Source organism: Melospiza georgiana, chromosome 2 (genome assembly GCF_028018845.1).
Source record: "Melospiza georgiana isolate bMelGeo1 chromosome 2, bMelGeo1.pri, whole genome shotgun sequence".
In the NCBI taxonomy this organism is placed as follows: Eukaryota; Metazoa; Chordata; class Aves; order Passeriformes; family Passerellidae; genus Melospiza; species Melospiza georgiana.
In genome coordinates, this window is record NC_080431.1 from 100,505,720 (window position 1) to 100,788,604 (window position 282,885).

Consider the following 282,885-nt stretch of genomic DNA (forward strand, 5'->3'; position numbering starts at 1 on the left):
AAAGCCTACCTCAGAAGGAAACACTTGCACCTGCACTGTTCAACTCCCACATGAATGACAATTTAATGTTTCTGGCACAGAGATTTGATTTATGTACACGGATGCCCTAAATGTCACAGTTCAAACCAAGGGTCTAGCCCACACTGAAATATCATTGTTAATATCATTGCTCTTTAGTCTCTTAATTTTTTACTATATCAAGTACTAAATCAGTAGTTAAAATGTAAATATGGTTTCTTTAATTTCAGAAAGCATATTAAATACAAATAGTTCAACATCAGCACTTGAAGTGAGTGGGATTTTTCTCAATGTGGAGAAGACAAAAACATTGTGCTCATTTCTATATGGGCAAGCAACTCAGTAAGACAGGAAAATAATGTATTTTACGTCCCTCTATTTCAAGACACACTTTCAGTATTATAAAAATCAGTATGTGGAAACACATGAGAAATGGTGTAACAGTTAAACTCCCAGCACATCACTCCATAAGCAACTTGTGCATGCTTTTGTTCATCACCAGCTCCCCAAAGCTGCCCCACTGAGGGCCTTCAGGCCAGGTGTGCCCTGGCCAGTGCTGAGGTACTGGTGTGCACTTACTATGGGGGTCAGCTCTTCTTCATTCCTCAACCTCAAACTAAAACAGTCTTTCCAACTAAAATGAATACCCTCAGTTTTGGTGACACAGATGAGAGGCACTAGCAATCCTCACTTTGTTTCATGGGCTTATCTGAAAGTTGTGCTGCTGCAACTAAAAGCAGAATCTGCTAACTACCTAGACATCTGTTTTATAAGACCAATTTAAAAAGAAATATTTACTGTATTATTAAATAATATTTTAATGGAATCTCCCACAGTCCTTCAGCTATAAAGTCTGGCCATCTCAAAATGAACTGGTTAAGGAGCTGACATTTTAATTTGTGCTCTCAATAGTGTCCTGTTGTGTTTTCTAATGTGTAAAGAATATAGTGTTTGCAATTAAGACACAGGACCAAAACAGATGATGCACACTGGTGTTTAGTGACCTACTATTGCTAAAATAATGAAAAATGTGTTTTCACCTGTACTTGCAGATTTCCTGCTTTTCACAGTGTACCCAGACCTGAGAGACTTTTATGCGTCCTACCCTTGGGACCCTCTGCTAACTGAATCTCTTTGTTGAGCAATTGAAAAATGGGATACCCAAAACTCATAAAAAATAAACTAATGGCAGAAAAACCAGCAACTCTATTTCTCTCTGAAAGCCAACAACGGGAAAATACAGTAGACTGGAGACAGTCTACTAAATAATTTATGACATATAGCGATTTTTTTCCCCTATTATGTGGGCATTAACACATAAAAGTCAAACACATGGAAAATCTTATCTGGTCTCAGAGAAAAATCGTCCCCCACCCTTCCATTTCCTCAAGCTCAACACTACTCTGAGCAGCGACTATCTCCTAAAGAGATTGTGTTATTGTTTGCTCTAATTCTGCTAAACCCCAAATTGGGTTTTAAGTACACTTTTGAAACAATCATTATACCAACACAGGCTTTATCTACCACTTTCATTGCTTGCATCTCAGCAGATAATTCCTCAAAAATCTGCATTTGTTCAAGACAGCATTATATAATGTTACTTTATTCCTAGTCACAAAACTTTCAAAAAAAGGGAAAAATCCTCATCTAAGACTGCTTGCTACATTAAAGTACCATATTTTATTTTTATACAAGGATTACTTGTTCCCCCAGATTTCAATTCATTACTATGGACCATGCAAAATGTCACAGACCACAGAAGCTACATTTTCAAATGGAAGTTTTTATTGATTAATCAGGCATTGAATCAAGTATTGTAAAATAAACAGATTTTGTTTGTTAAAAAATGTCCAGAATACTATTCATAGCAAACTTGTTTCCTCATTGTCATACAGAATACGAAATTTTCCAAGAAACAAGCAAAAAAGGAACACCTGACTAATTGCTGCCACTTTGTCTGTGTATATACATATGTGTGTGTATACACAAATTACACACTATATTTGTGCATATGCTGGTGTGTGTATACCCATACATATGTGTACATATATACACAAACATATGTGCACAAAGAGTACTGACTGAGTTAATAGGACATTGGAGAAATGTGGCTTAGCTCCAAATGAAGTATTCTGTGTTAAAATAAAGATGATACAGCAAGGTCTGTAGATGAAAGACCATCCTTTTTCCCGTGGCCAAAACCACAATCTCTCTTCAGACTCATGCTCTATCTTTACAATGAAAATATGTGAAATCATTTGGGACCTCTCCAAATTCAATGGTTGTATTTCCATCCAGCTCAATCCCTGCCAACATTGTATAAGCAAACACTGAGCAGTGTTTTCAGTTTATCCACTACTGAAATCAGCTTCTAGATCTAATATTTCTTGCAAAAGAGAAGACACACAGCCTTGCTACATGTACTTTGGTAATTCACTCTTTCCTTTTAGGCAGAAACTTAGCAATAACCCTAGAACAAAAGTCCTTTCTTCATGCATCCTTTTATCACTGTTTTGCATCAGACATCTTCTGTCAACTAATTTTCAAAATTTTCATACCATCTCAGCTAGCTCCCAACATCCCAGGCCAGGTCATCTGGGCACTGTGTACCAGATTGTACCAGCGGCATTGTACTCAGATGCTTGGGGACTGATTTACTTTTTCATTTTTGAGGGTATACGTTTCTTGATTATTAATGACACTATGATAAACAGTGAGGTTCGCTATATGTACACACTTTGTCTTTTTATGTCTACTTGGGAAAGATCAGTGGCTCCTACCTGTGAACTATGGGATGTTGCCCAGCTGAAAGCCATGGTATCAGCAATGTACTGCCAGATTTTTCTCCATTTAATTCAGCAGTTAGCAGGGCATGTAAAGGGAAATCAAAGAAACATGGAAAGGCATTTATTTTCTATTTAAAAAACCCCAAACAAACAGGCATGTAAATATTCTCCTCATCTTGTTCATAAATTTTTATATAATCCTAAGGCAAACTGTAGTAGAGCTTTGTACCTGGAGAATCAGTATTAAAAAATCTGAAGCTGAGCTTGGGACCATTTTATTTTGGACCCATTACTGAACAAAGTGCATTAAAGCATCTTTTTCAAAAGACACCTAAAGCATGGTTATAAATTACTGAGCAAATCTTTAAAGCTGATATTCAATTTATCTTTTCTCTACACAGGCAGATATTCACCACTTGCACAATAATAACAAAACACTGCAGGAAAACCATTCTTTTAAAGTTGTCATACACCTCAATCATCTCCCAAAATGATCATTTATACATAAGCATTGCAATAATTACAAAAAGCTTTTATCTGTAAAGGGGAAAAGAAAAAATGCACCTGATTCAGCTCTGAGATAAAGTACATAGAACCTCTATTGCCTTCATTGAAGCTCTTCTACCAACACCAGGATGAACATAGGGTCTCCCTATGCAGATTTCTACTGCTGCTGAAAGCTCACTCTTTACTTTTCATTCACAAAGTGAACTGTGCTTTCCCAAACAACCTGGGACAATGATAACTATGAGCAAATTCCAGCTGCAGTGTTTCTCCATCCAGCACATGCAAAACAGATTTCTTTGCTTTGTTGTAGACACTACACAGTGTATGACAGTGAAACATTTGTATTTAATTTAAAACCAATGGTAAAGTGGCGCATGTCTCACTTCCGAGCGGTTGGCTGGGCATGCTATGTTGAACCTTGTAAATCAGCAATAAGCATTCACATGTCTGCCATCAGAACCATGACATCTTCCATTACAATCAATCCTTAAATGATGCCGTGCTCTATCAAAGTAGTCTACAATCAGACCTTGGATTGGCTGCTCTCCTCCAGTGCTGCTGATTCTCAGAGATGGTATCGGGCCTCCACATCCTCAGTGATTCTACAATGTTTCCCAAAGACGAAAGTGAAGCACTGGTAGATGGGAATATTGCCATCAATAAAATAAATCACCAGATGATTTATCCACTCACATTTCTAGGAGATACTCCACATGTTTTTTATGAACAGAGAGAGCATTGCCCTGTGAATAGAAGTAAATTAAACTTTATTCTTTTGCTGTGTTGGCGAGCTTCACTTCCTCGCTTGCTTATTTTTGTTCTTTTGTTCTGCACATTCCCATGTGCAAAGTAGAAATTGAGAGCTCTCACACTCGACAAGGCTGGTAATGAGACCACTAATGTTGGTACAAGTAAAACCTGAAGTATAATGACTTGTCCACTATGCAGTTTTCATCTTTCCAATTTTCTTCTATTATCCACTGTAAAATAAAATTATTCAAAAGGCTGATGAAACTTTAATTAACAGGACCACCAATGTGCAAAAAACCCCCCCTTCCCAAAAAAACAAGAAGTCATTTCCCAGATGTCCATACTAGGCTTTCACTTTTCTCTTTTTTTTTTCATTTTTATAAATAATTTATAAATCTTCCTGTAGGAGATGAAATACAAAACCAACCAAACAAAAGAAACTGAAAAAAAGAGTTCTAAGGTACTATTAAAGCCACTTCTTGTCCTTCAGTACAAAATACACAGGAAGAGATTTTCTCTCCTTGTCAGTTTTGCCCGAATTTGGCAGCATTGTCTGGGATGCCACGTGGATCCTCCAGCTCTGGGTGAGCTCCTGGTGGCCCTGCCTGGCCGCCCTGGAAGATGTGCCCTCCTACCTTTTGGCTTTCAGCACTCACGCGAGCTGCTCAGAGGAGTCTAGGTGGTCAGGGATGGGCAAGCCTGTTATAATGGTCAAACATTTATTCCACACCGTGAACGTGGGGCACACTGGCTGGCCAAATGTAATGTCAAAAGTGTAAAGGTGTAGGGAGTTCAAAGCATCATAAAAGGCAAGGGAACCGTTGTCGTAGTCCAGCAAAATCCCGACGCGCCGGAGGTGAGGCGCGGGCTCGATGGGGATTTCTTTGCTGTTGTGCCGCACCACCCACGTGTTATTGCAGCGGCAGAGCACCCAGGAGGCTGAGTTCTTGCCAATCCACTCGTGCTTCGGTGCTGACTTGTAGGAAATGCCAATAGCATACCTGCAAAACAAAAGAGCATCTCAAGGAAACAAATGCTTCCTGCCATTTTGTCTCTCAGTGAAGTCAAATGTTAGCCCAGAGGACCCGCTGGAATGCCCCCGCCTCTTACCGCCCTGAGTTAAGCTCTAATTAAACAACGTTTCACCACAACATCTGCACAGGCTTAATTAATGCTTTCTCTGTCTCTCTTTTGCGTCTGACAGGTCAGGGAAGCTCATGGTATTATTTCTAGCTTGGCAGCTACGGCAATTTTTTTGAGGGCTTGCCTCTGGTATTGAAAAGGAAGATTGTTGAATACTCAGCAACCCAGGGTTTAAATCACTGGACCTCAAATTTCCATTTCCAACAGATGAATACAGAGGAATTCATTGATTTTAAAATACACTGCTATCTGTCAGCTAATCTGATCTCTCCTTGCTCCTTTAATATGTGGCCCTGAAGAAGGAATGCAAGAATAAACATCAAAGGACACATTAAACATCTCTCTCCCCTCCCCCCACCCCTCCATTTTGCCATTTTCAAATATGTTTTGCCAGATGTTGGTGTGGTTTTCAGATTCAAATGAACATTTTTGAGACTGGGTTTCAAGCCAAGTTAAGCAACTGTAGGTGAAGACATTTGCTCTGCAAACCATAATTTATGGCAAGATGTGCAGGGCAGAAGGATTGTGAAAATATTCTCATTAAAGGATACTGAGGAAAAATACCAGATTTGTCATATATAACAGAAATGTAAAAGTTCCTCACGTTCTAGAGACACTGCAGTATTTGTTGGACTTTCAACCAACAGAAATTAATCTGCCATAAGGTTTTTTCCCTCATTCCTTAGTGTTGGCACAGACAAACAGCATTTTACTTCTTTGAGACAGTGGGAAATACCTGAAGACCCCACTGATTTTTCCACTCCATTAACTTTCATCGTGGTGTCTTTGAATACCAAAGGATAACATCTCTTCCATTGACTAAAGGCCCTCTGAAATACACCCCTGTATGACACAGAGGATCATTCAGAAGTGAAGGAAAGCAGTCTTCTGTTTCCTGCCCCTTGCTTCATTCCCTGGGGCACAGACCTACAGCTCTGCTGCCTCATGTCCCCTTCCCAAAAGCAAATCTGACCTCTGCCCCTGTTAAACTGGATCATCAAGTTGTCCTCAGTCTTATTTATTTTTTTCACAGAGAAGGACAGAAAATCTTGTACATTTAGTAGAGAAGTGATCACATTTACAAAGTTATATCAGTGTAAACAAGATGAAAGTTTTTGATCCCTCCAATTAAAAAAATAAATCTTAATAAATACTGTATGTGGGTTCAAAAAAGCAAGCAACCCCAGCTGTGGAGTAAAAGTCCTGTGAAGGCTGCTAAACACAAAGATGCATAATCTGACAAATTTATTTCTGGAGTCCAAAAGTGCTGGAGATTGGGAAACTCATCTGACAAACTATTCGAAAATAAATGCTTGGCCTGCTCTTTTACTGCTCCTGATGTCTCTGCTGCTACTGGTCTCTGTCAGAGAAACTGTGCCAGCACCTCTGTGGCGGGAACCAGTGCTTCTTTTCCCCGATTTTTTTATACACGTACCACGTGCTGCCGCTTATCACCACCTCCCAGTAGTGCCGCCCGCTGTCGATGAAGACGTTGCCAGCCACGCCGTAGCTGCCCTGGCTCGTGAATCGCTCTGGTGTGTGGCTCTTCTTGGATGATGTCTCATCCCGCTCCACTGTCAAGTTATCATGAGACACTTTCAATTTTCTATGAGCAGATTTGGGGTCCAGTTTAAATGGCTGACCTAGAGATGCAGAGACAAAGGTGACAGAAGAATGGTTTGGCTTTGATTTTTAAAAGGAGAGTGGATTAGCAAGCCTCTAAGAAGCACACAGGATTACATAATCATATTAATTTCCTTCTCTCAAGCATTCTTGAGACAGACTAACCTATCCAGCTCCCTGCAATAGCTAGTTTCTATTGCACTGTCAGTTTACTATCAACTTCATTGTGCACTGACTTCCCTGTGTTGATAATCTCTGAAAAAAGCCCTGCATAATCATCATGTCCATTATCTCTGACCTAGAGGTAACCAGAATACTCTAATTCTTGCATGTAATTGAAACCAATATACATGCTAATAAAGGTCTGAGGGTTGCTTTTTTCACAGCCTATTAGATTTAGAATAACTAGTGTTCTATTAATTCTCTAGGGGCAAAGCTCCATAATAACATCTTCATCATTCCTACAAAAAGTATGTTTTCAAATCCCACAAAATGAGTCTGAAAATTAGAAGAACTAGACTTGTCTCTTTGTTCACTGACAGCTTTATCTGTAACAAGCACAGTCAACAATTCAGGATTGCTTTGGAAGGATGCCCATGTGGTGCTGGATACTGTGCATTAAAAGGAAGGAAGTGAACTGTAACTTGGTCCAAATAATATGGTGCAATAACATTACTCAGGCTGTTGCTCTTGGCAAGTATCTTCGGCTGTAGCACAAGGTTTGTAGACAATAACAGGAAGCTTTTTGGTAAACCAAACCTTGTAGATATATAAAGCCCACCACAATTCTGACAGGCTTGCTCATTGTGTCAGAAAGCAGAACGATCATTTACCTCCACCAAGAGACAACTAGAAAACTACAGCTCCACAAGTGGTCCAGCAAAGCACTTTTCTCTTCTTACTGTCTTTCATATCAAGGGGAAAAACATGTAATCAGAAGATTTGATGGCATGCACAGAAAATTTAAATTAGATATCTCACAAAGCCTGTGTGTGGCACTGGCACACGTACTTAAGATGTAGACTGTTCAGGTTTATCTACTTTTGAAATGTGCATTTAACTACATATTATGAGCAAACATAGAATAAACCCCTTGCAAAGTATTTGGGGGCTATTTCTTACTACCTGACAGCAGTAACATAACCTCCTGCCTGGCTTTCAGACTGCTTAGAGTCTTTGTGTGCTGGAACAGTATCTGAAGGATGTCTCTCTGTACTAAATTGTGTCTGGTCACATCACACAGGTTAACAGCAAGCAGGAGGAAATCAGAAAGGTGTACATGCCTTTCTCTTCACACTCCTTGCACCACTCACTATCACCCCTCTTCAAGCACCCTCCTCTACAATAAGCAGGTTTCAGAAGATGCATAAATTCCAGTGTTTTCTTTCCAGCCCTCAGAACTGCCCATGATGACTACATGACTAAAGGATTAGTTTGTGCAAGAGGAAAAAACAGCTGAAAACTAGTCTTAAAATTGCTATTCTACATCTGTTAATAATTTGAGAAACCATTGTTTTTTTGAAGTGGGATGTCTGACTAGTCTATCACCTTGCTGAACTCCATAAAGAAATGAGGGGGTTGAAGTTAAGAAGCTTTTCAGTGTCCTAAAAAAGGGATAATTCTGGAGGATAAAATTAGACTAGCAATTATCTTATGAACATTACAAAAATAAAATGTTTTACTGCAAACATAAGAAAAGTTTTTGCTTTGTAGAGGAAAAAAAATAGAGGGGATATTAAAACAAAACCACAAAAAAGTATTTTCAAGCATTTCATGTACGATGGCTTCGTTCCTATGCGATATTTCCAGTGATCAAACTACAGATATATCTCTCAAAAAAACCCCGACATATTTTCTGCACTAGAGAAGACTAAGGCAATCTTGAATTATATTAAATAAGTGACTTTCATTTTGGAAACCACTTAAAAAAGTTGAACTTCTCTGTCCTCTTGTATTTTCCAAAGATCAGACCTAAAAAGGAAGGCCAGAAGGGAGAAGACTCCGTGCATCCTGATCTGGCGTTACTCACTGTTTGTCTTGAGCTTGCCAGGCTCACTGCTGCGGCTGCCAGCCTGATTGATGGCCTTGACAATGAAGATGTACTTGGTGCCACTCTGCAACCCGTGCACTGTGTAGTGGTTCTGTTTGATATTGGGAACAATCATCCAGCTGTCGGCTGAGTTGCATAAACCTGCAATTTTGAACAGAGCACATCAGTCACAGCAAACAAAACACACAGAGGGACATTTAGAGCATTCCCAGGCACCCAACGACCAATATGAGCTTTGCTTCTGTACCTTTTAAAGTGTTGTTATATTTACTGAGCCACTACTTAAAGTCACTAATTCATTTTATCAACCCTCAGCCAAGGCACCTTTTAAATTCTTGATATGTGAAGTGAACCATAAAAAGTGGGCATTTAAGAAATGGCTCAGTGGAGACACTAGCAGTCTGAGATTTTTCATATCCCAGCACAAGGCATTCTTTATTGCTTAAGAACTGGAGGATTATGGAGATCCCATCAATCTACTGTTTGGATTAATGAACTCAGTTTAAACCTCAGAAAACGAATGTGAGCAGTAAAGCCAGGAGGGCTGGGGAGGCACCTTTGCTGACAGTCCCCAGGTATGCATTCTTCAGAACCTGAAGCAAATCATGGGAGGCCAAACAGGGTAGAGCATGGGCTTCAGGGAAACCTTTGGCTCTTGCACGTCAGACTTTGCCAGAAAGTAATCTAAGCCAGTAAATTTAATGGATGCAACTTTTTGATTTATGTCCTCATGATGAGATGCCAGCTGGGAAAGTGCTGGAAAATTTTCCATTTATAAACCTTTTTGGTTTATATTTGGTTTACATTTTATGCCTACCACAGAAGTATAACACAAAGGAAATAAGTAAAATAAGGCAGTACCAATATCATAAACAAATCAGGAAAATACCGTATTAAAATGAACTTTTAAATCTTTGTAAGTTTTTCCTTATGAATGCAATAGCAGTCAATCACCCATACATACAGTTCCATCACTGTATATTTGGAACAGCTCCTGGTCTAATGGATTCCCCAGCCTCTTATTGTAGATGTTTACATAAAGAAAAAATTTAACATTTATGAAGAGTATATCTATTCACAACATTTTATATGGTTTTACAGCCAGAAATAGATAGATGCAAGTGGAAGTGTATGGATGTATGCACATATGTAAGGTTGGAAAATGTAACTGAGAAAGGCTGACAGACTTCTTGGCTTCTGTCTTTACTGGGCACAGAACACATTATGGAAGCTGTTGTTATTTACAGACAGCTTTCAGCTTTTAATGCATGTTCTACCAGCAAACCATTCATGAAGACAATATTTTAGAACTCAGTAGTAATTCAGCTCTGTATATCAGACAATATCAAAACTTTATGTAAAATAAAATGTGAAGGCTACTGTTTACAAAACTGGAAAGAAACAGATCTGTGATATGGGTTTGCAGACTCATAGACAATTCATGGGCATACTGTGAGATTCCTTCTTAATGTGATATGTGCTTTTCATAATAAAAGATCATTAGAAACAGAATTTAAATTCCAAATTTCAATCTGAGTATTATGATGTTTGTGTCTCAAAATTCTCTTGCAGTACAAAGCAGTTTTGAGAGGCAGGCAGAACAGAGATTCATCCTGCTGTGCAAATGGGTAACTGTGGGACAGTTTCAGGTTAGATTCATACTATCTTGCCACCTAATGAAGAGCTACAATGCCTAACCTATTTTTCTGTGCTCTGAGGAAAGGCAGAAATCAGTGAGTAGTTTCTTTCACTTCCCCAGTTGTGAACATCCTACCAACTGCAAATGCCTCTCTTGTCCACAGAGGAAGCCAAGGTGATCAGCACACATGAGATCTCAAATTTCAGGTATCTAAAATGATGTGAGACGAGTCACTCATCTGTAGATAATTTATATATATATGATTGCATAGAACAAATATCTACGCAATCATATATATATGCCTTTGTCATGAAGAGAAAGAACCCACTTTATACCCCATGGTAACCCCACCCCTTGTAGTGAACTGCTTAAAGCAACATCCATCCATGTCTTCTGTCACTGAGCCCTACACACCAAATTATTTTTTTAGGCTGTGTGTGAATGGGTTTCCTATGAGGAAGAAAGAAAATAAAGGAAGCAGCTTCCTGACATAAAATATTTCACTGACTACTCAGAGGAAATCTCATCTTTTCCCAGTTTGCCACAGATATTAATCACACACTCCTGTATCTGAACTACCACATTGATTTTGCATTGAGACTAACCTTACTGGTCCTATTGCAAAATAAATTAAAGTATGTTAAAACAAAAATAAGCACTGCTTTTAAAAGGAATTTAATATGATCAAGAAGTCTTTAACTAAAATGCCTCTGATAGGATACCAAATAACATATGACAATAAGTGGGATGGACACAGACAGTGGTCCTAGAAGTGTCTTCTCCAACCACAACCACATTTTGAAAGCAAGTTCTCTGGTATGTATAAGCCATATATAAACTGACCATTATGCAGACACAGAAATGCCTAGAGTTCTGGTAACTCATCTGGAAACTAGTTTTGTATTATTCACTACAACTCTCTAATGGGCTCTCACATTCTCTACAACTCTCACATTTTTAAGACTTCCATTACACTTTTTACAATACCCTCCAGAGGCTGATTTCTCCTTAACCAAGTATAAAACTTTGCTCCAAATAAGTATATAAAGGACAGTAAAGGAACTGTTGCATTGCTATGAGTCTCCTCTTTGTTCATCCCCTCCTCCTGGGTATGTGGATTTATACATACCAAATATCACTGAAGGCCTTACCTACCCTGAACACTCTGCACAATCAATAGAGAGAGCCATTGGAAAGTGAAGATTTGATGGCCAAGGTCCAAATAGAGTATTTCACTTGAATTCTATTTCATACAGGAAAGATTATTTACAAATGTGGCCATGACCTGACTCACGTTCTAGAGGAAAGCTCTATCTCTTTGATGACACAATACATCTTAGGTTTCCTTTCTTTGTCCTTCCACTCTTAGGCATCCCAGACTACTGATGTGCAATAAATGCTGGATGTGCAGTGACTGACTCGGTTATTTTACTTGACAAACCTTGTTGTCTTAAACAGCTCAGATCTTGCCTACGCACCAAAGGGCTCAATGATATGTTCATGTGCTTTCTGACTGTAAGCTCTTTGATAACAGGCTTTAAATTGTACTTTGACTCAAAAATCCTGGGAATGAAGTATTGATGATGCCAAACTACAAGTCCAAACTCCTTCAAAAGGGAGAATAGCTACTTGTGGCAGCCAAGTTAAGCATTTACTTATGAAAGAATAATTTGTCACTGCATCAAAGGAATTTGTCTCCAGTTATGCCCTGTCAGGACAGCCTTTCTTCTCTGAATACAAAAGAATATGATTAAGGAAGTTCAGGGAAATGAACAAGCAGCCTGATCACACTGGCATCCAGGGGAAGTGTTTGCCCTCTCAGCTCCCTGCCGGTGGCAGCAGGTGAAGTGGAAAGTACACATCTCCTCACTGGGGCAACAGCAGGGGCCAAGGTCTCCCATTGTACCCACTCCTAATCCAGGCTGCATTCAGGTTTCTTGTTTCAAAAACCCAGGGCTTTTTACAGGGTTATGCAGATGGTAAAACAATGTATTTTAAAACTGTAGCCTACAAAAATGTAGAGAATTTAAATTACATCCTGGAACGGTGCAGTGAGCACAGTGATGTCCATACAGGATGTGTGAGTTTTCAAAACAAATTTCTCAGAGTCTGGAGGTAATAATTTGTAAAGCTATTTCCCTGGTGTTGGCTGTTGATGCACTTTAAAAAACAGATGGGAAAAATCCCAAGGTGTAAATCCTCCTAAAATTTACACTGATAGATTTTAATAAAATATATTTTCTTGAAAATTGGAAAAGGAGCACAAAAGTCATAGGAAGGTCATTTAATCTCTTGAGTATTTTAATTATTGTAAAATGTTTTATTTAAATAAATTATTACCAATTCAAATTGGTAAAGCAAATAAGGTAGATGAAAGTAACAAATAGCTCTCCACCCCCACTCTTCATTCCCATCTGAAAAAAAAAAACAAAGCAGGATTTCTGAAAAACACATTGATTTTGTTTTAAGAAATACAGTAATTTTATACTTTTAAAGATGCAAAATTTTTCCCGGTTTTATCCCAAATTTGCTTTTGTGCCATTAAAAATTCTCACTAAAATCTCTAGTAGAAATCTGAAGACTGTAAGGAATTTTATTAGATTTTATTTTTATTAAAATAAAACTTCCAGAAAGAGGCAAAGTCTAATTAAAAACATTAAATGATACTAATATTAAAAATTATTTGGTGAATCATAAATTCACTATTTTTCATTGAAGCTTGGGCTCCTAATTGTCTTAGGTCCTTCCAAAAACTTTTGTCCTCTCTCAAAGGAAGAGAAGTCCTATTACAGTGAAAAGGTTCTGACAGTAGTACACTGTGTCCTTCACAGAGTGATTTTTTTAGAAATTAGACTATATAACTAATTATCCCTGATTTCTTTTACAAGGTAAGAGAGAATGATTTGCTGCTCTTCGTCAAGAAGGGAGAGATGTATTTTTCCTAAAGAATATTGCATCAGAGCTAGAGAAAAATTTGAACCATCCTGAAACACACTTTAACAAATCCACAATGTTAAAAAAGGGCATACTCAATGAATACTTCAAAATCTATTGAAATGGGGTAATGAAATTATAATGCATGTTAGTTAGCTCGTGACAAAGTAATTTTAAAAGCTTTTACCGTATTCAGATTGCAGGTGATTAGCTGCCTCTCAGAAATGCAAATGTACAAATGGTATAACTCTGAGGACAACTGCTTTAGTAAAAGCCTACTTAATCTAGAGTTCCGTGTTGCTCTTATGCACAGAGCAGGTCTGCCAAGCATTCAATAGCCGAGAAGTTTGGCCACATTTGGAAATAATCTTTCCTGTATGAAATAGAATTCAAATTAAATACTCTATTTGGACCTTGGCCATCAAATGTTAACTTTCCAATTTTTCAGTTAATAAAAAAGAATATAGTTGATTATGTTGGATAGAAAGTATACTAAAAAAACATAGCATTGCTTGTTTTTGTTACTGAATTCTTAGCAATCTCTGGATGATATATGCCTCTGGTGGGGGAAATGTACTGTGAGTGGAAAGTGCAGTCAGGCTGGCTGTGTGGTTTAAGAAACAGATTCCAAAATAACAGCCTCCATTAGCACGGTAGGTGGGTATGTATGCAAAGTGATTCCTATTGTCTCCAGGGAAAAAGCTTGTGGGTTTAATGCACTACTTGAGCTACTCCCTGGTGACTAATTCATAGCTAAAAACCCACAGAACTGAAGTCAATCTACGAGCCTGTTTACATTATCTGCAATATGCAACTCACAATACCAGTGGGAATTTCCTGGATGTGACAGAGAAATAAAAATACAGTTATGTGCAACAGCATGCGTATGCCATAAATACGAGGAAATTTTTGCTAACCCAAAGTCTAGAACAGGATTCAAAAAAGCCCAAAACACAGACCTATCTCCAGTTCATCAAAACCTGAAGGCTGTAGCGCAACACCTGTTAATGCCACTTACAGTGAGAGCAGCTCTCTGTGTTCAACATCACTACCAAGGTACACTGAGATATTCTAAGAATGGCCTTGGAAAGCCATTTGTAACAGGTGTGATGTTAAATCCTTCTGCAGGATCAAGAATAGAATGTAACAAAGTGAATAAACATCCAAGCAGTGTTCTGAGGATGGGATTGACAGGGCAAGAAGAAACGGTCTCAGGACGTACCAGGGGAGGTTTAGATTGCATATTAGGAAGAATTTCTTAATGGAAAGGCTGGTCAAGCATTGGAACAGACTGTCTGGGGAAGTGGTGGTGTCACCATTCCTGGAGAGATTCACAAGTCATGTGGATGTGACATGGATGGGTCATGTTTTAGTGGTGGACTTGGCAGTGTTAAGTTAATAGATGGACTCAATGATCTTAGAGGTTTTTTCCAACCTAAGTGGTCCTATGATTCTGTGATGTTAGTGTTATTAATCTCCAATACAAGTGTAATTTGGAATGACCTGGGAGAATCTCATATTTTAGAAACCCAGGCAGATTTGTAGCATGTTGGCAGGAAGATCACCATTGGAGGGGTTCAGGTCTATATTAAATAAAGATATTTAAAAAAAGGCTTTACAACATTTAGAAAGGCCTTTCAAATATACTCACACATGCATGTATTTAATGCGGGTTACCATTATAGCTTTCAATTACACCAGGAAATTTGCATAAGAATTAGCTCTGTTAAAAAAAACTCAAAACAAAAATCCAAACAAAACAAAATAAAACCCAAAAATATCACCAAAAAAAAAAAAAAAGGAAGAACCATTCTTTCATTTCTTTTTACTTTCATTTAAGGTCTTCAGAGCATTTTGTAATTAAGTTTCTTACAGTGTTGATTTGTTTACTCTTCAAAGTTTTAATTAACTATTTTTGCAAAATGATAATATGGAAGTTGAGACTGCATACTGAGCACCTCATGCTATGTTTGAAAATTATAATGCATCTCTGAAAGCAGACATTGATATATGTTTTTCAGATCAAAGCTTTCACCTCCACATGGGAAACCTACACTACAGCCTAAAATAGAAATACCTTGTTATTTATTCACTAGTAAGCAAAGAGTAAAATCCCACATCCCAAGGCTGTGGAAATGGCACACCTTTTGCTGCTGCCATGTTCATACATAATGTGCAAGTCAATTACTGAATTGACTTGCACAGCATAAAGCCATAGATAAAAATGGACTAGAAAACAAGCAACACCAGCTTATCATTGTCATCTCTGCTTGGTAGTGATTTGTCAGAGAATGTTTTCCTTCCTTATCTACCTTGTTTCAATTTTTGAAAAATTGCTATTAGACTTTTTTATTATTCCACTTGCTCAGATGTAGAAGCATGTGCTGAAGTTTATTTGGTCTTTCCAACAGAGTTAAATTTTGCAGTGTGTTCTTCAAAATCAGACTCTTAAGGGAAACACTAAATGGAGGTTTTGACAAAACATTAATCAAATTTTCAATAATCCATCTTCTTCTTTCAGTCAGTCCTGAATACTGTAATACATTCACAGTATGCTACTTAAAAAAGGTATTAAGATGCCAGCACATGAATCCTCACATGTCCTTTCAGATGGCTTGGAAAATAAACTCCTGCTCAGTGATGGAGAGGATGAGGTGCACACAGTAACAGAGGAGTCAGTGGGAGAGTTTGGCTGAGAACTCAAACTTGGCATAGACCATGCCATTTTTCCACTGACATAAAGCATGTAAACATGCCCACAGCACTGACTTTCCTCACAGTATCTCAACAAGTTTTCTTCTTACAAAAACGTTTTGCAAGAAGAAAAACATTTCTGCCCTGAGTCACAACTAAGCCTATCTAGCTCAGTGCGTGGCCAGGGAATTTGATGCTGGGGAAAGATGGGGGTGTACAAAGGTTTCAAGGAACACGGAGAGCACACACTGATCATTTCTCACCTCGCTTTTCCAGGCATCAACAGCTTACAGCTCTGGCAATTCCAGAGCAACTTCATTGCACTTCATTGCTCTCAGTGTATTTTTCTTGCATGATCTGTCCAGGCATTTCTTGAACTCAAAAACACACCAACCCCCTGTGTTGATGAGTTCCCTATCTAAATATGTGTTGACTTGAACAAGATCCACATTTTGATTGATTTGACTCATTTCAGAATCCTTGTTTAATAAAACAAGTCTGTGTCAGCTAGTGGTATGCCCATTAAATATACAGAGACCAGGAAGAAGTTGAATGACTTCTCCAAATTCATAGCCAAAACCTCAATGATTGCAGAACACTGAATCCAGAAACGCTGACTTCCTGACCAAAGATTAGACTATATTGTTTTTCTGTGAGAAGTTATTTAACAATAAAGCAATCCAAAATCTAATTAAGTAAATTCAGGCATTAAAGAAAGTCACAGACTCAAAACATAGAGTGTACTCATAAAAAATGCTATAATACAAAATATACAATGTTTGTTAATCTCATTTTAAATAAAACCAAGTTAACTTATAAATTGTTGTTCCACTGATGCTTTCTGATTTAGCCTGTAGTTCAGTGAGACCTTTGCTTTTTAGCCTTGAAGACAATAAAAATCAGAAGGAAGGACTTAATCTGTATTTCAGACAAAGGTCCAGATGTCAAGTTTATATAATGACAATCGGGCTGCAGTTCTAAGTAATGACCAGTTCAACACAGGCTGCCATGTGCACACTGCTCTGACTAGTGCAGAGAATGGAACTGAGATCTTTGAACTTGCTGCATCTGCAAAAAGGAACTTGGGATGCCTTTTAAAATCATTATTGGTTTGGATTGAAAATTTAGGCTTTAAATCTTTCTAGAAAATAATGTTTTCTTTTGTTCTTGACATAGGAGTGTATTTATCTTTAAAGACACTTGGGTTTCATAGAAGCCGTGAGGGAACAACGAGAAAAGAGAAGGTTGATACTCACTGACAACGTTGGCTTGTCCAGTGAAGATGGTGTACTGCAGCTCGTAGGAAACCACACAGAACTCATCATCTGATGTCCAGTGCACAGTGATGGTATCATAGGAGGCTGTACAGAGCTCTTCTCGAATGGTGGGAGGGTTGGGAGCTGTGAGACACAACACAGCAGCACAGTCAGTGAAGTGCTTCCCCTCTCCCCTGAGATTAGGGGATGTAGTTGATGTATGAGATTGTAGAGACATCATCCAACAGACTTTTCAACAACTTTTCACTAATTCCAGTTATAACTTTGATTATCAATTGACTGTTAGGAAGGAATTCTTAATAACAACATAAAAACCTAGGAATTCGAGATTTTGAAAATATTTTGTATTAAAGTAGCCTTAGTTCCAGATGCCATAGACCAAGTGACGTATCTGTGTCACATTAGATGAATACAATGACAAGTTACTTTTTCTAAGATTGTTCTGATCATTTCACCAAATTTATCAAAATTTCATTGAAGCATATCAAGAGGGAGGGTCAACACTCTTCACTGTTGATTTGAAAGCAGTGTTTGCCCAGCCTATCTTACCAGAGATGGCCATAAGTGGCATTGTGGTGGTGCATCCTTCCTGGCCCTGCTCTAGGCTGCACTATGATTCATTAGCAACAAGTATTTTAAAAGTATAATTTTGGGGAAGCTGCCAACACTCATACTTTCATGTCCAATTTTCTCCTCTCTCCATTTTTATTGATCTCCTAGCTATCCTTTCCAACACAGATACATATCCTTTCTGCTGGTTATAAAATTAACATTTTGCAGCATTAAAAAAAGAGTTCTTATCATAACATAATGACTATATGAATATTACAAGCAAATAGTCACCCAGGAGCCCTCTGTCTCTCTGTTTTTATAATCCACAGGCAAAATCTTTGTGTAGCAAGATATACAATCTTTTCTCATCTTAACACATGAATTTGTTCTAAAGACCTACTTAAAGTGAAACTTGAAGCAAATTACTGGGGTCTAATTTTCCTGTTTGCAATCTTTAAAAAGCCAAACACCTAAATAACAAAGAAATGAGTCTGTTCCTGAGGGATGTTCCTGCATGCTTGTCTTCATTCCAAATCACCTTCCCTACAAGCCACATCATGAAAAGAGGAATCACAAATCCTTTTGCTTTAATAGTGATTCTCCCAGCTGTCACAGACTGAAGAAGGAGGGCACTCAAGCTGAAACAACCAAATTATGTTTGAATTAAAGGAAAAGGAAGGCAACTATGAATGTTTGTGGTTTGGTTTTGAGTTTCTTTTTCTATCAGCTCTTTAACCTCTGATAGCCACAAATAATAGCCTGAAAAAAAGTCCCTCTGAAGGAATTCCACCTTTACTTTTGCAAGATCTTATTTTTATGAAACATCTATTTTTTTCCATCAAGAATTTTTATGGATCATGTCTCTGGCTTACTGATGTATGTTCCCAAGGATTAGAGTGCAGACAGCTTCCCAGGCAGCCTCTTTTAACCAAGGGGCTTAAGGAAAAGTTCAAATGTGTTTCAGGATACGACCATGATTTGTGATGCTCTAAATATTGAATCACAGAAGCTTGTGCTTTTTTTTTTTTAACTCGTCAGAAAAACCCTTGGGACAGAAGGGTTTTAATGAAAAGAAATACAAAGAAACTCAAGTAAGAACAGCTATCTGTGAGAAGAATGCAATCAAAATGTGGGGAAAAACAGGTCCACAGTTTTCTGAAGAGATTAATGGCAATATCAGCTATGTTCCAAAAATGTATCCTGTAGAACAATCACTGGAGGTTTTAATTATTTTTTTATTCCTAGCTGGGGCTTCATTTCAATATTTTGCCAGCCCTTTAAAGGCCAAAGAAAAACTGGAACAAGTGTTAATAACAAATATACAAGCAGATAAATTTTTATTTGTCTGATGGTGTTCAACTGAAGTTTTCTTCTGTCATTTCCTGCACCTAACAGCAAAACATTTTACTTGAGAAATGTACTTGTTATTATTTCAACACAGAAAATAAATATTAATTTATGGAAAACAAAAATTACTGAAGGTTTAATTAATTGCAAACTGCATTTCAATAACACCTAAGCATCTTCACCTTTGAAAATGGCATCTTAAGTTTGCTCTTTGTGTGTACACCTGGCCTTATAGCTGCAAATCTACAGGCTTTCATGTAATGAAAATGTCTGAAAGAAATTTTACCTAAGAAAGACATATTTTCCCTGGCTGTTGTGATTAACCCACACTCACCTGAGACTATATTGCATTAATTCTGCTCTTTGGCAACATTCATTTCATCTACTACTCAGAATAAAACAAATACATTTTCTTCTCCTACAGAAGGACAGGCAACTCTACATTCAGATGCTTTGCTATGACAAAATAATGTAGCTGTCTGACTGCCAAATTCATCATTGCACAGCACATCCTCCTTTAGAGAGTGTAAATTTGTAATGCAATTAAAGAGATTGACCTCAGCCAGTTAGCTTCCTTCAGTATTGCATTTGGTGTGTGATTTGGTGGATTATTGAATTCATCAGCTCTGTTACAGGGCTCTGTGCCATGGGAACCTCTCAAAGACTCCAGTGATCTCAAGGCTGCTCCTGCAGGTTCCCCTCCCTGGCTCGGGTGTGCCTCACACTGCTCCAGAGGGGAAGCTCAGCATGCTTCCAGCACAGCAGTGGAAGGCACAATCCACTTCTCCATAGAGGATCAGAGCACATATCTGGGGGTGGAAACTGCTTCACACACTCAGACCTTCATTCACCAGTTTTGTGAACCAACACTCTCTCACAAGACAGAAAAATCATTGCTGAAGGCTGTTTTACTTCATTTTAGCTCAAAACTGAGTACACACACTTAAAAAGTCAGTAACCACATCTAAAATGCCTGAAAGGCACTAATATTAGAAATGGAGTTTCTAAATTTGCTCTCAGGAGTAATTCATCTCACCAGCATAACTACTCCCTTTCAACCCTTTTAGTTTAAGGCACCTTCCTTTCTGTGTCATCTGCATGGCTTTTGCCCTGATGGCTCGCAAGGTCTGCACACCTGAGGGACACTTTAGGGACACTGCCACCTCTCCCTGGTGAATTCCAGCATTAATGCAGCGTCTCCTGGGTGTCTATTGAGATACTATCTAAATCCTCTCAGCACAAGGTCACAGAGACAGACTAAAAAAAACTCAAATTAATTTTGCTCAGTTTCTCTCTCCCTGCTGTCATGCAGCAACTGACTTTGTAAAGATTCCTTATGGATTTTGAAACTGAGTATCAAGACCTAAAAGAAGACCTAAGCAATCTGCTTGAGTTAATTGTTCTAGAAATATCCATATTGCTGGTATGACTGTGAGGGAGTTGCAGAGCTGCTCTGAACCTCTCTTTTGAATATGCATTACTGATTCCATCTTGCATCATGGCACTGGGCTGAATCAGCAAGGAGGAATTGGAAAGGCACAGTTCCATCAGATGTGGATACAAATTTTATGTATTATTAAGTTGTCATGCGTGAGTTACTACCAAGGGCTTGGTCATACATACAAACCATCTCAACTCAGTCTTTGGGCAGACCAGGACTGCTCAAAGCCAACAGAATGAGAAGAGATTAAACAAGCGTTGTCTGGAACTGGTCTTTGATCTTTCAGTGCTGAAAGGGTTAAGCAGTAAGATAGGTTGTCAAGAGTTTCCAGAACAAAGTTGTTTCTGTGTGAAAAAATTGCTGGCATATGCTAGGCAATACATATTTCTTTGTGCAGTCATAGGTGAAGTGATGGATGAAAAAAACTTATCATTGTTTCAGATAGCATTTCTGAAGTAGGGCAAATTGCAAGGTCAAAGAATGGATGCTCCTGCAATTGATTTCAAAGTATTAGGACACAAACCAAGCACTTTTGATTCACAATGGACAAAAAAAGTCCTTATGACAGTAATACTGTGCAGAGAGTTTGCAAGTTGTACGTATTGCCTGGATCTAGCTAGATACATGTCTAGAGAAAGATGGTTTCCAGATGAAGAGCTTGAGCAACTGTTAAGATAAGAATGCTTTCAAAAGACATCAAGGCTATATATAGAGAGAATAGAATAGGCAGATGAAGATTAAAAGTATTCTTTTAATATACTGAGCTTGATATCTCAATCTGATATCTCTGTCTGGTTGGCAACTTTCAAAAAGATGCCAGAGATTTTATTTGGATAGCAGAAGCTTTGGGCAGACATCTATGTAAATGATAAGCACAAACTAGTTAAATTTATTTCTTCACTAAAGCCTAGGAAGAAAGAAAGATAAGGTTGGGGATATGGAGATTGAAGAAGATCTGACAAATATTATACTGGGAAGAACCAAAGGAGAAAAAAATCTCCAGGAGACAGCCAAGGTCAATGGTTTCAAAAGCAACCGACAGCAGAGATAATGAAGCTGGAATTTAGGTTTTGACATTTTGTTCAGAAGCAGTACAGATGACAGTCATAAGGTAGGCTTCTTCACTTAATTCACAGCATAGATCTATGGCTAGGATGTACAAATGGTCTTTGTTTTACTTAACTGTGAAATGTGATAAAAGTAAAGCCTAATTCACTCTGTCACAAAGTGTTCAGTTTATGATCTATGAAAATTCCATGCACCAATCTGAAAGGAGTAATATAAAGCTTTCTCTGGAGTTTCTGGACAACAGTAGAGAATAATCAAATCCATTTTACTCTTGGGATTTTATATATATATATATATATATATACATATATATATATGTATACCTATAGCTCATGTATACTTATTTACATATATTTACATGAATGTATTTTAACTGTCTGTATAGGTTGCATTTTATGCTCAGATCATTTGGACATGTGCTTTGCATTTTGCCACTGCAGCCCATATGCTATTTATTAATGTGAAGAAAAGCCAGTTAGAACTGTTTTTCACTGGGCATCAAGGATAAAAATGGTTTGTTAGGAAAAAAAACCACTAAAATGCTTGATATATATGCAAGTTTCCTTAGACTGCATTGCGAGAAATTTTTTAAGGCTGTGGATGAGTTGGGAAAAAGGCAGAGAAGGACCTATGTAAATGACACAGTCATCATGATGGATCACAGAAAATATCTTTGTAGCAAGACAACCCTTCATTTTGGTACAGATATAACCTTTGTTTTCTGCAGTGCACAGCAATTAAGTTGATAATATTGACATATGATGTACAAAGGGGAGAAGACCTGGGGGATGCAGGAACAGACTGCTAGACAGAATTAACCTCATATAACTTCACAGATCTAAACCACAGCTATCTGCATTTGAATAAATACATCTATCCTCTATTTGGAGACAACTGGGAGAAGCAGACAACTCCAGAATGGAGTCTAGTGCCTCAATATATGTTCCTCAAAATGAGATGGTTATTTCTCTTCTTTGATCATAAAGGAAGATAAGACTGATTATTTTAGAGGTCGATTGCTAGGTTAGGGTGAATGAGTCAGTTTTTTGTTTTAATCCTTCATTTCCTTGTATTTTTATAAATTTAGGATGAAGGCTGAACACGATGGCAAAATTCCTGCAGATTTAGAGAGAGGCAGACAACATAAAATTTCACTGGTACTGTATAAGAAGCTGAAATTGATCTTATCACATTATTGTTGTGTTTTATTTACTTGAATATGTGTTAGACACTGATTGTACTTACCTGTCACACAGTGACAAATTCCTTGCAGATATAATTTCTCTTTTTGATGTGGCAAGAATCCCACAGCTCCAGCAGAGTGCTGCTGCCCTGTGCATGCACCCAGTCTTGTGCTTCCCAGTATTGATCTATTCACTATTTATGGAATCACAGAATCAGAGAATACTTTGGATTGGGAGGAACCTTCAAAGGTCATTTGGCTCAATCTCCAGACAGTGAATAGGGACAGGTTGCTCAGAGTTCTGTCCAACTTGACCTTGAATGTTTCCAGGGATGGGACCTATACAGCCTCTCTGGCAACCTGCTCCAATGTCTCACCACCTTCATCTTAAAGAATTTTTCCATACATGTAGTCTGAACTTACCCTCATTTGGTTTAGATCTGTTACCCCATGTCCTTTCTCAATAGACACTACTAAAATGTTTTAAGTGCTGAACACCACAATGAGGTCTCCTTGGATCCCTCTCATCTGTAGGCTGAACAACCCTAACTTTCTCAGCTTTTCCCCTGAAGAAAAGCCAGAAGCCAGTCCTCTGCTTGGAGTCCTCTGCTTGGAAAAGAGAGTGGTTAGCAATGCAGAGGCTGCATTCCCACATTCTCCTGAACTAACACAAGCATATCCTCTGAAAACTGGGACAAGTGAATGGACCCAGGAAGTGTTTTCCAATGCTTTTCCAACAGTGCTTTGTGCCTTTCATTGCAAATTCTTGCTACTAACAGCAGATGCTTAAAGATGCTGCAAAATAAAAACCTACCACATCTCTTCTGTTTTCAATTGAGCTGGAATGAATTGTTCTAATTCTGGCATTGAAATCAAAACACTCTAAATTACAGTAATTTGTTTCTCTTTGTGAGTCATTGTACACTCTGAGACTACACATTACTCAGGCTTTCAGTAAGGGTCTAATCCTGTGGGCTTCCTCAGGCCAAAGACCTCAGTTAGGCAAGGTGGGGCTCTGCAGGGTGGAGATCCCACGCCACAGCCAGGCTCAGAGCACACCACACACTCTCTAGCTCCAGACACAGCCAGATCCTCCAGTTCTTGATGGGGGAAATTCACAGAGTCACCGACATGAGAAAACATCTTTGCTGCTGAGCCTGTGATGTTGATTGCTTGAGCGGCTGCTGATTGCTCATGGGAACTCTGCCAGGCAGCAATCTGCTGCAGCAAGGAGGCAGCCCCAAGGGACAGGGTAACACCTGGAGCATCCATCTCCTGGGAAACAGGGCTTGGTCCCTGCTCTCCCTCCTCTGGCTGCTCCAGGCGGAGCTCCAGCTGTTCTTTCACTGCACTCTGCTGCAGTGGCTTTTAATAATTTCTTAAACCTACTTCCTCACACTCTGGTGGTGAAGAATGCAAGGAGAGGAGGTGGGAAATGCATTCCAGTTGTTTGAAGCACCCAGTGCTTCCTGGGGTGTTCTGGGGCTGTTGGAGGTAATATATTCAGGATTAAGAGGGAGAGCGTATTTGGTTTATGCAGCAAGGTTTTGCGAGTGGCTGGGCTGCAAGAGTTATCTCTGCCAGAAAAGATCAGGAGCTGCCTCAGTATCAGACACAGACAGTTCTAAGATCCACCTGCCACTGTCCAAGGCTGAGCCCATTGCTAGTGTGATCACTCTGTGATAGCACTTTAAAGAAAGGGGAAGAAAGGCTGTGCAGCAGTGGGGGCAGAGAGGAGTGAGAAAATGTGATAGAAACAGCCCTGCAGGTGCCAAGATTGGTGAAGGAGGAAGGAGAAGAGGTGCCCCAGGTGCTGGAGCAGAAACTCCCCGGCAGCCTGCAGGGAAGGCTGTGGTGATGCAGGCTGTTTCCATGTAGCCCACAGAAGACTGCAGTGCAGGAGATGTCCACCAGCAGCCCTGGAGCACCCACACCGGAGCAGGCTGGTATGCCCTGGAGGAAGCTGCAGCCTGCAGAGAGAGTACCACATGGGATGAAGGTTTCCAACAGGAATTGTGGCCCATGGAGGACTCACTGCAGCAGTCCACTCCTGAAGGACTCATCTGCCAGAATGGACCCACTCTGGGGCAGCTGTTGGACAATGGCACCCTTGGAAGGGCCCATGTTGGAGAAGTTCATGTAGAGCTGCATTCTGTGGGAGAAAGTCCATGCCAGAGTAGGGGAAGGGCACCAGGAAGGAGTGGCAGAGATGATGTGTGATGAACTGACCACAACATCCATTCCTCATCCCCATGCAACACTTGGTGGGGAGCAGGTGGAAGAGTGAAGTTGAGCCCAAGAAGGACGAAGTGGGGGAAAGTTTTTTGTTAGATTTATTTTTATTTCTCAGTGTCCTACTTTTACAATTAATTTGCAATAAATTACATTTATCTTCCCCAAGCTGAGTCTGTTTTGCCTGTAGCAGTAATTCTTGAGTGATCTCCTTGTCCTTATCTCAACCCATGAGCTTTCATCTTATTTTCTCCCCTTACTGAGGAGATGGAGTGAGCACCTGGCAACCAGCCAAAGTTACAACCACAGGGAGAACTGAAGAAAGTCCTATCACTACTATTTTATGAGGAATACATAATAGTAGCACTTCAAGAAAAAAAAAAAAAAGTACCTGTAAGGTAATCAAGGCATTCCAACAATTTCTTCTCCCTGGTAAAATCAAGTGCGAAAGTATCAAAAGTATCATTGAGATTAATTTCAGGAATTAGAACCTGGGAGGATGCAGTTGCCATGGAAACCCTGTAATGAAAAGAAAAATGTCTTTTAGCACTCAAAACACAATGACTTTTTTATCAAGGTGGACTTGATCAATGTGGTTGTTATAGCTTCTCAAAAAACTTGATAAAAGCTTATATACGTATTTTAATTACATGTTTTAATTCAGGAACTTCTCCTGCCACTTTTATTTTTGACAGCAAGATCTCCAATATTTTTATTTTTTTTTACTGAACTTAGGCCTATCATGCAGTATCAGATAAGATTTTAACAAAATACTGGCCAAATAACAAAATCCCTTGAATTCTTCTTTTTAATCACCCATGGAACCAAAGAAGAAAGAGCTCTGTAATTAGCTGTGTTTAAGCAATCCTGACAGATGCTGCATCTCTCCCAACCCTTGTTTTCCCAAGCAGCTTCTTGCTGCAGGCACACCTTGGCACTGCTGTCCCAAGGGCTTGGTGCAGTCCCCACAGCTCCTCAGCTGCTCAGCACAGCACACTGCTGCCAACTTCAAAAGGCACAGGAGGGAGATAAAACAAATAGATGTCAGCATGGTTTATTTTAAAAGCCTTTTCCCTAAAAAGCATGTGTGCATACTTATATTTCCTCCAAAATGGAAAAGTTTCCTCACCTACCTCATTTCAGGAGCTACATTTACATTTTCTCTGTCCAGATGTACTAATATAAAGAGATGAACTTTCACAAGAAAAATTGCATTTTCCAGTCCATCCAGCCTGGTTTCACCAAATGCGTATTTCTGGAGAGCTGGACACTGGATGTGTTTACAGAAAGTTTGACTGGTTTAAGGAGAGAGATGACTAGACCTTATGCTATACAACAAATACTGGGCAAATGTTTCAGTTTGGAGATAAACAGACAACTATGCATGCAATCTATGTCTGTTATCTGTTATGAAATTTATGTCTGTTATATCATTTTTGACATGTCTGATCAAAATATTTGATTGCTTCAATTTAAAATTTTCCCATATTATTCTTTGTCTGTAGACTGGACTGAAATGACTCCAGGACGAATGTTTACTAAGGAGCATTTTTTCATATATATTTTGTGTAGTAGTTTTGGAAAATACAATAAGGAAAGTCAAAACCAGAGCTGTACATCTCATTGTCTTCAGCATAGTTTTCAAAAGCTGAGCTGGGGAGGTTTCCTTGTCAATATTCTTGTTATACAGTTTTCAGCACTGTTTCTGCTGCAGCTGTGAATGTAGAACTCAGTTTAAAGTAGATCCTAGGACAGATATTTTTTAAAAATTTTATTTTATACCAGCAGGTCTTTTTGGACTGTTTTAGGGGAAATGCAAAAGGTGCTCTGTATTTACATGTGTTACATTTCAGTTTTTGGTGAGATCAACAATTCAAAATTTCAGACACCCTGCTGAACCATATTAGGTTCAGAGGATTGAATTCTGTAATTCTGCCTACTGTTGACACTGTAAACACTGACACTGTACTTGATTGGAAAGGGTTTTTCTAGGATAAATGTATTTCATCCACTGCAAATAATGCACAACTTAATCATCAGAGTGAATGTAATGACTCTGCTTGTGCAGTTACCTGTTGTGTTTACAACAGAAAATATTTTACTGCAATTACTTTGAAATGTGTGGATGAAGAAATTCAGTGAGGATGATTTCAGGAGACTTCTTTAGCTGCTGGAGCTGAGAGCCCTAGTGAGACTTTACATGAGCAATCTAAAAGCAAACAAAATGTTGCTCACCACAGGAGAACTAAGAGAGTTACTTGTGAGGAATAATTTATAATTCTATTTAGCCTCTTTTGCCATTTGCAATTTGTCTGCAAGCACTTGGTATCTTTTTTACCCTGGGTTTTATTCACTGCTTGGAATGATTCTCTGATTTTCAGGATGTTCACAGCCATTTCATTACAGACAACAATCTGTGATAGCCAAGAATTTTTTGACTGGGGACATATGTCAGCTTGTCTCATTTCTGCTCTCCCAGTGTCTCTCCTGTGAAAGTATAAAGTATTGTATTTATGATGCAATTGTTCATGCTTACAAGTTCAAAATGGAGCTTCTCTGAATATTATGTGGTAGTCAGTTAGGAAGCCCTGGGTCTCCACAAGTTTCTGTCCTACTGCTGTTTCTGCTGAACACTGAAAAAAGGGCAGACCCCACCTTCAGCTTTTGATACTCATTCTAGTTTTACTACTGGCTTCAATTTGGATGCCACAATGTTGCTTGGTGACAGAATATAAACCACAGTCTGAGAGACAGCATATAACCCACTGCCTTGACTGGCCTTGTCTTTTTCAACTGATTTTCAGTTCTCTGAATCTGTAATGGGGAACCCAGTGTTGCTGGCTTATTTATAAATTGGTAATTTGCTGAAGACTTATGCAGCACACCAGAGTAAGGGAAAGACTTAAAAAAATGTGTAATAGGAGCAGGGAATTTCTTGTTTGGAATTTGGGGAAACTGGCTGGAAAATATGAAGAAATGTGAACCCTGAAATAAAAAAATAACTATTAAAAAAAAGCTATTTAAAAAAATTTAAAACCCCCATACTTTTGATGTCTTTCTTTGTTGTCCATATTCTCCTTCTTTAAACTTAAATGAAAAAAAAATTCCGATTGCTAAACAACTGATATTTCAGCAGAATATTTTTCATCAGAAAATCCTGCTGAAACTCAATGGGTATGTTTCAGCATTCACAGCATTGCACTGAAAATCAGAGCAAATTTTCTGATAGCATGGTCCCTGTCCTTGGGATCATTGATACATCTGGCATGCTGAAGAGGAGGCAGCAGCCTGAAGGAATAGAAATTCCCTGCAGCCAGTAGCCCAACACAACAGCTGATGTAACTTCCAAACCTCCTGGACTGTTGAATCTCCATCTCCTCAAGATGCATGGCGCAGGTTCACAAATTTACAAGTTTCATTTTCTTGTAGCTTTTTATTTTGTGAAGAATATGAATCCATTAAGATCATTACCAGTTTCTTCTAATGAATGCACTGACTGCCTGATTTCTTTCTCAATCTCAGAATTTTTCATGAAGTAGGAATTTCAGCCATAAACCCATTTTTTAAGTGTGTTTAACATCAGACATCTGCTTGGCAATCATTCTAACTCTTTCACTTGTGCATGCTGTTCTTGTTGTAACTCTTAATTTGCACCCTTTTTGACTGCTCCTCTTCTCAAAGGAATGTTTAGATTTAGGACTACAGTAAGGTTCTTCCCAATCTGGTATAGCACAAAGTAGAATTTTGGGGGAATATGTCAACAACCCCCCTGCCTTTGACCACGTCTCTGATGTGACAAGACAATACGGCAACTATGGCAACACATCTGCCTTAGAGAGTGAGGTTTTCCTTTTCACTGAGAGGAACATCTCTCTTACCTTTCAGTGATATTTTTGGCAGTCTGCAGGAAGCGAGCATGGTCGTTCTCCTTCAGTGACTGCTCTGCCTGAGAGATGAGGGACGTTGAGCGCTCAATGCACTGCTTGCAGTTTGCAATCTGCTGAGCCAGTTTTCTCAGCCTCACCACCTTGAGTGGAAACACAGGAAAGTAGTCATGTCTCTGAGGTCACAAGTCATGGTTGGCTTTGCAATTCAGAGGTAAAGCTGGGCAAAGGAGGAGTTAAGATAAATGGCTTTGGTGACAAGCTTTGTGGTGAACTCCATCTAGCCATTTTAATAAGGGACAGGAACAGCCTTTCTGCCTGAATATTTTCCACATGGAAAACAACAGGGGAGAGCCAAAACAAGCACAGCTGGCCTATTTTCCAGCAGAAGGAACGTCATTTCCTGGTAATTTCTGCTTACATGATAACTAAGGTCTATTTAGATAACCATTTCCCAGAAATTATGAGATCTGTGTTAAAAGCTACTTATAGATTAACTGGATTTTTTCTACTGAGTTTCATAAAAAGAAGAAAACTGAAAACAAAAGTTAACAGAAAAAGACTGTTCAATTCTGTTAACAATACATGCCTGACCTCATTATGTGCTTTAAGTAAAAGAGGGTGTTTTCTTGTTGGATATTTTTAACTGGACAAAAGCACAGTAGTGCTGGAGAGCTGATTATTATTACTGCAAACATATGTGCTGGAGATAAACACAGAAGATGTGACTGCAATCATTAGCAAAAAGGTTAGGGAAGGGTACAGTCCTCCATTTAAAGACAATGTTGGCTAACAAAACTTTCAGGAACTACAATAGTTCCTGAAAGGTCTGGGAGTCCTTCCCTTTGTTATCACATCAGGATCACAGTTTGAACAGGAGTAAGAAAAAGGAAGGAAATTAAATAACTCTGGAGTTCAGACAGGCCCATTAAGACCCAGTTACATGCAAAATGAAGGAACTAGCAACCAAATGGGTTGGCAGAAATGTCCAAATTTAAAATCAAGATAACTCTTCCAATCTCAGGAATTAGGGCACAGGCTATGAAGTTGCTGATTTGACTTTCAGAAATATTTGTATCCTAAGCAGTGATGAGGGTATTTTAGTGCAGCTATCTGACAACAGAAACAATAAACATTTAAAAAAAACTTTCCAGAACAAGATGCTGGCCAAATGATTTGTGTTGTGTGATATTTGTATGTCTTTAAAGATAGAGAAGAAAATGCAGGGAACACACACATTTTGGTAATGCTAATGATTTGATCAGCTTCTAGGATGAACTATGCCACAAAGTTTCCTGTAACTGTGCATTTGCAGAGTTCACAATTCAGTCTACACCAGCCTAACCAGGGAAAGGTTCCCAGCAGTGTTAAGAAGTTCATCTCTTTATTTACTAATTAATTAACAAGCAAACAGTGAACTGAAGTAAATTTTAACTTATGAGTTTTCTGCAGTAGAAGGCATGTCATGACTTGAGATGTCTATATATGAACTATATTTTTCACTTGATTGATTCTTTCTTTTATCTTCAAGAAGAGGAAGATGATAAATTGAAAAAGGAAGAGTCTCATCTAGCTCAGTCCCCACCCACTTCTGCAATGGTAGGAATGACATCTGCCCAAGGATTATCTTACCTAGTTGATATTTGCTTCTTCCCTGTTACATGTTCTGTGGGATTTTGTAGGGTTTGGGTGATAGGTGAGATTAAGTGTGGAGCTGCTCAGGGTGTTCAGACTCGTGAGTAACTGAAGCTGCAGCCTTGCAGGCACAGCTAGAGCTCAGTATGTGTTTCCAGCTCTGTAGCCACACCTAGAGTCCTACAGAGAAATTTGCCATGCTCTCCCTTCCAGAAAGACTCTTAGCCATAGGCCCTCTCAAAGGAAGATACATTGGGCAGAACTTCCTGTGGCTTTTCACATGGGTCTCTTGAGACCTTGAAGTCTTTAATATATGTAACATTTGAGTCAAAGCATTCCAGACCTTGACTGGACCTCCACTGATGTAACTTTCAGCTCAACAAAATAGAACAAAGAATGGGGACAGATTCTGATAACAGCTCTATTCAAAAAAATTTGGCATCAATTGTGTTACAAATCTTCCATTTAGAAATTAGAATAATTTTTGCTAGCAACAGAGTTTTTACAAGCAATGTGTATATTGCACAAATCCAGATGAATGGTAGGTTTTCTACTTCATTGGTAGCACACCTGGTCTCTCTGCATAGAGAAAAGGAGTTGAAACAAAAATGAAGGCCATCTATTTTATTTGAAGGGAATTATATTTTGTTAACAGCATGAGGAAATTCAGGTTTTTCACATAGTGTACAGGACCTGTGGTTTCAAACGTGTTTAAGTTAGCCTTTGCCTACAGAGTTTTCATTTCAAGTTAATTGGAATATCTTGACATCCACATGAACCATTTAACCTGCTCTTGACTTCATTCTTTTCCTGAGCTTTTCCCACACAAGAAGAATGAATATCTGACTTAGTTACTTTAGGAGTTAAACAGTAAACACCTTGCACCTAGAAAATTAAAACATTAATTAAACTCTAATGCATTTCTGAGTTAACAGTTAGCTAGAAAAATATGTTGAAACTTGAGTATCAGAGATTTTTCCTGCTCAATGTGTTTGCTACTAATAATCACGGAACTTTGGGAATTAGAAATGTACACCAAATTTAATTTCTTTCACACTTTTGAATATCTTTTTTTGTAAATAAGTTAAGATTTCATATCCTCATGAATGACAATGACTGGAACAAAATATTAGTGTGATAGTATTTGAATAAAAAGATAAAATACCTAGAAAAAAAAAAGAAGATAGTTGTGAGACATGATTCTATATGCTGTGACATTTTTTGAAAGTTAACACTTTGGGGGAAATACTGTCAGGCACATAACAGAGTGAAGGAAACATTAAGGGGACAATTTGTCATTTACCAAGTATGACAAAATTTCTGGTTTTATCCTTAAAATCCATAATCACCTGTAGTAAGAGAAATAGCCAATAAACAGTTGAGGTCTGGAGTACTAGTCTTCAAGGATTTAATTCTTTACATGAAAGTATCAGTCAGTAGCCAAGAACTACATAAGGACTTTTACAGATTTATACCAATAATATCTGCAGTCAAAAAAGCTGCAGTCAAAAGGAAACAGTGTTGACCTACTTGTGATCTAAAGAAGAAAAGTTTTTACCTTTCCTTCTTTGATTTTGGTTCCAATTATTTGCCGTCTTTGCTGGATTATTTCAATGAGTTGGTCACATTCTTCCATCAGCTTGGTTTCTTGGCGGGATGCATTTACCTACAAAGCAAAACCTTATGATAAGCAAAACTTTCTTTTTTTTACATTTTCCTTTTCCACCTTCAAATTTAAAAACCGCATTTTCTAAAATATTTGGTTTGGCATTTTTTTTCTCCTTTCTGTGTATAATCTGTTTTATTTTCAGTCCCCTCTTTTGGATTTTGCGAAGTACTGAATTGAGTTCTGCATGAGTACTGCAATTGTTTGCAGGAGGCAGGACTTGCAAATAAATAATCAGGTGTTTCTAAATCAAGTGAGGCAAGTCTGGTTTGGTGAGTACTGAGTGGTGTCAGCTCTAACACACACCAGTGAGAAGCGGGGTCTCTTTAGGAGGTGTTTCACACATCATGGTCTGCAGCCATACAAAGCACTGCAGTGAACACCAGCGTGTTCAAGGGCACAAATACTGGATCAGAGAGTCCACCTGGTGCAGCATCTCCTCTCACTGCTGCTGCTGCCAGCATCTGTCAGAAAAGAATGCCAGGAGGAAAGAAGTCCCAACACACATGATGACTCCCATGAGTGCTTTCTCATCCTCCAACCATTTGTATCTTGGTCCTCTTGAAGAAGAAGAATTATAAACATAATTTATACGTCATTACTAGTATTCAGCCAAATTAAATAAGATGGATTTATTTAGTTTCTCCTTCAAATCCTGGAAACCTTAGGAATCTGCATCATTCTACAGAAATGAGCATCACAGCTTAACTCACATTGAAGTGAACAACTGGGTCCTTTTAGGAGGATTTAAAAGTATCTCCTTCCAGCTGCATTTAATGATCCAAAGTCCTTTCACTGGAAAGAGCAATGAACCACTGATACCATACATATCCACATATTGGTTCCTTAGAGATTCAAACGATCAAAGATCCATGTGACAATACCAAGACATGTGTTGACTGTCTTAATTATTCCTTCTTTACCTCAGCAACAAATCAGACAAAATAATAATGTGCTCATGTAGTTTTCTAGAGTATAAATATATGAGAAAATGAAATCTTTTTAGTCCAAAACTCTCACAAATATTAGCTTTCTGTAGAAAGTGCTGACTTTTGTTAAAAAAAAAAAAAAAAAAAAAGAGAGAAAAAAAAGAGAAGAAAACTTGGATTAGAAAAGTTTGGGTTCTCAGATGAGTATGTTCTGTTTCTGAAGGAGATTGATTTTTTCAGTGACAAGTCAACATTCTATATACAACCACAAGAACCAGAAGAAAATACTTCCCCATCCAGCAGTTGCATGTTTAGCTTACATATATGTGTAAAGACTCAGAAAAAGAGGTAAAAAGTTCCAATCATGTCTAGAATAAAAAAAAAAAAAAAAAAAAAAAAGAACTTATTTCAGAGTTATATTTCCATTTGCACTTTGCTAAAAGAGGGTAAGAAGGTAAAGCAGCTTTCAGCCCTGGCTAATTGCCTCCACAGCCATGTCACCTTCCCACTGGGATAATGAGTCAGTGGTGAACAGCAACAGGGATTACTTTCAGGTGACAAGTAACTATATTGCACCCCTTGATTGTTCCTTCAGTCTGATGAGCCCATGATTCTGCATCAGTATTCTTTTCTTTCCTTCCAACAGTGTCTAAACATGCATTTACCTGTAAGCACATTACAGAGCTCATTAAGCTTAAGCAAATGCTAAATTTGGACCAGAACCAATTTTACAAATAACCTTCTTATGTGAAATACACAGTATCCTCCAGGCAAAGAGAGGACTTGTTTATAAAGACCTGTTTCATCAAGGTTTTGGATTATCTTTCTGAAATCTTCATAAAGTTAAAGTTTGTTTACACATTTTAGAGGCTTAATTATTAATTAAGGCATCAAGATTATAAGGAAAGAATACATTTGTTTTTGGAAGGGGTCAGATGTGACTGCAAGTGCTGGTGAAGATGTAGAAGGTATTCCTATTATGCTGGCTTGGGTGCCCATGGTTCTCCTTTTATTTGCTGTTTGCTCTGCCTGGCTTCTCACCACAGTCCATGAGGAGAGACAGCATGAAGCAGCCCACCCAAAGCCTCTGACAGTGCCAGTGTCTCTCCACTGATAACCTAGAAAAGTTAGTCAGTGTGCACTGTCCCTCCTATTCCCTTTGTTCCTGCTGTCCCAGTACTTCAGCTGCATCACACATCTTGCTTTGGCATGAAACTCTGCAGAGCTGCTTTCAACAAGCTGTACCATGCACTGGTTTCCCAGTCCTGACTTCAGGCTCACTACTGCATTGAAATTCCACTGAAGATCAGGGAAGCCTACACAGGCTCAGCCCGGGGCAGGGATCACATCCACTGCATGTGGGCACAGCTCCTGTGTCAATAGCAAGGTCAGCCCATGCCACAGCCAAATTCAGCACATTTTAATTACAGGAACACTCCTGGCACCTCATTATGGTAACACTTGATGGGATTTTTGAGTAGCTTCCACTCAAAGTGTTACTTCTAGCACCACTTACATCACCAATTTGCTTTGTCAAGAAGATCTAATTAATTGTTGGGATAACTGTCATGAAACATAAAGTTACAGGAAGGCTAAGTCAACATTGTTTCATTTAATACTCTGGTTGATTTGAATAATAATGTATTAATTGGATCTTAACTTAAAAAGCTCTAGACTAAGAAAAACAAAATGCTTGGAAAAAATCTCTGGATTTCTTAATGCACTGAGTGCAGACTTCTCTTTTTCTTTGAAATCTTAAAAGTATACTCTTTTTAAACACTATTTGAAGACATTTCCAACTTTATAGCTTGGACAAGCTTGTTAAAAATGAAAGTAATATTCTAAAATTATACGATATGTCTGAGCTTTATATGAAAAAAATCCCTCAACATTTAATCTAGGGGCTTTTCTTAAGCTGAAATACTCCTTAATCATATTTTCAGCCCCCAAAGCCTCTGATTCAATAGTAACTTTATAATTGAGCACATGCCTAATTTTAAGTGCACTACATTAGCTGTGGCCCTAAAGGGACTATTTGTGAGATTACCATTAAATAGTATTTACTTGTGTGTTCCTGAGGAGTCATGTGTCAGACCAAAGAGCCACAGGCATGGACCAGGGCTCCACTGTACAGGTGCTACAAAAACAACAGAATGAGGCTTTTCCTTCTGCTTGAGCCCTTTGACAAACAGCGACCTTGACAACAACTTCCAGCTGGGCTGGCTAAGGAATGTGAGTTCTGTCTGGTGAAAATATTTGAGGTTTTACATTCTACATTTTTTCCACATTAAAAAACGAGCCCTCTTTCCAAGGAGTTTGTTAAAAGAGACTGATAGCTGCCTTATAAAGTCTGGTGACTGTGTCACACACTTTGTGAAAGTCTCCAAATCATAGAGAGAGCTGACTTCAGTCTGGGCTCCCACCACCCAAGATGAAGGTTGATTCTGTAATCTGAGGTATCTGTTGTCTGAGACTTTATGCTAGACTTGGTGACACCTTTCTATGGAAAAATTCACTATTAATACAATTAGTTTTGGCATCAACCGGTTCCTTAAACATCCATGTCCAGAAATACTTTGAACCTAAAACTTTCTGGTTTATTGGTATCATTTTTATAAATTTCTTTTCCATGCCAGTTAAAATTGACTAGGAGGCTTTATGATATAGCAAGAACTATGACATCTAAAAAGAAGTAGAAGGACAGATTCTAGTTGTCCTGATTTTGTGGAGAATTTATTCCCATTTCTGCAACACACACAGACCTCAAATAGTTTACTGAAATAACCCAACAACCTTACAAATTCCAGGTTTCTTTCCAGGTTTTCCAGACATATGGATAGGGACTGTGGCCCTTTGCCTCAGGAAGTAGGTGTAGTTAAAAAAAGCAGAGAAATGGGGGTTCCTAAGATGTCTGTCAGGGAGCTGGAAACAAGCAGCCCTCCCAGCCCAAAGGGGAGAGCAGGCCAGCTGTTCCCAGCTCCACAAGCTGAGAACTGATTTGGAAAGTGTTCTGCTCTCTGTGGAGGCTTCCCAGGCTTTCACCTTCAGAGACTTGAGTTAAATTGCAGCTTAGCTCATCAGAAAATGAATGTGGTGGTTTCAAAGTCCCCAGCAGATGTTTGGGAAATCACAAAACTACAGAATGGCTAGAGATTTGAGGTTATAGTGGAGCTTCTATGGTTAATTTGAAGGCAAACAGAATCAGAGGGCTGGATTCATACCCATGAAACCACCTCAACTAATATACTAAAGCAAAGGATATTTTTGGTGTCTCACAAGGATTTTCCTTGCAATAGCAAAACTCTTCCTCTGAGATTCCTCATAAGTGAGGCAATTCTCCCCACAAGTTGAAATCTTCATGTGTCTTTTTGGCAAACAATCTCTAAATGACAAGCAAAATAAGACAAATTAGAGGGGGTCTGCTTTTTAGGGCTACGCTCTCTGTGATAAATTCATCAAAACCAGAGCAATTTTTATTTCCTAGTCATCAGTTGATTATGCAAAATGGAAGAAAGTAGGTTGTAGAAAGAGTCTGATCTTTGAAAATTGAGATATGCATTTGAGTTTCAGCGTCATGATTTAAAAATTATTTCAATTTCTTAAAAAATAAATTCTTTGCAACTGTGGCTGTACAGGTAAAGAAGAGGTATGAATTTTTCTTAATGTGTTTGAGTTGATAGTTATAGAATGACTATATACTATGGCTATGACTATATACTCACAATAATTACTGTATACTCAAAAGAAGACAAAAATATCAGAAAAGTAAATGGAATGATTCCACTCAAAACCTGTTGCATCATTGCCACATACTTCACTTTAGATTTGAGCCTCAATTTCTTCTTGCACCAAACCCAGAAAGTGAGATTAAAAAAAACTAAAATTTTTACATATAATGGCCAATACCTATTTACTCTAGGAAAACTTTCTTCATTGCCATGGAGATGTGGAACACATTTGCTTGGATTAGTGTCCCTAGATGAATTAAAGGATTATACTCTCTTAAAGAGAGAGGCCTGTTTATTTTACTCCATGTTGTAAAGTAAGTAACTTTTTTTCATAGAGCCAGAATACATTGAAGTATTATTTTCACATCATCCATATGTAATTTATTTATTTAATGGAAAAAGATAATCATTAACGAACATTTATGAAAAATTTTCTTCCCTTTCTTTTTATGGGCATGAGAGTCATAGATTCAAACTTCCTTTATTTCATGTTTGATGTTATGGGTTGTTCAATTTAGTCCTCTACAGAGCAGAAGCAGAACTCTTGGAAAATAACTTTTTCAGGTTTTCCCTAGTCTAAACATAAATCTGATTTTATCTGTGATGACAAACCATGCCTTTGGAAATATGTGATATTAATCAGCTTGCCATCTGAGTATAAATTTTTTAGTTTGAAATGGTGCAAAAAAAAAAAAAAAAGGTCATCTTCCATTTCAAGTGTGCCAGAGGCTTTGTTTTTGTTTGCATTCCACATCTATCTCTAACCAGGAGACCTGTGTTTGTGTTTAGAGGCAGTCTCAGATCAGGTTAAACAAAGGTCAGTGCAAAAATATTCCATCTTACTCTGGCTACGTAGGAATTCTGTGAATGAAGGATCGATTAGGCCAGGAGAGCTAAACCACTTGGTGTCCAGCAGATAAGACTATCTGCCCCAATCCTGACTAAAAGTAAACCTTTCTTAGAAGACTGAAGTACACATTTTACTTACTAAAATATTGTTTAGAAATTTTTTGTCCCACTGTACTTTGAAGCACATTGGTGAAAACCTAACCAGCAAGACACCGAGAAGTCCTCTAGTGACATTTACAGTCTCATCCTAAAACAAAAAACCCCCAGAATTTCATGGGGAAAAAAAATATTTATAAAAATCTCATTATTTTCACTCTTTTTTTTACACTTTCTGTTAGACCTTCTTTAAACCTAAATAATGAAAATACTTTTTAATTGAACAATATTTAATTATTTATTTGTTTTAGGTTTTCCTGCTGACATTAAGCCTTTGTTCCATACTGAGCAAAATATTCCTCTTCATGTGTTTTATGTGGGATAGAAAAACAAAAACTATCAAATAATCACTGAAGTTCAAAGGACTGCCCATCCTTTCATGATATTGAAACCAGTGCACTTGTAAATAATAGTTCAATACTTAATACTGTCATCCAGGACCCAGGGTCTTTAGCCCAGTGTTTAACATGCCCACAAGAGGACCAGTGCCTTTGGCCTCCCTGCATCTCTAATTGCTCTTTAGCTGTTTATGTTAGGCAGGAAAAGGAGGAATTTAAGAGTATTTTGTTCCCATAATGATAAATGACTCAGAGATAGAAGGTTCCATAAATTGACAACATTTTGACTGAAAAGTTAGTCTCTGATAGCAGGCACAAAATATTACCTGCTGCATTAATTTGCCAGCTAACAGTGAACTAAGCTCCATTTACTAGTCTAAGGTCAAAGTCTTGCAAGAATATCAGTCTATCAAAAATCTGAACATCTGGATATGAGAGAAAGGGAGAGGTGCAGCAAATCAGGACTAGCCACCTTGGCAAGCAGTGAAAAACTCTGCTATTAGTTTATATACAATCTGTGTGACCTCTTACCATAACTACAACTACAATTTACAGAAGGTATGAAACAGTTGTAGGTGTAATAACATATTCCAGCTCGTGCTTAATCTGTACATAAAATGTATGCATAAATTCTGCAGTTCCATATTTGTATAGGACCAATTCTACATTTAATTAGTAATTTTTGAAAAAAAATTAATAATTCTTTAGGGAAATAGTATTTGACTACTAGGCTACTAGGCATGTAACTTAGGACATCCTTGAATGAATATTCTGTATCACCATATGCTATGCAGTGTTTTGTCAGTTTTTATTTCTGAAGTTTCTCTTTTCTGATGCTACATAAATTTAAGACACTGACTAAAGCTTACCTGAGATTTCCATTGAATGAAATCAAATTTTGTGAGAGTGGAATTAAAAGTAAAATGAAAGTAATTAGAAGTCAAAATAGATTATGCCACATACTTAATCAAAATAATGTTAATAGAGAAAGTCTCTTGTACCTTCTCTCATTAGAAACTGTCTTAGAAAAAATAAATGCTGTAAACTCCATCTTAAGGTTTTATGCATATGATCAGGTTTGTTCTTAGTATCTTACTGAGAGTGAGAACTCCTAATTTCCTTCAAATCATATTTTTCTGTCTATTTCAGAAAATCAAAAAATACCATTTACTTTTAGCACTTAAATATAGCCAATAAATGTAGCTGCTGAACAAACATCTTCACAAAAGTGGAAAATAGAGGGGCAGAAGAATAAACAAATTTCTGTGGAGTTCCTTTCCAAATTATCACACATATTCCACAGTGATGGCAAACACTTACCTAACCCATTGCTCCTTTCCTAGGAAAAAAATCCCCAGCAAAGTAGATTCCTTATTCCAAAGCCTTAGTATTACTCTGAAGGCCATTTACTGCAGTTCAGACACCAGGATTTACATACAGGCTTTCTAACTAAATTTTCCTATTGAGAACCTCTCAGTTTACTTGAGTTTTGACAAAAATAATCCCAAATCTCAAGGAGTGAGTACCATGAAAATTTGTGAAAACAGAGTACTCACTATTTTTTATAGTGACAGACAAAGCCTCTTTATTTTTCAAGGGTCCTTTGAGAATTGTATTGACAGCTGAGTTTTGATTTTACTGTCTCTCAAGGAACAGAAATGCCATGCAAAAATTGATGGAGACATTTTGTTGCAAAATTTGAAGGAGCTATCTTGTCACTGAAGACTTACTAGAAACTCAACATTCCATTATTTTTAAATTTTCCTGTTTGGATAATTTCTTTTTTATCAGCCATGCAATAAAATAGCAACAGTAGGATTTTTAGGTGCTGCCATCTTCTCTTCATTGGTTTTGCACTACTCCTTTACACTGATATGTAAAATGTATGTGATAAGTGTGAGTGCTGAGTATCTGTGCCAGTGAAATAAAGGTTCTTTCCTTGAACTACTTTTTATTCAGGTGATTATATAACATGACTATAAAAAACACCATTTGACACTCACAAACCCAGTTTTTTACTGGGAACTTTACACTGAGATTTTGCCTGCAGCAGATCTTTAGAAGTGAGCTGGAAATGCAGCATTTCTATTACATACAAAGAGAAAAGGATGCAGCACTTAGAGGGTTACACAACCAGAGGAAAACGCCTCCTCTTTATGGAACCCAAAATTATTTTACAGTGTTGTCCAGAATCTGCTTCCTATGACGTTTGGTGAATTCAAAACAAAACAAAACAAGCAGAAAGACTGAGATACAGATGCAAGCAAAACCTATTTCCTTTCTCCTCCCTCCTAGATAATTGCTCCAATTTCTCCTCCAGCTGAGTTCAGATTATGTTTCTGTCTAACAGATGAGAAGCTTTATGGTATTGACGATATAACAGACATTTAATCACGCATTTCCTAAAAGAGATGAGAAAAAAAATTCCAAAAACAAAACTCAAATTGCTTAGAAACAAAATAACTGGCATAAGAGTCTCATGCCCAAATTTGTGCCTTATGTCAATGAATGCCACTGTCTAAAAGTCTTCTGCAGAAACCTCACACAGTCGTAGAGTGGAAATTATGACAAAGAAGCGAACTTTCTGTGTCACAGCACCTTGTCAGTCAGAGAAACACTGACAGCATTATATCCTCCCCTGATTCAGCTAAGAGGGGGCTAAATCCTGAGCAGAGGCCGAGCCAGGAGAGCAGGATGCAGCCCCCATCAGCTGGCATGTGGCAGGTGTGCTGGGGAGGGTGGCAGGGCTGCAGTGCTCACAGGCAGGGCCACACAGTGCTAAGGGACACCCTGGCTAAGGGACACCTGGAGGGGGCTGGGGTGGCCACAGGGGTGCTGACACCCAGGGATTCATCCTGGGCCTGCCAATCCCAATTTTACAACACTGTTTTTGGAAGACTTGTACAAGGCCCCTGCAGAAAATTTAAAGATAAAATTATCCAAGACAATTTTTAATGCTCTTAAAATAGTTTTCTACAGATCCTATCAGAAGTATGAATGCTGTCAATAAGGACTACAAAGAAACGCATATCCAAGTAGCAGTCATTCCTATTCCATTCTCTCTTTTTGTGGAGAAAGGTCTGTTTTATCCCATGATAAAATATATGATCAGTTTATCTTTTTATGAAGCCCACCCTGCTGTGCCAGGGGAGGCAGCCACAGGTGCCTGCCCTGCACAGAGTGAGCAGCAGAGCTGCCCTGGGCCAGGGGGTGCTCTGCAGAAAGCAGCCAGGTCCGAAGTATGAGGTTGAGGATTTGCCATGGGCTCTAAGGAAGGAAAAAAAAGCTTCCCTGATTACCAGCCTTCGGGGTTTTCTGCAAAACCAAGGAATGACAGACAGGATTACAGAGGAAGGGAGAATGGAAAGACAGAAAAATTAGTGTAAAATGAAAAACATGTTAGAGATGTGTCTGAAAGATGAGTAGAACAAGTGTGTCAGCATGCTCCTGAACAAACAGAATGGTTTGGGACAGAAAAGAGTGTTATAGTCTCAAGCAATCACATGTCAGGGTGTGGTTCCCTTTGAGAAAATGGAATTTTAAAAACTGTTGCCATAAGCAAATAAACTAATCCATGTTAAGCATGAAAGTAGACATTCATATACTGAAATTGATTTATTATTAAATGCTTAATATTATATCTTAATTAAAGTAATAAAGAATAAAGGTTTGGCTTGATTTATTCACAAAGATTTTCTTGCTGTTATGATCAGAATCACCCATAGGAATGCAAGAGTGGAAGTGCACTTGAGGCTCCCAAGATCAGGTTCTCCATCAAGATAAATCCTGTCACAAATTGATAACCTCCTCCATCCAATCCAGAAATTGGCAAGATTTATGTCTCCAATGCTGTGATGAGAGGCCAAACCAGTTACCCCTCCCCAGTGGCTGGAAGGCCTCCAGCTTCCAGATTATCAACATCACTGATCAGTCCTTGTGCATTCATGGGGAAAAAAATGGAAATAACTGTTTCAGAAAGGAATAAGCATGAGTTTTAAAACATAGAGAGATTGGGATTTGGCCTTTGCTGTGGATGACAGTACAGCTGGGAAGGATGCCTTGCTGGATCACCAATCTGCCATAAAGCTGGTTCCTGGGAAGCCACTGACTGCTCACTTGAGATGAGAAACAGTGGCATTGTGACAACATTTGGTTTGGCTGGCGAGGATCAATTTATTCAAAATACACAGAGCCTGTTTTTCATTCATTTTTGAACACATCAGTTTTCACTCCATATCAAACCAAAAAAGACATTCCTTTTTAATTTTTCATGTAACATTGAATTTTTTGGCTTATGACATGATAAAGGCTTAAAAAATGTAACTGTTTATAGCTACAAATAAATGTTAGTGAGCATGACTTTTAAAAGTTTATCTATATCAGAATAAAGTCTTGGTAATTTTAATACAAGGAATAATAATAATTTCCTTTCCCTCCTTGTTTTTCGAAGTTCAAACTATATCTGAAACTGGAAGCTTATTTCCTTTTTCTTTTTTTTTTAACCGGTTTTAAAGGCCCCAAAATCTAAATCAAAATGATTTCAAATTAGTTAAGGAAAATCAAAGTAGGTAACAAAAGTCTTTAAATTTACTACCTATATTTTTATATGTTTACAAATGATGTACAATGTATTTTACTTTATTACCTGTAATAAATCTAATAATGAAAAAAGAATGCATTTGCTGTAAAACTAACTTCCTTTTCAGTTTCAACATTTCAGTGGGTTCATATGTCAAAAATAATACATTAATTGGAAGCTTTTCCCAATATTTTGTAATTTTAAATTTGCATTGTTAATGTTTTAGCCAATATATTGTTTCATTTAATTTTCAATTTGGTTCCTGTATTGGGTTGAATTTCTCTCCTCAACAACCAAGAAGAGAAAGAATGTACTGACTTTTCAAAAAACTATCTAAGCCACACTTTCTCCAATGCTGGAGATATGCACATCATATCTGAAATTTTCACAGGGCTCTGAGAAACAGAGATAACTTCAAAGTTTACTTCCCCGTCCCCACTTGCCCAATTTTCAGCACGGCCAAGGTCCAAGGTTTTGACTGAAGCTCATTTCTTAATATTTAGCTAATTTAAATGCTAATTAGACTAATTTGATGAATAAAACATGGTAGGAATTCATTAACAACTATGTTGCAATTGCTTTATGTCTACAGAGAAATTTTCTAAACCAGGGCTCCAGGGACAGTAGCGCATCTGTTACCGACTGAGCAAGTTGGATTCTTGTAACACTGAACTTAGAGCTGGTAAAATGTTGCAGAAAGGCAAAGAAGACTGAGGAGCAATTTTAAGTTTTTCAGCTCTAGCACATCTTGGACAGAGGCCACCAGTGAAGAAGAGGCTTTGTGCTGTCCTGAGCCCATCTGCTTCATGGGGTTTGCTCAGAGCTTTAGATGCAGAGGAACAAACTGTGACTTATCTCTGTCTCTCAATACCCACTAATGCCATTCCAGCTGTTCTGCCTGGTGTCACTGGTGCCTAAATAAAGGAATTAAACCATCCACCTAATGTCTCATACTGTGGGTAGAATTTTATGGTTTTATTGAGCTCTGTGAAGTTGGTGAGGCTCCAGAGAAGTGGAGCAGATACAAACATAGATAAGATGATCTCTTTGGAAGAACAGGGGAGTTGTTTGGCTTTGGTTGGTTGGTTGACTTGTTTCTTGACTTTGTTTCCTTTTTTTGTTTTGGTTTTGTTTGCTTTTTCTTTTTTGGGTGAACTTTTTTTCACCTTTTCTAGGGGAGAAAGTATAGGTTCAGATCCCACCCTGCTAAAGATTTTTTTTTTGATTGTCAGAGTGGAATATGTAAGCAAAGCAACTAAAAGGCCTGTAAGAACCTGTCTTCTTTGGAAGAGAAATATATTTCATGTATGACATTTGAGTACAGATATGTATTTAGGTACTTAATTTTGACTAAAAAAAAAGAAAACAAAAGCAGCATTAAACAGAAACCTAAATGAGGTTGGGAATCTGGGTGTTCCTATTTTTTGCTTTCATTTTCCATCTGTAAATATTTCTCTATCTCACAAAGGACCCAGAAAGACAAGTGTTACAGGTAGTAAGTGATTGTTCAAGGATAGTAGCAGTAGAGGCCATAGCAACACACCATAATTAAAACAGGACAGAAAGGAATGTAAAGGAGGTTATCTGTATTGAGAATACCACTTATCAGTGAAAAAGCTTTAAGTAAGTTTACCATTATTCAAATTAATTTCTTCACTTGTTTGTTTGGTTTTATTTATTTTTGTTGGGGTTTTGTCTGGTTTTTTGTTTAAATGTTTGCTCCTGGATGCTAGAAATGAATGTAATTAGGTTTATAAGAATTTCTGATTGAGGCCATACTCACTTCTACATGCTGACAGGTCTGAATGAGTTTTGCCAGAAGAGTTTCCAGTTCAGTGTTCCTCTTAATAAGGTTGGTGAGGTTACTCTCCAAATTTTGCTGTAAAATTAAAGAAAAAAAAGAATAACATTTCAAAGATTTTAATACTTTGGTGAATATTAGAAAAATCAAATTACACAGATATGAACATGAGATTTTCATATTGATATGTTCCATTACATGTTTGATTACATTAGATGTTTTGTCTGTGCAAGACAAGAGAGCAAGAAAGCTCATGAAAAGAGTGAATTCTGGAAAATAGTTTTTCTAAGGACCTAATAATAATTAGATTAAGCAATTAGTTTCATTCAAGAGGAAAAAAATGAGTAAGGAGAAGACCAGAAAAGGCAAGAACATTTCTCCAAAATAAATATTTATTTTAACTGAGAACATTTTTTACTCCTTATTTCCTGCTTTCAATTTAACATCTGAATTTAAAACTCTGCTGCTAACTGAGGTCTCAGAACTGGTCAGCACTTTTTTCTTAGGATTTTGAAATGCTGGGGAGATTTTGGTCTATTTAATTTTATTCTCTAGCTCAGCAGAGTTTTATTTTTTAATAAATAATTCAAAATACAAACATCCTTTCTATGGATAAGAATGAAATACCTGCTCACAAACTCTGCCTTCACTAACTGTTCTTAAGAGAGAACTTGTGGCACGTTTCTGTGTTTATCAACTGATTATATCTGCCATAAATATCTGCAGCTGTGGTGGAGCGAAGTCCCTTCCAGCTCACAGATCTGAGGCTGCATCCTGGCTCCCTGCACTTGCATGGGAGATTGAGATATAACAACAAATGTTTCAGCCTTCCCTTCTCCTCCCTGCACCCACAGGAGGGGAACCCAAGCACGAGGGACAGGTCTGTGACAGCTCTCACCCACTCCTGGAGTTACTGAACAGGAATACCAGGAGTGAGTCCTCTGCTTTTCTCCTGGCAAGGGCTGCAAGGGTCTCTGCACAACTTTCATTAATTTCAACCCTCCTCATCTTTTATTAATGACCTTCTTTTCTTCACACTACTACTTTCCCTCTGGTGTATCTATTCTATCATTTCAGCCCCTGCAGCTGCCATTAACTTACCTGACTTGTACAATCCTCCCCCAGCTCCACCTCCATGCCTACATTTAGAGAGTGTGTGTGTGTGTTTTCTGGTGTTGTTATTCCCTGCCTATTTCATGCTGTTTAAAACACCTTGTTCTTCACCCTCCCTTTCTGCAGCCATGCAGCTCCCTTCCCATTTTTGCATGTGGCTACAAACAAATGAAGATGGCAGTATTGAATTGCTGAGTGATGCACACTTTGGCATGTACCAGGACTGATGCTGTAAGCACTGGAGAGGCAGTCAGTTCTGTTCCACTACGGAAAACACAACATTTTGGTGGCTTTTATGTATATGACCCTTCCAAGAAGCGTGATGGGTGCTTTAAGTACATAATTTTGGCATTTTCTTCCCAGCAGAGCCATGCATATTGTGTATGACAAGCCCTGGCTGTAAAAGTACCTTCTACACTACATTTATTTCATAGCCCATTAAAACAAAGTAACAAGAGCAGGCACTTTTACCAAACTGTTTGTGCTGGATCTTACATTTCCATAAGCCACATTGTGAGCAATCTTAATTGTAAAGGCATGTTGGCTGTGCTGTCAGATGCCCCTTTGTAGGGCTGAGGCTCACAGGCAAAGTCAAAATATCATATATAGTTACAATATCAGATAACTTTTGCCTTCAATAAACAGTTCCTTAAGTTGATTCAAATGAGCAAATATGCTTGAAATTTTATTTCTAGAACTTCTTATCTTATACATTAATGTTTTATATATTTTAATGTTTTACACTAAAATGTTTCAGTGAAAATTGTGTATTCTTCATTGAGGTGATTTAATTTAAAATGTATTATTGAACATAAAAATTACTAGCAGTTGGTTCCTATATATACTATGAAGAAAAAATGTATTCAAAATGGTTGTGGGACACTGCAATGATTTCAAATAACTGAAAGTAATTTCTTTTCAGCTAAGGCCATTAATACAAGAAGAGTCAGCATTTTCCTCGGAAACAGAAATGTATTGACCCATAGATTATATATACATTATTATATTATAAATATTTCCAAAATATGGATATAGTAATCTCTATTCCTATCTACATGTATATACACATATAGGATGAAGAACAAAATCTTAGAATAAGTTTTCTGTCCAGTGACTACAAATATAAACCCACATATATTATTGTGGCTTCACATAGGTCTCTTGATATCTTCTGCATTTCCTGACTGTGAAAATGGAAGAAAACTATGAAACAAGTGAGTTGCCTCAGAGAAACTGGAGTTATTCCATTCCCATGTTCTATCTCCTTGAGCTGTGTAATTTTAAATATGGCAAACGTGGAATTTTGTTTCCAGGCAATTTGGTATGCAAGAGATTGGGTTTTTTTAAAGTCAAGAACAATTAGAATTTTGTTAAATTTTTGTTGAGGAACATCAGTTTCTATTAATGCTTTACCAGACGACAAGAACCTGGTGGCTGCTGTCTGAAATTAATGTTAATCTTTCCAGTTTCACTAGGGCAGTACGGAATGGCAGCTCTTAAAAGTGCCTGATTCGAAAGTTTTAAAGCTCATAAAAATTTATCCTGCAGTATGTTTACCCAGATTTTCTCTTGGCAGTATCTTCCTCTAGTACTTTCCCCTATTATTTTCTCAGACAGACCATGGAGCCCCTTTAGCTACCACATGATAGTAAAGTTGCAGAGTTTGAGCTCTGCCCTCTTTCTTTACTCCATATAGGGTGACACAGGAAAGGTCTGAACATTTGAATTTCAGAAACAGATGTTTGCTCAGAGACTTCCCAAAGTGTTGCAACCTCATTTCTCATCCACACCAGGAACTTCCCCAGTTGCATAAGACAACCCTGCCAGATTTGGAGGTCCGGCCAACTTGGAAAATTAATTTAGTTGATGTAGACCAGAATTCCTATGAGAGTGAATTTTAACCAGGTTTGTAGTCTAAGAAAGTGTGCTCTCACATCATGATGAGTAAATGTGAAAGTGAGTAGGAGAGTAACCTGACTCCAAGTACCTTCCTTCTTCCCACCTAATCTTCTACTGCTGTTCTGATGGGCACACCAAATTACAATTGTATTTTTGGTAATATATTAGGTAAATCACAATTTCTTAAACATTCACTCCTTCCTTTTCTTTTTTTGTCAGATGCTAATTTTCATTGTTATTTGTCTATTAAAAACTGACCTTAGAAACTCTGGTGTTGGTTTTTTTTAAAGAAGCACAATAGTTGCTCGGCATTTCCTCTGTGGACAGGCTTCATGTATGTTAACTCAGTAGATGCAAACTGCTCTCAAAAAGCAAAATCAAGGCTGAATGCTTCCTGACTTACCAATGTAGATCCAGCCCAAGATCTTGACATTCCATGCATGCTTTGAAACTGTTTTTACAACAGTATAAAGTGAAAAGAATGCTTACTGTCCATTTAGCACGGTCTGACAATTATACAACATAAATATTCCTATAATCTTGGGATAAATCCAAGTAGATGAACCCCCAGACATGTAATTGAAAAGGACAGTTAAGGATGATGTTTCATTTTGACTCTGCATGCCTATAAAACGATATGATCCAGGGACAGGAGTCTAAGTTAGAAGAATTAATGCCAAAAACTAGAGGAAGGGAACTCAGTATTGATGACATTTTTTAAGCCGCTGTCTAGCTCATGAACACGTTGTTGCTGAAGTCATGATCATGTTGCAGCAACGATTGCGTGAGGCTTGTGCCCTGATTGAAGTGGGAGGTCAGACTAGATGATCATAGTGGTCTCTTCTAGTCTTTAAATCTATCAGTCTATGAAAACCAAATGTGAACCCATGCCCTTTGCCAAATTAACAGTCTCACGCAAAGCATTGCTTGTCTGAAATAAGAAGGTAGCACAAACAGATAATCCTAAGCTACTATGAGTTGGAAATGCTGTCAAAATAAATTAATGTAAGCTTCTAAAGAAGAGAAATGCTGAGTCGTGTGCTCCTGCCTTACGTCATGGCGGAAAAAATAAAAGCATTCCCAAAATCATCTTCTCAGAGACATTTTCCATTAAAAAAGTCTATTTAAAAAGCCAAAAAATAAACCAGATAGCTATCAGGTCCAATGAAATTTTCAATTCCTTTTGAAGTAAAGCAACTCCACCATGACCAAAGCCTCAGCAAGCATTGACTGCAGTTTGCATTTCCTTTGATCCTAGCGTAGAACTGACCAGAGTAAAGCACATTTTGAGGCTATCTCCTGGTTTAAAGAAAACAACTTTGCATTGTGGAACTTAAGTTTAGTAATTACACAGGTTTCTTGAGAACCACTGCCCCCCTCTCATCATCTCTTTACAAACAGCCAACATGAAACAGTTTATACATTTCCAGACTGGGTTAGTAAAGTGTGTAGCTTAAAGCCACACAGTTACACTGCTGTAGATGAGCAATAAAACATCACAAAGCACAAGTGTGATCGCAATTCTAACTTAAGCCAGCAGGGAAAGCAGGGCAGTGTTGACATGGCAGATCAATCTTTAGTACTTGCAGGCTGGTTAGAGATCATAAATGTACTCCCTGTCACTAACACAGTCCAAGCAAACACATCTTCACTGAAATGTTTTCCTCCAAATTCAAAGGCATTATGCTGCATGTGCTCCAGTTATATTTTCACCTCGTCATAGTGACATACCCCATGAACTAGTCCTGTTGCCTGCAGGACTTGTGTCTAACCTATTAAAAAAGTTGCCAATCAAATCCAGAGTAACTGCCAGAATATCAAGCGTGGTTTTGAGCTGGGTTTGGTGTATATGTGAGCTTAATTATGTGAGCTCAATGCTTCATTTGGTGTTCTTTATTTAAATGGACATGCCAGGTGCACATGGAAAAACTTAAGCTAATTTTTATTCTATGTACTTGTCCTGAAACAGATGACTACTCTTCTGTAGCATTCATGTGGTCAACTCTGTATTTCTCCAGCCAGGGAATAGTAACACTTTAACAGGAATGATTGACCTCAAGTCTCAAATGTGCAGAGCATGACAACTGCACTCCACATTCTGATGTGTAAAGAAATAACAGCTTTGATGTCGATAGACTCCTGGGAACTAGGATTTTTACCTCAAGTGATTATAGAATATCACAACGAGAGACTCATGAGATACTGCACTGTTAATTAATTGTCCAGGACTATGTTTATTAAAAGTGCAATGAAAATATCTGCATGGGAAGCCATTATGACTCCATTGATGTTAACTAAGTTGAGTATTGAATATTTCCATATTTCATAGGAATGTCACAATTTTTCATTAATGCCTATTTAACATGGGACATTGCGGAAATTGAAGGAAATGCAAGCACTTCGAATTCTTGACCACATAAAATCTTCATTAACTGAGAAAGCAATATTCTAGGGAGAACCTCCAATTACACTCTTGTGTTTCTGCAAAGCCATGCCCTCAAATATTTCAGGGGTTCCTGCCATTTGTAAGTGCAGTTCTGGCCTTTTATTTAACTACACCAATCTGTCCTCTGAATTGCTTTTCAGTCTTCCTCCACTGCTTCTTCTCTTTTGGAGAAAGAGAAATTTCATACCTGGGGCCTCAGAGGAAAAAGAACAGGACAAGCGCTATATACATAGCACCCTATAGCAAAAGTTTTCCACTGATGTGTACTATAAGTTTGGAAAAGAAACCATGCATGCACTTAAAAACTATTTGCCCATAGCAGGGACAATGTTTACCCAGAAAGCAGGTCAATGAAACTTTCACTGCATACTTATTTTCATAGTTATTTTTTTATTGTAACAGAAGGACACATAAAAATGAAGTGAAAATAGCATTTTCTCCTAAAGGCTTTCAAACTTGTTGAAGGAATTTTGTTACAGTTTAGATAGTGACAAAACTGACTATAGGACAAACTGGGATTTTTCTTTTCAATTAAGCTATTAGAAGACATACAAATGTTAACTTGGTTGGGATCTGGGGGTGTGTTTCAGTTCTTTTTTTAATGAGTCATGAGTCATTAATCAAAGAAGGACCAGAATAATAATCAGGAATCAAGGATCAAGAAGGAATAGCTTTAGCATTTTACCACATTAAAAAACTAAAATACAGTTTGGAGTGATATGTGAGTTAATAGAGGTTTGCAAAAGTATCAAAATATGTTGGAGGCCACAATATATTTGACCTTTTTGTCCTGCCTCAATGCAGGAGTCAAACTGGAAGCTGAAGCGTTAAAAGAGCAAACAAATACCAGACACCTGAATTTAATGCATGTCAATAAAGACTTATTGTGTCGAGCTAGAGGGCTTATAAACTCATTCTTTTCCCTATGGGCTAATCCAGTGCAATGAAGGGGGTTAAGGACAACTTGAACTATTGCACAGCTGTCCTGCAGCACCCTAGCTAAATGTACTTCCAGCCTCCCAGGATGTGGAATGTATTTGAGACCAGGAGTTCAACACAAGCTCCTGTCCACAAGATGCATAATGTAATCCTCTTGAAGAAAGATCTGAGAAATATTCATTCCAAAACCTGAAATTCTAAGTTTTCCACCTAACTAATGACAGGCATCTGTACAAAAACAAAACAAAAATATTATCTAAAGAACTAAAATTTATGCAGTGTTATTAAAGTCTGGGTTTCTACAGATGTCTGCCTAAACATTTCTGAAAGTTATATTTATTTAAGAGGTTTTATTGTGGAAAAAATCTGGGTTTAATCAGTCAATACATATTACTGGATTTTGCGGTTGAAAAATTCCATGTTATCTAAGCTGGTACGTGTAGAAACAATTCAGTATTATGCAAAGCTGGCAGGTTAGAAAGGGCAGCTGGATAGGTAAGAAATGGAGCAGGTCAGTGTGGTGATTTGGTCTGCATTAGGTAGCAGTGGTGGAGCTGTCACAAGCCTGATTCAGCTCCTTCTGCTGGCCTGTAATGAAGCTGATATTTGAGGCAGCTGCAGCCTTCTGCATTTGTTTCTCACTATAGCAAACAGCACACTGAAGGATATTTATTGATTGCCCTCCTGAGGATATTAATTGTCCATGCAGAGAAGGAAGCTGTGGGTCCATCTCCTGGCATGGCTGGAAGGTCTGGGCACACCAGGACTCACACTGGCCTTGTGGGCTTGTACCAGTGGGGCTGACACAGAACAGCAGCAGCTCCTACTCAAGGTTTGAGAGGGGCTGTCTGGGCAGCTCCACGGCAGGGAGGAAACAGGCCCATCAGTGAACACAAAATACTCCCCAGCAGCTGTGTCCCCAGCAGCACAGCAGGAGCCGTACAGGCACCATTGCTGAACCCAAGGGAAGCCAGAGAACTTTGCCTCTTTGGGAAAATGCTGATCCCACTGTCCAATGTCATGGTGCATGAGGCAAGTGTCACCAAACCAGCTAAGCAGAAACCCCAATTCTGGCACAGGGTGAAATATACTAATCAAAGCACCACTTACAATTGTGTTTCATGGGGGTTTGTTTCTTGTGTTTATGAGCTCTCTGAAATTTGCCAAGAAGTACACCATGAGCTAGTTACAACCCTCTGGAGCACTCTGCTTTTTCCTCACTGAAGTCATTGAAAGCTCTGCCTTTTCTTGCAGTGAATATACCACATACCACACCTTGCAGACAACATACCATAAAAAAGATGGCATCTGTTCAGTTTGGTGCTCAATCTGTCACATGCTTAATGCCTTGCTGCCCATGGTTAGAGTTTGCTCTAGACAGAAGTGTAAATCTCTCTGTTTTCTTCTCCTCATTTGCTCTATTGCTTATTCAGCAAACTAAAACCATCTACTAGATTGAGTAAATATCCTAAAGGAAGTTTGGTGTAGGGAACTTGAGTTTCCCATAGTTTTCAAGTTTAGATATAAGTTCAACTTTTTTGAGAGCATTCATCTAAAATACTTGTCAACCTGATCATATAATTTATCAGTATTTTTCTATAAAAAGCTTTTGACCAAGAACCAAGTCTCACATTTAGGGGTTACTAAAATAATTATCTTGATGCCTTGGACTGGCTACCTAGAACAGAGACTAGACAGAATTAGAGAATAAAGTAGGTATTTATTAAAGGCCTTCAATAGATACACCTTGGGCAGTGCAAAAGCCTCACAGAGGCTACACCCAAGATGGACAATGATCATGAGTTTTTCAGGATTTTTTTCTTTTTTTTTTTTTTAACAACAGCTTTGCTGTATCTTTGTAAAGAGACAAAATATTAACAAGAATAAAAAGGATCTAACAATATATTTAAAGGGGTTTTTTTGTTATTTAAATGATGGAAAATATCTAGAAAGAATAAAAACAACCAGATCAGTTTCCTTGATAGCACCAGTTTATATTATTCATGCACCAGAGCATTTATAATGTGTAAAATATTGATTCAGCAGTAAATATTGTAAAACTGCCTCCTTTACTATTATTTTAAATGTAGTTCTCTGTAAGGAATACGATGTGCATTGGGTTGTCTGCAGTACATATACATTTAGGAAAAAATATGCTGTCTAAAATGGAAATGCCACATTTAGAAGGGACAATATTGTTTGTTCAGAACGTGCCATTACTTTATTCTCTAACTCTGATTAGCCTCTCTTCTAGGCAGCCAGTCCAAGGCATCAATCTTTGACTCAGATTTCAGATACAGAGATGTTATTATATTTAAATTTTTGACTTTATAATTTGCTGTGTATAAAATTAGATACCAACATTAAATACTCTTAATAGAATTACATACTTAGGGACTTACTAAAAGAATATGATGGTGGTGAGCTAAATAGGGAGCATAAATTGAAAGGTACAGATCATGACTTGGAAGCAGATTTTGTTTCATATTTCTGTCATAGTCAGGTGAAATTTCTGTTCTGACCTGCCTAGTCTTTATTGCCAATACTTCCTCAGAGATCAACTTAAGATTTCAAATTCACTAACCACCACTAGCACCAACAAAAAAACAACCCACCCCAATGCAATGATTAAAAAATTGAACCAGCCAGAAGCAAGCATTCCATGTGGAAGCCACAGCTGACTTGCCTGTTCACTCACCTCAGCTCTGCAGACCATCACAGACGTGTTTCACTTTACTAATGTGAATTTATCAATTTGTATCAACTAATGAGTTGTTCATGCTAGGATGAGCAATTGCATTGAGGATACTTCAAAGTAGCGAGTTTTGGCTCAAGAAGTATGTTTGTAAGTACTCTTGTATTTTTTTACTCTGCTCCTATAATCACTTGCAGCATGCCTGACCATAAAACGTAACTCAAGCCAGTTCTCCTCCATCAATAATTGAGATCCCATGACTATATACTGAACAATTTTTTCAATTTTTTATTTCTGATTACACACAGCTTGAAAAGTAAAACAGAAATAAAATTTCTGTGAGTTAAGAATTAGGGGATTGTGTCAGAATGTTCGTGATATCACCACAGAACTCTGGTTCCACAAGACATTTAAAAAATGCATTAAAAATAAATATTATGCTGTAGTTTGCAAGGCGATAGATCATATCATATAAAATCAAAGGATGTTTTTAGGGAAAAGAGTGCAAGTACAAGCCTAGATATGGGCACCTGTAAGATTTCAAACTCACAAACACAAGTCTGTTTCAATTTCTAAAACATTATTTTGTACTCTTCTGAGTTAGAACTTTGATTTCTTGACATTTCAGATTTTCACCTGAAAGGCAAAACACAAAGGAAAGGCCTGTGTGCTCTCTAAGACGACTGGAGCAATCAATAACAGCTCTGCATCTTCTAACAGGAAAAGACTTTGAACATTTTACTAATGAAATAGGTATATTGGATGAATGAGGATGAGATTCTTCATTTATGGCTTTAATATTAAGCGCACAAATTTGCACTATTAAATTCAGTAAATCTGTCATCAGAAAAGAGAGCATTTAATCCTCAGAAAACAAAAGCAATTTATAAGTGCATATATATACTAGATTTCAATAAATGCTCAATTAAGAACAAAATACTTACTAATAAGAGAGAATAAAACACCTGAATCCACAGTCCATTTTCTGTAAGACCAGCAAGTGACAGGTATAGCCCAACCTTTCTTTAACATATTAAAAAAATCAGCTGAATCATCATAATTTTAAGGGGCCATGTTCCTGGTATCTCTTCTTTCTCCAAAATGCCAAATGCAAAAATGATGGTCCTCTAGAGCTGTGATCAATGAAGCAAATGTCAGATTCTACACCTAGGACAGAGTAACCCAGGCTGTGTGTACAGACTGGGGAATGAGAAGCTGGAGAACAAAGCCATGAAAAGGGACCTGGGGGTCCTGGTCAGTGGCAAATTGACCATGAGCCAGCAATGCCCTGGCAGCCAGGAGGGCCAATCCTGTCCTGGGGCATGGCTGCATTTCTCTTCAGAGAGAAAAGCAAGGCACAACTTCCCAAGGATATTTTCTGGGAATTGCAGCAAGGAACCTCAGAGAAAGAAAAACCTATTCTTATCTCAATTGCTGTGCCTGTGTTTGTGCCCAAGTGGAATGCATAGTGGAAGATTGTTTACCTGAAGGGAATTGGTAATGGGATTCTGGTGTGAGTGTTTTGTTTTCTTGACCAATCTCTGCAAGCTGTGTCCTGACAGTCAGGAGACAGTCACGAGATCTGTCTGAGTTGAGTGATTGTGCAGTTTCAGTTTAGATGTAGTGTAATATAATATAGAATAATATATATAATAAAGTAATTAATTAGCCTTCTGATATCAATGGAGTCCTCCCCATCATTTCTTCCCGCTTGGGGGCACCTTGCAAATCTCATACTCGGGGCATCAGGCACAGCATGGCCAGCTGGGCAAGGGAGGGGATTGTCAGGCTCTGGGGCAGCCTCACCTTGAGTGCTGGGGGCAGTTTTGGGTGTCACAATACCAAAAAGACATCAAGCTTTTGGAGGCAGTCCAAAGGAGGACCATGAGGATGGTGAAGAACCTTGAGGGGAAGCTGTATGAGGAGCAGCTGAGGGCACTTGGTCTGTTCGGCCTGGAGAAGAGGAGGCTGAGGGGAAACCTCATTGTGGTCATGAACATCCTCACGAGGGGAAGCAGAGAGGCAGGTACCAATCTCTTCACTCTCATAACCAGTGACACCCCTCAAGGAAGCAGCATGAAGCTGGGTCAGGAGAGGTTTAGTTTGGATATCAGTGAAAGGTTTTTCACCCAGAGGGTGGCTGGGCCACGGAACAGGCTCCCTAAGGAAGTGGTCACAGCACCAAGTTTGACAGAGATCAACAACTGTTTGAACCCTGCTCTCAGGCACATACCTGGTGGGATTGTTGGGGCATCCTGTGCAGGTCCAGAGGTAGACTCAATGACCATTTTGGGTCCCTTCCAACTCAGAATATTCTATGATTTTACGACCTTTGAATGATTTACAAAGAATCTTAGAATGTTTCATCTTATCCATTCCAGCATACCTAAACTAAGATGCAAAACTGAGCTAGTCTTACATAGCCTGCTGATCATCTTGACATCAGGTGGGATAACAGTAGTAAAATGTAGAAACAGCTTGCCTGAACCCTCCCATATAGCTTTGCTTTTTTTTCTGTAAACATTGTAACAATAATATGACAGGCATTCAGGTAATGAAAAATAAATGACTTCACATTTTGCTGAAAAGACTAGCAATTTAGAGAGAAGTGCAAATCCAATTATTCCTACAGAAAGAGGGAGATCTTAACATTTCATTTGACACATTTACATAATGTGACCAATTTATAATGACTTCCTCCAGACAAATTATTCATTTGATTTATGACAGCCTTTGAAGTTTTGCCTACTATCAAGGCTACCAAACTTTTTCTGCTGAAAACATGACTCAGTGCTGATTATATAAGTTTGATTTTCATGGCACTTTGGGAAGATATTAAAACTGTAAAGCACATGGAAGTCTCAACTTGAGGCCTTCAATTAATTCAGTTTGATTTTGATCTCAGACAAAGTTTTCTTTGGAGAAAAGATAGGAACTTTATTTACCCAGTACTTTATTTCTGTATTTTCTACATCCATTGTTTCTGAGAAATACCTTCTCTCTAGCCATATAAAACATACACAAAAAAGCATACATCTGTATAGAGCATACATCTATGCTTTGTAAAGTGAAAAGAATGAGTAATGTAATGTGCAAGGGGTGTAGAGAGAGAACAGATTATTCTCTGGTGTTTATAAAGCACATGGTCATCAATAGCATTTTGAGGTCACATAATACTGATGGAGTGCTGAGCCTGATTTCATGTACAACAACTTTTTGATTTCCTCATTTTTCAATGACTGAAGTAACATCTCTTCTCCCTGTGTAAGTGAAGGCGCAAGGGGCCTCACAAGAATATCCCTATACTTAAAGGGCACCTACAAACAGGCTGTCTCTTCACAAGCAGCCACAGAGGGAAGATAAGGAGCAAAGGGTATAAATTGCACTGGGAGACATTTCACCTCAATGTAAAAAAGACATGTTTTACAGTGGGAACAATCATTTACTAAAACAGCCTCTCTAGGGACAAGGGAGAGTCCTCATCAATGGAAGTCTTCAAGATGCAATTGGACAGATAGTCTGCACAGCCATCTAGGCACCCTTTTACATGAAAGGCTGATCATCTTGGGAGGTCCCTTCCAAAGTGTGGTGCTCTATAATTGATGATTTATTAACCACTCTTATTAGTTAAGGAGCTGTATCTGTACTGAATCATTCTTTTGAGTATGGCCCTGTGTGCATGGGCATGTGTGTACATATGGATTTGTTTTAGCAAACCCTCCAGAGAAATCAACTTACTGGTTAGCTTGGCCTCTCATTCTAGCTTGTTGAGCTGATTTGCCCAGTCTGAAACTACTTCAATTATGCAACTGTTCCCTGATTTTGAAGACTACAGTGCCATTAACTGAGTTACGTACAGGAGAGGAGAACTGACACCTCTCTAATTCCTACTGGCCTGGTCCACACTTTACTGTATCTCCACATGCTTGGAAAACAAAGCCTGGCAAGACTTGCAAACCCTCAGGACGTCAGGCTTTCCCAGAGTGAGGGCTTTTGACTCCTTAGTTCTGCACATGAGCTGGTTCGCCCCCTGCATAAGCACGCAAGTCTGTGACATGGCCCAGTAATAATTGTGCAAATAGCTGAGGAGAAGCCAGGGGAGTCATGCCTTAAATTGCCTTTGTAACTATGTCAAGAGAGGCTCTACTCTCTAAATTGCTGTTGTACTCTGATAGGAAAAACAAGTTGGTTTTGGTAAGCTTTTCACTTTGTTGTAACTGTTTATGCAGGATATGGGACATACATTTTAGAAATTACATATTCTAGATAAAATTATTGAATATTGAAATGACATTTCCATTAACTTCCATTTTTTTCATTTGTTTCTGCCAGAGGGGTTTCTATTGAATATATAAAATATATATATAAAACTAGCTTTTACCCATGATTCTTGTAATTAATAAGGAACTTATTTTACTTTATAACTCAATATCTGTTTTCTTTGTTTTCATAACAATGTATTGTCCATGAAGTTAACAGTGATGCAAATCTTCCATAGTCTGTTTCCATAGTAACCACCTTACTTCAAGAGAAAGAACCAAATCACGTGACAAGTACATGAGGCCCTAAAATGCTTTAAATTACTCATTTAACTAATTAAAAAAAAAGACTGATAAGACAAAATTTCTTAATAGAGGCATAAGAATGCCTACTTTGTTCTTTCCCTATATGAATTTCAATTACTTTTACAAGAGAAAGACATGATGATCCTTATTTTATAGATAGTCAATTTCCCTAAGATAAATGCCTTTAATCAAATATTCACTAAAGGCTATGCTAGTTTTCCTACTGAGTCAATGGGCTTTGAATGAGAGTCATCAGAAGTCAGTAAAGTCAAGAAGGCCCCTGTCACTATGGACACTAAATGCTGGTAAAATTTTTGTTCAGGCAATTAGTCTGGGTGCTCAAGATAATGATTATTACTTGTATGTTAGAGTGGTGTCAGCTATTTCTCAAACAATCTATACATAGTTACTGAAGACAGCAAAAGCAAAGATTCCTAGGTTTGACATAACAGGTAGTTTGCCCTTGCCACAGTCTTTTGACATGTGATCAAAAGGAAAAATTACTGGATGAATGTTCTGAATTTAGACTTTTAAAACTAGTCCCTTAGAAACATGTTACAAAAAAACCAAAAAAAATACCCCAAAGAAACCTCCAAAAAACCAAACCAAACCCAAAAACCCTCTGCCTTGCTTCTGAATGTAATTTTGAAGCTGCGTGTCTAAAAAAAGATTTCAATAGTTCTTGATGGGTTTGTCCAGACCTTTAAGGTTGTCCATTCTCATTATTAAATATGTGCTTTGGTATGTCTCCACTGTATGACACTAGCTGCTGGGTGCTTTTCAAAGTAAATAGAAGTCTGCTTTGTTTCATCTTGCAGAGTTCCCTAAAGGTAACCTCAGAAATGTCTTAGGTACAAATGAATTTTGTACATGAAAAAATGCTTTTGAGGCTCAGGGTGAAACAACTAGCACGAAAATCAAATGTGAATGAAAGAAAGAAAAGGGAAATGAAAGAAAAGGGAATCACAATAAAAGCAGTCGATTTCACAACTTGGTGAATTTCTTTAAGCAAACTCTGTATTTTGGAAAAACAGCTGTTAACCTTGACAGATGCAAAAAAGGCCCCACAGATCCTGTGGACCAGGAGCTGACCACGTGCTCTCACAGCAAAGGTGGCTGCTGATGCCTTGAAGGTGTTTAAATGATGAAGAGGTTGCACAAAAGAGCTGTGAGTTTCTATCCTTGAAGACAGTCAAAATAGTCACTAGGCAACCTGCCCTCATTGTGAAAGGGGCTGCTGACTAAATAACTTCCAGAGGTCTCTTTCAAACTAAATTATTCTCTAATTCTGTAATTAAGACACTTATTTTTATAAATCATAAATATTACTGAAATTCTGAAAATCTATAGATAAATTAGTTGAGCCAAAAATAATTTTTTCTATAAAGAACTTAATAAAATATATTTTTATAAGCTAAGTTTATAATATATTACTTATAGTACAAGTGACACTGTTTTGTACATTTGATTGCACTATTCAAAGCATGTTCTGAACTATGAGTGAATAATATGGATACCTAGCTTTTCTATTACCCTCGTTTAATCTATTCTTTGTGTTTTTATTTCCTGCACAATATCAAGCTCCAGTGAATAAAATTATTTCTGGGTAGTATACAGTTACAGAAACATCACGCCTTTTCTGCTTCACCTGAAATCTTTGACAAAGAACAAGACTGTAATTTATTAAGGGAAATTTTCAGTTTTCAGTGCACTTGTGAAAGATAAACAAAACAGAACAGGAATTGCAGGGCCTCTTCAGCCTTACCTATTTGATGTACTCTACTATACAGAAAAATCTGATTTATTTTCTGTCATTCAGCATTGGTTGAGGAGTCTAACTAGGGGTGGAAGAAGTGCCACTCTTTTTTCAGGACTTAGTCTGCCAGCACATGCATCAGACAGTGGTGGTTAAGTGCTCCTGGGCTGAGCTAATGGGGATGAAAGTTTCAAAGACCTTTAAATTAAAAACCCATTAATGAAGAGGACAGATTCAGACTTGCTTTTAACTGCTTTTAACATTTACTTGCTTGATATGAAAGCTGTGGGGCAAAAGCAAGATAAGGCCTTAAAATGTGTGTGGATTGCTTTATGTAGAAGTACAAAAGAAATTAACATAATTTAGTCCTATACAGTGTTAGAAAACTGTAAAGACAGAACCACCTACATGAATTACAATGCTTATGTAAAACTTATGCCTGCTTCTCAGTTTTCCTTGAATAGCCTGGCTGCCCTGGTTTTCTCTCCCCCATTTAATTGTGCTTTTTTTTTTTTTTTTTTTCACAGTCAAAAATGGTACTTAGCTGAAGTGAAATCCTTAAATCTTTGAGGGCATACAGTATGGGTCTCCTAATTAGGACATCCGGTAGAAACAATTTAGAAAAGACTGAAGAAAGGGGAAAGAAATACTACATCATGCTTTTACTGAAATAATGTCCCAATTAAATAAAAATACAAGCTAAAAATTACATACTCTTCATTTTTCCCTAGAGGTTCTGCATAAGGCTAAATGCATTTTCAGTTTAGTCCCCCAGATTTAAAAAAATGGTGTGCTATTATGCATCAGAGCTGTAATTAGTCATTTTGATAATAACAATGGAGTTTATAATTTCACACCAGGCTGATCATCACTTGAAACCATTTCTTTCAGCTCAGTACATCCCCTGTTAATTGGAATGTTTTGCTAGTGGTGTGTTCCCATTAGGATACAGTCTTGTCGTTAAGGCCATTAGGTTTGACCTCTTCTCTTGAATCCAGCCCAGCAAACGGCCATCTGGAATCCATGCATATGGATAGCAGGATCCAGATGCACTAACAGGTATTGTCCTGTTCCTCGGTGAGTTATAGGTGAAATAAAAGAATTAGTATGCTAAATGTTGTAGTCTCTCTTGCATGAGGTCAGATTCTGCAATTACTGTGGTCATACCTGGCCCTGGAATGTACAGAATTTATAATGTCTGCCTGCAGCAAGTTTTGTAGTAAAAAGCAGTTTTGCTATATACAATGGGCTAAACCCAGGCATTAGTTGAATGTTGAGAATCAGATAATTTTGAGAGATGTAGCTCAGTTCATAACTTATTCTCAACTATTTAGAACATATTTCAGACTTTTTAAAGCTATTACTCATATCAGCAGGGATTGTAGTTTCATCTCTGATTACACGTATTTGACGTTTCCAATTATTAGCTCCTTATTTCACATACTGAAATGTCAAACTTCAGTTATAAAGTATTAAAGTTTCCAGTTGCAGTATTTCCTTGGCCTGATTTTATTTAATTTTCATTTTTATATAAATGTCACATAAAACCACCAGCTAATTTTACAAAACAAGTCACAGAAAATATGCTGCCATCAGTGATAAAAAGTCGTGCTATGCTCTTTCAGTGCTTTGAAATCTGGACTTTGGCAGGAGAGGTTTTTGTGCCAGGTGTACGCCCTTTTGCCTTTAACTGCCAGTCCTTCCAAATTCAAACAAGATCTGAAAAAAACTGTACACCACCATTTTGCAACTAAAAATTCTGAGGACTGACAACACCAGCTGAGCTCCAGGCTCCCAGCTGACCAGATGGGATGTGTACTATCATAGTACAGGTCAGGGCTACTCAAACTTGCCTGCAGTATCCTTGTAATGACTTCTCCCACTTGATGACCTAAGGCAGGGTTACATTCCAGATCTAAAAGCAGAATTTGTCTCTCCTTGCCCCCAGTTCCCCTCCCTTCAGAACACACTTGTTAATGCAGAGGAGCTCAACTGCAAATTAAAATGGAACGAACACTCTAAGTTAGAAACAGAGAAAGGAGTATGACAAATAGATGGAATTAGGTAGACTAGCAATGGATAAGAAATGCTCCTGGTGAGGCTGGAGGAGGTGCTGGGAAGAAATGGGGATGGATAACTGGAAAAGCAGAGTGAGCAAAGTCACTATGAAAAAGGGTCCTGAGATTGGGAGATGGGTGAGCTGGAAGCCTCTCTGGAAGTACAACCAGAGGAGAGCCTCAAAGGAGAGAGTAAAATAACAACATAGATACTGCAAATGATAACCCCAGGAACAAAAAAGGGGCAGAGAAGGTGGAAAGACAAGGTGATGGGAAGAAGAAACAGCAGAAGAAGGACCAAGGAAAAGTCAGCACAGTGAGATGAGAATATACAAATGGGAATTACTGTGTTGGGTAAACAGCTGGGAAAATAAAGCCTTGCAGGGTAGAACCAGTAGGGCAAGAGACCAGAGAGGGCAGAGTCCAGAGTAGAATAGTGGTCTGTGGGATGGCAGGGCCTTACCGAATATTGCTGAGCATCCATGGAGGTCCGAGCAGTCTGGGAACCAAAGGAAAAGGTTCAGAATAAATACAGATGTAGAAGCAGGAAAATACTAATCTGGGGACATGGATGCTGACCATGTACCAGAAAACTGGAAAAGGATCTGAGCAGGCAAGGAGTCTGAGACTGGGTGTCAGGAAAGAGGAAGACCAAGTGTAAGGAAGGAAGATGGAAGTTAGAAATTAGACTCTGACAGAGGAAAAGACCTCTAGGTGAATAATTTAGCAGGACTTTGTATGGGTTTATTTTACAGGGAAAATGTCTGCACCAGATAACTTTCTAATAAATCTCAAATGGTCCCTATGATATCAGCTATATTTTCCCATTTAGTAAAACATTTCCATCTGCCAGCACATGTGTAATCATATATTACAACAGAATCACATAAATGAGACCAACAGAGACAAATGGTCCCTCACCAGAGAGTCTGGTTTTATTGTTTCTCACAAATCTTTTTTGCGGCCTTGGGAATATTTCTTATGTGCAAAATGTGAGAAGTAAAATCCAGAAATCGTCCAATGGTTGTCTTTGGAATTGCTGCTCTTGTGTAGGCACTTTAAAAGGCAAACATCAAAGGGTCCTTTACTCTTCTGAATTATCAACTTGTGATTTCTATGAGTTTTGCCATTGATTTGATTTAGGTAGGATTTCACCCCTTCATTGGTTGTAAAGGAAACTGAAATAAAGCACTTGCTCTCCCAACTCAGCTTTTAATTAACAAAAGACTACAATGTTAATGTGATTATTTGGGCTTTCATTTGCTAAGGATACCTCAGTGTAAGGATCAAGACTTTGATCTCTTTTGTATTTTTTTCCCTTTTATTTTCTGACATTACCAATCAAAGAAGAAATTAAAGTGGTTTCATTTCCCATATACAATCATGTCAAAAATGTGTTTTTTCATTTTTATGGTTTAACCCCAGCTGCTGTCTGAGTACCAGCAGCCAGGTTGGACAGGAGCTCAAGGATCATGTGGTCCAAACTTTCCTGGCAAAAGCACAGTCTAGACAAGATGGTCCAGCACCCCGGCCTGCAGAATCCTAAAACTGTCCAGCACTGGGGAGTCTAACACCACTTCCCTGAGGAGATTATTCCAATCGCTGATCGTGAAAAATTTTCTTTTCATGTCTAATCAGAATCTCCCCAGTAGTAACTTGTACCCATTACCCCTCATTTTTCCATTGGACTGCTTGTAAAAAGAAGTCTGTCTCCTCTTTGTAGTCACCTTTTAAATACTGAAACATGATGATAAGGTTTGCCTTAAGCCTTCTTTTCACAAGGCTAAACAAACCCACTTAGCTGGAGTGAAATCCTTAACTTTTTTGAAGATCTACAGTATGGGTCTCCTAATTAGCACATCCAATAGAAAATAAGTTTTAAAAAAGACTGGAGAAAGAGTAAAGAAAGTTCTTGTTTTAGACTAAGCACTACTTAGCAACAACAAGTCATCAGCATGTTATCAACATCATTTTCACACTAAATCCAAAATTTAGCACTGTACCAGCCTGACTCTGCCAGCTGGCTTTAGAGATATTTTAGTATTTAACACTTGTCATATGTAAAAGGGGAAATGTTCTCCTCCAATACTTTTATTCAGTGCTAGCCATTTCTCTTACCCTGCTAGATGCTGCTGTTTGTTCAAGGAATAAGGCATTGTCTAGAAGAAAAACTGGTTTTGAAAACAAAATTCATATGCCTGGCTTAACCCACACAGAGAAATCCCAGCAAATCCCAGTTCTCTTGTGAAAAAAATACTTATGTATAGCAAGATTTACCCTTTCTTTAAAAGATTCTGAAAATGGCACAGTGCACGTGGCATAGTGAGCATGCTTTTAAAAGCAACAGGTTTACCATGTTACTTTCTTACTAGTCTTAAGGAAGAAGCATTCCTGACTGGCAACATCCAGAAATGAAAAGAAATCATTATGAGAACTTCATTATTTTGAGCACAGACTGGTACAGAAATGCCCCTACAGTTTTTCATGTAAGTTATTTCTTGACTTTTATTCCCAGGAGTGATGTTTATTCTATGGCCTTTGCCACTTCACATCACTGAGTATTTCACTTTATTCATCTATAAAAGAAAAAGAAATATTGGCTTAACTCTCTTCCATGAGAAAATACAGAATTGGCCTCAGGGCAGTACCCAGAAGCCTTCCACAGCCACCCTTCATGTACTGGGACTTGCTGGTTCTCATGGGGTGGGAGCAGGTCCTACAAATGTCCTGGCCACCTTTACCTGTTAATTCTCCCCATTGAATGGGACTGGTTATATAAAAATAACACAAACAACACTGAATATGAGGAGTCCTGCAGTCTCTAATATGATACTGTCGCTTTCTGGCTGCAATGACAAGGCCAGTTCAAAGAAACCCCAAGAAATATGGGTTTGCCCACCCCACTACTCTAATCGTACTGGCACCACTCTGTGCAGCTACACTGTAAGCCAGGCGTGGCTTGAACCTCTGGAACAAAGTAGGGAATGAGAATTTTCCTTTAAACACATATAAGAGATCTAGTTTGCAACATCTCCACAGACACTTTTAGCAGAAACACTGAGGAATTGATGAGCTGTGGCAGAGCAAGAAGGGCAAGGTGCTGGAGGGTCAGAAGCTGCCAGGCCGTCTCCAGGCCAAGGGCAGCATCTCGTGGATTCACTACAAGGTAATCCTGACTCACTAAATCCCTTTAGCACTTTAAAATACACTCACACAGATCACTACTTTCATTGATATTGTGATACTAAAAGGAGAGAAATCTACTAAAACAAATGGAAAATCAGTACCTTATACTACATGTGATGATCAAACAAAAAAAAAAAAAAAAAAAAAAAAGGGAGGGCAGAGATCAACTGTCCAACTGTTGCCAGTTTTGAGGAAATCTCATGCTGAGGTTATGTGATCTTATCTCTTTGGTCAAACATTATTCAATGTGCAAAACAGCCAATCAACTCCAGATGCAAATAATGTTACTTATTACATCTGATAATTTAGTGATGTTCTATGTACTTATTTTGAACTTGTGATGACTTCTGCTGCGAATCTCTTTCTTCCCTTCTATTTCAAAGTTACATAGGTGGCCAAAAGGTTAACCTTCATTCAAATTACAAAAAAATAGTCTCATTTACTGAAACCACTTATCTGACATGACAACTGGGAATGTATTCATTATGGGATGAATATAGACTTGTGTTCAGGAAACTGAATTATAAATGCAGGTTTCCTTACCTGGCCTGCCATGGCACTACAGAGTGATACTGCCACAGCTCCTGAATTCTCAGCAAGTTCTGGACTCCAGGGTGGGGTTAGTTCCTTGGTGAGAAAGAAATTAATTGATACAGATAGAGTTTATGGCAACTTTGCATCTTTTATTTACGGTAGATGCAATTCTAAAGAGAGGAATTAGATAGCTAAGTCAGTGTGTTGTATGTGACTCAGAGACTGGTTCTGAAATTCCAGAAAAGACTCCCTCAATATAAAAATCTACACTGTTTTTCAGAGTAGAGGAAGGACTCTGTTTAAGCTCATTTCTCCAGACAGAGAAAAACCTCTTAGTTTTATCTGCCTTACTTTTTTCCCCCCTTCTTTTTTAGCAGCAAGCAACTTAATTTCAAAAGTTATTAAAATAACTTCAGAATATGCCATTGTTAAAAGGGTCATTTTTGCTCTCACCCTTTCATCAGCACTACAGCATGCGGGGCATATAGCCAAGTACATCAAAATATTAATCTTACTGAAAGCAAATCCTTCTCCAAGGTGCGTGACTGCAGCAGCCAGCACCAGTGAGGAGGTGGATAACAAGCTATCATGAAGCAAGTAGTGAAACTGAACCATCTTTCCTATTAATGAGGTCTCAAATTACCTGAAATTACTCACAAAACTTCTCTAAATGACAATTTCCTCAGAAGTTTCTAGAGCCTGCACTATTCTCTTTAGGCTTATGACTGTTGAAAGTCTTGGAGCCCCTCTGAAAACTAAGCAACTTTTACTCAGAAATGTTAATGCTCAGTTTTTCCAGATGCCTTGGATTCAAAGGACAGACTTCCAAGGCATGGATTAAACAACCAAAGCCCAAACAAAACAAAAACATAAATTAAAAGCCCATTGGAAAAAGTAATGGTTAAGTTAAATTTCAGGTACTCAAAAGTATTTTATTTGCATTATATTATTTTTCTGGATAAGCAAACTACAGCTGTAGAATGATGAGTATCCTCAGAACACCTGTCTCTTGAAGTACTGGGTCATTCAGAAAAATTCAGAAACTACAGAAATATTTTAAACAGCTGCTCCCTGAGTAAAAATGGTTCCAACTGTGCAGAGTTGTACTGGTGAAAGAGGGAAGAGGAGGGAGTGAAAAAGTAAAAGTTTTTTAGCATTCTTGAGGGAGATAATATAGTGGATTGTGAAAAAACCCTTGTTTCTTACAGGGTTTAATTTAAATTCAACCTTTTCTCTGTCCTTGACCTGACTGCCTATAATACCTCCATGCAGCTATCTTCCACATCTACAATAATTGCAAACTGAATGTCTAACTTTAAATAAACAGAGACAGAGGTCTCATATATGTTTAAGTCCTACAAATTTCATTCAAATTTCTTGCTGAATGGGCAAGTGAGAGCCCTGTTACTGATCCTGTTGAGGAGGAAAACCATGGTGTGAATTGAGCTGACTCAGGGCCTGCTGAAGCATCCATGTACCCTGGACACCTCCCCTGTGCTGCCCAGCTGCTTTTCCATCTGGTAGCCCATGCAAAGGAGGAGGGATTGAGGACATCCACATGTTTTTCAAGAAAGCACAGCAAGGAAGAAAAACTGAACCCATGGAGCATGAGAAGAAACTAGATTTATTAAAAGCAGTAATTGAGGAAAAAGCTGCTCTGTTTGTAGCTTTGCTGGCCCTGCTGCCCATAGAGCTTACTTTGTAATGCACTTGCCACTTTTCCAGAGACTCCAGCCTGGACTGGGGCTGGGTTATGAACACCAGGAAAGGAGCTAACCTCTAGCCACAGGAGAACTAAAAGCAAAGAATAAATTCTTGTCAGAATTCCTGAGCATCAGCTGCTTTCAAGGCAAAAAGCGTGGTATTGAGCCCAGCTGGAAAGTGCTGTAGTGAATACTGGTAGTATCCCAAAAATACTGCAGGGTGCCACTATAAGTAACTGCATAGTACACCAAAATAAATATGATACGGTGTGCTATGCATTATTACAAGGCATATTACATTGCAATATTGCAATATGCTACTGCAGTATCACTAGCTGCAACAAGATAAGTAAAAGCACAGTTTATGACAGATTACAGAAAAGTATTTCAGTGAATGCACCTTTATATTTTTAGTACATTTTTCTATTAGCACAGTTTTACTGTCATATTTGCAATGTTTGTGTGCCCGTCAAATTTGGGAAATGAATCTAAATTTATGACAAAGGTCTAAATTATCAAAAAAATGCATTTAGATCTATGGACCAGCCCATTTCCTCTAAGCACTTTTAAAGAAGGTTCACAAGAACTGTTCTATCCTAGAGAGCTGTACTTTAGCTAATTCCTTTCCAACTATAATGCCAAGAACTCAGCAAATTCTTCAGATCTTGGTAGGGAGACTTTGCCATTAGTGATGATAGTGCCCCATTCTTCCACTGCAAGTGGAAAAGAGTCACCTCTTGGCTCAGAGGACTTAGCCTGGAATTCATCAAGTTCAATAAGCAAGTGCTCACTCTTAAATTCCTTCATAATTATAAGGACTGTTACTCAGCACCAGTAATCCATCTGAACTACACCACTCTACAACATGCAAAGTCCAAAAATAAGCTAAAAAAGCAAATAAATAGTCAATTAATCAATTAATATGCTGATTATTAACACATAAGAAAGGACCAAACACTAAATTTTGAGCCTGCTAATGCCTCTTTCCTTCTTCAGTGTATGAGACATTTATCTGTAAATAAAATGTCGCTAGTGAATAACTGTGAAATTAAAAGAAAGTTATAGTAATTAAAAGCAGAGCTGAGCTCTGAAATATTCCCTCCAGGGACACTTATTCAAATACTGCCTTTTCTAAATGTTAGAGAATTTAGGTTAAAACATAAATAGTGATAATTATCCATAGCTCACAGATGATTAATTGATTACTGATGAGTGATAGTTGGTTAAAATTAAACTAATTTATCAACTTTATTTAAAAATATTATAGAGCAAGCTTCTAAAACCATAATTCATGATTATAGAACTGTCCCAAATGTTTATAAGCCAAAAAAATCATGAAAACAGCATTTAGAATTTTTTTTGCTGAAGCTTTTAATACTTACTATATTGTTATATGGTGGATCCAAAGCTGAAATTAGTCATTAGTTTTGAAATACCTGTGATAAAGCAATTGATTTATCAGAAAATGAAGTGACATACTGCATTCTTTCCTCTGTTTCGCACTACAGAGTGGTGTCCCATATGAGAATTCTGCTCTGCTAGATACTGTATGAATACAAACAAAAATGTAGTCTCACCCCAAAAGTAGCTAAACAATTCAAGCAAAAAGCCTAGCATTAAAATATCAAAAATGGATGCCATCTTTTATCATAATTATTTTTAAATTCCTTGACATACAACATTCTGAAAAGGCAAAAACTTAGATTTCACTGCTTTGGAAGTGCTGTCTTTGAGCCTGAAGTAACCTTGCCCTGAAACACTGAGGATTTTACTAGGTAAGAGGATGAAATATGAAAAATGGATATTTATATGGAAAATGGCAGCACTGAGACAATGACAAGATCAAGGGGAGAAGCAGCAGCAAAGTATCACCGTATAGGCTGTTCAAAGGAATCCTGGGAAGCTGAAACTCAGGGAACATCAAAACAGAAATATCTAAAGTGATGGCAAAGTAACATGGCTGAGTCAATACCTGGGACGGGCAATTTTGACAGTAGTACCTTGGACAATGAGGAACAAATTGAGCCAAGAACCAAATTCATGAGGAGCAAGAGTAGGCGCCTGTATGGGGAATGATCACTGTATAGACAAGCAAGAACTTGAGCATGTGAGCCCCTGCATTAGAAAATGAAAGGCAAAAGATACAAAAAAATCAGTGTGTCTGAAAATATTGTTTTAGATAGACACATATGTGTTCACACACAAACATATAAAAATATATCTACCTGTGTATGTCTATATATATATACAGACACATACACAGACACTTGCCAGTGTCAGGTCAGAAATATCTTGACAAAATGAAAAAACATCTGGGAATGTCCCATTCTCTGGATGCCGCATCCTTTCAGGTGTTCAAAGCCAGGTTGGATGGGATACTGAGCACTGATCTGACTGGGAGGCATCCCTGCCCATGGTGGGATCGGAGGGTTAGGTCCCTTCAAACTCAAGCCCTCTTGTGATTCCATGAATGCAGATTGTTCTGCCCATGTGTCTGCCTGTTTTTCTGAAGATTGCAGTAATTTTAATTTTTGTTCCAAGCTGTGCTTGTTTCTCCCCAGCTCTTCTGCCTTCAGACCTTGCTCCTGACTGGTCTCAACTGCAATAAGCTGAAGCCAAGCATGCTGATAAGAACAGCCTGAATGTATGGGATGCTGAGATGTGACTCTCAGAGAGAGATGTCAAGCCTCCCAAATGTCAGTAAAGGTCATGGTGTCAAAAATTTTAAAAATTAGTTTCTTAGATGCACATTCTTTGAGGGGAAGCTTTAAAGAGTAGTAGGCAGATGGGGGCAAGGAAACAGTTGTCATTGGTGAGGAAGGAAGCCCATGTGGTTTAAAGAACAAAAGAAAGTGTGGGACCACAGGGAGGCAAATGAGTATGAGAGAATACACAGCTGGCTGAATGTATTCCAGCAAAAAATGAATGGAGATTGTAGAGTTTCATAAGAATAATGGTAACTGAATGAAATGAATACACTGGTCAGAAACTTCATAGGATAAGCAAAAAGTAGGCTTTACTTTTTACATTTTCTATTGGCCCCAAGACGATTCTTTTGTACATGTAGCTACGTGTACAAAGAACTATGCTTCCTTTCCTGAATTGCAGTGCAACTTTTTTATCATGTATGAATATAGTAGTGTGAGAGATCCATGTTCCACCTGTGATTTCAATGTTTATAAATAGTTACAGATTGAGCACCTAGTGTACAAAACATATACTTGAACTTTGACATTCCATGTAATTGATTGGAACAAGTTTCCTTCAATGTCAATTACGAATCCACCTGTAACAGGAGCATGCAGTTCCCCAGTACTTCACAAAATGTCCCCATATATATATGTTCACTAACAGAAACAGTTGTGAACTTCCAACCAAGTGTTCTCCCTAATCATTACTGAAGAATACAAAGGTTTATCTGGATCCCCTTTTTCTCTCAAGAAATTTCTGGCTTTTTTGCAGAAATGTTATTTAAAATGGATCATACCTGGAAAAAAAATGTAACGACCATCATACAAAAAAACCTGCAATAGAAAGTTCATACTCAAATTTCTAGTTGTCCCTGCTTCCAGTCCCATACAGGATCCTACCACCTCGATATCTATACATGTCTGTAATAACAGTTCTATAAAGACAGGTAAGGTTCACCTTTACACTCCTTTCTTTGCAGCACAGATTGGAATGCATTAATTAAGAAAAAATAAATCAGCTAAAAAACCACAAGTTGTCTCTATTTGGAAGTTATACTGGAATGGAAATTGAATCTTTGTGACCTAATACTGTGTTTAAGTGACAGGAGATTCAGTTGCTGGGTCTGAAATAATAAAAAAAAAAAAACCCATTGAAGTGAATTGCAGCATTAAAAGTGGACCTGTGCCCAGGCATCAGACTATGTTTCATTTAAAGGTTTTGGGCAGGTTTTTTTGTTTTAAAGATTTTTGGGGTTTTTTTTAGGTTGAAAAATGAAATAATAAAAGATAATTAATTGAATATTAAGAGTAAGAATGGCAGATCATTATCCAATTTTATTTCACTCAGTCTTAGCTTTGTTTTAAATAAAGTAATTTAATAATGAATTCCTAATATAATATAAATAATAACTGTTTCCAATGCTTATCTCATGTTCTTTATGAAAAGAATACAAAATTACTATAATTATCTCCTGATGTTTTTGGCTCTTGATCAAACATAAACCTAATCTGATCTGCCTGTGCCCTATCCTGAGATTTTCTACTGGAGATTTTCTACTGGGTGCTGCATTGCAGCATTCATTTGTAAAGTCTGAGGTTGCTCTTTTTGTTCTAGTAAGGCATAATGCTTTGTCAAACTTCTAAGATATTTCTATCTAACATAATTAAAAATAAAGCATTTGTTCAATTTCTCTGTTTGAAATAAACACTGAACCCTTTGGAATAAAACAGGTGATCAAAATCTGAAACATAGACAGGAATCCAGAAATTATTTTTCATTTACTTGAGGCAGCATTGTTTATTAGCTAGAATATCAGCACAATATTTGTACTTAACAGACAAAAAACCCCTGGGTTCCATCTCAAGATCTGGCAACCACTGTGGATGAGACAAACACAATGCTTTCTGTTCTTGCTCTAAACTAAGGGTAAGGTCACAAAAACTGTGGGAGTAGATTTGGTTTTGAAGTGCTTCAAGGAGAGAGCACAATAGAAGTCATGAAAGTACATTTGTGGTGGTTCTGCAGTGTCACGTTGCTCTCGCTTCACACTGTGGTTTTCTTTCAAGTTCCAACAAAGCTCTTCTCTCATGCTGCCTAAGTTCTGCTAGCACCTTAATTCAAAAGTTTAGATGGATAATCTAGCTTTAAAAGTTCACAAAAAGTCAAGAAAGGCTGTAGCTGTCATAATGTTCAAAGTAATTTTCACTCTCCAAAATTCTCCGAGAGTAATGCTAACCCAGCGAGTGAAAGAGTTGATTTTCAGGTCCAATCCACAAAGCAGTACGAATCCTGTATCATCTCTGTGATCTCTGCTGCAAGTTTTGATGGTGACTTACAGAAATAGTCCCAGCTAGAAGGAACAGGCTACATCTCTGGTTTTCAGGTTGTTTATAAATTTGAGACATGCTACACTCCTACTTTGCAAGGATGACTTACAAGACATGGAAGTGCTACCTGTAATACCGTAAAGGGATCCTGGTCCAGGCAGTTATTAAGACACACAAGCTTTTTTATTTAAACTTAATATACCAAGAAATTTAAACAATGAAAAAATAGACTCCTGTCTTTTTCATTTTTCACATAAATCTGTCCTCCTTAATGCAGCCCTCTACTTAAAAGAGTATGTTCTTTTCTTCCTACCATGCATAAGTAGGTTAGTTATCTGGAGGAATAAATGCCAAAGAGAAAGGCATGCTTTCAGTTTGTTGTTTCTTGTACTGTGGTAAAAAGTGCTGGATGGAGACATTCCTGGAAAATATTATTGTTTAACACTTCTATTTAGTGCTTTGAAATGGTAGCCCTGAACTTTATCTCATAAATCCTCATATGAGTGATCATTACCCCTGCAAGCAGTACAGCTGGACAGAGAAACACATCACTATTTGCCATATATTTCCATTACATGGGGCTGATAAACTATATTGTTTTTAACTATTTGTGCCTCTTCCTTCTAAAAAGCTTTGACATAACATATTTAGTCTTTAAAAGTTCCATTCTAAATGGTACCACAAAACACAGGATAACTTTTATTTGCAAGCAACATGCATTGGAACTGCAGTGATCTCTCTTCCAGGTAAGGGTCCCATCACAGTTAACCCACCTTGTAGAACCTAAACATACTGAAGGGTCAGATTATCCATAAGTGCTGAAAAAACTGCTTCCTATTATCCCTAGCCTCGGGAAACAAACAGATAAATACCATAAATTATCCAATGCACTTATGAAAGAAGTTTATTTTTTGAACACATAACCTTTTTCCAACCTTTTAATCCTGAGAGTTTCTACACTGTACAAGCGCAGTATAAAATTATATGTGAGTTAATGATGAACTTATCAAATAAATACTGCAACTAAACATCTGTCTTTAAGAGTCTCAAAGCAGAGATCTTCTGCATAACAGAATGATGTTCACAGAATCACAAAGTGGTTTGAAGGGACCTTGTTCCATCCTCCCTGCCATGGGCAGGAACATCTTCCACTAGACCATATTGCTCAAAGCCCTGTCCAACCTGGGTTTGAACACTTCCATCCATGATTTCTGTGGGCAACAGCTTCCAGTATCTCACCAACCTCCAATAAAATAACTTTTTTCTAATATCTAAGCTAAACCTGCTCTTAGTTTAAAGCCATTTCCCTTCGCCCTATCACTACACACACTGGTAGAAATCCCTCTCCAGCTTTCCTTAGGCTCCCGTTAGCTATGGGAAGGCTGCTGTAAGGTGCACCCAGAGCTTTCTCTTCTCCAGGCTGAGCAGCCCCAGTTCTCTCAGCCTGTCTGCACAGCTGAGGTGCTCCAGCCCTCTGACCATTTCTGTGATCCCCTCTGGATCCCCTCCAGCTGGTCCTGGCTGGTACCAATGGGGAACACCAGCAGCAGGTGTTTGTCAGTGGGCTGTGCGAGGGTTGTCAGTCTGTCAGTGACACCCGTGACACAAATGCTGGTAAGCAGCGCCTCTCTCTAGAGCACATGGGTGCCTCCCTGTGTACCTGACAGAAGAGTCACCCACTGCTCTCACCAGTTCCCCCTTTCGCAGCTGCACAGGTTGTTACCCAGGGAGCAGATGGAGCTGCCTTGCTCAGTTCCAGCAGCAATCCTGATCGGACAGGTCTTTCTTCTTCCCTCTCCAAAGCAGGGAAGTGGTTCTGTGATGGCACCTCAGCCTTCAGGGGAAGTGTCATCCTCCTGGAGGTCCTTGCCTCTCCAAACTTCCATTCTTCTTCATTACTGCCCCCCTCTCTCTGTGCTGGTAGGGGAGTTCTTGCCTATTTGGCCATGGGCTGTTGGTCCCTGCAGACTGTGCTTGGAACCAGCTTCCTCCTCAGTGGCCCCAACATTGTGCAGCCTTCATTGCATTTCTGCAGCTCCAACCAACCCCAAAAACATAGGGTACAGATGCTGCATCTCCACTAAAAACTGATGATAAAAACTGAATTGTACTTTTAAGAGGTTATAGCCAGAGTAGAAAACCCAGGGTGGTATTAGTTCTTATTCCCTAAACATAACCCACAGCATTTACACTAAGCTTTAATTGGGTGATTTTGGATAATTTTTTTAGGCTAACAAAAGTCATTTGAAAGTTTCTCACTAAATGACATGTCTATATTCCCTGAGTTCTTCAGTGGATTTCAGAGATGTAAACACATTTTACACCCAGAGATACCTTACAGACTGAAATGTGTTCTGAGTTGAGGTAGATGTCTCCTGCTGTACTCTTAGGGCCAAAACAGCACAGAAAGTGTGGTATTGTCAGTGGATAAACTTTAGATTTGACCTACAGAGGCAGGTCTCTATGGGGTAATGTTAAGCAATTCACTATAGGCTCATTGAATCCTGGGGACTCTTGCAAACAAAGCTGTCAAATTGCAAAGGTGCTTTGTGAAATCACCTATTGTACATCAGACACTGAAGAGAGACTCCAGTTTTCATCCTCTGCCAAGTTCTCAGACATTAACAGCTCATGTTTAACTTCAGTAAGGACCCTTTTTTGACAGCAGGACAGACTCAGATTGTCACTGGAAGTAAAAGGTTTACAAAACTTCTATTAGACATTAATGCTAGCCTGGGGGTCTTTAGCTCTTGAATGACACGGAAAAAAATATGGCAAATACACAAAACCACTTTACATAATGACAGTTCTATATCTTGTAAGCAAAAGGGCATTCTGCTAAAGGGCAAGTTCCTGCTCCCATTTAAGTGAACAGCACAATTTCCATGAACAAGACTGGGGCCTTTATACAGATTTTATTTACCTTTTCTTCCATATTCTGTAGTCTGATTTTCATTCTTTCCTCTCTTTCTCTCTTTTATATTTTTTACAAAACAACTGAGAAAAATTAAAGTCCTGAAATGCCTTTAAATTACAGTAAAACAAGATCTTTCACTAATTAATTTATGTGTCTTAAAAATAAACAGCCCTTCACTTCAGACAAATTATAGGCAAGTTATAATGCTCAGAGACATCAACAGCAGGACAATGAAACCTAATGGTTTCCAGATAAAAGGTGAATAAATAACTAAAATGCTCACCAAATATGTGTCTCAGAAGCATCTTATTATTATAACTTATTATTAAGTATCTGTATTAGAACAAGGAATTTCTGAAACATAGCAATTACTGTCTTTTCACTTGAAATTTAAAAGTAAAAAATGCATTAGGATGCTCAACAGAAATATATAAATATATACTGTAAAACTTAAAATACTTGAGTATCTTTATCTTAACTCAGGAGGAAAGAATACTGTCTCAGAAAGAAAAGAAACAGTTTTAAAGAGATACCAATCCTTGCTCTTTAAAGTAGACACTAACTGTATTGTGTCTCTTAGAACTCAGTGACCAGATATAAGTCATTCCAGAAATTCAAATTCCTACTGAAATAGTTTTGGAAAATTGGAAACATTAGCAGGAAGACAGGATGCATTTTCCAACTATTTTTACAATAGCTTGGTAGGCTACTAGTTTATGAATAAAATAAAAAGAATGAAGTGGAGAAATAAAGAATGAAATAAAGGTCATATATAAGCTTTAAATATTCACTAGAATTATTTCCTCAGCAGGGCTAGTTTTTCTAGTGAAGCAACCACGCAGTGTTAAGAAGTAAAATGGACCACTTTACTATGCAAAAAGCTCATTGCTGTTACAAAGTTGGTGGTGGTTTTGTTTCCACCTATGCCTATTGCAATATGGACAGTCCAGGGGACCAGGAGCCGGGGTAATGCAGAAGAGTTGTTGCTAGGCAAAATTTCCTGATATAAAAGCTTTGAACACTGGCTGTATATTCAATAAATCTGAAAAATTGAAGGTCTATAGAATTCTGAGGCTGCAAAGGCCATGTGGGCACTGTGTGACCCTTGCCAGGGACCTTCTGAAGGCTTTTTACACCGTTGAAACTGAATACATAATATAGTTCATGTTCAGGAGGACTAGGATGCCCTGGCAGCATCACAATTCCCATGCACAAGTGAAAAGCAGCATGCACATGCCTGAGTAGTGATTGTTGGAAATCCCAAAATGTTTAGGGTTCCAGATGAAAAACAGCCAAATTCATGCAACACTCAGATTTTCAATTAATGAAACTAAAATAATTTTCAATTATTTTAGTAGAAATTTGAATTTCTAGAATGATTTATTATATCTGGTCACTGAGTTATAAGAGACACGATATAGCTAGTGTCTACATTAAAGCATGTGAGCCATTAGAGTTACCATCTGGAAATTCTGGCCTTAAAAATTTGCACAATCCAGGAGAAGACTCACCTCAGAAAACCTGAGTATATGGGAGCTTTTAAGTACAAACTTGTCAGGGCTAGAATGTGAAAAAGACATCATAATCATGAATACTGATGAACTTCAGCCAGAATCAGAGAACCACAGTAGGTTCCTTGAGCCCTTCTTACCCATGAACTCCATTTGAGCAGAATGGACAAGGCTAATAGAAAATGTTCTTATGATCTGATGCAGAGTTGACACAGAAAAAGTGCATTTTTAGTGTACAAGATAAATTCAGATGAAATGCTGAGTAAAACTAGTACTGTAGCTTGCTCATCAGTAAGAAGTTCCACTTGCACTAGTAAGGCCTTGTATTGCAGGAATGGATAAATGCCATCCACTATCTATTAGAGTATCAGTATCTCATGAAAAGTGTTAATTTACAACAGAAGATCCCTCATTGGAAATGGACTCCTGATTCACATGCTGCAACTACTGAATACAGAATTTTAATTTGCCTATTCTAACTTTATTCTTTATTTCAAAATAAAAAATTTGCTACTGTAAATTTCTACTTAAATAAGAAAAAAACCCCCTAAAATAACATTTTTAGATAGAAGTCCTTGTAGAATTTAAACTCCATTGCTTCACAGAAAGAGAGGTTTATTATGATAGCAGTTTAAATGTGGATAAATCAACCAAAAATTTGAACTAATCAGAAGCACAACTTTTTTCATCCTGCTTATTGTTTGGATATTTTTAATTCCCAAGATTTTACTCTATGGTCTGGTGTTCAGACCTCTAGGCTTCTTGATTTTAGCTTCAATGAAAGTGAAAACACAGAGGAGAGAAGAACCCTTGGCATTTGGCATGTTCTAAAACTATCAAAAATCAGGGGCTGGGAATCAGCCCTTTCCTGAGGCATCACAGTACTTACTGCCATTTCTTGATTGTGCTGAAAACCCTGGCATCCAAAAATCTCCCTCTCCTCTACCATGTTGAGGGACCTGGTATTGTGTTCCACAGGGCTTGGCAGCATCTCTCTGGTCCCTTCTGCTGCTTAACTGGACGCTGCCCTGTGGTGTCCGAATCAGACGCACATCGGGCTCCATGGCACACTTCCAGGGGAGAGGCTCTGAGCAATTCAGACCTTCTTTAGTGTGTGGTTCACAAACAAGAGAAGCCCTTCAGAGCTCTGAGGCTGAAATAATGCTCAGAGGGATGAGTTGCTAATAGTTTCATAATGCCTGTAGTACAAACCAGGCAAAAGCAGCCGTGTACTTCTGTAAAGAAAACCTACCTTACATGAACTTATATAACACTGCTGTGTTGTTGGGGGTGTGCAAAAAAATAACAATGAAATATTTCCTTCTTCTTTCTCCAGTTACTATTAATTTGTAGTGCCAAAATGTAGAATCCAAAGAACAGAGGGATATCTCAAGCAAACACTAAAAACACTGAGAGAACAGCACAAAATTATTTTCTGCAAACTCTGTAGGAAGCTTCTAAACCTGTGATTTAACCTTAGGATTTGCAAAATTACACAAAAATGATTTAAATAGCTCTGTTTAAGGAAGTTGGCCCAATAGTGTTGGGACTAAATTACAGTTGGCCAGTTGATTAAAGACAGAGTTAACCAGAAATTACTGGATTTGGGGACCACAAAAATCCAGCCACAGCAGCTGGGCCGGAATAGGCCAAACTTTGACCATTGCTCTTTAGCAATAAGTGTCCTGATTAATGATCTTTGAATGTCAACAGCTGGGATCAGATGGAACACAAGCAAAAGCAAACTATGGATATGAGGAAACAAGGATGGAATGTTGCAAAGATATTACAGTGATCAAAACTGGACTGACCACAAATCCCAAACCGGGCTGTGAGAACAAAAGAGCATTTTAATGGGTGGAAATTATTTGTAATATATTATTCTCCTCACATAATAAAGAGGAAATATCTCTTTTTCCTTTTACTGTTGTCTTATATATTGGATTGAAACACTTCCTTCTGGTCCTCTCTGCCAAATCTCAGTATCAGAGGAAATATCAGCTCACTATTGTTACTACATAAATTAGTTGAACTTCATCTAAGACCAGTCTGTAGAACTACTATGCCAAAAAGGGAAAAAAAATGGTATTCTCTTAACTCACTACATCTCTGTTTTAAATAAACCTGCACAGAAAAGGAGATTCATTTGGAGACTGTAAAGGGCTATAAAGAGCTAAATAAGGGCAGTACAGAGAAAGCAGCCTCTGCAGGTGTCTAAGCTCCACATGGGCCAGACACAGTCACTGTCATACTGGAGATTACCTGATTCTGCACTACGTAAGGCTGTGACTGTAATTGATTTTCTGGGTCAGCAGCCAATCTGAAATACTGGAGACAAAACGTGGCTGTTTCTGTGGTCTCTGCTCTAGACTGGGAAAAGAACAAACTTGACCCGGGGTTCCATTTCTCTGGGAGAGAGTGAACATCCAGGCTCTATGGATACCCAAGCCAGGAGGGCAAAGATGGGCAATGACGTTAAAGCTGTGCCAGCAGCAGTGTGAGTGTCAAGGCTGTGTGCTGCAGGGACTTTGTGTGCCAAAGCAGCCCAGAGAGAAGGCTGGGAACACCAGAGCCCACCACCTCTGCTGGGCTGGGCCCAAGAGATGGGGCCAGAAACAAGAACAGCTCACTCCAAATCTCCTCCAACTTCCTCCTCAGAGACATTGTCCTTTTGTAGAGGGAGGTGTTGTTTCCAAGGCCCTCATGATGAGATTAAAAGCCAAATTCCATAACCCCTGAGTTGGTGGGCAAAAGAGGGGTAACATGATTAGAGTTTACCTCCAGGCTACTTTTTCCTTACCTCAAATAAATTCTGCCATTCTACTAAAAAGTGGAAACAGCTTTAGGATCAAAACTCCATTTGAGATGAATTTGCAGTCACTAAAATGTTACCCAACTCTGTTGACTAAATTGCAGGATTAAGGCCAGTCTGATCCTTCCATTAAGTTCAAGATCATGCCAGCATTTTCTCAGTGACTTTCCAGAGCTTTACAGCAGCCAAATAATCTGACCAAAGAGGCCAAAGCCGAAGTCATCAACAAGTAATTTGAAAAAAATCACAGTGAAGTTGTTAAGCAACTGCAACATTTCTGGGGGTATGGGACAGGATAGAGGCACTTAATTGTCTCCAGCAATGATGGTATTGCACATGAAATCCAGGATAACTGTAAAGCTTATTGTGTGCTGAGAAAATTTGGCAACAAATTATTTCAGCCTCTCACTAAGATTGCCAGCACTGTGTCATTTGACAAACCTCTAAGAAGACATGAATATTTGTTTTCCTAGATCTGATAGAGCTTTGGGTTTCCAAAGCTACATAAACAAAAGAAACTCATGAAATCCATGACGAATCTACAAATTCCACCCTGCCTACTTCTCTTTAACTTCCCTTTGTGGCAGTTCAAACTCAGGAGACACCAGTCTGTTGCTAGAGTAGATTTATGTTTCTGGGACACTCACCTGATGTGTGGAATATTACCTCTGATGACTATTTTCTATTTCCATACAAAAGGATGTTCATTGGTCAATACTGAGCAAAAGAAGGATACAGAAGGCTCATTTTTTCTTCAAGTCCCACAATACAGTCTTTCTCCAAGTATATACATGTAATAGGAATTCCCCATTTAACTTTGAACTATTTCCTCTTAGTATTTTTAATGTTCTTTCCACATCAAAGTTGGTACGTTATTCTGGGAATTTTACCATTGAACATGTTGATCTTTAATCTCAACACTTTCTATCTTTAGCAAATTACTTATTTTGGTTTTCATCAGAACTCTGTAATTTCTGTTTGTCCCTTTCCCCAAGCCCCTTTTCCAATTAGTTCTGCTGGCAGCTGTTGCTTCTGAAAATTTGCCAGTGACTGCTATGCATTAAGGAATAAAAAAAAGAACAAAAAGAAAAAAAAGAAAAAAAAGAAAAAAAAGAAAAAAAAGAAAAAAAAGAAAAAAAAGAAAAAAAAAGAAAAAAAAGAAAAAAAGAAAACACCACTCCCCCCCCCCCAAAAAAAAAAAAAAAAAAAAAGAAGAAAATAAGAAGGAAAAGAAGAAAAGTAGAAAAAAAAAAAAAAAAAAGGAAGGACTCAGCTTCATCTGATCAGCTGTCCCTGAGCTAAAGTGTTAGGTAACTCCTTTAGGGACATATAATGTTAAACATTGATGGATATCCAATTATGAAGCCATAATAGTGAATATTCATATTGGAAACACAACCCCATGAGATTTTCTTAGCCTATAAAGGAACACAAACACTGTTGTTAAACTAAAGTATGCTCTAAGCTGCAATATTTTATGTAGGCTTGATTAGAATGGAGTAAGGTTTATTAAGCATAAACATTAAAAGTCTCAGATTTGGCCAAAATGCAAATTTCTCTCTCCTGAAATTAGAATTTAGTGTGAGTTCACTTTTAAAACAAATTAGAAACATAACCTGCTTGTTTTATGAGACTGGGTGACCCCAGTTTTAGTTTTAGTTTTGCAATCACAAAAGTGATTGTGGTAGTCGCCTCATCACAGCTCTCAGCACTGTAAAGGCAGTTTGTTTGATCTTGAGCAGCCTTAGCAAGGACAATGGGGTGCTCATCACAGAAGTTTTTACAGTTGTTTGAGTTGTGTGTTGATCTCCCTGTGCCAGCCCGGCTCCTGACAGTTCTGGGAAACTCATCACGCAGGAGAACAACCTTGCTGCCTTCCCCGGCTGGAGGAGGTGGCTGTAGCCACAGCCAAGCACCCACACAGCCTGACAGAGGAGGAGGGACAATGCTCCGGTGTTTTTGTAAGGGAGCAGGCAGGAGGACGAGTCACCTCTGGGTGTGAGGCTGCAGAGCTGCCCCTGCCTGATCAGGGGTTGTGACTCCTCTGACCCTGGTGGTGGCAAAGCTGTGGCTCCTGCAGGCTCCCTGTGGTGGGCCCTCTTTCCCTGTTGACCTTGTCACTGCAGAGAGTGGTGGAGAATTTTTCTGATGTAATATATTCAACTTTTCTCATCCTGTCCTCCCCTTGCCATCCCAACAGGCTTTCCAGCATGGCTTGGATTAGCCTTAAGTTCTTGTGGTTTCTTGTTTCAGATTTTGGTCTGGCCATTTGTCATCCTGGTTCTGTTTCTCCTCTCTCTGTTCTTAGAGTGACAGAACACAGGATCACCTCGTTGGATAAGATTATAAACGCTTTGCTGTCGAATTGCCAGTAATGAGTCTCTGCCAAATTTATACTCTAAAATTCCCCAAGCAGCAATTTAATTACATTATTTTGGATACAGCACCATAGCAGCTGCATTCATTTGATGAGGATTCATTATGGCTTATGGTGAAAACAATGGCAGATTAGCTCTGGTGTGTTTTGGAATTTGCTCTTTATTTAGTTTAGACTAACCCTGTTTTAGTGAGCCTGACTCCCAGGCCCATTTGATCCTGCAGTCTGTGAGAAAGTGGTAAAGCTCTGACAAAAGTTTTTTAAAAGCAGATATATCTACACCTGTTGCAGCTCAGCTGTTGAACTCCTGCTGGTTTGTGGTTAAAAGGGAATTACCAGACAGATCCATTCCACTGTGTTTCAAAGAATATTACAGGACCATTTCCAGTCATGTGCATAAATCAAAATAAATACATAAATAAAAAATCTTCAGTCTTGCCCATATTTTTCATTGATGAATATTTTCTGCAGGAAAGTATTATATCCCTACCAGAAATCTAGTATGGGTTCTCAAGGAAATCGAAACCAAATGACTTCTACAACTACTTCCAAGTTCCAACTTAAGCCAGTTTTATGAAGTATTTGTTTAACATTTTTTAAACTCTCTTGAGGATTTATAGTAAGTTAGGGGGTGACATGATGCCTAGTCATAGGGCAAAATACACAGCTACAGTGTAAAAACCTCCTAAGATCAAATTTGTTCTCCTACCACTATTCTAAATAAAAGCCACAGCTTCCCACTAGAAGCTTTTGCCAGAATGCCAACATTTTGCGAGGGGCAAAACTTCTGCAGGAAATTTTTGTACTGAAAGCAGTCTTTCTATAGATATAGTTATAGTGCCACTTTTGGATCTCCAGTTTATTTTGATTTGTTTATCCATAGTGGCAATTTTAATGGTAAAAATAATTTTTGGCCGCTTAAGAACACAAGGAAAAAGAAAGTTTCTGTTTTCAGCTTTCTTAAAATTCTGTCACATTTGTACATCTTAACCACTCTGTGCTGATAAAGGGAACAACCCTTAACAGAGCTGGACACAGAGAAATTGCCATATCTCCTTTTGTTACACTCTGTGAAGGGCTGTAGGTGGAATTGCTTCTCCTTCCTTAGGATAATGTTTAAAGTTCATTCAATCACTTTCCTTCCTGTCCTAATCTGTCAGATCCTTGTCTTTACTTTGTACCACAACCAGACTAAATCTGACCCATCATTGCATAATTTCAACTTGCTGGATACCTAGGAAATTATTCACTTATTGTGCAGAGATGTGGGGGTTTTTTTGTTCTCGAGAGCTGGCATAGCAAGGGTGGGATTGAGCAGGCAAGGCGTAGGAGGTAGGGATGAACTCCTACAGGGAGGGAAAAATGGTGGATGCACAGGAACTAGCCATCAAATTGTTGTAGCTGCAGGGAAATTATATTTAAGGCAACTAATTTGTGCATCTACTATCAGCATCTAGGGCAGCAGTCTTCCTGGAGTTCACTTGTGCAGTCCCTGGAGACTGCTGGGTGCCTGAAGAGGGAGGAAATGGATGAGCCTCAGTGCTCCCACCTGAGCTGTGCTGGCTCCCCTGCACTGCTGGGGCTGCTCATGGCCAGCAGAGAGTGCAGGGAATCAGTTCACCAAAGGTTGCACAGCTGCTGGAGCTGCTCCAGTGGGATGAGCAGCATGCACAGAAGACAGGGAGAGCAACACCATCAGAAAGAACAATTTTTGTTGCAAGCAGGCTTGTTAAATTTGTTCAGTTATCCCATAATATACCTTCAGTGCCAGGAGTGTAAATAACAAAAATCCTAAATTGTCAATGATAAATAAACAAAACCAATAAATAATAATTTTAAAATCTTATAACATTTGTTGAAGCAATGTGGGATTTTGGTGGTCTGCCTGAGGCCAGAATTTGATATATACTATAAACATAATATAAAGCAAAAATAATAATAGAGCCAAATTTTTAAGACTGAGCAGGACACCTTTTACTCCCACTACCAGAGTGATACTGCTTCACAACACTAGAAAAGAATTACATGACTTCTGAATCCTAAACATGAATGCTGAAATTATATATGTAATGTATTAAAAAACAAAACACCAAAGCTTTAAAATACTTCTCTTGTACCCGGCACACCCAGTTAAAACAGCTTCCCTTCATGGAAGCACTTAGCTTCTTTGGTATTATGACAAGCTTTCCCTATGAATTTTTCTGCAGAAAGAGTGACTCAGAGGGAGCAGCCTGGAGACACACAGCTTCCAAGATTGGATATTTATTTGCCTGACCTTGCAGACCTCCTTAGGAAGGAAATGAGTTCCTCCAAGGAAAACTCGTGACAGCAGACTCAGCCTGCTCTGCAAGCAGTCATTCAGAGAGGGACTCCAGTCTGGAACCTCAGGGTGAACCAGGGCTCCTACCATGACTGCAACACGTCCGAAAAAAACCCCAAACCAAACTACATGAACAAACACGCACTCCCCTCTTTACCTTCTGCTGTTTTCTTCCTTAACGTGACAGTTTCATTGCAAACTATAATCAGAATCGTTCCAAAATAAGCTCTCCCCCATATGAATTTGTAACTTGTGACAATCATTTACCACTAACACAACAATTTACTTGTACTCCTATACTGCACTCAACTCTGCACACAATAGGTGCAAAAATTAGACTAAAATAAATTCCTAATTTATTCAAAATTATTTTAATATTAATCTGAAGCTTTCACTGTTGAAATTAAATATTATGAGATTTTATAGTAGAACTCCAAATTGGTTTTATTTGCTGTTTTGGTTTTTTTCCCCTTAAGTGTAGTAGTGACTTATTTGACAGAAAAATTACATTGCCTTCAAGTGAGAATATGCTAAATTATTTAGGCAGAGCAAGAACCCATTTAAAACTACTCAAAATTCAGAATTAATTTAAATGTTTTTCCTTTCTCCAGAAAAATGTTTTAGTAGCTTATCATTCTCTTTACTCAACCTCTTCTAACAAAAGACATTACCAGAAACTTAACCTGAAGAGGTAGTTTTACTCAGAGTAATTCACTGCATGTTCAGGCAAACATTTTCAACTAGTATAAATATGAATAAATCTGGAAGTAATCAAGGAAATTAATGGGGTAAAAAGGTTCCTCTGATAATATTCTTACCCCAAAAGAACTGCAGTAATTAACTGCATTCTGCCTACATAAGAATTTTAGTGCATCAAAATTTCAAAAGTGTGTGTCTACCAAGTCTGAAAAGAAAGCTAATTCAGCAGAGGCAAAAAAAAAGTGCAAAACCACAAAAAGGCTTCATGCTGCTGCTCTGTTTGGTGGATTTGATGGAAAGGTCAGTTTTTCCTCAAGAGTGATCATAAGCAATGTTCAAAAGAGGGTGAAAACATTTTTGTATGGCTAATATAACGCCCTTTCCCCCACAAGCTCCAGCAGATTTTAGAAGTTACAGGTTGTAATCAAAGGCAGGGCCAAGAACAATGTTTGCCCATATTTAAGGGACATAAGCAAGAAAAGACTCAAGAGCCACATAAATTCACGCAAAGTTTGCACGACCTCAGATGCCACGAGGCATCAGATGGGTCCTTTTGGTAAGTGGGCACCTTATTGACCCTTGGGCTGAAGAAGGGCCTCAGTGCAGGAGCTCTCTCACGTTACAGACTTTTCTATGTAGTTGAAATGAGTTCTATTTTAAACTGAGAGGAGCTGTACCCTTCAGTGCCAGCCTTCCAAAGCAAACGCAGCTCACCCTGCCAAGCTGAAGATCACTCTGTGCAACGGGAGAGCCCCAGCACTGGTGGGGCCATCCTGGAGTGACCCACTGCCCCGGCTGCCATTACCTGCACAGGGGAAGCAGGCATGATCACAGAGTCAGCAGGAGGTCCTGACTGCTGCAAAAACACAGCACCTTTCACTACCAAGCATTCACTTCTATCCTTCTCTTGAGATGGTATCTGTACATATATTCTCCTCCCTTTTACAGTTCACAGACGATAGTCCATTTTGTTATATTGGGAAATGCATTGAAAAATCCTATTTTTTGATTGAGAATTTCAAAGTACTTTTTTTTTCGTTTTAACTACATTCAGATATCATTTGCAGTATTTTAACAGTTACTTGAATTATTCCTTTGAAGGGGTTTCTTGCACGCATGTGTTCCAAGTCTTTGGACAAGAAATAAAATATTTCAAACACCTATTCAGATGAACTTTCATTCATACACAGATCAGAATATTCTCTACTCTTTAGAAACTTATTAGGATAGGTATTGTTCAAATTCAGTTTGAATGAGTTATAATCTCCATATGCTCCTCTCTTAATTTGGAAATGAGTTTTGCACACGCTGTCATTACCTATAGCTTAACGAATCTGCTTAATGCTTCTACCACAAGACACACATGTTGTGAACAGTTGCTCATCTTTAATCTCTTTCAAACTCTGACAGTATCCTAACAAATAACAAAACTCGGGTTTATAGTTGCACATTTCAGAATAGTCAGGACACCTCCAAAAATGCAGATGCTTTTCAGGGGGAAGGCTACTGAAGTGTGGGAACCTATGGAAGTTCCAGCTGCTCTTAGAGCAAAGCTCTGGTGCTTGTTGGAAATCATAAGGTTAGAGGATTTTTAAGAAATGGTTAAAAGAAGTATGTAGGCCTCAGACTGAAGTTCCCGTCCCCCGCAGTGTTTACCAAGGGAATATTAACCTGTATAATACAGGTCCAACACAGCAACACAGCTTCTTTTTTACTTCCTCACAGGAAATTTTTATTTCTCTGGTCATTAAATAAAGATAATGTGTTTTCTATTTTACTTTTGTTAATTTTAACTATCAACCAGATCTACATGTAGGAAATTTCTCTGACATTCAAACACATTACAAGCTTGTGTGGACATTATTATTCATAGACAGCATGACATCTCAATTACCATGACCTGCATGGGGTAAACAGAAGAGTTTGAAAAGTCTTATGTTTTGTTGTATATGTGTGGATAGTTCAAAAGAAATGAGAAAAGCTGGATTATTTTAACTGGGGAAGCACTTCTTTTTTCTTCATTTGCTTCAAATTAGCCATTGCCTTACTCAACTCTGATACTCTGAGTATGTTAAGAAATCTTTCAGTACTATCTGCTATCAGAGATGTTCCAGCTAATTTGTAGTCAAACACGTTAGTGTTTATCTTCTGTGGCAGAAATAGAAGTTTAATATCTATAAACTACTTCAAAATGTGCATGAACTACTGGTAGAATTACAGTAAATTATAAAGAAAATTGCAATAGTGCTTAGTGTTTTAGGCATACCCCTGAACAAGCAGTATTTGAACAATCTCATCCTGATATAAGTCTTGGGCTGCAAGAGCTCTACCCCCCAGCCCCTCACTCAGCCTGAGAGCAGACTGATGTTCCCATCTTCATCTGCCCTGGTATTAGCAATGATTTATCACCCACAACTGGTGAGCCTACAGTAAACAATGGTGAAAGAAATGATTAATGCAGTATGGCACTGAGAAGAAATTGCATGAAAAAGGCCACACATTTTGCTATTTATTGTAATGAGCTGATACATAATTTACATTAAAGATCTCTTCTCATTGTACAATGATTTTATTTTCCTTTTATTATAAATAAACCTTTAAAAATAATTTGCTATCAAACACAAAATGTCATTAAGAAATTAAAGCTGAAACACTTATAAGACAGAAGAAAATCTGTTTCTCAGAGGATATAAGAGATTCTCTCATATTTTTGATTTTTTTTTTTTTTCAAATTTAGGGTGTGTAGATTTCAGTCAATTAAGAGTATTGTTATAGAAGCAACTTATATCAGTTTCAGCATCAGAAGTAATTTATTAGACTGGCACATAAGGAAGGACATACAGAGCCAGAAACTGCAGTGGCACCTCTTCTCTTGGATGAAGAGTACAAGAATCCAGGCTTTTCAACATAGGGACAAGGGGAGGTGGGCTATTGTATTTCAAACCAAAATAATTATATGAAATCAAATAGTAGTGCTTCCACTGAAACTAGCCAATATTAATTTCAAACATTATTTTAATTTTGGCCATTATGTGATGGAAACAGCTCACTTCAGTATTACTGTGACCATAAAAAGTATCTATAAACCTGTCATGTTTGCTGTTGCTTTTTGTTCTAAGGATGGCTGAATGAATATTCCTTGAAGCTGGGATTACCTCTCAAGTATCTGTAAAAAAGACCTCATATTATAGGACTTCCTGTTTCAACTGAGCCTTTGGGGATTACCATAGTAAAAATAAGTAAATAAATTCCTATACTTGATAGATGTGGTTGGCAGAGATGATAGTACAGGGGAACTGTCTAAAAGTCACAAATACCCACAAAGATTTTCTTTTTCTTTTTTTTTGTTAAAAAAACCTCTCAACTGTCATGTAAATCTGAAACTTTCTATAGTATATTATTCTATCAAATTATCCTTGACTTTCAAACTTTCAGAATTTGATCTCTGCAGCCACTCTTCTCTGGGCCACTAAAAGGCAATGAACAAGATGTCTGGGGTAATTCAGACGACCATTCTGAATATCACAACAATTTGAACAGATAAATAACAAAGGAAAAAGTTAGCCATATGCACTCTACCTGCTTTTCTTGTCTGTGCTGTATTTGATTTCCCTTATGATGTAAAATATAATTATAGGATCATACTGCTACTTTATGTTAATATGGTCAACATACTCTCAGAAATCTAAAATTACAAAGTTTCAAAAAATAAGACTGAGACTACATTTAGACAGGAAATTTTCAATTCTCAAGAAATGAAAAGTTTGTGAGCATGGAAAAAACCCCAAACCACGACACTCTCTGGTTTTCAGTCCAACTGATAGAACTTTGTTCGTGTAATAAACATAAAAATATAAATAGCCCAAAAATTCTGGAAGTGTGATAGTAATAATTGAGATGAACAGGTGAAAACATTTCTACATAACCATATGCCTGTCTATGGACTCATTGCTTTTGTCTTTTTCTGACCCTCTCTGATTTTCAGTAGTCAGAATTTCAGGGAGCTCTTACGTGGAAGTCACAGTGCATGTGCAAACACAGCTGCTAGCAGGGGGCACAGAATTTTCTAAATTTTGAACGTGCAGTTCTAGCTACTACAAAGAATCACATCTTGGCAACTGGGAACATCTGCAAATGGATTATTCATCTTTAATGGAGGGGATCTGTAAGGTACAAAAGCAGCCCAAAGGCCCAGTCTTTCAAGCACATCTGTCTGAGGCACTGAAATAACCCTGTAGATGCAGCCCTCCCACCCTTGTAAACTGAGATATTGCATAGGAACAACATGTCAAAAAAGAAGAAATATCTAAAAAAGTAATACTACTACTCCAGCCTGTAGAAATTAAAAAAGAAAAGGCTATCATAAAAATCAATCCTGCTGGCACCATCAAGGCTAATCATCAAGAAAGTCTGTGATATATATTACATGTTTATTAGCTAACCAGGATATTCTAAGCATTCTGCTGGTGAAAACAGTGTACTTTCAACTAAGCATTTGATCTGCAAAAGTGTAAGGATTACTTAAATAAGTGTTTTCAGAAGGTGTAAGAATAGCTCAGTATAGTTACACTGTGATAAAATTAACTTTTTCTTTACACCCGCCTTAGTTTTCACTGGGTTGAGACAACTGCAAAATAGATTTGTGAGAGCAACATTATAAATGAGATGTGAAAGCTGTGAAGGACAGGAATCCCCTTGCCTCAGGTTCCTGGTGTGGGTGTTTTCTCTCAAGGGCAAAAATGTCCTCCCAGCAAAAGACAACACTTCTTGCTGGACAGTCAAGGGACGCCCACAGAGATGGAGTCGGGATGACTGGTTTTGGGGAGAGATAAATATAACTGGGGGAGAAAGGAAGCACAGTCTTATCACTCATATCAGGGTTTGAGTCCAAAATGTGCTTTAGCAAACCAACACAGCTTTCCAGTCCATGACCTTCTGCAGGAGTTTCCCTTGCCATGGACTATTCAAGCTTTCCAAATTAGTGACCATTTCTGTTTGTTATTAACCCCATGTAAGGTCCCCAGTGCTAATGACACATACAGCTATTGTTGTTTTGATAGGAAGCATACCTTTTACTTAAGAAAGAGGGTCAAAGTAAAACATAACAGATATACAGCTGTAAAGCGCAAAATTTGAAGGATTATATTGGGATCATTGCTAAATTTGTGTGTATTGTAAGATCAGAAAAAGTAAAACAAAAAAGATGTCATGAAAATTATTCAACATAAGATTGAGAACTAGTCTGGCTTCCTTGGAAATCAGGGTCATGAGAACAAAGATAATAATGCTGTGCTATTCACAATTTTGTTTAATTCTTTCATTTTCCTGAATGGATTAGACCTTCAACACCATCATTTCCACTAAAATGGGAGGAAATAAGTAGTATGTGGAAGACTTGCCAACTATTAAATTTTTGAAATTAAGTTTTAAAAAATTGGCTTATATTACTTAAGGAAGCTTGGGCAGATAAAACCCCCTAATCTCATAGTACTTAGAACTATTGTAAAATCATAGTTCATTATCCACAGTCATATACATGAAGAACTTCAAAATGTGTCTAAAATAAACACATACACACACTCTCCCCTGATAAAAGACTAACTTTGATATTCTGTATTAATACTTTCTGTTATCCTCCTAAACTCTGAAAACAAATACCAAATGGAGAAAAAAGACAAAGCAGATAACACTGAGCTAAAGAGAGAATTTTCTAAAGTCTGCCTTAGTAATTATATTTCAGTGTAATAAAATAAGTGTGGATGGAAAATTTTTGTAGTAAAAGAGCTTATTCCTACATCAATCCTCTTCCATGCAACAACTTCATATTTTTGGATCTTTGCAAATACGGAAGCGTAGACAGTTAGTTGTAGTTTAGCATCTATTTCTGGGTTAAATAATTAAGTAATATCAAATAATATTCCATAATAATCCCTGTGACTATTCATCATTTTAATTTCATAAAAAATTTGTACACTGAAAAATCTATCAAACACTATCTAATCTAATAATAATAATATAATAATAATATGAAGCTGCATCTAATCTAATAATAATACAAGTCCACGAGCTCTACACTTTGCCAGGTTGCGTATGATGCTCTAACTATATATTAAACTTGCAGCACTGGCACTACCCTCAATCTGTTACAAACAATGTAAAGGAGGTGCCATTTATCTAAATGTTTAATAACACATATCACCATTACACTGACATACTCTCTCTTTCTATATTGATGCTGAATTGATTTTTGTCTTTTTGCTTTTATATATTCTCTTTATCCTTTACACATATTTTTGTAGCTCTGTAGCCAATTATTCTATTCATAGCTAGCACTATACCTACTCTATTAGACAGAAAGACAAAATAAATTCCCCAATGGCTCCAAGTCCTGGGGTCTAAGTTTATATTCTCTGGGAAGCCAAGGTTGAAACTGGCTCTCTGAGACACATTTTTATAAACAAAGTTTAGTTCCTATCTAAGGTGGGGAGGAATTCAGAAAAGGGTAAAATCAGGGAAGAATTACCTCACCATTTCAGTCACTAATTGGGGATTCTTGTCAGTTATGCTAATTTGCTAAACACATAAAAATTGTATGCACTCTATGTTACGTGTGCATCTTTGGTGCTTTCCATCTAGCAAGTTATGCACCTATGGATCTACAGATCCTTAGAAAGGCGACTTCTTTTTATCACCCAACTAGGTCTGGCTTGTGCTTTTAGGACAAACAAAAAGGCATCACTACCAGTTGGACTTTATTAAAATAGATTGCATTAAAAACCAAGGTAGTGATGTTAAGGGTATGCAGAGAAACTGTAAATTTAGATATGAAAATATTCAGCTATTAAAAAGGACACATGCATAGAATTGTAAAAATAGAAAACAAGTAAATCTATTGATGCATAATTTATATATATATATTTGACCTTTGACTTTGATTATACTTTTACTGACCTACACATATATATGAAGCTGTATATTTTTACTTAAACACAGGCATATGTGTGTTTCTTCAAATTCAAGATTCTAGATATTCCTTAAGTTAGACATTACTGAAAATTACCCATATTTCTATGGTAGACAACTCTACATAGACACAAATGCCAACATATTGCAATATATCAATTATTATGAACTGAGATTACAAAATAAAGCCATATAAAAATAGTTGGAAAGTTTCAACACATATTTTTCCAGAATCTTTGCAAAGTTACTTAAACATGAGAAGTTTTTCAATCTATAATGTGCATATAGCAGGGAAGCAGACATATTTGTAGAAGCTGTGGTCTTAAGAAAGTCTCCTACCTTTATACGGTGAAAGGTTTAGAAAATATTAATTCATTCCTCCCTACGTGGAAACAATTCCTATTCATTTAATACTCGTGAGTAGTTGAATTGACACACAGTAGAAAAAGTAATCCTTGCATCCTGAATCAACAGATTTGGAAAAATAGATGTGTATGGATTCTATCACTAAAACTATCTGGAAACCAGACAAACAAGAAGCTCCTTCTCTTTCTGGAATTGCTGAGTGCTATTCAGAGAGCTGCCCTGCTCCATAAACATGCCCAAAACAACTCAGCATTAATAAATTTCAAACCGAAATATGGGGAACCAGAGCTAAGCTACCAGAGCTAAGTTTGATTCCACAAAGATCTTTCTTGACCAAGCATTAGAAAAATTGTGCCAAAACTATTTTTGGCAAGATATATTTTAGAGGCTAAATTCTAAGTAAATATGAAGACATGTAAAAAAATTAGTTCCAATGCTGTTATGCTGGCTTTACACCATTTCAAAATACGTCTTACCATCTATCTTTCCCTTTTGTTTTAACTCTTCATGGCTCTTTGCTAATATTAAATGAGTCATATATTTCCATGCACACCTTAGAAGTTTGCTCCTCCTCAAATATTTTCTATTGTTTAAAATAAATCTTATCTGTGTTTTTTCCTCATGTTCATGAGTTTAAGTACATCTATCCAACAACAGAAATTTTGTTATCTTTTTCTGAAGGAAAAAAAAAGAATATATGTTTAAATTGTAATTTTCTTTTTTTTTTTTTTTTTTTTTTTTTTGCAACAAGAAAAGAAAGTGAAGAATCACTATCAAAATTAACCATAAATATTTTTTGAGGTAATATGATGTGGCAAGCACAGTCATTTATTCTTCCTGTATTTAAAACCTTGATTGTTTTTGCCGATAAAAATTATTTTTATCACAATTTTGATCACCACATCATAAATCTTGTGTATTGCCAGTATATATTTCCTGTTCTGTTTTAGTCATGGTTTATTGCTTTTTCCATTACTAATATGCATCTGTTTATGATCAACTTAAAAAAGAAAAAGAAAAACCAAACCAAAGCGCATCTATAAGCACTAGACCAACAGTGAGCCCGAAGGTGGCATCGTGGCTGTACCACTAAGCAAGAAAGGATTCCTCCTCAAGGAACACAAATGCCCTCAATTCCCCCTGCCCCAGTACAGGTTGAGAAATAGAAGCACCTCTTAGGGATGGAGATATTGGTACCAAAGGAAAGCACTTTCACATTCTGAGATGTCCACTATTGTTGTTACACTCGCTGTTAAACACACTTCAGTGTAGATGCCTCTGCTGGACAAGAGTACAGAACTCCTAATTAAGGAGCTTCATTTTTGCCACAAAAGGAGCTAGATTGTAATGGAATCTTTTGTCCTGTGCTTAATGACGGGTGAGATATTGTTTAAACCACTAGCAACACCACTGCAAGAAAATGTGAGTAATTGGCATAGCTTAACACCCAGAACAGCACCAGTTGCTTTTGTTAGTACCAGTAGTGTGTCGATTTAAAAAGAAAAATCAAAAGAGTCACCTTAAGTGGGTCAGCTTTTCTTTTTGAAAGGTAAGGTTAATCACACATTTTTTTAACTGATCAATACTATTGGCTATCTCATTCTTTGAGATTTTTTTTTTAAGATTGAAAGTAGCCTATATCAAACCCTGCATATACTAAAAAGTCATTGCAGCAAAATAGCAAGCAACCACCCATTTTCTCAAGTGGGAATTTGCTAATCCATTTTAGTGTTTAATTTGCATGGGGTAGGTGCACACTATCTGTAAGTTAATAAAGACCATCTGCAATCTCATGCCTAATATTATATTACAGAAAGACCAGTGATTCAGGAGGTCATATCACCCTTAAGGAAGGAAGAGGAAGAGGCCTGAATGTGAAAATGGAGATGAAATTTTTGACCATCAGCTACCAAACGCAGGTGGAACTGGTATCACTCCGACTTCTGAGGGACAAATGCCAATCTACAGAACTGAAAATCTTATTTTCTAAGATTGATTTGTAAACCAGAACTAATTCCTGTAATGGGAGCGGTAACAAGAAAAGGAAAGACATTACTTTCAGATTACCTACTTGTGAACAGAGAATGGATGATGGATCTGCATGGAAATCACTTGGACTAGTATTCCTGGACCAGAGTGTAAATGTGTCGTACATGCAGCGTAATGGGCACAACTGATGCCATCACTGGTGTTACCAACGTGAAATAGGCTGCTTCATGACTAAGATGATAGGAACAGGATTTCACATGGACTACCAATTGTGTGTGCAAAGGTCTTTTATACAGTTTGGGTACAAAGAAATTCTTAATTTCAAAAAAATCATACAAATAATATAAGTAATGCTAGGAGTTGTCATTCTGAGACAAGAGTTATTTGGCTCAAGTCTACACTAACCATTAAATTAGTACTTTAATTAGTCTTTAAGGTGGCTTGTGTAAAATCTTTAGTAGGCTTAGGACTTCAGTTGCCTTGCTTTTAGGTTGGCTAAGCTGAGTGACATACAATGTGAATGTTATTTATCTTTTCTAGCTTCAGAGCTTGCTTAGTCATCTTTGCACAGAAAAGACACAGATCATGAAAAAATATCCTCATTTTCTTCCTATCAACAGTATTGAGTCAAAGATCACAAGGGAGAAGACAGGCCTTTTAAAGTCTTCTTTCAAGACTTGCATTATCTATGTGCAACAAGACCAGAAATGTTTACTCCTTCTTTTTACATCATCAAAAATATGCTTATCCAGTATGTAATGTTGAAGGTCTTTCATGTTAAGTAGTGTATTCCTAATGGTATAAAGTTGGAAATCAATACATTGTTATGTCACTAAATAGTAGCACCTGGTAAGGATGTAAACTCACTGGATTAATAAAAAACACAGTAAATCCAGGCAGCTATTCACTTTTATGGCCCATGTTAATGTTATCAACGACAAATCTATTAAAATAGAAAATTAGTTCAGAAAAAGAGAAAGCAAAAATAACAACGCTTTGGTAAATAAAAAAGTCTTTAAGAGATGAAAGGAAGTTATCGGGTCCAGGTAAAGAAGCGTCTTTCATTGTGTTCATATGAATATGATGTGCATATTTGCATAGCATAAAGGCGCAAACCCTGCACAGAATGCGTGTGCAGATTTCACCAGTGAGCACCTAAAGTGATCATAGACATGAGTGCAGCCACACACTTTAATCTGTAAGTATTTAAGTTAGTTAAACCTATAATTCAGTGGTTTTTCCGTGTTCTGTTTGGAAACACTGGCAGTTGAACCTTGCTCTCCATGCTTGCGATTTCTGGATTGCAGTCCATGTTTAAAAATTCCACCCACAGCTGCACACAGGCACATGCAGACAGTCTGGAGGGAGCAGGTGGAGGAAAGTGGGGAATGCCTAATTCCTGCCTTGGCTCTGCAACAGCACAGAATCAGCATGAGAGAAATGCACACCCAGGTGGGTGTGAGGTCACCTGCCTTGGCCTCAATGTTGAGCAGGAGCTCTGCCTCTGCTGGCAGCCTGGAGAGCCTCCAGAGCACCCTGAGACCTGGCTGCCGACTGCCACCTCGCTCAGGGTGTCCTGCAGAGGACCAGGCTGCGGGAGCCTCCCAGCTACCTGGCAGGAGATGCTCCAGAGGCTTCCAGAACCGTGGGAATGCTGCAAGGTCAGAAACAATTTTGGCTTTGTTACTAGGATTGCACTGCCTGCGAGCCTGGTGGGAGGCAGCGCGGGAAGAGCAGAGCCGGCGTTCGGCTTCCCTGGCTGGATGGGCAGCTGGCATCCCTGAAGCCAGCACAGATAAATGCATCTCCTGTTAGGGGTGATGTGAAGGGCTTTTCACAATGAAAGCAACCTAATGAAAAATGATCAACAGCAAAGCGTGTGCAAAGAATGCATGACATTTCAGTCTGCGTATGTGAAGTCAGCGCAAAACATTGCCAGCTGCAGGTAGGTAGGAAAATTCACCTCAACAGTACTTTGCACTGCATATTCCTTATGATAGCTTTAGAGAAACCCAAACACAAATGAGGAATTTCATCATAAGTAAAATCTGGCACCTTTTACATGGTGACCAAACGCACATACAGATCTGTATGTGTATCTCATATGATTAGAGATCGCACACCTGTCTTTCCCAGCTGCTGCTGGAATGAGGACTTTAGCATGCAACCAAAAGATATTTTCCTTCCCAATCACACACTGCTTGGCCAACAAAACTGATAGGTAACACTAACCTTTAGCTTGTCATAGCGGTCACTTAAAGCTGCCACCTGATGGTCACGGTGTCGCCCGACCAGTTTACACAAGGCACAGATTAACTGGTCATCAGTCACACAGTACATGTTAACTTTCTCGTCCTCATGCTCCAAGCACATTAATCCTCTGATGTGAGAGTCCGGGATGGGCTCAATGAGACGGTGGCCGGTGAAGGGCTTCTTGTTGGGGTGAGTGGCTTTCAGGCACTCCTCGCAGTAGGACACCTCGCAGGTAACGCAGGTTTTCACCGCCTCCTGGGCAGGGTCCTGGTCGCAGAACTGGCAGAGCACCTTCTCGCAGGACGACATGCTGTTGTTATCAAACGCCCGCTCCCGGCGAGTCTCGCTGGGGGAGTTGGGCCCGCTGACGGAGGCTTTCTGAAACCTGTCGATGATGTTCTGCAGGGTGACGTTGCGCTTGAGCCCGTCTAGACCGCGCTGGCTGAGGGTGATGACATAGCGGCAGGTCGGGCACTGGAAGGCGGTGATAGACTCCACCGGCTCGTTGGTGGCGCAGTGGGAGACCAGGATGCGGTGCGCGCAGTTGAAGCAGAGGCTGTGAGCGCAAGGCAGCAGCAGCGGGTCTTCAAACAGCTCCAGACAGATAGGGCAGGTCAGTTCTGACTCCAGTGTTTCCATCTTCAGGCAAAGCTTTCCTGTGGCGTCAGCGAAATCCAGGGAAGCTGATCAGCTATCTGGAAACACATGTAAAATTCGATTAGGCAAGAGAAAACATGAGGGGTCAGCCATGGGGGGTTGTCAGCTTTCGCCACCGCTCCCTGGTCTATCAACCCACCATGCCGGGTGGGAGAGCAATCCAAAGTTTTGAACCTGCACATACACACATCAAGGTATTTCAACTGTTTTATTCTATCCCCCCCAACTTCTGTTCACAAATGTTCTTATCTTTTTTCTCTTTTCCTTTCTTTGTTATGCAATCATTATTAAAATGCATTATTAAAACCCAAAATTATGAACTTCAAAAGCCTATTACAGCAAAATTAAATTTCTTTTGCAGATGCTGCTTTTGGCTTCATTCATCTATTAGTAAAACTTAAAAAAAAAACAACCCACCTTCAATTTTGTATGGCATTGTTCAAGGATTAGTCCAGACTATTATAACTGATAAATTTAAAATCTCTATTAGCATTGAGTTATTTTATCAGATTGAATTTTTCACTTGCTACTATAGGAATAGCACAGCATTTAGAGTACATGTCTGTGTTTATTTATGTAAATATATATATATGGATTTAAACAAAAGGAATAATGTTTCTAGCACGTGATATCCTACACATATATATCATATATACTCCTATGTATTTCAATAATACATGCAGCTGTATTTATGTACAGCTATATCTTTGTGCATATATACCTGTATATATATGCCAAAAAGTATATCACATACATGTTTGTAGTAAGATTAATATAGCCACAAGGAGCACACAGTGCTGTAACTGAAATGCCTAAATGAAGATGAATTAGGTACATGCCAAACAGTAGCTTAGTCCAAATTAGTGATGATCCCAATCTCTAATACAAGAAAAGCCTCTAGACAGTAGAATAGTAAAATGTAGTGAGATAGGGAAATGTGTGATTTGCTTAGGAGGAGTTTGTGTAAGTATCCACTTTTGTATGAGTACTCTCTACTGCTAAAACATACGAACTAACGGCTTACTTTAGTGACCTTATTAAACCCCTGAAGTGGATTTGGACTAGAATCAACGATTTTTTGAATGGAGGGCTTGGGATTTTCTGAAGAAGGCAGCGGTATACCCCCATCAGAGATCAACTGAAACTTCCTTTTGCTTCTTTTCCTGTGCTCAGCGTTACAGAGAATGGTTTTGAAAGAGTCGCCCTACGCGACTCTCCCTGCCTGAGCTCCCGTCAAGGGCCCGTCACTGCTGCAAGCAGACGGGTCAGTGAAGCAGAAGCAAAAGCTATGCTTCACACTCGCAGAGCTGTACCTCTTCACAGTACAATCTATTTAAGCTTTGTTGCTCATAACTGAGGATGGCTTCAGATGGCACAGCTGCATCGTCTTTACACTGTAAAGTCATTGTTCAGTTGTGTGAACTATTGACTCCTCCCCTGGCCAGGGAAAAAGACAGAAGGACAAGAATCCCCCACAAACAAACCTTGATTCATTAAGGGTGAGAAAAGCCCAGGGCTCATTAGCAGCCTTGGGAACCAAGCAGGCTTGAATCTTCTGTACTTCATGACAATTAGCGTGGGGAGCATGGTGGCAGTGACAGGAATGCTACCTATAACCCCAACATGAACCAAGCAAAAAGGAAAGTTCAGCTAACAGAGGCAAGGTTCAGACTTCACCATTGGTATTTAGTCCTCCTTGCTGTGTGGGAAGAGCAGCAAGGCGTCTGTTCCAGAGGTATGCCTAGAAATGAGGATACTTTGCCTCTTTGCACTAATGCGTCCTTTTATTCTGCCAAGAAATCTGAGCATTTAAAAAATGCACTGACCCTATCACAAAATTTGCTTTCCTGTATCTTCCATGATGCTAATCTTTTTTGAAATAAAGTTCAGTTTGCCAAAGACTAATTCATTTATAGCTATCCATCAGCTGCCATAATTGCATGGTGCATCTGGTCAAAATTAAACGTCTGGAAATTTAATATAAGCAGGAAGACAACTCCCTTCTCAGCCATAGCCATACAGCAGAGAAGAGATTAAAGCCTTTTCTGCAAATGAAGACCAGTTTGTCTTTCCCCCTCTTCACTCTCTGTCTCACAGAAGTCCCAAAAGATCAAAATCTCATTCACATTGTTTGAATCCCTTCCACACCACAACTGTCTACCTCATCATCCTCTTATCCTGCAGGCTGAATACTGGAAAAGGGAGAACGGGATTTGGGTTTGGCAGGAGACAATGTTTAAAAAGACAAACTAATCATTTCTCATCTATTGGCAGCCCTGTGAAAACCTGTCAGCATTAAAGGTTTCTTTCTCAGGACCATGTTCAGAATACAGGGCTTTCTTCTATGCTAATCTCTCTGTACAAATTCCTTCTCCTCTTCCCTGTGCCAAACAGTTTCATTCATTCTGTTTCCTTCTTAAAGCACCTTTTTTTTAAAGCAAAGGCTTTTTTATGGTACTCATATCAAAGAGATGTATAGATAAACAGCTAGAAGCAGCAGAAAAACATTTGCATCACTGCCTCACAGAAAGATGTTTGAATCACCATCGGGGCTCTACACAAATACCACCATCTCAATTGATGACTAACTCTAATCTATCTGACCTGAATGAGCAGCAGCTGAGCCCTAACTAATGCTATTCAGTATGAGAAAGGGTGCCAAAATCTGATCTCAGACTGTAAACATCTTGGAATAAGAACCTATCTTCCAAGGTAAACAAAGCTGAGCACACTGATAGAGACCAAAAAATTACATTTCCCCCTTTTCTTTTGCAGTTGCAAATAAGTCAAAACACAGCACATCTAGGACTGAATAATGAATCCTTTGAGAGCCTCTCACCAAAGACAGGCTGCATTTCTGGACAATCAAATGACTACTCTAATCCATTGAATTTCTGCTTTAACATTTAAGTGGGTGCCTAAAGCACACACAGATCAGTGTGCTGATGATCCAGCTACAAAATCTTTCAAACTCACTGGCCCTTGCCTTAAGGTTTCATACTAAATTTGGGTTTTTCTTTCTTCCTTGAGAATGGCAGAGAATTCATAGCTACAGAAAACTGGAAGAAACACAATATGCATTGTTTATGTATGCATATAAAATGGAATACAACTTAAGGTTGTATTCCATATTCAACCTAGCTCAAAAATTGAAATGCACATAGCCTCCAGACGCAGAAAGGAATGAAGGAATTTCAAGTACACGATTTCCTATTTGCAAAAATACAGAATTATTGTCAGAAAATTATATTACCAAAATGTTACTGAAATGACAAGAGTTATTTTTCTACCCACAGGAGGTAATTTTAAGAGCAGATATCAAAATAAAAGACATTGACAAAAGAAATGTTATTTAAACAACAAAAATATACTTAAGTAACTTTGAATTTGTGACATCCCCCTAGGTGCATAATGATTAGTTATGCAGTATATTGTAAACATGCACTAAATAAAATCTCAACATCAATGTAGTTTATTGCAAGACTCTACTAGCACTAGAGGAATTAGCATCTCTGTACCTCTGCTTACAAGCATGACATATTTTGTAGGTGGCATAAACACCTTCATTTGCCAAGACATAGTCCAGCAGCAACTGGGGTAACTTCTGAGATAACAGATTTAGGAAGGGAAAAAAAAAAGTTACTGCAGAGAAGCAATAGCAATGAGAGAAGAAAGGTGTTGAAAGCGAAGGAAGACGACCCATCCTTTGATCAGCATCGAACTCCGATTTATTGATCAACCATGCACATTTTATAATGGGGTTAATTAAGTTCATACATATTGCAAAACCCGAGCTCATCATTGGTTACAGATTAAACACTAACCCCTCCTTTTGTTTTCAATACCCGTAGTTTGTTATTGAAACCAAGATTTGTGTTCTCACCCTGTTATGAAAGTTCTCATCGCCTCCATGTTTGTCAACTTTTGCTTTCCCAAAACTTATCCAAGGACAAGATATTTACTTGTTATTAAAAACAACCTGAGAACTTCTGCTGTTTACATAAATGTGCCTGAGAACTTTTGTTGTTTACAGAAACAGGCTGTGAGAATTTGCTCCTCACAGCTGCCTTTTACTTTTCCATCAGCTGTATATGATTATGGCATGTCTGAACAAAATTCTATAAGCCATTTCTGAGCAAAATTCTCCAACAGAAAGGAGTGAGAGTATGTGAGAGAAACAGCCCTACAGACAACAAGGACAGTGAGTAAGGAGAGGGAGGAGGCGCTCCAGGTGCAGATTTCCCTGCATCTTGAAAGGAATAAGATGAATGTGTCTTTACAAACAGATGGTGTGAATCTGCTTGTAGATTAGGGCCCAGGGACTTGTAGGTAGGGAAGTAACAGGAGAAATTATGAGTTTCAGAAAATACAACCAATGGACATGGAAAGATGCTCAGCCAAGGTCGTGCTAAATTTCTGAACTTTGAGAAGAAGAACAAAGATTTAATAGAGATATGTTATACACAGGGCATGTGGGGGTTTGTGTGTGCATGTTAAGGGGAACATATAATAAGTGAATTGGGAAGTCTGCATCTTCCAAGTACCTTAGCCAATGGGGAAATGGAAAGAGTGATGGGGCCAGGAAAATTGGGCTGAAAAGGAGGCTGTGTCCTCCAGCAATTTGAGACCCCATGGAGAAATTCCCTATGGCCTCTCCCTTGTTCATGAATAAAGTTACTTCTGTCACGTTTTTGGACATAAACCTCTGGCAATGAGACTTTTTCCACACAAACCCATGGTGAAGACCATGATGAGGCAGGCTGTCCCCCTGCAGTGGTCCATGGTGGAGCTGAGATCCACCTGCAGCCCCTGGCAGGACTTCACACCAGAACAGGTGAGTGCCAAAAGGAGTCTTTGACCCTGTGGGAAGCCCCTGCTGGAGCAGATTCTGGGCAGGACTTGTGACCCTGTGATGGACCTGTGTAGGAACAGCCTGTTCCTGAAGGACTGCACATTGTGGGAGGGACCCACACTGGAGTTTGTGAACAACTGTACTCTATAAGAAAAACTCATGTTGCAAAAGTTGTTGTAGGAACTGCTGTCTCCAATGGGATGGATCCCAGTCCGGAGCAGGTGAAGAGAGTAAAGAGCTCTCCATCTGAGGAGGAAGGAGTGGCAGAAAAAATGTGTGATGTACTGACTGCAACCCCCATTCCCCATCTCCTACTACTGCTAGGGAGAACAAGCAGAAAAATCAGAAGTGAAATTAAGCCTGGGAAGAAGGGGTGGAGGAGAAGGTATTCTATTTCTCCTTGCCTGATTCTGATTTCATGGGTAAAAAGTTAAATTAATTTTCCCAAGTTGATTCCGTTTTGCCTATGACAGTAACTGGTGAGTGATCTCTCTGTGTCCTTACCTTGACCTATCAAGCCTTTTATTGTATTTATTTTCCTTGCTCAGCTGAGGAGAGGAGTGACAGAGCAGCTTTGGTCGGCACTTGGCATCCAGCCAGGGTCAATTCACCACAAGTATAAAACTACCCTTATAAATGAATGTGTCAAAAATTCTGGTATATTGAGATCACTTTTGGTCAGTAAAACACTACAGAATTCTCCCCACACTGAATAAATCCCTAGCTACTACAATAAAGTGGGCAGGCAATGTTGTAGCATGCCACACAGTGTCTCCTGCTCTTCTTCTATTCCAGCTGGTCCTACAGCCTTCAGGATATGTGAGAACAGAATCCACTAGGAGTGGAAAAGCAGTGGGAAACCATGTCCTACAAAACTTCACTTTCTGCTTTTGTAAAGGTGGAGCTCATGGCATGAATAAAGCTGTTTCATTTCAATTGTAGTGAACTCAGTCCTGTTGCAGGAGGAAGAAGCTGTAGGCTATTTTAGAAATTTTAAGCACCTTACTAACAAGTAGCGCTGGGTAAAAGAGTTGGACTGGTGAAATGTTCCAAAATTCCTTGAAAATCCTCTCTGGTAGAATCACAGTGGTGTGGTGAATTATAGGCAAAATATGCCTAAGCAGGGTTGAATAGCATTTTTTGTAGTCATGTTTTCTAACAATTTACTGTGATAAGACTGCTATGGAATGGCTGTTAGAGTAAGGCCATTTCAATCCTGGTCCTCCAAACTCATATACAGGATGGACACAAGACCACTGGCTATTTTAAAGACTGAAGACTAAGATTTTTGTTGAAAATACTTGGCAACTTTTTCAGATAGAAAATGAAATTTATTAAAATGTCACTATACAAATATGAAAAGAAATGTAATACAAAATACAAGTATGTAATGCAATAAAATGAGTTATGCTTGCATGCATACGTCCATACATGTATATATCCTAGGTTTACAGTACAAGGGGAATTGCAGTCAGCAACCACACTATTCCTGAGTAATCCATGGAATGCTTAAGCAGTTTACTACCATAATACAGAGCTGTAGTTTTCAAAGTCACAACATTTTTCTGTTAAGTGCACAATAAAAGTAAAGTTATTATCTTTTGTTCTTGTGATAAACCTGCTACAGGCTAAAAAAAAACCAACCAGCTTTCAATTCTTCTGTTAACAGTAAAAAAAAAAAAAAAAAGAAAAAGAATTTTAACATTTTCTATCATTTTCTAGGATATACACAAAATTGTCTGGGGAACAACTTTTCTTTCCAACAAGTGAATGTGATTGTTCCACAGCCCATTCAATCAACATTTCAAATGCAATCAAACCAATGAACTCCTGCATAGCCTAGGTGGTCCTTAGTCCATGACAGATTTTACCTTCTGCAGCGCAGATATTGAAGCTTGTGGGTACTTCTGATGTTAGCAATGGCCAACAGCACAGCTACTGAGATATTCATGTAAATAGTGGTTTGTGTCAGTAGTGCAAAAAGAACTAATAATCCAACATCAGATTTGTTTTTAGAAATGTTTAATGGAAACTACTGTAGCAGTAAACCAAGCAAGCTGCAAACACCCTGAAGCAAGCAAATACTTGTTTTCCCACTGGCTTTTATCAAAGCAGTGAGAACTGATAAATATTCAAAGGATAGTGTCTGTTCAACAGCTCCTGATATGCAAAAACAAATGATCAGCATGAAAGAAAATTACCAGTTCATCCTATTCATACATTTTCATTGGCAGAAGAATTATCATCTGCCTTGTCTAGAAGTTACATGCAGTGTTTCCATAATGTTGAGATAGTTGTTTGCAACATTTAAATTATATCAATACAGGAAAAGCACACCTGCTATGCTGTTTGCAGTGTTATAAAGCCTTGACAACATCCCTTTCTGGTTGAAACATATGCTAGCAGGAGAATGTATTTTTGAAAAGATGAATCCCCTTAAGTTATTCAGTGAGACAAGAACATCTCACAGAATTAAGGTTTTGGCACAACATCATATGTTCCTGCTCATGCGAGATAAAACAATAAGTAAGGCTCAAAAACTAACAGACTACAAAAAAAATCTTGACCTGTAAATCCCAAAGCAATTAATCAGTTGCTGATTTAGTATGATATACAATAATATATTAGATACAATATTACACATGCACATAAACCTACACTACAATATACTTGGAATGCTTTTTAGTCTTTATTTTTCATGTTCTTGCAACTCTTGTATCTTTACATTCTTTAGATAGAAGATCTAATATTTCTCAAAATTCTTCAGGTGAAGGAAAGCAATTAATTGTTTAATATTTAGCATATGGGAATCAGCACTGACCTCCAATTAAATTTAGGGTTGAGGGTCTGTTCCATAAATCTCCTCAACTGAATTCTAACTCTACATTTGAGAAAATGGCATTTATTCTGGGGTATATCATTGCTGTATAGGAACAAATATCAAGTTCATGTCTTGGTCTCACACTGGCAGCATGGAAAAAAAAATGGAGCAACCTCAAAAACTTACCAAAGGGGACAAATTGCTTTGTACCACACCACTCTTTTCCTCACTCCTTTCAACCTAACAGCTTCCTTGATATAGATGCCACTCCACAACAAAAGGAAGGTAAAATAATTTTACCCACCCAAACCCACCAGTTTTCATAAGGTTTTGGTTGCAGGGTAGAGTTGAAATCTCCCACATTTTCCCAGCTTGTGTAATGCCTAAGGTGACACAGTACACCCTGAATTTTAACATAGACTATTCAGCAACAGAAGCACTCAGAAATTATGTGTTCCAACACATTCCTTCTAGCCACAATGGGTCACACAGAGCCATGTTAGTGCAGCTTGGAAACTCTGTAGCTGTTAAGCTACTGTGAGTTTTCAGAGGTGGCACAAAGAAATTCTTGCATTCTCTTCCCACCAAGTTGTTCTATGAATTCCTTCCCCACAGCTAAGTAAAGGCAATCATGGGTCCTAAAGGTCACAATCACTGTCTTCACCTAGACAATCATATTTTAATTTCTCACAGAAGGATAGCCTGCTATTCTTATGCTTCCTTATCTGAGAGATATCTTTCTTATCTGGATCTGCTTTCTTATCAGAGAGAGCATTTAAAGTAACAGCAGTAATTCCCAGGAACTGGTACAGATATAAAGATGTCACCTCAACCACCACATAGGGCTCTGAAGCTAAACTACCTGCAAGATATATTTTTGATGAACTAAAACTTTTTATATTTATAATCACATTACAGTATATCACAATGTATTGAGAGTGTTATACGAGTGTGTGTGTATATGAGAGTATTATGTATATGTATATGAGAGTATTCAGTGTATATGAGAGTGTCAACCTCTCACTGTCCTGTTCCCTGATCCTCATATGCAATCCTCAAAAAAGCCTAGAAAATATTTTTTAAAGGAATGAGCACATTTTCATAGAGTTCTACTCTGCAGATTTACAAAGAATATAAAGAGATTCTGGCTATTGCAAAAAAAACCCCACCCTATTGTCTAATACTGAAGAGCCCCTTCTAATTTATGCCTGCTGTACTCTCAGTACACTGAACTCCCTAAGATCATTGTTGTATTTAAAACTCAAGATTTTAATTAGGTCATTAATTAGCTGTGAACCATGGCAAGATGGAAGATAAGGAACAAGTCACATCTGTGGTCTGAAGGTTATCTGTTTTAGATCCCTGACAGAAACATCTCACCACTGGAGGGAACACCCAGCTCAGGCTTCCTGGATCTGAAAATAATAAAATGGGAATCAGCAAGAAGACTATTCCATTAAAAGGAGAATCTTCACCCAGGCCCTTGCCAGACCCTGAGTCCAGCTCTGAGAGGAGTGGGGACATCTTGCGCCTTACTGGTGTCACCGGGGCCACCATGGGCACGTTTCTGCCACCACAGCTTGGGGTACCAGGCTCCTGTTCACCATTACCAGGAGGATTTTTAGGAGCATTCTTCAGTTCAGTAGTCCAGAACAGAAATCTGCAAGTCCCTGTTAGCAAATCACTAAGTGAAAAAATATGAGAATGCAGTCCTTCTCTCTTGCTGCACAGTGGTTCCTAAATGCAAGTGGTGGCTTTCATCTGAACTGGTCTCTATAGGGTCCCTTGGAAATCAATGGAAAGTAATAGCCATCTCTAAAGCCACCTGATTTAGACTACATGAGATTTTCTTTAGTATTATGTGATCTGTGCTTTCTAGATCTGTTTATTTTATTCCAGGTATGAAAGGAACTTTAGAATCTAAGAAATTAAGACTACATCAACTAACAAGTAACTCTTTCCAGTGCTCTTGAGCTGTAAAAAAAAGAAAATAGAGAATCTAACATCTTTTTTATTCTTATGTGCTCAATGATCACTTGTTTAGCCAAATTTACTTCCAATAAATATCTTCAAATAGGTTTAATTTCTATTGTTCTCTAGTTAAAAATCCAAGAGGAAAAAACTGAGTTGAGTTGCAGGAGAATGATCCCAGAACAACCTCTTTCCAGCTGACACCACTGAGCAGGGATTTTTCTGGACTTGGATAGTTGTACTTCTAAATTACTGTATCAATACCACCAATAGGCCTCTCAAATAAAAGGTTCTTAACATCATTCACAAAATAGCTTAGCAGCTTTTAAGACAGAATGGAAACAGAAAACAATAGCTTAATTATTACATCCCTTTAGATGTTCTTCATCAAAAAAGCATCATAGTTTATCTCAAAAAAAAATAGAACAAAATTGTACATTTCCTGTCAGCTGGCAAGCAGGTCAGTGTTACTGTAATAACTAGAGTAGCACTTGAGAAAGAGTTACTGGTATGCATCTGCACAGCTTCCAGCTTCTTATTCCAGCAGCTTCATAAATACCTATTATCAAACATCACTGAATGTCATCTTATCCTCAGACAACTGTTTTTCTTGAAATACTTTACTGGGAAAATCACATGATGACTCTGTACCTATGAGCTATACATGCTGCTGATTCTCCTAAATGTATGCTGCATTTTGTGGGCTTTAGTGGATATAGAATTTGCATGCAAAATAACCGTAGTGACCAGACCATCAGTCTGAGCATATTGGTGCCAAATGTACATCCTTGGAAAAAACATCACCTCTCAGCCATCATACTTGAAACACGGCATTGCTTTAGGTTATGTAACTTCATCATTTACAAATAAATAAATGGAATTTGAAAGACTTTGCTCAAGGACTGAAGCAGGCATCAGGGAATTACTGTATTCTTTAAATTTTTCTCATGTAAACATGTATCTCAGCCTTCATCTGTTATTTTAAAAACAGAATTATAATGTTCCAGATGTTGTTAACACTATGCAGATGCTAATGCCCCTTTATCTCTCTAACTGGTTTTATGACAAATAACAAGACAATAAGTCCTTGTTTGAAAACACGAGATGAAAAATGCTCCATTTTTTTCCAGACTTTCCAGTACCAAAAAGATAATTCATCACAGCAACAGAGCAAACCTCAACTCCTCCCTAGGACTGCTAAACACATTATAAAATACTTCCTAAATTACTTGCAATGGCAAGCACACACATCGCATCTGCTCCAGTCCCACAAAGCCACCCAGCCGCATACCCACCGCTGGATCCCGCCCTACATCTTCTGTGGGAAGCATGGCTGCGGAGACAGGGACCGCGCTGACCCTCCAGGAACCACCAGCAGCCCCGCTGGGACAGGCAGCAGAGCCCAGCACTGCCCCAGGGATCCTGTGGCAGCACTGACTGCGCCTGCAACTGCAAGACAGTTGTGACTGAAACACAACAGGAAAATCTCCCCTACAATTGCAGGAAAACCCGCTCCACCTAACTGCCTCCGCCGGGATCCCAGCTCCTGAGGCCAGCCCTTCGAGCTGCACCCACAGCACAACACCTCCTCTGCCTCCCAAGGGCCGGCCGCGGTGGGCTGGAGGCAGGGAGAGACGGATCCTCCTGCAGAGCATCCCAGCAAGGGCTGTGCTGGGGCAGTGCTGCCGCACGGCTCGGGTGAGGCTGAGCTCAGCCCTGGGGCAATGAGCCCACAGCGGGGCCGGCAGCACCCGGCCCGGTGAGGGAGCCTGGCTGGGCCTGGCCAAACCTGCCACGCCCGAAAGGAACAGTGCCGCGCTTGCTGGTCCCCAGAATGGCAGAACTCTGCACGACAGACCTGTGGCAAATAATCACTTTTTTTCCACTGCTTTCTCCAAATCTTATTAAAAAAATATAACAGTGCAAAGTCTAGCGGGAGTTTGCTGAAAGTGGGGACAATTTGAGAGAGTACAACACCTGTGTGAAAGACTTCCTACAAACACCACAGAGACCCTACTGCTTTGAGATTCACCAGGTGAAATACAAGATGATAGCAGTTGCCTTTTTTTTTTTTTTTTTTTTTTTTTTTTTTTTTTTTTTTTTTATTTTATCCTAACTTGTATGTAAGCAGCAAACTGCAGCAGGAAACTGGAAATGCTTAACCAAAGTGCCCGGGAGGAATCCTGACTGAGTCACACCAGACATTTGGTCTCCAACAAAGGTGTTAAAAAATCACACAAAGTGGAAACAGCAGGAAAGAATTGCTTCCTTGTGTTCTCCGTTTTTCATGTTGCAATGCCCTCTTTCATACAATGGTAACACAACAAAGTGAAACAAAACATACCTCAGACATCTGAGCATAAAATTGCAAACCCACACTTGTCTTAGGTTTTTCTTCCATGGAAGAGCCTGCACTTTGTTATTTTAAAGCAATAAACAATTGTTGTGATTATTTAATTTCCTATTCATTTCATTTCCTTGAAACAATAGACCAGAGACCTCATACAAATGCACGTTCTTCATAAGGTTTTTAAAGCTTTTTGCTGGCAACATCTGTTAACTTGTGTGTGGAATAGCAGCTTCTAACAGGCAAACTGAGCATGCAGAAATCAAGACAGATGTGCAGAGGGATTATGATTATTAGAACCCTTTTCCATGATGTTGAATGTCCATGGATAACCTACAGTCAAGTCAAGTTACAAGCAGCCCAGTAGGAGCCACAGCACAAGTCCTAGACAAAAGAATTTTAGATTCCTCAACACATATCCTGTCCTTGATTTTTCATTAAATAGCATCAGTAATTTCTTTGGACTGTCTGTCCAGCCATGCTGGCTTATACTCATCCAGATGCATTTGTGATCAACCAGCTCAAAGGATTCTTGATTCTGTGATTATCAGATGCTGCCCTGCTGCTCTTTTGTCCACGCTATAGTTAGTCTGCCTTTTCATGCCCTTTGCTTGCAGCAACCAGCCACAGTCTGAAGCAGTTTCAATGAAAAAACATTTTATATTTAAATTTTCTTAATCAATCATAAAAGTGACACTAATCATAAAAGTGATACCAATTCAAACAATCTCAATTTTGCTGATACATCTGCCTTAATTCCTGCATAAGTTTTACTTTAGTTTGAGGATAGCACTGTATGTATTAAAATAGACAACACAGAGAGATTTCATAGAGCTGGGTATCCCTATGTGATGGTTTGTCAGCAAAGGCTTCAGAATACTCTCACTGCTTATGCACTTGTATGCACATATACACATGTATACAAGTGAATGATTATGAGTTCAAACCCATGGTCTCATGAAGTTGTACTTGTGTCACTTGTGATGCTAGTTATCATTCAAAAATCTTACCTTAATATAATGAAATCATCTAACAAATATCCTCTGCCACACTAATTTCCCTTCTTTCACTTTTCAACTCTAGTGTGAACTATAAAATAGATGTCTTCTAACCTTCCTCCTCTTCAATATCTATTGAAATTCATTAAAACCTCAGTAGAAGTGACTTTAGACATGAAGCTGGATTCTCATATAGCACAAGGACAGAGATACATGACTGAATATAATCAAATTACCACAGTTTAACAAGATAACATCTCTAGTGATCAGAGCCAACACAGCTGTGCATTTGTGTTCTTATGATCCCCACCAAGAGCTTTGGAAACAAAAGTTACTTCAGCACCAATAACTCCTTTCTGCTGAAACTTACCACCTTCACCACAGAAACAGTAGATAAAATGCTGAACCACAGCTTGTGTGTTTCTTTCCATGGCATAAACTACAAAAAAATGATTGCTTAAGGTGTGTATGGTTGCAGTAAGTTACAGCAGTGAAAAAAAGTGGGTAGCTTGTGACAGTAATTTCTTAAACTATGCCAAAATAGTCACTAGATATCAACGGGCAATGTCCCTGGCTCAAACAGGAGGTGAAGAAATTCAGTCCAAGACTCTGAGCTAATATATTACTAGAGAGATAAGTTATTGTATGTAAATTTAATATAGCGTAAGGCTAGGAGACTTAAAGAAAATCCACCTATTGACTCTATGTAAAATTATTCTTTCATCATGTTTGAGTCCTAAAATTATGTATTTCTGATGCCAGAATCACCAAAATGTGTCTATTTGCTGTGCAGCCACTGTTTCTGCCAAATTCAGTCAGCTCCTCATGTTAAAAGTTTGATCAGCAGGATGCTGTTGTTTAGGGAAGCATTATGAGTATCACACTTTGCATTCTGCGTGCCTCACAGTTGTGCTTTGCAGTTACAGCGTTATTCTGTTACAATGCTCCTGGCAATCAAGAAACAGAGCACCTTAGGAGCTGAAGCAGATCAGTAGAATAGAAACAAGCAAGTGCCCAGTTAGGTTACAAGAAATCCCATTTCCAGAAAATATTCAAAGTGCTGGAAAAGGACAATACAAGGACTGATGGGGAGAAGCTACTTAGATGGGGCTCAAAATCATAATCCAATCTTAATCCTGAAATTCACCAACCCACAAGCATCCAGGACAGCTTTTTGCTGGGTTCCTTTGTGTTACGTGTAAGTCAGACATAGATGTTTTCATAGATAAAAACAGTTGGACAGTTGGTTCTTGAGAAAGCTAAAAAGTAAGATTTTTCTCTTGCTAGTTTGGAAATACTAATATGCAGTTACCAAATGTCATTTTTACTGCCTTGCCTTCTGCCCTCAAAAGAGAATTCTCTATGCCACTCCTTCAACGTGCAGAACAGAAATACAATCTTTCTTTTATAGTTCATTTTCTGTGCAATTTTATCTTATTTTGACGGACAAGGAACATAAATTTTTAGATTGATAGGTGCTGCTGCCGGGCACTTATTCCAAACAATCAGTCCACTGTCTTCAGAAAGCAGATACCATAGTGTAGTATAATGGATCCTATTGAAACTGTAATATTAACAAATGGAAAAAATACACTAATGTCTGCAGTTTATAACTTTTCCACAGGCAAGAACAATCACATAAATTACTTGTTCTATATACAGCTAATCATATGATTCTCTGATGAAGGAAATCAACAACAGTGGATGGGTTAAAAATAGTATCTCCTCAGTCTTTCCTCTCTTGCCATATGGTCAGTCAGCACAGAGGGGTTGATCCAAATGACATTAGAAACTCACATTTTTCTGAACAGGGCCAGAGGAAGAGCAGCCTCATTGCTGTTCTTAACAGCATGTCTGAGATGTAGGGTTTTCCTGCTCCAGGCAAATAGCTTCAGTACATTTCTGACTAGCCACATCCTCTGCTCAACCCAAGTGAAGGAATTGGAGAAAATACAGTGCCCTCCCCTCAAGTCAGTATCTGCACCTTGCAATTCTCTTTTTACACACTAAGGACATAAAAGAAAAAAAGAAAGGCAGTCTGGCTTTTTGGAAAAATTAAGAAATATCATGTCAACAAGCGTGATTAATGTGATACAATTTGAGCAATTTCTTAGTATGAAATTGTTTCATATGAATGCTAAGTGCTAATTCTCCCTCAAACAGATGTTTATTATTAATTGCTCTTTGAGCTTTAAGCCTCCTCTGGTGTCACTGATGCAACTCTTAAGACATTGATGGGTCACTTTGGCCATTGATGGTCATTTTCCCCTAGTGCTTCATTTGTATCTAAATATCATTTAAATTTGAACCAATAAGCCGTACTATAAATGACCCACCATTGAGGCTCTTTAGAGAAAGGCAAAACTTTCAACAGCAGCATGGGATTCTAAAATACTTTATGCCTTGCTGAAGGCGAAATATTTAGTCCTTGATTCATATTTGAATAGATTATAAATTGCTCCATCAAATATCATATTTCCCCAATTTAAACAAAAACATATCTTACTAAACTTCAAAGTAAGCCACAAAAAAAAGAAAAAAATCCCCTTGCTTAGAATGTACAGCAGCTGCTTGTAAATTTGGGGGAAGGTGAGGCAGAGAAAGGGAAAAAGAGAAGCTACTTCCACTGCTACACAGAACTTGCTTTTAACAATTCCTTGTGATCAATGAAGCCTCTTGCTCAGTTCTGCATTTTGGATTTTGGAACTTCTCTGCTCTAAATTGTTAGATTGACAATACAGCATCTAATTTTTGAATTTGAATTCTAGTCTGACCCCCTAAATCATGGAGGGAGTGATCAGAGCAGGAGCATGAAAACATCAATTGAACCTGATGATCAAAACTACTGAAATAAGATTTGAAGAGTATCAGTGTGCAAGGACATGTTTAAAAACAGAGGAGGGGGGAGGGGGGAAACTAACCCAGTCAAAAGCACAGGAACTTGATCCTTTTTATGTTTTCTCCTGCAAATATCCGAAAGCATTGTTTACCCTTTCTGTCATGGAAGGTTTTGTATTGAAAAGATAAGAAAATAGTTTTCCTTTGTTGTTAACTGCTTTTTAGCAGTATGATGCCAAAACAAACTTAAGCTGACACTTACTAAATGTGAAACTTGAAGTTTTTAAACACATCTTCTGAAGTCTAAGTCTCTTCTACAGTATTGAAAAGGTGATTAATCCTAAAATGTGGAGAGGATATTGGGATCTAAAAGCTAGACTGCCTTAAAACTTTGGAAGGTTTAGAGATCAGTCTTAATTTTGAGGCTCTTGGCTACATCTAAATTCTCCACTGTTTTATATTCAAAAAATTATGGGCTTTTTAGCAAAACAGGCAGATTAGTGTCTTTGGTGGAGATGCTTTACAAAGAGCATGTCTGATTATGGTTTCCCTCTATGTGCTCAGATTCTGAAAACCAGGATAAAGACTTCACTTTAACAAACTTGACAGACACTGCCTGAATCTGTTCATGTTTTTATAACATGGCCACAGGAAACTGCATTAGAGAAGAAATTTAAATTTGTTTTTTTAAGCACTGAAATATAGCCCTTAGTATTATGGGAAGATTATGTGGTATTCATGAGCAGTAGTATGAATGCACAGTTTCAGTAATTACAAGTGTATTTTAGCCTCACACTCAGCTCCCACTTTTGCTGAAATTTCAGCTCTGTTTCCAATCAGAACCATAGTTTAACAGCTTTCTTTTGAAGGGAAGATCTTACTGAAAACAGTGTGGCAGTTGCTCTGCAGACACTAAGAGACAGCATCAGATACAAGAATTTCTTGGGAATGCTAAATAAAGTTAAGCACATAGACAAATACTTAGAGGATTAGAACCAAACAATTTTATGCTAATGAAATAATCTTTGGTCCTGAGGGTATTGTCTATTGTCTTCCAGAGATATTCATGTAGTAACTGTACCAGGATATTTTAAAATAAATGAGGATCATTAACAAATTAAAATGAATAGCCTTGAAAAGTATTAGTAAAGCTGTGCCTTTTAATAGAGAACACTAACTTATGAAAAACAAAGCAAAGCATCAGAGAACTCAAAACCTTACTTACCACCACAGGGTCTGTTAAGTGAATTAATTGCCTTTCAGATTTCCAAAAATTTCAGGATAGAGACCCTTGATGTGCAGAGAAACATTTACACCCTTTTGTTATTTTTCTAATAGTTTGTCAAGTGAAGAGTCAAGAGAATAACTATTTACAAATGCAAGTGTCCAAAAGAAAAATATTCTGGATATTCAATGCTCTCACTGGAAAACAAATTGCTTAAAGCATAAAAATTATATACTTAGTCTACAGTTAGTTCAAGGACTAATTTTTGTAACATCACATAGGATGAATTTAAACACAGACCGTCAGAGACTGCTACAGAAAACATCTCCACAAAGGCAGGCCTTGCCAGTTATGTTTGATTTATGGGTGGATTTGGGTTTTTTTGATTCTCCAATGAAATATAAATCCCTGTAACCCCTTATGTACTACTTTTGTTGCACTAATTATCTGTTCATCTGATTTCTCTTCCATTCAAAACCAAAGTGGTTTGTATTCACAAACCAATATGGATTGCAGAGAACATTCTTACAAAGTTCAAGTTTTAATTAATGAGCCACAAGAGTCAGGAACACTTGTTAAACAAATATCTCTAATTAATCGCATCAATTACTCTCCCTCTAAGTACTCCTGATCTGCAAGAAATTAAATAAGCACCAAGTCCTGGACAACACAGCAATCACTTTTTTCCTATTTATTATTAAATCTCTAATTATCTGGCAACTTTCCTCTTGTGTCATACTCTATTCCTTATTTTCTTGACAGTCTTCTTCAGGGTGGTGCACCTGCATCTAGACAAAAAAAAAGCACAACTGACTGATAAATTTCAGATTAAGGAGTTGTGCAAATATTCTTTCCCATCACCCTGAAAGAAGAGTCTGTCACTCAGAGTTGAAGGCTCTCCAGAGCTCCTGCAGTTCTCAGTGCCACTATCAGTATAGTCCATGCAATGGAGTTTTCCCCAAAAGTAATGCTGACAAACAGATGAAGAAAGAATACATTTTTTGTTGGAAAGGATATATTTTTTAATATAATATTTTATATCTTTCTAAAGATATAAAAGAATCTCCTACTACTGTAACCTATCAAAAATACAGTGTAAATTATAACTAAAAGCATTCTAAGAAACAGTGCTTTTGTATTCAAGCAAGAGAAAAGGGAAAATCTTAAATAAAAACAAAGCCTAGCAGGTAAGCCAAAGAACAAAGGCCCCCATATGACTCAAGAAAAAACCCAAAGCAGATGGCTATTAAGCAGTAGCAATATCTTTAGGGAGGAATTTTTATGAAACTTCCAGGTTTTGAGCATGACATTTTTCAAACTAAAAGGAATGGCAAAGTCCTTTAACTGGTAAGGGTGTTATACTTCAAGTTTCTGTGAATGAACAGGGCATCACACAGGCAATATATTTTAAAAGCTGAAGTTCCTACAGGACTGGTATTAACATACCACAGAATACCAGTTGAGAATAATACATATTGCAGCCATTAATTTTAATCTCCTTGAACCTGAGATTTTTAATACAGATATATAATTTCATAGGGAGCAGTCACACTAGATTAACAAAATGCTCTCTTCAGTTGCCATGGAAAGGCTATGTCCCATAGAAGATGGGTGAGGTAAAAGAAAACTGAGGAACAAAACTATTACTGACTGACCCTCTCCCAGGAATACCCACTCTGACATGGTGGAACAGCCATCCATGTGCCCATCTTCCATTAGTTCCTCTTTTGAAAGCCTTTTTATCCTCTAGCCCTTTATAACATGCTCTTGCGGTGAGATCCACAGTCAATTTTAAATTCTGGACTTGCTGAGCAATAATTTAACAAATCTCCTCCAGACAGAAACCAGCAAAAAACCTTTCCCCCCGAAAAACCCATTGTTATTAGTGCTTTACATAGTGAAGATTCAAAGAATTGGGATCTTGACTCTATGCTTTTCATATTTGTTTCAAAATCAATTTTCCATTCTAGGTAACATTTATTTGCCACAACTATCATCAATTTATCCTACCTAGCTCTCTTCAGAGCAAATAGACAAAGCACAAATCCCTTGAAAACAAAGTTACTGGGCTGTTTTCAGTTGCCAGTAGAGACAGCAGCTATGCTCTGCAATTTTCCTCTCCACTCGTCAGTCCTGTATATATTATCAGCTCAGGAATGCAATACCTTCTTTTCTTCTCTTTTCCTTTCCTACCTTCTTGATCTAATTAATGCCAACCAGAATAAATGTGTCTTTGTGAACTAGTCAGACGTAGCAGTGGCTGCTCAGGGTAGCAGCTCCAGGTGGCAGCTTGTGCCCCTCCAGATTTCACAAAGCAGCCAAACAGGTTCAGCAGCATCTGACATCTGAGCATGACTTGGGGGGAAAGAGAGGAGGGGGGAAAAAAGACAAGACAGGCAAAACAACCCACCTTTGGATCACTTTGCACTAACATCTATGAATCTGGTATATATTCAATTGTATAAATACAGATTTTTGTTTAACAATGAGAGAATAATTCAATTTTTTTTCTGTAAGAAGCAAAAGGAATGTGGTCAAAAGCTTGAATAATGGACACAGTGCAGTTATTAAAGAGCAGCCAGCCTACAGAGACTTCTTTTCTGGGAAATCAATCTGGCTGGCAGCTAACTCTCCCTGACAGGAGACACACTGTATTAGTCTTAAATCCACATACTCTTATAGGTGGACATAAACTCTTATATAAGGACATAAACATCACATTTTCTAACTACTTTTGTTTCCTGCTGGATCAATCTAATAGTATCTTCTGCCTGCATGTGTCCTAGATGAAAAAATCCTCCAAGCAGAACATGAACACTCATCACCTCCCTTCCAGCAACAAGAAATGATGAAAAGATGTTGTATTACTTGAGATGCTGGAGAAAAAGAAGTAGCTACAATATACCAGAAAGAACATTTTGCTGTCACTGGGAGTTAGAGCAGATCAGTTATATCCCATGAGACTCATGTATAAAGGGCTCTTCTCCTGCACTGAATTTTGCAGTTGTTTTCTACCCCTTCCAAAATCTTTGTCAGCACAGAGATCCACACCCCAAATGGTGTCAGAATCATCATCTGCAAGGGAGTCACACCTGGAATAGAAATCCATTATTTGATCCATTCACTCCATTATAAGATTTCTTGCAGCTTCTTTTTCCACTTTCACTTAGGAAAATCAACTTCAGTGATCTCTAATGCCACAGACAGGATGAGCCAGATTAGTGTGGGATGCCTATATTGTCAAGAAACCAGTCTGAGAAAGGGCAAATGGGATAAGGGGCAGGCCAAACAGGGCAGGCAGGTGGTCTGTGTCAAAGAACAGATAGCTAAGTTCCTCTAGACGACAGAACAAAACCTTATTTTTAGCCATTAAAAAGCTAGACAAAATTTGAGCCACCTGTTTCAGGTTCTGTCTAGAAAATTGAGCGAAACAGGCACTACAGACTGGGATGGGATAAATCTTCCTTGGGGGACAAGTCTCAAAATAGCTAGCATGAATGTGTCGTTATTGGTAACCATCTCTTCCACTAAAAAAAAATCAAAGAAAAACAGTACAGCCAGGATGCTCTGGGCTCTTGACCATCAGACAGCCAAAACAGCCCTTTCTGGAAGAGCTGGGAGCGTGTAAAGGCAGTGAAACATATAGCTCATATCCAGTTTACATCACTTCCTTCAAACCCTGCTCAGGGTTCCTGGATTATCATCAGGAAAGGATGACACAGCATTTCTTCAAGACTTTCACAAAGGCCAGACCTACTGAAGCCAAGCAGAAATGGACAGAACTTGTTTCAACATACATTTCCTCTTTCTGCTAATCTTAAAAATGCACTTGGAAGACTTCCAGTGCAGCGGTGATGGGAAATTCCATCTGAATGACATAAAAATACTCCCACAAACCAGAGCAAGAAATTAATTCTATTTTCACTATCTTTACCCAGTTTTAAACAACATCTAAGATACCACTTAAAGTTGCTCTTATTTCCAGGTCATAAGAACCAAGCCTAAAAAATCCCTCATAGAAATCCCTTCTATTTTTTTTTTTTTTTGCTTGTCTTTCAACTCAAGTCAGCAACATTGCATATGTGAAAGGGTCACATATGTACACCTTGTTTATAGTATTTTCTGGAGTGCTTCTCTTTTCTAAATTATGTACACCTCTAGAAAATAATGAGTATAAATCCCTGACAAGAAGCGTGGTAGAGCTCCTGTATAAAAGACATAAACAAGATGTGGAAAATTAGGTGGTAGCAACAGAGCCTGTAAACCTTCCAACTCATATTGAGGTGTCTGTAATTCAATGAAACAACATGATTCCTAAAGCAGGGGGAAGGCCAGATTCAAAAGTATTTTTCTGAGAAAGACTCTGTGTAAAAAGCAACTTTTGCAGTCCTAGATATGAGGATACAGAATCACAGAATCAATTAGGTTGGAAAAGACCTCTGAGACCATTGAGTCCAACCTATGACCCAACACCACTTTGTCCGCTAGACCCAGGCACTGAGTCTTTCCTTAAACTCCTCTGGAGAGGGTGGCTCCACCCCTCCCTGGGCAGCCTATTCTAATGCCCAATTACCCCTTCTGTGAAAACTTTCTTCCTAAAGTCCCACCTAAACCTCCCCTAGCATGGCTAAAGGCTATGGTGACTCAAGTGCAGGACCCAGCTCTTCGTCTTGTTGAATCTCATATCATTGGCCTCAGCTCACCAATCCAGGAGCCTGTGCAGATCTCTCTGTAGAGCTCTTCCATCCTGCAGCAGATCAACACCCTTGCCCAACTAGGTGTCATCTGCAAATTGCCTGAGGGTGTCCTCAATCTCCTCATCCAGGTCATTGATACTCATATCAAAACTGTCCCCAGTACTGAGCCCTGGGAAATGCCACCGGTGATTGTCCCCCAGCTGGATGAACTCCATTCACCATCACTCTCTGGGCTGCTCATCCAGACATTCCTTTCACCCAGAGGAGAGTGCACCTGTCCATGCCATGGCCAGCCAGGTTCTCCAGGAGGATACTGTGGGAAACAGAGTCCAAGCTTTACTGAAGTCCAGGTAAACAACATCCACAGCCTTTCCCTCATCCACAAGGCAGAAGGAGATCAGGTTTGTCAAGCAGGACCTGCCTTTCCTAAACCCACTTGGGTTGGATCAGCCCCCATTTGGCTGGGCCAGATCCCCCAGCTGTCCTGTAGATGCCACATGATGGCACTCAAGGTGATCTGCTCCTGGCACCAAGGTCACACTGGCATTATCCCTTTGCTCAGGAAGCTGAGTGTACTACACATTCAATGAGATATTTTCTGTAAAAGATGAGAAACCAAAACATTTTCCTCACATTAGCATGGATGAGATGTGTAAGAAGCCCTGAGAGATGAAATATTTTAGCAGCCATGCATGGATTCAGAAGGCAGCAGTACAGCCATCAGTTACTTAAATGTTTAATGCTGAAAGAAGATTTAATGTTATCCTCAGTGACTCTTTTTTTAGGTAACAAGAGAACAAGTGTTTTTTCTCCACACTGATTTTTTTAAAGTAATTTAGGAGTAATTGTATATGAACAAATCTACAGAATAAACAAGGAAATAATATAGCAATATATATCAAAATTACCAAAATATATCAGAATTACCAGCAGGGGAGATGGGGAAAAGTACTTTTTTCTCCATATTCACATTCAAGAATAAGTTATTCTGTCACCAGTGCTAATCTCCTTTGACATAAAGAGCCTGCTTTAAAAATGACACTCAGCATCTAAGGAGACAGATTAAAAATTCCACCAAGTGGTTCACCAGGAGCCCTGCTATCACTGCTACAGTTATTATTTCAGGATAAATCCTGTCTCATTTACAAACTTCCTTCCCCTTCTCCTCCCCCAGGGCTGACTTTTGATTTCACAATCTTGTTTTCTCTTTAGAGTAGTGAAAGGGGGGAGCTCTCTTGTGAGGAACTCAGAAATTGTAAGACTGGCTGAGCTTACTGAAGGAAGCTTTGTTCTCTCCTTTTCCTTCCTCCTGGGGCAAGTTGAGTTTTTCCCTCTTTTCCTCTGCTTTCCCCTCCTTCTTTTTGAAATTCAGCTCGTCAAACATCAGGCATACATTCACAAACCCTCCTCTTCTCCACCCCCTTAGCCCCACACCCACAGCCTGGCACATCAACACCCAGAAGCAATTGCCTGAATGGGTGATTTTTAATCACTGTCTTGAGTGGCAGCACAGGGATTAAGCCATGGTCCGTTTGAGCAGGAGCTTTAAAACACCTTAGCCCCCTGAAGTGCTCGACTCTAAGCCTTTTTATTCTGCTATGTCTAGCCTGCATCTTGCAAAAATCTGTACTGATGGGTGCAATGCATAGTTTTTGATCTGAAGATCATTAGAGAAATGTAATTAACTGGCACACCATTTTAAAGAAAACTATAACTGACCTTTCTGTTCAGAATGCAATAATGCAGAATTAGAAACTTCCTTTATAATAAAGAAAGCCTTTGCTATTTCCTTTGTTACTCAAGACAACGTTTTTGCTTATCCCTACATCAACTGATAGTAATTATTTATTTTATTGCTGCAGGTCTTTATACTACCCTATAATCTCTATTACAGCTTTGGAAGGGATCAGATATAAATAGATGTTTGAAGGTGTTGACCAAGGCATCCCTTAATTTAGCATAGTTTCTGACTTGATGGCCACACCTAACAATATAAAATCTGGCCAGATTCTGCTACACTGATATCTTTAATAAGCCAGTGCAAATCACTGCTACCATAATGCAATTCCTCCTACTAAGGATTATTTCCAGCAGTATCACTATCTTTGCCATTTGTAATGCAGAATAGTCTATTATCTCTGAGAATAAAGGCATCCATGCAGTAGGTATGGTTTGTCTTTGCAAAATTTCCATAAATGTTTGTGCTTTTTAAAATGAAGAAATTTGCTGATTTCATTTCTATAAAAGCCAAGTTTATACTCTATGCCTCTTTGACTCCAATAGGGCCAGTATGCCTCAAAATGAGTCTTATTGCAAAGATCAGCACTGTGTTAAGTGTCTGATGGTGGTTTAATAAAAAAGGGACTAAACTGAGACCACTGAGCTCTTTCAATTGTCATCTAAATCAGATTATAACCTAGGCTTTTCAAAGGTGAATAGAATGCTGTAGACTAAATATCCAGCATCACTTACATAAATCCCACAGGAGCAAAACATTTTGAACTCCTTAGGAAGCAAAGAAAGTTAATACTTCTTTTTGCTGTGCATTCATGCTGGAATTTTATCACACCCAAAGTACAGAATATCTTTAGCAAAGAAACTCTATTCCTTTCAGCACTTGTATTATTGTATATTATTTTTGAATATTGAAGGGCTAATACTCAAAAAATCCCATATATTTTTCAGATCAATCGCTTGTATTATGTTTGTACTTGGGTGATATAATAAGAATTAGCATTTCCTGGAAACGAAAGCACAAAAACTTGATTCTAAAAACACAGTCCTTGTCTTCCTGAGTGCTTTATTATAAATCAAACTGGGCTTAGCTGCACTCTCTACATGGAAGGTGGCCCGGACCATTTGTACATAATCAGAATGTGATCAAAAGTGGTTAATAATTATGAACCACATAAATAACTACGTGGTATTATCAGCCTATCTTTAGATGTTATCTCTTGTGCAAAAAATTCATATTCTGTGCATACAAGGAACAAGCAACAAAACCCCCAAACACTTTGTGAGAGAGCCTTGAAATGAGAAATGCAGTGACAAATTTCAAAATAAGTGACTGACCACAACACCCAGCATGATTTTCACTTATCAAAGCCAATAAAGCAAATTATATTATTCAGATCTTATACACAAGTAACAGGGAAAAGTTTCTGACAATATTATGAACGGAATTACTCATGTCTATGCCACCACTAATGGTCTGAACAGTGTAAATCAGACATATGAAACCTGAGCCCTCAATCAGTGAGTGATGTAAGTTTTTCAGCTACATTTGTTTAGCACCCCTCCTCTAAAAAGTCAGACAAGAAAAACTCCATGTCACATATATCCATGTTGCATCAGGAGCATGGATATCCTATTTCAGATGCCAAGCAAAACAAAGTTTTAAATACTATAAGGGAGAGGGAGGAGAATATAAACAATTCAAAGCATAGTACTTCACCACCATTGAGATTCTATGATAAATTTCTTTCTTTACTTTGACTCAGACCTGTACACAAGGGCTTGAAAAGTTTTCTTCTGTCTAGTTTGAATTATCATCCTCTTGTAGCAGATTAAATTAGTTCTCAGGATCAGTTTCTTTTTTGGTACATGCCCAGTACATTGAACGGTGCTTGTTCTTAGGACAACACATTTTGAACACACAATCTTTTAAAGCATTCTCTCATACATATTTTTTATTCTGCTACCTCATATATTAAAGAAAAAGGGTCTGCTTTCAACTTAAATATTTCAGAAGCAAGTATCTGTCTCTATCAGAAAAAATGACATTGTAAAAATATGTAGTTAAGACATAGGAGAAAAGGGTGTCTTTTTATGGGCAGTGTTATCAAATCTCCCTTGGGTTTTCTGCCTGCCTTTCTCAGATGCCTGGGGAGTGGAAAGGAGTTCTGTGAAGGTACAGCATCTGGAACATGCCAGCTCTTCCAGGACAACTGGTTAGTGAACAGATTACCAGAATGCTGTTAGGGAGAATGGCTCCAATAATCAACAAAATCACACTTTTGCCAATCTGTTGTCTGGCAACACTGTTTCCTCACCACCCTCTTTGAAGATATTTTTGTTATCTGTCAAGCTGGACACACCACTATAGACAGAAATCTGGACAAAAACTTATTGGTGGGTATTACCTGATGTAATTTTAAGTTAGGACCATGTTTGACAGTTAAACTAATAATAAGGCTGGATTTCCAAGGGGGAAGTGGTATATAAACTTTCTGACACAAGTCCCAGTTTATCTTAGAGAACAAAATATAGATGCAGAGACCTATCTGAGCTCTCAAATTGGGATGTTTAGGGGGTTTTTTTCTGACTCAGTAGACAGGATGTGTCTTGGAATGGTTTTGGTTATGATATTGGTTTATAACAAGGATGGGAAATTGAAGGCAAATTAATTTTCCCCTTTCTTACTGTTATATTTCTATTTTCAAAAAAAAAGGCATATGACAGTATATGTGTCACTGGTTTTATATAACCAGTTTGTGTCCAATTTTTTTGAGAAGTTCACAGTAGCCTTTAAAACATATTAAATCCATTTAATATGTTTCTAGTGACCTTGAAAATACAGGGTGCTCTTTCTGCCCATCATCTTGAGTGAGGAAAAATGAAACTACAATCACATAGCCAAAAGCTGCCATTTGCAAATGTCCATGTGTGCCATGTAATTTCCAGTGCTCAGTATGCTACCATCTCCTTCCTGAATCAAAGTTCTCTCCCAGTCATCTCCAAAAAAACTCAGTTAAAAATCAGAATTGGATGAATGCAGCTCTTCTAAACGATAGCTCAGTTCTTCAAAGTTTTATTGTCTTCCTTGCCAGGGTCATACAACAGGCTTTATATTTTCCTGCAGCATAAATTTGTATAAATTCCAAAATAATGAGGCTTTAATGAAACATAAAATGATTACATCTGTAGGTAGCTCTTTGCTGCTGGCCATTCCTTAGAGTCTTTGCCATGCATGGCTCATTACACAGGAAACAGTTCCAGTTTTCTTGTGCCCTACCCCCAGTTTGTATGTACCATTTCTTCATGGATCATAACATCTGCCTTTTTATTCCTGGATTTTAAAACATCAAACTGCTAAACACATTTTAGTATTTCTTGGAATTATGGGCATTTAATCACTACATTCAAGCAGCCAAACAGATGAGATGATATATGACGGTTGGTTGAACAGGGAACACTTGTTCATCTTTTTCTCAATGTTATGAATGCAGGAAAAACATAAGGTGTCATTTTGGAGGCTATAAAGAAAGCAGCATTCAAGCATAACTTCAAAAAGAGTTTTAGCCATTGAACCTCAGCAGCTGAGGGCAACAAAAATTTCCCATGGATTTAAAATTCATAGAACTGGCAAATCTTTTGTAGAGACAAGGGGTAAAGTTCATGCGTTTCATAGCTTCACTAACTCCAAGAAACAACAGTGCCTTTATGTACTCCTGAGCTTTTCTATAGAAGAGATCTTTCCATGGTTAGCTGAGATAAGAAATAATGCAATGCAGATACAATACTCTCATACTTCTGAGAAGCATAACATCCTAAACACATTCATAAACTTGGTCAGCAGATATTCCACAGCTTTGGTTGAGTTACAATGTTTTAACAGTAAAAACCTGTTTCCCACCTTGAAGAAACACTAGCTGCCTTTTGCGGTTCAGCTCCCTGTTAACTATGGAAAGAGATGGCTCTGCTCAGAACGGGTGCCTGGGAAGACAGGGCAAAGTCTGAATAATCAGGCCCCAATAGGGGTCTGACAACAAAGCCCAGAGAGGAAGTTAAAAGGATTAGCACTATAACACTGTTCAGCATTAGTACTCCTCTCTCCCAGCCTGACCCATACCCATCTTCCTCCTGCTAAGCCTGTCCTTCACCATTTTTATGGTGTTTAGAATAGCCAAGTTCACTCGTGTAGAACTTCACCTCCTCACCCGAGGAGCAGCCACACCTCTGAGCCCTGTGAGCCCCTGAGCGTGGCTGGCTCATTAGCTGGATCTGCAGTGCCAGCACCTTCACTCAGGACGAGCCTGGCTTGGAGAGCTGCATTAGGGAAATGAGCAGTACAAATGCTAATTCAAGGATATCTGTGCCCTTGCAAAGTGGGAGCTGTGCTTGCTGTTTATCCTCCTGGTAGTGCTTTTGCTCAGGTCATGGGGACCTTTTTAAGCAACCTCCCCATCCTCTCCATTAATCAAGCTTGGAGTCACATCCCTGACTAATGCTGGAGTGCATGAAGGCTCATCCTCTCAGATTTAATAGCAGAGATGATGAGCTTTAGATGAGCACTTAATAATGACCTTCTGCTGCTAATGAAGTCTTTGGGGCCTGACTATAAGGAGTACAGTATGGGTAAAAAGACCTGTATAATCTGGGTATTGGGCTCTCTACATCAATCATTTCATTCTCCTGATCTGCTGTTAACTGGTCCAGCATGACTGGTTAATGTGGATACAGGCACGGAATATGCCAAAACTTTCAGGAAAATCTGACCAAAAATTTAAATGTGGGCAAGATTGGAAAGTGGGAAATGTGAAGGTTTAGAAATAGAATATACAGGAAAACGTGAAATAATGGAAATAATTGGGAAAAAACAGGATATATTAATAACTGCAATCCTGGTTTATGAAGATAAAAATGTGTGGTATGAAGCAGGCAACATTTCCTTCCACAGGTAAGATTCCCATTAGGATTCTTCCAAACAATACCAATCTCAACCATAATTACATTTTGGATGGGGAGAAATACTTCTGAAGTCAACATTTTTGAAAATAAATTGTCAGTTTGTGCCCTCATTCAGCTCATTGTGACGAAATACCATTGAGCAGTTAAAATTCTGGTAAAGAAGTAATCTGTGGCTGCAGCACCACTCTGCTAACCTTGGTTGGTCACACTCTCTATGAAGGCTGAAATTCATCTCACCTGACTTTAGATCAGAAAAACAACATAAAGCAGGATTTTGCTGCATGTGTTATACAGCCATCTTTGAATGGGCTATAACAGATATCAGGGAAAAGAAGGCCTCCTCTAAATAATATCAAATTCCTGTTCATCTTATAAAGTAGAGGTGTATAAAATAATCCTGGGATCCTTTCCTACTCAACAGGCATTTTAAGGAATCATTTTATCTTACATGTTTTATGGTTTTAGTGCAAAGAAAAATCTTATTCCTCAAGTACCCATATCCATGGACTACAAAGGAAGCTAGTAGCAAGTGGGCTAAGACACAGAAATCCCCATTGTCAGAAGACTCCCATCACAAAAGTACAACATATCCAGAGAATTTCCAGTTAAATCAGTACACATCCTGGAATGCAGTCATGCATGGTTTAATCAAGTTTAGAATGCCTCATTTAAAAAAGGAATCTCATAATATTGCTTAAAATATGACCTATATAAACAAAAAGAAAAAAAACCATAGAATAAAAGTCTTTTCAATGCAACCCAGAGATCATGTACTCCAACACTCCTGCTATGGCCACCAACAATAATAGCTGACATTGCTCAAAGCTCCCTCCAGCCTGACCTTGAGCACTTCTAATGATGGAACATACAAAACTTCTGTGGACAACCTGTTTGAGTGTCTCACCACCCTTATCATAAAAAATTTCTTCCTTACAGCCAATCTAAATGCACTCTCCTACAATGTAAAACTGTTGCCCCTTGTCCTATCACCACACACACTCTTCAGCTGTCTTGTAGGACCCCTTTAATTATTGAAAGGCCACAATAAAGTCTTCTCTGAGCCTTCTTTTTCCAGGCTGAACAATCTCAATTCTCTCAGCCTGTCCTCACAGCAGAGGTGCTCCACTCCTCTGATCATTTTTGTGACCCTCCTCCAGACCTGCTTCAACAGGTGCATGTCTTTCCTGTTTTGGGACCTCCAGAGCTGGGTGCAGTGCCCCAGGTGAGGTCTCACCAGAGCAGAACAGAGGGGCAAAATCACCTCCATGGACCTGCTTTTGATGCAGCCCAGGAAGCAGCTGGGCTCCTGGGCTGCAAGGGCAGACTGCCAGCTCATATCCAGCTTCTCAACCACTGGTATCCCAAAGAACTTGTCCTCAGCCTCGCTCTCAATCCATTCATCCCTCAGTTTGTATTGATACTGGGCATTTCCCCAGTAGTCAAGTTCACATTGGTCTACTCCTCAAGCCTGTCAAGCTCCCTCTGGATGGTTTCCCTTCTCTCATGTATTAAATGAGTCACTGAATTTCTTGCAAATGTTTAATTATATGCAAATGCCTATGAATGCCTTTTAAATCTGTGTAATATCACGCTTGGACTTGGTTAAAGTTGGTTTTAAAAGATATGTCTTTTATAGGCAGCACAATCTTTTGCTGTCACATTTTGTAAATACTAGTCCTGCCTTAAAAAAAAAACCAAACACCACTACCATTTAAATATTTTTAAATAAGGATGAGGGGAGAACACGGGAAACTAAGACTACTATTGGATTTAAGGCTAGCATGAAATTTTCTTATTTTCTTTAAAATACCTACTGAAGATGCCTTTCCTCGATACCTTGTTTCTTCATGCTGTATTGACCTTGCTGAAACACTAACACAGTAACCCTTCACTTACCCTGACTTCTCAGAGAATATTTTATTTTTATTATTCTGTATTGTTCTCTTCTCAGAGAACAATATTATTTTCATTATTCTGTATTGTTATGCTGAGATCAAGCCTATGTTACAAAATATCTTTTAGCACAATCTATTTAAGGCCTTTCACCACTTTTCTTCCTTATTCAAATGAATATCCAACATAGCACCAGGAGGTTTCAGCTCTTTATGTCAATCTATCCATCATTTGAAGAGAGATTGGCAGATGATAAAGATTAGTTATGCAAGGTATTTTTGGGAAAGGCATGATTCTGCAGGTCCCTTCTTATATATCTCCTTCCTTTTTGATAAATTAATAAGCTACATATTTAGACCCAGACACCTAAAATTCAGTTAAGTAAGGCAGATAAACTCCTGTTCAACTCATGTTTTTAAAATTTTCACTCCATTGTTTTTTCACATCAGTTTTCAGACTGAAGTTCCTGTGTTTGTTCCTAAGTTTTGCTGGGGCAGTTGCTGAGGTTTCTGTACCTAAGCTGCTCCCTGATGCTTTCCACTTAAATGCAGGAAGTCTTTGCTGAACTTCTGGGCACTCTGGAGGGAAGTATAAACAGGTATTAGAAAACTAGCAGCATAAATTGATTTAGACTGTGTCCTCCCCCCGAGGTGAATAAAGAGCATATAGTGGCTGACATGAAAGTAGAACAGCCTATGTTGTTAGATTGGGAGAACTGGAGGCCACCACCCAAACAAGGTGAATAATAAACTCCTCAGTTGCAGTGTGGACATATGGAAATGTAACAGACCACAGACTGACCCAAGTCCAGGATTCCTGGCCCAGCATATTTGCATTTAAAAGATAAAGATAAATCTGCAGAATATTAAAAACACAACCTTGTACCAAACCTTTGAAATTATGCTTTAAACCATAGCCAAGTTTTGGCATGGTAAAACATCTGTGAATTATTTCATCCACGGAAATAAAATGCTCTGAATCTTTGGAAAACATGGTCAGTTCATTTTACATGCTCAGACTTAAACTGATAATACATCTAGAGGCCAGACAGAAACTTCTAAGTCCGATCTGAAGATTTAGACTGTTTTATGGAGCAGCTTTTCTTAGTATGAGCATTGTCCACCTCCTATTATCATTTGCAATTTCCCCCAATTTTCCCCAAATTTCTCTGCTAGTGCAAGAACACTAGCAATTTATCTCCCTCATTCTGAGCGATTCTGAAGGATTTTATGGCTTTTGATGTATTGTACCATCTCTCTTATATATTTTCTGAGATACTATGACTCATTTCATTACTTCTGTAATTAAGATTTGGAGAGTGGATGTTCCTTGTGCCCTTTTGCGCTACTGGAATCTGTTTTTCCCATTCCCCTTACATCTGTCAAATTTCTTCTGCCCACATAACAAAGTAGCATGGCAAAAAGTCTCTTACTCAATACAAATAGGCTTATACCAAGAATCCTCCTATATTTCCTTTTTTTAAAAACTGGAGTCTTTCAACAACAATAAAGTAGAAACAAAATTCCCAAATACTATAGTTTACCTATGTGCCAATTTGCATCTTGTCTCTGAAACAAGAGTTGACAAGTCCAACATGTGTGAGAAATAACTGCTATTCAAAGTTAAGCTCTGGAAATGGTGACTGACATGGAGCCAGGCATTCCTTTAGCCAAGGGAATTATCAACTATAGACCAGCCAAAATAAACTCAGAAATTTCCTCTGGGTGTTAATCACTCTGAGTATCATTCTTTCCCACACACTGGGCAAAGATTCTTGACCTTCTGATTTTTGAGCAAAATCACCCCTATTAATTAAATAATTTGTCCATTATCACCTGAAGACATATGTAACCTTTTCACCCCACACAAGAAAGAACACACTAAGTAAATAAATGTCTATTGTAAATATGAGCAAATCCCCAAGCTTGTTTCATTTCCTGCAGTGCATATGCCATCCCAGCACTGCTTAGTGTAGATCTGCACAACATAACACATTAACACATCTTTTAAATCTCCTATGAATGTCTTAGCACAGAACTTTCAAATGAAACAGTCCAAAGCTAGGAAAATTAATTACAATTGACCTTACAGCTATAATGTGTGGACTTATGGCTGGCCTGAAGTACAGCACTGCACATCTCTCCATATCAGACCACTGAGGTTATATACCTTCCATGGTGTGTTTTACTGCAGTGACAACATCAAATGTCTTTATCACAAAAAAACAGCTTTACCCATGGAACTGCAATCATGAAAATGTGGGGGTAAGCTTTGGAATTGTCACTTCTGAAGGGTGATTCTTTATTCATGCAGTGGAAGATCTATAAACTCAACAGGTGTAACATTCTTACAATTGGAACAGAACCCTTTTTTAACAGCATCTTATGGTAAAAATTGTTCTCAGAATTTTTTACATTGATGCTGTCCCAGAAGCCCAGCTAACAAATTTCAGAAATGAAGATGCCTAAAGTTATTGGTATAATTGACGTTTTAAAGGATTACATGTGCCTCTGGCCTTCATGGACAAGGTTTCACCATCTGGTAGAGACCATTTATTTGCACACACGACATAATGGCCTCAAGACTGAAAAAGTCAGAAGCCTTACAGCTTGATGAGAAAACTAAGCCTCATTTTAGCTGCTTTTTACAGACATTAAAATGCCCAACACTTCAGAAGACTCTTATGATTTTTAAAAAGACACTGCAAAGAAAATCTTGCTAGGAAAATAGTTTTCTAGAGGATTTATAAAACAAAACTCCATTGATCATCCCATTACACCTTTACACTGCAATGCAAATGTGAAGAACAAGTACCATTGGGAATAGTTCTTTCAAGAGAAAGGCCAGACTGTTTCAAAGGAGGTTCTAAGTGCTTAACTCCCTTTGTAAGGAGTTAAGACTCCCTTCAGAGGTCTTCTTTACCCTCTTTACCTTTCTGTCTTCTACCTTCCTTCTCTTTGTCTCCAAGTTCTTGAAGTTTCTGTACTATTCCTCTCTTTCATTTGTGCTTACCAAGGCAAGCTCTGACTTTGTACCACTGAAAAATCCTATTTTCATCCTCAAGATTTTCAAACAAGGTTCATTCTCAATTTCTGGATAAAGCCTGCTTCCTCTGCTTTCCCAATGCAGTTGGAAGAAGACAGATGGTTAATCTTTTCCTTCTCTGCAGACTTCCTCCTGGTCTTCTCTCCTACACAATTGCTTTCCCTCTGTGCCTCTCATGTACTTTATTTTCTAAGTAACCTAGTCGAGTCTCAGGAATGCATCGTGATATTTTAAAATGTACTTCTCAAGAAAAGTAGAGCTGCTTCCCCTGCTATTATGTAGGAATAACACAAACAGACAGAGCTTCCCTTTTCTTTCCTTTCCTTTCTCTTCCCCTTCCTTTACCCCAAGTCCCTCAAAAAAGCAAACACACTTAGACGTTCCTTGCATAGCACCAACATCTGCCAAAAGATGTTCAGAAAGGCTAGAATAGATTTTCTGTCTTAGGTTTTTTTCAAGAAAAATTTGCAAATCCAGTTCAGTGTTAGAAGGACAGGAAAAGAAGGGGAAAATCAATTTTCGTCTCCTTTGTCATGATCAAGCTTCCAGCCTCACACTGATAGGGCCAGGAGTTATATCTCAATGATGAGGTTAAATGCACATTTGAAAAAGGGGAGGGATTGGGACATTTCCTTTCTCTATCCCCTGCAATTACCTTACAGCTCTGAGAGGTCTAGTGTTGTTCAGATATCTGGGGAAGGAGCAGAAGGCCAAAAAACTGGGGACAGAGAAGTGAGGAGGCAGTAACAGAAAACCTAGAGCAGTGTCAGGGAGGGGGGGCAGCAAGGCTCAATACCAAGAGCTAAAAAAAAATAAGATCATTGGACTAAGAAAGCGTGCTGGAATTAGTCTGAAAACTCAAGGGAACATTAGGCAAAAAATCAGCACCATTGGTTATTAGTCTCTTTTGGTGCATACCTGCATCATCAGCTCAAGATAAATGGGGAAATAAAGTGCATTTCTCTATAAACCTGTTTTCTCCAGTAACAGTTTCCAGATTTTCAAGACCAAAATGACACAATCTGTCTTCCTAAAGCTAACTCTTCTACAATTTTTAGAGGTATAAAATCATAGAAACACACAATAGAAAACAGCATGGAAATAGACAAATTAGACAAAATCCATGATCTAATACCCCGGGACTTCTGGTCCAGAAAGACAGATGATGCTTGAGAAATAACTAAAGCCCTTTGTGAGCAATCATGCAATAAGATGAACTTAAACAGGGAAGATTTTGGGGCTTGTTTTTGTTTTGTTAGGTTGGCCAGGAAGTCCCTCTTGGAGACTGTAAAGTAACTTTATCAACTAAGCCATAATGTGAGCTTAAACAAAGATAAATGTAATGTTCTGTACTTGGAAAGAAGTAACCAGCAGCCTCCTGGGCTTTCCAAAAAGAGTGCAGTCAGCAACCCAAGAAATGTGGCTATTTCACTCCACTTACAAGGTCACACTGGAATACTGTGACCACTTGTGGCCCCTCAGCTGCAGAACTTGAGAAGGCCCCGCAGAGGCCACTGGGATTATTGGGGTGTTGTAGCACTTGACACGTGAAGGAAGGTTGAAGGAAACAGGTTTAGTCTGCCTGGAGAACAGAAGGTTCAAAGGAGATCTAATCACATTCCCTGAATATCTATAAAGTTAGTTATAAGGGAAACAGCTACTCTCTAGACAAGGATGCCTGCTGACAGAAAAAAAGGCAATGGGCACGAAGTCCTGCAAGAGAAATTCTGTCTGGATTGAAGGGAAAAAAAAGAAAAAAGAAGATTGGAAGAGGCTGCCAGGAATGCAGTGGGCTCTCATGCGCTGGAAATTCTCAATATTGTTTGAGGAAATTGCTGTAGCAACCTGTGCTGAAGAGAAGGTTGGGCTAGATAATCTCCAGAGTACAGTGAGAGCTTTCCATGAATCCCTGCACAGTCTTTCTAGCTATGTGAATCACCTTGTCATCCCACAACCATCATCTTCCTCATGCATGAGGCTTTTACTACTCTGGATATATGTGAAATTTATTTCCAGTCATTGCTAATCCTTCATAAGCAGTTTACTCTTTAGTTCCACTTAAAAGAAGGAGGCACATGGGAGGCAATAGCAGACTCCTACCCTGACAATTTCTTTTGCAGTCAAGACATTCAAGGAGAGTTAAATTGCAGGAGGATTTTTTAACCTTCAGTAATAAGGCTTAATTAGGGATCAAGAGCAAATGTTAACAGCAAAGAAGAGGCACCTCTGAACACACATTAATATTGAGCTTTTGTTCCAATTAAGCTGGTTAACAAGGGATGTAAGAGCATTTGCATCTGAAGTATGCTCAAAGAATTCAGATAGCTATTACAATTTTTAATTTTACTTGAGCTGAGAATTCTGAGTAGGAGGGATCTTTTCAAGATTAGATATATTTGTGCAGAAATGGTGAAGAACTTGTACAGGTTTTACTTAGCTCATTTTGACACTGAAAGAAAAAAGCTGATGCTGAAAATCAAGAATAGATTTGTTATTATTCAAGAAAATAGGAATTTTTTTTAAATTGTGAAAAAAATTGTGAAGGAAGGCCTGGTTATTGCTCTCACACTACCACCTGGTCTGTTCAGCATTTTCCACAAAAGACGTATTTGAATAACTACAACAAAAGACTATTTTGAATGGGGGATCTGCCTGACCTCCTCAATAACAGCTTCAGCAGAAGCAAGATCAGGCTTCAGAGCTACCCATTTTGGACCAGGAAATGTTAAGAAGCAAAAGGGGCAACCTTGCCATACCCAACATTTGTTAAACACAGTAAGAGGCACAGCTGTGAGAAGGTAGGTAAAGGTAAGGAACAGAGCTTTCCTTTGCTAACATTTACCAAAATACTGTAACAGCAAAATTTTTCCATTAGAGCAAAGAACTGTAACATCTAATTCCCTGGTTGTTCCCTGATGTACCACAACTTGAGCCCTGGCAAATACCTTAAAAGTCCAGATGGCAGCAGAGGGAAAAACCAACATGAACATAAATATGAAAGAAAGGGCTTGTGATTTTGATGAAGACTAAAAAAACACCTCATTTTTCCCAAGAGAAATACTGAGGACTTTGAATGAGACCTTACCTTCAGGGAAGAATATGGTGTGGCTCCTTTAAGCCGCTCTATTTTACATAAGCATCTGGTAAATTTAAAAATGCAGTGTCTTAGCAATTAAAACCTCTGTGGAAAAGGTGTACATGGTTACATATGTTAGCACAGTTTTTTATATTCATGAATTTTACTGAGTTTTAAATACAAAGGGGGCAAGATGCTTTTCAGAATTTGTAGCTATAATTTTGCTGTGACTAAATTTACTCCTTTTTGTTATACAGAGGACAGATATGAAAGGGAAGCTGGTTTCAGGAGGTTTTTGTTTTGTATCAGTTTTCCCCAGATCTCCAGAATTAGCCTGAAGGATCCTTTTAGAGAGCTAGTAAATATATAAAATATTAGGACAACGCTGCAATGCAAAAAGGATGTTAAATTGCTCATCCAAGGAGATGACATAACAAATACTGACATAATTTCCAAGCAGCAAAGCAAAACTAGGTCAAATCACATTGACCTATCTAACATAATAAGCCCCTTTTTTTTCAGATTTTTACAATGTAGACTGTGTCTCCAGGCATTAATGTCCCCTGTTATCAATGTATAGCGTTGTCACTCTGCTTTAATGTCTTATCACCATGTTGTGTTAATTAGACCAAAACAATACAGTGCACTTTTGAACTGCTTAAATCCCAGTTTGAAATCTCTGTCTAAACTATAACTCTGAGGTTTCCCAGTTAGAAGTGAAGTCATTAATCATCTACCTATTTCAATAGGTGCTGGTGGGATAGGGCAAATTTTGACCTGTATGGTTCAAACCTAGGCTTCTGAGTTGTTCAGAACAAGGCTCACATAGCTGGCATCTCTCAATGAGGAAATGCCTGCTGGTATTGATGGCATTTGGTACAAGCAGAGAACACACAATCTCTTGGGTGTTGAATGGACAAACCTGGTCTGTGCTGTCCCTGCCCAAGAGCTTTGTCCACGTGCTCTGCACTGAAAGGAACAATCCTTTTCCTTGCCCAGGGCAGTGTTCCCTTCCCCTATTCTTGCTGTTCCTCTGCACATCAGGTTTACAACTCGCGTATTTTTCAGTGAGATTATTTACAGAGTTGTGTAGGCTTCTGCCTACAGCCTCTTGCAATTCCAACAAGAACAGAAGCACAAGTAGTAAGAGAGAGATCTGTCTGTATCCCTGCATCCAGAGCTGAGGTGGAAGCAGACACTGGGCTCAGGGCTTGAGACCTCCCTGCCCAGGGAGCTGGAGCTGGTTCCAAAGGAGGAAAAAAGCAGAGGCACACCTTGGTGGTCCACAAAGGAGTTGCTGTCAATAGAGTGTACATCTTCCATGTAAAATACATACAGATTTTGCAATGAGGGCATAATATTAGGTACAATCCAATGATATATCCAAAACCTGCAAAACTTTTGAAGCTTGCTTTGTGATAAAGAGATCCTTAAAACTGGGATGCTGGCTGTTTTAATGATGGAGTGGCTAGATTTGGCAACTCAAATTCAAAATATAAGTTATGAAAAAGTGTTTCTTCTTACTTTTTTTTTTTTTTTCATGTCTCCAATTACCCCTCAGGAAGAGAATTCCCCAAACTAATACACAAAACAAGCCAAATTAAAAAGGAAAAAAAAAAAAAGAAAACCACAAAAACCAAACCAAAAATCCTACTCTAAACAAAACGCCAAATCAAAACAAAACAAAAACCAAAAGGGATCGTGTTTCCATATGGGATAACTACTAAAAAAAAAAAGGATTTTTTGAGAACAGTTTTGCCATAAAATATTGATTTCTCAGTATTTTTTGAAAGAAAACATCAGTTTTAGCTAGTCCCCCAAATAAAGACTAAAAAAAAAAGGGAGATCCCAGAGATGGTGTGGAGGGGGAGGGAGGGTCTCATCTAAGCAAGCCGTTGTTTCACCTGACTCTGCAAAGTGCATCAGCTTGCCAGAATCACAAATGAGTCTGCCCTACCACTCTGGTGTGTGTGTGGGGAGGAGGATCTCTCTAAGCTCCAGCTGTTCAGTAATGAAATGCCTGCAGACCCAAAGCGAGGAGTCAATGCCATCAGTCCTGGGCACCTGCTCAGACACTGAGCCCCACAGGTGCACAGGACAGCCTGGGTGACGAGTGATGGGAAGATGTTGCTGCCACCAAAGGCATGAGAAATATGTTTGCCTTCCTAACCCAAAATGTGCAGCAACTGTCATAACCTGTCACCAGCTCCTTTCTGGAGCCATAAAATGTTCCTCCATAAATATTTTCCTTAAAGACCAGCACACTGCAATAAAAAAATCCTATCAGCCTCATTTACTGTCCTTTTATTCCTTTTACAGGAATAAAAGCCTGGAATTCCTTTTATTTGTTTTACTATCTTAAAATTGTTCTTGCACCCAGTTATCTCAACACTTATTCAATCAACAAAGTTGATAAAACTTTTTGGGCCAAACAAACATTGCTTCTTTGCCAGCTTTTTTCTCCTCCCACACCCCCCGGGAAGATATAAATACTAATGATAAAAAAACATGACAGCAAATGGGAAAGAATTTTAAAGAATTAAGAACTATTTTTACTGTTTAGAAAAGAGATCAAAATCAGCTTCCCACCCTTTAGCGCTTTTCCCAGCTTTCAGACAGGCTGGATTCTGCACGGCAAGTCAGGGATCTCAGGGATATGCAGTAATTCCTTACAGCTTGCTAAAGCATTACAAGCTCTAAAGCTGCACGACTGTAATAAAGACTTTGAACCAAAAACAGGCTAAAGAATGAAATACCCTATGAAGTCTGAAATTCACTTCAAACAAAACTCCAGCACACATCCAAAAGGCAATTAATACAACTGTGTGTGAATACTTGTCTGCTCCTTTCCCTCCACTCAGTCTTCACCCACAGACAAATTAAACGGTTTCTCCAAATGCTGAAGCAATTTTGGAGCCTCAGCAGATTCCCTGAGCATTCACCACCGCGAGCTCCTGGATCCCAGCATTTCACTTTCCTCGAGCCCGGGCTCCAGCAGACCCCTTACCTCTCGTGCTACTCTGTGGAGGGACTCTGAGGTCTGACAACTTTTTTGCAGTGCTCAGAAGCTGCTGAGCCCCTCTGTGGCACTGCCTGCTTCCCCGTCCCCTGCCAGGGGGGAAGCCCTGAGAGCAGGCAGCGGTGGGGAGGCGGCAGCCAGCGCAGCAGAGGGCTGGGCAGCCAGAGGGAGGGAGCTGGAGACAGAGCTCATCGAAGGTGGGAGCCCTGGTGGGGATCATGGAGACACAGATACGCATCTAAATAATTCAGGCACTAATAAAAGCTTTAGGTTGGGCTCTGTTCAAGATGTGAAATGAAGCTGAATTTTGATGTATTTCAGGCTTCCATCAATGCAGAACGTGGTGTTACTTAATAACCTGACACTGGAAAACCAACATTATTTTAAAAGTATTCCTCATAAAGTTAATGAGGAAAGTGGCTATGGATACGTATATTTGCAACTTTAGGTTGAAATTCTATCACGGGAAGATTTTGAGAGCTTCAAGTCTGACCTCTACAGGTAGGCTGCTGAAATAGGAACAGGATCCTGGGATCGCAAATCGCACACAAAACTCTTACAAATCAGCGAAAGGTAATGGATCAGATGTATGACTTAACATCACACTATCATCAGTGCCTCCTGAAGCCATATCTTAAAAACACAACTACTTGTATCATCATCTACGGGAATTTGGCTCTTGCAAATGCTTCTTTTGCAAACTGCATAGACAGTGCAGCACCACAGGAAAAAGCACATCCAGCACGAATATTTTTACATTCAAAAGTGTAAATGGGTTATGCTCTGCTTTTTATTATCCCTCCCCCTTCCTCAATCTTGCACACGATCTACTCTTGCAGAGCTACAGAAACAAGCATTACTTTGAAACTGATAACATTCATTTGCGTTTTGCAGAGCTGATGTTTTTAAATGCCCTGATTGGTGCCACCTTTTTCTAATCAGAACCAACCACTCTAACAAACTACCCTTTGTCAGGGGAACCCATCCCCTCTGTTCCCACCAACCTACAGCACATGTTGCTATAGCTACCCTGCATGTCTATTTACCACACAAGTGATCAAAGGGAGCAGACAACACACACGCACACACACAAAAATCCTCACCAGGTTTCCTACCCAGCAAAGTCCAGTCACTAATTAACTGATACACTCCCAGCCTGCAGACTCTGTACACCTGTTTTCTTTATTCTGCATGGTACACTCACAAAAAAGGGCAGCATTCTTTAAGATGCTCTTTCTTCCCTTACAGGCCTAACAAACAACAAAACATCCCAGGATGAACTCTTTAAGATAAGGCAAAGGATTACAGAACTTCAGGATAAAAATACAACTTTTCTACAGAAGAACGCATTAGGAATTTTAAAAGGTATGCAAAAGAAAATAGGAAATAAGAAACACATGCTAAAAACTTAAACAGCTGAAAGGAAGGGGGGTGATTTTGAATTTTGCATATGTTTTGCACCGAAATTGTATACAGCCTTTGTTCACTTGGTGAATTATATGCACACTAAAAGCCATATGACTGCAGACACGATAAGTGATTGTAATGGTTTTATGTATCTTAGAAACACAGTTTTTCGTTTTCAGGTGGTCTGTCAGTTAAGAGTTGTTTAGTTGAACCTCTTTATGTGACAAAGGGCTCAAGCCTGCCTCGATCAAAGTCAATGGTACTTCAATAGGAAGAGGCCAAAATAAGGAGCTGCGTTTTTTGTCAATGACACTCCTTTGAGCTGCACTTCAGGGATATATTGTGGTTGAAAGGGAATGAAAATGAAGTATTAAAATTCATCAAACATTTGATTTTCTGTGAAGTAGGCTTAGGAAACAAAACAGAGCCCACAGTGCCCTCTCCAGTTCTGTGGCAAACTCAGGGAATCCAGCCTTATAACTGTGTCCACCCTCACAAAAACTCCACCTTCATGAAGGCTAAGCACCTCTTTAGGAGCTTCCATCACTTGCAAATTTCCTTACTTTATAAATAACAAACTGAACTCAGTACTCTGCAAAGAAAAAAAAAAAAAGTGTAAAAGTGTTACTTGTGAAAGCTTTTTTCTTGTCTGTTAGTTGCAAAAAAAAAAAAAAAAAAAAAAAAAAAAAAAAAAAAAAAAGAACTACATGTAAGATACCTTTAAAATTGCACTTCTGCTTCCTAACATTAGTCTTACAGCACATACAAATGGGTATAAATTAGTATATTTCCTGTGGATGTTTAAATTTTCACTGATACAGTGTGATCAGTGTAGTTTCCCAGATGGGATAGAAATGTTCCTTTTTTGTTGTTGGACCTTATTTGTCCAACAAATAAGATTGGTTTGAGGTTATTCTATGAGACAGCAAGAAGACAGCTCTTGCTGAGGTTTTCAGTGATCAGCTACAAATGACTGCTTCTTTATACTCTCTCATTTACAAGTCTCAGCTCAGTATTTACACCAACCCCTGTGACCTGCAGGAGACTATTGGACTGGCACAGTAGTAAAGTAGGTTGAATCTTATCAACAGGCTGCATATTAAATTTCTACAGTAATTCCTCCACTTCTATTAGGGAAATTAGTGCATTTTTCTTTCTATGTGCTATTATTCAGCAGCTGTGGGTTGCCCTTGGGTCAGATCAGTCATCAGCATAGTACATGGTTTCATTCCAACACCTGCAGTACATTGCCATATGCCTATGTCCTTGTTGGTTAGCTCTGCAACACCAAATTGAGCTATAGCTCCTACCAAGAGCCTCTCAAAGTGGGAGCATTCACTCCCAAAGCCTGTGAAAAGGAAGGAGTTAACCCACTCCCCCCCAGCTGGTGCAAGGATGAGGAAAGGATCACCAGGGAAGGGCAGAGAAAGCAACAGGACAGGTAGGGAGAGAGGATTATAAGGTGGCAGAGAAGGTAAGAAAGAGCTCTCTGTTGCTCTGAATAGGAGGACCATGGAAAAGTCACCCATAACTTTCCCTTAACAATTTCCAACTAGAAGCAGCGATGAGGGCTCCAGCTTCACATGACTCCAGTTTCTAGGTGTCTGCTGTAATGGATTTCCTAAACCCTTTATATGGTCACTTCATGGCCCATGACAACCTTCACCTCCCGCAGAAACAGGGGCTGATGCACACAGCAGCCCAGCACCACCCTGGCCCCCAGCTCCCTGGGCTGTGCCCTCGGGCCCCAGCAGTGCCCACGCAATTTCCCGGCCAAACTGGAGATTTCTGCGCACAGCGAGCCAAGGGAAGGCAGAGGGACATTCCCAAAGCGTTCCCTCGGCACGGAGAGAGCAGCGGCGCTGGGGCAGGTGTGGAACAGGCCCGGCCCGGCGGGCGCGCCCCCGAGAGCGCGGCGGGAGCGCGCACCCCGGGCGAGAACCGGCCCGCCTGTGCCTGCCCCTTCCCCGGATGGAATGTCTGCCCATCCCTCCTCCTCCTCCTCCGCAGGGTGCGCGTGTGCCCCAGCGCTCCCCCTCCGCCCCCATGCTCTGTTAGGCTCACTCGCCTTGCTCTTTTAACCCACCGCTTACGAATCTTCATCATCCCTGAAGCCTGTTCTTTAGGTGGAAATATTTCAGGAAAGTGCACGTTTCGCAGAGCATTTTACACTTTATTATTGCCGTCCTGTAACATTTTTGCTTCTTTTGCGCTCCTCGTTGGTAACCCCCTGTGCCAAAGTACCCTCTTGTGGTGATAATGATTTTTGATGACTACGTGCGTCCAGCTGACCAGCCTGGGTATATAAAATGCCCTTCATTGTGCTTTGCAAGGACAAGAATTTCTCTCTCTTTAAAGAGTGGTGATTTTGCTAGTGGGAGCAAGAAATACCTTTCTTCTTCTATCACCTGCGTTTTTCTTCACCCTTCCTCACCTCCTGTAACTTAGAGAAAACTGGCAAGGAAGCTGGGATTTCCCACCATGGTTTCAGAAAGTGAGTGTAAAACAAATGTTCCATTTGCACTACAGGTGCAAAATCCTCACACATGCATTTCCTGGACATGTACTATAAAAGTCCCCCTGAGAACTGAATGAATGACACCCACATAGAAAACCTAGATAACTTGTATTACCTCTTAACGCATTGCCCACCCAAAAAAACCCCCATATTATGAGCAAGTTTAGGAAGTAAACTAGCTTTTTAAACTGGGACAGATCTTTGAATGATACAGCCAGTTGTTCTTCCTCCCACAAGGCTCTTGTAAGTGTACATTGTGGCTGTAAAACTATGAAAAACAAGAATCAAAAACATTTTGCCACTGTGCTTTATAACTGCGAGAATGAAAATAAAAGCTCCTTTTGTCTCCTCAGGTGAATAGAAGTCTTGAAAAAACCCCTAATTTGAATAATCTTTAAAAAAAAATCCCTAGAAAACCCATCTCAAAGTACTTCTGTGAAGCTGCAAGACAGCTTGAAACTACTACGTTTTAAAACAATCAGAAGATTAAAGGACTGGCAGGCAAGGAACTCACGCAGAGCTGTTTAATAAATTATCCTTGGGCTGAATTATTGGCATATTTAGGCTTATAACACAGCAAGCTCTTTCGCATGTCACAAGCAGGGCTGCGAGACAGCCTACACAATGCCCTTAGACCATGGCAAACTGGAATTGATTTACACAGCTCGCAAACCGCTTCCATGCTCCCTGCGAGTCCGGAACGCACCATGACTTGCCTGGCATCCCTTCCCTGCCCACCGGGGGAATCGGGGAGGCAGGGATGCCTCCCCAGGGAGCTGGGGGGGGAAAGAATTATTTTTTTTCCCCCACATGGAAACTTACAATTATAAGAAGAGAATAAAGAGCGGGGAAAGCAGCGGATTCGGCAGAGGTCGGGAGCGGAGGTGGCCGGAGCCGGCGGGCAGTGAGTGGCTCCTTACCTGCCTCATGGTGAGATTCCCATCATCCATCCAGCCGGCCAGGGCTGCTCACTCCGCGCTGCTGTCGGCAGGGCACAAATCCATCAAGTTTCCCACCGCAAGCAAGTTTCCCTCCCTCCTCTTTCCTGTCTATTATTCCCCCCACACACACACACTTTTTATTCCTGGCTAGGGGGGAGCCCTGAGACAATGTCAAGTTTCCCAACCTTCCTTGCCCAGCCTATGAAAAGTCGGCGGCGGGGAGGAACTGTCCGGCCGGCTCTGGTTTCAAACGCAGCCCAGGGATGGAGCAGTTGGCTGTGGAATGGCCTCGCCAATCACGGGGAAGGGGAGGGCGGCCGAGCACATAAAGGCTGCTGCCTACACGCGGATTAGGAAAGCTTTCAAGGGTTTAAAAGACTGAAAGCAGCTGGAAACAGTGTCTAGGGCTACAAAGAGGGAAGTCAATTTGCGGTGTAAGAGATTATTCCCATTCTCATGTAACTGCTCCGGGTCTGCTCGAAGCTTAGCAGGCTCCCAGGCAAGGATATGTAAATCTGAAATTACGGCAGCATCAGAGCCATGCAGGAACGCTCGACAGCCGCCCGGTAAAGTGGCGATATCCCGTCTCCAGAAGCACCGATTTCCTCATGTCAGATTAAAGGGAAAATTACATCATGACAAGAGCAGGAAGTCAAATTCCGTTTCCCATTTACATTAAGGGCAAGTGCCTGTCTGTTGGAAGGAATTAAAATATATGTGTGGGTCCGGAGGCTATGGAAATGTTTTGTTGCAAAGTTTTATTTGTTTCAGTGGCAAACGTTTCATCATGCCTAGCCTCAGTTCATTGTCTGCTTTCCCTTCTTTAGGGAGGGTGGTTTCCTCATTCCTGAAGCTGAGTTTTTTCATGCAAGATAACACTGGACTCGAAATGAAACTTCAAGGAAAAAAAATAATGTGTTTTTTTGTTTAGTTTTTTAACGAGATCAGCTGCTATCTGCTGCCCCTCGGTGGCTTTCATTAAAATCAACAAAGAAAAGACAAAATCAAAAATCTCAACTCTGAAGTGCCATTGCTGTTTGAGTTCCACCTTTCATAGAATTATAGAATTGTTTATGTTGGAAGGGACCTTTAAGAAAATTTAGTTTCAAATTTCTTGAGTTAAAAAAACCCCACAAAACCAAACAACAACAACAACAAACCAAACAAACAAAGAAAAAACCCCACAAACCCCCCCCAAAAAACAGAGAAGTGCAAGCCTGCAAATTGATACCAGCCAATCTTCTCCAAAGTGGAGAAGGCTTCTAACTTAGAAACTTACTATCAGCTCAGAAGGCTGTTAGCCATTCTGTTCCACTCTTAATGGAAATCTGTTTTTTGATCTTAGGGAACAATCAGGCAAATCTGATGCCTGAAGTAACGTCCCAATATCATGAATTTGTTTCATGGTAGGCTTTATCTACCAAGGAAAAAATTAGCCACTATCCATAAAAACCCTTGGCAGTTCAAGTAATCTTATGGAATTGAGTTACAGGGAAAAAAAAAGTTGCAATGATATGTTTCCAGGACTTTAATTAAAAGCTTCCAAAAATAGACTCCTTTTAATTTATGATAAGCTCCAGCAGTGAGTATGTCACAGGAAAAGAAATAAAAGATCTGAAATATGTACTTATTTGTTTTTCCATTAAAAGACAATAATGGTTTTTCTCACAAATGCAACAAAGAAAGGAGCTTGCATAATATTGGCACTGTCTGGATCAGAAGCACGGCATGGATGGAGAGAAAACTTGACTGAAACCACTACTGGAATTTATCCAGGTCCAACTTTATTCTTGCCTGGTCTGTGTCCTCAGAAGGAAGGATCCAATGATATGTTTTAATGTACAACACCAACCATCTCCAGGGATCAATATAACAGCTGCATCAGGGTAAGACAAACCATTCTTTCTAGCCAATGTGGAGATGAGTGAGTGATGCCCCAGTGATGCTCTAACACTGCCCACTTGCACAACAGCTTGAAGCAACTGCAATGCAGAGAGGGAGGTGCATTAAGAGCACTTTGCAGGAATGCCTGTCCTCTGTTCCCCAAGCATAGCTCGGGGACACGTGTCACTTAAAATGAGCATGTAGCATGTGAGGACCTTTTACTGCTTTAAATCTGGGAGAATCCTCTCCAGGATGCATTCAAAGGAAATATAAATTTACTTTTTCACAGTAATTGGAACATTAGGGGTAAACTACCCTGGTGAAGAGGATGCAGTAAAAAGTTCAAAACTTACAAAACTAGTAAAGATTATGAATAATTTACACAATACCCCTATATTTGATTTCAGGGTTTAAAGAAGGGGATTATTAGGACAGTTTCATATTTTCACATCAGAGAAACAGAGAACAGGGAACAGAGCAAAAGTTTCTGTAAGAACTCAAACATTATAAAGATAAAAAAAATTGTGTAACTTTTCTGGAAATGCAGACACCTTTTCTCATGCACAACTTACAGAACAGGGTGGGTACTGCATTTTACTGAAAACCCAGCAGAATCTGGCATCCAAAATAAGTGAATTGTATAGGATGAAAATTGATTTCCAGTATTAGCAAAAAAAAAAAAAAGAAACCTTTAAAATCAATGACCTATGTTCAGGGTGGGGTGTGGACTATTTTTTTAAATCCAGAGTCACAGAGCTCCTATTCTATTTATGCCATTCACTTTCCACCTTTGAGGAATGTACTTTGTGATTGACCCACAGTCAGTTGCTGGAGTTTTTTGGTGTAGTACAGTTTTTGTAGTCCAGAGCAAGATGAGTCTGCACCAGCTGCAGGGGGTGCAGTGGTATTATCACACACAGCGCATTCAGAAAACTGGGTCCTGCACTTCACTTCTGAGAGTATTGTGAGTGGCACAAGAGGAAAAGAGAGGATCTATATCTGAGGTGGTTTGAGGGTGGTCAGCATCCAAAGACACAGATAAACAGCTGGATATGAGGAAAAGGAATTGCTGCCTGGGATGCAAGAAGACAGGTGCTGGTTTTTACACCTTCCTCTGAAATGAGATCTCCTATCTATAACCCAAGTGTATGTGTGTGTATGAGAAAGCCCTGTGGTGTTTGGGAAGTGAAAGGAGATTCTGTCCCTGACAGAGGAAACCTTTACAGTCTGTTCAGTGGAACCAGTGGAGGTAAGAGCAGCCAGAGGAGCTGATGCCAGGTGTAAGTTCAGACATGACTGCAAGCAAAGACCTGTATAAACCAGACCAAAGCCATGGTAGGGACTGCAGTAGTTTTAAAGGATTCTTATTGAATTAATCCAAGTTAAAAGTAAAATGGCTAAAAGCACACCAAGCCATTGGCAGTTTTATGCTATGTGAACACTGGTTATCAGCAGTAATGGTCACATATCCCTCTTATCAGACCCCTTGGAGTTATGAGTGACACACAGATACCAAAGTAGCTCTGACCTTGCTGCTCACTGTGGATGCCTGCCACAGTCCTTATCACACACCAAGCACTCCCAGACACAAAGGGCAGGCACACAAGCCCTCCATCCAGCCTCATGTCTCAAGCATTATGTTGCCTCTTTCACTAAAGTAAAATCAAGGCAGGATAACTTTGGCTGGGCTTCCATTATTGGCAGCATTGATCAGGAAGATCTTCAGCGTGGTTCCTGCTGTTCTGCTCTTGACTTGGTAAAAGTAGTCAGCAGGCACTTGTGAGAACTCAGGCTCTTGGGTTCTAACTAAAAATCCTGCCTCCTTTTGCTACTTAAGACAAAGATATAATGTTAGAATGTGTAGTGAGCCAGTCTACGTAGTCAAAAAGCTTTGAGAGTTCCTATAAATGTGCAGAAAACCTCACCACTGTAATACCAGTTACAAATTTTACATTATGTAAAAATATCACACATTTTTTACAAAGACATAATAAATTAGGTGTTGAGTACTCTTTGTCAGTACATCAACTATTTCTTAAAATGTTCATCTAAATTTAGTGGGAAGAGGCTTAGTTCAGTGCTTATCAATAGTGTGCAGTTTTGAAGGTTTTAGTTGTGACAAGGCAAAGACAAAAATCTTGATACCAAAAATTTATCACTGTTTCAGAATCTGAAACTTTTGCTCACTGATTTTTTAACTAAATCTTCCTTACCTACTTTCATTGTTTCTAATAAATTACCAAACACAGGAATTATTTTGAACTGGGATCAAATGCAAAACAGCCTAATGTGGACTCACTCAGTTGCTGGAGTTTTTTTGATGTAATACAGTTTATGTAGTCCAGACCAAGATAAGTCTGCATCAGCTGCAGGGGGAGCACAGAACAGGAAGTGGCAAAAATTACTTTCTCTCATTAGCTGAATTCCAGCTGCCATGGAAATCCTCCTGGGCCCAGAGAATTTAATATACGCTAAAGACAGAGAACCACTCCATTTCTTTACTGTGCTGTGCCAAACAAAGACAGACCAGACCCCAGGATCTGATTATAGGTAGGAGTGAAAGAGTTGCAGCAGAGAAATATATGACCCAGCATATAGGTTAAAAAGAAACAACCTAGTTTGAAAATGAGCATCTTCAGGTATGAAGTCAATCACAAATATATTGCCTTTAATCTGCAATATAGACAACTAATAAAAACATGTTTCACAAATAAGACAAGCAGCTAGACTGCTGCACTTTGAGAGAAAAATGTAATATTCACACCCAAACTACTGGCATTGAAATTAATTTCTAATTGTTTTTATAGTCCCTCCCTTGGTAGTTTTAAATTGGCACCTGCAGGAAGAGCAGGATGTCCAGAATACAAAATACTTCTTAATAACCCCATATAACACTAGAATACTTAACTCAAGACAACACTGGCATTTAAAAATAACCTCTAGAAGAACTGGCACAAAATACAAGGTTGTAAGATGAAGAAAAATTTATGAGAAGACTGTATTAAAAAAAGAGGAAAAATGCTGAAATACCCCAAATATGAAGAACTGTTCTCAAGATGTGAATATTATCATGCAATGATTTCAAATGATACAGTTAACATTCGTGAATGTAAGACTGTTCAGGGCTTGGATCTCACCAAGATCCAAGCTTTTATAAACATTGCTGCAGTGACTGCAGTGAAGACAAACTGACTGTGCTGGCAGAATGTCTGAATCATGGCATCTAAATGCACACACATTTTCTGACAGAATTTTAAAATTGGGACCAGCAGTGTCAGGCATCCTTACATGTACACATACACACTGAAAGCCACAGTGCACACAGGTGTCCTCAATGTGGATTTTTGGGGAATTCAGTGCCTCTCAAGACTCAGCCTTTTGGAAGGGTGTCAGTAAAACAGGCAGATGTAGGGAAGATCAGGGCATCCTTCAGTCCTCTTGGTGGAACAACCCTTGGAAGACCATTCACCCTTTACAGAATCACTCAAGGTGCTCTGATCTCACTTGAGACTGCACCAGCCACAGGCAAGAGAGAATGGATGATATCTTCAGGACAGCTTCTTTCACCATAACTTATGCAACCTATGTAATCCTCAGCTCAAACAGACAAAAAGGTGGTTAAACAATTATCCATCCCCACTTGCCTTAAGGACTACACTGACTAGATTTTTGATTAAGGCTTTTTAATCAAAAGAATAATATCTGCTGGATTTCATTTTACTACATCTGCTATGAGGCAGATACTTGATCTGCTAGGCTGAACAAGCTGGTGCACAGTCATGTGTAATAAATTAGTGATCAGAAGACTGATAGTCTCTTCTAAAATTCTATGGAAGTATAGTAAGCTAAAAAGACTAACAAAGAAGGATGCTACAAGGGTTCAGAATTTCTAAAACATCTGTTCTCTAGTATATATAAATGCCGAATTAAATGGAAATCATAATTAGTTTACCACTACTTTTCCATTTGATTTCCCACTGTTTTACAATTAGTTGTTCCTTCAGTGATAATTATACTTCATTACTCTTAGAAGTAGTAGATAATAGTTAAATTACTACATTTTTTTAATATTCCAGTCCTTAGAAGCCTCCATGAAAGAAAGAATTTTAAAGTGAGAAGTCAGGAATTGCCTTATGTATCTGTGACCTCTATTAGCATAGAAAAAACAGAGAGGGCCTTTATTCCATTGCATTTTGTACCAATTGCTTATTTAGTGACCAATTGCAAAAGTCAGTCATGAAATGATTCAAGATAAGCAAATAAAGATTTGGGCAAACAGCAGAAGTTATAACAAACGTGCCTTCGTCAGTCAAACATCGAACACTATCTGTCAAAATCAGTATTTTTCTCCTATTCCAAGAGATATATCCAAACATATGTTCACACAGGTTCGAGGGAGAGTCATCTGGCCACAATTTCTTTAACTAAAACAAGGTAAAGCCTAAACTGATAAACTGTCACTTGAAGCAAGCAGGCATCTACTCAAATCCCCATTATCTGCGTGTTAGCTGAGATCATCAAACCATGCGAATCCCTCCTTTTGAAATAAAAGCCCCTAAACCACAGGTTTAGCAAAAAAAGCATGTAACACTCACAATTAAGCCACTCTGCTCTAAACAGAACCTGCATGCAGCAGGTTAGACATATCATATGCCATGCACAAGTGTGTCAGAAGTGGGGAACTCTAAGCACTGTTGAGATCATGCCATGTCCAGGAAGAATTATAGAGAGATTGACTCTGTGTTGCAAAACTTTCCAAAACAGAATAAATGCTGGTGTTTTAACATCTTGTCAAAATCTCACCTGTGACAAGGCATTAACAGGAAAAACTGGGATATTTCTGCACAAATTTTAATTCCTCACATTTCTTGTTCTCAGAACACATTTGATATTTCTATGTTCTCTTGTATTTCCTTGGAGTGGCACTACACAGTTTTGGTCATACAGAGGTAAAAAAATAGCTCAGGTATCTCTTTAAAAATCCCAGGATTTTGTCACTGAAGGGACAACCAACCAATATTTTGCTGACCTCAAGTCAGTATTTCAGCTAAGATCAATGGAGCCAAAGTTGTCTAAAAGCTCAAGTCAGACTAAAGTATTGTTATTTAATTTTCATTTTTCTAATCATGAAAGTTTGCCAGCAGTCTGCACTATCTCATAAAACTTAATTTAATAAGAAGTTTACTTCTTGCAGTTGAAATTCCTGAGAACATTTTTGTAGGGAATTCTCACTTTTCTCTTTTTTCCATGTCCTGGCTACCCAGCCCCCTGCCCCATGGGAAAAGGGTTTCTGTGAAACAGCAGCCTGTTGGAATGGGGATACTAAAGTCAGCTGTCAGCTATGCAGCAAGGGGGTCACATGGAGAACTTGTAAAGTGATGTGATTTGGAATCATATCTTAAACACTGGAAATATGAACTGCAGCCTGAAAATTACTTGTGCCCGGGGTGCAAGGTGCTTCATCTCCTTCACTGGAATTCTCAGACTGAGTATTCAAGCTGTCTTTATACTGCTGAGGGTAATAAAGGAGAGAATAAATCCATAAATGCTAAAACATTGAACATTGCTGTAATCAGGGCAGCACAGTCTCTGTTATAAGCAGGAGTGAAAGACACAATAAGACTAATCTTTGTAGATGTAACTACAATTTTCTGGACTAAATCTAAGTATTTAGAATGCAAAAGTGTGTACTAACCAGACAACACAACAATCAGACTACTGAAATTATTTCTAGAAAAGTGTGTGTGTCTGTGTATGTGTGTGCATGTAGAAACCCATGAATGTGTAGAGAAATATGTTCAAATTCTTCAAGAAAAATCCAAGGCATATTGGACTTTCTCAGGGAAAAAGAACTGGGTCTTAAGGTGCTCTTCCCTACAACTGAACAAAATATTTGCCTACTCAGGATACCAGTGGATTGCAGTGTTGGTGGTGAGATGAGGTTGTAGGGTGTGGGCTGGGGAATGACAGCAAAAACCTTAACTCAAATCCCAAATCCTTAAACTCTGGCAGGAAAACTGCTTTATACAACTGAGAATTTGCTAACATGTGTGACTCATGATTCTACTCACAAGCTTCTGAAGTTCACTGGGGTTACCATCAAGGTCAGGTTACCTATGAATATCAGATTACTACACCTTCCCACCGCTTCAGAGAAACGCTTGGTACTGACCATGTAATATATTTATGTGGGAAGGTTAACACCAAAACCATCACATTCCTCTAATTTCAAATGAGAAAAACAGGCAAAGAATTTAGAAGAAAATCAAAAGAACCTTCTTATGAGAAGATTTTAAATGAAGCAATTCAAGGATGTGGGCAGATATCACAAAGCATTAGTCACAGAAGTTAAGCTGGAGACAGTTTCAGAACGTCTTTGCTTATCACATTACTGTTTTTTCTCACCAGGAGCATTGCTTAAAACCAGCTAAGGAGGGTTTCAAACTGGTGTGTTTATAAATAGGCTCACTGGGGCTGCCCTGGGAGGACCAGTCTGGTTGGGTCTCACACTTCTATCTGTGTTGAGCAGCCCTTTTTTAACTTTTAAACCATTTTCAGATGGCACTTTTATGACTCCCTGCACCTTGTTCCTTTTACAGGAATATACACTGTAGGTTTACTAGTCTTCAAAATAATTTTTACTTTCTTTAGCTCACATTTCCAGAGGTGTCACCTATTCAGTCCTCCCTTTTTGTTAAATGGCACTGGCAATAAAAGACAATGACTGCAAAGATAATGTGCTTCTCCAGGTTCCAAGAAAACCAATTTTATAATCTGAACCTTTGATTCTCATTTTATAAGATGCCCTTATAAAAAAAAACCCTAAAATTAAAAAAGCAGACTGGTCCATGAAAACTTTTTTTTCATAGTTGATGCTAAACATTTTCATAAAGATACTCAAAAAATCTGATGTAACTCAGAAAATCTGATTCAGGTAAGGCTCATGAAAAGTGAAGCCCAGCAAAGAAATAAAATTTGCATCTCTTATTTTCACAGGTTATTATTAGTTTGTATTTATCACTTCAATGCTGAAATTGGCAGATATTGTCCAGAGTCTGTCTTCTTAAATACATAGACTTATTTGCAGGGAGACTCAAACCCTGCCTGCAACACATTCTCCAACATCGTTATTTTACACCAACAACAGAGTAAAAGAAAGCACAGAAGTAGCTGCTACTGCACATCAGCCCAATGATGAAGGTTAATGCATGCCTTCTAAACTATTTCATGCAGATTTTGATCCCTAGGGCCACACTGTCACATATGCTCATTCTCTCTCTCCTTCTTGTTCAGACATCTCCCTTAGCTGTAATTTTGCTGTAATTCACTATGAAACTGCAATGATATGCAAAGGTCCTAACATGCATTTCATAAAGCCTTTTCCACATCTCTTGAGCATAAAGAAGGTCCTTGATGTCAATGGGAATGCAAAGTGATGTCCTGAATACCCTGTCGTCTTCAGCAATCCAAGCTTTTGGTGCTCTCAGTTTCCCATCTGTCACCTAAAATTAACAACTAATAACTTGATACCAAATGATGCTGCAGACCAGAATGAGACAGGAAGACCCCTCAGCACATACAGAGGAGTTAATCTGAGTTGTGCAGTCATGTTGCTCAATTACCAAATCACTTGGCAACAACTGATTTTGCTTTCCTCCTTCTGCATGTCTCTTCAGAGTGGAAGCACGTGTAGACAGTGTACTTCACACTGAAGTGAGAGAGGAAAAAAAGAATCATACTAAGGATGCAAAAATGAAAGACTGTCATGATTTAAACACAATTTCCATATTTCTTTTATCACAGGAACTTGTAATTCACTGGGACTACCTGCTTCTCTAAGTATTTAATTGTGTGGAAAAACACAGTACACCACAAAAAAGGACAAAGCACAGACTCCTTTGGGAAAAGGTGATGAAACTTAAGCAGGGGAGCTCTCCAGGCCATCCCAGTATCCTGAGCCCTAAAAGCCTTTAAGGGCACAGAAATAACTCCACAGAAAATTTCACCTGCCATATTTTCATATTAGACCTTAGAAGTGTAAAGCTCTGACCACTTACAGCTTCAAAGCTGAAAAAGAAGAGAGACCATCTGAAATGCAACATCTAAAACAAGAGAAGCTGTCTCTACAGCTCGTGAAATCATTATTACAAAAGCTTTATGAAATTTGAAATCCTGCAAATAAAGAAAATGGCACAACCCAGTCTTTTTAGATTTATATCTGCTGCAAGGAGGGGATCTGTACTTTCCTTATTTTGGGTGTCTTCCTGTGAGTTGTCATGTTCAATCCTTTTGGGAAATTTTTCCCTTTATGTAGGCTTTGTTTGGCCACCACAAACTAAAACTTTCAGCACACATAACTGAGGGTGGTTGTTATGGGCATGCTGTAGGTGAGCAGTGATGTGTGTCCACCACTTTGCTTCCTCCAGTGACTTCTTGAACCCATTAATCTTTTGCTTTTGCTAAATCAAACTGATATATAAAACTAAAGTAGTAGGGCAAGGAGAAATCAGACAGTAGACAGGTGATCTTGAGTCTCAAGCATTTTTATGCATTTGTTTTTCAGTGTGGCCATTTCCAAGAGCCAATATTCTCAGCATTTTATAAATATTAGCAGGGCATTTGATGCACATTTCGTGGAGATGTTGCAGCGTCTCAAACAGGTGATAAGGGGTTGCTATGGATACCATATTCTCTTAAGCTGAATACTCAACAGTTTCACAAAAAACATATTCTTACTTGTTATTTAAAATATTAACTGTCCAACAGGCTTTTGCTTATGCACCCCTTTCATTTTTTCATGGACTTTCTACTCCTTATCTATCAAATACAGTGGATTTTGATACCGTTTAGAGAAAGGAGAGGTCACAAACCATTTTCCTTCTTCAGAAAAGGGGACAAGTTAGGTAGCTCATTATCTAGCCTGTTTGTAATTAAGTCCAAAAATAACTGCTCCATGGTACTGGAATTGTGAGAACTTTTATTTCAGAGGATTTAATGAGTCATGGAAACATGTTTAAAAGTCTGCACTAAACAAAGAACTAAACATTAGCATGGCAATAGACCATATAGCTTTTAATAGTCTGAACTCTGTCTTACATTTGGACACAGACTCGGGATTGTCCCATCACCAACATTTCATCCAGTGTTTCTTTCAGATGAGTTCCTTTTTTGCCACTGAATCTGAAGGTGATATTTGGGAAGCCTATTATCAGGTATGCAAATTGGGGAGAAAATGTGTCACATCAAATAACAACCATTTACTAAGATATTACTCATGGGCAAATGCTTTCATGCGCTGCCTACTTAGAAATGCAGGTTGAATGGAGTTACTGTAAAGGCACTAAATTTCAAATTTTTATACTTGTTTGTAGTCTTCATGATGCAATTAAAGGGAAGTTTTAACACATTAACTTATTTTAATTTGTCTTCCTAATTTGGTTTATTAGGAGACACAGAATGTAAATAAACATAAGGTTTTCTAATTTTTATTGTCATCAAAACACTAATGTTTTGACTTTCTTTGGGTCACTGTGATCATTATGTACCTGCTACCTTATTTTTAAAATTTCCAATGACATCTGATACAGTCTGCTATTATGAAACTCATTTATTTTTAAAATGGCCCAATTTTTACTGAGGTAAATATGAGTAGGATTACATCCATATGCAACCGATAACCTGACTGTGGTCAGGGAGAACAAAAATAATCTTCCAAGCTTGGCTAATAATTTAGTTGGATATATTTGAACACCTGTTACTATAATAGTGTTTGCAATCATTTCAGTTTGGAGTAAGACTGAGCAAGAGCAAATGTGCTTGCAACTTGCAGATCTGCTTTTACAGCTTGTATCCAAAGAGATTCCTGGGAAATGAATTAATATTTTGCAGTCTGAGGCAGCAAATTTTTATAGCAGGTCTGAGCAACAGGGTAGGAATTCATGGAAGATAATATATTGAGCAGATCTAAGTACTAAATAGACACTTTCCTTATGCATTTTGAAGTGCAGAATGTTGCATATTTCTGGAACGAAAAATGGACATAACATGTTGTACTTGCAAGGTGTTACCATGTTAACAACTAGAGAACCTTCTGTTAAAACTATTAATATGTGGCTTATCACTTCATAAAAGCTTGAAGTCACAATGCAACAACAATAAGCACATGTGGTACATATGAAGCCAGTCTGCAAATACAATAATAAGCATTCAGCAAGAGGCATTTTTGTACTGTAGTTAGTTGAGGTAAAATTGTCTTGCTTGTTCTACAGTCACCACTTGTGTTACCTACAAAATAAACCCAGCCATACTCACTCTGTATTTGGGCTCCTTTCTGAAGTGCAAGAAAGGTTTTTGTTGCCTCCTTGTTCTTCAGCACACACCAAACCTGACTTGAGAAGTTTGAAGGTGATGGTGAAGTCATCTGCCAGAAGGCTCAGCAATTTTAAGGAAATCTGTTCCTAAAGCTGCAGCTGACCCTCTGTTTACCAAGACAGACATCATCCATCATAATGATCCTGTCACTGGTGTCAGTATTTGGGTAATTGTAGCACTTACAGGGTAAGTGCAGGAATAAACATGCAAAAATAGATGGGGTGATAAATTATGAGACAGAGATGGGAAGAGGAGAAACTTCAAGAATTTAATGTAAATCACAGAATCATTTAAGTCAGAAAATACCTTTAAGGTCGAGTCCAGCTATTAACTCAGCACACCAAGCCCACTATTAAACCATGTCCCTATGCAGGGTAGGTGTTTTTGTGCAGTTTTAAATACCCCCAGGGATGGTGACTCCACCACTCCCCTGTCCCAACGCTTGAGAACCCACACACCTATGTGAAAGCAGAACAAAGAGCTCAGGAATCCCAAACTGGTGCATACACACAGAGAGAGAAGCGGGGCCAGGTGGGGAGCAGGGGTGCGGTGGCAAAACTGAGTGCAGCACCTTGATCTTCTGAATGAAGATTCAGTGCTCAGCAGCTGTAAAAGCAGCACGAATCGTCTGTCATTTTTATGTTTCCCTGATGATTCAGATAAAGCAGGAAACTGATGGTGTCTTCCAGATAAGCATATATATCAGTTTCGTAGTATTGCAGAAGAGAAATTCACATTAAGCTTTACTAAGTGCAGTAAGTGTCCCGGCCCCGCTGGGCACAGCCTGCACTGCTCCCACATCCAGAGGCTCAGAAAGGAGCAGGAACCTCTCTGCGAGGCAGATGTGACACCACTTTCTTGTAGAAACTGCACAAACTTTCTATTTGCAGGGAAAATCTGAACAGTTTTTGTTTACTTCTCATCTAAGCTTCAGATCCAAACTTAGCAACCATAAAACGCATTTTTAAAAACCATATATAGCAGGCAGTTCTTTCATCTTTAACACTGTAAGACCCACTTCCTAAGATGACATCAACTCCAGTTCTAAACTTTTCTGACTTCTCCACACAAAGAGAAGACAGCTTAGGTTCAAACCAGCAGCTGCTTTTCACCTGGTTTTAATGGCTGTGGAGGAAACACACTGATGCTGCATTCCAGGAGTTGCATTTTATGCCCCGGCATTACCATATCTGTGAAGTCTCTGTGTTGTAATTCCTCTGTACTCAGAGTCTTAAAAGGCCACAAGTTTGCATACTTGAAATTTGTGATATATTTTCTTCCCAGCATATGCCTACCCCCTTGAGACACAAGAGTTTTTGTTAAGGACCAGCTTTCTGCTTGCAAAAATAAAATTAAATCACTGAACTCTGACCATTAATGCAGAGTGTGTTCCACACCAGCCTATAGCAACAGAATATCCTGACAGTCAGCATAAGGGAGGATAAATCACCAGCAAGTAAACCTTGGGATAACTCAAACTATTCACTTGGATATCAATCCATCTTGGTCATTTTCATATTCCTTCTGTCTTTCCTAATTTAAAATGTACATTTTTCTTTCCCTTCAAAAGCAATAAGCAGTAAACACAAACACTGAATTTTTGTATCAGACAAAAAAACAAGTTTTGAATGTCATGTCCAGACAGGTGAGAAATGTGTTCAATACCAGGGCAGCTATCATATAAAATGACTCTATGGAAACAATATTATTCCACTAATTACATCCTCCAAGATCCATGCTAAAATCAGGTCTCCTCATAATGAAACAAACTTTTATCCTCTTCTGCACTCACAGATTTCTGTTGCTCATTTTTTCCTAGATACAGAAATAGTAAATATGAAATTTTGGTATATATTCCCCTATTTCCACCTTTGTGAATAATCAGTTTCATACTATTTGTGGATGTGAACAGGTTGAGTCTTTACCACTCTGCTTAGAAAACACACAAACCTGAAAGTATATATCCAAGCTGGACCTCCTCTTGGAGAGAGATTTATTGATGTTACCAACCCCTTGCACCCCCCAATACAAAAAATAATACAGCTTAACCTTCAGATGAAACTTCCTCTCCAAGCTCATCCATTCCCAGTAATTCCTCTATCTTAATTCAGTTAATTCTTCCTCCTGCTCACACTTCCTTTATTTTAGGGGTAGGGAATGAAACTGCATTTGCCACAACAATTCAGCAGAACTGCAGCAGCTTTGGGCAAGCAAGTGGGACAAGAGCATCCTGCCACTCCTGTGTGTGTCCAAGAGCAAGGGTGCTGACAAATGATTAGCTGATATCATACTGTTCCTATTTTCAGGCTTGTGAAAAAGACCTCTCAAATGAGAAAAAATTTTATTCAATCGATGTTTTAATATTTCTCTGTATCTTATCAGCCCTGGCATTAATATGATGTTGTGACTTAGGAGTGTGGGAATTGCTGAGGGATGTGCTTATTTTTCTAACAGAAGTTCAGGCATGCTATTATTAGCAATCTCTGGTATGTCATCAATGTCAAAGGCCAAATACTTTCTTGAAATGTTTAGGAATCAAGTGTGTTCTGAATCTGAGGAGTCTGTTCTCATCTGCCATTCAATGCACACACAGCAGAGTGCTGCTAAAGGACTCCATCTTGCCAGAATGCTCCTGAACACTCCCAGTGCATCTGTTCTGAGAATGTTCAGGTTCTCAACAGGACAAATACTGACTTCAGAGAGCAGGCTGACCTCCCCAGTCAGTATTTCACAAACACTGGACCTGGGAGCCTGATTTAACCAATTTTAGAGACCACTTTACACCACATACAGCTCCTTGCATACCTAATTGTACCTGCCAGTTTAGTGCCTCAGTAATGCTCAGCCAGCTGCCTTGGTGTGTCACCAAGAACACAAAGTCCAATAAGACACACGGGGGTATGGACATAAAGTTCTTCAAGCAATTGTATTATCAGGTAGATCAAGAAGAGAGGTCCCTGACCCCTCCCAAGGTCTGTCCCTGGGTGCAGCACAGATCTACCACATCACTCTGAGAGCTGCCTCTTTACAGCTCTGTGCTCCCTCACAGACTTTTGGATCAAACTTTCCCTGTCACATTTTATGAAGATAAACAGGATCACCAATGTGAAAATCAAACCTGAGAGATGTAGCCATTCTTTCATTTAAAACTGGCAATAGATTTTTTCAACCAAAAACTTTCTTGTCTTTGTCATCAGGGTCATTTACAGAAAATATGAATGGCAGTAACAAGCCCAAGCCTTTTCTTTCCCAAGAAAAGGGTTAAGTAATATAATTATTTCATCAGAAGCAGTGGCCATCTGTTATGCTTTATAAAAAGACTGGCAAACAATGTTAAAAACATCCATTACATGCAATAGAGAAGAGAAAAATATGTTTATTTAGCAAATGTTAATGTTTCTGAAAGATGTTTGATTAGAGTCTGGAATTTATCATCACTTGCTAGAGCTCAGGCTAGGAGCCTAGCACCATCAACACATATTGTCAACAGGCATTAGCAAACAGTTTCATCTCCACGTGAAAAAAACACTGATTAACCTCTTCCAACTACATCACTAGGTGTATCATCCTCCACAAAACATAATTTATGCTTTTTTACATCCTCTTCCAAGAAATATCTGTCTAATCTCCTAGTAATTTTTTTCCCTGTGTAGTCTAAAGACTTAAAAAAACAGTCTTTAGAAACAAAAAGACAGGAGGGCTTTTTAGCAAAAACAAGTCTTTAAACCTTTGGAGGAAAATGCCATGCAAGAAGAAAGGGTAAAGTGATTATGAATCAGAAGAAAACTGAAATTATTTATTTATTAAAAAAGGCAATGTCAAAAAGCATGTAGTGCAAGTGCAAAACTGAAAGTAAGCTGTAGTTTCTATTTGGATTGTTTGCTTCTCAACAAACAGATAAATACTTCAAAAAGCCCCAAACCACAGGATAGGGGAGCTTGCCTGCTGCTGCTGTGGCTGCCAGATATCATAATGGATATTCTAATGGCAGAAGAGAGAACGATGCTAAATTGTTTTGCTGCTGTTTTGCTACAACCTTACTTAAAGAAAGCAATTGTTTTTGTGCTGGGAAAAGGAGGGGGACAGGGGAAGAGCAGACACACACCTTTATTAAAATGTGTATACACCATATACAAAAAAAGCTCCATTTGAGTCAAAGGGTAATGTCAACTAGCTGGTTCATGCAAAATGTAGTATTTCCCCAAAATCAGAAACTTGTGGGAGAAACAAAGCAGAAGGATAGCAGGGGTATATATAAAAGAGAAACCTTTCCCACATGTGTTTCATTCTATACTCACACAAGCAAAAAAATAAAATTTTATTTTGCATATTGTAGGCAAAAGGCTTGAAGCCAAGCTCTTCCATTTGACTTAATTTGAAGTAATGGGGATTTCAAAACTTTCAGGACAGAATTCTCCCAGTAGCAATCTACCTGCTCATGGGTTGGTTTATAACACCCAGAGTGTTACCACACCTCACCTTGAGGCAAGTTTGTCCTGCAGAGGTCCTGACTGTGAGAGATCTTTGCTGAGGAATGTTACTCATCAGGCCAGGAACTGCAGAACCCTGCACACATGGCTGAGAGGACCATCTAAGTTTTATGATCTCTCTATTCAGAGTACATTACTGCTTTCTGATGGCTTCTGCATTTCCTGTTACTCACTGCACATTTGTGACTTTACCTACCTGTCTTGAAACATGTTAAAAGGGCTGTAAGATTTTATTTCCTCCCAGACAGAGTAATAATTACACATAGCAGGCTTTAATATTTGAATCCATTTCAAGGGAATGAGGATACACTAGAGGTCATGGAAGGAACATGTGCTTTGTGAATGAACAGAGCACATGGAAATGCTTTTATCCCATTAGCACAGGCACTGAGGTTGCTCCAACACAGCTGCAGCTGTTGGAGAAGAGTGTGCAGGCTGAGATGAGCTCATGGTTGGGTCCAAATGGGACAAGGGTCCTGCTCCCTTTTCAAGGACAAACACCGCGGAAGAACAAGCTGTTAACTGTATTGTCCCTCCATCTCTATTCTTTAATTTTCCAGGAATTTAATGCCAAGCAGCCACTCATAACCAATTTTGGCCCCATCTGTGCCCATGAGTCATTAACTTTTGCACACTATCTCCCATCTTGTTGCCATTTGACATGCCACAACCATCAAATTAACCCCACGCAATGCTTGAGTGAGCAGCTGTAACAATACAGAAATCTGGAGCACAAACAGCAATCCCCAACACACACAGCACAGGAGCAGTACCATCTCTGTCGCTGGGACTATATATATTCTTGGTCATGTGTCTCAGAGAACATTCACAGACTGCTATAACTGAGATGTTACTCTGTGGGATAATGAGGCGTTGCCATTCCTTACAGTTCTGTCACAAGGCTTAGGCTATTTGATCTTTTCTGTGAAGCCTCAGCTCCAGATACCAAATCATTATGTGAGAACTGAAGATTTATTTTCTTTTTTGAAAAGGATTTAGCCTTTAGACTGTTACAGAGAGAGAGCTGACAGTCTGACCTGAATATAACCTCTACAATTTGAAAGCCACAGGCTAGAAAAAAAGGAATGCAGAATTGTCTTTAACATGTTATGATTTTTAACCTAAAATATTATGATTGTCAAAGAGGTGGAGTCTGGCAGGAGGTTAATGCTTTTTGAAAGCTAGCTCTCCTCTACAGGTAAGAAAAGACCTCATTTAGTGCTCATGCCAGCCTAGGCAGAGAGCTCCTGGAAGGGATAATACACCTTGTGATAGCCAGAAGGGTGCTGCAAGCTCCCTTCCTACGCAGAGGAGGTTGTGCAAAGCATGCTAACTTTCAGGTTAAGTACCTGTTGCTTTCAGCAGCCTGCTGACTCCTTGGCATTCATTAATTTTAGCTCAGGCTTTGCAATCTCTTTAAGTGGAAGGGACTACAGAAATCTTTGTTCACAAGCTGTCCTGTTTCCCATGCCTGTTTGCTGTTTGGAAAGGGAGATACCAAAAAGACACTAACCACATTGATCCTGAATGCATTCCCTTTTGGAAAAAACAGTTAACTGTACAGGCAAAGTTGTCAGCATTTTAAGACCTTCATTACCTGCCCTGCTGGCTTTCCTGTAGCCCATCACTGACAAACTCTTCTGTGTAACCACACGTGTGTGTACATTTCTGGGGGTTACATTTTTCCTTTTTTATGCCAGCATCACACAGAGCACAGGAACCATGGCAGCCAGCTCTAGGTGCATAAGGGAAGCAGCCAGATGGTGGGGGCAGGAGAGCACCTTGGGCCTTGCTGCCTGGTTTGCCAGGAGGTGATGGGTGCCAGTGGGTGTCCCACAGGAGTAAAGAAAGGCAGCTATGCCCAGGGAAAGCTGCTCCTTCACAGCTGGGTCCCACACCTCAGCCCTTCCTGCCACTTCACTCAACAGCTGGAGCAGACAAGTCCCTTTTCCCAGAGGTCTTGCCTAGACCTCCTTTCCAGCTTTCTTTTTTCTCCCAGTGCTTCCCATTGGAGCAGCACCCTGACCCCACTCCACTTCATGAGATGGCTTTTGCCTGTGACCACTGGTATGATGCGAAAAGTAAGGCAATTGTTCCCTTAACTCTAAGTAAAACACTACAGTTTAGAAACCTCTGGGCTTCTTATCATACCTCCTGATTTTATTTTTATTTCAGCTCCCACTGCAATACCAAATGCAAAATTACAGATTAATAGGGAGTCTTGGGTGAGTTAATGAGGCAAAATGAGCCCCAGTCACTACGTTGTTAAAAAAACCTGGTTCCTGCAGCAGCACTATTGATAGCCTTCACCCTCACCTAAAAAATAATAACAGGCAGGAAGAATATGTAAACAGAATTATATAGATATGTATAAAAAGCAAGCAAGCATACAAGAAAGCAGTTCAACTAATTGATTCAAGTAGGGCTGTTAAATAATCATATATAAGAGTTGTAAAAGTAGTGTGTGCATGTCTGTATGGATGCTTGTAGGTATGTAATCTTATTATTATGATAATTAATTAAGAATGCCTTCCATTTTCCTGTGTACTGTAAGGCAGAGACTAAACAGCAAGAAAACCCTTGATTGCATCCAAGCTATTCCACCCAGACTACAAAAGTCACAATCTCCTGGCACTGCACCAAATCAAATCCTATCACTTCAAATGCAGTAGCAGACAGATACACATGTTACTGCTTATTTTTATAGTGAAAATACTGAGTATATCATTCCAGAAGCCTTCTATTAAATGTTTTGACAAATTAAACAATTAAGTAAATATAATCAGATAAATCCGACCTTGATGTCAGTAATGTGAAGAGAGACTGGTAAACAATGAGAACTATGCAGTCACTGCAAGAAAGCTTACTCACAAATTGATTTAGAGGGGAAATTACAGGCACATGCAACTATCATGTTGCATCAGAAACAGATTATGAGAACCCACAAATTCTAAAATTGTTCAGCTGGTGAAGTCAGGAATTTCCGGCTAAATGCATTATCTAAGAGACAATGACTGCCTCTTTTGCCTTAAAAACTTAACTTTATTTGGGCTCCAGGGGCTTATCAATTCCCACATCCTTTCAGCTACCCCAAATCTCACTGTGAGCTTTACAGAGGAATCTCCTTGCTCAGCATTTGCCATGTGGTTGGGTTCTTATGGCAGCTCTTCATTGCTCCATGGAGCTGGATCCATGTACCTTGCTGCTCCAGTCACTGGGGACTCCAATCAGGGTGGCACAGTGAAGGTTTACCCACATCATGGCAAGAAGCAACAGAGGAGGAATCCAGTATATTGGAAGCACTCACAAGACAGTGCTATGCCTAAGTTAGATGTGACAATATTGGCTTTGAATTCAAGCTCCCCACAAGATTTGTCAGCTCAGGTGAGGCACACAGTTCTGAGTGCCCAAAGACAACTCGGATGTCTCTGCTCAGGCAGCACAGGTGCCTAAAGAAGGCACTAGAAAATGCCCGCCTTGCGTTGCTGCTTAGGAGGGTTTTCCCTCCAAATGACTGCATGGACGCTACTACACTCTGTATCCTAACTCTGTCACAACTGGACTAAAGCGTTTCACACTATAAGGCTAAAGCTGAGAAGGTATTTTGTTCTTCCAAAACTAACACCCAGGTCTTGCTGAATGTTGAGAATACAAGGCCTAAGGGAAAAGAAGTCAACAGTGTTAAGACAGTGGATCAAAAAATTCTCAAAATTTTGGTGGCATCTTTTATGCATGTAAGACACAGGGAGGAAGAGGAAGCAGAAAAAATATAACATCAGTATTTCCACTAAAAAGCCACTATTGCTTTTTTTTATTAAATCAAGCTCTGCTCATTGGAATGCTTTGTATCTCCTGCTAAGCACCTAATACCTTCTCAGCCTTCTTTCATGCTTCCTGTATTATCAGTATCTCATTTACGTGTCCTTGTAAGGTGCTTTGGGCAGTAACAAGTATGAAAGGTCCTACAGAAAACACTATTCTGTTCTCTCATATCCCAGTTAACTTTCAAAACCAAAATACTGCACTTGGATGCACATATGCAGCTTTGGCTGTAGCCATTGGGAGTTTTCTGCCTATACACGCAGGGATAGCATGGACCTTTATGCTTTTAAACTGCTCAGATACTGGGGCTGAGGAGGATGGGGGCGGGATCCTTCCCCTTTGGAGTAATCTTTAAAAAATTCGTGCATCATACTGCATCCATTTGAAACCCCTAAGTGTTCATATCCGCAGCAGTCCTGTGGGTCACCTGCCATGGAAAAAAAATTTCCCTGGACAAAAAGGTATTAAAATATTTTATTACAGAAATATACTTTTCAGGCCTTAAACCAGATTAAATATATGAGAATTCCTGGAAGTCTATATTGTTCCCCTCAGGGATGCCAGACTTTATTTACAAAGCTTATATATTGCTATAGGAAGGAGTTTTCATGGATGAAAACTGCTCAGGGCATTATGATGGATGGGTGGATGGCAGTGAATGGGAAAAAAAGCACATAGAAGCTCCACCTGGCTGAATGGCATTAAGATTCCCCATGGGAGGCATATGAGGATGCAAGGTTTTTCTCTACTGTTTGCTCTAAAAATGACATACATGCATACATACATATATACATAAATGAAATCGCTCACAGCACTCAATAATTTATTTGCTTCATCCTGGGCATGAATGTGCTAGAATAATAAACCACCATATGGATGATAGTACAGTCACTACCAGTGATTCCACACTATTGTAGCTTTGCAATAGTGTGCAATACCTAAATCTTTGTTTCTTTTGAAAGATCAAAAGCAATGGACACATACAGCTCTGCTTTAGAATCATATTTTCTGTTTTTTCCCAGTATTTGAAAGGGTCAACAAATACCTTTTTTTAATGGCTACACTCTCAAGGGCAGAAGCAAATCTAGCAGAACAAGGATTCCTAATTCTAAAGATGCTAATGGCAAATACTCACATGTGTGTAAATAATTAATTGCTTTCTTGCAAATAAGTGCAGGGTTTCGTTCTTTGTTAGTGACCCCAAGGATTGTTTTTCTATGAGAAACAGAAACATTTAGGATTGTATCTTCCTAGTCCATGACTAATTTATAGGCTCTCGTGGCGTCAGGTGCAAAGATTCAAGATTCAATTTGTCACCCCAGGCAATTCCCACTTTAAAAGATGATGCAGGTATTCTGCAGAAATAAATAGAGGAAAACATTAATGGTGTAAAACCAACAGTAGTATTCCCTATGGAGGTCATATCTTTCAAATTCATAGAGACACATCAAGATATTGAATGCCTTTTGTACTGGCCTGGAAAGAACATAAAGCCCTCTAATGATCTCCTACAGAAAAAAAACCAGAGAGAATTAACACCACATTTTTCATGCTGAACAGTATCAGCTACAGCTGGTTGGATTTTTTTGGCATGCTTTATCCCAGCATTTTGTTTGTTGTTTGGTTTTGTTGTTTTTTGGGTTTTTTTTTTGTTTTGTGTTGTGTTGTTTAGAGTTTTTGTTGGTTTTTTTTTTTTGTTGTTGTTTTGCTGGTTTGCTTGTTTGTTGTTTTTGTTTTTTGAAGTTTTTTTAACTTTATATTTTTTCAATTTGATCTAGGATTTCCAAGCCTACAGCTCTATACAAAGATGACAACATAGAAACGGAATAACAGAAAGTCAGACATCTAACAATATAAAATAATTTCCCCCCAATTTTTTACTTTTTCCAGATAGATCAACAACCACATAAATATTTACTTTCTGTGTATATGCAGCTCAATGGCTGCATTGTTAATGACTACAATTGTACTCAAACAAATGTGTCTTGTTAATAAGCCCCCACCTGCTTCCCCAATAGGTCTCCCTGGGACTGATTCTGGGAAAACCTCTTCTCATGGGGGAGAGAGGAGCATATGTGAGGGATGTCCTGACCTCTGATCATGAACACTAGAGACCTACTTGGCTCAGAAATTCCGGAATCAGATCAAAACACTGAACCTCTTTGTTATCCTTTCTGTACAATGGGAGCACTTTGTACAGATTTCCTTATGCTGAAAAATACAGTGCAAATGCGAGTTAATTACATGTAACTACTTGAATACTTCCAGGAGGATGACTGATTATGGGGATTTAACAACATGATGAATTCTGTGTATGAGATATAACATTTTTATCTCTTTTCCTATTTGAAATTCATTGTAAGCATTTACATGGAAAAACCACACTACTGCAGAAAGCATTTGTTCACTCTTAGGACTTGCAAATTCAGTATCTTAAGAAAATACTATTCACATAGCTTCATGACATTTTAATATTGCTTTGCTTCTTGATTGCATTCACTTGAATTTGGTATTTAATCTAAGAACTCAAGAAACCCTTAGAAAATAATGTTCTAAGACTGTTGAAAATAGGTACCATAAATTTCCAGAGAAACACAGGTTACACATTAATATACACTTTTTATTGTTAACAATTAATTTAGAAGAGTGAGTAAGTATTTTACATGTGTCTCCTCTTTAAAAACGTTTGTAGTCTATGTGTGTAGGGATGGTATTTTATGTTCTTTAAATGTCAAGATAGTTCTGCAGACTTTAACATAATGACACCAAATTTAAGTCATTAAAGGAGAGATTTATCTCACATTTTAAACACTGAAATTAGGGGTTAAATCTAAGTACGTGAGCTTCTGCTATAATGCAGAAAGACACAAACCTCCAGAAGGCACGTATGAAAAGACTTATCCTTTAGAATTAACAATGAAACAATCTGTCATTTTGATTCATGGAGGTGAGCAAAAATAAATCTCCATTTTTAATTAGTTATCCAGGAACAATATCAGAAGGAAAAGTAACAAGGAATAATATAAAACATACTAGTAATATGAATCTAATAAAAGATGAAACAGAACCCAAGCACAGTTTCCTCTGTTGATGTTCAAGAGGAGGTAAGGTTGAAGTTAAAATCATCTGTTAGAAAAGTTTCCTTGTGGATTTAGACCGAACAGTTTCCAGCACTATTCTCCATAGCTAAAAATAATCCAAACTCCAGATAAAAAAATCATCTCAAGAATCAGTGTTTAAAGGTTTAAGATGCTTTCTCTTGTATTTTTTAGGCACTAAAACTGAGATTTTTAGCTTTAGTCCAGTTACTCATCCAAACAGCCCTTTTCAGTTACCACATGACATCTGGAGCCTGCAGTAACCTCAGTGGGATCTCTATCAATGTGTTTAGGCTTAAAAAAATTGTACCCATCAATTTCTATGTACTTAGGTCAAGAAATGTTGGTAGCATCCACATTAATGCAATATGGCAACTGCAGATAGCTGCTGAATTTTTTGAATGCCTGGCTCTACAAAGATTAAAATTGCTCTTTTTAGCCTAAGACATTTAAAGTTCTATATGTCAAGGCAATTTCTATCACTCCATATTTCAAGGCATGATTTTTTTTTTTATGATGGCAAACATTATGGCTTCAATAGCCTTATAGGCTTGCTTTTCACAAAAGGATTCAATACAAATTCTCACCATTCATCTGAAACTTACAGTATATTTAGAAATGCAATTAAAATGTTTTTATAATTATGTACAGAGCAGTTCTTTTGTTTAGTGACCTGAGTTGAAGGGAGCAAGGTGGTTTGTACTACAAAGAAGAGCATGAAGTGAATATTTAATACCAAGAAAATAAACCTCTAAGAGTCCACACCATCACTAAAACCTACAAGAGTGGATTGCATTTAATGCAGCCTTTGAGAGGATATAAGAAATAACAAGATATTGGCAAGCAAGTAGACCAAGGAAGCTTCCTGGATATTTTCCACTAATAAATTCTTTCAATTTTGGCAAGAGGTATCTGTAATTTGTAAGTGGTTTTGATCTCAGGGAAACTTTCCTGCATTTCTGCAGTGAGAGAAAACTTTCTATATGGGAGGCCTAGCTATCAGTCCCTTCAGGGAGAAGCCAGGATAGAATTTGACACTCACGCAGTGACTGGTACTGGTTTCAAAGATAGTTCTTATCTCTTCTTCTCAGAAACCAAGCAGAAAATCACAATGTTGTGCCTGACGACAGTAGAAAATATGAGGTCATAAATTGCTCTCTGTTTTGCTCAGATGCCAATTCCACACAACAAAACAGATGTTTTTCTCTTTGTCACCACCAGCAGCTCTTACACCAGCTATCATGAAAGCAAGGACAGAAATTACACAGTGTACATGTTATTTGCACTTTTATTCTGCATACTTGTGATAGTGGGAGTTTATAATAAGGGAGATAATTTTCTGCTTTCATTCAATAAAAGAAACATTTTTCCCATTAAAATCAAATATTTCATAACAAAATTCTCCTTTTGAAAATAAAAATAAATATACACCTAACATTTCCATCTACATGGTATTGTGTGTATTTTGCAGCAGTGAATGAAATATGCAAGGAATCAAATATGGAAAAATTCTAAATGTTTCCTGTCCCACTGGGTGTTAGTCCTCAGGCAGGCCAGCTTTCGAAAACAATATTTAATAGTATTCAAGGAATTTTAAAACATATCTGTGTGGAGAAAGTTGATTTTTACTTGTAAAATAAATTAGCTGCAGACTAGCAAGCCTTTAAACAAAATATCAGGAGACACATTGTTACCAGAGATGAAGTCCTGCCCAGCAGGTTACTCAACTACAAAGGCATACTTAAATTGTGTTTATCCCAATTCCATGTGGGCTCCTGTGGAGAGATTCCTGGGGCTGCATACATGTGGAACTAATCAATCAGATAAAAACATCCACAGCTCTTAAAAAACATATTCTGTGCTCAATGTGATTTTGGCACAAATGTGTTATTTAATATCATACCTGATCCAGGTTACAAATTGGCTGGATCAATGAAGATGCTTTGCTATCTCGGGTGTTCTACACGTGGTTTTAACTAACTTCCCTCATTAGAGCAATTATTAAGGTCTTAGCTTTAACGATGCTATAGAAAACAGCTATTGAGGAACCTGTACTTGCTTGGCAAAAAATCTCAGGGGTTGGAAGACAGGCATCAGAACCTCGTTATGTGCTTCTGGCTAATTAAGTTGTTGACTGAGCCTATATTAATCAAGGTCCATCAAACTATGCTTAATTAATATGTAAATTGGTAAAACCTTCCACAATTGCCCTACCATCTGAACTCTAGCTATGGGCCCCAAAGCAGACAATGACTTCTAGTTAATGTTTTCAGTTGGGGAAATAATTTTCTGAAAACAAAGGAATTGTGAGGTGGAGTGCAAATATATACTGTTACAAAATACACATGGATACATTAGACAAACTTTATAGATATGCATAACAATGTGAAAGTTTAAAGATGTGTCAGTGAAGGGACTTCATGTGAATGACACATAACAAAAGGAAAGCATTTTTTTCCTCATATTAATTTCTCAGAGGTGATGGTCCCATGCAAATGAGAAAGAGAAGTACATCTAGTCTAGAAGTCAGTTCCAACCACTTAAGAGAGAAGTTATGCCAAATTAGTTTAATAGAATATTATGTTAGATATCTTGAAAAAAAACTGTTGGTTAAATCTCTTTTAGTCTGAAGGCATATTAGCAGAACTAAGAATAATCTTTGGAAAGTGTGATATTTAGATGACCTGAGATATAATGAGCATGCCGGATGTTTTCTATCAACTAGTCCTAGAGGTTACCAGCTCAGCATCTTACCAAGGCTACAAGAAATCAGTCCAAGGAGACTGGCTCTCCTTAGCTAGGGGTTTATACAGAATTTAAATAATTGAGATAAGGTGTGTATAGGTCTCAATAGTTTACAAAGCAAATGAAAAGTCCTAATTTAAACATTCAAAATAGGTGCCTTCAGAAGATGGGACAAATACAATTTCCTCCTTCCTTCCTGCTTTCCTTTTTCCTCCTATTACCATAATGAACAGGAACACTTTAATGTTAGTCCACAAATAACACTTTTGCTCTAATAATAGTGATGTAATAAAAACATGTAATAAAAACCAACAATTATTCAGATTGTGGGTGGTTGCCTGTAGACAGGCTAACTGTGAAGGCTGGCACTATGAGCTGGCCAGTGATCACTGATTCCACATGAGCAGTGGAATGGGAACTTCTGAGATGGCCTCCCTGTTGAGGGGTCTATACAGAAGGGCCTCATTTCAGAGGCCCTGGCAGAGCTACTTCTCCAGAAAGGAAACGTGTCACGATGTCCTGCGTCACCTCTCAGTCCCATGTGAGTGTCTGAGATACCTTAATGCATCTCTGGTGGCACCAGATTCCCATGTGTGGGCGAGAGAATTGTACTTCAGGTGTCAGCTATCACTTGAGCTGAATCACATGTGGACATTTATGCACAGTCACCCAATTCTGACAATCTTAATCTGGAACTGAATGCCAACCAGGTTGTATTTTATGTTGTCTCACTCTTACTGTTCTCTCAGCATCTACTGACATTTCAAAACACTTTCTAGGCAATTAATTGACTTAGAGAGCAAAAGGTGTAGAGTACAGAAATATTAATAAAATGGAGTAGCACCCAGTGCAAAGTCTGGTATTTAACAGAGGAGCAGAGGCAGTCAAAGTTCATTGTTCCTTCATTTGCCTCCTGAGAGTGCTCTGAAAATCCTTGAGGTCCCAAAGTCTCATCAGTTCTTTATTACATCAGTTCTTTCACCAGTTCTGCACTGGGTTTGCACTGGGTAAGAAGGACTAACTCAGGAAAAAAATCCTGCATTTTTGTAATGTAGATGAGTTTTGACTGACAGGTTGACCCTTAGCTTCCTTTATGTAGCACTGAACTATGATACTCCTATTCATGGAACTAAAAATAATCCATTTCACTATTCTGTCTGTATACAATCCAGAAAACTTCAAAAGTCCTTACAAATCCCCATAGATGTCAGCTAATAATGTACTAGGCTTGGACAGACCCAGATATTGTTGGAAGCTAAAAGTTCTTTCCCCTTAGGAAATCACTGGTGGTCTTTCCCAAAGTGTCAACCAAAAGAGCCTTAAAATTTCAGTCACTTTTAATTGGATATTTTAATTGGATAAGACCACACATCCCTATCATTTCACTCTGCATCAGCTATGACAGAGCATCCTGCCCAGTCTGACACACCCTGTGGGCTGAATTTTAACTTTTAATGGACCAAAAATCAATCTCTAAAAACATGGAGGTTTATCATGGAAAATTAATACCACTTTTCTATAAAGAACTGAGATTTCAAAGATGAAGATTACTTATATCCAACCAAGAGGCACAACATGCTTGTACATGTTACAACTTTTCAAAAATGAAAGGTTATGGCCATATATTATTGAAGCACACCCCAGTTAAGAGAGGGGATGTGTGAACTCTTCAAACCTTAGCCATATATCATTACATCTCCCACAGATCATACATTCAAACCATCCTGCAGATGATCTCCTAATCAGCAGTTCAATATCTGCCTGTTTACAATGGATTTATAACACAAGAAAATCCCAGGATATGGAGCACACTGTGATTCTGAGGTGCTGGAGGATGTGCATAATAGAATGATGCACCAGCAATCGTGCAGATTTCCATCACAAAGTTTTGAAAGTTACAGAGACTTATCTAGAAACTGTAAGTATCATTGAAATATATACAAAAAAAAAAAAAAACACTCCATGTGTTCTACATTTGAGTAAAAAAAAAATGGATTGGGAACTCACTATTTTTACAGTGTTTTTAAAAAAATGATAAACAACAATTTTAAAGCAGCATTCAACAACTCTTGTTTTTCAGGCAAGTGGGATCTGTGCTTGCTAATTCCCATCCTTTCCCACCAGACTGGACCTCCTGCTGCTTACTGTTTGCAATACAGCAGCTTACCAGGACAGCCCAGGTGTGTTTTCCTCCTGCTAAGAATAGAAGTAGACAAGTAGAATCCTTGTGTATGCTTAGCCTGACTTAGTGGCATTCACCTCAGGTAGTAATTCCTAGGAAGATGGGCAGCCTTCAGCTCTAAGTGTAAGATTTGTGAATCCTCTAACATTCCTAATAACAAACCTAGAAAGTGTTTAGTTAACATGGAATGCTTTGATGCTTGCATGAGTCTTTTCAGACCTGTTCAAAGAACAGATCTTACAGTGGTGCAAGCAAGACTACAAGTAGAAGAATACTACCAAAACCAGCTGGAAAAAAATCTGCAGTGTGCCAAGTACATCTTAAAAATTTTCATTAATGCTTATACATACATATATAAGTATATATAGAAATAATATAGAAGACACACCCTATTTTCTTGTTGGGGTTTATTGGTGGTTTTTTTTCTCATCAAAAACTCACCAAGCTCCAGCACAGCACCAGTGTGGCAGGTCCACCTCCACAATTTCTTTACAGAAATGTTTATGTGTTTTCAGAATCAATATTTCTAAACCTTTCAGTTGTGACACACAGCAGATAGCTAATGACTGCTGGAACATGTTTAGATTGCTCTAATTTCATAAATGAATGTTATGTTTGCTTATGTGTTTCCCTCTACCTTTGGAATTTTGTCCTGCTTTAACTTAATAAAAGACATTCATAGCCAAGATTTACTTCTTTATGCATAAATGTGATGTCGGTGATGATCAAGGCCCCTTTTCCAACAATAATGGCCATATATACATGGATATAAAGTCCATGTATCTCTGCTTTTAAAAATTAATGGGATAGACAAATCTCTGTTTCAGACAGTAATTTCAGAACTCTTTGGCAAAACAATTTTAGTACAGTTCCTTTACCAGGCAGAGCTATAAAATCAGTTGTGAGTTCTACTAAGTTAGATGCCTATTTTTTCTCCAATTTACAATTTGGGAATTTAGAATTCATGAAAACTGAGAAAGAAGTAGCAGCAAATACATCTTTATCTCTGCAAACTAAAGGATGCTGTTGAACAGTTTAGAAAACTGAACCAGAGTAATTTCTCTTTTAGAGAACTGAGGATCCTTAACTGGTGTATCAATTACCAGAGAAAGAACCCTGCTTCTTGTTTGCTTGCAGTGAAACAAAGGATGTGAAATAAACATTGCACCCTGGAGACACTGTTACCTTTGGCTACATACAACCAGGAGAAGCCTAACCAGAAATAGCAGCTTATTGTCATTTGCCAGGACTGACACTTATCACTAAGAGTAGGTACAAGTATGTGACAAAGACCACCCTAAATTAACATTTATTTTAAAGATAAGGAGTACCTCATAGTTGTGGTGGTATTTCAAGAGTCATGGCCATATCTAGTGGTGCAACACAAAGAGATTAATTAAGTTTCCCTTGCTTCTAAAGCTGTTAATAAGCTAAAGAGAGGGAACATTTTTATTATAACTCCTAAAACACTGCTGTCACATTCTTATATTAATACTGCATTCGTACGTTAAATCACTGAATTTTTCTATCCTTGGGCCCCTCTAGCAGATCTCATTAGTGGTTGTTTTTGTGGAGATTTTTGTTTTTAAGCCAAAAGAGAACCATAGTAACTGTGCATTTACCAAACCATTTCATTCATGAATGGGAAATGAGTCTCCAAATCTTTACTCACATGAGTAACCACATTGATATCCTTGGGCCTTCCATTATTAGCAGCTAGAACTGTGAGTGTAAATCTGCAGGATTTGGATGTGGCACTTCATTACTTCATAGGAGTGAAATCTGTAGCTGAAATCAATAGCTAAGCATGTGAGGCATATGAAAGATACACATTCCTTCATGGAGGTCTGATTGCAATGCATCTCTCAATTTTGGTTCAGCATCAACAAATAAGCATATCGTTGTAAAGAGACACCCAGACTACAGGCAGGAATTACAAAGACACATTTTAGATAGAAGTTCTAGCCTCAATAGAGGAGTTGGGAATAGTCCATCAGAAAGAACAGAATAATAGTGAAAAAGGTCAACACTTCTTGAAAAACGAACATAGTAAGTCAGAGACCAAGTTTTTGGTTCTCTGTCAATCAGTAGTGTAACTGTTGTCAATCACTCCCTCTTACCTTGTTTGTGATTTTTGAATGGGCACAAAAGAAACTTTTGTTGGTAATTATGGTCTTTACAATTCATCTGAGTCACAGGCAGGATTTTCAGAGCCTGCCAGTGGAATAGGCATGGTGTACCCCAAGCTGCGCTCACGTATGTCCGACCAATTCAAGCTAAAGTTTCCCACGATAATATGAAAGGAAATAAAAGATTCTGACCAACACAAGTCACTATTCTAGAAATAACAAAAGGAACAGGATAGCCAGGATCTTCTGGTTTAACATTCTTTTTTTTTTTTTTTTTCTTTTAAGATGATAATATGATAACTTTTCTTTTGGAAGGGTGCAGTTAGACAGGATATGCACCTGTGCATCTGGATCTTCTGAAGGAGTATTTCTATTCTCTGCCTAATCACATGCTTCCCATTACACTGATATTCTGCTAAAATTTACTGCCAAGAATTAAGGCTTCTTCATTTATTTTTTTAATTCCTGAATTCCCCTAGGATTTTTTCTTTCCTCAAATATTTTTACCTTCCACAGATAGATTTTTGTTTTGTTTTCTTTGGCTATCAATTTATCTTGGCCCTGCTGAAAACATGAAAAGATTTGTGAAGAAAGGTTCTCACATAAAACCCAGTTTTGGAGTTGATTCAGCAAAGTAATAGATCTGATAACATCAAAGCAAGAACATCTGAAACTAAGAATTAGGCAGAGCAGATTTTTCAACAAATTGCAGCCTCTATAAATTTACCCATTTCCAAACAGCCAAGTCTGTTTATTTGCTTATTTTCCTAGCTTTGCCGAAAGAAAGGCTCAAACAACTTCGGGAAAATACCAGCAAAGTTGCTGAGCGGAAACCAGCCCCTGTGCTGTAAACAGTGCCTCTCCCCAAAGTGCAGCTGCACAAAGCAGAGACAATGCAGGGACCCTCAGCATCATTAACCAACTTCCCTTCCTCACCAAACAGCAGCTTCGATAAAGCAATCACAATAGCATCATGGAACAGTAGAACAAGGGAAAAAAAAATAACCTTACCAGCTTCTCCTACAGTACACAGCTGAAAGGAAAACAAAACCCCCAGCTGCCGTTTCGCATGCAATTGGTCTCTGAGAATGAACTGACTGAAAGAACTATGAAAGGCTAAAGTCTTTCGGCCCCTCTGTTCAGCCTCTCTTCAGCTCCCACTCTCCGAGCTTCCTCACAAAGCCATTCTCCTACTCCCTAATCCTCGCCGAGGGAAAAGCAGCGCGCACCAAATGACTTCAGCAGGAGCGATGCTCGGGGGGTGGGGAAGGAGAGATGCTGCTGGCACCGCTCAGCCCCAGCCGCGCAGCATCCCCGGGGAGGGCAGAACCAGCGTGCCAGGCACGGGCAGACAGCCCTGCACACTCTGCAACGCGGGACACGGCACGGAAAAGTGCCCGTCCCCGGCCATCGCCCTGCCAGCCACTCACTGCTGAAATGAGAACACCCCTGGGTGCCCCCCCCATGCATCTCACTTAGCCTGCACTGAAGTAATTGGGCTTTTTTCTCCTTTTAAAATTACCACGTGGCTTCCGAAAGCTCTTGGTGGGCCTTAGATGTTCTTTTCACAAAAAACGTGCAAATAAATCTTAAATATTTCAAAAAGAAAATAAAAAAAAAAAAAGAAAAACAAACAAACAAAAAAACCCACCACAACAAAGATGTTCCCCCAGAAAATCAATACCAAAATTATAAGAAAAGAGACACCAACAGACACAAAATCAATAACATTATGAGGAACCATATTAAAAAACCACTGGTGACTCGCTGAAATGCTTCAGATAGCTAAAATCAGAACAAGTAATTGGCTTTTTTTACAATGAGAAAAGGATTCTATCTTCATTTCCAGTTCATGCAAAAAGAGACAACATATTTTAGTACAAATTATCTTGAAAACATGAGATATTGAGATAACATCGCCTGCCTAGCCTCTGCTTTTCAAGAAATCATTAAATCTTTGTTAAAGAAACACTGTTGTCATAATAGTTTAAACACAAGTTTTACTTGTCCACAAGATGCAAAGAACTCAGAAACAGGCAGCTGCCACAAAGTAAATCAAAGACCTAGAAAAGCAGATGGCATAATTCCACATCTTAAATGTTGGCTGTGAGACTTCCAGTAATAATTTATAAGGAGACTTCCTCCTGCCTGTTCCTCTGCTTGGCAGCACGCTGTTTGAGCCTTTCAAACAAAATAAAGAGACTTCAAGCCACCAGCTTCACACACACTAACACTTACCAATGCTATTTCAACCTGACACAAGCTGACTTTGTTCCTCTGTGACCCTGGGAGAGAAAACCAAGGTGACAGTTTGATGGATGGGATCTCTTTTCACAATGTGGGTTGTGACTTCACAGCCCTGTCTCCCCATTATTGCTCAGCTGAAGGAGGGGACAGGAGCAGAGGACAATCTTCCACAACACAGAGCCATTTTAACAGCGAACCAAACATGCAATAAATTCTTGGAACACATTTTCCTAACTCAAAACTGTGAATTTAATGGAATCCCTTTCCACTTTTCTTGGTGTTTGGTTCTAAGGGCAGAAGGAAAAGGCTCCAACAGGAGAAATTAGCACAAATTGTTTATTTCAGACATATTTTAGTTTAAGAAAATAGCAACATCACCAGGGAAGGAAGGAAGGAAGGAAGGAAGGAAGGAAGGAAGGAAGGAAGGAAGGAAGGAAGGAAGGAAGGAAGGAAGGAAGGAAGGAAGGAAGGAAGGAAGGAAGGAAGGAAGGAAGGAAGGAAGGAAGGAAGGAAGGAAGGAAGGAAGGAAGGAAGGAAGGAAGGAAGGAAGGAAGGAAGGAAGGAAGGAAGGAAGGAAGGAAGGAAGGAAGGAAGGAAGGAAGGAAGGAAGGAAGGAAGGAAGGAAGGAAGGAAGGAAGGAAGGAAGGAAGGGAGTTTGGTTTTTTGTCATTTCTGACCAAAGAACACTTTGACTGTGACTTTTGTGAATTATCTCTTAACTATGCTAATTCAGTTATTGAACCATGAATCTTGAACAATTCTGTACTGGACCATGGTCTCACTGCAGTAATCTAAGGCAAACAATTGCAATGTGATGTCCTTTATTTATTACCTAAAAGACATCATAAAGTATCAGAGGATTCATATATCTTAAAATTGGTGTCTGCAAATTCAGTATTTGAATGCAGATTCTCTGTTAAAATTATTTCGGAAATCTTTTTACAAGATTAACATAAAAATCCTCCCAGATTTCACAGAACTTGTCATGAAGAAATTGCCTTTCCATGAAAAGAGTTGAAAAAGGAAGATGGTGAATGAACTCTGAAATGTAAGGCTCCACCTCCACAGGCTTGAGCTCATTAACAGATATCCTAATATCTGATTTCCTTCGAGAGGAGCAGAGGCTGTTAATATATCTTGGTCTTTGTTTGTGATTGTTCATCTGATCAGATGGGTTCACCAGGAATACTGGAGGGTGCCAGATCTCTGATTTCCCAGGTGAATACTGGGGCCAAATGACCTGCCTCAAGGAAGTCTCTGGCAGAAAGCCAAACCTCTGCTGGTCCAGAGCAGACCACCCCAGCTCCAGTGATCTTCATGCTCCAGAGGATGATTTCTGAAACCAGGGCCTGGTCTACTCATGTTTGAGATAAAGCTTCATATGGTCTGTGTTTGTTATCACACAAATGATGTTACTACTGTTTCTAGTTTGGGATTTGATATTCACAATTCTGCCAAAAAATATGGGCTCCTGTTCATTATTCCAAAAAAATAGTACTGTCTTTTCGAAAAGATGCACTTTGTTTCAGATAACAGTATTTAAGTGTTTCCATATTTACAAATATTTTTAGCTGAATAGAATTAGAATATCTGTGAAGTAGTACCCAACTTATGATACTGAAAGATAACCAAACAAAAGACAGAAATTGATTGATATTCTAAGAAAAGCAAAATCTGACAGATTTATACAACGGAATATCAGCAATATTGAATTTCATCAATTCAAGTCCAATTTTAGTTTGTTTGGTTTTTTGGGGTTTTTTGTTTGTTTGTTTTGTGGGGTTTTTTGTTTGTTTTTTGTTTGTTTGTTTTGTGGGGGTTTTTTGCTTTGTTTTGGTTGGTTGCTTGGTTTGTTTGTTTGGTTTTCCTAAGAACCACCTTAGAATCACACTCTTGGTTTAGGTGACCCCATTGTGGGACTCATGGGGGACTCTAGCATGGTGAAAGTAATGTGGTATGATTTTCACACCTTGAAAAGAAGTTTTAAAAGATGTACTTGTGAACCATTTATATCCCAATTATAGCTTCCTAACTGCCACCATTGCTTCTTTGCTTCTCCCTAACAATCTGAGAGCATTCCCATTGTAAAGAAGGAAGTATCTTAAACATTTCAGAAACAATAAGGCCTCTTCACAGACCACTTGATATAAACACATTACCTCTAAATAAAAAGTTTTCTACCATGCAGCAGGTGGTTAACTATGCTATGCACAAATGAGATGAGCTCTACTGATCAAAAGGAAGAATGAAGCATGAAAAATGCAGCCACCTTTGTACTTGGAAGCTTGCACAGAGGAACAGAAAATTCACAATAGTACAAAAGCTACAGGCACTAAAATTTTGGAAGAGCTAATTTTTCTCATTCTTGTAGCAGAATGTAACTTTCAGACTCATGATAAATACCTGAAGGCAGTCTGAGCTTTAAGAAATAGCAGCAGGTTTGCACACTCTGCTCTGTAAGGTTTTCTCTGCTTGCTCACAACTATATCCTCTTGTCTGTATAATCTGTCCAAAGCACTTTTTCTTTTGCACAACATTTACTCCTTTCCACATTTCTAGGATTAACAAAAAGCATAAGGCACTTGGATAAGGCTTTCATTTGGATAACAGCCATACATGTTTAACAGAAATCATAAAAGCAGATTGAAGAATCTTTTCTACAAGCAGAGTGGTGCAGGCAATTGCACTGGAAAATATTCCAGCAAAACAAAAGATTCCTAATTCTTTGAAACTCGCTGGTGAGTGCACTCTGATTAGTGCAATCTACTGCAGCTCTTTGATTTATTTTTTTTTTACCCTAAATCCCAGTAATTCTTAAAGGCATTGTAGAAAATGGAATCATAAAAAGAGTTGACTTGGAAGGGACCTTAAAGATCATTTGGATCAAGTGGAGATGGCATATCTTTATAAACAGAAGGAAATGCACATTTTAAAGATACACCACGTGACTTTAAAGCATTTCATTGAGAAACATGAGCTCCATAGTCAGTAGATGCTCTAAGAGTAACTTGTTAGTGGGATCCTCACCACAGTCAATTAATTTTAAAAGTTTACTATTCAATGGTAAGGTTGTTTAATAATCTATGCTCATATAACATACGTATGTCAAATTTCAGGGATATTCTTTATCTGTTTGACCAGTTTTCTTCTGAGAAAGCAGTGGGGTGGCAACTCTGCAAACTGGAAGAGGAATGACCCAGCAAGAAGGAAGGAAGGATTAGCAATGAGGAGAGCACAGTAAAAAAATATAGCTGTGTAAAGAGGGAGAGAAATTAAAAACTCTGAAGATTAGAGTAACTTGAGCAAGAATGTCACTGAAGCCAATGTTTCACTTTGTCAAGGGTTATCTAATAGCATTTCCCTGGGTTTGATCTCCCTGGGTTCAGCCTAAACCCACTCTCTGCTTTTGTTTCAGAGCTGGACGAAAGCAGGGATTCAGCAGTGCAGCTGGGTTTACATTAGGAGTGTGTGCCTGAAGCTGGGAATGTCTAGCTTGGAACTTCAAAGTGCATCAGCCAACACTGGTGCATCAGCCTGCAAACTTCAGTAAATATGCCAGTCTTCCTAAAGTTAGATAGAAGAGCAAGATTAAAACAGCAAAGTAAGAGAACAGCATGGAGCCTGCACAACACTGAATCTTCATTCCTCCTTCAGCAATAAGATACAGGGAGCAAAAAAAGAGGTTCTCTATAAATTTGGCAAGAAAACGCATTCTGAGTGCCTTTTCAGGGGCTTTGGCAGATATGGCATGCTGGCCAAAGAGAAGCCAACACTGTAATTTGGGACAGTGGGGTACACCTCCTGTGCAGCCAGGAAAAACCCCCATAATCCAACCCACCTTCCACAGCTTCTGCACCAGCCTGGGGATGTGTGGGCAGCATAGGTCAGGAGACAGCCACACCATGGACATTCCCCGGTGTTTTTTAAAGATGAAATATTGTCATTGCAACCGTGCTACAGACAGACTGACATGAGCAGGCACACAGGCACAGGCACTGAGAAGACTGGAAGGCCTTTAAAGCTCAACCATCAAGACTTTTGTAACCCCTTTAGCATATAAAGACAAACATCTGCTAAAAAATTCTTAGGCTTGGAGCCTCAGACTGTTAAGTCTTTTGGAGGAGACACATGTATTTTCCCTGTAGTTCAGAGGTTTGCAGCACAGCTGGAATTCCAACTTTTGAATATTACTGCAGTGAAAACATATATACAATGATTTAAATAGTGATATTCTGGTCCATTTTTCCAAAACAAAGAGAAATTAATAGAGCTAATTGGATATATTTGGGAAGTGGGGGGAGAAGAAAGGAGCAAAGAGGGGTACAGACATATGGTATAAATAGCTTATGGGAAAGTGCCCCGCAAACTGCTGCAAACACAAGCATCATCAATGCCTTACAGTTAATCAGACTCCATACAAGAAATCTACTTATACAAACAAGAATTTGTAGTACTGAGCTGGAACATAAGCACTGTTGCAGATTTACTCCCTCATTAAAGATTCCTCCCAGGAATTGTCATCATATTCATATTACAAGGAAAAATAACATATGACTTTATCTGGACATTATCCAATAATGTATGCAAGAAAAGTAGAATATTAGGTGTGAGAAATGCCTGAGTTAATACCATGCACTGCTCTTGCTGTGAGAAAATACGAGATTTTTTTTTCCCACAAAATAGTGTAAAATAAACCTGTTACAATCCAGGACAAATTTCAGAGTATATATTAAATGGCAGAAGATTCAGAAAGCAACAATATGGCCTATAACTAAAATAAGAATGGGAGAAACTTGGAAAGGCAGCTTTGTAAGGCTGGAGCACCCTCTTTCCTGTTTGGGTACACTGGGAGCTCTCATCCCAGGTACCACAAGTGCTGTGTTTCTGTAACAATCTCCATCCCTCTTTCAGAAGCCACTTCACTGTCAGCGCCCCAGCTCACACCTATATGATGAGGAAGAGGATGGCATACCTGATGGTCAAACATAAGGGAAACCCCTGACCATTCCTCAAGCTGAATCACCAAGCAAAAGTAACCACAGCAAATTATTTTTGACCACATATAAACTTCAAGGGCACCTTCCTTTATATCTCACATATAGATTTATGCAATCAAATTGCCTAAAATTTAACATAATTTGGGTTTTAAGCTCTTATAACATTTTATGTCATTCTGTTGCTCAGGCTTCTCTAACCATTCTGTTTTTCCTCCCTAATGATCTATTTCCCTTCTGCATTTATTTTGTGGTCTTTAATTTGACTAATTCTCTTTCTCTTATAGCAGCTTACTGGTGCAATTCAACATAATCAAAGTAGTCAGAAATTTTATTGTACTCAGCCTTGTGTTTCCTTCCACCTAAAGGAACTCCACTAAAGAATAAGTTTTATCATGAACGGCATAAACTTTGTGCTAAGGTCAAACCTAACTTGAATTAATGGAAAACAACCAAAAAACTGACTGTCCAAAGTTTATTGTCTGTAGTGAAGAGAAATACGCCATGAAAAAGGGCAGAGTATAACTTCTGCAGCATTTGGTAAACAACATTTTCTCTTGTACCAGCTGGATGATGCAGTGAGCTGGCAGATACTTGTGTAACCCAGCTATTTTCAGAAAAACTGAATCCTTTTCTGCGCAGGTATGATCTTGCACTTCTAAAATCCCCTGGGAGCGGGTTTGATCGTTTCTGCGCGGCTCTTTGTGCAACCAGCAGGGCTGGCTCCCGTGTAAAGGGACCTCCCTGTGAAGTGCAGGGATCAGCCACCCGGGAATGAAGGAAGCGCTCGCATCTCCATCCAGGTGCCAGGGCCAGGAAGGTCCCTGCCAGGGCCAGCCCGGCTGCTCCCTCCAGCGCTGACTTGGGAAGAGGAGCGGCTCCCTCCTATGGCTAAACCGCGCACAGCTGGGAGCACCACCCTGAGCAGGATGCTTCAGACAGAAAGTCGAGGAAGAAAGAAAAAAACTTAAAAAAATATCTCACTACTACATAGACGAGGCACATAGAAACTGAAATCCAGAAATCCGTATTTTGCAGGCAAACAAAACAATGTTATAATAATGTAATAATAATGGCACGAATCTGAGTTTTCTAGCTGAACACCTCACACTTCCCTACAGAAATTATTTAAAAAAAATATTAGCTATTTTAGCTATTCAAATATTACAAAGGCATTTTTTATGCTTTTGTAATATTTGAATAGCTAAAATAGCATGGCAATCAGAGAATGGACATCTTTCTGGAAGAAATATGAGCTAGAAAATAATAATTAAGATACATTGTACAATACAAACGTGTCTAACATTTTCTCAAACCCTTTAGGCATGTATGAAGCACACCACCAGAAACAAATAATGTATGAGATTGGATCCCTACTTATGATCTGTTCTTAGCTTTTACTTTTTTTTTTTTCTTACACTAGAAAGCCAAGGTTCTGATACTACAAACTTGGACTTACTGAACTGAATGGTTCAGAAACAGAGGTTGACTTATCTAAAGAAATAGCAACTGTATCCTGAGTCCATTAATGCCACTTGCCTATAGAACATAAGCATGCCAAGAAGAGGGGAAACAATGTTTAAGACAATATTCAGTTATTCATTTTTGACTTGAAACAGGCTGTGGTTTTTAAATTTCCTTTATTACAATTACAGCAAGTAAACTCTTTCACCAACTCCCTCTGGGCAGCTCAGCTTACCTTCAAGCCTACCAGACCTAAAATGTACTGTCACAAGTTCTTGGTTTCCATTGTTTTATGGCAATAGTATTTATCATGCAAAAGAAAAACAAAAATCATGGATAGCATGCTTGGAGAAATAATTCCTCTAAATTAATAAAGCATTGTTTTACAGCTGAAAAAAAAGGCACAGTGGTTAAAAATATTTTCCTTTAATTTGTTTCCCATTTTAAGAGGATCTAATCTTGGTTTTTCATTTGTTCCATTTCAGTCTCAATACATGTCAGTGCAAAAGAGTATGTGACCAAGTACAATAAACAACCTCTTGACTGCTAAAATTTTATTGTGGTATCCTCAGTACCTGCACTAACACACTTTTCATTTATGGACTACAGTAAATGTTTATAAAACTACCAAGAGAATTTATTAATGTGAACAAAAATTCTAGCAGATAGATCATCCTTTGCAGCAATTAACCTCTACAATAAAATGCAGTCTGACATATACGCAGTTCTCTGAGGCACCTTAGATTAATGAAAAGGGGATATAAAATGAACCCTGATCCTGTGGTAAGAAATCCCTTTTGTCCTACATACCAGCTTTCTTGTACAGTTTAAACTATTACAGCTTTTATGAAAAATAAAAAGGACAGCTTTAATTGTCAAATAAACAATAAATTCTTCTGCAAGAAAATTTAATATTCTCTCAGGTCTCTGCATGGGAGTGGAAATTGAAGATGATCTGGGAAAAGCTGAGATGCTCTAAGACACAGTAACTCCAAGAAGTAATTTGCTGGATAGAAACCTTAATATCTGCAATGTACCAAATTTCAAGGTCTTTCAGTTTGTCTTTCCCAGCTTCTCTTATTCAAAGATGTGGAGAACAAATTAATCTAATCCTCAGACTGTAAATCTCCTCTGAGTGAAATTCAGTTTGAGCTGGTAAGTATCATGGACACTAGAACAGGAAGAAGTAACAACACTTCAAGAACTGTACCCTGGGAATGTCCCATTTTTCTGTAATGCAGCTATTTGATTTGTTTTCCATGTGATGAAGTAAAGGGAACACTACTGAAAGTGCTTGAAGCAGCTTTTATATAAAATATGCAAAATGTGTTGGTTTTCAGTTGTATGTCATTTCAACCCACACAGTAACCTCGTGCTGGCACCAACTCAACAACAAGATGTGGCATCTCATTCATACAAATAGTTCTGAATTAAACAAGAGTACTGGAAGGAATCTGGATCAATCACACATGAAACTTCCCAATTCCATGAATAACCTTGACTAAATAGCTCAGACACCCCTGGTATTGTTTTTCTTTCTTCAGATGATGATGCTACTATTTTATTCCCCTGCGTATATGGACTTACTACATGTACATATGCATACATATGTAAGTGCAACTATATCACAGAACTTACACTAGAAATCACTATAGAAAAACATCCCTTTATATTTTTTCTAATTGCCAGGGAAGCTTGACAGCATTCTTCTATTTTCGTATCCTCAAGATTTCACAGAGCTTTTAGAACAAGTGAAGTCTTGAATATGCACCTGATTTGAATAAGAATGGGGGTGAATATCCTCTTTGGCAGTAGCAGTGCCTCCAAAGACAAACGTTTGCTCCTATTACTGATTTTCCTGCCGAAAGCCAAGCTCTGAGCCTGCACTCAGGCTGGAGTCTGGTGAGCCCATCCCAGCTGGGCTGGCAGGGGTCTCGCTCCCCCAGGGAGGAGGTCAGTCCCGTGGCCCAGAGCAGAGGGCAGGGGAGCTGCAGGGTGACCCCAGGCCCCAGACATTGTGCTCAGGGGCTGGAAGGCAGCTCCTCTCATGCTGGATCACGCAGTGAACCCGCCCGACGTGTCTGACAGACAGAGGTCACCTTTCATCGTGGGCATTCATTCACACAGGCAAATCTCCTCCTCTGAATGTTTCTATCATTTGAACAGCAACTGTGACAACAGGAATGGTTCACTGCAGACATTTGGGGTACTGATGAACTCTTTCAAAGAGCGTTGGGAACATAGACATAATTGTGGGCGCCTTGCCATTAACAGAAAACTAAATCACACAACATGTGATGGTCCTTACAAATAAAAGCAGTGTGCAGCAGTAGAAAGGATATTGTGGAGAGAGAGAGACTAGGTGTTAATGCACATTTTGAAGTTTGCACTTCATCTCTATTGCTATTGTGTGCTTCCACTGTGACCTTGGATAATCCTGATCTTGCTGTTCTTTCCTTACCTGTCCTTATAGTGGAGTTTTTGTTCTCTCAAAAGAGAAGCATTGTTAAGAAAAAGCCATTAAGCTTTAAAAGATATCCAGCTATGCTGTGGAGGAGTTTTATAAGCTTTTGAGTCTGTAAATAAAAGATATATATAAGAGAAGATTACCCTACAAAGTCTATATCTTCCAGATATCCCTTGATTTTTAGTTGTACTTGTTCTATTTGAACTATTTAAAGAAAGCAATCATGAAACTACCAGCTCTATTATTGGTATCTTAAGAAATAAATTGGTGGGTAGAGCTGCTTCCACTCTTTAGAATTATTTAGCATTTTTATTTTCCCACCAGGGAGGTTAACTGTAACCTTCAGAAATTATTTATACACCAGTAGACAGGAAAGTATCAAAAAAAGCTGTTCATTGCTGTTTTCCTTTGATTGCTGATCTTTTCATAGAATGAATAGAAATAACCATAAATTAGAAGAGAGATTTATAGGATGTAGTATCTAGCACAGTATGAAGTATCCAATCATTTGCCTACACAGAATTCCATTTCTAAACAATTCACTTACAATTAATAATATACTGAAATTGTATTCAACAAATCATCCTGTCTTCAGAGAGAATGGTGTAGTGTTGAACACTCAGGAGCTGCACTGACAGAGTAACCCAGAATTGCCCAGTTCTCAGCAGTATCCCAGAGCCAGATGTGCCAGCACTTTCTCCCTATTCACTGGCCCAGTACTGGCAGCTTCTTGATGCATCTCACACCATTTGTAGTACTAGAAAGAAAAATCTGGGAGTGAACAGACAGTCTGAAGACATCCCCAGGAGCCAGTCATCATCTAGAGAAAAAGCTGCTGGAAGCCTTATTGTTGCATTCAGTGAGGACAGCACATACTCTGTGCCAAAGCAGGCACACACTGCCTTTACCAACGCTGCTCCTCCACACACAGACATCCTGAAGCAGCAGCAGAGAGGGTGGTGAAGCAGTTCTAGTGTTTTATCAGCTGCTGATCTGCACTGTGAAAACCTGCAGGGTTCATAGTTACCTGGTGTTTGAGTTACGGTGCTATTTCTGATCCATATGACAATTAGCTCTAGGCCTTTTTAGCCTTCAACCCTTTAAGAGACTTAAACATCCTACTTGTCTTAAACACTATTAGGATCACTGAAGGATTTGCCCTCTATGGCAAACTATAAAAAAAGCTGTGACCACCAAAGCCACTCCCCATCCCAAATATGCTGCCAGGATTTCTGGAATTTGGACTTTGAGTTAAGCCACCTGACAGGACCTTGAGATAAGATAAACATTTTCTATTGTCCAATTATCTCAGGTCTAAGGAGAAGTAAACAAGGCTGGGGGATGCCATAGCCCACAGGCTCATTTGCTGGGCCAGGTTTTCACACTCCTTCCCTGCCAGTCAAGGGGGAGGAGGAGTTTTTGAGTGAGCGATGGTGAAAGCTCTGGTCCACATAAGACAGAAGAAATGACACCCACTACCAGAGGCTGCAGGCTGGGCTAAGTAAGCAGACCCTGAGGAGATGGGATGGTGTTTTATATCATGTGAATTTTCTTCCCTGACACAAACTGGCCCAGCTGTAAAACTTCCCCACCCCAGGAAGGTCACATTCACACAGCACCTTTATGTGAGAGGCAGCTGCCATGTCTTAGAAAGGATCATCAACCATCAAAGACCCTCAAAGTGCCCCCAGACTCATTCCTGAAGCCTTCCGCCAGAGAACTGGTCCACAAATGGGCAGATCCAGTCTTTCAAAAGGCAGCATAAATCTTCCCTGGCCCCTGCAGGGGTGGTGCTTGGGTGTACCCACATATACCTGAGCACATATTAACCCACTGGATTCCATGTGTTGGGGGACCCCCATGACCAAGAAGACCAGAAGGAGAGGATCCATGGGATGCCACTGGATCCACAGAGATGGTGACTATCTTTCTAATGTGTCATTCTCTTTTCTTGCCCTCACTCTCTCTTTTTCCTATTTTTCTATTGCTCTACTTCACATTCACTGTTAAATAAAATCCATATTAATGACTTCAGCATAGGATCTCCTTTGCATGTTAATTTGCACAGAGGCATCTCTTACTAATCAGAGTAATCACATAATGAAAAATCCCCAACATCTACACAACTTAAGTGAAAAAAAATAGCCTCCACTTTCCCTTTCTTCTCATTTCCCACTATCCCTTACGAGCCAACACCTCCATGGGCATGGAATATGTGTTAGGTCAGAATTTCCAATGAACCTTCTCCAACAATCCTTTTGTACAACCTTTTGAAGTTGTACACTGCAGTATGAGTTTAGATTAAAAAAATACAAGACTCCAAGTTCCTAGATCTTCAGTTTTAGTCTGTGAAAGAGCCTTCTACTAAGGTTGTACAATGTCTAGAATAATGTACTTTTCAAGTACAATATAATCTACAAATAATATTATATAATGCAGTACAATATTATGAATAATAAGATGAAGTACTAAAGTTAGAGCCAAAATTGACATTTAGGTGAGTAATGTAACAAGAGGTTTATGGGTTTACATCCTCCTCTTTTACAAGAAAGCCATCTGTGAACAGGCATATACCAATTCTTCCCATTAGATTTGTGTCACTGACAGTGACTACAAAGAAAAAAGAGGCAGGAAATGCAATTTATGCTCTCAGCAGATATATCTAATGATGCTGTATGAAGCATGGATGATCTGTGGTGGTGAGAGGGATATTAGTGTGCAATGTCTGCTTTTCCTAAAGCATTGGCTGTTGCTCAAGTGGAAAAAAAATTACATTTTTCAACAAAGGCAGATCATCTATGTGCAAACAGTGGCTCTGGTACACAGAAATAATCAGGAATTTGGGATATTAAATACTCTTCATCAGGAAATTATTGTTTCAAAAGACTTATTCAAAAAGATAAACACTTCATGAAGATATCTAGCTTGCAGTTTGGAATCTGAATCTCCACATCTGAAGTGACTGTCATAAGGACAAGCTATTTTAAGGGTTTTTACCCCTTCTGGAGAACAGCCTAAAAATACTCTTCCGTTTTTTTTCTCTTTTCTTTTTTTTTTTTTTTTTTTCTGAATCTCAGAAGGGATGACAAAATTCCCTTTAATGGGATGAGAAAATTGTTTCCTGCCCAGCTCTCATGGTGAGTGGCTGGCAAATGATAGCAACACACAGAATGCAAACAGCTGGATTCAATCACTGCACTCTGTATGTCCATGAAATGGGACTGTGGATGCACCAGGTACTCTAAGAACCAGTAAAGAGAGTTCTTGCAGACTCCAGGACAGGCATCTGGCATTAGCAGAGTTCTGAGACTGTCAGGGAACATGGCACATCACACACCGATTGATGAATCAATTAATCACACTGTAATTAACAGAGATATGCAATGACTGTGCTTTGCTGTCTTTAGAGGTATTCAGATACCAGAAGGCACAGCAAATTCTTGAAATGTCTCACTGAGATGTTGGTACTTGAAACCGAAGTCACTGCCTCACCTTTCTAAAAATACAAGTATGTGTTTCTACAGTAAAGCTATTTTTAGGAGGAACATTGCCTAACACGTGTCACTCACAGCACCATTTGGTGGAAAAATCACTCCATGTAAAAGATGACATCTTCTAGAGAAAGATGTACAGATTCAAACTCAAAAGAAATGCGTTCTTACCCTCCAGTCCTCTTGACTTCTAAGATTCATTATTTTTAGCACAATGTATATCTTTCCCACCACATGATTTAATGATTAGAGTAAGTGTTTTCACATCACTGCATAACAGAATGACATTTTCAAAGTGATGTTTTATTATTTTTTTCACTGATGGTGTTATCAGATGAAAGATCAAGAAGTGGATGAAGCTTAAAAAATAAACATATTACAAATCTTTGCAATTGTCAGCTTTGCTAAGACACACACACATAAACTGAAATTTTATAGACATGGGAAAAGTTGTGTCAGCTGAAGGGGTTTTGTAAGCTTACTTAAATAACATTTTATATCATCAGTCAGGTTCCAACAAAAATATGTAATTTAAATTTTAAAAAGAGAACTCAAGGAAGCCCTTTTTCATCTAGGTTGGTAGCTTATGGCTAAGCAAGAGGTTAGTCTAGATTGGCTTTTAGACTTCCCTCCAACCTGAGTTTTGCTATGATCTTATCAACTGGCTTTTTTACATTTAAAGCCTCTGAAAAGAATAAACAAGTAATTTGACTCCTAGAATTATTTTTAATTAAAAAAAAAAACCAAAAAGGAAGATAAAAAGGCAGAGTAATTTCAACAGCACCAACGTGGAGCACAACCATAGGAGAGCCTGCACTGCTGCACCTCCCAGGTAAGTGCACAGCTCACCCCAGCAGCAGGAGCTGGGGGTGCCTGTGCTGAGATCCACAGGGATTGTTACCAGGGCCTCTCACAGTCACCCCCTCTGCCACAGCTCATGACTTCCCACTGACCCCGAGGTTTTAAACAAATGTTATAATCAGAGCAGGGGTGGAAACCCATTTGTAGACCTGGTAATGTGCTACCAGGATATGTTACTGCAGGTCTGGATGAGCCAAATTGACTTTTAGATTCCTAATGTAGGCAGGATTTTATAAGAATGGACTAGACACATTTGTTTCCACTTAAAGGTGGAGAATTAATGCCTAAGAACAGCAGTTAATAAAAAAAATAACAATATTCAACTGAATGGAAAAGGCCTCATAATTAGGAAATAATTTCCTGTTTGAATAAAGCAAATCTATATAATGGCATATAATGAAGACTGAAGATAAAATTCAGTAGCTTGTTGTCTGCAAGCATTATAGTGAAAGATTTCTGAGGAAGCTTTACAGAAAGCAGCACTGAAAAAGCAGGAAAGTAATGCTTCAGTCAGTGGGGATTCTTACAGATTCTTTATGCAAGCTTGTCTTCCCATAGTTTCTCTCCTACACTCAGGTGAAGTGTATGGTATGAAGAAAAACAAAGAAATAAAAATCATTAACAGAATCCTATCAGCCCTTTTTCGATTTATGTGTATGTGTACAATACAATAGCATGATGATGGTATAAAGTCAGCAGAATTTGATTTCAACAAAGGCTGAAGAAAGCACAAACAGGACACAGAGAATCTGCTGAACTGCTGTCCTGCACAATCACTAATCCCCACCAGGAGTCCCATGTTTTATATCTATACCTCACCTGAAACATATTTTGCTCTTCTGCTGCCTCCTTTTGTTAGAAACAGAGGAATAAGGAAAAACAATGAGGAAATTGAGAGGGCATGCTGGAGATTTGGGGATACAGAATGATTTCTCTGACAAATTGGTTCATAATGGATGAACATGCAGTCTAAGTGACTGATGGAGTTTGCTTCCTCACAAACATATTTAGTGTATTTTCCACAGCTCCCATGAATCTACCATGTATTGTTGAAAGTGAATTGTTTTATTACCTTTGTGTGTGCATGGTAATTACATCTGATGTTTTACATTTAACTCCTTCCTTAAACAGCATTTTTGTGTGACTTTAGAGAACCCAGGAAGTAATTCAGAAAATTATTCAATTGTTCAATTCAGAGAAATGTTTACTTTCACTCCCAGAGAATGTGAGTGACTAAAGCTAGAAGTACATGCATGACAGACTGCTCTTGATATGAGTTTTGCCACTCTCTTAATTACTGCATTTTTTACTCATAAATGAATTACTTCATTTAGCTGTCTAAAGTAGTAAGCATATCACAGAAGATGATCTGATTAATACTCAATACTAATGAACTAAAAATATCTTGGACCCATCTCTAAAAGCTCCAGTCAGGATAGAATCACCGTTTTGCTGAATCTTAAAATATATGCAGGGAGCAGCATCCCTGCCCATCATGCATATGTATTACAGTTAAAACTATAATAAACAAGAAAGGAAAATAAGGGAAATATAGTTTTTCTAAACAGATTGAGATGTCTTTTTTAGTACAAAGTGTCAATGACCTCTCTCTATTGCTAACACACTAACCATCTTTTGTGTACTTCCTGGGAACTGAGAGAACAATGATTCTGTATTTAGTTTTTATAACACAACTTCAAATAAGCTATTGAATGGCAGCACTACAAATTTTAAACATTGCGTCCCCACTCCATTCACAAATTTACCTAGGTATTCAAACAGATTCTTATATTAAAGACTGTATTTCTTTAAAGTCTACAGTTCAAGGCAAATTTTTGGCATGTGAATGTAAAAAATCCAATAGAAGCTCAATAGAAATAAAAAATATGTTTTACAATAGCAGCTCAGAAAAGAAGACCATGTCTTTGATTACGAAATTCAAAGTAGATATCTAGCAGCCTTGAACAGTGATCCTACCAATAATATTCCACAGAGCAGAGCGTATAGTGTGAGTAAACTGTGTGTCAGAATAACCTTCAAGAAGCACTGAAAAGAGAGAACATCGCAGAACAGCAAAGCACCATTATTATTTCTCCAATTTTACAGCAAATTACAGCTGTTTATGGAGGCCAGCACGCCAAAAAAAAAAAGTATGCAAGCCTTGAAAACAATGTTGAAATGCAAAACTAGGGGGTATCTACATGATTCTCTAACCCCTTCTGGGTATTTAAATTTGCTTAACTGCAAAGAAAGACTATGAGCTCCTGTTTGTGGGAATTTGGATAGTATTTTTATATATTAAAAATATTTAACGTAATTTAGGACTTTTAGAACTTCAACAGAGAAACCCCTGTTAGTATCTAGAAAGATCATAGTATTGCAGCACTTTTATTCAGGTGTTTCACTGGGAGCCAGAAGACATACCTTTAATAAGATAACTATAACGGTCCAGAAGTAGTTACTCAAAAAAAAGAACAAAATAATTCAAATTAAAAAGAAAGTCTGCATGGTCTGTTGAGCTATCTTTTACAGATTTCATTACTTACATGAGCAATGACTCTTTAAAAGTCTGATAGACCAGTGTCTGTAGGACCTCCTGTCTTAGTCAAATACCTTTGAAAAATGCATATACTTATGACTTCAAATGAAACAGCTGCTGTGGGATCACAGAATCAATCAGGGTGGAAAGGACCTCCAAGACTGAGTTCAATCTTTGACCAACCACCATGTCAACCACATCATGGCACAGACTGCCACATCCAGTCATTTCTTGAACACCTCCAGGTGACTCCACCACATCCCTGGGCAGCCCATTCCAACACTTAACCTGTCAGTCAGAAGTTTCTCCTAATGTCCAATCTGAACCTCCTCTGGCACAGCTTGACACTGTCCTCTTGTCCTGTCACTGCTGCCTGGGAGAGGAGGCCAACCCTCAACTGTCTATAACCTTACAGGTGGTTGTACAAAGGGATAAGGTCTTCCCTGAGCCTCCTTTTCTCCCGGCTAAACAATTCCAGCTCCCTCAGTCACTCCTTGTGTGGGTCACTCTCCAGACCTTTCACCAGCTTCATTGATCTTGTCTGGATGTATCAGACACATCCTAAACAATGGTGAAATATGACTCCAGTCATTGCTAAGAATACAAATACACACAAACAAGAGAAGAAATTTAAAGTAGTCTCTCTTAACAAAGACTTTTCATCTGAGGCATTATTCTGAGGTATCCTATGACATCCTGCAAACCAACCAAAAATATGAGGAGAGGAGAAATAATCAAGGATACAAGCTAGTACAAATTTGGTTTTTCTGAGAAGGAAAATTTGTGGTCCAGGCACGTGACTTGCAGCCAGCAAATCTGATTCTTATTCTCAGAACTCCCAGATTACTTACCCTTTTCAAAAAAAGCCCTTCCAAAGCTGCAAATGCAGAAATAAATTAGAAACAACAAAAGGATGGTGATGGAAAAAAGCCCAACCAAAACAGAACTGGCTATGTTAATCCAAACTCTTTGGTACTCCAAATACCATTGTGGATCCTTGGTTAAGCAGCTTGTTCCCTGGCAGTCATGGCTTTCTGTGTCACTGTCACCTAATGCATGGCCTGTGAATGTGCTGGCTTTGTGCCACGAGCCCCTGCACACCCAGCAGGCACCCCAGAGCCACAGGCACAGGAGTGTGTAAATACATACACAGACAGACATGTGGAAAATGTGAGCAAAGCAGTAGGTACTTGAAGTGGTATACAAAATTGTTCCTTTCTTAGGATGATCTTACCAAGGAATGGTGACTTACACTAAGGATATAATCAGATTTTACACATCTGTGCAGCAAATCAGTCATGGCAATGACTCCAGACTATCTGCCACAACCCAACTTTGAGACCAGCTGCTGTGGGAAAGGCTCCTCTCCAATTTTAACCAGAAATTCTGTTTCAGCTTTGGTTTTCCCAAAGTAATCTGTGAAACCAATTCCTTTTTGGCATGATATAGTTACAGCAGTAGGCATTTACCAGAGAGAATGCTTCTCTTTGAAAATGTCCTGGATGCCAGCAGTGATGAGGTGAGAGCAGAACTCCTGGAGAGTCATGGCTATTCATAATTGAAATTTGTTTTAAAATTCTAAGTATTAAATGGCTTAGCACATTTTTGTACGAACCTGCATCTCATGAAGAAAATACAAAATATTTCATGCCAAATATGATGTCAAACCCCCATGTGAAAATAGATATTTTAAAGCTTTTATTCTTCTGCTAGATGACCTCTTATTCACTGAATCTTAGAAATCTTTTAATTCTTAAAGCAGTTCTAGAAGTTAACTTTCATTTCTTGAGCCTTTAAAAACTAAATTTTGTTAAAATTCTAACAGAGTATTTTCCAGTTATGATAAATAGTCTCATATTTTAATCTAAAGAATTTCTTCCTTTTTCTGTCTTTTTTTTTTTTTTTTTTTTTTTTTTTTTTTTTTTTTTTTTTTCTTTTTGGCTGAGCTGAGAGGGTCATAAGGAAGATATATTCAATTCAGTGTTTCCACCATGGACCAGGAAGAGTTGCCAAAGACAGAAACACAAATAAAGAAAAGGCTGCTCCTCTCCAGCTCTCCAGCTGTGAGGACAGTAAGTTTAGGATTACAGGGCTAAGTACTGCATCTTATTGAAGAGCCAAAGTTGCTTTTGTAACCACTCCAGATAAAAAATCTGAAAAAGAATGCATTCAACAGCATTTATCAGCTTGGGTTTCATTAAAATTAATAAATATTCTTCATTTTAGGAATCAAACAATTGCAGTGAACAGTCTTGCCTATATTAAAATGAAATATGCATACGTAATCCCTGATTTTCAGCCCTGTATTTCCATAAGCTGTTCAGATCCATGGCAAGGCCAGCACACAGATGCAAGCAAACACCATCTCTCTGAAGATAAACAGGAAAGGTCTGTGATATTATAGTCTATTAGCCTTTGAAAATTAGGTAGAATAAACATCTTTTGTGGTTGGTTAAAGAGACACCATTTTGGAAAGATTCCTTTGGCCAAGAGAAAAGAATCAGAAGCAAAAACTAGGGAAAAGTGGTCAATTTTCCTAAAAATAGGCTGTATATCTGAATATATAACACTACACATAATGAGAAGGGGGAAAAAAAATTTACAGTAATGTCAAAATTTCCAGTGTAGTCTTCTGTCACATGAACTGTTCTTATTAGAGTGTGTAATGCTCTGAAATTATTAAAGCAAGAATGATAACAACCCCATGGAACTCAGAAGGAAAGGGTTAAGAAATAAGAAAAGGAAGTATTTTATTCTTTTAAATATTCTAAATAACCACAAATTAAAGATACATTGCACTGAACCAGCCATAAGCAACCAGAGTACCACACTGGTCCCAGCTTATGTTTCCCATGCTTCAAAGCACCAAGCTTACTAAAACATGAAAAAGCTGAGTTGGCCATCAGATCATCATTTCACTTTAAACCAAGTGAGAAGGAATAATCATCTGGCACAAATGATCTTGATTTATGCACAGTGTAGTGTTTGTGCTCTCTGTATGAAAACTGGGAGACACATGATTGCTTGCACTGAACTACGTATTCCTCAAATTCTTTTATTTTCTTCAAAATTCTTAGAGGAAACAAGGTCTCTCCGTAACTGCATGCACTTCCCAAACATATTTAATAACCATTTCTGCTGCTCTCTTCTAGTTATTATAAATAAAGTGATAAATAATACTTGTGCATTCACATTATATTCTTGTATTATTGTGACCAAGAACTTTGCTCTTGGCTATTGTTCTGGTAATATTTTGGTTGCCTGTACTTCTGAAAACCTTCCCCAGCCTGAATACTTTCTATTCAGAAGGAAACCAACTGCAGCTCCCTGGGCTAGTAAAACATCTATGGCCACTTACTGCTCACAATTTCAAAGGTTTAAACACAGTTTAAAGAGAAGCTTCTCCTCTGCTCTCCCTAGATCATTCTCCAGAAATGCTTTCTTTATAGTGGTAGTTAATTTTTTTAAGAATATCTGGAGAAAAATATTCACAACAAAGCATGCATAAAGAATGGCAGCAGTTTCATGTTAGCAACATTTCTGAGATGGTTAAGGTTGACTGCAAAGTTGGACTTCAGCTCTTGCAAATCCACAGAAAGCTTGCAGGGATTAAAACTGACAGTGCATAGAGATGGCTTGGCTGGTCATGCAATGTCATCTTATATTTTACTAGCTGGTCACTAAAGCCATGAAAAAGCCAGTGTAACTGCTTAAATGTTAAATTTTTCTTTTTATACAATGTTTACTGTCTTGTAGAAAAATCACACAAACATTTATCACAGTTTGAGGTGCCAGATCCTGTCCCAGCTGTAATCACAGAGCAATGCAACATAATGTTTCAGTGTACCAACTGTGCCAAACAGAAGCATCATGGTTTTCAGACACTGCTACAAATAATTTGGATGGATGTTTTTTGTTCTCTGTAATGCAGATGCAAAGAAAAAATTAGTGTGTTTAATTTTCCCTGAATTCTTTCCTGACAGAAAATGTTGCCCATATATTCTTGTCAGAATTTTGGATATGAACTTCACAGCAGGGCACAGATCTCTCACAGTGACAGAAACAAGAGTTTAATCATTCACTTTCGTGGAATCAAAAATAAGCCCAAGACTGGGGCAAAACCAGACAGGGCTGCAAAACATCATATCTGTCAATTTCTGATGTCTGGATTGCAATGATCATAGCTGAAATTCTAGTGATTGAGGAACATGTGTCAACTGAATGTTTCTTGTTTAGTACTGCTTTCTATTTCAAAGCACACAGCAAACTGTCACAGATGTTAAAAACTTCTCAAATTTCATGCACTTGTGCTTAGCTGAATTATTTCCTGTGAAAGATCCTTGACACTTTATTTAATATTTTTGTTTTGCTCTGCAGAAAATACAGACACGAGATAGAAAGATTTTTTTAAACAATTGTTTCTTTCCTGAGGCTTTAAATGTTATTTTCCAATTTCCTCAGCCAATAGTTTTGTTTCCTCACTGTAAACTAAACATCAGCGGACATTTTGTCAGATAATTTTTAATTGAAATTATTTTGTCTTTTTTCTCCTTCCACTGTTTCAAAACTGTACATCTATCTCCAGTTAAACTGGAATGCAATTCCAACTGGATGGGATACACTGTCACTCCTGAAGCTGCTCCAGGTCATGAAGAAGTAATGGGGAATCTCAACAGAAACTTCAGAGGCAGCTGGAAGGAGCCTGTGATGTGCACACTAATGGCTTTCTTTAAGTAGTGCCAAGGCCAATTATATGTCTCAGATTTGATTCTTTGAGCTTATTCATAACATTGCACTACTTCAAAAGCACACAACAGAATGTAGTAAGAAACCAGAGAAATCTTGGTTCAGGAGTAAAGGTATGTGTATGGGATCAGTTCCTCCCTCTACCGCAGACTGTCAGTGTGGCATAAAACAAACTTGCCTTAGTTCAAAGCCAATTTATACCTTGAGTAAATATAAGGGAGTGGGAAATAACTTCAGTGGAGAAATGGCAATCAAAGCATCTGAGGGTCCATCCAACTGGCACCTTGTAGTTACTATTCCAGTAGTTGTTTTGTATCAAAAAAGCAAATCCTCACAATAAACATATATGCAGAAAAATGAAAATACAAAACTATACTGTCAGCAGCACATTCTGCTGTAATAATCTCAAGCATCCACAGGAATGATTGGAAATTATCAATATTAGTCAGGAATAATTTTATACATCATCAATCTTTGCATATTAATGTATACTTAATAGCTGGAACCTAATACTGTTAGCTATATAAGCTGGTAGTAAGAAGTGCAACCAGAAACTGAAATATCAGACAGCCGTACTGAAGGAAATAGAGGTGGTACAACAGCTACTGTCACTGACACCAGCTGTGAAATACCAGTCTTTTCGTAGCCTGGGAAAAATCAGAAAATCAGAAGTAGCAAATGTAAATCAGTCTGGGCTGAACATTGCATTATTCTATTCAAGAGAAAAAGGTTACAGACCTTTATCATTAGGCAAGGATAGACCTTTAGGTCCAATTTTTCAGTTACTTCACTCTTCCAGAAAGAAAACATGGGAAGAATAAGAAAACCTATGAATAGTTATGCATAAGTGCAGCTGATCCTCCATAAAAGCATGTGAAATCTGCAGTGAAAAGTCCAGCAGTTCTTTCACAACCTCCCAGAAAGCAGAGGCTGAATAGCAAAAGCTGTTCAATACTCAGATTTAAGGGAAAGCGGAATGAATTTCCATTAACCTGCAGTCAATATGCAGTGTAAGCAATTTTCTTTGAGATTTAAGTGGAATTTACAGTATCATAAGCCTTCCCTTGGGGGTCCAGCCCTTTAGTCCACTAAAACATCATTGCAGTTTAGCTCTATTGGCATTTTCAGATGAGGAGCCAACCACTAAGCACTTACTGAGCTGAGTTTTTACTCAAAGGGAAGAATTTCAAACTGAAAGATGTTTTGCGTTCAAAGAAAAACAAAAAACCACTTAATTTGTCTACTCAGAAGCACTTTCGAAAATACACGAACAGGGATTCCCCAGAGAAGCACTATGTAATTACTCAGATGTCCTGAGGATATCTGGGACCTCTGCCCCTCCAAGAAAAGCACAGATAATTCCAAACCTATGCCTATGTTTCCTATTGCTATTTGTGAAGTCAAATTTATGAGATTTGCAGCTGGTCTGAGTAATTTTTAAAATATATTTCTCTAGTCCTGTTACACTACCCTAGCTCACAATTTTCTCTTTCAAATCCATTTTTTACCATCAGAGGTGAATAATAAAAGCTGAAGATTTTTACATAAGTAATGTGTGGAAGAAGCTGAAATCTATTATACTTTTTTTAAAAGGTAAAAACCAAAGATTTTAATGTTTATAAATAATTTTATTAAAAATCACTCCATGCAGATGATAGTTTTTCAAATAGAAATAAACATATAAGTAACAATTAAATATAGTTTTTATTTTGGAGGGGTTTTTAACATATTTACAAGCCTAATTAGCTTCCTGATTTCTCTAACTGTGGCCACAGTTCTCAAACCATCTGCAAATTTCTCTTTTCAATGACTTGTCAGTGCCTGCCCACTTGTACAAAAATCAGCAGAACAGGATCCTAGGTCAACAACTAACAATGGCATCTTCTGTTTTCTACAATTCCTGACCCTATCTTGGATTCCTAAAATGCAATGGGGACTTTAGATACTCGAATCTTCTTACTTGCCAAAAGCAGAATAAAAGCCTCGTGCTGTCAGCATGTTTTCCCTCTCTGTTTGAACATGGCAATTTAATCACTTTCAGGAAATTCTCCAAAGTGATGAGCTTAGAAACAAGGGGTCTGATTCTCTTATTTCTCCCTTAGAGTACTTTAACGGTACAGATACATTATTTGCATTAATATATTAATTTTCAGGTTAAGAGGAAGCAGGCTGTTCTTGGAAGAGCATTGTGTTTTGCTAGCAATTTAAAGCTGGTGAGTGCAGATGATTTCTCAGGATTCCATTTTGGCCCTTCCTCTCAGGGAGGCACACATTACCCCTGCCTCACCATGGCTCCTGCAGCTGCTGCCCAGGTAGGGAGGGATCCCAAGGGAGACCCTGTGGGAGCTCACAGGCAGAACTGAACTTGCAGCAGTTCTCAGCAGCCTGGGCAGCCACGAGGCTCCCACCCTGCTGCCCAGGGCATTCCTGCTACAAATTCCACAGAAATGCATCCCCTTCCAGGGCTGCCTGGTTGAAAGGGGCCACAAGGTTTTGAAGTTACCACGGGGATAATGGCAAAGAACGTACTCAGGCACACAGTGCTGTAAAGATGGAACCAGGCTGAAAACATCTGATCAACCTGAGAGAGCAGAAAGAGAAAAACAATGTAAGGCCCAGAGCTTGCCCTGCTTTGATGAGCACAAAGCCCCGAGTCCTCATTTTCATGGGTAACTGGAGAAGCCAATGGAATGCAGTATGGGTCAAACAAGTTAGGAACAAATCCCAACAAAGACCATGGCTCCCTGAACCTGCTCAGAAACTTCAGCTACTGCACTGGTACCAATACAACTTTCTGCAAAACTCCTCTTACCATCCTTCTGCCTTCTTTTCAGATAATGAGAAAAAATAGGTAGTTCTCCCAGCTGAAAGAACACTGGCATTAATGAAGCAAGTAGGAACATCTCATTATATTTCAGTTTCTGAGCATCTCTAACTTAATTCTGGTGCTGAATGTGATGCATTCAATAGGAATCTTCCTCCTTTGAAAATATCACCATGACTGATGAAAAGGACAGAGAAGATAAACATCACAAAATGCTATCGGGGTAAATGTAGGGGATGTATATTAACTTTGATGTAAGCCTTTCATGGCATACATAAAAATAAATGATCTTAAAAGTTAATACCAATAACCAAGCACATATATGTGAAATCACAAGAGCCATCAGTGAGTTACAGATCTCTATCTGAGCAACAGGAGCCACGTGTTATAGCTCTGGATAAATCATATTTACATAATCTGGCTGTGCTCCCTTGCACATATCTCTGCAAAGCATCATTTCATTATCAAGACTGTTTCTTCCGTGTGAAATGTAAATCTTGCAATAGGGGCCTGCTGAGATGTAGGGCTGGGTGCAATGTGACTCCACCATGCTAATTAACTAACAGGCAGGCTCAATCTCTAAGTAAATGTCAATCCATGTGATTAGAGAAACTGCTGCACTGGCATTTTCTTTACTGCCTAAAGAAAGCTACTTCAGAGTCATTCTTTACTTTAAATGCCAAACTACAGCACACTCTCTAGTCCTAGGCTACCATTCTTAGTTGTTCTATCATTACTATGACTTATTAGTTTTCTCCTTTTTAAAAGTCAGATATTACAGGATAACATTATAGCATGTGTATACTTATACAGGCATAATAGGTGATATTATCAAGCTGCAAAATTTAACACAACTTTTCCTGAAAATGCTTCAATTAGACATAAGAAAAAAGAAGATATTAAAACAAGAGGCTAGAAAGAAATCACATTGAAACAAAAACAGGCTTCATGAGGAGATCAGAATAACTTACAGCTCTCTCTGGTGTATGTCAGAAAAAGACATGGCCTAACATATAAAGTCAACCACTATTATTATCTATCCCAGGAATGATTTAGGATCATTTTCTTGCCATTCAAAGAATGCACGCATGTAGTTTTGAAGCCATCAGCTTGTTCTTTTTTTTCCCTACTGTCTGAAAGTATTTTTCACAAATATTTTGTTACCAAACCTTTCAAACAGACACTTGCTCCTTCTCTTCACAGGAGAGAGACAATGCAAGTACAACCTGTAGGTAAATATGGCAGGCCTCAAATTCCCATCCCAGATTCTTTCTACACCAGTTCCATCTTTACATTTGTGTCAGGATTCCCAATTCCATGAAGTGCCTACAGGCAAAGTAGATCAGGCTCAGGAGCCATCATTTAGCATTGGTGGAAATCACTTCTGATAAACAGAAAAGTGGCATTTGGATTGGTCCATAGCTCTTCAGGTTACAGACATCAATTCCCTTCTGCACACACACAGAGGCTCCCAGAAGAGAGCAAGCAGGGCATACAGGCACACAGAGAGGTGCTGTGCGAGTGCCCACACCACCAAGGGCTGAGAGGCACAACTCAGACTTTAAAATCCAGCCCTGGGCCTGATCACAACTGTGACAGGAAGGGGATACAGGCACCCAGAACTTATTCAAATACTTTTGTTTAATCAGGAATGGATCCACATTGTATGAGATGTGCCTTTAGTGCCTTGCAGAAAGACACTTTCATTGACTCTGGCAGATATTGCTTTCAAGTATAGTGCCTACCTGAGTTTGTTCCTCCTAAAGGTTTGCTCCATTCTTGTTTTAAAGCCAAACTATTTTTCATGTTTAATTCATAAGTGTTATACCAGAACGGGAAACTCAAAGCGAGATCTGACCATTTCTACTGATCAGATACTGGATTTTAAGGCTTCAGACCAGTCTAGCTTTTGCATGCTTTGTTGGTTGGTGAGTGAAAGCAGAAAGAAATCTTCTCTCCAAAATTTCTGTGCTGTACTTCCTCTTTCTCCTTGAAATTTGATCTCGCTTAAACCACACATAATATCACCCTCTTAACTCTCTTTACTGTTGTCATGGATTAGCCCCAGCCAACTACAAACCTCTGTGGAAATGACAGCTCAGTCCAAACTCAGTCACTCCCCCACCAGCAGGAACAGGGAGAGAATGGGAAGACCAAAAGATAGAAAACTCATAGGTTGAGAGAAACACAGGTTAATAGGAAAAGTAAAAGCTGCGCACATAAGCAAAACAAAACCAGGAATTCATTCACTACTTTCCATGGGCAGACAGGTGTTCAGCCATGTCCAGGAGAGCAGGGCCCTACAATGTGTCACAGTGACTTGGGAAGACAAATAGCTTCACTCCAAAGGTCCTCCTCCTCCTTCTCCCCACCTCATATCCTGAGCATGATGTCAGATGGTCTGGAATATCCTTTGGTCAGTTGGGGTCACCTGTCCCAGCTGTGTCTCTTCCCAACCTCCCATGCATCACCAAGGTCCTCACCAGCATGGCAGCAGAAAAAGCAGAAGAGGCCTTGGGTGTGTGTAAACACCACTCAGCAATAACAGAGACATTTCTGTGTTATCAGTCCTGTGTTCAGCACAAATATAAAACAAGCCCCATAGCAGCCACTGTGAGGAATGTTAACTCTACTCCAGCCAAAGCCAGCACAACTGTTAGCAATTTCAGTCTCTCTCAGCAATGAAACCCCGATTCACTCAAATCACCCCTGGAACTGTTGTCATTACAGCACAAGAATTCCATTATCATTACATTGCAAGGGTTCCATATTGCTAGAGTTTCATACCTCCTTGATATTTCTTGTAGGCAGCTCCTCTAAGTACTGACTCTTCCTTGTCCTCACAGCAGCCAGCTGACTCCAGCTCCCCACAGCCAACCAATCCACTCTTTTATAACACTCCCCTTATTGGCCACAGGTGTGGCCTGTTAAAGTCAGGCCTGTTCCCAATCTTTAATAATTAACCCAGCTGCAACTCTTTAGGGGGTTAAGATTACTTTCTACACCACCTTCATTTACCTGTATTCTATCCCCCTACATAGAACCATGCATCACCTAACAGACTTTTCAGGAATGGTCTTCGATCCCTCTCCTGGAAGGCCCACATTTGGGTTACATTGCATCCACTAGGTAGGAGTCTTAATCTTCTCAACTTTTTACCTCTGAGGAAGCGAAAGAGCTCAGCAGACTAGCTCTTATTTCACAATCAATGAGAAAATTGGTTATACACATGAAAAAAAAGTTGATCAAAACAAGCCAGATAAACTAGCAGCAGGTCCACATAGAAAAGTGGTATTTCACTCAAAATCTACTCAACAAATAGCTACAAGAAAGAAAAATTTTATAAATATGGTGATGTGCACTAAAGTTTCATGATTGTTTCCACGATTGTTTCCACTTGCTTCTCATTTGGTTTCAGACAGAAAGATAGATTTTTTTTTTTTCTGAAGTAAACATACTCTTTTCTCTCTTCTAGTCCCAAAATATTAAGACAATATCCAGCCCTTGGGAAAAAGAAATGAGCACTTTCCTTCTCTTCTAATTAATGGGTATCACCATATCTTCAAGACTCCTCTTGTCAAAACATGTGTAACTTGTAGCAGTTTGCTATTAGTAATGATGTTAACAATGACCTGTCAAATTAACTAAAAACAAGTGAATTAGGATTGCTTGTGAAACAGACAGAAACCCTGATGGGAATGTCAAAACTAATAGAATAGTTTCAACTCTGGTGGTCTTCTAGGATTATATATGACGTCCTTTGAAAGGTCAGAAACAGTTAATCAGCTTAACATAGAAGACTTGACCAGAATTGTCGCTTCAGAAACATTTCTAAACATTATACATGCTTTGTTTAAAAAAAAAAAAAACCCAAAAATAAAAAAGTGCTTATTATGAAAAATCTCTTCAATGCATTTTGACATATTCTTTTATAATCACATTTCTGTACCACAGACCTGTCTAGACATAAAAACATATCTGGAGTTTAGAAGGACCATTACTCATTACAGCAATTCACTACCACCTCACCAAAGTAACTCTTACATTCCTTAATTGAATGAATAGAAGATTTAGGTTAATGAAATAATTATTGAACCCAGGGTTTTCTTTAGGCAATAAAGTTTTCCAGTACTTATTTCTACTTAAAGGCAAGTAACATCTGCAAAAAAAAACCCATTAAATGGGAGCTTTGGGAGCATACACACAAAGATCTGAATGTAAACCCATTTTGAAAGCATGGCTGCTAATCTCCTGCCTAGAAGGAATGCTCTTCTTTGTCCATCCTTATTTCAAATACAGATATATAACAGGAAAAAAAACTCAAACCAAAAAACCACCATCCCTCAAAGTGCATACTTTATTATCTACATCAGTATAAGAATCTACATTTTTTTACATAAATGTTATACTGTCAAATCTGCAGATTTTCATTATGTGTTTTCTTAAACTAACATTTCATATTAAAATATATTGACATGTCACGACCAACAATATCATAAACCATCAGGTTTTTAATATTATATTTATTAATTAATTACTAAATTCAAATTTATCTTTGTTTTCAATACTTGCAATAGATTTAGAAAGACATATTCTCACACTATCTGGATTTTACATAAGCACCCAAAAACATTCCACTTTTCACTGTCTTGAAAGTAGAAAAGCAGGCTGAGGTTTATGTCTAAAGACCTGACTCTGGGTCACAAAAGGAGAATTCAAAAGAAAGAGGCAGAGTTAGTTGCTAAGAGACCACAGCTACTGAACACATGCTGTTATCTAATGGCATGCAATGGAGGCTTTGCCGTGAGAGAATGTGTAATGTATCTCTATGTACCAATAACTCCTGTCATTTACTGAGGGCAAAATACCATAATAATAGTGCAAGAGGCCCCTCATTGTAAGCTGAACCACACAAATGCTTAAAAAACCCAATACAAAAACAGAACCAACAAAAAAAAATCCCCCCCTAAAAGTTGTGAGGACTAAGCCCCTCTGAATTCATTATTATTTCTTCATGTGCTTTTAAGTTACTAAATTGTGAGTTTGATTACACATCTCTGTTACTAGTTTGTTGATATGAATCCATATCTTATAATCAGCTGTATAAAATTCCAACAACACTGAAGCATAGAGAAGAAAGGAGTCTGTACCAGCCTGATCATTCCAGAACTAAAATGTTTGTATGTGATGTTCAGATAATAGAATACCACCCTTTTCTGCAACAAGCTTTTAACTAGCAGAGTCCTTTTTAGAAAAAGCCAGTTTTGGGCTTCACGCTGAATACAAGGCAGCACAATGCTGGAAGCGTGGAAAAGGGAAACTATTTCAACACTTACCAGGTTCAGGTTACAAAACCCAAAATTTTTTTTAAAAATTCTATTTAGAAATTTATTTTTCATATTTATACTGCTTATTGAACTTAAAAGTTTCACTAAAATGCTGCAGGTATCTCAGGAATATCAGGAGAATAGATAGTGCTTCTGCAGCTCCTTTGCTCTAAAAAGTTTCAGATATGCTTTTTTCTTAAGCAAAGCATTCCTTCTGTCACCCATAATTCTTCTTCTTACTCCTCAAAATGTTAATCTGTCTGAACTTGCAGAAGAATATGCAGCTGAGGAGCTGTGAGCAAACCAGCCATGCTCAGCTCAGCCATTCCTGCTCAACCACTGTGCCTGTAACTAGATTCAGCTTCCTTTCACAAGTATGTCTATCCTCTGGCTATGCAAGGCCAGTGCAAGACTAGCTGAAACCATCCACTAAAGTTGTCTATAATTAACAAAATTAATTCCACATGTACAGTCATAATCATAGAAGAGCTCAGGTTATCTAGTCCAGCCTCCCTGAAACGAGCAGAGACATCTCCAACTTGCTCACAGCCCCATCCACTCTGACTCTGAATGTCTCCAGGGATGAGGCACCTACCACCTCTCTGGGCAATCTGTTCCACCATCACCACTCTCAGTTTAAGAATTATCTTACTTGTATCTATGCTGAATCTACTCACTGTTAGTTTAAACATTTGCCCCTTGTCCTACCAAATGTGAATGTGGACAAGACAACACATGGGGCTACCAATATCCAGGACACAGATGTACACCCTGTAACTTACATTTATTTATGAAATTTATGCACCTTAACTCTAGCAAAAACAGGTAGGATGTTTGCAGAATAAAACCTAAATCAGGCTATTTCCATTCTTTGCCTTGCAACATCACACTAAAAAGGCAGCTTTGAGGTTTCTTGCACAAAGCCTGTGCAGAGTCTTTTCCCAGCACTGCTCTGCCCCATGCCAGTGGCCTTTTCCAGAATAGAGCATCCAGAAAGAAAGTGAAGCTCTTGTTCCTGGAATGGTAATACTGGTGCTCCCTTGAAGATGTGAATCTGCTCTAGTTATTCATCCACAGAGCTACAATTAATATTTGCTTCTTAGCAAAATTATTGAAATAATAAAGTGTAATTGTTCCTTTGCAGCTATTGTAGTCAGTAACAAATACAGCTTTCATGAATGTGCACTCTATTCTTATGCCAAAATTCTCAAATAAACAAAACATTGTGACATTCTTCCCTTAATGTGTGTGTCTAATTACTGATAAAAGAAATGGGAGTTATAAATGTGAACTAAAGAAAAATTCTGTGTATTCACCTAAATTCAATGAGGATTTCCCTCCCCACAAATTCCTGAAGGCATCAATTTATTTGCTGTTTTCTTCAAATACTCAAAATAGAGGAGGCAGAATTTTCAAACTGTTCAATTCTAGTACCTTTTTTGTTCACTCAAAAATGTTAACTAAAACTTCTGGAAGAAAATAAATAACCCTATGCCTATAATTTGGATCAGTGTCCACAATCAAGATAGAAAAAGGTGCAGAAAGGCAGAAACTTCCCCTACGCAAACACCAAACTCATAATGAAAAGGCAATGAACCATGCATTTAATTTTCAAGAATATTCAATCAGAATATTAAAATGCATTCTGATTATAAGACGCAGCTAAAAATCCACATCTGCCTTATATCCATAAAATCTTTAAGTGATTTAATAAGTGAACAGAATTTCCAAATTAAACTTACAAATACTTATGTATAATCAACAAAATCAGCACACGCCTGTGTATGTATATGCTTGAGCATTTTAAACAGCTTTTATCTGTGAATAAATTCATTATGAATTATAGTCTTCCAATAGTTATGTTTGCAAGAGGTATAATCATGGTTCTAACTCCACTGTAGTCATTTGAAAACCTCCATTTGCTTTTAAAAGGTTCATCTCTCTTCCAAGGGTACTAAACATAAATAGGTTTGGAACTATTAGTATTCTTAGATGAATATAAGAATAAGACCAATGTAAATACAGGCATGGAAGTAAGACCCAGTGACCTGAGTTTCCATTTCTGTCTCCAAACAGTCATCACTTCAGAAAAGGGCAGATCATTGCATGCATCAAATAAATTCTATAAATTATATTGCAGTATTGTGAGGCACTAGCCTCATGTTATCTGTCCTCTGGTAACGTTTTTCATAGTGCTAAAGAGATATAATAAAGAGATATAGAAAGCATCTGTTATTTTGCATTTCAGTAACCATTTAAATTAAGAAAAATATATGGTTGTTCCAACAGAAGTAAAAGCCTGACATAAGGCTTGGGATTCGTTTGGGGTTTTTGAGCTAAGGAGAGTAGCATGATTTTCTTAATCTTAGTGTAGAGATTGAGACTATGAGGGAAAAGGTGTGCTTGGATAGAGTAGAGCATGAAAAACACACCTTGGAGACTTGAGCCTGTTGCACAGAACCACATTACACACATAGCACGCATTCCTTGCAATAAAGATCTACATTTCAAAGAAGCAGTTAAAGCCTTTCCTGAGCAGGTTGCAAATCCCTCTAAGAGTTGCACAAACCAAAGCCACTTTGACCCCTCTGTGATGGATTGCATGTGGAAGGTTTTCTAAGGAATTTGAGTGCCAACACCTGTTCCAATGAAAAAGGGGCTCAGTTTCTGGCTCTGGAAATTCAATTTCATAGAAAAGGGTCTTTGACTTTTGGTCTTGAATTGTCATTTTCCACAATTTGACACTAAATGCAATAATCCAGACATACGAAAAAACCTACTAGAATCTGCACAAAATGCTATTGAGCTAGAGGCTTCCTAATAAAAAATTAGAATTATATTTTTTATTCTGGCCATAGAATGAAAGCATATTTCTGACTTTCCATTGATTTATATATCTCCTTGTAACAAATGAAAAAGAGTATTTATACTGTATCACTAATGGAATATTACAGCAGTTGCTAAACAACTTGAGAATGAAAATAAATAAAATTTCTTTTCAATCTGTTATCACTTATCCCTTCCTTTTGTCTAGGATATATAGTACAAATATTTGATTACTTCTGACTTCTAAAAGCAAAAGAGTTGTTTTCTACCAGTGTATCTAATCTCTGTAACCAGTTCAATCTAAAAAATTTTCTCTCACCTCAGTGTCATGTAATTTTTGAAAGACTATAAAAACAGGCAATTAATAATTTCATTTAAAATTTAGAAAGTACTTGATAAGTAGTCTCTTTTTTTGTTTTCAAAAAATTGTTGCTTTCAGCAGAGGTGTCCATGGAACTATGCATTTGGTGAGGGTTCATACTTTAGGAAAATGCTAGCAATATACATGGCCATCCTATTTGAGTTAACAAGAGCAACTACATCATTTCAAGTACAAGCATTCTCCTTGCTCCTGGCTCCCTAGAAAAGGGGACACAAAACCCAGCAAATCCCACTTGCAGGAAGAAAAACACTGGGAGGCCCTGAAGCGATGCTCAGCCAGAGTTTTGAAAGCCCCACCATGAGTTTCCTCCACAGCTCCTGGGCTGCTTCCAAAGGCAGGAATTCCCTTTGGCCTTCACTGTTCCCTGCTGTGGACACAGAGACACAGAGGGCAGAGCCCTCCTGGCCCAGGGCAGGCAGGTCCTGCACAGGGCACAAGTGGTACCAACAAAGTCCCGCAGTGGAGCATCCTCATGCATGAGCTGGACCAGGGAGCAGCTCAGGGCACAGGGCACAGGGAGGTGCAGGCCACTTGTGACTCATTCAGCTGAAATAAAACTAAGAAATATGACCATGACTGAAAAGGTAGCAAGAAATTGTCGATGCTTTGAAGCCCGTGTTCTCACAGGGTTCTAAAAGCTTCAATATCTGAGAGTAAGTAGCAGACAGGACAGAGAATGGAGAAATGATTTCCTGCTCTTGCTGATGCCCATTTATTTGAAAGTCCAGAACAAACTCAGATGCTGCTTACTCTTACATTTTGGTTTCCTAATCTTGAATTTCAATATTAAATCTGAAAGTAATACTGATTCAGGGAGGCATTCCAAGGATTACCTGAGTCTATACTCTGAGCAAAGCTAAAAACTTTCACACTCTGTTCCAGTTATAAGTGCTAATAGGAGAAAGACAAACAGGTACTGAAAGCAGCAGCATTTAACCAATCTCAGAGAGAAAGCACTTATCTTTAATGAACAAATAGCAGGGACAAAAGGCAGGGGCATGCACTAGTCATAACAATTGCATCAAGAGTCTCTCTGTCACTAGCTGTCACAAAGACCAAAGAGGAACAGAGCAGATTTATTGCTAGGCTTGTGTGGAGGCTAATCACTAATTCTTGCTGATAGTTTGAAATGTTTTGGATGGTTGATTTTGTTCTATTACCAGAAAGAAGCTGTCAGCCACTACAGAGAAAACAAACACTTTGTGGCAGATACAATATTCCTGATCAATTACCAGGCAGCACAAGGACCTGGCTCAGCTGCTCATCATTTCAGTTATTCGCCAGCAGATGGGACTTAGAGCATATTAGCGTTTCAATTAGTCACCATCCTTATGTACTTCATAAGAAAAACCCAATAAACTAACTAAAAACATTCAAGAAAGCTCATATTTTTTTTTAATAAATACATTCCAATTCTGAGAGTCAGGTCTGAGTGTCTAAGGGAATGACAAACTGATTCAATAGCTCTTCACTGCTTCAATTTGAGCTGACTTTTGCCATGGCCCATGTTTGTGATGACATGGCCCATGTCATCACTTTCTGTTCTGTATGAAATCAGATTCATGCTGTGAGTAGCTATTGAATCAGTTTGTCTTTCACTTAAACTCCTGTGAAATTAACTTATTAACTGACATTCAACACTCAAAAATCCAACAAAACAAAAAGATACTAACAAAAGAACAAAAAAAAAAAAAAACCCAAAAAAGGCAAAACAAACAAAAAACCCCAAATCAACCAACCAAGGAAAAAAAATCAACAAAAAAATCATCTTAGTCATACAAGCAGCAGCACAGGCCCCCCAGCCCCCTGCAGCCTCCATGCCTGAGCCCCAGCTAAGGATGAGCAAGCAGCTCTGCTCTTTGCCTTTTCATTTCCCCAGAGAAAAGAGCTTCAACAAGTTGCTATTTCAAGAGCTTGCCAGAGGCAAGAACAATGGTGCAAAATGTTCATAACTACTTGTTGCACATGAGGCACCAAGCAGGAATCAGTTTATTAGTGTTGTCAATCTACTTTGATAAGTCCTGGGAAGTCTACAATGAAAGGCTTTGTTTCTTCACTTTTTGTGAGGCACCTAATTGTCATGGCTATTTTTACTCTCAGTGTCTTACAGTTTGATGTTGAATACAATCAAGCTCCCAGACTCCACATAAGCCCATGTGCATACAACCCCATACTCCCACTATGCCTAAGTGACTGCTCAGGTTCACATTACTGCCAATTAAAACACACAAGGAGAAGAGGTCCAGGAAGGAGATCACATTGCACCAAGGTAGGACACATATTATTCTATTTAAAATGACTGTAGATGTACTTGAGACAAGGAAAGCTGTGAGGTTTACATTTTAGGAGAAGGAATCAATTATCCCGCTGCTCAAGGAAAATAAGGATTTAAAAGAACTCATGTGGCACAGTGGAAGACATCATCTTTCACTGCAGTGAGCATCAGATTATAGGCAGAGCAAGAAAGAAAACCAGCAGGAAAAAGGGACTAGAATGAAGAAAAAGAGAGTATTTCAGCTCCTGGACAACTATTTATTTCTAAAAAAATAAATCAGCAGAAAGGAAAAAAAACCAAAACAAAAATCCCAATCAAACCAATGTCTATACAGATACTGTTCTTATTATCCAAAATCTGAAAATTGATGTAATTATTTGCAAAATAATTCCACCATGGAAAACCTCTCTTGTGCACACTCTTGATTTAGTAACACAAGGTCTTTCTTTTTGCTCAATTTGACCTCAAGCCCTGCAGTCAATTTGTATTTTTTAGTAAGAATAGATGCTCCATACTTCTATCCACAGGTTTGTTTCCCATGCAGAGAAATACAAGATGCTTTTTTGCTTTTTCACTAATTTCCTGTTGTATTTTTATAACATTACCAAAAAGTCACACAGTGAGGTCTTAACCCCTATTGATAAGTTTTTTCTCTTTTCACTAGAGATGTAGTAAAAAATAATAAAAAGCAGGCAGATAATATCTATGTTATTGAATTTTGAACATAATTTAGTTGGATTTCAGGTTTTGTTTCTAGAAACTCTAGGAAAATTAGAAGGGTTTCAAGAATGCAAAGCATGCACTGTCAGAACATAACAGAAGAGGAGTGAACTGCTTAAAATCCATACACAGCCAATTAACTTATATGGCACACAAATGATTACAGATGTTTCAAAAATGTAACTTTTCCCTGTTCACGTTTCGAATTCACACGGACAAAATTCCCACCTCAAGTTCCAGCCACTTTGAAAAGGCTCCTCAAATGGTGTGCACAGATACAACATGCAAATTCTTGTATTAGTTAATTAAGCAATGCTGTGTGGCTGAAGCTGTGAGAGTAACCAGGTCATCAGTGTCTCAGGAGTCCTGTGTGACATGCTGAGAATGCTCCCTGCACAGGCTGCACCCAGGGCTGATGTGTTTTCATTCCCCAGGAAAGCACAGCAACAGTAATCCTGCCTCATCATCCTAATATCCAACAGCTGCAAATTCTAAGTCCTTATCTTGCATTTATCTGCATCTTGTTGTTTTGTGGTGGGATTTTTAACCCCTCTCAACAGCCACTGCAGAACTGCATAGCATAGATGGACTTAGGCACAAAGGTCATCTGGGCCAACCTCCAGATTAAAGCAGGAATAGTCAAACCTTCCAGGACTGTCCTGCCAGAGGCCATACCTTCCAAAGAGAGTTTGTCTCACGGAAGGCTCCCCACTTCTCTGCAAAACAGCATCTCAGCAAGGGACACATTTTCTCCATGCCTTGAAAACAACCACAGGGCTGGATTAAGTGATGCTAATGGCAAGTCCCACATCTAATGTGGAAGCGTGGGAGGGAAGATGGAGGAGAAATAAAGCAGAATCCCATTCTGTTTCATCCTGATCCAGTGAACTGAGAGGAGGAAGACAGCAGCCACATGAAGGAGCAAGAGGGAACACAGAAACCAAAAGCCTGTGTGAGGAAACCAATTCCAGCTCCCCAAATCTGGTGTCATCCAGAGTGCAAACATCCTTCAACACAGCACTGCTTGGCCTCCCCTGTCCTCTGCCAGGTCTCAGAGCTGCTTCTCATGTGATGCTGGTGGGAATGCAGCAGGGTGGGAGTGCAGCATGGGCACCCACTCAAGTCCTGAAATGGCAGAGCCCTGTCAGGAACACAGCTCTGCGGGGCTGGGACACAGTGTGCTCCACTGGCAGCTGCCTGCTCAAGGTAAGGCAGCTGTGGGGCAACACCAACAACAGAGACACTCTGACCACAAGGACCTCTCCTCCCATCTGTACTTTTGTCCTCTTGAGTGGCTTTCACCTCTTTTGTACTGCACAAGGAATGGCAATACTTGACCTAGTAATCCACAACTGTTAATCAGAGTCCTTACAAAGACAAAAAATAATTTTCCTCATTTTTCCCGGTGCTCTTGATGTCGGCCCATTTTTGTTTTCGTGTACAAAACTAAGCACTGTCTGTTGTAATAGAAATGAGACTCATAATATTACTTGCAATGAATAGTTTGAGCTGAAAAAACCTCCCACTTCAGCAATAAATTATCTCCAATCGTAATTTTCTTGCCTCACGCTACAACACTGCCCCCTAAGTACAACATTTTCTTATTTTCTCTTAAATAAGAGAAATAGTTGAAAGAGAATATTTCTGAAAGATCAGTTCCTCTTGCTTTGAGAAACAGAAGTTTCAGATTCCCAGTGACATTTGACATTCTATGAATGTTTCAGTATTTTACTGCTCATAAGTGATCCATTATTTTATACAAAAGCTGTAGTGAGCAGGCACCACCTTTTGAATGTCCCACAAAACCATGGATAAAAGGTCCTTAAAATTCTCCTTTTGTGCAGTGTGCATTTGATCATGGTAGTTTCCCAAATGCTGAATTCCTAATATGAAGTCAGGTTTGTCTCCCCCTCATTCTCCAGGCAATCTGAACTATAAATGATTTTCATTATCAGTTGTCAAGTCTTCATACAGAAGAAAAATCATTAAAAAAACCCAAGAGAAAATACTTAAAGAGAATTTGTGAATGAGAAAGACCATGATTTATTTTTGATAACAGGATGATTTTGACTCCAATATGTGGTTGCCTTCAGCCCCTATGGTCATCTCAAGGGTGCTATTTGGATTCTCAATTATGCTAGTTTAACAAAGAGAGGCAGAGAAATATCCTTGCAATAATAAAAAAAAAAAATATGGCCCAAGCCAACATTAAGTCTAGTCAGCCTTTTAAAATAATAATATTTTCAGACCTGTCAAAGTAAGTGTTTTATTATAAATGGAACTTATATTGAGATATGATTTAAAAAAAAAAAAAGGGAAAAAGCCCACAGAGCACTTAAATATCCTTTCATTGTTTTCTTCAGATCATTCTATTAGATGTACCATTTCTGATGGTTCTTGAACTGAGCATTGGCTGTGCAAATCCTGGCATAATCTCAGTGGCTCAAACAAGCAGACCCAGCCCTCTGTCCCTTCCCCAGGCAACAAGCTACCTCCAGTTAAGCCTGCATGGGATCCAAACAGCACTAACACCAGTGCGATGGAAAACAAGGGTTTTAGAGCTCCACAGATCTCCTGGCTGGTTATGCCCTTTTTTGACCCACACTCTTAGAGGAAAAGTCCTCTCCTTCTAGCAGAGAAGGTTGTGAAAATCACCCTTTTTAAAAACACTTGTGTTGATATTATTTGTGTTTAGAGAAAGTATCAGATGCGGGCATGGGACTTCCCCTTGGGAATCTACCAGCAAAACAGATCCTGAAGACACACATTGATCAGGAGAATGAATTCAGTGTGTGCCCTGCATTCTTGGATAATAACAATGTCATGACATTTTGCTTTCTAGAGAAATAATGATCTCTCTCTTCCCTAAGTGACTGAGCCAAAGCCAGCATAATCTAAATTATTTCAGGGAAAATATCAGTATTTTCTCTTTATATGTGCTAAGATGGCAAAGCCTAGCCCATGCTTCTTTCTGTCTGTAGAAATGTACAACTGAGTCACTTCTAATTTCAGGCAATGCTAGTGCTACACATGTATCCATTCAAAGGAAATTATTTTCTGTAAATTTCAATCTTTACATGCTTTTGTTGTGTTGTCAGGAGAACTAGCAAGACTGGCTAGCAGGCAAAGCATCTTAGTGCTGTTGCCTGTTGGACCCTCTTTATTCTGTTTTTGTGTCTGTCCTGAATCTCTGTTGAATGCCCCTGTATTTCTAAATATTTCTCAAAGGACTTTCCATGGATGGCCTTGCAGAAACTCCTCCCTTTCCATCTTTCTGGCAGGTATGCCCTGAACATTTCCATGCCTGTCACTCCTTTTCACCACTGTATCACCTACCATGTTCTTTGGGGTCCTTTCCAGCAGTTTTGGATCAGACTCCACTCTTCTTTCAATTAATGTACAAAACCAGACTCCTCCTGAACCCATGGGTAATCCTCAAGGACTCTGGACATGAAGGTTTGGTTTCAGGACTTGCCTGATTCACATTCTTCCTTTTTTCTTCCTTGTGTAAATCTGTATATTTGTCTTTGCTTCTGTTATTCATTTCTCCAACTCTTTTAAAGAAATTTAAGTTCTTTAGTACTATTTTCTACAGATTTTAGCAGCCACTAGCATCTGCCTCAGTGTTTGAATTGTATAGAGCATTTCAGATTAAGCTGGGATGAGAAAAGCTACAGAAAGTAAAGCATATTGGAAAGATTTGTCTTGGTTTTATACTGTGCTGAATTTCTTCCCTACCACAGCTCAAGAAAAAGGAGGCAAATCCAGACAAAAGCTCATTAAATTGTGCCAGGCTACTTCTTAGACACTGTCTTATATTGTATGGACAAAAAGTCCATTTCTTTCATTGCTTTTTATGTTTCCTAATTGTGTTTACTTCTGTGAATAGGAGTTCCTATTCCATGTGAAGGCTTATAGGAAGGACATTCAGAGTGATAATGAGGCCAGCAAATCTATGTTAAATTAACTTGAGAAAGCCATGATGTTGTTGTAGCAAGACTGGGTTTTCCATTAAATGTGATTAAGAAAATAACTACCACCTTATAGTTGAAGCCTACCATCAGAATCTCTCAGATTTCAGAGAAACATCATAGGTAAAAAAGAATACAGAATGCCTTTTGTTGTTGTTGCTGTTGTTATTAGGGAACCTCTCTTCTCAAAAAATTCTGGTTTGTATTTTTTTGCATGGTTTTTTCAACAAATGTAATTTAAGACAGACTAGACAAGGAATGTCAGATCAGGCTCCAAACATTGAAGTGTGAGAAAATATATTTGTCAAGATCACTTTGATTAGACCAACCAGACCCATATGGGAAATACAGTTTTATCACCAAGAGCTTCAGAAGAGTAGAGCAGTTCTCTGGCTAAACTGCTTTTCCATCCAAGCAAACCAATAATATGAGCAATTATGGTTTCATATACCTATAAAAATAACAAGCATCACACTTAGGTAAAATAAAAATAGACAAGTTAATCTGAAGCTTCATCAGCATAGGCTTTTAGTGCTGAAATTAAGCAGCATTTCTAAGTTATTGAGGAGCTCAGTGCCACCCCTCCAGCCATTACAGTCCTGGCACCATGCAGGGCTCTCACACATGCATCACATCTGACAATCACAACAGGTAACAACAGGGCACAGCCACACTTGAGTTTAGTCAAAATTATATTAAAAAAATCCCTTTTACCAATGGGAAAAACCCACAAAAATTGTAATTCTTGTGTGGTCTAAAAGTTAGTGCAGTTATTGGTTTATAGAGGATTTTACTGGCTAGCAGTTTCTCATTTCAAGTAGATTTACAAAATTCAAATCAAATCTGCATACATCTTACTAACCTATAGAAGTTATTAAATAAGACCTTAAAAAATTGCTTGTAATTGAAACATAAAGTGGAGTCTTAACTCAAGCTTTGGAAATTCAGTTGAAATTAAACCGTAATGAACCTGTATTTTTACAGAGTTTTTTACTTTCAACCTACAGTTTGCCACATCTGCTTAAATTCCTTTCCAAAGCTATACAAAAGCTGAGCTGTTAATGGTTTATTGTTGTGTAAACTGTATTATTAAAATATGCATTTGTGTTTTTTCTTCACCTAGGAAGTGTATTTTATAGATTTCAACTTTTTTATTTACATTTTTATTTATATGCATCAGTCATAAAAATAAATTTTATAGTTCATATAAATAACCTGAATACTATTTTAAGGATCACAAATATACTCTGTCACCCAAAATGTGGGATTGGAAAGTTGTGTTTCAGCTCCTACCTTCCACACATAATAGGCAGCAGTTCTGGTTACAAAAAATTTACAGCACATTAGAACAGTAAAAAAAGGATGAGGAAAGTGCCTTTATTAGCTTTCCCATGTTATAGATTCAAACCTGAGAAAATTACAGCCCCGGGTGTACAGAGGGCCACCATTTTAGGGACGAAATTATGACCCCGTGAAGTGTGTCCAGCCAGCAGGAAAACTCATTACTCACTTCTGAAAACTGAAGTATTTGGCTCAAAGTCACCCTGAGAGTCAATAAAGCAGCCAGGTAGCAATCCATGTTTCCCTCACCCCAGTCCAGCTTGCAGAGTAAAATTATCTTCCCAGTTAAATACAATATTGAACCCCAGTCTCATTTGCTGCTCTTTTTCCTGACTAAGGTTGTTTTCACTGTCCCTTACAACAACCACTGTAGGTGCAGCCAAGAGCAGTGGTATTTCCAAAGACCTGTATAGTAAAATACCCACCAGGTATGCTACTGCTGTTCATTGTCTTGCTAGGGCTGAAAAATCCAGAATGGGTAAATTCTAGTGTTTGCTTAGCATTTTGTTGGGACACAGTGCCTACAGTTATATGAGTCGATAAAATGAGCCTGAGATGTTCTCTGGCACAGGCAAACATGGAATACCTCACAGTCACATTGCTAACTTCTCATGCTCTCTGAAAGGGTGGTCACAGGCGCAATCTCTTGCAGGGATTATCCCTGGCTCATCCTGGTGCCCAAACCACTCCTGGGAATAAGGAAGGCAGCATTAGTTTGCCAGATCAAAATCATGTTCAGGTGCTTCCCCATTAGCAGAGACCTGCCCTGGCCTCCTGCAGACCCCTTCTTCAGGGGTGAATTTCTGTCCAACATAAAAAAAGATAATTTCCCTTCATGTCAAATTTCTAGTGACACTAATGGATCAAATAGCAGCTGCAGCAATGCAATAACTTGATTCCTTCTCAGTCACTAGGAAATCAGGTTTTTTTATCCACACTCCTTTCACAGTTTTGTGTGAAACAACCAGATCTATAATTTTTGGTGCTTCTACATTTAAGGAAAGAAAAGAGCAACATGGCCATTAATAATGAAAAAAAAGCAAACCAAAATGCTTAGTTTCTCAAATCACAGGGACCCAAAAAAAATCACCCATTAAAAGATAAAAATCCTTTGATTTCAGAGTGGGAGGAAAGGCATACATCAGTTTTGATCTCCCTGGCACCTTCCATGTACTTTCTATTACTCTGCATTTGCAGTACTGCTGGAAATACTGAGGTAGGGGGGAGAAAAAATACAGAGAGACCGTTTTCCTCAGTCTGATAAGAACAACATGGAGAGGCTGTTTTTTCTAACAAACACACCTCCTAGGAATTAATTACTTTCCATTTAACACAGGGGGAGTGATAGAGGCACCGCTGAAACACACAGTGCCATCTAACGGAGGAACCACCTTGTGTAACCTGAGCATCCAAACAGGCAAAAACAAAGTCCACACCGGATCTGTGTCAAGCCAAAAGCACACCAGGAATTTTTCAACCAATAGGTGATTCCTGACAAAAGCGTCATCTCTAAGTTCAGCATTTTTAAATAATCCGGCTGCATAGAAGGGTAACTGCAGCAAAACCCAGTGGCTGAGGCTGCATTCTCTTCTTCCAGGGTGCACTGCAGCAGAGTACCAAAGGAAAGCACACCAACACAAGCTGGTGACACATTCCAAAAGGGACATGTGCCAGACACCTACAGAAGGGTGGAGGAAAAATAATTAAGCTTCAGTGTCGCTCTCCTCTCCCCCCAAATCAGCCCTCCCACGGGGCAGTGATAGCGCACAGCACCCTGCCATGGGCTGCCCCTGCTCAGGGCTCTTGCAAGCTCCACCATGGACTGTAACCCTACATCAGGGAAAAAGGGCTCCTTCTATAAATACAATTTGTGGGAATGAAATGGTAGTGAAAAGTCCTTATATGGCTTTTCAAACCCAAACTATGTCATAGCTGGGAGGGGATTTGCAGGGGGTGTTAAACAGTTATTTTTAACTGCTGCTTATTAAAAAATAAAGAGAAAAAGAGAGGATTAAAAAAAAAGGCAAAAAGAAAGAATGCCTGCATTTTGAATAGATAACACAAATTATAATGGTACTTGAATTCCAAAATCTCAAGCCTTAGAAAAATATCTAAGGAAGGCAATACAAATTGGAGTTCATTGTACAAATAAAAAAAAAAAATGCTGACCATTTGTATGACAGACAGAAAAAAAAAAAAAGGCATAAGAAATAAACTTTTCTCAGTAGAAGATTCATTAAAAATACCCTTATAGTAGAATGATACCAGGAGACTAATTTTGAGACAATTTTAATCCTCAATTCTCTAATTATTTTAGTGTTTGAAATTTCAAAGTATAACTACACAGGGTAAAATAATTTGGCATTTTAAAAGTGCATAACACCCTCATGGTAGTTAGCAGAATATTTTGCAAATTCAGATGGTGAGATATATAATGGTATCAGCATATATGACTAATTTGTAACTCACACCTGGGCTGCCACATCTTTCTAGAAATTATAAGGAAGCTCTTTATTTCAAAGAGAACCTTAGAGTCCAGTGATAGTATATTTATATGTCACATTTTATTCAAGGCTGATTAAATCCATATTTACTTTCAAAACTAAGCTCAAAGGACCACAATTATATAGTTTGTATGCATATTTGCACAAAACGTGTCTCTCTAGTAGTTTCGCATCTCTTGTTTATAAAACACTGAAAGTACAAATCTAAATGTTTCCACCCTCCTTTTCTTTTCCTTTACATATATAAGGAAACTAGAATTTAGTGGGAAATTACTTTTTACATGAAACTTGCTTCTAATTCTATTTCATAAAAACTATAATCGATAAGGATCACAGAATCATTTGGTTGGCTAAAAAAAATCTACAGATTTTATAAATATTTGAGGCCTAAAAATGGCAAGGCAGTTTGAAATAAACTAAAACCAAATGTATAAATGCCTTCAGTGTAACTGTGAATTTAACAGCAAACTATGTTATTATTGACTAAAATAGAACTCTGTCTTTTTTACATTAATAAAGGCATATGATCAACCATGGTAAAGAATGTGTCTTTCTGCATGCCTGATTGTGTTAGAGATAAGATGATAAAGTAATTTAACCAGTCCATGAGGCTTCAGCTCATGTTTACGCTAAAACTCATCCTCACACCATCCTTCCCACTTGCTCAGCACAGGGATTCTCCAGATACATGATTGCCCCTACAAGGGATTTATTTTCTCCCCACTGGTACATGGGATGAATCCACATGGAACATTTACTTCATTGCTGGAATCACCAGTTGATTTTTTAAATTTATTGTTTTTAATCATTCCCAGTACTGGGAAGTTCTCCCTTAGTAATCAGGACTAGACAGTGTTTTCTTGGGATTTTCCAGGGAGATTTTTGATGGAAGTATGAGAAAAAAACAACAATAACATCAAGTTTCTTGGCATTAGTAGGCTGACCGTGGCTTGGCTTCACTTGTGGATTCTCCACCTCCTCCCCTCCTGGGGCACAGGGGGATGGGGAATGGGTGTTGCAATGAGTTCATCAGGTGTGTCTGACACTCCTTGCTCCTCAGGGGGAGGATCCCTCACACTCTTTCCCACCATGGCTCCTCTCTGCTGGCTGAAGTTCTTCACAAACTGCCCCAGGGTGGGTCCCTTCCATGAGGTGTATTCCTTCAGGAATAGGCTCCAGTGTGGGTTCCCACAGGGTCACAGCCTCCTTTGGGCTCTTATGGTGTGGGGTGCTCCACAGGCTGCAGGCAGATTCTGCTTCAGCAGGGATCTTGGTGGGCTGCAGGGGCACAGCTGCCGCAGCATGGTCTGCACCACAGGCTGCAGATGAATCTCTGTTCTGGCACCTGAGGCACCTGTTCCCCCTTCTCCTTCACTGACCGTGGTGTCTGCAGGTCTGTTTCTATCACAGATTCTCACTCTGGCTGCAATTGCTTCTGTGCAGTAACAGCTTTCCCCTTCTCAGTAAGTTAGCACAGAGGTGCTGCCACTGTCAGTGATGGACTCAGCCAGCAGCAGGTCCATCTTTGAGGAAGCTGAACATGGGGAATTGTGGTGGTGTTCGCAGGGGTCTTAGGATGAGGGAAGAGATGAAAATGTTGACTCCATGTTTCAGAAGGCTTGATCTATTACTTTATGATATCTATTATATTAAAACTATACTAAAAGAATAGAAGAAAAGATTTCATCAGAAGGCTAGCTAAGAATAGAACAGGAATGATAACAAAGGCTTGTGACTGACTGAGACAGTCCAGACAGCTGGACTGTGATTGGTCATTAATTAAAAACAACCACATGAGACCAATCACAGATGCACCTGTTGCATTCCACAGCAGCAGATAATCATTGTTTACATTTCGTTTCTGAGGCCTCTCAGCTTCTCATGAGAAAAAATCCCAAGGAAAGGATTTTTCAGAAAATATCATGGCCACAGGGAATCTTCTAGCAGCTTCTCACAGAACCCATTCACCACCAAAAGCTTTTCCTCACAAACACCACCAACTACTTTTCTCAACTCCACCCTCCCACAGGCAAGGATGTCATCTTCTATTCACTCTGGGCAGATTGGCTTGCATTACCAAACACAGTTTTCACAAGAGATAGGATGTATGGAATAGGATGCACCATGCAATATTTCCACCAAACCTCTCCCTGGTACAGCCTTGCCATCATGCAGAGCTGTACAGGACAGGGAAGAGGTGCTGAAAGGCAGTCCTGCCTCAGCATTACTGCTCACCACAGTGCCCTGGCATGCCTGTGCCACATGCTACCCTAAATGTACCCCCAGCCCTCTGCTGTGCCCACCCCAGGCATGCAGAGCACTCCCCAGGATCAGTCATGGGACACAGGCACTCTGTGTGCCACTGCAGCTCAAGGCTCACTGCTGCTGGAGATGCTTCACCTCTGCCAGCAGAGGTTGCTTTTAACATGGTGATAGATTCACCAAGGGATGGTTGGCTTGGATGGATGATCTGGTGGTCAGTGCCCCTGCTTACTGATTTAACAGTTGAGCTGGCCAGAGGATCAAATGGCTTTCCCTAAGTGATTCAGTAAGCCAGGGCCACACTTCTTATTAACACTCAAAGTATTTCCTACTATCACCTTTAGCCCTGAATAGCAAATCTGCCTTTCCAGAAAATGAAGAAGCTGAGAAACCTATTGTAAAAATACATTAAATTTCAATGAGAGAACAAACTGCGTAGAGTGTGAAAGTGCAGAATGTTGACAGATACATCTTGAAAGAATAAAGGACAAGAGGTGTTGAAAAACAAACAAAAAAATAAAATTTATACTGTTACCTATTTTAGAAAGGGACATAAAATACTTTTTCAAGATTAGAGATGAAAAAGCTACATTGATCCACATTTACCCTCAATTACTTCTGGGAGATGAAGGTTCAGCTTCTTGTTTCATCTGCAGAATTCTTTTATGAAAAGTCAATTAAATTTTCTCTTGGTTGAAACATTGTACCTTTTTGTAAAATCTCTGTCCCTTGCTTCTCTATTTCTCAGATTCTCACCTGTAAAGTCATGATAATGAATGTATCCTTTTCTCCTACCCTTTATCTGGAAATGGCTTTCAAGTTCTGAGGAAGCACATAATACAAAGTGACTTAACAGGAGAAAGCCCTATTCTCAGCAATTCCCCTAGACACTGCTAGGGAGTTCAGAATATGAAAGGTTGCATAACTCTCCCTTAATAAAACAGAGGTTAACAAGACCATAAACCTCTACCCGTAAGTTCAAACGTTCTTTCAATATTACTGCAGTGATAAATAAAACATCCCCAGCATTAAAGTTCCCATCATTTAGCCCTTTCCTCTTGATGTTTGCAGTGTGTTTATCAAACTAAAGAGAGTTCATAAAGGAGTCCCAGGCTCCAACTATCAAGTCAATACTCTTCCCCGTAAACACAACATCATAAAGCCAAACTGTTTTAAATACACTAGACTATAAAGTTTTCTTTTCATTTGTTATCTCTCTTGCACCTGCTCTAAATACTTCTTAGCTTAATTGATGGTCTCTAAACAATCAGTGTTTATATTCACTTTGGAGCTGCTTCAGAAGGAAGATAATAGTCACTGTTTGTTTTCCTTCTGTATCCCGGGTGTCACATTGAATGGAAACCTGATTTCCATTGCAGACACTGGCAGGAGAGTCCTGCACCCACCACAGACATTTGTTGCCTGACTCTGGTTAACAATTCACATATTAACCATGTTACTTTACCTTCCTTTATGTTCGAGCATTTTTATTGCATTCCAGTAAACCCAACCACCTTTAGGAACAGCAACATGCAGGCTGGTAAACCTTGGCCTGAGGCCAGCCACTCCTACGCCAGGTCTCTGGGACTGTCACCAAGGAAGTGAACTATTTGTCCCTGGGGCTTCACTGCCCTGAACTCACCTACTGGATGGACCATGGGGTTGGTTTGCACCTCATAGCCCTGGGGGTAAATAACCCAGGAGCACTGTGTTTGGTGGGACCTGAACTCTATTCCCCGCTCCTGGCATCATAGAGCCTCTGAAGAGTTAGAGCATCCCATCTCCATGGCCCAGGCTCCCAGAGGGGTCACAAGGAACAGATCTAATCACAAGCTTTGAACATATCCCCTACATTTCGAATCTGAGTCTGCAGAGCACTCAGCAGGATAAGAAAAACAAATGTTGTGTAGTTGAATGACACACCATGAAGAGGAAAAGAAAATGGAGAGGCCCTCTCTGGTGTTTTGGTAGGGGTAATTTCCACAACAGTTTAATTATTCATTCTTCAGTAGGAATCAAGTTCAAAAAAGAAGGAAAACGAAGAAAAAAGGTAAAACTTTTAGCTCCTCTGTGACAAAAATGTAGCAATCTCTGGAGAATGTTAATGCTACAAAATATAAAATATTACTTTTATTACTCAGTGTGCCTCATCTGTGCAGATGGAATCTCTTGTTACCCCAGTGGTCAAGTTCAGCCGACAACCCACTGAGTAAATAGCACATGGGAAGCTGGGGAGCAGTGGCACCTTGGAAGATTTCCATCAGCCCAAGAGAAATGCAAAGAAGACAGGAACCAACAGGCTCAGTGTTTGCACAGTTCAGACTTTGAACCCACATGCACCCCAAAAGACAACAGGGACCTTGAGCCCCTGAGCTGAGGGCTCATCATGGAATGTTGAGCCAAAATACCATCAGGAATGATCTCCCAACACTGGGACAGGCAAAGGTGTCTTGGCACAGCCCAGGTGCAGCTCTCGTGAACTTCAGCTCTGCTTCCGGGGCACTCCTTATGGCCAGACACCACTTCTCAAGGGAAGCTGGATGGCCATTCACAACACATTTCCGTACATGCACCATTTGGTAATTTTATTTCTGTATTTGAAAACAAACACCTCTCTTTAGCAAACAAGAAAATAAGACCTAAAATATTTAAATTCCCAAAGAAAGTGTGATTTCCAGTATCAGGTCATGGTTAAGGTAACATTTTTATCACTGGCAGAGTTACAGTTTCTCAGTTACATGTTTCTCAACAACACATTTTCTAGCATTATCAAAGAAAACGCAGTGATACCTAGATAATATGCCAGCATCCTCTCCTAAGAAACACTTCCCACAGACCAAGAATGATGGGTGTGCAGAATTCTTTGCAAGAGTTCACTTAATTATCTCTCAACTCTACCCTTCCCAAACTGGGAAGCAAATGACAGGCAGTGTCATTTCACTCACAAAATGACAATTTTCAGAAAGCATGGAAATGAAGGTGCAGATATTGCCAAAAGTATGCCTACCTAACAAGTGCTTTTTAATGAATGCAAAAAGAGACTGAAAAGCTTCTTTCTCAAAAGGGTGCTGTTAATATTTCTCTTTTGATCTGACTGAAAACATGAGAAAATAGTGATTTCAGCTGTGAGGTTTTTGTGGTTTAGATAAACATTCTTGCTGTTGGGGAATTGATGTCTGACAAACTCCATTCCTTGATTTATCACATTTCACACAAAAATTCATCTAATTGCATATTGTTATTTTTTGCATTTACAGTACTATCATTGTAGCCCACCATGATTACAGCACCTGTGAAACTCAGTGCCTGGGGGAAAACTACCTTAATACCTTCTCCTTTCTATTAGTGGAGTAATTCAATATGTTTACCTTCCTGAGCACTGTCATTTTATACAACCAAAGCTACATATTTCCTGCTGAAACACTGCAAGAAACATTCTTACATTGTGCTTGCTTAATATGCTGCGTAATTCACAGGAGGAAAGAAAAGTATTTAAAAAAATAAAAGGATACTCAGTTTACTTTCAGACAGAAAATCCTTTTTACTACTTATTATGTTTTTATTTTAAATATTTAAATAAAACCCCTCTTTTCTACAGTTTGGGAGGTACTTGAACAAGAAATTAGCAATCAAATTAATCAAGTTTATTAGTAAGGATTTCCATATTGATTCAGTTACATTTTATTTTTTTATAGCCATCTTCACAGCCTATGGAAACTTACAGTACTTCCTGTTATGATTATTATACAGAACTTGTAAAAGACCAAAGAAGCATGGAAATTTCATTTGTTTCCCTCATTAAGTAAAGACTCAAATTCTGCATTTTATTGTGCATGCACAGCTTCTCTTTCTATTCAGTGGAACTGAGGGCCAAGTCACATCCCTATTTATTCTAAGATCTTATTCAAAGATAATTCAAAGCATATCTTTCCTCTACAACTCCATAAACAATGAAAAGAATTGTCATCTTTGGTTTTCAGGCTTTAAAACACATCACTGACTTGACAGTTCTTCGAAAGTGTGCTAAAAAATAACTAATGTTACAACTTTAAAGAACATGCTTTCAGACTCTCCTTGCTGTCTTTCTTACAATCACACAGCAAAAAGGATAAAATCAAAGATGACTACCCAGCAACAAATATTCTCCCTGAATCTGCTTATCTAGATTTTATCCATTAAAACTTCTACAATTTAACTGAGAAAAATGATGTCATTTAATGAATACAGACATAATCAAAATCTATCTGCTTTTTTATTTTTGAAAACTCCAAATAGATAACAATTCAAAGGGCAGAAGGGAAAATATGAAAATATATGGAAGATGGCCTGCTTGTGAGGAAGCTTTGGACTTAAAGGAATCCAAAGTAAGTTCCATAAATATAGGAGTCTCCTTTTCACTTTAAAAAAAGCCCCTAAAGGTGGTTTTGCCCTTTGCTGGAGATAGTTATCAAAGTGCTTATGAACAGAAAAAACTGCTAATATTAAAATACTGTTCAGTTGGGCTCCACTTCAGCAGTTGTTTTCCTTCTATCAATGATGCACACACAAACCTGTGTACTCACATCTGCACATACATTTATTTAAGAATGTGAATAGAAGACTTGGATGCACCAACACAAGGATGATGCCAGAATCTTCTGGGGATGAGTAGCTCAATCCCACAAAGCGTGGCTGTTGTGGATTAACACCAGTGGGCAGGTAAGCACCACACAGTCACTGGGCACTACCCTCACTGGGATGGGGGAAGAAGAAAGGAAAAAAAGACAAACCAACAAGAAAATATAAGATTGAACAAATAAAAAAAACCTGAATAAATGGAAGAAAAGGGGGAGGGAGATTGGAGAAAACAAGCAATGCAATAGCAATCACTCACCACTTCCTGTGGGTAGACTGAGGCATAGAGAGTTCCTGAGCTAAAGATGGCTAATTCCCTATATCTCCCTATTTTCCCTTTTATTGGGAGGCATGAATTTATGTTCCATGGGATATCTCTTTGGTTGGTTCAGGTCATCTGCCTGGTTGTGAAGCTTCACCCTCAATCTATTCACCAGGGTGCCAGAGTGAGAAACAGAGCAGACCTTGATGCCCTATAAACGTCGTTCAGCACCAGCTAGAGTATTGAGTGTTATCACTTCTATTTCAGACAAAATTCTGAAACACAGAGCAGCTATGAAAAGAAAAATCTATTCTATTCTAGCCAGGGCCAGTGCAGAAGTATAATTACTTTCATCAAGCCTGGGTTATATTCAGTAGAAAAAGAACAAAAGGAATATCTCCTAAGGCATAACAAATGCTGGCAAGCAGCTGGGCTGTTATGTTTCATAGTTTTTTGGCAGTAGACTGTACCTCTCTCTATTAATTCAGAGGGACCAAAACACCTAACCACTTCTGCAAATGTTCACTTTGATTACATCATTCCCAAACTTTTAAAGTTTGTAAACTCAGTAAACTTAGTAAAACCTGAGTTTGCCTATTTTTCTGGAGCCATAGTACATATCACTAGGAACTCAAAGAGGGCTTACTTCAAGACAACTTTTCTTATCTGTGAGAAACTTCATAAAGCATATGCCTGCACATTTGGGGTATAATTTTGTGGTTTTGCAACTGCCACAGCCCATTAACTGCTCTAATAGGCAGGACACCTGTAGAATTAACAGCACCAAAGACTCCAACCTTTCCCCTGCCAGCCTCAGGACAAAAATCACCATGTGCTCACAAAATTTACTTGAGTAAAGTCTGGAATTTTAAAAATGGCATGAGTTTAAATATGACACTTTCTAGACATAGTTACTCCTATTCAACCAGACTGACACATGAAGGATGCTCACTCAGTCTCTGCTAGCATCCCTAGTATCGCTGTCTAGCAAGGAGAATTAGGTGAGTCAGACTGCTACTTCATGGAGAAGCAGACATATTTGTAAGAACCCTGCCAAATCTCCCACCTGACGTCTAAAAGGACATGCTGATGGAAGATAATCTGGAACCATTTCCCCTTGCTAACTGGTCAGGGGAAAAGCAGTTGTCACTCATCAGTTTCTTCTTCTGTAGAAGGCCCTGGCCTACGAGCCTTCCTTCTTCCCACCTACAGCTGAGAGAACAAAAAGAACATATACAGCCCTCTCTTACCTATCCTACACCAGCACTTGTACTTTTCTCCTTGCCTGAAGTATCTTTTAGCTGAATCCAACAGTGGTGATAGGTAAAACCTTTCATACACTACTGCCACAGCTAAGGTGAAGAGCAGATGCCTAAAGGAAGGAGCTAAAGGTGATCCCATCAAGTAAATGACAGAGACCAGAAGTTCTGTGTTTGAAAATACAGGACAAAAATGAGAAGAAGCAGGGAAATAAGGCAACTAACAAATGCTAGGAGGTCCAAGGAAATGGAGTAGTTTTCCCCAGATGGGTACAAAGGAGTTGCTACCCACAGCAGATTTCTGGAGGAGGCTTGAAGTAATTTGCACATATCAAGTAACAAATTTCTAAATTGCAAATTTGGCAGTGGCATTACAGATTTAGGAAGCTGGTCTACCACTAAAAAGGAAAAAAAAAACCCTCATGGTACATTTGCCTTTTAAAGATCATTAAAATATTTATTTGCTGAGATAACAGATAGGTTGGTCCAGAAGGATTAAGTGCCCCACCCATTTTACTTTAGAGGGCCACTAAGTTACAAAGAAATTCTCAGACTGCCACAGGAAAGAAAGCTTACCTTTAAACTTATTACTTTGTTGGCACTCACAATTCCTGTTTCAAAAATACATTCCTAGGCACCAGTGGGGGAGTCTTGACAGACTCCCAGAAAAGGCAGAGAGCCAACTTGTAGTTATTTTAAAGAATGCATCAGTTGTCTACAATTTTGCACCCTGGTACAGATCCTGTTTGTCTGAAAGGGATCCAGGCCATGTAAAAACGGTCTGTTGGACAGAGTCCAGAGTTTTACAGACTAAAAGCACATAATTTTACAACATTCCACCTCAAATCTTGCATGAAAATGCTGGTTAGCAAATTGTGATAGGTAAAGGGAGGCAAGCAACTTCTAACATTGTCTGTCAAAGCATTTTTGGGTCAATCTCAAGACTGTGGGAAGAGCAATATCATCATTGGGAAGAGCAAAATGGAAAAGTAACATCTATAAATATTTTGTGTTCTAGTCTTTCTGCATCCTTGCAGTGACACTTTACTCTGGTACACTTACAGGGAGGAATTACTCTGATATTTCCAGTTTACAATGTATAGGCTCCTTGCCATCTCTTCAAAATTCAGATGAACAAAATAATCTAACTGCCAGCAGAGTCTGTTAAGCTATTCTGCAATACTATTGAGAATCAAATATGAGACTTCAGTTCCATGAAGACGTTCTTACATGATTACTTTTATTGTCATGAGCAGACCTACTAACCTACACAGGACTGTGTTATACAGTCAAGTTAAGTAAGTGTGTAAATGTTTGCAAGTTCAGATCATTAGATCCCTATTCTGGTCCTCATGACCTAACATAGCAAGTAATATTCACAATAAAATTGAGTCCTTTTCAATTGTTAAACACTGAAACTTTGTGTGCAAGATATGCAATATCTTTGCACCACTTAGTTCTGAAAGTCCTTTAATGCTGTAAAACTGGCCAGTGATATGAATTCATCACAGATAGCTTATGTGCAGGAACACTTGTTGGAGGCACAGCACCCCACTGCAGTGGGAGTGGCATGACACCTTTCTCAGCATGACCATACATGCACACAGCTGAAAAACAACAGGTAAAGCTGCTACATTCAAAGAATCTTGTTCCTAACAGGCTACAAGCCTTGCTTAGCCAAAAGTCAAGTTTACCAAATAAACAGGCTTTCAGCAAAGAGTGATCAGGTTTAGTAAAAGAAGGAATCACAGCCTGAGCAAAAACAACATCTGCGTAAGTAAGGACAAATGCTCAGGGCCCCAGACAAGGAGACAGGCTGACAAAGCTGTGGATAAATCAGGATGCCATCCTATTCAAAAGGAAGGATTCAAAAGAGACATTGGTGCCCTGTTATTAATCCAGTCACTTTTGCGTGGTAGATCATAAGAGTGAAGCTGGTAGTTCACATGGTTAGGGGCCCCCACATTAAAAGCCATTTGAACTTGTTCCAACAGCATTGTATAAGAAGCTGCCAGTTGTACCAGCCTGACATAAAACAAGGTCCCTTCATCTTCCCTTATAGAGCAGTTGCTGCAGAGCTATTTGCCTTATAGGACCACATTTGCCTGCTTCATCATGCCATAATTCCAACAGAGCAGGGTATTTTTAAAACTTACTGCAAGGAAAGGAGGCACAGGAAAAATTGCTTTTTAGACAAAATTCTTTATATCAATAAACTTAAAACTAGACAAAAAGGTTTTCCTTTCAGAAATTGCTCATTATACACCTAGGTAAATTTATGGAGTTCTGAAGCAGAGAAAGACAACAGAAAGGAAGACTCACTCACTTCAGACTCTGATAAAATACCTTAAAAAGTCACTTGAGATGTGTGGTCTGAGTTCTTCTGACAAAAAACGAACTCAGATGATTACACAAAATACAACATTAGAAGCTGCCAGGAACAGCTCAAAGCAGCCAGAGACTGAGTCACTTATTCAAGACATAACAAACTCGGGGTTAAAATCCCATATCAGAGCAAATTCATATGCACTTTTGAAAGCAGCTTCTCTGTTCCTCCTCCACACCTTCCACTTTAATCATTGTTCTTAATAGTGAAGAGCTTCTTTATAGTAGAGGTGTTGTCAAAATTAATCAATTCTTCCAAGAAAATGTGTTGACTAACTCATGCTTTCAACCAGAAACAGTAGATGAAAAAACTAATAAAACAACATAAACCAGAAATAAACTCACAGGGGCGTCAGCAAATATGGAATATGGCTATTTGGCATATTTCTGAGTAAGCTGCTGAGATGCTCTTTACAGGCAAGCTACAAAGCCCACAGCGGGTTCTAATGCCACCCCTTGTAATAGAGGCATCACATCTATCAACCTTTTTCTTTTTCTCATAACACAGACCAGTCATGTAATTGGTGGGACATTTGCTATTTCAGTGTTTGTTATTTCTTGTGCCTTGAACAGTGATTCCAGCCCTAGTTAAACTGCCGCGCAGTTCCCCTGAATCCCAAATGCATACATATTCTCAAATTAAACACAACAAAAAAATAAACACCAATCTGAAAATTCTCTAACAATAGAGCTGGAGGAAGTAGTTCATTTGCTCTGAATGCTGTAAATTTGGCACAACCTGGTGCTTCTGCATCAGCACAACTGTCAAGATGCAAGTCAGAACTGAGACACAAACTCCACCATGTCATCACATCCGCGCCACTGCTCCTCTCAGATCCACTCTCTGAAGAGCCTTCAAACATTTTGCAGACCTCATTTGCCAACAGTTGAGTACACAGTGCTTCACCACTTCCCTTGAAGACTACTCCATAAATGTTAGTCATAAACTGAAGAGGAATTTATAATTGGATACAGATCTCTCCCCAAAATTGTCACACATCATATATTAATTTCTGTGTGCCGATCAGTGCAGTTTGAATGCTTCTGTAATACTCATTCAACATTCTCTTTGGTACATGATGGGATGAAATACTGTAAATAATTCCTCTTTTGTGCTTTTGAAACCTTTTCAGACAGTTGTATTCCTTATAGCAGATAAACAGTGCACTGCAAAAGCAACACCATACTACCTATTACTTCAGTTTATGAGCTTGCATCTTAACTCTAGAACAACATATATGATGAATAATCTCTCTTGAAACAGAAAGATGTTTTGTCTTTTTTGTGGAAAGGCAGAAGAACAAATGTCCTTATGTTATATAAGACACATGAACAGTGGGGTTCAGCATAGCAGTATTTTTCATTTGAAGAGTCAAAGGAAAGTGTACTTACCATTGCAATTGTAAATTAGATTGGAATTATACCTATCTTACATTAGGCAGAAAAAAGAAACATGCTACAGAAGAAAAAAAATTGAAAGTCTTGATATTAGATCTGCTATTGCTTCAGTCTCCTGCACCTGGGATCTCTTCCTTTAAGAATAAAGTTAGAAGTCACTTTGGAGAGAAGCCAGCTGTCTGGAATCCTTTGTCCAAAGTCAAGTGTGGGTTTCTAACAAGTCATAACAGAAAAAGGCAAGATCCTTTCACTTTTTATAGTATCTTAAAAGCTCCTTTCTCCCTGCAGTTTCACAGAAACTTAAAAGATAAATTAAACCAGTGCAATTGAGAACAGAAAAGTCATGCTTCATTTTCAAATGTTCAACATAACCTATAGTAGTTACCACTGTACTAAGAAAAAAGTTCTACCCATCTGAGAGCAAGAGAAAACTGGGAAGGTAGTAAAAAGTGAATGTAAGAAACAACAGGAAAACTGCCTTCAGCCCTTACATGTATTTGCTACTGTTGATGAATTTTGATAATACAGAGAGATTCCATTAGGCACCTGCAAGTTTTAAAAACTAGGTCAGTCTCACTTTACATGGTCTATCCTATTAACTTATGTGTTCAGAGCCCTGAAATCTTGTGGTCCCATGAACACAGGGATCTCTGCTCCCCATAGTTCATAAGTTAACCCTTTTTTTCCTCTAGGAGTTGCAGGCAGACTAATATTACTGCTTTGAAAACACTGATCATTCTGAGAAAGGAACCCTTAGCTGCAGCTGATGTATCACCAGAAAGAATACTCCAAGGGATTTAGACATGATTTCAAGGGCACAGAGGAACAGACCTTGGGAACAGTCTCTCCTGGATGGGAATGTGTAATGCTGTCACCTTCCCAGCACTCTGCTCAACAGATACATCCCTATTCACCCTCTACTGAAAAACACACAGTGCCTTAAACATGAGGCCTGGGAACCAGGGGTAAACAGCAGTGACTTCTTCAGAGTCTGAAGAATTACAGTGAAACAATTACAGTCAAACAGTTACAGTGAAAGAATGATTAATTTGGACAAAATTTGTTTTTTAGAAATCCAAGAAAAACACAAATCAGGTTCTATGCTTATACAAACATCTCAGTACCTGATTGCTATCTCTACCTATTCATAATTCAAGAGACCCAAGTTAATGAAAGTGGCAGAAGCCTATGGAGGCACCTGCCTTTACATGGAGCTTTTAAGGCTTTTGAAAACCTGTTTTGATTTAGTCTTAGTTTTCCACCTGTCACATTTGCAGCCTCCACCTGGGTGGAAAAATTCCATGACTTTTTGTGTCAACATCCTCATAATGTAAAATATAAGAGTGACATTAGTTATGCTCACAACCCAGGGTACCTCCTTCCTTTGGTGACAGCTCTCCCCAGAGGACTACAAAGTCCTGACTTTTGTGACATTGTTCTTCCAATGACACTAACTCATTCCCCAGGAGGGAATGAGTTTATATTTACACAATTATGTCACCTTGTGGCCATAGCACTGCCTCTTTAGGAGAGGGAAGGTTTCCAGCACACATCTTCCATTTCCTGGGCAAGTTAGTAAAACCTAAAACATCTCTTCTTGGGCTTATAAAACAATGAGTTTTGTCCAGCTTTTGAGAGAATAGTAAATAGCAAACACACTTGGAAGAAAATTGCAAGCAAACAAAACTATGCATTGGCTCGAGAGAAATTAGTGAAGTTTCTGGATATTAGAAGAGGGCAGCCCATCACCTCCTGTAATGGGGATGTTGTAGGTCTTGGTCTGGGATAGTGACTGCAACGGGCACAGCTGTCAAGGCTTAACATCACACCTCACACACTGAAGTCTAGCAAAACCTGGCTGCAGCACACATCTTTCTCAGTCTTGTGTTAAATTATTTCAGAGGAAGAAAAAAGCTGAGACACAGTTCTTTAGAAAGTACAGAATGTTTTTTATTGAATATTGGTTCCATACTTGCACATTATTGTCCAGATTTTTTTTTCAGAACATAAAACCATGAAAAACCACTGACCCAGTCCTGATCTAGGAGAAATATTGAACCTTGCTTAGAAGAATGTCATCTTTCAAACAAGGTTTAGCTTTAGATATAGTCTGTCCAAACATTTTAGAGAGTATTTTCCTCTAGGCAAGACGTCAAAAGCTGGGTTGGAATAGACATATGGCTATACAGTTGCTTAAAATTACTGAATATTTTAGTAGCCTGGTTCAATTTAATTTTTGCAAATTATTTTTAGATGGAAAACTTCTAAACCTCAGAAAGAGAGTCGTATAGTGTTGTTGCCTATGAATATGAAATAATATGCTTCTCTCCCAAAAACACAGTAATTAATGGTTGTAGTAATTATTGCCATCACAAACCAAGTATTTTTCCTAACAGTTACACATTGGCTGCCTGAGACAACGTTCCTTTCCTCTGTGCTCAGAATAAGGATTGAATTAAGACAGAAACCACTGTGGAAGACAGTAAATTTCCAACAGGAACGAGCAGAATGCATTATGGCATCCCTTCTGCAAGATGGAGCCCCCAGTCAACCACAGTCTTTGCCCAGAGAGCTGTGAAATTCACAGTGACTTCCTCGCCACTCTGTCTAAATACTGACCTGGAGAAGAGTTCTGAAGAACAGCCCCAGCTATGAAGGGAGGAGTGAAGAATATTCAGGCTCTGCCACTGAGAGATGTCTTTGAACAGTGTGGCAGAAAGCACATTACTGCACCCATTACTCTCCCCAGTACTGGGTAGAAACCCACCACTACTGCAAATTGCCTTTTGTTCTGTGGGCAGGTACCCCTGCTGTAACACCTTTGCACCCTCCAAATCAGAGTGGAGTATTCAAAGACAAGTAAACAGATGGACTGATTCAAATGAATGACTGTGATAGTAAAAAGGATTAATGCTAATCAAAATATTCACCTATATTTTAAAATCACACTAGGAGATAATTTTCCAGTTTTAGGAAGGTCAACAGTTCAGCATTTGCCATTTCATGAATTAGACACTAACAATTAATTTAGCCATCACTAAGAAACTCATTTAGTAAACAAACCTTGTGAATCACGATCTCGCAAAGCAGCTAACCTCAGAAATGCTGAGTCATGAGAAGGTTATGGGAAGTATCAAGTAGAAGAAATTAATCTCACTCCCATTTCCCTGTTTTTCTATTTTTACATTCTCCTTTTCCTGGATCATTGCCTTTAATCTGAGACCTTATTGATTGACTGCTATGCCTTGTACTCTCACAGAGGAGTTAATGGATATAGCACTGCAGTGAACAGCATCGATCAATGACCGTAATCAATGACTCAGCACTGCCACACAAACGGGGGAGACAGACTCAGCTGTGGCCCGTAGCACATCAATAACACATTGTACACAACAAACCAGATTTGTTCTCCAAGAAGAACCTTGTCATGTAACTATCCAATCTACCTCCTACTTAGACTCAGTGCTGAGGAGAACACCCTCCTCTCCTCCACCAACATAATCCCCACTTTTATTTACAGTAGTTAAGTTCTTGCTTACTTTACATGAACAGAGATTGTGCTGTTCCAGTGTTCATGGCTACATCACATGATCTACATAGTAAGAGAAAAAGGAGTGCATTTTGTACAGTAAATGGCAGTGGTTTAAGGCATCATTTCCACACATGTAACTATTCACACTTTTACCATGATTTTATTGGGTTTTGTATTCATTCATGTAATCTCTGTATTTGCTGTTACTCAACGCTAATGTTAAATTGGGAGTCTTGGAAAAAATGCTTGAGACTGATAACTAGGTAGAAGCTAGAGTAACAAAGTCATTTAGAGTTCCCAAACTGTAAAGCAGTGAGTCTATGGTACTGGAATCCATAAGGAGAGTAGCAGTGGGTCCCAGTCTGAGGCTGAACCTGCTCTTTTTTACAGGTAAGGGCCAGCTGTGAGACACCAGATCTACCTGATTGCAGTATGGAAACTGGAGGCATAAAGACATGAAAGGAAAATGCAGGCCCAGTTTAAGCACTGCTATGGTGTTGGGACATGGACATGAGACAGGTTGGGGTCTGAAATTGGAAAATATTTCCAGATTTCCTGCTAGGGACACAGCCAAAGTCATAGCAAGCAACTACAGCTGTAAGTCTGAAAAGTCTTTGTGGAGTCCTGCTCAGCATGAGGATCAACTACACTTAGATCCTCTACAAAAAATATTTTGTTCAGTCTAAAAAATCTCCAAAGACTGACCTGGCAGCTTCTTTGGTTAACCCATCACAGTGCCTAAATACCAGCTGTAGAGTTCTTCCTAGAATCTAATGAAACTCACCATTAATGCAAATTGCCTTTTGTTCCATCCTCAGAGATGAACAATTAATTACTGCCACATTTACAACCATGTCTGTGTTATTTATTCTCTTTTCTAGACAGCAATTTACCAAGCTGAGCTCATGCAAGGAAAAGCAATGAGTTTCCAGATTTGGGGGTGGCTGCAGCAACTGGATGTGTTCACCTTTTGTTCTCTCCTGAAGGCAGCAGTGGGCAGCAGGAAAAGCTCAGCTCCTCCCTGGGCCTCTGGGTGAAGGCAGGTGGACAGGATATTGGTTCATGAGGACACACTGGGAAGCCAAATTTTCAATAAAACACTCTCAGTTCCTGCAATCTATGTCACATTTCCTTGGAACAATTTTTTCATTTGCTTTCCATTAGTCTTTCTCCAGTTTTTTACTGCATTTCTTAAAGGATCACACATAAAACTGGGTGAACAATTCAGGATGGCATTTATCACAACAGAACAGGGCAAAATGTTTACTTCTCATCCTCTTGTTGATAATACCTTCAGTAATGACTCCCAGAATGGCTTTCCCATTTCAGCATTTTGCCTCATCAGCGACTTGCATTCATTTTCTAATTTGTGGTAGCCCACAGATAGTCCTGCTGACTGAATTATTCCCCATTTTCTATAAATAAATTATATTTTCTTCTCTGACTATAGAAACTCATAGCTTCTTTTGATTCCATTATATCTTCTTGATTTCAGACCAGCTTGCCAGCTAGTGAAATAACTTTCAAATTTAGTTCTACCTCCCTCAGCCTGGGTGTTGTACTGGAAACTTGGCAGATGACACTGACTGCATCAATTAAACTTTTTGGTTTTGCAAGCCCTTTCTAGAGAGCTTTTTGTTTTAATTCTTATTATATTATACCAGTTCTGCATACCAACTTTAAAATGTCTGTGGGAGAATAAAGGCCTTTGAGCTGATGGTTCTGTTCAACTGTAATCTTCCATTTTCTCCTTGTGTTTTGTAGCTTTAGTTCTCATGTGGCAGAGAAAATATCCAAATGGAACTCCTCGTGGTACAGAAACATATGAATTAAACCTTCAAGGCACATCAGCTTAACCTCCAAAATTAAAATGCAAGCTAACAACTGTAAGTCATTTCACTCACTTTCATTAATCCAAACCAAAGTAATCTGCTTGTGCATTCCAGCAATGTGGAATGATACATGCTAGAACCAACATGGCAGGTCTCTGAAACACCAATACCTATGGGGTATTGCTGAAAAGTTTAGCTGTTAATCTCAGCAATTTATTTCCAAATCCAGGTAACCTTTTTCATTAAAGGGAGCGCTCTAGAGCATATGTAGATATATAAAAATGCATGTTTTTCCTTACAAGTATTCCACTCATGCCATAAATGTGGTGAGATTCTAGAATGAAGGATATCAAGCTTTAATATTTTTGTTTTCTATCAGGTGCACTCCTCTGTTCTCATTATCATTGTCTGACATATGGATGCACATAATCCTTCCTTTTGTATTTACATTTATGTGACCCCTCCAAACCATTAAAAACACACTCAAATATGGAATACTTGCAAGTCTAGATGTGAACTTGTCACTTCTCTGTGTATACCATATATATCATTCTTTAGGACATGCATTTTATTATAAACACAGCTTAAGTTTTATTTATTAAACCAATCATACATGCTCACTGAGTCCAGTGTTTCACATCATGTACAAACTGAACATATTAAGCAGCACATGTGCAATAAAGGCAAACAGATCTTTGCAGTCTAAGTTTGCATTAATGGTGGTGGCATGGCAACATATCAAAGGCAAATGCAACATGGCCAGAATTTCCCACTGGAGAGTTAAGCACAGCTGCATAACTTTGAGCCCACAACCAGTAGGATATCCCAAACCACCCTGGGTACATTGCTGTACTTAAGGTAAGAATTCATAAGTAACTACTAATTCCTAAACTCCCCAGCTAAAATTGGATGGAATTTCCCATGAAGGAAGCAACTAAGAAATGAAGAGTATAGTAAAACAACTACTCAATTTACAGAATTAACACAGCAGGAACATTAATGTTGTTTCATACATAATGGAATGAAATTTGTCCCCCCCCCCCAAAAAAAAATCCACCTTGGGAGGCTGGATCTGAGGTTTTATATGGAATTTTCCAGGCTAGGCAGCTACAAACAGAAATATTAGGAACTCAGCAGCAGGAGCACATGCATCTCTGGAGGAGCACAGCAGACAATTCATAGCACTTTCAAAGTGACACCCTGAGCACTCTGCAATGCAGTGTCACCAAGCAGAGCCCTCTCAGCCACTGCAATGCCTGGAACTGTGCACGAGGGGTCAAAAATGGCCTTTCTTTCATAACACTGAATGTGAACACTATGAATGCTAAATGAAGCTCAACTCAATATAATGATGTCTAATAAAAGGAACTGCTTTTTTTTTTAATATGCCATCTCCCTAAATCCAGCTTTCAGAGGACCAATACAAAACCAGCATTGAGTGAAACTACTAAAGAAAGGAGAGAGTGCAACTTAACTTCTACCCTCTAATGAACCCTTAAATGGAAGATCTTAATTTGTTCAAGGAAAATCCTGAATATTACCCTAACCTTTTAGGTAGGGTTTTACCTAAAAGCAAGTACTAATTATTTCATTCTTTGTGCACACAATCACATGAAAATAGTAACTTCACCAAAAAAAAATTCAGCAGTGATTTTAGATGCATATGAAATTGAACATGTGTTACAATCATAGATATAGATAGATTAGGAAACAAGTATCTGCCTTTGTACAGACTTTTAGACTCAAGTATATTTCTAGATATCTTGTTGAACAAAAAATATATTTAATGTGAAAAAATATTAAAATATGGAATCACACAAAATTTGCAATGAAATATTTGTCTTCCCTTGATTACTTGCTACACCATCAAAATCTAGATTTTAATATTAATATTTTTAATGAAAGAAAAAAAAAAGAAAACAGCAGGGAAGTACATCCTAAGCAGCTGGTAAACTCAGACCCTAACACAGGTTGCATATTTTTAATATCTTGCCCTTATGAGTCTCAAAGCCATGTGTACTCCAAAGCTCTAACCCTGATAAATGGTTTTGAAACACAACTTGGAATTAACACCAAAAAAATATAATTTAAAAGATAAATAAGACTACTTGCAGGATAACACAGGACTAGAGAATTTATAGAGACTTAATTTTTAGCCCAGTCATTTTCTCAACCTTTTGGAATGAATAAACACACAAGAAGATAGGATAAAAACTTCACATCTTCATCACAGGCTTTTCATGCTTCACATTTCCCAACCCTTTTAAATAAAATACTTGCATTTTTCCTGTCCTAAGCAATTACACTACACAATAGTGAACAAACATACAGATGTCACAGACTTCTAATCCAGAGCACAGTTGAATGTTCTCTCATCTAAGAAAATGCCTTTTGAGCCATTCCTCAGCTTCACACTGTCCAGCTTTTTGCCTCCTTCATTTTCATGACTCTTAGGCATTCAAGCTCACAGGGGTAATGAATGCAATGCTAGGCCAGAGGTTTCTCAGGGGGAACACCCCATCTCATTTTTAGGTTGTGGTTGCAGACTGCAATCATCATAGCTGTATCCTGAAAGTGGCACACCAGAGCCAAGCAAGGCTCTGCATATGAGGACAGCTGCTGGACTAGGAAGCCCAGCCTAGACTTGGAATGATGTTTTTAACTTTAAATTCCAAATACATTTACCAAAGGCTGAAAAAAGAGAGGCTAGTTTTAAAAAAGGTTTAAAAAAGTAGGCAACACACACTTTTTATGGATCACATGATCTCTGGAGAGCAGTATTAGGCAGATGAACTGGGCAGACAGATAAAGATGCCCTTCCTGTAATTCCTTATCATTCATCTTCAAAGCAAGTATTTCACTTCATGCAATACAGCGAATTCTACGGAAAAAGTGATTTTGCTTTGCTCTCTAGGCACCCATCTCCACCTTGAGTTATTCTTAGAGCTCTTGCTCAGAGCTCTTCAACTGCAGATGGCAATTTTCAATTAGGTATGTGCTTCAGGGGAAATAAGGAATTTACTAAGGTCACTTAAGGGCAATGAAATCACACATGCCATATAAAATGCTTACACTACAAAATGATAGCATAATGGAATGGTAAAGCCTTTAACAAAATCGTAAAGGGAACATGCAACTACAGCATGTTCCTTTATTATTTCAAGCTCTCCAGTTGCGCTTTTTTTTAAAATTTCATTGAATATGTGTAAAGATACCAGGAAAAAACACGATGCATCAAACTGCTTCCTGACAATGTATAAGGGCACTCAGCTTCAAATTATATGCAAATATATATGCAAATCAGAAATTGAAAGCAAAAATGGGGTGATGGATGCAAGTCAAGCAACCCTATAAAAAAGTGTCCTAACTTTGTTTTTAGGATGAGCAGATTACTAAATGTGGAAAAACATTGAAGACATTTAGTATGTTCTTTCATTTCTAAATACATTTTAGAATAAATACTTAAAGTAATTTCTGATTTAAAAGTGACAAATTAATAACAGTTCTCATGAATTAAGCCATCAGTAACACAACAGCAAGGCAGAAGATCATTTTGGTTCATTATCAGCACTATCAAGTCCAAGTATTTCTGCTTTCCTTCAGTCTTGTCTCAGCTACACAACTAAAGCTGGCACCACAGGTGTGTGCACAGACTTGAGGTGCACATTGCCTTCCCCTGGGTTCAACACATCCATCCTCAGAATTTACACTCCAACACAACACCATTACTGCACTCTGAACACAGTTCTGCCATTAAAATTAATACAAATGAATCCTTGAATGAATGGGGGGAAAAAAATCTTTAACTTTTTTCTTTAATCAGTGAATAAAGCTCATCACCTATTAACATGGGTTAGAGATCCGTTCCTAGGGTAGCAGGCTGACTTGCAGGACCTCTGGCCACAGAATGGTCCATCCCATTATTATTACTACTTTTTATTATTCCACATTTTAAATGGGATAAAAATATTTTTAATTTTATTTACTTTGAAATTCTTTTCACACCATAAACAAGGATAAAATTTTCCTGGGGGATATCTCCCAGGCATCAGTTCTGGCCTGAAAAGAATTTGCTTTTTGTGCATCCAGGTTAAAGGAAACTTGTGCCACACCACAGGCACAGCACCAAGCTGAGGTTAAACCCTGGGGCAGACACTGGTTTTAGGCAGGTCCCCCTGATGCTGCAAGCTCTGAAGCCACATCATGGCACATGTCCTGTGGCTGGGAGCAGTGAGAACCAACTGCTCTCCTCGTGTCCCTAGGAAGGGTCACAGCTCACCGAGGGGCAGGCAGGCCCAGCGCGGCCTCACCGAGGGGCAGGCAGGCCCAGCGCGGCCTCACCGATGAGGGGCAGGCAGGCCCAGCACGGCCTCACAGATCTGCTCACAGCCTGGGACACGGCAGGCTCATGCCAACCCCAGACACACTGCAGAGACTTTGGACCACGCTTCTACCTGGCTTGGCACTGGGAAATACCATTAATGATTGCAACATAGCCAGACAAACTGATGGGGGCAATGCAATTTCCTGCAGAGACATGAAAAAGGTGATTTAAGAGCAGGTTTCCCTGGAGTCTGCTCTTGCCCTTTAAATTTATGCTTTGCTAACAGCCCTGTTAAAAGTCCTTTCTCTGTACTCCCTTTCAATTCAAAATAATAAAGATATTCCACAAAACCACCAGGATGAGAAATGCAACAAGTGAAATTTATGGTTCTGGTCCACCAGCCTTGCTGTGTTTGTGGCTTCACCACAACCAAAGATGATTCGTCACAATAAACCCATTAACTTCAGCCCTGAAATAGGTATTTAGGAACTTGCTATGTACTTTGTGGTGTTGAAGCTCCTATAAAAGTTTCTACTGAAACTACTACAGCTATCCTGTATCATTCCCTTTAAAACCTCACTCAAGATTCAAAGTCGGGAGTTAACAAAAATCTTACACAGAAATGAATGAGAATCTCTATGAACACAAGTGACTTTTAATTCTTTCTTTATTCTGAATTAATTTAAAGCAGGTAATACAATAATACTAATCTCGGGAGACATTAATTCATAAAAATCACAGCTATTTAGAAGGAAGAGGGTTTTTAAATAATAATCATCTTCATTGTAAACTTCTAACCTCCTAGGACTTTTACTTTCCCACTAGGAAAGATGCAGCTACATGTCCCATAATGAGTGCATTCACATGCCTGTGCACACATAAATATGAATAACCAGGAAAATAAGAGGAAAGTCATCATATATCAGTCTTTAATGTCAGAAAAACAAAAATCACTCTGAAAATGCACTCTAGCTAGTGCTCTGAAACTTTTTTTCCTTAGAAGATACTACAAGAGATCAACTGCAAATATTTTTCCCTTCCTACATAATACACCATATTGGCATAAAACTTAAATAAAGTTCCACAATGAACATGCTGCTACTTAGCAGTAACTGCCCTGATGGACTGCACACCAGTATTCATACAGCTAGAAACCTACTGGAAAATAGTTTTCAAATTTGTTTTTCATTATGCCCTGACTAAAATCTGCAGGGAAAAATTTCTCCATCTTTGTGAGGATTTTACTGAAAACCTGTTTCAAAAATGTTATCATACTGTGCAAATACTTCCTAAGAAATACATATCCTTGTTTTGAGCTGGGTAATCCCCATTGTAGTAGAACCTGTTTAGCTTACATTTCCTATAACAGCACCTGAAGTTTATTTTTTAACTCACTGCAAAATCTTTATTGCTACAGGAACTCCCTGTATTGTAACAAACACATTCCAGCTATGCTGATTTAGCTGCATTCACACACATCCAAACAAAACACACCAAAACCCTAGACATGCTAAAGGGGTGCACCTTTTGCAAAATGTACAGTTTAGAACTTAAAAGAAATACCAAGTAACAAACGTGTCAACAACTTAGTTGCCCTGATATACTAGGATGGCAATACCATGGATTTGCAGCGCTTCAGCCAACCGACCAAAGCATCTCAGCTTTACTTCCAGTCTCGGCTCACATCTGCGTTGCAACAGAGCTGAGAAAGTTTGAGACTCTCTCAGTAGAACGAAGGTGCATCCACTGAGGAGCACACGGAACGTCGGACGAGTTGCGGGATCTGCCCCCCAGCACCGCCCGCTCTGCCCCGCAGCGCGCACGGAGCTCGCCGGCCGCTCCGCGGGGAACAGCAGCTGGAAGCGCAAACCCCGCTCCGACCCGCCCCGCACCCCGCACTGCGAGGATCCCCCTGACATACCTGCTCCTCCATTTTTCCCCCGGCAGGTTTTTCTCTTTTCCCGAGGCCGGAGAGGAGGGGGACAGCCCCTGCCTGGCGGCGCTGCGCTCGCTGGGCTGCGCTCGGGCCGCTCTGCCCCGCTCGGCTCCGCTCTGCCCCGCCCGCCCGAGCACAGCGCAGCGCTCGCCCCTCTGCAGGCACACACACACAGCCCTGCCCCAGAGCTCCCCCAGGTCCCACAGGTTTCCTTATATAGGTAAACACAAATTGCATGCCTGGTGACAGAGGCTAACTGGAAGTAAGCTTAATTTAGTTAACTCCACAGATACCAAATGGGTCCGAGCGCCTGAAGTTTGCCTAGCGCAGCGTGGGGAAGGGACTTCAGAAGGGAGAGGAGTTTCCTTGCAGTAGTTCTGTGAAATCGTCAAGTATTTAATGTAATGTGAACTAACACTCGGTATTGCTATGGCTTTAAGCAGTGGGTGCATAGTAGCACCTATGCAGTTATCCCATTACCTAAAGCCATACCAATACCGAGTACTAGTTCACATTGCATTAAATACTTGACGATTTTACAGATCACTGAGCCAGCATTTTCATCCTAGAAAAGTGGAGGTGACAAAGGTTTGTGCACACACCTTCTAAAAATTTTAAAATAATTCCCACAATATTGAAGTTTCCATAAAAGACTATCATATTCAAGTGTTATGTGAAAAGGTTAGAAAATTAGGATTGCATTACTGATATCAGTGGAAAGATGCAGCGTAGGAAAAACTTGTTTTACTTTTTCCATGTTCATTTTCTATGCAATGTAATGGTTAAGTATTTGGTGACAGATCTGTCTTTGTCAGAGATGTGTGATTACAATATATTAACAGACACACCCTTAACTAAACAGGGAAACAGAAACAGAGGAAGTACCAAGAACAAGCCTATGCTGCACTCTACAGAGCAATGACATCTCTATTTCACGTATTTTTTTCATCACCTTGACTGCTCACTGCTTGCTAACCCTTTTCTGCAAATACAACTTGTTTGTCCAGAAGAACTTCAACAGTTAATTAATTAATTAATTACAGGGAAAATCATGTCATATGTGTCACTTTATTATATTCAGGCAAAATTCACTCTTAGTTATGGCTTTTCTACAAGCTAAAACACTGCTGATATGCAGGGGGAATTTGCAAAAAGCATGAGGATAGGGAAAAAAACAATAAAAAATGATGGAGGAACACAAATTTATAAGCGAAAATGAGAAAATTTTCAAGATTTGATAAGATTATGAGAGCTTACTTAAAAATACAATGAGCTCTAAAATAAACAATTATTTTTCATTCTGTCCCCTGGATATATTGTCTATAAGTCAAAATGCACAAGAGACACAAATTTGGCTTTCCGGTGACCTATGAAGTGTTAGAAACCCCAGTGTACCACCCAAAAGCTGGAAATCATAATTATCCATTGGACTACAGCATTTTTTATTGCTGCCCAATATATGACTTGAAGATCATTAAATAATATACTGCACAGAAAAGCTATTCCTAATGTCCAGTCCTAATGGTTTCAATACTTCTTTAGTTATAATTTTCCTCTTTCCCTGAGGCATAAACATTGAGCCTCATGATACTGCAGGAGTTTGACTTAGAAGTTGAGAAAAATAAAAAACAATACCAATAAAAGTTGTAAGACACTCAATAAATCTAAATAGTCTAAAATAGTCTCTCTATAGAGTGTATAGGGAATCAGGAATATGTGGCCAGGGGCTTGGTGTGATGATCTTCATTTAGTTCTTTTTGGACAGATAACTCACTTGTGGCTCCACTGCATAAGAAGAGGATCTTGGCCTTGCCAAGTTCATGCTCCTGTGACAAAGCATTTGCACTGGGCTACATAGCCAAGTATTCCCTTACCACCATGATCTCATGACCAGTTCCTGAATGAGTATCAGGTTTTTTGCATGAGTCAAGCCAATTAAAATTCATCAGATTCCCAAAACTGCAACAACAAAGGAATTTTAAGAGTGCTACTAGGCTAATAGTAGATTAGATAGTAGATAATACTTCAAGTGTGGTTGACAGTCTATCCTTAGGCTAGTACTTTTTCTGTTAGTCAGCCCAGATCCACAATAAACATCACATTCATTTATCTAAAATATTCCCTGAATTAAGGATTTTCCCACCATTTCTTCAGTACCCATACAGGGGCGTTACTTACCCTAGTCTCAAGCTGAAAACTCAACTAACTTTCATACCTGACACCTGACATACCCCTTTATCTCCTGACATACTTGTTTACCTCCATCTCTTTACCCGAACTTCATATTGAGAATCAGTCAGGGGATCTAGGCTCTTACAGCTAGGTATGAAATCTCTTTCTTTACTTCCTGGCCTCCAAGCTGTGATTTCATTAGAAGGCTGGCAAAAGCATGAAAAGTTTCCCCGAGTCCTGCATATGCTATCTTTGCAAGAGAGAATCTCTTTGCTTAAACAATGTTTGTAATAAAATAATAATTTCTTCCTCAAACATAAATCAGAATGAAATTTATTTATATTTTCACAGCATGTCTCTGCTAAAGCATCAACAGCAGTTCATCATAATAATAGATGTCATTGTCAGATTTTTTTTGTTTCTGAGTTCTTTATTTTTTAAAGAAACTCTATATAATTCTCAAGCAATTCAGAAGCTGATTGTTGAAGCTGAGAGTAACTTAGACTTATTACCCCCATTTACTGTGCTGCCACACATACATATCCTCATATAGTGCTAAGACTAATTATGCTGAAATCATCTTCTCCTTTTGTCCAGGAAGAGGTCTGTACAATACAGAATACAAGGAAATTTAAGCTTGTATTCTGCATCAGAGGGTATAAGAAAAGATCTGAGCAGACCTCTAGCATATGTTTGGTTTAATGCAAGGAATTAAAAGTTCATTCGAAATTAATGCAATTGATGACAAAGAGTTGTTTTCTTCACTGCTGTGCTCCAAGCTGCCCCCAGAAAAAGCCCAGCATTAAGCAGATACTCTCATTCAGTGTGTCATTAGCTTGTTTCCTGTGCAAAATCCATACAAACAGTTTATTGGTGTTATTTTAGTCCCTCCTGTTAAGATAGTAACTATTTGTAAGCCAAATGACCTTTGTCCAGCAGAGCCAAGAATCACAATCCTGGGCAGAACCTTGGTTATAGATCAGTGTGTTACTGCCTTTCTCTTTACTTCCATTTGCATGCCCTATTAGCCACACTTGCTTCATCTCAAAAAGTGGTTTATAAGAAATACTTTCTCTTATGAAAAGACTGATGGATTTTCCCTCTTCCACTTCTGCCCACTTTTTAAATACATAGTCATGTCACTCTTTGTATTTTTGTACCAGAAATGGAAACCTAGTGTAAATTTTCATTGTGAATTTTGACTGAATGGAATAGGTGAGAGCAGTACACCAAGAAATTTATATGAAACAAATGATGTTAGTTTCCTCTTGTCTTGCCATGAGTCTCTAAATATCTGCCTTCAACTTTTTCCCTATTAAATGCTTAGGGTGAAACACAGCAGGTTTAGTCTCCTTTCACTGAATTCTTACTCAGTAACAAGGTTTGCTTCTGAAGTTCTTTGTAGGCTGAAATTGTCCACACTTGAGTGGCTAAATAAATTGGTTCAATTTATCCAGGTAAGTATAAAGCAACAGAGATCTCTCAGGTTTCACTGCACAGTGCTGCACATTTTCCAGAATCAAGCTGTTCATGCATTCTCGAAGTTCTAATTTCTTCCATGCAATGGCAACACTTCCTTTCACTTTGATACAGGCAAGATTTCAAACCTCTTCTTGGTGTCTGCATCTTTACATCTTCAGTTTCCCTCAGAGATGTGCATCACTGACATCCCACAATGTCTGTTCTGTTTGTGGGGTGCAACAAGATCATTCATTCAATAGTTTATTGTTTGTTCTCAGCTACATTACCCAGCCCTCAAATCAGGTAACGTGCTCAGCTAGAATGGCAGCAGTGAGTACCTGACAAATTAGGTCGATTCAGTTCTAACAGCCTTTGTTTCATATACAAGTCTCTCCAAAGATATGCAATATCATAGGGATCTCTCTTTCTACATGAAATGGTTTTTAGATTAAAAACCTAAACCCCTGAATACATTTCTGCGTACAAATCCACAAGTGTTTTTTCTTTTCTACCATTAAATAATTTATACACACAGAACGCTAATATTGCATTTTAAGATACTGTGGCAGTATACACAGATACACAAATACACAGATCCACTCAGACTTTTAGTTTTCAACCTGAAAAAGCTATGAACAAAATGCCCTACTGCTGAGTGCAGCCTTCTCCAAGTAAGCTAACTGCTGGAGAAACCCATCTGAGTGGATTTGTCTGGGATAGAGTTAATTTTCTTCTGAGGGGCCAGTATAGTTCTGTGTTTTGGCTTTGTGGCTGAAACTGTGTTGATAAAATACTTTTGTCTGGCTGTTACTGAAGAGTGCTTGCACCACCTCAACACACAAAGTTGCCTTTTTTCTCACACTGCCCCACTCCAGTGAGAAGGTCAGGAGTGGGCAAGGAAATGGGAGAGGAGAATACCAGTAACTACAGCTGACCCATGCTGGCCAAAGAGATGTTTCATACCAAAACTATTTATAAAAACCCAAGATTGACTAAGAAGAAGGGGAGTGGCTTCCTGAGGTAACCATTGTTTGGAGAAAAAACTGGCTGGACAGACGTTGTGTTACTTTGCTGTGCTTTCCACCATACTCACCTATTAACTGTCTTTGTCATGGCCCATGAATTTTCTGACTTCTGTTTTTGCTATTTTCTTCTTGTATCTCACTGGGGTGGGGGTGTGAAAGTGAACTGTCCAGTCCAGAGACTAACAGCAGAGAAGTTTTGGAAATTTCTCTTTACTGCTCCTTATCTGTTATTTGCTTTTGCCTTGCAGAAGATAATTGAGAGTAGCTTGTATAACTGCTCCCATCTCATTTCATGGAAAAGTAAAAATCTGTCATGCTACGTTGCCCTCTGCAGTGGCCCACTGAAGTCATTTGACTTCACCTTGAAATGCACTAGAGGCACCAAAATGACAATCACACATCTGAGAAATAGCTGAAGTTGTCTCTCAGCTGCAAGTTCCTTGGCTATAACCCTGAGCACACAGGAACTTCAGGGAAAACCACAAGATTCCAGGTCAGCAGGTACCCTGGCCACAGACTGGGGCCTGAGAGCTATGTAGCCACAAACTGTAATTTATTCACTTAGCTAATAGAAGGGGTTTGCTTTCCTTCCAGCAAAGGCAAACTAAAAATTATTGTAAGAACCTGCATTTGTTCAACATTCGGGCTGAAAATGAAAGTAGCCAAAAAAGAAGAAACTAAAAGGTTAAGTTATTCAGAAGCAGTAACTCAACTGCTCATACTGTGGGCAGCTGAGCACGTACCTTATCTGGGGAGCACTCGCTGTACAAATCAGTTAACTTTATGATACAGCCCTCACTTTTTATTATTTCCTGATCTGGTGTTCAATTTTACAGCCTTAATGCAAGTACTTCGTTAATAAAGCATTACTTATAAAATTTGACCACATTACTTAACCTTTACACAGAAACAAAGATGTCAAAACAAGTTAAGGCCAATGACTGAGGGTATTATTTTTACCCTTGGGAAATGAATTGAGCTTTTTTCCTCAACAGTCTTTCGAATTGCATCATTAAATAACTGTAACACAACAAGTTGCTATCTTTACTCTTGTACCACGTGTTCTTCAGGTTTCAGTAACACACACTAAACAAGAGCTTTATGATTTCATTAAATACATTTTAAACTCAGGGTTGTGGTATTAGATGAAGCCATTAGCACACAATCCAGCAAAAAAAGCTATTTGCTTCTGTAGAATTTAAACACTTTATCTGGAAAAGTTAATGAAGTAATTATAATGTTGTTATTAATGAAGATTAGAGATGGATTTAAATGGCATTTGGAAAATAAACCAGACAATTAAACAGGCTTTCAGACTGTGTAAATTCCTTAGGGTCCAGGGAAAAACTCTAAGAACCTACACTAAGAAGGACATTTGGAAAACACTTAGTTCTTAATGCCATAGAATTCCAGACAGCAGAAATTATCTTCATGTCAACATCAACACTGGGGACTTCAAGCACTGTGATGCTTAATGCTGACCAGCTGTGCTTGAAGCTTTGTTTTAAAGTCCTCTCATGATGTCTTTAACTGCAGCACCTTCCACATGAAGCATGCATTTCTGATGATGGGGTAGTTGAAATGTCATTAATGTTTGAACTGACTATCAGATTAATGAAATCAGTAACACAATTTTGCATGGAGGAAAAGGATGATGCTGCAAATGCAAGAGTCATTGGCAGATGATTTTTTTTATATTTCATCCCATGTAACATTGCAGAAAATAGAAGAAAGCATGTGTACTGGAAAATCCTGGAAAATGAGCCCAGAGAGGTGTTCCAGAGCAGGAGAGGGCAGGAAGGGCAGAGCAGGGCTTCAGGTTCCCTGGATGGCCATGAGGGCAGCATCAAACCCACGGTTTGTTGACACACTTTCCCTGGTGCTTTTGGAGCACTCCCAGCTTGGCAACTACATGAATTCACTTTACCTGAATACAAAGGTGAAGTGCTGAAAATTGGAGCCCAGCCACCATAAGCTCTTCTGTAATTTCTGGAAGAAAAATATTGCTGTTTCCCAGACCGTGAATAAGTGGATCACCTGAGAGAGGTGCACCTCTCTTAACCCTTCAGAGGGTGACCACACACATGGCTTAGAGTACCAGTTACATGCCTTAAATTGGGAGACAGGACTGTTAGCCAAAGAGCACGTGAAAATGAGCTACAGGACGAAGAAAATATTGAACAAAATGGATAGTAAGCAGATTATGTGACTCAAGCAGCACTATTTCTTGGTAGAACACACGGACTAGGTAGATCCTTAGTTTTAAACAGTCCATATCTTGAAGCCTGTGTGTATAACAACATCAAAATTTAGGGAAAGACAGTAAAGGCCAGAGAAAAATTTGCATTCTGGGAGATTGGAGTGTTTAAAGGAAGTGTGGATGTTTTTTTTATTTACAGGCCTTTGTTATGTGAAAATCCTGAAACACCGCTCAAAAGCAAGTTTTGTCATGGAGTTCCCAGATGAGGAAAAGGAAGGAAACCATTCAACAGCACATAAGGAGAGTTGTGCGTGTATTGCAAAATCAAAGGTTTTTAATAAAAAGTGATTTGTCCCAGCCACTACTTAAGGTAAACAGTGAACTCTTTTGTTCCAAAACTTATTGAAAATAACTAGTCAAAATGCATTTTTAGCTTTTGTGTCTAAACAAACAAAAATCAGAGATAATACTCTGATCTGTTCTGAAAGAACACATATTCCAAGAACTGTATTTAAGAGTAGGGGGGTAATAAATCATGTATACACATGACAGCTGAGGCCTCACTTAGGATATCCTTTGACCTTCTCACTGTGAAGATGAGAAAGCAGCAAAGATGAAGAACATTAAGAAAGCTGCAAGCTATAATGAACAAGATGGAAAGGACATTTAGTTTAAACAAAATATGGGACATTTAAGAAGTTTTTGAGAGAAACAAGATGAAAGAGAGAGACTTGATTGTGGTTGTTCAAGGAAAACGTTCAGCTAAAATACGACAAATTTAGATTAGATGTGAGGACAAATCTCCAAATAAGAGTTATTCATCAATAGAAAAGTCTGCCAGGAGAAACTTCTGGGATATCAGAAGAGGAAATGCTTAAAGGGAGATTAGATAGTATACTCAAAATAGTGAAGCAGATAAACCTGTAAAATATGCAAAAGACTGGAGTGGATAGCTTCTTTCAGCCTACACTAACTTCTTTCAGCCTATGCTTCGGAGTCTTTGTTTAGGACTTTACATACAAAAATTCTTTTACAGTATTTGGCTTGTGAGAGGAGTAAAGATCCAGTTCTGCAAAGTATTAAGCATTTTAAAATTTCCTAGCTATGCAAGTAGCCTCTCTGAATTCAGTTTAACTCAGTTCATATTATTATATGCATATAATATAGTGTGACCAGAAATACTCCCTAACTACTTTAATAAAAAACTATTTTGACAGCAAGCAAAGAATTGTAGCTGAAGACTGGCAGATTGGAAAAAACAGAGGTAAATTTTCATCAACTCTAAAGAAAATATGTTTCCTCCATTATTACATTGTCTCCTGCTACCCAAGGCTTGCTGGTGAGCGACACCTTGACCTCCTTAAACTGGTGTCTTCTTCCCAAGGATTTTATTACTTTTACTCATAAACACTCTTCGGATGTAGATTTAAATGTTACTAAATAACAAGTTCAGGAGAGCCACAGGGAAGAAAAGGGGGAAGCTTTATCATGCCAGACCACTCCATCATTATTCTGCTCTTATGGCCCTGCCACACAGCATCTACACTGCCAGCCACAAACCCAGGCAAAGGGAAACCATTGTCCTGATGCCTCAGGTTTTAGCTTTTATATTTTCCAGATTCTGTACTGCTTTAGTGTGTAGTTCTGAGCTTTATATTAGGGAATAGTAAGCTCTCTTCACAGAGGAGGTAGACAAAACAATTCCTTTCCTAGCTTGGGACCAATGACAAAGGATCCAAATCTCAGGCCCAAGAGTATAAACAATGGCAGAATGAAGAGAGAAAAACAAGAAGGATGGGACTTCATAACCTAAAGCTATAATTGGACAATTAACTCCAATATGCAAACGGACCAGAACTTATAAAAGTGAAAGACCCCGTGACTGGTCGTCCATTTTGTGACTGTTTTGGGTTCATCTTGGGTGCACGCCTGGCTGAGCTCTTGTGCTGCCCAAGGTGTATCCATTGAGGAACTATTCTTTATTCTTTAACTCCTTCTAGGCTCTGTTCTAGGTCAGCCTTCCCAAGGCTTCACCCTGCCAAGCTCTTGCTCTCTCAAGCAGCATTTAACACCTGGTGAGGAATGCTGGGATGGGGAGTAATTAAACTTAAACTCACTTGTCCAGGCAGCTCTCAGGTGTTGCACATGGCACAACAATCAGCTCTGTGTATGTGGAGGCCACCTTACCCTACAGCAGCATCTTCTGTAATCAGATTCCTGCCATAGGAAAGGTTTACCCAGATCCATATTACAGCTGCCTCCACCTCTGAGCTATGGGCTGTTGCTGTATTTGAAGTCAGCACTTCCAGGGCTCGGTTTAGCTCAGCTATTTTAGGCATCTGCTTTAAGAATTATGCCCTCTAAGTGCCTGTTTTTCTCTGGGGACTGTAAAGTGAATATTGATCGTTGGCTCAGACACTTTGTCAGCTGATTCCCACCTCTAGATATTTATTTTTCTGTAAAATTTGGCATCACCTTACCAACGATGGCAAGCAGTCAGGCAGTAGTAGAAAAGTAGCAGATCTGTCACTGGAGGAATAGAAGCAAATCATCAAATAACCTCCAACCAGTCATCTTCACTGCCAGGATCCCTGGAGACATTATGTGCAATAAATAAAGTTTAGCTATTTGTTCTTGTAACTAAATATAATCACATCTGTAAGTATTTGGTGGGTAGAAGCTGGCTGGTTAGATTACTTTTTAGTTTTTTAATATTTTTTTTGTTTAACTTCACAGGAGTGCTGACTATTCTAACTCTTTTTAGTAGAGAAAAGCAATAAGCTAGCATTTTTTTCTTGTCTTTTTCTCTTTCAAAGCCCTCCTGAAACACACTGCACTCTTCTACGTAGGAAACTAACAGGTCTGTGAATGTTGTTTTAGACCTGCAGTTTGACCAATTCTAAAAGAAATTAGAAATGCATGAATAATTAAAAATAATTCCTCTGTTAAAAAATCTACAGACTATTGCACAAGCATGTTGGCCCAAGCCATGTTAATCACAAAGGTGAGGAATAAATGCTCAATTAATGGCAGATACAGAAAAAGAAGTTTAATTAAATCTAACTGTTAAGAAACTTAGTCTGTGAGCTGATCTATAGCTAGGAAAATGTAGTCACTGTCCTTGGGGTTCCATTATCCTGGCAACAACATCTGCTTTTTTCCCTTTCCTATTTCCTCTGTTGCTTAAACACCCCTTGTTATTCTCTCCTCCAGCAATATTGAAGGTGTAATTGAAGGAAGAAGTGGACAAAATTGTTCAGCCCATTATGGAAAATGCTGCAATACATTTTGTAAATTAATTTGGAAATACTACCAGTTGTGTAGTAAAAATTGAAGGTAGGAGTATCTTGTTTGCAATCCAGGAGTTTTAAGTTCAAAACAGTGTTAGAATGACAGCCTTCATGGAATCAGAAAACAATTTTGTTTACTTTGGGAGCTCATAAGTCAGGGAAAATGGAAAGTTTAAAGAAGTTTTTTTTTTTTATGGCTAGAGATACCAGAACAACCTAAAGTGCTCAGAAATCTCTGTGAACAAAACCAAAATCTCTGTGAGAAGTGAAGGCAACTTTCATTCCCTGAAACATTCACTCTTCTGTATTGGAATATTTCTGCATGCTTTGTCTCCAAACTTGATCGCAAAAAAACCTGACAGGACCTGTTGTGGCTTGAAACATACACTCCAAAAAGAAGCATCAGAATTTACATAAAACATTTAAATGCTGATTTCATTTTGCATAAAAAATGATTTATTCCACTGTTGAAGTAATTAAATGTACTTCAGTAAACACACTACAAGACGATATCGAGTAACACTTGCCCTTGTTTAAGAAGCCATGTTTCAATGGCTTGTTAAAAAGGCAGGTGCTTGAAGGTCACTTGCACTTTAAAAAAGGAAAAAATATTGCTCATTCTTCATGGGGTTGAAAGTCTAAAATAGGAAGGGTACTAATAAGAGATACTTTGACATTTTCATTGGTCGTAGGCTTAAAAGAAGCTGAGTCTTATAGGTACTTAGACCAGTACCTATAGATTTATTTATGAAACACTATTATTTGAGGACATTCAATAATGAAGAAATTATTCTGTGATATTGGAAACAAGGTATTTTAGAGCATAAAGGGAGTTGAAGCTTTAGCTGTTTATATTTATTGAGTGCTACTACTTATAATAATTTCATAAGTTTGCAATATTAACAGTTATCTCAAATGAATTTCCAGTTCAGTTAAATCTGCATGGCATTCTCTTCACCTTTCAGTTCTTTACCTGAGCAACTTTTTGTAATAGCCATGTCCAACAAAATCCACAGCAGACTTCTAAAAAGTGAAAATCAGCAGGAGAGTCGCCCATCAACATTTGAAAATGAGATCTTGTATCAGGATTATTTAAAAAGTCATACTTCAGTTGTTGCTCAGGCCACAGGAAGGCTTTGCACCTTGCTCTCTTCCAGGTCTATAACATCTCCCACACTTCCAAGAAGGGATTCCCAGCACCCTCCTCCTCTTCACTCCTTTTCCCAGCACAGGGAGTAGAGCAGTATGTGCCTTTCTCCCGAGCAGCCCCAGTACAACAGCCCAAATGGTTTCAGCAGGTGATGTGTGAGAGCTGCTGTTTGTCTGTGTGGGTGGGGATGTGTATCCAGGCTCAAGATTCCTATTGATCCTAGGTGGGAAGGCAGCTCCTTACCCTCACCTTTTCATGTATCTGCAACATATTTCTGGTTTGCCAGAAACTGGAAGAACCAGTCGCCCATTTCTGCTGGGTGGGAGTGCTGGTAGATGGGGTGGCCCAGCTGTTTGTTTGTTGAGAGGCTGCTGAGCTGTTTGGAGAGGAGGTGACACTGCTGACATTGGCTTCACCTCTGCAGGGTTCAGCTGGCACATGTATGGTACATTTTGGCTTCCTGTAGAACTTAAATAAAACACATCTAAAATTAAAAAAATTAGCAGGGGGAGCACTTTTTTTGCTGTCTACAGCAGCATATAAATAGCAGCAGCAATAGGAAATTCTGCACTGGAGCAACAGGCTGCACAATGGCTTTCTTTGAAATTCATATGGATTAACCTGAGAACAGTTTCCAATATTCATCTTACTTACATATTAAACAATTCCTTGGCTCAACCCACCTTGTCATATTTGCTCCCAAGCCATGGAAGTAACAGATTATTAAGCTCAAGAACTGTTCAGGCTCAAGGTTTATCCCTGGACAATGCCTTCAGGAAAGCTGGGGGAAGGCAGAACCTTCTCTGCTTTCGGAGAATGGTGATGCTAACACGCAGGAAAAAGAACAGTGTTGCAGTGTTTTGTAGTTACTCGTGTAGAGAAGACAGCTTTTGAGATGTAATTCCACTGTTAAAACCCAGGGGAGACGGTTCAGGTGGTAAACTGTGATGTCTCTATAATCATCCACAGTGTACATTTCCTTGAGGTCCTGCAGTAGCTTGTGCATATATTTACAAATCATGTGTCTGATTTTTTCCTTTCTTGTAAGTATAAGCTATATGATAGATGTGACAAGGCAGCTCATTAGCATGACAGCAAGGTGCCCCAGTGTGTTTGATACCACAGTTTTAAGACATGAGTGACAGTAAGGTGCTAGTAAACAGATAACAAAGCTAATAATGTTCTGATTCCCTTTAATTTGGGACAGTGAAGACTTTAGAATTAGTTAGGAATTTTTCCTTTTTTTTTTTTTCTTCTTCTTTCTGGTTTCTGTGGTTCTGTGGTTTGAAGTATGCATCCCTTGGAATTCTTCTTCAGAAACATGTCAGTTTGAGGTTTCCTCTATTTCCAGTGAACAAGAAGATAATTGAAACCCTTCCTGAGTTACAGCTATGTTTCCTGCTGGAGACAGTGACAGATCCAACCAAGCAGAGAGAACACTGAAATGCAAAAGAACATTTGCTGTTTTATTCCCTTCATACTTTTGACATATACAGGAATTCCCTGGATCAGACTACAGGTTCTAAGAGGCAAATAGCAAGAGATGCCTGATAAACAGACAGGAACAGAGACCTCTAAAGTTTTCTGCAGCCTGGGAAAGCTCCAAACACATCATCTACAACAGAGCACAGCAGCCTGGCTGCTGAGGGGCAGGGAGGGAGGCAGATCCAGAGGCCATTCACCACCTGGTTTCCCTGCTGAAAACCATCACAGTTACCTGCCCATTGTAGCAGTGGGATGGTTTGTGCCACGAACACCTGCCTGGGATGAGTAGTGTGGTTATCCCCACTGTGGGGATTGCCCGGCTTCCCAGCTGCTTCTCTGAGAATCTGGGGTCTTCTCTGCTTAGTCCTTTATGGTGGGACCTTTGTTTCCCCTTGTATCTGCACCCACAGACTAGGAGAACACAATGTAAAGCCCACCTGTGAGACACAGCAGCTACAGAAATCTCATGTGACCATAGGTATAATAGGTTTTTGTCTGATGCGATGGCACACTCAGACTGTGCTGGTAGCAACTAGCTGGGCTGGATTTTGTTTCTTCATCACAAATGGAAATGTTTATATTTCTAAGAAACAAAAAAATTCCACTTTAAAAAAAATAAATGTTGGAAAGTGTTTCCCAGACTCCAGACAGACTCTTCTATTAAAGGAAAAGAACAGCTGCTGGGTAGGGAATACAGAGCTGTCAAATCAGTATCCATGTTATGCCCATCGTGCACTCCTGTGACAAGGAATCTGTTGGCAAACAGCAGCACAAATTCACTGCCCCTGGGGTGTCCAGCAGAGAGCAGGGCAGCCAGAGCAGCAGGGCTGCGCTCAACAGGAGTACACTCTGTGGGAGCTGCCATGGTGGGCTTGAGCTCAGCAAGGAGCTCCACAGCCTGTCCTTGCATGTAGGAGGCATCTCTGATGTGACTGGACACCTATATTTTTTATAAGGGCTGGATATGTAAACTTTAAACCAGGGCAAATTATGAAAATTCCACCTTTGGGTTCTCTACCAAATTCATGCACAGGCTATCCTAAATACAGCTAAGATTTCTCTATGATTGCAACATACAAAATACTGATAACTGTATTTTACATGATGATAAAAGTGCACTTTTGCCCCCCATTTTGATATTGAAAAAGATAGATCATATTGTTTCTGTCTTACACTGGAATTATATTCAAATATTCATGAACAAATAACGCATCATTATTCAATTCTTTAAGCTGTTTGCAAAATGATTCAAGATTTTGTAATGCTTTTTTCACCTTTACCCTGCAGAAAGTCTCATGAAATAAAAACAAGGAAAAAGAATATTGCCAAATTACTTGGATTTTTTAAAATAATAAAGACTGTACTCTGCTATGACCTAGGAACACAAGAGATGTAGCTTTCACAGTCTCAGACTGGACACTGAGTCCCTCTTTTTGGCTTCTGTTTAAAAATTCTAATTGATTGGAAGAGAAAGATGGAAAGAAAAGATTTCATAATTTAACACACCAGTGTAAAATCAGCATTTTGATTACAAATATAGCACTTACATTTCCTAAATGTATGTTCTTTTTAGCATAAGTTGTGTTACTAAATGCATAGCGTAATGTGTAGGGATGTGAGTGGATAGCACAATAGGAGCAAATTTGAAAACATAAAAAGTAAAAGAGGGAGGCAGGCCTGCACATAATTTATATCCTCAAAAATGTATTGTAATTTTTTTCATAAAATAGATGGGGGAAGGGAATGGCAAATTTTCTTTACATTTTCTTCCAAAAATAATAAAATACTTGGAGCTTTTTCTGACTCTAATGAAGCAACTTACTGGGTGGTGGAAGTAGAGAAGGGAAGCATCAGCTGTTTTTAAGAAACTTACTGCTCTCAGTTCAGACAGTGTCTGAACACTTATGAAGGCACTTCCTGACAGGACACATTTAGCAAGGAAAAATTCTGTGGGAATCACCCAGTCAGTAACAGCAGAAGCAAGACAGAGCTTTGAGTGAAGTGCTAGTGCAGAAACATCATTTCTGTATTTTAGAATTAAAAGCCAATAGTTACAGACTATATTAGAGTGAGCTGAGAGAATAAATAGTCCTTGGCACCAGTAAATCTCAGGACTAGGATTTAATTCTCATGATTGGTCTTTGTAGTCCAGTTCTTAGTCCTGCAGGATCACACATTTGGTAAATTTGAAGCAGAACTGCTCTCCTGGGGATGTCTGCCTGTAACCAAGTTGGCTCAGGTGTGCATCAAGCAATATCTAGCTGAGCTTCTCAGTTACCAGGCTTTTTTGGTAAACTCTGCACTCCATGAGTTTGATAATGTCATAATGCCTTCATATTTGCATACTGCTAGCTAGGTATTCCTGCTGAAGCAGCTCTAAGTGACAAGCTGTCATCATTGTGACTTCAATACATACTGTTTCCAGCCTGTCCTCTGTAGTATCCTCATTTTATTGACCTGGTAGTTCATAGTTCACACTTTCAAACACATATCAGGTAGATAATGCATCAGCCTGCTTGTACACTTCAAAAAGCAGCAATGTTCCCATGGAGTGCAACTGCAGAATTCTGGTCTCCCACCAGCACAATAGCCTGGAGTGTAATATTAGAGCTTAATTTGTTTTACATATGGAAGACTTTATAAATGTACCATACATATTTCCATGCTGTGGTTGGATTTTATGGAAAGACTGCAGAACTGGACGATAAAAAATATAATGTAATTCCTGAGCAATTCACTATAAACTGAATCTTGGAGAAAGGCCTCTGCATAAACAAGAGCACCAATAATGCTCACAGAGTGACTGTAGGGGCACAGAAATCATATAGAAGCAAGAGAAAAAGCCACCTACATTAAGTCCCAGGAGGAGAAACGCTGCATTTTATCATGAAGAAGTCATTTGCTGCCTATTGCACAGCATGCTGAGAGTAACAAACCACTGTCATTTAGATGCCACTGAAAGAACTGTTTCCATCATCAGTGCTGGTTCACCTACCCTGCACCTCTTTGCCCACTGTTCAGCTACTTTCAAGTCTCATCCAACAGAGCAGGGACCATGTCAGACTGCAGTGCACAAAGCAGTCCCATTTACCTGTGAGCAGGGACTGCATCTCTGGGAGACACACAGAAACCTGCTGCTGCCCCAGCCTCCCGGCACACAGAGCTACTTAGAGGTCTTTAAACGTGTTAATGTAGTACTTCCTGACTGTCCACTGCTTTAATTCCTCCACTAAATTACTTCACAGACTACACATATGTTATTGGAATTTACACCTTGGTGGAAAGCATGCCTGGGGAGGCCAAAAGAGGCCATTTATTTACACTTGCTTTCTACTTCAATCAGCCTGCTCTTTCCTCATTTTCTCTCAAACTTTTCCTCTTTATTTACCTTCATTTACTGCTTCTCTCACCTGTTGACACCAGGAAAGAGAAAGGTCACAATGAGATTATTAGATTTAAATTGCCCTATCCCATTTGATGTTGCAAGGACCTTTCTCTGGGACTCAGCTGTATTTATTTTTCACCACCTGCAGCAGCAGTAACACTGTTATTTTCCATCTCCCTGGAAAGCTGTCAGTCACAGCCAGAATGATGCTTGGCTTCTTTGGGATGATGTCACCGTGGTTACAGGTGGTGGGGCACCAGGAGACAACTGAGCCTCCAAAGGTCATGAGTGAAGCCCCAGGTAGCAGCTTGGAGAAGGACATGGATGATGTCCTTGGAGAAGGATGATATAAAATCCTGCTCCTCTTCCACAGCTACTCCCCTTCACCTTATTGGTTCTCACAGATGGGGAGCCCAGGACCTCCTTGCTGCCCCACACATTAAAAATAAGCTCTGCACCTGAACATGCCTCCCTTCTGTCTCCATGGGGCAATTATTCATGGTTTTCTGAAATGTTTTTTGGTGGATCAATATTTTATTCTATTATTATGAAAAGCAAAACAGGTATATTGCTATCAAATGTTTTGTTTTGTTTCCCAGGAGAGCTCACTCTCTTTTCATGCTTCTAATTAATCTTAGAGATGCTAACAGGAACACCTCTGGCCTTGCAACAACACCCATCTCTTAGCAGACCAGCTGCCTCTTTTCACTTGGAATTTGTGGCTCTCGCTGCCTTTTTCAGTGTCATTGCTGCCAGACCTTGGGCTTGTAAACATCATTCTAATTTTTCCTGTCTCTTTATTTGTTACTTATAACAAGTATTTTTGCAAGCTGTTCCTCTCATACAGAACTTCATAAATTGGTCTTAGTACTGCTGGATTAAACTTTTCAGCAAATGTGAATTATCAACTTTCCTGTACATTCAAAGTCAGCTGTAGTTCCAGTCAGTTTTTCCACATGGACCTCTCTTAAAATTTATTTTAAAGCTGATGTGGTATTTTTTTCATATGGTTTTGGGATGAGAGTTTTCATCTGACACCTTCATGCTCTGTACCTTACAGTAAAATATGCACTTGGGCTACATTTGCTTCAGGGAACCAAACCATCTATTTTTCACTCTTGTCCTTCTGACTGAGTAATTTCCCAGATGCAACAAGGAGAACCCAGAGGTGTATAACTAGACTGAAAGAAAATTAGACGATCCATTTCTGGTGTAATCGCTCTATTATTCTAGAGCATTTCTAACAGAAAAAAACCCCACTGAATTTCCATTTGCAAAGCTTGTGTGTCATCCCTAACCCTGTCCACAACAGCTTTCATCCCTTGGAAGACAACTTCCACTCAGGAAATGAAACTATCAACCTCAAAAGGAACAGGTGTGCAAAATGCAATCAGTGGGTAAGTAAACCATGGGTTTAGAAATCCCACACATAGGGAAGGAGAGCACAGCAAAACATGGCAAGGACAAGGAGAACAGCAAAGCCAAATGTGAGTAGCTACTGAGGTGTTTCAAGGCTGAAATCCAGCACAAGTTGCAGCGCTGTCCTTGTGCTTCCCCTCCACCAGAGCTGGAGCCCAAACAGCCAAATGCCACAAAAATGGGGCATTTTTCCCTTTCTTCAGGGAAGCATTTGGGCTGGAAGACAATGCTACTGGCTGAATTTGCTTACAAAGAACTGTTCCTTGACCTTCCCTCATCCTGGAACATCACATTAGCTGGTGCCAACAAAAGAGATGAAGTGGAAACAAGGATTGTGCACCCTCCTTTTAATAGTTGTGGGGATTTATCCTATGGTAAATGATGGCACAAACCAGTAATTGGCCTAAATTTTTTTAAATTCTTTCTTTGTAAAATTTGATACCAGAGAGAGAAAACAGGTAGACAAACATATACATAGTTCTGGATTTTTACACATTATATTTAATGTTATGGACATCAAAAATCTGGATATTTTAAATTTTATCATACTTCACCTTTAGCTCATATAAATCCAGACGAATAGGTACCAGCCTTCAGCTCCAAATTCCTTTTTTCACCCACTCAACTTGTGCAACCACTGTAATCTCTGTAGACTCCGTTTTGCATAATGAATTTTACATAATATGAAACTTTTTTGTTCTCTTGCTTTTCATTAGGCTTTGTGCTGATAAATAAATTACAACTTTAAATTACAACTAACAGTGAAAACATAACTTAAGACCTCAAATAATTACTTTTACATTCTGCTCATACAAACGATTCTGAAGCCAATAGCAAACCTGTCTTACTTGTGGGTCCCACTGCAGCTGGTGTGTGAGCACCTTGCAGGGGGACAGGATGAGTGCAGAGACAGCCCAGTGGGTATGGGCAGGGAGCTGGCTCAGGGGCCACAAGCACAGTCAGTGTCATTCTCCTCAGCCAGACTGGCATGCCAGGCAAGAGGAGTGTGAGCAACAGGAGCAGAGCTGCACCCCAGCCTGTGCAGCCTCGCATGCAAGACTCTGCAGGCAGGAACCCTGACATCTAAGATCACCTTTTGCTTGCATCCTACCAGTTTAAGACATCCAGATTGCTTAACTTGGCTACTTAGTTCTCAATACTTTGACATGCTTTATATCATCCATAAATTTTATTCACAGTGCTTTTATGTTTGCTTTTTCAGTTTTTTATAAAACAGTATTTCATAGTCTTGACCTCTAACTCATCTCTGCAAAATCCTATTTGAAATACTTCTATTCAGTGATAAATCTTCCATGACACCACCTTGATGTATACCAGCTACAAAGTGTCTAAATCCATTTAATTTACACTTAATCAATATCAGATAGTGTTGACTTCTAATTACAATAACATGCAGTTCAGGGCTTTATGAAAGGCACTTTCTATGGTATGAAACAATTGCTTTAATGAAGCAAACTTATCTCATCAGAGGAATGAAACCAGATCCACAAGCCATAAAGGCTGGTTGACTCATATTCCTATCCTTTAAATTGTAAAGAATGAAATCCCATATCAGCATTCTGATGTTCACCCTGCTGTCTAAGACTGATGACAGCCTGCTTGGTCTAATAGCTTCAGTCATTCTGTCTACCCTTTTCAGCTACTTGTATTTCCTTAGCACACACCCTCCTGCCTGGAGCCTCTGTGCCATCAGGTAGATAACTCAGGGCTTTTATTTGAATCATATGATATTAATAGATTCATTCATTTTCATAGTTATAATGAAAAGCATATGCTTTTCCATATCCTTCACAAAATCTTTTTCTGAATATCTGTGTTATTAATTGAAGTAGTACCATAGAAGGCAGAAATTGCTATGGCTCTAGCACATACAAAAACTCTAATGTAGCATGACTAATCAAAATCCTTGCCTCAGAAATATTTTATTCAAGGTACAGTAGTATAAGTATTAGTACCTGGTTTTGCAAACAATCTCTCTCAACTTCAAAATGGATGGAATATAAATGCTATAAAATATATGACTTACAAACAGTGACAACAAAACAAAATCTTTTTTCCATGTTGTTCTTGCCATAACCACAAAAGTACAATTATGCAGAAAGTCTAGTTTCCAGCTTAACATACTAGAGGGCACAAGCAAAAAAAAGAAGCTCTTCAAGTGACAGACAGAAAGTTAATGCCTCCCATCTGTAGGCACGCAACTCCACAGCAGTATCAGAAAACAATTCACTATGTTAGCACTTCATTTTCAGCTGCCATTTAATAAGACCAAGTCCATTTAGTCTACCTGATCCTCAGTTATGTCAGATGAATTCAGCTTTGTTTGGAAAGATCCTCTGTACATTTTTCTTTAAGGGCACAGGAAGCCTAAGAAGAAAAAGTTCAAAACATCTGACAAATGTTTCTGCCATTTGATTTTCCTTGAAGACAGATGCAATGGTTAAAATTTAGCTACACCATATTTTGGTATTAGCCATAACATTTTGAATTAACTGCAACCTATTCAAAATCTGGTATTTTCAATTAACTGGAGCTTATTCACATCTGGCAAGCTAGCAAACAGAGCAGGAGAGTGTTACAGCAGCTTAGCAGAAGCCTGCCATGAATACACATTTGGACAGCCTGGGAGAGCATCAATGTCATTCTGGGAATGTTCCTGGCATGGTGAAAGAAAAACATCAAAGACATTACTGATTTAAAACTGCCTCCAAGAGTGCAATCTGTGGTGACAGGAAATGGAAAAATTAGTCTCAAAGGGACTGTGAAGAAACAGCCAGTCCAGCATGATAGTGGGTTCCACACATACAGCTTATGTTTTGTCACAAAAGCAAAATAATGTGGTTTCTTTTGGCTGAAGCTTAGAAATAAGTCTTCAGGGCAGCTCAGAAACTGCAGGAACCAAACCAAGTTTGGGAAGGGACAGCTCAAAAAGGAAGCCTTGTCATCTGCATGGTACATCTAATATTTTAAAAGGCTACTGTAGCCTAGATACCAGCATTTAAAAAACAACAAAAGACTAATAAGGTCTGAAGATGGAACCCTAAAGAGCTATGAGAAGGAAAAAAGGTTGAGCAGAATAGCTATCTGTGAGCTCTGCCTGAGACTACTCCAAACATGCCAAAATAGTACTTGTGGTAACCCAGCAGTGCCTTTTCGAAGCTGACATTGCCTTGGTGTGATTGATGGAATCAAAAGCTTCCAATAAACACAGGGAAGAATAAGGACACAACTTTGATCCCAGGGTAGGCTGAGGACTATTGCAGTCCATGGAATTACTATGCATGATTCCCCTGCCTAAGGCACAAATGAAAATTCTCAAGTATATGTTATTAAGGTTTAATTGGATGAATTAATTGACAGAGGGTTTTGCAGTAGGAAAATCTATTTATAAGATGTGTTTTTGTAAACCATAGAAACAGCCTCTTAAGTTCCTTTAGCAGTTTTCAAGCTGAACAGCCTAGCTGCTAAAATGTATTTTTAGAAAACAGTTTAAGTATTGAGGGGCAACATACAGAGCAAATTTCTTGTTACAGCCTGAATCCAATCACTACACAGTGCCCTGTAAGAGCACTTCAGTACAACATATCATGCTGTTTACTCTTTAGCATTTGAATATTGCTCCACAAAAATTAATTTTCTATAGGGAAGACAGGACATTGGTTACACTCCAACTTGGCTCCTCACTTCTGGGGCATTCCCCTTTGTCCTAGGCCACCCAGAGATTAAGTCCTAAAAAAAAATTGAAAGAGGCTCACTACACTAAATTCATGAGCTTCAATGAACTCTTCCAACCTGCAGGGACTGTGAGAACGGTGTAAAAGGGTAGTAGTAAGGCTGAATTTTTGATCTACCACTCCTTAATGAGTCACATGATCTATTCCTATAGAAACTAAATAAATATGTACACACAGTCAGTTCTTGTATTCCTGTTATGTTTTGGAGGTAACAACACAGAAAGCAACAACTAAGAGTTTTGGGAGGAAAACTGATTTTCATATATATTTCCTTGGGACATAGGTACTTATTTTTATAGCTCACCAAACAAACTGTAGATCTGGGGTATTTTTGGCTATGTCTTGGATTTGTCTGCCAAATTTATAATCACTCTTGGGTTTCCCATGTGTCCAAAAGATAATTCCAAACAGCTGCAGTATTTGACCCAGGGGGCCTGTATGACCACATCAAGAAGCTCTGAGGAAGAACAAGAGCATATGCTACAGGATGGCAGTGGTTGGGGAGTAAGTGTGCATTTGGGATACAGACAGCCTGGAAAAGCCAAGGGGATCATTCTTGCTGAGAGTCAGTCTGTGCCAATGATCAGACCAAATGCAATCATCTGAATGGCAGAGGGGAAGATGGGCTGTGTTAAGGGACACAGGACACTGGACCACATCCTGCATTTAATTCCACTTGGAAAACCCAAGGCAGCCAAGGAAGGAACGCGATTTAGAAACATTACATGCATGTGTGACTACTAAATGGCCTAAGTAGACAGCTTACATGTTTAAAAAAATAAATCTAGACAAAGCCATATCTTTGCACATGTGCTGAGCAACATTGGCAAATTTCTTCATCATTTAGATCTCTTGAGCAAATGAGTACATAACAATATCTCCAGTCACAAAAAAGTCAGAGGACACAAGAGATAATATTAAAAGAAAGACAAAATTACCTGGTTTCCACCAGCAAATCTGCACCTATGATCACAATGTCTTTTTTTGATATCCTGAAGCAAGAAGAGGAAAACAGAAGTTACTGAGAGCAAATTGTACAATATATATACTTTTTAACAGCATTGCCCTTGCAGTTTCCAGGGCAGAGATGTTATACTTTGCATTAAAAAATCTCCTGTTTCTCACAGTACAAATAATACAAAATTCTGAGCCATGGTGGAAACGAAGCCAAGCATATTTTACTTTGACTCGTGTTAAGCCAGGTTTTTTCTAGTTAAAGTGATTGGTAGTAAAGTCCAAGTTCCCTAATTGTTTTAGGCAACCTTCTCAAGATTAGCTGCTGTATTTTACCTGTTATTTACCTAAAGCATACATTTCAATTCCCTGACCTTTTAAAAAAAATTGTACACGAATCTTATTTGGTTATGCAATGCCATTTTTTCCTCCCCAGTGGGGAGTTTTCATATCGTGTTGGGACATTTAACATTAAATTACATAGAAAGTGTTGCCCGAACATGATATTGTACTAGATCTTCAGACAATGAAAACATTATGAAATCTTTATGGGCACCATTCCCACCAAAAAATATTTTCCATATTAAATGTTGCCATAATTTTACTCCAAAGCGCAATCAATATTTTTTAAAAAAGTAAATATAAATGTATTTTCCAAACAGTTGATAAAAAAGAATAGACAGGTGTGTTACACGTATATGACTCTAAAACAAAGAGCTACATGAATCTTTAGATTTTAATTGTTTTTTGCAGTACCATGCTTTAAAAAAGCATTCCACCACCACAAAATTGAGAGGAAATCAATTCAGCTGAAGAGTTTTTGAGGTCATAAGGACCAAAGATACTAAAACAGGCAGAGACATTAACAGGTATAATATAATTAGTATGGAAATATTGGTATATTGCCATTTTTAGACCATCATAATAAATTTTAGAGTCTTAATCAGGGTAACTGAATTGTTGATGATGTGCAATAAAATATAAAGTAAACTGCTGCTCAGGCTATCCAAAAACATCTCCTCCCCCTCATCAGTCCCATACCCTGACCTTGCTTACATTCCTGTGGGCATCAGCAGACTGGATTTGGGATTAAGAGATTCAGACCAAATTGAAACATGGCAGGTCCTTTGACTTTAGGTTATGCTCTAACTTGTATCTTCATACTGACAGAACTGCATACTAAGAGTGTCTTCATTCACCTTTAAGCCTTTAAACCTGCCCTCAACCACACTGATAGAGCACAGTCTTTTTTGCCTTTTCATAGGCAAGCTCAAAGGACACAGCCAAGAAATGGGGAAACCCACTGGGCTCTAGTTCAGCACATTATTTCTGTTGCTGTCTCCAAAGTAAGCATTTGAAGAAAATCAAAATATGCAAGCGGTAAATAGCACAAACAGTGGTAACAGCAGGACATCTAAAACACTGCTGCTTCTACACTTACTGAGAACCCTCAGCCCCCAATAATTGTCCCAGGGCCTCAGAAAGTGTTCTCAGAACATTCTTCAGAACCTGTTCCAGTAAAATACTGAAACAAGTTGCCCACAGAGGTGATGGATGCCTGATCCTTGAAAACATTCAACATTAAGTTGGATGGGATTCTGAACAACAAGGTTTAGTTGAAGTCCCTGCTCATTGCTGTTCCTGCTAGTCTTGGACCAGGTGACCTTTAAAAGATCAAATTCTATGATTCTATAAACATACAAAGATGAATTTAGGAGTTAATTTTTTAAATAGAAGTAGCTGTTGTTGTAAACATCTGAGTCAAGTTACTGGTTTCTTTAGTTCACATGGGCTTTTTACCCCATTACTTTAACATAAGAGCTGCACCTTCCTTTAAAATGTAACTTAAAAGATTTTCAGCAGGTGGGATAATTTGTGTACATTTGATATAACCAATTGATCTATGTTTTTAAACAGACACTATAGGTACACTTTTTGCTAAGCAAACCTGAAAAACCAGTAATATGAAATAGCAATAGCAGAAGTGGATCGTTTGAGAGAAAAATTTTCTTAAGTAACTCTAGCAAATTCCAGTCACAGAGAGGAAAAAAAAACTTTCATATGTAACAGTGATTATCTACTGTAACATAATCTTGAGAAAATAGGGAAAACTCATTAGTAATTTAAAAATAATATTAAGGAACGGCTCATTTCAGTTGTCTGAAAAGGCACTCTATCTTCCCTCCTGCATTCAATTCTCACTATTGCACAAAAGTAACACACTAAAAAAGTTATGAAGACTAAACTTTGCTTTCAGTATTGACTCTTTCAGGAAACAGATGAATTTAATAGATTATGGAGAAGAATCTTATCATACCATTTTCTAGGCATAAGATGGAAAATATTTGTCACATTTATGCACTAGTATAAATTCCTTTTTAAAACATTATGTCTATATATACAGTTACATAGATATGGATAAAGATATAGAATCCATGGTTTCATAATATTTTCCCTTCTTTACCTCATATGGAAGAGAAACTCTGAGACACAACTTACTGAACAGGGCAGATGGTCGGATTCAGCCATGGGATATAAAACAAAACTTGCCCACAGTTACCAATGTTTCAGCTTTTTAACCTAACTCCAGCAAAAGGAATGCAGCAGAAATTGAGGACAGATGAGGACAATGTGGCTGAAGTAATTTGCTGCATTAAGCAGACATGGTGACTCCAAGCTAAGGGAGGCTGAGTGACAAACATTACATGACAAGAAAACACCGATTTTCTCATACGACTCAAACACAAATTTAAAACTGGCAAGAACTTCAGGATATTTTTGTAGCTTCAAAAATGAGGAACATAAAGGGAGTAGATATTGCCATTGTTGTAAACTAAAGGTACGAGGAGATACAGGCAAAACTTAGTTAACCTCTTTGCCAACTCCACCACCTTGTCCTGGATTTCTTTAAGCTTTTCTCTGCCCTAGATCATGAAGATGAATACAGGGAACATGAAATCACACAAAACCTCGGTTACATGCCTGGTGGTTGCAGAATTGTAGAGGTGGGCACATTTAAAAAGCTGGGGGCAAGGCACTGTTGGCATTACTGTCACCTGGATGTCAATATTGCCAGGATTGTGTAGCTGGATTGCAACACATCCCATCACAACTGCATGCTAAGAGTGAGCAATCTTTTAAAGAGCTTAACCTGCACAAACAAGGATCTATTTATTAGTCATATTATTAAAAAATTATGTGCCTTCCTAAGCAGTTCGAGACAGAAATCCAAAATACATCAACACTTGAGAATCTGATGAGCAATCAAGTACTAATACAGAAGCATTTGCCTCCACCCAAAATTGCTAAATACTGAGGGTCTTGTTGTAATAGTGCCATAGTACAGGATTTTAGAATTATGTTTCTTTAAGTTACTATTTCTGTGGTGAGAGGACTGCTAATTCCTGTCAGCCATCCTGGGTCTTATTGCTTTTATAGTTAGAAGTCAATAAGAGTTTACTAAATAAATTAGTAGTAAATTTCCCTTTTCTGCAAGTTTGGGGTCAGCAAACACATGTAATTTTATTTGCTTCCACAGATTGCTTTCACTTTTGTTGTGCTTCAATAAAATGTCATGGTACAGCTCTGGGTATTTGCTCAGTTGTAATGAATTAAGTGATTGAATACAGGATTTTAATAAACCTACAAAAAGAATAGCAGAAAATTTCATAGTGGTGTAGTCAGACTCCACCAACTCCTAATAAAAATGCACCATTAATAATTTTTGTCCAAGTTGATACCTGTGAACACCACAATGCATCTTTAAAGAATTAAAAAACAATCCCAAAACTTTCAAACAGGCTACCTCAACAATGGCATTTGCCACCTGGTGTTTCCCTCATTTCTTCCCTCTTTTTTTGTATCTTCTCATGAATTTGATGTGCCAAAACAAGAGGATGACCTCCTTGACTGACATGGCTCCCTGAGCTGCCCAAGGGCAGGGAAACCCTTAGAAATCCATTCCCTGACTGATGGGAGAGTTCCAGCAATATAACAGAGTAATGGTATGGTAGAATTCTCCTTCACTGCATTTCTTGCCTTGCACTTTTCAGTTTATGCAAGACATTGCACAACTTCAAAATTTGTTGAACTGCAAATAAACCTGCTTTCTGGTAAATTATATAAAATATGATCCAGGGCAGGAATATTATATTATGTTAATAAGGTAACAATATGGTTTTAAGACTTGGGAGCTCTAATATCACACTATTTTAAAATCCTTTCAAATTCCAGATTTTCTATCATTTACATAACATATTCAGTATATTGCTTTATAAATCCTCTTGAACTCAATTGCAGTTTTAGGAATGCAAAATAAAATTTACAAATACTCAATGTAAAGGATCCAATATAGCTGAATTATCATCTCTCTGTATATTGGAAATTCAGCAGAGTAGCTCTGTGTGCAGTTGCAGTTGTGACTGCTGGGGTCATGGCTGTTCTGAGGTGCAGGACGTGATGGATCTCGGAAGGAAAGATGCCACAAAATGGGAAGAGTCAGTCTTGCCTCAGCCATAGGAGTGCCACTGCTTGAGCTCAGTAAACCAAAGGCTCCAAAGTACCCTTTCATACCTTAGAATTACAAAGCATAAGACACTCAGATGTGAACCTCATTGCTAATATGAAACTACCAAATGCTAAAATGGCTGAGCTGAAATTCATGGGGAAAAGGTCAATTAAAGGACTGCATCCCTGTGAAGAGCCCATATTTGACCTATTTCTGGATCTCCTCACAGGTGTCAGTAAAACCAAAGCTTAGTTGGTACATTTCTTTCCAGCTATCCATTGACAGTAATTGGACTCTGCAAAAAGATTTTAGAGGATTGAATTGACCAAGAAACTCGCTCAACATTGCTCTGCCTGTGATAATTATACAAAAGTAGGTCACAACATCACTACAGGTGAAACTGTTCTGAATGAATGAGATCTATAAGGAAAATGGAAATTTGCAGAAATCAGTTGAAACACAGATGCTAGACATAGAAAGCTACACAACTTTGTATAGAAGTCCTACTAGATATAAACATATTCTATCACTTCTGTGGCTTTTCTACCATTAATACTTTGATATGGATATCCACAAGATCATCATATCATACCAATCTCTAAATTAAATGTATGCTGAGGAACTCCATAGCTGACATTCTCAGTAGAACCATGTTGTTGTTACCAATTGCTTTAAACACACTATAAAAGTTCAGTAGAAATCAAGCCCTATTTGTACTCCATTAACTGCTTTGGTAGAGACTGCTCCGAACTCAAGCTCAGTGGGACAGCAGAATAGGATTCTTAAGTCATTTTTTCAGTATATATCTAAATACAGTATTCTTTAGACATCATGACCGCCTGGAAATATAAATGACAAGGTTGCTGAAGTGATATAGTTACAACTTTTTACTCACACACATAGTTTGCTTTGTAACACATTTAAAAGATTAATTTTTTTTAACACTTCATGCAGTTATGAACATTTTTCATCTCAATGTACTTTTAAAAGACTCCAGCTTAGGATCTACTCACGTAAATTTCCACTTCATCTTTGACAATCACTGCAACAAAGCTGCACAATTTCCCCACATCAGTCACAGAATGAAACAAAGCAACTCGAGTGCTGCAAGTATCCTTTTGCAAACAGCTTGACAACTCTACACACTCGTTGAAAGTTAGTAGAGTACAGTTTATTTTTAGGACAACTTCAGTTTTCCTTATTGGAATTCCATTTCTTACAGTCTAAAGAATACAATTCTGATCACTGCAACTAATTAGTAACTGAAAGTAAACAGAAAAAGAAAGCAGTTATTAACTTTATTTGCATGACTTGGGGAGGAAAGAATTACCTAAGGCTTCATCCATTTTTCCATTAAGGCCTAATTTAAGACATTGACTCATAAATACATTTTAGGAGAACAATTTACAAGTAGGAGTGAGTCTCCAAACGCTTCAAAAATAAATCAGTTGCAACAATAAATTACTGAATACCCAAAGGATGTCCAATTCCCTTATTTGCCACCACCTACCATTGCAATTCATACTCAGGGGGATGACACAGATATATTACCTACAACACTGCATTTTTTGTTTTTTTCTGTGTTTACAAAGTTATATTCATTCACATAAGACTAAAAAACAACATCACAGATGGATGAGGTACAAAAGTGGGTTATTTCAGCAGAATGTACACAACATTTTCTTAAATAACACCACCAAAACCCAGCCCTAGTTCTGAAGAACAGTGAGAACAACTCTCACCCACTCAGTCCCCTTCAATGTCTCAGTTTTTCCTAATTAAATATTAGAGGGTGCCCAAAACACTGTACTGTGTTGCTTGCTTTTAAACTTGAACAAAAGTAGGAAGAGATTTTTGCACACTGGAATTTCATGAATATACTACTTTTTATGATCTGCCAGGTAAATGCAGGCAAAATGTGGATTAAAGACTCTCACCCTAGTTTAGCCTCTGGCCTGAATATTCAGTCAAAATCTAACACGTAAGTGAATAAGCACATCAAGGAAAATTAATTTTCCATTTTCTGTAGTGGGCTAAGCACGAGTGCAGACTGTTGAAGTGTTTAACAAGCAGAGTGTCCTCTTTCATTGTTTCCTTGGGAAAAAACAAAATATCTTTAAGATGTCATACAGCCAGATATTTGACAATTTGAAATTAAGTTGGTTGATTCTGACTATGGAGAAGTCTGAATTCCACTGTATTATCAATTTACATGAAGAGAAATTTCAAAATGTCATCTCCAGACCAGAGGGCAGGACAACATTCTTCAATCAAAAGAGAAAACATGTCAGCTTCTGAAATGTTAATATCTAAACAATCTTGCACATTGATTTTTGCAGCTACAAGGAGAACTCTCTCTTCCATAAGTCAAACAGCAAAATTTTAACCCTTGCAAAGGCATCTGTGATTCTTTGTTAGATTGTAGATAGGTTAAGCAACCTCTTCACATAGATTCCAAATTTATTCAAATGTTTCCCAAGTAAGATATCAAATTTGAACAAAGTTTATGATCCCTAGCATCCTTCTTAGGTTATGAGATCAAAACAAAGCATGTAGAAAACTGAAAAATAATCAGGGACATATTCCTACCTCTCTTAAGCCATAATTTTAAATTACTTGCATTTAAAAGTTTGGAGAGAGGTTATTTTAAATGCTCAATAAGTTAAAAAGTGTGCATACCTTCTACCTGCCTAACCCAAAAGGAATGAAGTTAATAATCTTATATTTAATGCTGTACTTCTTTACTGGAATGCTTCCACCATACTTTACAAACAGTATTGAAAATGTATCAAGTAACACTCCAGAGACTCAGCAAAAATGACTTGCACAGTAGAGGTTCTTTTCTCATAAAGCTGGAGAGGATCTCAACTCTGCCATATACCTGGAGACATTTCAGAATATTCTCCCCATAAGAGGAAAAAGCCTAAAATGGTTTCATAAATTTCAATTATTACGCTCATACATCCGTATCTGTGTCTATAGTTGTGTCTAGACATACAGATACACATTTATTCTGCATATGTAATATATGGTAATATACATACACCTCATGGATTTGTACACATATCACACACATTCTCACAAACACTTGGCATTTTAATATCCTCCCTCATAACTCACCATGGTGCATAACTTTCTTAACCATTTGGTTTTGTCTTTTTAAGAAAAGCATGATGTTACTTAACATCAAAATGATCTCCTGGAAAAATAATCTTTTAGTTGTAAAGAAAGTGTGCAGGAGATCATCATTTTTCCATATTCTTGCTCTCCAAGGCTGCATACATTCTCTCTATCACAAGTTTCTTCCTAACTTTAACCCTTGCACAGGCATCTGTGATTTTTTTGTTAGATAGTAGATGGGCTAAGCAACCTCTTCACATAGATTCCAAATTTATTGAAATGTTTCTCAATTAAGATGTCAAATTAAGGGTCTCAAAAGTAGGTCTCTGTTTCAAAGTGAGGTTATGCTACAGCAGCATTTTCACTGCTCAGCAAGTACTAGTGACCAGCCTTCTTACCAAATTTCCTTGTCTCCATTTTTCCTCTATTGACCAGCTTCATTTGTCATGATCAATGCAGTCAGTATCATCTTGTTTCATCACTACTGTCACTCTCTCCTTACAAGTTGTTTTTCTTTTCTTTCATTTCTGCCAGCACCTTTTGCCTCACCATCTCCAGGTGTTACTACTCATGTTCTTAGCTTTAAAGCTGTGCCTCCCAAAGTGCAGGCACAGCTTTCAAAGTCACTTCCTGTCCCTGGCATTCACTCTCAGATCTACCTGTCGGCAGGGAGTTCCTCAGAGACCAGCACTCACCCTTCCTTCAAGCCCATCTCTCCACCAGCACCCCTGTTCTGCCACCCCTGTCCCATGGGGTGTTGCAGTATTGCATGCCACTGATTGCAGCTTCCATGCCTGGCTCCCCAGTGATTTCTGAGTTTGGCACCTTGTGACAAACAAGACACCCTGAGACAGGCATCTGCCATGAGGTACTTAACTCTGAGCTCTTTCCACCTAGACCTCATGGCCCTGAATTCTCAACTCTGTAAGAGAAAATAATGTCCCCTCCCCCCTTGACAATTAAAGGGACTGCATTGCTAATGTTTGTGGAAGGGTGCTGCCTCTCCAGTGATGAAAGTGATTGGGAGCAAAGAGCACACTCCACCTCCAGACAGGAGAAACAATGGACTTACTGTTGTACCCCTGTGTACTACTTACCATCTCCAGTGCCCACCTTAAGGTTTCACTGCATTTTGCTAAAACTGTTAGCTGTTTCTTACTGCTTGGTTTGCTATTCTTACTCTTTTGTAACTAATTTAAATGATTTAATGAAATATTTCTGGCAAAAACACCCACACCTCCCATGATACCACTGCACACCCAGGCTGGCAAAGCATAGATGTGAATGGGGACAGACAGGTCTGATGCAAAATTCATTGATGGCTACTCTCATTTGTTCTAATGGACTTATGCTCAGGATGATTTGGCTCATTAGAACAAGTGAGAATCTGCCACAGTATCCCTAATCTTTGTTAGCAGATGTCTGTCTTTGGACCATATGTTGGGTGTAATCACTTTCAGTTGCCATTTCTACTGCATGGTGAGCAATTTGGCAACTACGTCCTCTCACATGAGAGGCATCTGGCATAGACAAAAGCAAACCCTGTGGATTTCTCTACCAAACAGAAAGATATTGAAAACAAATTATGAATATCAAAGACTGTATCTGGAATGGGCAGATAGTGTTTCCACAGCTATTTGTCTTCAGTTATTCCATTTTCTGTGTGCATAAAATTATTATAGAAAATTCATGATATTCAGAAACATTGTGATGTGTGACTACACAGAAAGTGAATAACAATTTCGTCATGATTTTCATTAAAGCATTGGTACTTGTGTTGTTCTGGGTTTCAGGACATTCCCCCACCTGCCATACAGTGACATTGTAATTCATGCCAACAATTTGCACTTCACTATCACCAGAGTGTATTGATCTTTCTGTATCTCTTCTGTATCTTTTCATTATGAGCACTAAATAAGTAAATCTTGTAGAAAATTAGTAATTAAAGCTGTGGAATAACATTAGCTCTTTGAAGTGTTTAATGTTTGTGATTAAATACATGAGGACAGTGAAACAGCTCATAAACACTCCTCTCGGTTTCTTTTGACAAATTTCAAATATTTTGCAGAATTCAGACTTAATTTCTTTCAGTCTTAACAAAAACATTTGAAAGATGAACATAAACCAAACAGTGTTATTCACACTGCTTCCTCCTACTTGGTCCTCATGTTCCATGTCAGGTGTCCATTGCTACTGCACTATAAAAACACTGATATTTCATCCAGCAATGATTAGTAGCAAGTTGCCCTTTAGGATTTGTTTTTGTTTTAAGGTGCCTTGTTGCTAGAGGAATGTTTCTTTGGGACACAATACAGAAATTCATTTTGATGCCCTATAAGGCAAATAGCATTTGTAGCATTTATAGCATTTTAAATAAATAATAAATTAATAAATTTTATAGCATTTTAAATAAACCCTCCCATTCTGTCACTCAGTAAAAACCTGCTGTGTTACTAACATAGCTTTGAGTACCTTAGGGACATCTGCCAACTCATCTATGCCAGTGGCACTACTCACTTCCGCACCTCTTTGACCAATATGATTTTTTTTTTGATTTTTGTTATTCTGAAAGAAATGTGGTCTGTGGGAACAACTTCTGCTCAAGAGTTTGATCTCCTGATTGAGGCTCAAATTCCAATTTCCAAGCACAGTGACATAAATCCAATATAATATCAAACACCAGGATGATTCCAGATCCCATACCTATAGAGGAAAGTTGCTTGGTAGATTGCACACACATGAAAATGAGAACAGAATCTGAACTGCTGATGAGGGAGCACCACAAAGTTTCATTTGTTCAAAACCTCACAAATTGCAGGTAGACTTTACTCAGCATGTGTAAAGGTGGCAGACATATGCCAGCATTTAAAACAAACACACCTGCTGATGTTTTAATCAAATCTTGGTTCAAATTTAATTGAAATAAGCTTAAGAATTCTCAGCATCATTATTTGTTCAGTTCTGTGGGTACAGCATGGATGGAAGGCAAGAGACACATACTGATGAGGGCATATTAGGGAAAGCATCCAAGGAGCATGTTTCCTTAGCAATTTACAAAGCAAATGAAGGTAATGTGAAACTTCAAATCTTACAATATCTGCTTTATTAGGCTTTAGTTTCTTGTTACTCTTTTCTCATTAGAAAACACTTTTAAACACTAAAGCCTCTATATAACTCCTCCACCTCTTTCAAATCCCCTTCTCTAAACTCTAAGTCATGTAGTAGGCTTCAAGCTTGGTACATGAATTAGTTCCTTGTGATACTGTCCCACAGAGGGTATTTTACTGATCTAATAAAACCACAATGAAATTACTGTACACAGCCTAATACTGAAGCCAAGTTATTGATTTTTAGGGCTTCATTTCCAACCCTAAAGTGGCAGCATTCTTGAAATCCATGCAACTATACGTGTCTTTGGCAAAGAACCAGCCAGCCATAGCGACACACTGCTCAAGCATTACATTTTCACCGCTGCTCCAAGGGCCAGGAAATGATGTGTGCCTGTGGGTACATATAGCATAGATGCCACTCAACCATACTCCACCTCTCCAATTATTTTTTATTGAACAGGTTTGGTTTTTTATCTTTTCAAACATTGAGATGCCAGGATAGTAAGAAGAATGCTGGTGCCTCAGTGGGGACATGAGAAAAAAGTAATTTAGTACTATAATTTTATGTCAATCCCAAAGTGGTATTTATTCAGACTGAGGGGCTTGAGAGGAAGATTAAGTATCTGGCAAAAAACCCCCACAACCCAGCTGGTCTTGTCTGTGCTACAATACTAATTTCCACATTAACTTTGCTTCAATATAAGAAAGTGTTGGAAATTTTGCCTGTGAATATTTGTTCATGAGGGATTTTATACCATAGTGACTGCATCTATGACTGATCCAAAAAATTGCCTTAATTTCTATAAACTTGTAATGAAAGTGCAAGAGTTCATTCATAAAACTAATTGGTGGAAAATTTTGTAATATACTATTAGAGGAAGATTTCAATGTGCACATACATTATAAAGCTTTCAGAGAACATAAAATAGTAAAGCAGAAACTATGCATAGGAAAAATAAGGTCAAGAACTCATATCCCATCCTGAAATCTATTCCTAAAGGAATAGCTTAAGTGCTGTATGAAACTGAACTACATACTTGCCTTTTCTTTTAACCCTCTGAAAACAATGGAAAATGAGAAGAGAAGGAATTAGTGGCAAAGTGTGTAGTACAAAGTTAAATAAAAGAAACAAAGTGAAGAGAATAGACAACAGTTGAACTTTTGTGGAACTTGGAGCTCTAATGTAATTTTCTTAATTTAGTTTTCTTGTTCATTTAAATCCTCTTATTTCCAGGAAACCATTGAAAATTATTTGATTTCACATTTTTCCAACCAGTCTTTCACTCACAACAACATATTAATGTCTCTAAGGAGGCTTAGTTTTTACATGAAAATAAAATTTTTGACCTGTATGGATCAATAGAGAAAGTCTCAATTTGTACAAAAATTACATACACACATCAAACAAGGTCTTCTACCTTCTTGATACTTAGACACAGATTATTACTATTACTTATCAGCCTCATGTAAGAAGCAGCTGAACTGCCTATGCAGTACTCAAGAGATAGGAAAAAATAATATGTATAAAATGAATACATAAAGAGTGTCCCAGAGGTATTAATGGGAGTAGAAACAAAAAGCTAGCAGAAGAGGACATTTTGCACAAGTTTTTAGAAGCCACCAGTAGTGAAGCAAACTGTTCTGTCATTAGGGTGTACAGCCTAAAGGCATGCCTCTAGGGTATTTATTGAATTATGATGATGGTTAACATGAAGTTAAAAGTGTCACTTGATCTCTGCTGCTTACAGAAGAACTTGCCTGCCAAAAACGTTGAAGCATCAGAATCGAGTTTGGACAAAAAACCAGGAGCAGTACTGGCTCATCATGGGAAGAAGTAGAGAGTTACACTAACTGTTCTCTTCTAGCAAATCTTTTAATGTATGCTTAGTGCATCTGTTTGGTTTTAGGGCATGACTTTTCTGGCTTCTAAGTACAAGAGCTGTCTGCAAACCTCTTAAAATACTTTTCATAATAGTCCCATCACACTGTGTATTATGTAAATATTTTCCCCTACTCCAATTCTAGAACCTATGCTGTTGTTTCAATCAGATCTTTACCTTTCCATATGGGAGGAAAAGGAAAGCTGAAGTCATATCTCAAGTGCTTGTTCTCCCACTGTCACTCATAATATTATGTACAAATCAAAGCAAAGTGGATTTTGAGTCTGGAAACTCCCATATATAATTTTCTTATTAAGACTGAAAGTCAGACATTCAGACATTATCTCCAGTTCAAAGCTCCCTTATTTTATAATGCTTGCAACATTTCTTCATTACTTATAAGGAAATCAACTGAAGAACAGCTATATAAAATTGGAAGCCATAATCTTTTGATGGAAAATCAGAGCCCAGTAGTCTGTCTTCCATAAGCAACAGTAATCTCAGTCCATTCAATCTGAAGATTTACAACAGCAAGAGTGGCTTAACAGTATTCTAACTCTAGAAATTACCTCTCAATTTCACTTAATTAGAGTCTGAATTCAATATACAATTTCATGTTGAGCAAGCAAAAATAAGCTAACAAATATGCAGCCTGTCAGTTCCAGTGAGCCCAGGCTGCAGAGAGCTGACAGCATATAGTCTCATACAGCTATGAAAATTACAGATTGCAGCATGAAAGATTACATATTGTTAAGCAGTGTCAAACCATGTTGGCAGTTCTCACATGTCAAATGTGTAATTACATAAGGATTATTGCTAGAAAAGCACAAGATCCGGTGATTTGAGCTGAGTGCCAACTCAGCCATTCATTTGAAAACACTTAGGGTATATATGTGGTCTGGATTTAAAAATCACTGTGTTCCAATGAATTCGATTTTTCTTTGGCTGATTCTTGCAATGTAACACTGATGCCATATTGCCATCTCTAAAGGAGACTCCTCCAACCTGAAAGCATCATCCTGTGAATGTCTGAGTTTGAAGGCATGCACACACAGGAGCTCACTGATTCTGCAGTGCTACACAAGCATGAAACAAAGCAGCCCTTACTTCAGATTTTCTTGCCTTTGTCAGTACAAAGCAGAGTTAATATTCTATTATTTTGAATAGGATGCTCACATTTATGATTTCCAGTGGTGCTATGAAAGACTATTACCCACATTCAACTACTGCAGGTATGGCAAAATAATACAGGGTGGAGAAATGAAAAAGAACTTTGTAGAGAGATGCAATTGGACCAGCTGGGGATCAGGAAGAGAAATGAAACCTGTCAAAAGTCTAAATTTCATAAAAATGGCTGAGCTGGCAGACAGACCTCACTGCCACCTGCACTGGTCTTTCTGTGACTAAATGTGAATTTACAGGGGCCTGTGAATAGGTGACCTCTAGCTGAATTTTAAGAGCCTCTTGCTACAGGCAGAAGTTACTAACCCTTTATTAAATTTAAAACCTTGTGAATATTATCCCAAACACTTTTTTGTAAGTACATAGATTATAGATGTTGCTTTTAGGGCAAATAAATGTCTATTTCTTCACCGGACAAATGTCATTACATCTATCAGGACTTGAAAATAGTGAAGCAGAGCTCAAATCTTCACAGGTGTTATCAAAAGAGAAAAAAAAATGGAAAATCAGAACCCAAACAACAAGTAGATATTTTCTTATCCTCATTTTTCTCCAACCAGGATTTTCAAGGCTATTTAGGCAGGGCCAGAAGCTGAATCCAAGTTAACATCAGAAATTTTAGATCAGAGTCTCTTCCTTGGAGACTGGTATCTTGGAAGTGCAGACAATGGACTGCCATCATCTGCCTTCTCCTGCTACTGTCTTCACTCCAGGATGTCTCACCAAGAGCAGTGGCAGGTGCTACACTAACCAGGGGAATCAGTTTCCATCTCTAAAACAGACTCACTTTGTGGGTATGCCAAGAGAGGTCACTTCTTTCTTTTTTCAAGATATATCTGGCAACAATTCTCACTTCAAAGCCTGGGAAGGCAGGTTACAATTTTCCCTGAACTCCCCTGATGATGTGAATTTGCTTTGCACTGTATTAGTGAGCACTCCCAGCAAAGCACAGTTTCTCAGCTGCACTCCCTGGCAATGGTGTGGGACAGGGTCTGAATGAAGATTGCCAAGAGCTTGGCTCAGTCACTCCCAAAGTGTCGAGTACCATCTGTGATGGGCATATTCCCTAGGGAATATATCCCCTCTTTCAACTGCTGTCCCAAATTAGCAGGATCTGCCATAGTCTGATATATCCTGTGCAATATCTGTCAACTACATAAGGCTGTGAATACATTAGGGAGCCCCATAGTGTGTCTAAAAATTAATTATACCCAAATTGATTGTTGGCATCCAGCATGGTCAAGATATATCACCAAATCATTCTATTATCCAAAAAATCATGGAACCAGACTTACCCCTTTACAGCTTGCTTTCATTAGAAGAGCTCATTGAAATATAAGTAGAACTTATCTGCCTAGTTGAATTTTGTTATTAGAAAGCTATTGTCTGTATTGACAGGGCAGCCTTATCTCAGACCTGTTTTCCTATGATGAGGATCTCCTAGCAGCTATTACTTGGGGTTTTCAGGGCCATATGTCAGACCCAGTGTTTGAACACCCCTGCACAAAGGGCACATATTCCTTAGCAGCTTGCAGTAATTTTAGCAATGTTTTTAAGTCATGCATAAAACATAATGAGTACCACTAGATTCCTATTTTTCCATAATATTGATAAGAGTTTTACAAATATTTGGCATTTCATATTGGTTAACTCAATTGAATTCATTTTTTGGTATGTGCTGGAGTGCACAGAAATCTATATATTTATGCTTATAGGGTTATTTGACTAAATGAGGTCTAATATTTTCTGCATCTTACTTGAAGTCTGCTTTGCAGTAAAAAGAAGACTCTCTCTACACTGCATGTTTGGTCTAAGCTCACAGAAGGATATCATGACATGCTTCAGAGAGAATTTAGATTTAACCTAATAGGAAACCAAGCAGTAAGACTTAACAGAAATTTTCTGATATTTCTCATCTTTTTTTTTCCAGGACTATGATGTACTTCAGTGAGTAGCTATACACAGCCCAAAAAAACGGGAAAAAAAAAAAAAAATCACTCTAAGGCTTCTTTGGAACTCATACCAGATGGCATTTGTTGTCATTACATTACAAAGGTTCTATTGTCATTGTATTGCAAATGTTCCAGATTGCTAGAGTTTCATACCTCCTTGACATTTCTTGTAGGCAGCTCCTCTAGGCACTGACTCTTCCTTCTTCTCACAGCAGCCAACTGACTCCAGTAGCCCCTCAACCAACCACCCACTCTTTTATAACACTGTTCTTCTTATTGGCTACAGCTGTGGCCTGTTAAAGTCAGGACTGTTCCCAATCTCTAGTAATTGGTTCAGCTGCAACTCCTTAAGGGGTAAAATTACTTTCTATACTACCTTTATTTCCTTATATTGTATCCCCCTACAGGCATTGTCTTAAATGAAAAGTGGAGAAGGTGTAACCATGTGCCTGGCAATAAGCTCAGGGAGGAAACAGCAGATACCGATGGAGCAGGCCCACAACACGTGAGGCCAGTGCTGTGCACGGTCCTCTCGTGCTGCCCCTTTTGCCACCAGACCCTTTTGCCTTTCTCTCTGGCTGATCCCCTGCTGGGTGCACCAAGCCACGGTGACCTCGTGGACACTGTGTGCCCAGGGCATGGGCCGTGGCTTGGGCATGGTGTCATTCCAGTGACACCACAGCAGTCCTACCCCCAGGCAGGAGCTTCCCTTCTAGTACATCCTCAAATTTGTAAATCCTCAGCCTAAAGAATTTATGACAAATTACCTGGCACTTTTACACCCTTGATTTGCTAGAAAGATGCCTTAAATGACAGTATTTGATATGATTCTTTGTAGAGGCCATTTCTAACAAGCTTGCAAATGGTGAATTTTCTAACGATCATAGTTTGGGGATCACTACCTTAATATCGAAATTCTTTGGTAAACATTGCTAGTAAATAACATGGGTATGTTCCCAGGATGTTTGTCAAACTACTGCTCTGTTCACTCTGCTCATCAGCCACATTCCTCCTTTTTCCACTGCTCTGAGTATGAGCCACTTTTAGCAGAGGATTTCTTACTCAGTATTTATAGCTCATATAAACCTCCTTGTGCTCCTTTACACATGATAAAAATATTTAAGGATTGGCAATTACATGCAGTTTAATGGGTATCCTCAACAGCCATTGTGATTTGATAGAGAAAATAATTGTCCTGTACTTCTAGCCCCAGCTTGCCTGACTTTTACAAAGATCAGCTCTCATTACCTCGTGGTTCCACAAGCTTCTGTAAGTCCTTGATGGAACTTTCTTTAATAAAGACCCTTTCAAACTCAATACTTCTTTTCAAAAGCTTTAGAGTTGACAGACTTCAAGAAGTCAAGAACAAATATAACAAACATAGCAAAATTCCAGCTGCAGGCTGTAATAAAGAATTAAGGAATTACAACAACTACTGACTCCCATAAAATTAGCTCAAGTCTTCACATATTCACGTACTTCCAATCTTGCTATAAAAAAACGAAGGCTGATTATTAGTTTCTATATCTATGTTTATTTTCTGAATTTTAAACATAGAGTTCTGCTGACAAACTGAAGTAACAGTTAAATAAAAACAAACAAAAAATTAGCCTTTTAAAAATTATTTGCATAGTTTGTGATTTTCAGATTCACCAAGGTTTCTGGGGATAAGTTTTCATCTTGACCCTCACAAAACAGTTTCTGTAAGTTTATAGGCTCAGGAATTTTTGTGAGTGTCCAGATATCTCAGAGCATCAGATTTATAAAGCCTTAAAGGGAAACAACATTCATGTAAAGCTGCTTTGTTCTGTTGGAAAAATAAAAAAACTTCTAATGAGTGTCTTATGTGCAACAACCAATACAGCTTAATATTTGCAAATTGGAACTGTTGGAAGTTCATTTAATATTAATGTCATTTTGATATCTGCTTATTCATTTACTAGTTTGCTTTCAAATTCTTTGTTACTTGTCCCTTGTGTGCTTTGTAGCATACTGAGTTACTTTCTGCTCAAAAATAACAAATGTATGTGTGTTCTGCAGGGACGTGGGACCCTCATGGAAGCAACTCTGCTACGCATCAGAGAGACAGGAGAACTTGCAGACAGTAGTTCATATCACTGGCTTTAAACCTCTGTGTCCAAGATAGGATGTAGGGACCTTTAGGAATGCTTGTTTTTTCCAGTTACTTACAGAGTATATTTAAATGTGTGGTTCAGACTATTTTTATTGACCAAAAGTGTAAATGATAGGGGTTTCCAGATATTCAGTGTTCCTGACCTTTTTTTGCCTTGAATATTTGTTGGGTTTTCCCACAAGCTTGTTAGCAAACCCTCCACAAACAATGTGTATCTCAGCTAAAGAATTTTTCAGTCTTACTAGAGTACAGATTTCTTCACAAATTATTTTTTCTAAATCTGTTCCAGTACACAAATAACAATTAATACAGTCTTTACTTCCTTTGGTATTCCCAGTACAGCACAAGAAACTTTGAATTACATCTCTATGAAACTAATGTTACTTTGATAAACGAAGCATTTTCTCATTAGCAAAAAGTACCCATGCATATGATAAAATCTCCAGCAGGGTTAGCAGCTGTTTATTAATGGCTGTTGGCTTGTTGATACAGACATTTATGTTTAAACATGAGCCAACACATTACTGCAATGGGTATATCTGCTCCTGTGTTTTCCATTTCACCCAGGCATATCAGATCATATTCCTGTTTCTTTTAGCATTTGAGTCATTGCAGACTGGGAGCTAGTCCTATTAAACTCAAGCAACCACACCAGTGTAACACTAGATAAAAATGAGAAAACAGACAAAGCACATATTTTTCATGCACAAGCATTTGCCATACATTATGGGTGCTTTATGCTTTTCCTGTTCATTTTCTACTTATATTTTCTGAGATCTGATACACTAAAGTATTCAAAATTATATTGATGAATTATTCAACAACTCTCTTAACTATGATTTATCTGAAAGCAGAAAGAATTCATCACCAGCAGAGCTAAAATAAACACTCTCTTATGACTCTAAGATTAAATTACTGATATAAACAGAATCTGAAATTCCTTCATACAGTGCTCTACATGAACATCAGCAGAGAAAGGAATATTTTCTTGTGGGGGCTGCAAGAGTGCAGAGACCATTTCTTAGCAAAGATAATACTTCTTTCACAAGGGTAGCAGAAGAGCTATGCTCCTAAATATTTCCTCCAGTTGTATTTCTCACAATAAATGGTGACACAAATGGGAATTTACAGGTAGTGCTAAAGGTTTCATATAAAGCAGTTAATAAAAAGGGCAGTTTACCAAGGTTCTCTTGATGCCAGTTTTCAGCAATGAGTAAAATCTGTAGTATACAAGAGTTATATATTTTTTTATTTAACTTTACCTGGCGTGCTTTTAAT

General features: G+C 38.7%; 1 protein-coding gene across 2 annotated transcripts; it reads right to left on the minus strand.

Moving 5' to 3' along the window:
- Positions 1-1,781: 1,781 nt before the first annotated feature.
- On the minus strand, positions 1,782-142,055 carry MID1 (midline 1). Of its 2 annotated transcripts, none has more exons than XM_058045252.1 (10): positions 141,902-142,055; positions 96,907-97,622; positions 44,792-44,887; positions 32,322-32,429; positions 29,123-29,271; positions 25,636-25,763; positions 17,401-17,544; positions 8,857-9,018; positions 6,640-6,847; positions 1,782-5,062 (listed from the first exon to the last, which is right to left on the minus strand). In XM_058045252.1, exons 2-10 carry the CDS (start codon positions 97,564-97,566, stop codon positions 4,714-4,716), a joined length of 2,004 nt encoding a protein of 667 aa, XP_057901235.1. In that variant the 5' UTR covers positions 97,567-97,622; positions 141,902-142,055; the 3' UTR covers positions 1,782-4,713. The 2 variants fall into 2 exon arrangements, with proteins under 2 accessions (XP_057901235.1, XP_057901236.1); XM_058045253.1 differs by lacking the exon at positions 141,902-142,055 and adding an exon at positions 108,524-108,598.
- Positions 142,056-282,885: the final 140,830 nt, after the last annotated feature.

Coding starts and splice junctions, on each gene's coding strand:
- MID1 (XM_058045252.1), bottom strand. CDS start 97,566: ATGGAAACACTGGAGTCAGAACTGACCTGCCCTATCTGTCTGGAGCTG. Junction 6,848..8,856: donor TGGCAAGCTCAAGACAAACA/GTGAGTAACGCC, acceptor CTGCATCTCTAG/GTCAGCCATTTAAACTGGAC. Junction 5,063..6,639: donor GTGATAAGCGGCAGCACGTG/GTACGTGTATAA, acceptor TTTGTTTTGCAG/GTATGCTATTGGCATTTCCT.